This window comes from Mytilus californianus, unplaced genomic scaffold, assembly GCF_021869535.1.
Source record: "Mytilus californianus isolate M0D057914Y unplaced genomic scaffold, xbMytCali1.0.p SCAF_3, whole genome shotgun sequence".
In the NCBI taxonomy this organism is placed as follows: Eukaryota; Metazoa; Mollusca; class Bivalvia; order Mytilida; family Mytilidae; genus Mytilus; species Mytilus californianus.
In genome coordinates this window covers 103670168-103921138 of record NW_026262679.1, presented here as the reverse complement: position 1 = coordinate 103921138, position 250971 = coordinate 103670168, and the positions used below count along the sequence as shown (strand labels likewise).

Genomic DNA, 250971 nt, shown 5'->3' with positions numbered 1-250971 from the left:
AATTTTATTTTTAGATATTACTGTAAAATGTTGCTTATTAAGGATTTTGTTTATTTTTAGCCATGACTATGATGTCATTTTCTATTTTAATACCTTTATTATGTAATTTCCATTTTTAGATATTACTGTTAAATGATGCTGATTGAGGGTTTGAATGCTGGGATTGATTTTGGGGGTAATTGCCTCCAAATTTTAGGAATTAGGGGGCAAAAAACAAGCATTTTTCTAGTTTCATGACAATAACTTGTGTTTAAGTCTATGGATATTTATGAAATTGTACTACAAGGTTCCATATCACAAAGGGAAAGCTGGAATTGAGTTTGGGGGTACTTGCCCAAAACGTTTAGGAATAAGGGGCCAAAAATAAGCATTTTTCTAGTTTCCAGACAATAACTTGTGTTCAAGTGTATGGATCTCTCTGAAATTGTACTGCAAGGTACCATACCACAAAGGGAAGGCTGGGATTGTTTTTGGGGGTAATTGTCTCAAAATGTTAGGAATTAGGGGCCATAAAGGGGCAAAAAAACAAGCATTTTTCTAGTTTCATGACAATAACTTGTGTGTAAGTGTATGGATCTTTATGACATTGTACTGCAAGGTTCCATATCACAAAGGGAAAGCTTGGTTTGAGTTTGGGGGTAATTGCCCTAAACTTTTAGGAATTTGGGGCCAAAAAGGTGCAAAAAACCCAAGCATTTTTCTAGTTTCCAGACAATAATTTGTGTTCAAGTGTATGGATCTCTCTGAAATTGTACTGCAAGGTACCATACCACAAAGGGAAGGCTGGGATTGAGTTTGGGGGGGGGGGGGGGGGGGGATTTTTTTTTCATTTTTTTTCTTTAAAATTTTCCATTTTAAATTGGTTATTTCTGATTTATATATAAAAGCAAATAATAATGATATGGTTTGAATAGGTAAATTAAAAAAATTTAAGTTCTTAGACTACTTTCATTCTGTGTGAGAAACCTATGCTGTGTCAAATATTTAATTACAATCCAAATTCAGTGCTGTATCAAGCTTGAATGTTGTGTCCATACTTGCCCCAACTGTTCAGGGTTCGACCTCTGCGGTCGTATCAAGCTGCGCCCCAGCGGAGCATTTTATTTTTATATTTGTGTTAGAATGTAGATTTAATGGATTTATTTTAAACATTTTAAAGTTTTAGTCAAAGTACTTTCAATGATGTCCATAGTAATATAAAAAAAACCACTGCCAGGTAAAATACCAAAGTTCTGATTTTTTACACATTTATTGCTGTATAAAGCTTAAAGCACATACATGTAACAATTGCACTCAATATTATACTATACAAAAATTGTAGCTTAGTTCTGAAAGGTTTCTGAATTTTCTTAAAACTTAAATGATCTTTTTTGTTTGAAATAATGTAAACATGCAGTTACAGTGTTTTATGTTTAGACAATTTTTATGCAAATTTTTCGTTCATATTTGCATTTATAGTACATGTACATAGATCATATTAAGAATTGTATGTCAGATTATTAAATGTATGACTACCATGATTGATTGATTGTTGGTTGCTTAACGTCCAGTGGCAAATATTTCATGCATATTCAGGACGAGACTACCATGATCCTACAGATAATTGTTGCAGGGAATTGAAAGTAAATTCATTTAAAACAGTAAAAATCACTGTAATATCTACATGTATGAGGAATATATTAATTTTTAAGCCATAGCTACACATACATTTGGAGGAGTATATGAAATCTAAATGCTAGTACCATGTCAAATCAACATATTTAACACTTTACACTTATCTTAGAAACATTTTTAATTTTAGGTTGTTTGTTCTTTTTTATCCCAAGTAAACTATGAAGAATATTAAACCAATTATATCAACATACATGTGTAGATAGATATTATCCTGGACACTGTATCGTACTGGGCCGGCACTTATCCAGGACTTTTTATTTAAAAGGGTACCAAAACGGTTCCCTTAAAAGTTTAAATTAAGTTGATTTTTAAGTGATCTGTTAATATAGGTTAATGTTGAGTAATTTGGGCAATATTTATTGATTTGTCCAGATACCAATTAAATTCCATTTTTTACAAGCATTTACAATCTTTTCATTATAAAACAAAATATAAAGAAGTATGATCTTGTTTCTTTTGTTTATCATAACATGCACTCAGTATCTAGTTAGTTCCAGTAAGTAAGATGTACGCCTTCATGTCAATTGTTGATGAGATTACTGTTAAAATTGTTATAAGTACAATCATGTTTACATTCCATTTACAGAATATTTGGTTTTTGTAAAACTATATTAATAAATATTTGTTAGAGTATGTGTTGTTCAGTTCATTATTGTGTGTTCATATGAATGTATTACATTCTCCTTTGAAAAAGTAACAGGAGATGAGAGTATGTCTGACAAAGCAGTTTCTCCTACAGTGGGTTGGGCTGAGAAATCAACAATTAATCTTTCACCTAAGTCAGTCCAAATTTATTCAAACTACAACCATTTTTTTATTTGCACAGTCAGATATCATTCACCTCATAAACATTTCTGGTATACAGTCACTATTTGTGACATTGAAAAAATGATAATGTCACTTTTTATGTGTTTCCGTAGAGATTAATTTATCAAAACAAACCAGAATTTTTACATTGTCTCAAATTCAAAATTATTGTTCCTTCTCATGATATTTTATTTGGAACAGTTGTAAGTGTTGCAGTATAAAGAGAACACCAGAAATTGTCTCAAGACAGACATTTTATTTGTACTCCGCTGTAAACAGGAAACATTGCTTGATAACGCAAGCCATTCTACTTATTTCTATGCTTTGTACAATTGAATTATATATATATTTTGAGACAATATATACTTATTTTATTAATAGAAGTATATAGCTATAGGTTCTATCTTGACCATTGACAATTTCTGTTCAAGAGATAAGCTGCAATCAGGGGTACTTGTGATCACTTGATCACTTTATTCTGGTTTTGTTTGGGTTAGTTTCTCCACTAACTATCTATATAAGAAATAATTCAATCAATTGTAGATGTAACTTAAGTGTAGAAAAGTTTATCATTTTAAGCTCAAGAAAATTATGGTAATAAAATCAAACAAGAGGCACATCCTAATAACCCAGTTCATATTCAAGTTTGCCCAGATACTTTTTAATCTGTTAAAACGTTTTGGCATCATATTACCATGCATAACTGAATTTCAATAATATGAAATAACTTTGAAAGGGTTCTCCTTTGCATGTACATTGTATTATTATTTTGGAGCTCTACAGCAATGCCGTCATTTCAATCTATAAATTGCTGCTGTAACCTTGACCTTTGGCTTAAAAATCAAAAGGGTGTTTTTCACCCTAATGTGCATTATCTGCCAAGAAAGGAAAAGGTAAGATATATAGCTCAAAATATATTGTCCTGAAAAAAAACTTTTACAAAACTTTCAGTATAAAATAAGGAGATGTGGTATGATTGACAATGAGACAACTATCCACCAGAGTTAAAATGAAGTGGATGTAAGCATTTATAGACAACCATACGGCCTTCAACAATGAGAAAAACTCATACTGTATTGTTGGATATAAAAGGCCCAGATGTGAAAAATGTGAAATGTGAAAGGTATTTATAGGTACTGTGAACTTCGACATACGGACTCTTAAAAAACAATATGGTCTTCTGTCAAGCAACATTCTACAGCTAATATCTGGGAAGTTCGGACAAATGGTTCCAAAGACCATATAAACAAAATTAAGTTTGGTCTATCAATTTTTGATGTTAAAGAGAGGCGGAAGATATCAAAAGTGGGTGGGGTAGTCAAACTTTGAAAAAAGACTGACAATGCCATGGCAAAAAACGAAAAAAAGACCAACAGACAAAACAACAGCCTACAAAACATTGACCTCTTAATCAAAGGGGTATTTGCATCTGTTGGGTGCATTACCCAAATCATAGTTGGTAAAAGTTGGACATATGGTTCAAATAAACAACAAATGGAAACCAAAATTTCGGCACAGATTACATTTTATAAATATCTGCTGTGCCCAAATATCGGGTACCTGTTAAGTGCGAAACAGAACGAATCAAAATTGACCAAAACAAAACGACATACAACAAAATCAAATGAAATCGATCACTTTTTTATTTGTTTAAAGTGAAAAGTTTTATACTTAAAAGTTTGAGACATGCTGTATTTCCTGAATTTACACAGATTACTGTAAAGTCGTTTTCTGGACTTGTAAAAAGCTGTCATTGAGGTAGTGAGGCAATTGGCTTTGCCTCATCCAATTTGTAATCAAGAAAACAAAAAACAGAAGTATAAAGGGATATCAAAGGTATCACGTGTATTCCATAGTAAAGAGTGTACATATGGGTCCAAACATTTCACCTCTCTATGGCTCTTTACTCATACATTACTCATAATTAATTTATTGAACGGACATTAGCTGTCAAATTCATGTTCACCGATTTGACTCAAATTAGCAAATCTCATTTATAACATAATAAAACGTATATTCAAATTACAAAAACTCAATAGAAACAATTAAAAATGCATGAACTCGTTATAATGGATCAGTATTTTGTGTGTATTTGAGACTAGAGGGTATCTAATTTACCATCGAGATGACCTCCAAAGAATGCCGATTGCCATACGACTCATATAAACATAAACATAAATATAAATGCACAGACTGTCAGGCACATGCATTCGTATTTTGGTGATGTTTTAGGTCTGTTTGATTTCATGTCTAAAAAAAAGTGAATCATCGTTTTACCTTAAATAGAATGATTTTTTTGTGTGCAGAATCAGTTAACGAAATGGATCTTCTCCATGGCTCACTAGTTTCACTTTCCAATGTTGTCATTTTTTCGTTTTCATGACTGTGACTTAACTATTGGTGTTGCTGTTTACCTTTACCTATTGTTCAACCGATTGTAAAATTGACAATACAATTGGGACATTTACATTGACCAGTTGGTATTGTTAGAGTTGATTCTACCTTGATGCTACCTGTACTGTTTTTTTTTTTATTATTCACCTAACCCCACCTTACAGCATGTTTTTTTCCTTAAGTTTTTCTTAACCTAGGGTTATTCTATAATAAAATTGATACGGAAGAAAATATTATTGGTTTTCATTGTTTTAAATACCCAACATAGACGATTTATCTAATTTTGACCCAAAAATCTAAATCAGTAAAAGATTTTCTTAACTGCATCCTGAGACTACTATAACACACTATGTGTTATAGTAGTTTCAGCTGCATCTTAACATGTATGAAAATTAAAACCATTTTTACTTAATAAATAAATCTTTAAATTTTTAACCCTTACACATAGTATTGTCCTGTTGTCTGTGAAACAAGACATAGCTATTTAGGTGTTTTCGTTTCAGTTTTCGGATGGATATGTTATGCTTTTATTCATATGTCCATTTAAATTTTTCTTTTGGAATTGTTCGCAGTGTTTGAAATCTTTAGGATCAATGTGCATAACATATTGGGATTTATTTTTATTTGAATTCACTTCTTATAATAGATGCCATATTATTTCTGCTTGTAAAATGTGACTTGCTTTATTACAAAAATGGATTGTCATGAATGTATCAAGGAGTGAATAATTCATTGAAAATGTTTTGTGAGGCTTATACATGATGATGTACATGTAAAATTCAAAACAATTTTGGAGAATACCTTGCAGTGTGTATCTTTGAAATTTATTAGGATTTTTGTGCATAAAAACACTATATGTTCACTCAAGGGAACTAACTTTTTGAAAGATGGGATTAAGATAATCTAAAAGGTAAACAAAAAATCAAAACTGGAATGCAAGTAGGAGAAATATGTTTCTCCAACACGTTTCTGTGGCTTTTAAATGTGATTTTGAAAATAATCATTATAAAAGTCTGGAGAAAATGAAGATGAATCAGCTGTTTAAAAGGGATATATATCATAGAAAATGAAATAAAATGTGAATAAAGTAGATATAGTCAAATCAAGTCATAAAGTGAAAATAAAAGTAAACTATTCCAAAAAATCCATAACGTGAGGATAACAATTTTGAATGTGATATTGGAAATAATCATTTTACAATTCTGGATCTTATTAGTGGCGTAGCTAGGCCATTTTTAAGTGTACGCCCGAACCTCATCGAGGGGTTTGAGGTCCAGGAGAGAGGACCTCCGGTTAAGAACAATGGAGTATATACCTGCGAGTTGATAAGATATTCCAGAGCTTGCATTGCCTATCCTCATTTCCTTGATAGATTGTTGCTGCTTACAAGGAAGCTACTGAAACAAGAGTTCCAAGTGGTGAAGTTGAAATCATTCCTTCGAAAATTTTACGGTCGACATAACGAGTAGGTTGATTACGACGGATGTGTTTCTATTGTTGATATTACCACAATCCCGTCCTCTTTTCCTCTAATGTGATCTGCCGAATTAGACTTATCACTGGGTTTGCACACGTGGAGCAGAATTTGCTTACCCTTCCGGAGCACCTGAGATCACCCCCAATTTTTAAGTCTTGTGTTTCTATGTTGTGTTTTGTATACTGTTGTTTGCCTTTTCGTAGGTTTCTTTTTTGCCATGGTATTGTCAGTTTGTTTTCAACTGATGAGTTTGAGTTTGAATATCCCTTTGGTATCTTTCGCGTCTCTTTTAAAGTCTATTTTTTTTTTAAAGTTACATTTATTCATTGTATTGATTTAGAATATAATGGTAATTTATATAAGAGAAAAATGCTCATACCATTTGCTTAAAAATATGTTTTAAGCAATCTAATTAAAATTTATATCTATATTTACTCGCATGTTCGTATCTTATGAGAATATTAACAAAATCAGAGATATATATTTTAATTAGATTGGTTTAAAAGGAGATGTGGGGTAAACAATCAATCGACAAAAAATCAAAACTTTATAGCGATAGTCAAAAAAGTCTCCGTTTCAATGTTGTCTTTCTGTTGTTTTTTTTTTTACCTTATCTAGTTTACTCACCTTTTTACACTCAACGTTCGTTAATGGACACACGTCCTAGATGGTCAGGTGTAACGTTAAAATACATATTGAACTGTATCATAAAAATGCAAGCCACATCGTATCTCAGCAGGTAATGAATTGCGATAAACATTAGTAAACTGAGTAGAATTCACAGTAGATTCAGACTTTGACAGAAAATGAAAAAATATATAATATAAAATAAGAAAACAACACGTTATTAATTTCATGCGTTCGAAGCGCATTTCTGGATTTACCTCCTTCAGGAACGCTCAAAGCCGAATATTTTAAAGCCGAGGATGTATAAGAACCGAAACAGTTACAGAGCTACATGTATATGACACAAAAGTACCCAAAAAAACAATATGATACCATTTGATTAAAAAAATATATTTCATCACTTTGTCTTTTATCTCCAATTACAAGTCATTGAAGAAAAAATTACAAGGCTCGTGTGCTTTTAATCAGTTCTTATAATTTATTTGGGTTCAAATTTTTTTCTTCAAAATTTATGTGCACGCCAGGGCGTTTTGACGTAAACGTAGCTACGCGCATGTATATTGTTTAATTGGGACATATATCATGGCAAATGAAATAAAAACTGAATACTGTGGATATAGTAAAATCAAGTGATGTAGTGAAAAAAAATATTCCCAAAAATTTGTAAAGTGAGGATAATTATTTTGAATGTGAAATTGGAAATAATTAAACATTACAAATTTCTGGATCTAATATAAAGACTCGGCACCTGTTTAATTGGGATATATATCATGGGAATTTAAACAGAATACTTTGGATATAGACAAAAATGTTAGAAAATATTCCAAAAAGTAAATAAAGTTAGGAAAATATTTTAAAATCATTTCAAATAGCGAAACTGGAATACTGGATGGGATATCAAATATCAGTGTCAATAAATAAACGTTTATTCATAACTTTTATTTTTGATTTTCACTATGCATAAACACTTTGTACAAGGCTCATGTCAGTAAGTATTGAACAAATGTCTAAATGAAGGAATGCACACATTTGTTCTGATGTTTATTAATCCTGGAAAATTATGGAAATTATCGGAAATAAATAAGATTTCCACAATGTAAAAAAAATGTTTTGAGTTATCTCCCATTAGAAAAAGCCAACGATAAAAGACGTCTTTTCAACAATATAAAGGAAATCCAAGCACTCATAGTATTTGGCTATTAAAACATTAAGAGGAAATGTAGTGCATTATATGACACGCAATTCAATACCCTGCAAGAAAAAAACCTATATACATTCTTGTTCTGGCTTGCTTACTCCTAATTTTTGAAATAACAATAAATGAAAATCTTTCTTTTTCCTTCTAAATTTTATATTCCTTTGGCAATTGTATGGTCAATTTTTCAAGGAATACATTCATTTCAATGGAAAAAATACAATGTTTATTTCCTTTACTTGTTTTAGGATTCTCTAATGAAAAACATTGGGAGATGAATTTTAAGAAAAAATCTGCAGTTTTTAACAAATTTTAGAACATGAAATAAGTTTCCATCTTGTGGTCATACTCTAGCTTTATTCATACCATTTACCCCCGGTAATTCATACTGCATGCATGTTATGCTATTCAACAAAGACAAAAAATTAAGCCTGGATACCACATGGATAACATTTGAAAGACCTATCCCAGTTACACTACAACAGTAACAATTGAACAGATGAAATGATAGGGCAGCATCCAGGGAGACTCTAAATGCATGAGTGATCATCTATTCATCAACTCTAACAAAAATTTCCAAATTGTATTGTCAATTATTTTACAATCTGGTTAAACAATAGGTAAAGGTAAACAGCAACACCTATAGTCAAGTCACAGTAATAACGGAACATGCTTTACACATGCTAATCCATCTCCATTGGAAGGTCGGATTGGTACGTATTCAAATGAGTTAGATTATTGACTTGCCAGCCAATAATACATAAACGATTTGTTTTAGCTTAATTTGGCGAAATTGAATCAAACTGACTGCTTATAGTGAAATGTAATTTCACAATCCCGCTTTATCTCTTTCATCGTGCAATAGTATTAAAACATTTGACTTTTCTACACTTTATTCAAGTATTCCCATTCCAAACTAAAAGAGAAATTGAAAGAGTTGGTCCTGCTTTGTTTCATAAAAAAAAGAATGGCCAACGTAGATACAAGTATCTTGTCTTAGGGAGGGATAAAGCCTACTTTGAAAAAAAAATCACTCTGATTCAAACAAAAAATTCTCTGAAACTGACATTATCAATGATGCTCGATTTCTTGATTGACAACATATTTGTTACGTTTGGAGGACTAACAATCGGCATTCCCATGGGAACCAACTGTGCCCCTCTTCTTGCCGATTTGTTCCTTTATTCATATGAGGCTGACTTCATACAGGAACTTCTTCCGCTATATAGATGATGTTCTCTCACTAAATAATTTAAAATTTGGTGACTATGTTAAACGTATCTATCCCATCGAACGTGAGATAAAGAATACAACAAATACAATTAAGTCTGCCTCTCCTTACCCTTCCGGAGCACATCACCTGAGATCACCCCAGTTTTGGTGGGGTTCGTATTGCTCAGTTTTTAGTTTTCATTGTTGTGTTTTGTGTACTGTTGTTTGTCTGTTTGTCTTTTTGTTTTTTAGCCATGGCGTTATCAGTTTATTTTCGACTTATGAGTTTGAATGTCCCTTTGGTATCTTTTGCCTCTCTTTTATAAATGTTTGAAACAAAGAAAATTGTATTTTGATATTTTGTCAAAACCGTAGCTTATGCCCTTAAAGTTGACTTTAGGGGGATTTGGCTATTATGTTTAGGTCCGTTTTTTAATCATATAGCTCTTCAACTGTTTCGATTCTTATACATCATTGGCTTTCAAATATTCGGCTTTGAAAGTTCCTCATGAAGGTAAACCCAGAAAAGCGCTCCGTGCGCCTGAAATTTATAAAGTGTTGTTTTCATTTTTAACAGCACAGGGTCGATACCGGGGCTGGTGGATTATCAGTTTCCGAGCGTTTCATCGGCTCAGTAGTCAGTACTTCTGTACTGACATGAAGTATAACAAACCTTTCTAAAATTGTCCGTTTAAAAATAAAAAAAATGAATAAGAAACTAAGATTTCAACTCCTTCAGGCAAAGTTGACCATAGATGAATTTTGCTCTTGAATTTCAGATTCTTTGTTGTCATATAGCTCTACACCTGTTTCGGTTCTTATACATTATTGGCTTTCAAATATTCGGCTTTGAGCGTTCTTCGTGAAGGTAAATCCAGAAAAGCGCCTCGGACGCATGACACATATAAAGTGTTGTTTTCATTTTTTAAAAGACAGAGTGAAAGAATAGGTTAGATTGTGTTCGATAAGAATTACCAACACAAATATCTCTATTTAGGAACAAACAAATATACATCGTGAAAAAACCTATAATTCAAATAACTGGTCAGAATTGAAAAACTGACATGTTGCTTAATTGTTTTATTGACACGTATTTGTCTCGTTTAGTGACTTATGTTTCAACAGAAGTCGGCATTCCTATTGAAACAAACTATGCTCCTCTTCTCATTGATCGAGACATACTTCATTGTCCAACCAGTTATAATATATCCATGCATCTTGGTAAAACCACTAAACTCATGTTATAAGACATACTTGTAGTTGATCTCAAAATCTGACATCACCGAATCTGCACATAACATTTTTAGATGTGATCATAATTCTGTCATTCGTTTTTATTTGATAATGACTGTCTTAATTAAAATCTTATTTTAACCAACAGACCTACATTCGAATATATTGATTTAAATTGATTATTTCATTTTAATTTCACAAATCTGGATTCTTCATAGATATAGGCGGAATTTATATAAATGTCTGCAAACACCTTTTGTCAATGTATACACCTGGAAAAAAGTATCGCACCACTCTGTTTTTTCTCAATAACCAAAATACTATAACATATAATATTATTTATGACTACATAAGCATATAAATTATGCAATTCTTTCATTAGCAGGACCACAGGCATACATAAAATAAAAAGGTTGAAGACAAATAACAAATTTGATTAAATACAAATTGTGTCAACCAAGAGAATATCTTGGGTACTAAGAATGACAATTTTTAATTACTAGTATGAATGATTACAGGGGAGAAAGTTCGATATAACAAAGTTTGATTAACGAGAGTGCATATCAGTGGTTACAATAAATACAACAAAGTTCAATACAGAGTGAAACCGCCGTTAACAAGAATTATCGATGCTCATACGGATCACATTTTGCATCTGTTGTGGTGGTAGTGAAAGCAATTCCTGCTGCAAAGCTTGAGATAAATCATCGAGATTTTGAACTAGCGATACTCTCTAACGTACCAATTATGTCCCAGATATGCTCAATTAATGATTTATCTCAAGCTTTCCGCCAGGAATGGCAATGCTTACTACAACAAAAAATTCAACGTTTGAATCATGGAATGAGAAGACGGTTATCATCGATGATTTGTATCAAAGGTGGTTTCACTCTGTATTGAACATTGTTGTATTGGAATATTTTTACTTGTAAAACCCCATAGTTGAGCAATATCTTGTGCATGTCCATAAGCTTGCAAGTTAACCATATATATTATGATATCATGAACCGAGTGGAAGTTTTGGTCTTCAAATGTGTCTGTAGTCAATATGCATATTTTTTTGACACAGAAACGCAGAAAAGGAACTCACAGAATCGACGTTTTACAAAAGGATTTGTACTGTTTAACGATAATTAACACCTCTTTCAAAAAAATGATTTGATAATTCGAAATCTAAACTTCAGACAGACACAACTTAAAACAAATCAAACATTTGACAATATTAACATCTAATTTGTGCAATTTAATGATTCTTATTTTCTCTACAAGACATTACACATACAGTTGAAGGATACATCTAAATTAAATTTACTTTTTTTAATGTTTGATATCATGAATACTATCAGAACATCACATGTATCCACTTTTGAAGATTTTAATACATATAAGTCATTGATTATAATCATCTTCTGATGGAACTGGTAAATGATTGAATAGCCAATATTACGACAAGCAAAAGAACATCAATCTTATTCCTACAGCAACATGATATAGTCATCAGCTTAGGACAGTACACATATACAAGTTTCATATTCAGAGAATGTAAGGAAAATCAATTATCTACACACTAGAATTCCCTTTACTTGATCTTAAAAAAAATTTCAACAATCTTTATGAATCAATGTTTTCAAATTCAGACAACACTTTAAAAAAACTCTCATGTTGCTTGATTGTTTTAATGACAACATATTTGCCTTGTTTGGTGGACTTGTTTTCAACAGAAGTCGGCAATACTATAGTAACCAACTGCGCTCCTCTTCTCATCAACCTGTTCCTTTATTCATTTGAGACGGAAGCCTATAATTCAGTGGTTGTTTGAAATGAAAAAAACATATTGTTTCCAAGGAAACTCGTAAGAGGTGTTTTGAATGGAAAACACATTTATTATATCTTCTTTTAAGTTGCATTTTACACGCAAGAATCAAATTCTAAAAAAAATGCTGATAAAATGAATGCATATTTTCTGATTATGAAGAATTATTAAACATATCTTAAAATTCCAGCTAGATTTTCTCCAGTTGTATTTCCTAGCTTCGGCTGATGTCTCGGGCTGATGTATTATGAAATATAACTTTAACTCTAAAAAATAAAGCATTCTTTTTGCTATATATTCTGATGATAACACTTACCATTTTGCTTCTTTGCACAATTTCTTACACCCTTTATGCATTTTTTTTTCCATTTTTTCTTATTCAGACATGAAAAGGAGTAAGTTCGGTCAGGGCCATATTTAGTCCCAAAATTAGGTCAATTGTTTCACGGTAAAAAATGTTTTTTAAGTTTTTAGAGACACGTAAGAAAGTGAAATAGAAATTATTTTTAACAAGCTCTTCTTATAAAGCGTTAACATTTACAACCAATATAAGTCAAAGGGCAAACAGGAGAGATTTCGGTGAAATTTGACAAAACCATTTTGATATCCACCAAATTTAGGCCTAGAAATAGAGGTCGCAGGCTTTGACAAATTAAATATTCAAGTTCGTTGTGTAAAATGTTATAACAACATTATGTTAAAAGATTTTTTTTTGTTGACGCATGCGCTCTATGTTTTCAGTCCAAAAACATCAATGGAAATTGACTGGTTTTCATGGAACTTTAGTAGAAAATCTGGATGTGCGCTATTTGTAACGTCACGAAAAGAACGCTAATACGTAACTTTTCAACGAAAAGACATTTTCCCTATCTTATCACTGTGTTAGCAATGATTCACTGTTACATTGGTGAATAAATCCTATTTTGAAATTTTAGCTAGAAATAGGGGTCATATTACTCCTTTACACAAGTAGTACACTGAAACAATCACAAAATGACAAAGGTAAATGTCCATAGGTGAGATTTAAGGTATATTGAAGGCTAGGGGATTGCTGAACTTGCTGTCTTTATACGTGCTATATAATTCATAAGACAATATAAGCATAATTAATATATTTAATATCTGTAGTTGCTTAAGTTTATAACACAGAAGTCATAGGCTTCAGTTGTTTACAATACAATTACCTAGTTCATATATAAATAATGGTGCTAATTATACAAGTCAAACAATTTTACAATAAACAAACATTGGAAAACATCAGACTTAAAAAAAGTGACTGAAACTCTCAAGTCACAGATATATCTTTTAGAATGACAGAAAAAACATGATCAACATCTAAGTCATTATATGCAACTTCATGCAGCAACAAACACCAACCTTATAATCAAAAATTAAATTGACAAATCCCCCTAATAAGGACTAAATGGAACAGGATTTAATGTATTATTGTGAGACCATAAAAAAAAATTCTAGTTTGTTATTTTAACATTTTTTTTTCAACCATAAGAACACTTCATCTTTTTATTGATACTTTATACTGATTGCAATACATTTTCAAACTATTAAATAACATACATACATGTCTAGGTGTGTATGACTAGTTTCCCGCCTTATTTTTGAAGTAATAGTCGATATAAAAGAAACAAAGAAAACAAGCACAGTTACCGGTATCAAAAATATGTACAAATTAATAGATAAGAATTACGAAAAATAAAAGTCAGCTCTTAGATGAGACAAATTTTGGAGCCAAGAGAAGAAAATCCGAATGACAAATTAAGCTTGTACGTGAAGACAACAGCTAAATCGGAAGAATCGGTGACGACAGGAACGTCGGACGCTATGTTGGTATGTGTGACACGGTTATTTTTCTGTATGAGGTTTAAAGCATTAATCAGAGCAATATTAATTTATAGATATAGCACGTAGTTTGAACGTTCCTCATAGGGAAAATAGTAATTTTTCTGGGTTAAGATCGATTTTATTTTTATGTAACATCACATATAAAGGTTGTCGTTTATATAGCGCTCTGCATTGATAAATGAATGGAATTTAAAATCATTTAACTTGTATGTTTTTAAGCTGGTGAAAAAGTACTGCTGGCAATCATTACTTCCTTGTCCAGATCTTTTATTGTAAAAAGTAGAAAAAGTAAAAAATAAAAAGATCGAAATGGCTGATATGTTAATAATATAGGACTGATTATATTTTCCAAAACAAAGAAACGAGTCTTATCAATTAATAATAGAAGCTGCACAATATATGCAATAACATTTTATTACAGCATTTTCAGAGGGAACAATGATCATACCATTCAATGTCACATGGAGTGAAATTCTTTATTTAAAAACAAAAATATGATAACATCAATAACATTTTCCTTTAGATGTGAATTTAATAGGAAAAAAACGCAGACTTTGCGAAATGTCAGAAGATATTAAAAGACCGAGAGTCGAGCATTACTTCCGATCTTTTTGAAAATTAAGGTAAGACCCTTAAGGATACAAATTCTCTATTAAGCGCCACCTTATAAATATTAAGCTTTTGAGTCCAATTATATATGACGCCCCAGTTTTATGCAAGAAAGATTAATCGACAAACTGTCATTGTAACTATATATATATATAAGAATAACAAACTCTCAGATTTTGTGTATGTATAGAAATGACCCACGAGTCAGTTTTTATACGACCGCAAAAAAAATTTGCGATCGTATATTGGTATGACGTTGGCGTCGTCGTCGTTGTCGTCTCGTCCGGCGTCGTCCGAAGACACATTGGTTTTCGCACTCCAACTTTAGTTTAAGTGAATGGATCTCTATGAAATTTTACCATAAAGTTCAATACCACAAAAGGAAGGTTGGGATTGATTTTGGGGGTTATGGTACCAACAGTTAAGGAATTAGGAGACAAAAAGGGGCCAAAAATAAGCATTTTTGAAACTTCCAGACATAACTTGTGACATTGTACCACAAGGTTCCATATCACAAAGGGAATGCTGGGATTGATTTTGGGGGTAATTGCCTCAACATTTTAGGAATTAGGGGCCCAAAAAGGGGCAAAAAACAAGCATTTTTATATGGACAAATACTTTAGTACAAAACATAATTTAAAGCAGTGTAAGGGAGATAAATCGAATACATCATTTGTATTACCTCCCTTACACTGGTTATAAACAATTGAGACAATTTAAAACAGTGTAAGGGAGGTAATCCACTTACAACGTTTTGATTACTTCCCTTACACTGCTTTTAAATTATGTTTAAAGAAATGCATATTTATAAAGGAAGAACAGTAAAAATATCTGCAAATGTTTCATCTTTTTTTTTACAAAAAAATCCATATGAAAGATTTGACACCATATTTTAAATTCTATTATAAAATAGATTAAGTTAGCACTATGGTAAATTTAAATGGGTAATTATGGTTGCAAATTCCATTGGAAATTTGAATTGAGATTATGACCATATCTTGAGGGAAAGAACTTTTTGGGGGGAAAAGATAGGGGGGGTTAGGGGGGTAAAAAGAAATTGTGGGGGGGGGGCAAATTTTTCTCATTTCAGATTTCAGAAATTAAAAAGAATTATTCTTCAAATATTATTTTTTTTCAATTTTCAAATATTGAAAAATTGCAAGAAGTAATCTTTAATTGCACAGTATGGCGCATTAGATTTGTAAAAGCTTTGACCACATTTATTTATTTGTGATGCCAAATCTGACCGTGTATTTAGATTTTTAATTTTGGGTCCAGTTTTCAAATTGGTCTACATTAAGGTCCAAAGGGTCCAAAATTAAACTTAGTTTGAATTTAACAAAATTTGAATATATGGGGTTATTTGATATGCTGAATCTAAACATGTATTTAGAATTTTGATTTCGGGCCCAGTTTTCAAGTTGGTCCAAATTGGGGTCCAAAATTAAACGTTGTTTGATTTCAACAAAAATTGAATATATGGGGTTCTTTGATATGCTGAATCTAACCATGTATTTAGATTTTTTATTTGTGGGCCCTGCTATCAAATTGGTTCATATTGAGGTCAAAAGGGTCCAAAATTAAACTTTGTTTTATTTCATCAAAAATTGAATTATTGGGGTTCTTTGATATGCCAAATCTAACCGTGTATTTAGATTTTAAATTTTGGGTCCCTTTTTTGAATTGGTCTACATTAACGTCCAAAGGGTCCAAAATTAAACTTAGTTTGATTTTAACAAAAATTGAATATATGGGGTTGTTTGATATGCTGAATCTAAACATGTATTTAGATTTTTGATTTCGGGCCCAGTTTTCAAGTTGGTCCAAATTGGGGTCCAAAATTAAACTTTGTTTGATTTCAACAAAAATTGAATATATGGGGTTCTTTGATATGCTGAATCTAACCTTGTATTTAGATTTTTTATTTGTGGGCCCCGCTATCAAACTGGTTCATATTGAGGTCAAAAGGGTCCAAAATTAAACTTTGTTTTATTTCATCAAAAATTGAATTATTGGGGTTCTTTGATATGCCAAATCTAACCGTGTATTTAGATTTTAAATTTTGGGTCCCGTTTTTTAAATTGGTCTACATTAAGGTCCAAAGGGTTCAAAATTAAACTTAGTTTGATTTTAACAAAAATTGAATTCTTGGGGTTCTTTGATATGCTGAATCGAAACATGTGTTTAGATTTTTGATTATGAGCCCAGTTTTCAAGTTGGTCCAAGTTGGGGTCGAAAATTAAACTTTGTTTGATTTCAACAACAATTGAATATATGGGGTTCTTTGATATGCTGAATCTAACCATGTATTTAGATTTTTGGGCCCCGTTATCAAATTGGTCCACATTGAGGTCAAAAGGGTCCAAAATTAAACTTTGTTTGATTTCATCAAAAATTGAATTCTTTGGATTCTTTGATATGCTGAATCTAACCATGTATGTAGATTTTGGATATTGGACCATAATAGGTAAATTAAGAAATTTTAAGTTCTTAGACCACATTCATTCTGTGTCAGAAACCTATGCTGTGTCAAATATTTAATCAAAATCCAAATTCAGAGCTGTATCAAGTGTGAATGTTGTGTCCATACTTGCCCCAACTGTTTAGGGTTCGACCTCTGCGGTCATATCAAGCTGCGCCCAGCGGAGCATTTTATTAACTAAATGCACGAGAAGCTAACTACTTATCTTGTTTTTTTCTGACCAAAGGTTATTGCTATAGTCATATATGTATAAACTGCTCATTGATACTAAGATTATGTATATTGGTTTGCACAATTTAAAGAAATTTACTGATTATAAAGTCTAAAAATCCTTGAGTAAACCCATCAATCTTTCTTGTTATCAGCAGCGAACTTTAACTAAAGTTTGCTACATAACATCTTGCTATGTTTATCTAAACTTGAATATTTCAATAGTTTCATAGGATTTTTCCCCCGTAGATCTATGTGCTTCCATTACAGTTTTTTTTGTTGTTGATTTCACGAAACAGAATGGCAATTGATAGGTATTATGAATTTAGAAAATAAAAACATTACATACTCCATACTGACACTGAAAAAAACCATTCAATAGCCATATACATTAGATAATGTTCAGTTTACCTTTTAGATGTAGTTGTTGACCAGCAGAAGGAGTAGTGTAGAATAATTTATTTTTATTTTTATTTTTTATCTTCCTAATTATTGTAAAAAATATCATTTAAATACAATATTATTAAGTTCCACTGCCTTATGGCTTTTTCAGAAATTTGATTTAATTTTCAATTTTTACATAATGTGATGTAATGTGACCATTTCTGGAAGCACAATATATATATATATATATGTTGTGTACAAGTTATCATTTTGTACAAATTATAATTTGTATTTTGACTTTGTATAAATTGTAATTTGTACAATAAGTGCTTGTACAAATTACAATTTGTACAAAATTTGACTAAAATTCACTTAAAACTTGTGCAATAATTTTTAGTATGGATTTTGTTATAAAAAAGCATTGATACACACTTTAGAATTTGTATTCAATGACCACACAATAAACCTTATTTACAAAATACAAAAATACCAAGATGGAGACACGAAATGTACATGCATGCCAGTTAATTCTGATAGTGCAATAGAAATTGGCCCCAGTGACAATTCTGATAGTATAATAGAAATTGGCCCCAGTGATAATTCTGATAGTATAATAGAAATTTGCACGAGTGACAATCAGAATGACACTGACGTTGAAACACCAATCATACGTGGCAGGAAGCGTGCGCTGTCTGGCCAACAGATCCAAGCCAAGTATCTAACCAAGAAAATGAAACGGAAATTATCAGAACTTGCTGTGGGGGATGATGTCGTTATACCAATTTCTCAGTATGGTCGTGCCTAATTGATCCTCGAAATATCTTAGGTGTAATTACTGAATCTGGAGAATTTGGGTACTGCATTGGAACAGCTGTAGAAATTTGAACAGGATTTGTGTAGAGAAATCAAATTGAAGCTGTTAAAGACACATCTTTATTCGCAGTAACGGTTGCTGAGCTTCAACTTTTGCTACGTGACGCAGTTAAAAATCTTACAAAAACTTGTGGTCACCGGTTTCTTTCATGTAACTGCAAAGGGGTGCAGCACTTCTCAATGTTAATGTAAAAAAACAAAAGATATTATGAAATTCCCGATGCCATAATTCACTCACATGCTCAAACAAATGATACCGAACTATTTTTTTGTATTTTGTAAATAAGGTTTATTGTAAGGTCATTGAATACAAATTCTATAGTGTGTATCAATGCTTTTTTAAAACAAAATCCATACTTAAAATTATTATACATGTTATACTAGTAAGTGAATTTTAGTCAAATTTTGTACAAATTGTAATTTGTACAATCATTTTTTGTACAATTTGTACAAAGTCAAAATAAAAATTATAATTTGTACAATTTTTTTGTACAAATTATAATTTGTACAAAATGATAACTTGTACACAACATATATACATGTATATTGAAAGGTTAATATAGCCATGCTAGCATCATCAGTACTTTTCGATGTTTTATAATCAGCTTGATATAAGGATATCCTTGTACACAGAATTACAAAACCCTTGGAAGTTTTATCACAAACGTTTAATAAAAATATTTGTAACTAAAAGTTTAATTTTATTGGCTATCTTTGAATTTTCATCTCATCTGCTCCTTAACTGCTTTCATCATTATCTTGTTCTATCAGGTCATCATACGAAATTTTTTTAGTGTTTAATAAAACCTTTTTGTAGGACCAGATTTTCTTTTCCAAAACGTCTGATGTAACTGCTGATGAAACTTATCTTGGCGAAACTGGATTGTCATCATTACTTTGAGGTGATAAGTTTTCACTGAAACTCTCTTCAGTCAACTAAACTTGTTCTTGGTCAATTTAATGTAATCTATGAACGGATCCTTCCAGTAATGACTGCGCCATTTCATCACTGAACACTTCAGACAAGTCCTCATCAATCTGTGATGAAGCTTCGTCAGTGTCATCATTTTTCTTTGGTTGAGGAATTGGCATAAATCCAGTCCTTATCAACAACTTGCTTGGAGAATTTTCAGCTCTTATTCTATCTCTCTCTTCTCGACGTAGTCTGGCTTCTTCTTTTTTCTTTAGATATTCATCTTCATCCTCGCTAGAATCTCTGAAAGAAAGTAATAAAATACTTGATAGTAATAAAACACACACGAAAACAAACTAATAATGTCGCATGGTGGTGTTTTAAATAACAGTGACATAAAGATTGGAAAATTCTCAAATGTAAGAGTTTCATCAACTATGATAGATGAATTCAACAACCAATCAACATGCACGAATAGTTTAATTGCATTGTAATTCAGAAATTTCCAACTGAAATGGTTTTATTTTTATTACCTCTGAAGGTTAATATATACATCTGTTTATGTAGTTCATACGTGTTTCTCGTTTCTCGTTTTTATATAGATTAGACCGTTGGTTTTTCCGTTTGAATGGTTTTACACTAGTAATTGTTTGGGGCCCTTTATAGCTTGCTGTTTGATGTGAGCCAATGCTCCGTGTTAAAGGCCGTACCTTGACCTATAATGGTTTACTTTTATAAATTGTAACTTGGATGGAGAGTTGTCTCATTGACACTCATACCACATCTTCCTATATCTATCTACTATCTGTACGGCTTGTAATTAAGATTTTGCGGTATAAATAAAATGATTTGCAATACACGCATGTATACATCTGTCTTAAGTTAACATGTGATCAACGGGAAGACTGGCATATCCCAATTATATTTTACTTAAAAAAGTGTTATTTTACAAAAAGTCTGTGAAATAATCAAGAAATTATTGTAAAACTCCCATTTGTCCGTGTGCAATAAAACACACCGAAGATGTGCACTGCCTATTTTGAACAAATTGAATTAATGGTATTTAGTTTGTATCATTCGAAAAAGTTTTCTTTCAACATTCTTTGAACTTTGCACAGTGTTAAAGCTTGGCATAAACTAGGAACCCTTCATGTGTTTCGGATGGATTTCGGCGACGCAGACAACAATGAGATCAGGAGCTGCTTAGCCTTTCAAGGCACCTAAGTTGATTCTCAAGGCCACCTCGCATGGTCAAATTTAAGTCAGCACTGCAATGTTTTGTTGATGGCTTTTTTTTTTGGTCGACGTTTATCCTGTAGTTCAGGTATGCCTGTCTTCGCTTTTCAGTTTTCGAACATCCCCTATAGTATTTTCGATCTTTTCTTAAATTATTTATCTGATTATCATGAGTTGTCATGCGTTCTTCACTTTCTACCTGTATTTAATTATCAAACAAAAGTTAATATGTACCTTTCTTCACTGTAGTCTGATAGATCTCCATAGTCAATAGGATTCATACAAACTGTGCACATATTGTTTAAATCATCATAGCAATCACAGCAATAGACCGCTGAAAAAGTGAAAAATTTCATTTAGACAAGATCTTTATACATGTATTTATATTTTATAAGTTCTTTAAATCAGTCAAATTATTAATATGTGCAACTACTAATAGCATAAGTCGTATTTGGTACAACTTTTTGAATTTTTGGTTATTAACAATTTTCATTTTTGGATTTGTTGTGGCTTTTCAACTGTTTTGAGTGGAGCGTCACTAATGATTCTTATGTAGACGAAACGCGCGTCTTGGACACCAAGTTATAAGCCTGTTATTTTAATTAGTTTTAATAGGATGTACAATGGATGTTCTATAAAAAAAATGGGATTCATTTTTTTTCCCTAAATATTTCGATCAGAGTTCAAATTTTTGTATAACATGAATAGATGTTGCTAAATGGAACTATCGAGTGAACAATCTCAGTTACGCAACCATTTAAGCCACAATCTATGAAATTTATGAAGTACTAGTAATATATTATGTATTCATGTAGTAATTTCCTTTTGGGACTTTATATATATATATATATATGCATATTAGCACCATTCAACATCCAAGCTATCTATGTGGAACTTGCAAGCTGCAATATGTTGGTGAAAAAAAAAAAATTTATAGACTTGTGTCTTTATTTTGTATTATAAGATGTTTAATATGTGTTCGTCAGTCAACTAGAAAACTATATATACAACCTGAGGATAACACTTTCAGCTCTAAAAGAGAATCGAACATAAAATCTGAAAACAAAGATAAAATTATAGTATAAAATTCGATGCATAAACAATTTGTTTTAAATAATTGAAAAACTGCAATATTGTTCAAATACCTCTGCAGTCACCATTTACACAGTGATAAAAGTTTTCCATGTCTGCTATTCTTCCTTCGCGCCCGCAACTAAGACATGCTTTTTGCTCCCATCCAAGATACTTTAGAAGTTTTCGACATATTTCGTATCTGCAATGATATGCATATATCATTATCATACAGTTTAACAATAATCTTTTATATTATATACGATTTGATGTTTATAGTTTTTTAAGCTTGTATTTTTAACAACCACTGGGTAGATGCCACTGCTGGTGGATATTTTCTCCTCGAGGGTATCACCAGCGCAGTTGACATATTGTTGATATGGCCATATTACCTTAGCGATATTTGGCAAAACCTTTCAGAATTTGGGGTACTTAATGCTCTTCAACTTCGTATTTCATTTGGCCTTTTAATTTTTTTGATTCGAGCTTCCTTTGTAGACAAAACGCGAAACAAAATTATAAGCCTGCTGTCTTTGATGAGTTTTTAATATTAGTTTGTGGTAATATAATTATTTTCACAAAGTGAAATTGCATTTCATTTCCAATACTAGTAGTTTACTTTAGCAGAGCAGGGTATGCTATTTTTTCTGGAGCGGCTATAACTGAATTCTTATTGCTCAAAGTTATTTTTTTAGTTTTTGCCTATTACATACAGGTGCGTATGTAAGCTAACGTTGATACATTTTGAGTATGTACAGTAGCGGAGAGCGAAGTTTTCTGTTATACTTAGCTCATTGTAAATATACAGTAATGAACAGTAGTTTCGATATCATATTCATGTATAAATGAGAACTAGCATTTGTTATACCCCACTATGAAATTGGGGGTATATTGTAATCACCATGTCCGTTTGTCCGTCCGTCAATCAAATATTTTCGTACAAATTTATCCCAAGAACCACTATAAACAGAACGAGTTCATATTTGGTCAGAAGCTTGACAGTGGTGAGTTGTAAGGTGTGAGCCTTTTCTAAGTTGTCTGACACCTACTTCCTGTTGGCTAATACTTTAAATATTTCAATATGCTGAATGAACGTATTTTTTTGACACACATATCTTCAGTACTTCTGAACAGAATTTCTTGATAATTATCTTGTTACCAGCTTGACAATGATAAGTTGTAGCGTGTGTGCGCTTTTTGAATTACGTTGCGGTGTAAACTTAGCACAACAACGTGCGGACTTTAATGTTTTGTTTCCAAGATATTGATATAATTTAAAACTAAGTGAGAGCCTTTCCATTTTTTTTATATAGAAAAACTACTTGCCATGCCTTAACAAAAAAAGTTTGTTATTGAACGTATATGTTTATGTATAATACGTAGTTTTTGCTGGCATAATATTGTATTCATGTGACGGTGAATATCTCCAAACCTGTATAATTTAGCATACAAATACATATTTTAAAAGTTCTGTCGATAAATAGGTAAAAAATCACCATCAGTTTTTAGAGCAAATCTAAAGTATTGCTCCCATAAAATATTGAAGGGAATTCTGACAATATGAAACACCTTTGAAATGAGATGCTCTCGTCATTTTTAATGAAGCTTTTGCATCGTGATTGTATCAGATGCATATGCATAGCTTCTTATTTTAGATAACTTCTACTTCTACTTCTACCATATAGTGACCGCCTTCAACAAATTGAAGATTATGTCACAGGAGGAAACTTACAACAAGACATAGATTGATATATATACAATCTTTAAAAAATACGAAAAAAAAAAAAAAAAAAAAAAAAAAAAAATGCTTTGTATAATTAAGTATGATGTAATAGATGAGTTAATATTGATGCTTTTAAATTGAAGATTTGAAAGAGTCTACTGAAGTGCAATTTACAATGTTGTCCGGTAGTTTGTTCCAGTCGGTAATAGTTCTTGGAAAGTAGGATTCTTTTCTGTACTGTGTTTTGCAGGATGGAATTTGGAAGCTGTTCGAATTTGAATGTCTTGTTTGTCTTTTTTGTGGGATTAATTTATTATTTTTAGGTATTGCAACCTTTTCGTGTTCAATTTTATAAAGCATTACCAATCTTGAGTCTTTTCTTCTGTCAGAGAGGCTGCGCCATTCAAGATGTTGTAACATGTTACCAACGCTTGAGGTGTTTCTGTATTTGTTGGTAACAAGACGCGCAGCCCTCCTTTGAACTTTTTCAATGCTATCTATGTCTTGTTGTAAGTATGGATCCCAAACAGAGCAAGCATACTCTAGTGATGGTCTTACTAGGGACTTATATGCTTGCTCTTTAATTGATGTTGAGCTTATGTTCAGGTTCCTCCTTAGAAAGCCTAGGGTGCTATTAGCTTTCTTGCATATGTTATTTATGTGCACATCCCATTTAAGGTTGGAACTGATGGTAACCCCCAGATATTTTGCTGTTGTTACATGTTCTAGTGAGTGATTGTGTAATGTGTAGTTAAATTTGATTGGTTTTTTATTTCTGGTGACTGAAATTACATTACACTTATCTGGGTGGAATGCCATTTTCCACATACTTTCCCACGATGCCAGTTTGTCAAGATCTTTTTGTTATGTGGATGCTTCGGAATTTGATTTTATTGCCAAATACACTATTGTGTCGTCTGCAAATAAACGTACTGTAGATGTAAGACCAGTTGGAATGTCGTTAATATAATACAGGAAGAGACTTGGTCCAAGAACTGACCCCTGTGGAACCCCTGACTCAACTGCAACATACTCAGATTTTTCCCCCTCTAGAACTACTGCCTGTTTACGATTGCTTAGAAAATTTTGTATCCAGTAATTTAATTCCCCCTGTATCCCGTAATGGTGAAGCTTATTAGTTAGAAGAGAATGTGAAACTTTATCGAATGCTTTAGAAAAATCCCTGACCAAAATATCTGTTTGTTTACCGTTTTCCATGTTAAGTGAGACATCATCTATAAATTCAAGTAGTTGTGTTTCGCAGGATCGACCTCTGCGAAATCCATGCTGTAGGGGATATAAAATGTTGTGATTATCTGCATGTGTCATGATGTGTTTAACTACTATGTGTTCTAAAAGTTTGCAACAAATACATGTGAGAGATATAGGGCGGTAGTTTTCAGGGTTATATTTTTGGCCTTTTTTGTATACAGGAGAGACATGGGCAGTTTTCCAGTCATCTGGAACAACACCTGTTTTAACTGACTTCTCAAAGATAATGGTAAGTATTGGTGCAATTTCATGTGAAAGTTCTTTTAAAAATCTTGGTTTAATTTCGTCTGGTCCTGCTGCTTTACATAAAATGTTAAAACCACTCTCAATCAAACAAAAGTTATCGCTGAACTTTCCATTTCTATGTAGTAGAAACTTTTTTTGCAGCGCCTGCATATAGAGTATATATCTGACGGTTATCGCGATAGTTTGGAATACAATTTGATACTTCATTTTAAACAAAAATCAGCTGATACGGCTATTACAAATTATACATCGGGTTTTACTACACACTTACATATGTAAACCTCGACCCTCCAAAAAAAATAAAAAAATAACCAGTCATGCATGCAGGTATAATGACAAATTATAGTACATGTAATTTTAATGGTCTTTTATCAAAACTTGTATCTTTCAAAAACGTACACGGTGACAAAATTTTATAGCTATAAATACGTTACCATCATAAATTCTGAGTGTAACCCCAATTGCGTCATAGGTCAGATGGAAAATCCCGACTAAAAATAAACGTACTCTCACTGGTCCGGACATATACCCCTGTTTGCCCATATTCTCCCATTCAATTTCCATCTGCGACATCGGTCACACGTGCAAATTATTACAGATTCAACAGAGAAGTGTTTAGTTGTTTGTAAAGTTTTTTGAATAGCTTAATTGCTTTTCATATATTGTGTATATTATTGGAAATTTATTCCCTTGTTTAGTTTGAATTTCTAAACAAATTATTTGTGTTTTTTTGACTAAAGTAAATTTTATTATGGACTTTAATTTGAATAGTCCGTACGTAAATATTCCTGGTTCGGACTATCTCTTAGATGGGTCATTACCTTTAAGTCCCCCCCCAAACTACCAGTACATTGACCGGAGTTTCGACAACGGTGTCTGGTAATGCTACCTATCCGACCCTTTCACAAGGTTCGGCCATGCATTTGGGGGGGGGGGGGGGGGGTACCTACGTCAACTTCGGTGACTCATACTTTATCTAGGCCTGTTAATTCATCGGGTACTATTAGTTCTGTCCCAGGTACAGCTATGGGCTTGAACTTGCCAGGTTCTAGACCCCCATTATCCTATTGTGGGTATATGCTTCCCAACACGGGCACACAACCTTTACCCTCATGGTCTCAGCCACCTTGGCCACAGTCTTACTCTTATGGTGGGTTTATGCCAAACCAACCTGGTTTTTGGCCTTATAGGGACAATTTCTATGGTCCCCCTTCTGGGGTAGCTACTGCACCAGACCTTTAGGTCCTGCTCCACCCGTAGCAGTATCTTTGACTCCTGCAGTAGCTCCTTCTACCACCGTACTTGACTCTCGAGCTCAATCTTCTAGCTCCTCTCATGGTACTCAGGGTTCTGATCATGCATCATCTTTGGATGGTTTTCAGAAGTTACTTTTGGACTTTGGTGAGTCTTTCAAGGCTGAATTTAGTACTCTATCCAGTCGTATGTCTCTACTGGAGAATAGAGTTTCTTCTCATTAACCTTCTCCAGCTAAGTCTGTAGAATGTGATGAGAGGGAGGATGATGAGCTTTCTGTTTCCCCTGGGAGTCATGAAAGGGCTTTCCTCACTGATGAGGATGTTGAAAGTTCTTCTTCTCCCAAGGTATCGAAGACGGCCCCTGAGCCTTCTTCTAAGTTAGCTCAACAACCTCCCACCAAGGAGACTGAGGATCCTCCATCCTTGAAGGATCTTAGGGATAAGGTGTATACCTTGATGAGGGATGAAGCACATATCCCTTTTGCCTCTCCTTCCAAGCCGAAGAAACCTTCTTCAACTTTTGAAGCTTCCTGTGGTAATATTTTCTCAGGATACTGTGACTTCTCACAATTCTTTTCCTGAATCTGGCCATATGGCATTTGCTTTACAATTTATTAATGAAGGTATCGCTAATTCTGCTAGTGAAAAGGTTGCTAATAACAATATCTCTGGATTTGGAATGTCATCCTTTTCTGATCAGGTGATGTACAAGGATTTTGATATCTTTGATTCTTCACTGGGTAGACTTGTTCCCAGTTGTGACAAATCTATGTCATCTTTATTGGGAAAAAAGCCAGTTGATGGTCTTCGTCTCACTCAACCTGTTTGGTCAAAGACTGAGAATCTCCTTCGTAGTGCTTCTCAAGTTCTTGGCACAGCCGAACATTTTCTAGCTGCAACCGGACATTTGCTTAACAGCGAAGATTCGGTTGTTCCAGCAGAATTACGATCCTTCTTACTTCAACTGGATAAAGCTCTCGGTTCATCTCAGTTGCTTTTAATGGGTTCTATTGCTAATTGCACCCTATCTAAAAGAGCAGAGTTTCTTGAAAACATTTCTGTTGCTGAGCCTTTGAAAGATTCTTTACTGAAATCTCCACTTACTGACAAGATGTTTGGTTTACCCTTACAGCGGGTTCAAGAGGAACTCAGCAAAAACCCTCCTCCAGTCAAAGTTAGTGTACAAGTTACTAATGGCAAGAGGTCGGTTAATGCTACATCTAGTTCTACTAGTACTTCTGCTTCAGGTTGTCCTCCTTCTTCTGCTAAGAAAAGGAAGAATAACTACGGCAAACCGCAGAACAAACCCCATAACTCCGGAAAAAGCTCAGGTAGCAATACACAGTTAGGAAAAAAACTTAAAATTGACACTCATAATTTTTAAACACCCTCTTTCCCTTCCTTTCTAACAAATAAGGCTTAATATTTGTGTTATGCATGTGTATATTTATAGAAAGAGAATCTTCCATAGATTTGATTTCTAATGGTTATAATGGTGAAATATAATCTCTTTTGGGTGTAACCATGGCAACAATCTGCATTTCTTTGATACAAAATATTGCATAAAAGGGGGGGTGAACATGTCACAAAAGTCTCCAAAATTTGGTCCAAAGGAAAATTTCAATCAACTACAGTGATACCTTTCCTGAATCCATAGACATATATCAATCAAGAGGTCCAAAAAAAATCATATGCATTTCTGCTCGTTTTTCCATAAAATTGAATTGAAAAGATCGAGCGCAAAATCTTTGTTGATAAACACTACAATAATGTATGGACCTATGGGCGGTACGGATAGGAAAATACGGACTGTCAAACAGAAAAATGGCCTATAAAACATGCTAAAAACAATCTAAATGTTCATATAAACCCACTAAGAAGGCTATATTATTCTTCAATTATCTAAAAATCAATTTTATTGTACAAAAACTTTCATATTTAAAAAATTCACCATGGCCATAATGCGAAACTAAACTTCTAACTGTGTATTGCTACCTCAGGTAAGCCTTCTGGTGGTTTTAAGGGTCCCAAGAAACCTGGGTCTAGTACCTAGGTTCTTGCCCCCTCGTACGTTATTGACAGCTTCCCCAGGAAAAAAACTTAAAATTGACACTCATAATTTTTAAACACCCTCTTTCCCTTCCTTTCTAACAAATAAGGCTTAATATTTGTGTTATGCATGTGTATATTTATAGAAAGAGAATCTTCCATAGATTTGATTTCTAATGGTTATAATGGTGAAATATAATCTCTTTTGGGTGTAACCATGGCAACAATCTGCATTTCTTTGATACAAAATATTGCATAAAAGGGGGGGTGAACATGTCACAAAAGTCTCCAAAATTTGGTCCAAAGGAAAATTTCAATCAACTACAGTGATACCTTTCCTGAATCCATAGACATATATCAATCAAGAGGTCCAAAAAAAATCATATACATTTCTGCTCGTTTTTCCATAAAATTGAATTGAAAAGATCGAGCGCAAAATCTTTGTTGATAAACACTACAATAATGTATGGACCTATGGGCGGTACGGATAGGAAAATACGGACTGTCAAACAGAAAAATGGCCTATTAAATATGCTAAAAACAATCTAAATGTTCATATAAACCCACTAAGAAGGCTATATTATTCTTCAATTATCTAAAAATCAATTTTATTGTACAAAAACTTTCATATTTAAAAAATTCACCATGGCCATAATGCGAAACTAAACTTCTAACTGTGTATTGCTACCTCAGGTAAGCCTTCTGGTGGTTTTAAGGGTCCCAAGAAACCTGGGTCTAGTACCTAGGTTCTTGCCCCCTCGTACGTTATTGACAGCTTCCCCAGGGGAAAATTTACAACAAGTTCCTCAAAAATCAATACCAGTAGGGGGAGGTTAAGTTTTTTCCTAAATCAGTGGAAGAAAATTACCTCAGACTGTTATGTGCTGTCAATAATTCGAGGGGGATTAACACTTCAGTTCAAGAACCCACCTCCTCTGTCTGCAGTTCCGATAAGTTTGTCTCATACTCAAGACCCAGTCAAGTATCAACTTCTACCAGTAGAAGTGGACACAATGTTACAAAAATCTGCAATAGAGGAGGTGTCGCTCTTAACTCTATCTCCGGGATTTTATTCCCGTCTTTTTCTGGTTCCAAAGAAGACTGGAGGAATGAGGCCGGTCATAGACCTATCTATTCTGAACAACTTTCTTATTGTTCCCCATTTCAAAATGGAAACCAACAGATCAATCAGGGCTTCAATCCTTCCAGGAATGTGGACTACTTCTCTGGATCTTTCAGATGCTTATTTCAACACTCCCATTTCCCATACTTACAGGAAATACCTTCGCTTCGTTTGGAACAACAAAGTTTTCCAGTTCAAGGCTCTACCTTTTGGCCTGTCTACAGCCCCTTTGGCTTTTACCAAAATCATGCAGGCAGCTATAGCTCACCTACATTCCCTGTCTATTCAGATTCATTCCTACCTGGACGATTCCCTTCTCAAGGAATTTTGCCCAATCAAATTGAGGGTTCAGACAGATTTGGTCATCAATTGTTTTCTGTCCCTAGGCTTCCTAATCTCTTGGAAAAAGTCAGAGATAATTCCTTCTCAAGACTTTGTTTTCCTGGGAGAACATTTCCTAACCAGTGTAGGCCTAGTCCTCCCACCAGAGGAAAAATTTACAAAACTATGTCTGAAAATACATTTATTCCTGACGGTTCAATCAGTCACAGCACGTCAATTCTTGCAACTTCTGGGTCTATTAAACTCTCTGGCAGATGTAATTCCATTGGGACGACTTCACATTCGTCCGCTTCAGTTTTATCTGCACAAGTTATGGATTCAGCTTCACAAGAATGGGAAGCATTGATTCCAATCACTCAGCCTTTATTTCCACACCTTCAATGGTGGTTAGTCCGGGAAAATGTAATGAGGGGCCTATGTCTGTCCCCTCAAGTTCCCAGTCTAACATTATTCACAGATGCCTCCATCCTCGGTTGGGTAGCATATCTGGAGGGGCTTACAATCTCGGGAGTCTGGAATCCAGATCTTTTGGAAGAGCATATCAATGTATTGGAAATGAAAGCAGTTCTGTTTGCACTGAATCATTTCCAAATGTCTCTAAAGAATCAGTCTGTCATTCTGGCCACGGACAACACAACAGTTGTAGCTTATCTCAAGAATCAGGGAGGAACCCATTCACCTTCTCTTTATCAGATAGCCAGAGACATTCTCCTTCTGTGTTTTCAACTCCAGGTTCATCTAGTGGTGAGACAAATTTCGGGGCACCTCAATATTCTAGCCGACACTCTATCCAGATCCCTTGCTCCAGTAAACACGGAGTGGGAACTACTTCAAGTAGTTTTCAAAGCTGTGACTCTTCATTGGGGGTCACCTCAGATAGATCTGTTTGCGACCAGTCTCAATCACAAACTTCTAACATTTGTGTCTCCGGTTCCAGATCCAAAATCTTTTGCGGTAGACGCAATGAGCCTATCTTGGAAAGGAATGTTCGGGTACGCCTTCCCTCCTTTCAGGTTTCTCTCCCCAGTACTTCAGAAAATAGCAGGGGAAAATTGCAAGATCATAGTTATTGCTCCAGCATGGCTGAAACAGTCTTGGTTTCCAGACCTTCTGCGCCTATCATGTGCTTGTCCTCTAGGTCTACCTCTGAGACCAGACCTTCTGTCTCAAATCAAGGGCAAGGTTCTTTATCAAAATCCAGAAAAACTTCATCTACACGTCTGGCTTCTCTCAGGGTTAGCCTCAGAAAGAGAGGTTTTCTGAAGGAGCAACCAAGCATCTCACAAAGTCTGTCAGAGACTCCACTAGCATTGTGTATGATGCAAAATGGTCAATCTTCTCAGATTGGTGTAGTGAGCGGGAAATTGATCCTTTCCAAGTCACTGTACAACAATTAGCAGACTTTCTAGTTTTTCTTTTTGAATCCAAAGGATTATGTCCCTCTACTATTAAGGGATATAGATCAGCTATTTCAAGAACTATTCATATTTCTGGTGGCCCAGATTTTGGAAACAATGAGCATATTTCTCTTTTGGTTCGTAGTTTTAGTCTTGAAAGACCAAGACAAAAAACTTTAGTTCCTAAGTGGGACCTTGGACTAGTTTTATCTTTTTTAAAACTTCCTCCTTTTGAACCAGCAGAAACAATAGATTTAAGGTTTCTTTCCTATAAATGCTGTTTTCTTTTAGCTTTGGCTTCTGGACGGAGAAGGAGTGAAATCCATGCCTTCTCTATTTCTGATGCTTGCCTTCGATTTAACAGGGATAAATCTTCTGTTACTCTTTTAACGGATCCTGCTTTTTTGGCAAAGAATCAGATTCCAGATAAGGGTGCAGAACCAGTCGTGATTCCTGCACTCCCTAGCGATTATATTTATGTACTTTTATGTCCAGTAAGAATCCTTTCTATTTATCTGGATAGAACGAGTAGTTTACGTTCTGTTTCTAACTCAAGACTCTTTATTCCTATTAAAAAAGGAATCTCAGATCTTTCTGTTAAAACTATTTCTACTTGGATATGCAAATGCATATCTTTAGCTTATGGTTCTTCTAAGGCAGAACTTTTAAATAGTTTTAATGTTAAAGCTCATGAAGTTAGGGGTATCTCTACATCCTGGGCTCTGTTTAACAGTGCATCTTTAGAAGAGGTACTGTCTGCAGGTTTCTGGAGAAATGAGAACTCTTTTATATCTCATTACCTACAATCTATGGCTACTTTTGCCGAGAGTTTATACTCTCTTGGACCTATAGTTTCAGCACAAAGATTGAACTTTCCGCCTGTTTCTTCTGTTACAGGGGATTCAGCTTTACGTTAGATTCTGTTACTCAGAATTTATGATGGTAACGTATTTATAGCTATAAAATATTCAAATTTTAAAGTAAATTTGGATTTTATTAGATAAATACTTACCATCATAAATTAAAGGTCCCACCCACCTCCCCTTCATCCCCTTTCCTTACGTTTCTGTCTTGAGGAAATTGAATGGGAGAATATGGGCAAACAGGGGTATATGTCCGGACCAGTGAGAGAACGTTTATTTTAAGTCGGGATTTTCCATCTGACCTATGACGCAATTGGGGTTACACTCAGAATTTATGATGGTAAGTATTTATCTAATAAAATCCAAATTTACTTTAAAATTTGAATATGTTCACCTAACATATAGGAACACAAGTCTTGATCTTAATCTGGTAACGCTGGATTTTATCTTCAAAGAAGATTTGACAATAAAACATGTTTAAAGTATTGAGCTCTTAACTCGGAAGAAATTTGTTGTGACATAAAATTAACCTTGTACAAACTATCTCTTTGTAACTATATCTTGGAAATAAAGACAACGCTGCCGCATAAACGTGTATTTTTGTTTAGATCAATTATTAATGCCAATTACAATGGTTCACATTAAATCACTTTGCATTCAGATAAACTTTTGCAATGTTGCTTGTGATGTTTGTCAAAAAAGATAAAAAAAAAATCAAATGAACATTAAATTGTTGTGACTACCTTTATAATATTGGTTAATAATTATAAGTTCTACGATTCTCTTTTTCAAAACCTCGTTATGATCCATGAACACACATTAGCATGCATTTCGATGACATTTTAGAGCAATATAACCACTGGAATTAATTCTGTTCAGGAAAACTTTTCATTCATTTTGACAATTATTTTGATTTTTTGAACAAATTTATTGAACTAAAAAACGATACAAGTTTTTTGGTTGGACCAGCAGCTCTCTCTTTTACTTCCGGTAAAATTGTGATGTCTTGATTATGTAATGTCATAAAAGTATGTCATTTAAAGAATGCGGCGATATCCAATGTAACAAAACTAAATGAAAAAAACCCAAAGACAGAATTAGTGTTGTTAAGTTTGCAGTGTCCATAATCGGTAACCGATATGTAGTTCTGTGTTACACTCAAACGTAGCTCTTTGAGAACATACAAACGTTTATTGACGTATAAACGTGACTGCACGAAAAGGTGCCCCTCATCGCCACAAAAATGTTTTTCTCTCGACATCAAAAGATTAAAGAAATGCTTAACAACTTCTTCCACGGCAAAATACTGCCTTAACAACTTCTTCCACGGCAAAATACTGCCTTAACATATTTGTTCGCAAGAAAGTTCTTTAAATAAGCATGCGGTATAGAATAATGCAAATATCATCGCGTGGCGCTGAGTAACACCGGATATCTTCAAAAGCATTTTTTTACAATATTTTTCAACATCACATCATGTACAAATTGTAAATTTTAGACTGGGTTTATTTTGCAAGCATTGTTTATTTTTTCCGCCTGTATATAAAAAAATTATTATCTCAAAATTCACTTGTTTAAATGGATATATCTACTGTTGACCGGTTGATTTAGTTAAAAAAAACCAATGAATGACCAGTCAAAGAAATAATGTATGCGTTTCGTAAAATTGTAGCGCAGGTATTTGAAAGTCTAGATTCTGATCGAAAAAGTCAAGTAAGTACTTCTTAACAACTAAAAATTCCAAATAACAAGAATTTTTGTACCGGTGTGCTGTAAATTTTAGAAAAAAAAAACGATGATTAACCTGGTGAATTTTGAAGTTTTCAGAAAATTGACTCTCACCTAGGCGTCAGAATCGACTCTAACGTTCTTTCCAGTGAGTTCCTAATAGAATGGTCGTAAAAGCTTTTACAGAAGGGTCCACATTACTCAATCGTTTTTTTCTTTCAAAAGAGAGGCGGAAGATACCAAAGGGATATTCAAACTCATGAGCCAAAGACAAACTAACAACGCCATGGCAAAATGATCAAAAGTCTACAAAACACAATACAGAAAACTAAAGACCTCACAAAAACAGATGTGATCTCAGGTGGTCTGGATCCTGCTCCGCATTTTGCACCCGTCGTGTTGTTCACGTAAGTACACATTTGTTCATAAGTTTAATTCGGTGATGTCTCATTCGAATAAAAGGGGAAGGGATTGTGGTTACGACAATTAACATATCCGTCGTCATCTGCGAAACAGATATTCCATATCGATCAACCAACTCATAATGGCGTCCGTAAATTTTTCGAAGGAATGACTTCAACTTCACCGGGAAGTGTAATATCTCCTTTGTAAGCAGCAACTCTTTATCAAGGATATCATGATAGGAAACGCAAGCTCTGGAATCTCGTGTCAAATGGAAGATATGTACTCCTATGCAGGCGCTGCTGGAAAATTCATACATAGAAATTGAAAGTTCAGGAACTGAAATCATCTCTTTTGTCGTATAGTTTTGTTCACAATCGACCCTCATTGTCATAGATATAGATGTTAGTCAAGATATGAGGCAAACTAAAATGTACCTGTTGTATCCTTTATTTCAAGTTCAATTGGATAGATGCTTTCAACATAGTCACCAAACTTTGAATTATCTAGTGAGAGGACATCATATATATATTGGAACGTGAAGATAAAGGATAATGCTTACTTCTTTTCATTCTTCCCAAGAAGCTCCTGTATGATGTCTGCCTCATATGAATAAAAGAATATGTCGATAAGAAGAGGAACACAGTTGGTTCCCATAAACGTAATATGTGTAAAGGAATAATGTTTTGAGAGCTGTGTGTTCCTCAAAATAAATGCAGTGATCATTAAAAAAAGAACTAACTTTGCTGCAAGCTTTCCTTTGATGCTTGCTTTCTGTCGTGAACACGATGTATTATATTCCCTCCTGATTTTGCGTCGCTCAAATTTCAAAAATCCTCCTCTGGTCTTTAACATATGATTGTACAACCAAACTCCTCTTGCGCCTTCTCTTTTTGGAAAGAAACAACCACAGATAATATGCCTCAGACGTAAACCGTATGCTTCAAACATTACAAGAAAGACGCATAGTCCAAATATGCAACCTTCAAAATAAAATAGTAAAGATACACAAGTTTCGAATCACCAATTAAGTGAATTGGCATACAATGTACGGAATGTGCAGCAAACACGGTTGATTTATCTATATTTGTCGATTGAAATGGTTGATGGTTTTTAGGGTGTCCATAGAGAATGATAAACAGTTGATATTTGACTTATACCAAACAACGGTTTCATTGGTTAGTGGACGACCATTTGATATTCGGGGTGGTGGTGGTGGTGGTGGTGGTGGTGGTGGTGGGGGGGGGGGGGGGGGGGGGGGGGGGGGGGGGAGGTTAGGAGGATTTGTTATTTATTTTTGTGGACCAAAAGGACAGATTATTTATTTTCTACTATTTGAAAACATACAATTTTTAAATTCTTAAATAAATAGCATAGTCAATTAAGTCAATCAGAATTAATCACCATCCTCTGGAAGTTAATCTTCTGAATTGCAAACTGCATATATTGCATACGTACAAAGTATTAAAGCTGAGCTGTAACTAGCCTCTTTTCCCGAAAGAACCCGAAACATTGCATATTAAATTCTAAAGAATTAAGCAATAAAAAGTACGTAGTGTCAGGTCAGAAATATTGATGGCATACCATGAATAAGTGGGTTTATGGTCATTTTATAAAACAAACAAAAATCAGCGAAGAGTCTGGGGTTCGCTGAAGGCCCCAAGAAGCTATAGAAAAAATGGCGCAACATCATGCATTATGCGCGTTTCCCAGACCCTTTCTTAATCTGAAAAGCAAGTTCTGTTTTAATTTTTTGACAATATTCTGGTCTCAAAGCAAATTATGTAGATTCAGTGTAAGACTTTTAGTTTTTACGGACAACATCAAAAGACCAATATGTAGGACAAAGCAAAAAATGTTTCAGTTTGCAGAAAAACCTTTTATGCCTGTCAATTATGTTTTTTTTCAAATTAAGTTAAGAGGGGGCCTGTAATAAAAGTGAGGTAAATGTTCACCAGACAATACACCTCAAGTGAAATGAAACCCATTTTCAAACATTTCAAATACATTAATATTTATATTATTAAAAGATTTGGGAAGTTTTTCCCGAAAAAAATATGAAAAAAGACGAATTTTGGAAGAATCTGGTGCCATCTCATACTTCAGAATAGCATTTATAAAATGGCTTAAAAGACCTGCCAAGTTATTTTCCATACATTGTAAGTCAGGTTATTTATTTTCAAACTACCACAGAGCAAACCATTCATTTTTGTTATTATCAAGGCTGAGTTATTTATTTTCAAAATCCTCCTGCCCTCCCCCCCCCCCCCCATTTTTTAGAGTGAAAAATAAAAAGGCAGGACCAAATAGAGGGAAAAATAAAAAGGCAGGAAAAAAATTTTCATCCTAGCCCCCCCCCCCCTAACTGGGATACAATTTAAAATATTTTGTAATAGACAAAAGGTCCTTAAATATAATAAAACTCAAGTTTAAAACATAATTACTAAATTACAAATAGAATGCAACACTAAGAGAATAGTCATAAAGAAGGGCAACCAATGAACAAAAGACAAACCCGGGAACAGATAAAACACAAAACCCATAAAAATCAAATGGTAGCTCCCTAAATTTATCAAATATTTAAATTTTCACTTTCCGTACATTCTCAAGTGAAAATACAAGATCAGCTTTATATGACAACTCGAACACCGAAATGATTTGAAATAAGATGGTCTTACATGTATAAATAACAAGAGGCTCTCAAGAGCCTGAATCGCTCACCTGTATTTCAGAGGAAAAGATTTTTGAATGTTAGCAAACTTGATGAACAAATTGTGTAAAATTGTCTTTAAAGGGCAATAACTCCTTAAGGGGTCAATTGACAGTTATGGTCATATTAACTTTTTTGTAGATCTTACTTTGCTGAACATTATTGCTGCTTACAGTTTATATATATCTATAATAATATTCAAAATAATAACAAAAAACTGCAAAATTTTGTTAAAACTACCAATTCGGTGGCAGCAACCCAACAATGGGTTGTTCGATTCGTCTGAAAATTTCAGAGCTGATAGATCTTGACCAATTGAACAATTTTCCCCATGTCAGATTTGCTCTAAAAGCTTTAGTTTTTGAGATATAAGCCAAAAACTACATTTGACCCCTATGTTCTATTTTTAGCCATGGCGGCCATGTTTGTCGATGGATCAAATTCAAAACTGCGGATACAATTTATAAATGAGATATCCTAAGGAACATTTAGTTAAAGTTTGAAGGTATTTGGCCCAGTAGTTTCAGAGGAGAAGATTTTTTAAATAGTTTACGACGACAGACGACGACGACAGACGACGGACGCCAAGTGATGGCATAAGCTCACATGGGGCCTTTCGGGCCCCGGTGAGCTAAAAATGGATGCAAACTAAACATTATTCAGAAAGCATCAGCAGTGACATAGTAAAAAATATTACAAAAAGCACGTACGTTTTTGAAAGCTATTAAAAAAAGCCATACACGTCATAGTTGCCACATAAGCATATTTGGAATTACTGGTGTTTCTTAATTGAGTAGGCTACTAAGATTATCTTAGATTAGACACATCAGTAGTTTACCGATCTGATCTTATAAAATACAAATCAAGGTAAACAAGAATGCACACGCTGAAATGTCTCGCCTGCTTTACTTATCATGATTGAATTTATGTTGAAAGTCTGTGATATGAAGGTTTTAATACAAGTGTCACATAAACTTCACATTATCAATGGTCGATTTGAATGAGGTCAAGGTCAAAGGGGCCCGCAAGACAGACATGTACACCTTACAATCATACAATACGCCAGCTATAGTTAGCATATTGCTTATAGCTTATATCCGAGAAACAATTATAATTAAGAAATCAGACGAACCCTGCCAGTCGGACATATACAACTTACAATCATTCAATACACAAAATATTGTTGACCTATTTTTACAGCCGGATTTCTCCTTGCTTGATTTTCTATTTCTCCAACCCTTACGTCAAAACTATGTTTTGTATTTCCTTTTTGTAAACTACCTAATTCCTATTAGCAACGTTGTCGTATCATGTCATCTGGGATCTGATATAACATGCAATATTCAAGTCTATTGTACACTAACTCATGAACCATGAAAATGAGGGGAAATGTCGGATGAAACCTGCCAGACAGATATGAATAGATTACCATCATTCCATACACCAAATATAGGTAACCAATTGCTTAAAGTAACTGAGATAAGCGAATTGACAACTTAACCTTGATCACTAATCCATGAAATGAGGTTGAGGTCAGGTGAACGCTATCTGATGAACATGTAGACCTTGCAAGGATTCATATATGAAATATAATTATCCTATTGCTCATTATGCGCGAGTGTTTCACTTGCCAAAAAAAACCGGCCTTTTTCAAGCAGCCGCTAAAGCATGAAAAGGATGTCAAGGACAATGGGCATACGACAGACGGAAACTTTGTAACATAAGGCATCTGCATACAAGGTATGAATCATCCAGGTCTTCTACCTTCTGAACTATAAAGCTTTATACAAATAGTTTACGCAGCCGCCGGATAGTAATCCCTATGTCTCGCATTTTGCAACCTTCGTCGCAGGCGAAACAAAACAAAAATTGAGGGAAGCGCATGAATTCCAGAGAAGCTAGACCGGTGCGACTACAGGGTAAATATGCATGTCGTCTGTTGCTGTATATCATATTTTTGTTTTTCGTTTATCATTTTTTACATAAATCAGGCCATTAGTTTTCTCGTTTGAATTGTTTTACATTTGTCATTTCGGGGCCTTTTATAGCTGACTATGCGGTATGGGATTTACTCATTGTTGAAGGCCGTACGATGACCTATAGTTGTTAATTTCGGTGTCATTTGGGCTCTTGTGGAGAGTTGTCTCATTGGCAATCACCACATCTTCTTATTTTTATATGTAAGCAAAAAAATTGATAAACATGGTCAAAGTTGCGAACTTACTTTAACACCTGACTTGCACATTATGCTAGTATTACATTTTAGATCAAACTTACAATCTAATAAAAGTACATGCTTTCAAATACCTGTACACAGTGTAATTGATCCTTTTGTGGATTTTCAAGAAAAATACTATCGGTAGTTAACTAGTTTGTTATATTTTGATCAATTACATGTATATGCAAGTCTTCAGAAAAAGAAAATGCTGTACACTTGCCTATCTCATCATATACTGCCCATTCTGGTTCATATGGTTCTGGAAGGCATGGTGCTGTTTCAAGTTTAGATCCAGCCTGCGCAATTGGGTCAAACATACCGATCATAGCTTTATACATGTCTGCCATAGCACCTCTTCCTTGTACATGCATCTTCAGATGTGGCGGGACTATAACAAACAACACATTTAAAGGGGCATTAGCTTTCAAAATCATGTTCACCGATTTGACTCAAATTCTCATATTTGATTTATAACATACTAAAACGTATATCCAAATTACAATAAGTCTGAAATAAACAGTTAACAATGCACGTTCTCGATAATATGTATATCATAATTTCGTGTGTACTTTAGTCTAGACGCCATCTAATTTACTATCGAGATGACCTCCGAAGACTCCCGACAGTCACATAACCCGATATAAACATTAACATGAATATAAATAGATAGCGACCTCGTGCAATTGGATTTTTTTTTATGTCTGTTTGATTTCATGTTATAGGTTAAAAAAATAAGTTAATTATCGTTTTTACTTGTAAAGGAATGATTTTTGTGGATCGAATCAGTCAACGAAATGGTTCACCTTTGTTTCACTTTCAATGTTGACATTCTTTTCCTTTTACTGGCTGAACACTACTAAAACATGCGTAACCAATCTCTAGCTAATGGATTAAATTGAAGGTCACATGAATACGGATTCAATGGGGTCGAATTATTCACTTGCAAGTGAATAATTCATCAGCGATGTTTCTTTGCTTATTTTGACAAAATTGAATAAAATTGGCTGCTAAAAGCGAATTATTATTTCATTATTTCACTTTTATTAATGATGAACCAAACTAAATCAAATTCTATTTTTTTTTCATATCTCGTAGCTAATGCCTTTTTAAAGTACATTGCTCAAACAAACGTACTAAACACAAAAAAAAGCTAATTTTTATATACAGGGACACTTTGACATTTGTTTCTACTTTCTCTTTTTTTCTATATTAAAATGTTAATAATAAATAAAATATGGAAATCAAAGAAAAAATCATCGATTCAAAAAAACTTTTGTAGACAGCAATATTGCCAAAGTTGCTTCCTTAACATAAGATGTGACTTGGACAGTAGGTCAGTATTTACTTAAGTTCAAACTTGCATTAAGAAAAGCGAATGCTTTTAAATGACTTTCAAATCAGTATGGTAAAAATTAAAACTATTTATACATACTTTGGAACTTTAATGGCATTATGATTGGCACCTGTGTAACACCTAAATAGTTTACCTGTATTATTTGTTTTGAGCATCAAATGCTTTCTCAGCATTGTTAACAACCACCATAAACCATAATCCGACATCAGATAAAACGAAGCATGACACCCTGCTATGAATAATATAAAAAATCCTTTTGCCATTTTGCACCTCTCTCTCCTTACCAGTTTTATGGATGCTGCAAAAGTGGATTATGCATTGTTTTAAAATGACTTTTTATGTCCCTATCTTTGAATCTTATGGCGATTAATCACAATTGTATTTTTATGAAAACTGTTTCAAATAAAAAGCCCGATTTGTCACTGCTAGGATGTATATTCCTTCCCCGACCTATAAATTGACGATTTGCTTCGTTGTCCATAGGACTAGAGATTTGACTTACCCTTCTTTTGAAGCAGCAATATGCAACCTTTCGGTTATATATTGAATTTTGGGATTACAAAAGACTTGATCAAGAAAGCTCAATTTCAAAAGTTTGGAAAGCTAATACATAATGCATTGAAAAGGGATTACTGAAAAGTTAGAATTGTGTAAAGTTTGCATAAATTGTGGGAATTGCAACCTATAGTCAATTGCATAATTTTTAAACTGAAAATTCACATGGCGAATGTGTCGTTTTAATTATTCCAGTACATTGAAGATGGCTAAGTACGAAAGGACATTTTATTTATTCGGCACATATATACATAGTTTAACATGAGCTTTAAGGAAACTCACGTAACCAACCATATAAAACATCAGCCTATAGATATACAACATATAAAATAAACACCAAAACACAAAATGATGCGCATAATAAAAAACAAATAGAAAGCAGAGCACAAACCACCGCATAGGTAAAGGCATTAATAAGAATACCAAATAAATAAGCCATCAAAAGCAGCATTGCAAAAAGAAAAACAAGCAATAAATGTATAGTAAATAGCTCAGTAAAAACAGTGATTGGCAAGCAAAACTAAAATTAAGCAAAAATGAAGGCAAATCATAATGCACATTGCTTTTTTTATTCGAGTTTACCGATACGCTACATGACTGGAATTCTACTAGATGTATCACTGACCCTCTGGTACTCTAGTTTCAGTGAAAACAAAACAACATGTGTTTCTTGATATCCTCCACCAGATACAAATAGCGCAAAACTTGGAAAGACAAACGTATGCAAAAAACAAAACCATTGAACATACTTGAAGCAACATATTTTCTTTTCTCTTTCCTAGTCATTGGGTATATTCTTTCTTTTCCCATTTGCTTTCTACGTTGATCAACTTCTTGTACCTTGTACGTTAAGTAATAGTTATCAAACTTATCGCTACTCAAATATTTCTGTCTGTATATAACTGCTCTGAAACAACAGGCATTTGAAATAATGACAGAACAAGTACAAGTCAGTTATTATTGTATTTAATGGATATTTTTCAAGCAAATATATAGATACAATCTAACCAAACAATGTATGTGTCGAAAGAGAGAAGTTGAAGAGAGTTGTCTAACTGATTAAATTGTAAAAAAATATCTCTTTTAAGAAAAAAAATAAAAGCTGAGGTTAAAAGGTTTTATAACCATCTTTTTTATTTTTACTCTTTAAAAGTTACTGATATATTGAGTGTTGATATTAATTTGTTTACCACGATTTGTCGTTTTAAACTTTAAATGCTGATGCAACAGTAAGTAGTAAGTTTTATTGTTAGGTAAGTAGGACATAATTCATTAAAGGTACCATGCTTTAAAATTGTGTAAGCCAGACCCGCGTTTCGTCTACTATAGACTCACCATGACCCTCGAATTAAGAGTTAAAAAGGCCAAATAAAGTACGAAGTTGTTGCCAAATACAACTAAGATACTTGGCTATTTCTTGATGCAACAAGTTAAGATACTTTATAACGAATATAAAAAAAAACGCCTTAGGTGGAATATTAATATTTTAACAAGTCCGTTTAATTTGACCATGATCAGGGTATATCAAAACATTGACCATTTAATATATATAACTTAGAATTCCAATATTATAATTAAAAAATGTGTAATATTGCAAGAACTAATAATTAAAACATAGATTGTCGCCGGCTGTCGTCTCCCCAAATTATAAAATAAAAAAGGACGAAATCCAATGATAGTGCATGCCCACAAAAATCACTCTAAGAAAATATAAAAACAAAAGGTGCACAATTGTATGCCCAGTTAACGATATGTGTAAGTTTAGTGAATTATATCAAGAATTAAGTTTCCAATAAGTGGTATGGGAAAATTACTCAATGAGTTGTCATAATTTACACAAAAATTGTCTTCAATCACATAACCTTTATGATATTTTTTGTTCAAAGATTTCAAAATTGATGACTAAGAAAAGTATAAGAATATTTCCTAAATATCTCATACATTTAAGGTATATTTGTAGTTTTTCTGTTCTTTTTTAAGCAAAATAGGAGCAATACTGTTATGATATTTCTTTCATTAGAACAGTTTAAAAAATCAACTTACTTGATAAATACAAATATAATGGTTAATAGCATGACATTTGTCATCACTGACATAACTTCTGAAAAGCTGCCAAGTCTTTCTTTCACCTCATTCATAATGTCTTTTCTTACTTGTGTGTATGATTTGGACTGTGTCATGTTAAATTCATAGTGGTAATTTATAGTGACATTAAAGTAAAACATCATCTTGATATCAAATATAGCAGATTCCACAGCTGTAATAAAAATGACGAAAATGCTAAGTACTTGTTAATAAACCGTAAAATGAGCAAACAAGTTTGTTGATCATTAATAATATCGCATTTTTCTAGAAACAAATTTCTAACCTTTTTTGTAAACCAATAAAGTTTGACAAAATTTACCTTGCATCAAACAACAAACAGAAAAAAAAATCCTGAATTCCGTGCAATGTTTCCTATTTTTTAATTAATCAAATACTTGTTAATTTTATTTGTCTGAACTGAAATAGAATTAGGAAAGCCACTGTGTCACAAAGTGATTTAAAAAGATAAAAAAAATCATTTACATGTAGTTTCATCGTAAATATTTTAGTCTGCTTGTCTAGCACTTTCTTTTAAATAACTACACCATCCTATATTTGCTCTAAATTAAACTTTGCAACTTAATGTGTTATCTTTTGATGTTTAACGAAGGTTTAGGTTTTGTTTTACATTTTTTCTCTTTCTGTGCAGCAGGAGAGTTTATCAGCGGTCAGAAAGGAGATCGCTGGTTGAAACCTAAATGTGACTTAATCTACTTTAATTTTAATTTGAAAATGACAACTGAATACAATTGACACTCAAGTGGTCTACATTTTTAATGTTATGTGTTTTTCGACAGACAATATTAATTCTTATAGGAAACAGCTGAGCTTCTCGTTTGTTGAAATGTTTCTTTATTCATATGAGGCACTCTTCATACACAGGAATTATGAAAAGAAGATAGCGTTATCCTTGAACTAAAGTTCTGCTAAATAAACCCATCATAGATACCAGGATTGAAATTGTGTACGCCAGACACGCGTTTCGTCTATAAAAGACTCATCAGTGACACTCGAATCAAAAATGTTTAAAAGGCTAAATAAAGTAAGAAATTGAAGAGCAACCCAAAATTTCTAGAAGTTTTTCCAAATACAGCTATGGTAATCTATTCCTGGGGAAGAAAATCCTGAGCATTTCGAAAAGTTCGAAGTTTTGTTAACACTTAAATTATAATTATGACCATACCAATGATAATTCATGTCAACACAGAAGTGCTGACTACTGGGATACCCTCGGAGAGAAAAACTCCACCAGCAGTAATATCGACCCAGTTGTTGCAAATAAACTCATCATAGATACCAGGATTGTAATTGTGTACGCCAGACGCTGGTTTCGTCTACAAAAGACTCATCAGTGACTAAAAAAGGATGTCCTCTTACCAAATAATTCAAAGTTTTGTGTCTATATAGAACGTATCTATCCCATCGACCTTGAAAGGATACCACAGATTCAGCTAAGTGTGTCTAATATTTTAACTTGTATCTTGATGGCTGATTGGTGGTTCCTAGTTGTTAAAAGTCGACATAATCCCTTCGAAAGTTTAACGGAGGCCATCATGATTTAATTGATCGTTATGGAAAATCTATGCCACAGATGACCACGGATATATTTCAAGTATCATTGCCACGATAACGTCCTCTTTTTCTCAATTGTGTATCACATAATGAGACTTGCCACCGAATGTGTAACTACCATGATAAACACGACGGGTGATACATGCAGACAAGGGTCTAATTACAGTGATTAAGCGTAACCTTTCCTGCAAGGACGAGCTGGTCCTCAAACAGATTACCCTTCCGGAGCACACGAAAGCACACCTGGTTTTTGGTGGGATTTCTTTTGTTCAGTCTTTAGTTTTCTATGTAGTGGTTTGCAGACAGGTATTAGTCTTTTCGTTGTTTTTCGTTTTTGTTATTATTTGTCAGTTTCTATTCGACTAGTGAATATTGATTTTTCTTTGATATATTCAAAGCCATTGTGTAGATAAATCAATTTAGATTTACGGCATAACAAGTTTTAGTTGGGTTGACAACAAAAAAATCGAAATATAACGGAAGTTAGCGACCGGGAGACATTTTTCAAAAATGCAAGTTAAGTACCTTGTGTTATATAAAGGTATATAGGAAATTTTTTTCAGAGACAAGTGCCTGTGGGTATATTCCGTCTATGGTTATATGTTTTTTTTTTTCTGCATAATACTTTTCCTTGGATGTGATATCAATTGCTGCGACTTATCACTGAATGAGACTTATCATCGCTTTTGGACTTTTAATTATCAATGTGACTGGTGTCACATGTGGGCAGGAACTCATGCTTACCCCTCCAAAGTACCGGAGACTCCCCTTTTTTTGTAGGGTTCGTGTTGCTTTGCCCTTTATCTTTCTATGTCGTGTTTTGTATACTGTTGTTAGAATTTCTTCGATTTTTTGCCATGACTTTGTCATCGACTTATAAGAATTGATTGCTCCCTTTGTATTCTCCGCCTCTGTTTTACAAAATGTGTAGCTTGAAAACAAACACGATGACCTCTAGTTTTATAATATTTAGAAATAAAACAATATGAACTACATTTTGCCTTAGCATGAAAAAATCTTACAATTTTTGTTTTATCACCCATTCTACCTCCTGGCTCCAGTCTTTATGTATAATAGAAGGTGAAATTCTGTTTATAGTTTGAGTTAATGCAATTTTTTTTCTCAAAAAGTGGTGTCAATAACTCAGTGATTGAATTTAGAGTGTTGTAATGAAACAAAAGAATAAATTCAACTTGTGATAAAGTTCTTGAACGCAAAAAAAGAAAAAGACGCAGGCTAAAAAATGTTGCAGATGGTAATTGAATGAAAATCTGATTTAAACGATTGTGTCCTATTAACTGTCGATACATTATTCGTTGAGTCTGGAACTGATCCTGTCGACTCACTGTATGATTCCTTTCTTCTTTTGACTTGTCGCCTTTTTATGTCATATGTAACACGACGGTTGCCACAGGATTTGCTCAAAAAATGACCCTGGGTTCACCAAAAATCAAAATGTTTTTTTGCGGTTTGTGAAGCTCAATCTTTAGTTGAGTCTGGAACTGATCCTGTCGACTCACTGTATGATTCCTTTCTTCTTTTGACTTGTCGCCTTTTTATGGCATATGTAACACGACGGTTGCCACAGGATCTGCTCAAAAAATGACCCTGGGTTCACCAAAAATCAAAATTTTTTTTGCGGTTTGTGAAGCTCAATCTTTATTTTTCTATGTAATATTTTTCGACTGTAGTGTGTCCTCTTCTTTGTATATAGAATATTGTTTTTTTCTGTCCTCGACTTTTAGTTAATGATTGTCCTATATGGTATCTTCTTGCTTCTTTAGTGCGTTTTATAGATTTTACAGTACAAATGTAGGTACCAAGATAAAGTTGCGAGGCCTGTGTATAAAGTGTCCACCACGTGTTTTGTCCTCACTTGTCGCTGTCTACATTGCTGCTGATGTTGACATTTGCCCTTCAGACATTTCTTTCCATGGCATAAAGCATGTTAATCAATTAGTCATGATCCTATTATTGGATTTTTTTTCTCATCGATATTTTGATATGATTTCTTTAGTGAAAGGAGACAAAAATAAAATGCTTGGACACCAATCCTCGTTTTGAATATATTTTAAGTGATAAAATATAAAGTACTTACGTTTTACAATTTTGTCAACTACTAGGTTTTTAATCCAGGATGCAATAATACAAAGCAAGTCTGTAACTGAAAAAAAGGAACAATATATGTATACTTCAGATTGTTTCAAAATTTCAATTGGTGTTTAGTTTGAAAACAAAACAGCAATTAAAAAAAGATTGAGTGCTTAATGCCAAACCATTTATTTGTCGAAAGCCAAACAAAATCATACAAGTAAAGCAAAACTTTTTACCATCGTGGGGAAATAGTTGAATTTAAACGTTTTATAAACCAGATAATGTCCAAAAATTTGAAAAATAACCTTCACAATAAAACACAAAATTACGATTTTAAAAATGTAAATGTTAGTGTTACTTACTTTTGCAGATATAGCAAACATAGCTAACAGCCTTTACAACATGGCAAATAAATCCAAAAATGCCCAAAGCATCTCTTAAATAGAAAAAAAAGCAGTCACAAAAGCACAAAGAACGGCATTTATCATATCAATTCATATATTAGTTTTAATTATTTCATATGAAATTATATTTTTTGTTTTTTTTTTTTTTGTCCATCGGGGGGTCAACATAGAAATTTACTAAAATTCTGTTTTAGGAAGTTACAAATTACATGTAAACCTGGCAAAACATATGTTAGCCTAACGTCACGGATAGTTGGTCAATTTGTTTGTCTAAACATTTGTTGTGATTTCGCCAGAAATTCAGCTTTAAGAGCCGAAACAGTTGAAGAGCTATATGACATAAAAGGACATAAAAAAATAAATAGCTAAATCCATCTAAATCCATCTAAGGTCAATCTTGCCTTTAAATTGTATTCAATATTTCTACCTTTGTGCATACGAGGTAGGTTTCATGAGGTCTCAAGAGCATAAAAAATATACCTGAATTGATCCTCTACAGTATATATATACAGCTTACATGCTGACGCATGTATGTGTAATGAATTATAAGCCAGGTATCTTTAATTAGTTTTTTAAATCACTGGGTAGATTCCAATGCTCATGGATTTCTCCTCTCTGAGAGTATCACCAACCTAGCAGTCATCGCTTCTGTGCTGGCATGGTATATAATGTTTACGTGTTTCTGTAAATTTACTGTTTGTAAAATGTAAAAGTTTTTCGAACACTAACGACTTGTGACACCAGTCGTGTTGCTCGTGAAGGTAAGTACAAAATTCCTTGAATAGTTATATTCGGTAATGTCACAATCGAGGGAAAGAAGACGGGATTGCGGTTACGACAATAACAACAAATCGGTGGTCATCTGTGACACAGATTGTAAAATATAACGCATTTTAATCTAAGTCACTCTTCGTGGAGTAAGCGGACAATTTCAGCGTAATAAGGACTTTGGTAAATATTGATGTACTTATCGATGTTACAATATACGCTTTTCCTCTAGCTCTTATATTTTTCTGATATAAGTGAAACACAGTAATGAACAAATTCCTTGGGAACAATTCTCAGAAAGTCGTGATAATTTCAAAATATGGCAACTTTTGTAGATGGTGATATGCTGATCATTTTGGCTATTCAAACTGTGGCTCTCGCTCTTTTAAAAATTTTTGATATATTAACCAATACCAGCGAAAATCATCATACAATGTACAGACAATTTCGATCCTATAAGGACTTTGTAGATCTTGACATTCTCATCACTTTAACTCTGCCAGATTTTCTATTTCTCTATCTTATATAATTTGGGAGATGCAAGTCAAAAACTGCAGTTTGGCAGCCATGTTCCATTTTTTCCTCAGAATCAGATATTATTTATAAACTACACACCCCCGGAAGCATTCATAAAAAGTATGGTTCAAATTTGTTAAGGTGTTTTATATAAAAAAAAAAAGCCTGCCGATTTTTCTCAAAGTTTAAGGGTAAATACATCTCGTTTCTGCTCATCAATTTTGCAGTTATATTTTTTTCCCAAACATTTTTACTCTTTACGTAAAAACCAACAACAACAAAAAAAATTGAGAAATTTGTCCGATTTTCTGAAATTTTCAAGGTATCTCGATCTTGTTCTACAGTTTATGATATTTGTTCCAATTTATCTGAAATAACCAGAGCAGAATGAGTTTTTCTGGTGATAATTTCTGCAATTTACATATTTAATCTAGCCCTATAGTTTTCAGATAATAGTAAAAAATTGAAAACATTGCTAAAAATATATAAATCTTAGGAAAAATAACTCAAAATGGGTTGTCCGATTTTTTAAAAAAGTATATAGTAATAGACTTGCTGACTATGTTTTATCAGTCAGTTTTGCTTTGACTTGTGAACAATATCTTTTTTATATATAAGCCATAATCCTCAGTTCTATCCATTATGTTATATCTTATCGACGGCGACCATGTGTGTTGACGAATTAAATAAAGGACACAATTTATAAATTAAATATCCCAAGGAACATTCACAAAAAGTTCGGTTCAAATCCGTTCTTTGGTTTCAGATAAAAAGATTTCTGAAAATGGTTATGTCAACAATAATCACACAACGGACAAAAAGTGATGGAAATAGCTTAGTTGATCTAAAAAGTAAACACATTCATTAGTGATAAGCTAAACTGCTTAAGAAATCTATCTAATACGTATATTAAAATCTATCAGCAGTTCAATGCGTTCTTTCATGTTAACAGTGGTCTATAATTTTGAAGTTCAAACTTTAATTGAAAATCATAAAATAGAATAGGCTGGAAATAATCATATTATTGGTTAATATAAAAATAAGAAGATGCAGTATGATTGCCAATGAGACAACTCTCCACAAGAGACCAAATGACACAGAAATTAACAACTATAAGTCACCGTACGGCCTTCAACAATGAACAAAACCCATACCACATAGTCAGCTATAAAAGGCCCCGAAATAACAAATGTAAAACAATACAAACGAGAAAAATAACGGCCTGAATTATGTACAAAATAATAAACGAAAAACAAATATGATATACAGCAACAAACGACAACTACTGAATTACAGGCTCCTGACTTGGGACAGGCACAAACAAAAAGAATGTGGCGGGGTTAAACATGTTTGGCGGGCGCCCAATAGCACGCCTATCAGGTAAAACGAGTTCACCGTCAAGAAATCACCACCTGTTTTAAGCAGGCGGATATACAGTTAAGGGTTAACAATAGAAACTGTACTCTTCATCAACAAACTGGCAATTTTGGACTGTTTACACCTGTTTCTATGGCCATTAAAAGTTTAATGCAACTGCACAATAACACAAACTTGTGTTGTGTTTGTTAAATAGTTATGTATACACAAATGATAGTATCGAGCTACAATATATAAAGCATCTTTTTGATTAAAGACAAATAGTCCGAAAACAACTATTTTGTTTTGCATATCTTGGAACCTTGACACCTAAATTATCGAGCACACCGGTCTGCTCTTGCCAGCCACATGTACATTCAATAGAGAACTATTGTCTTTTCGTGAATATAAACATTTAAAAGACTGTCTGTGCAGAGCCTCCTATGCAGGTTAAAAAATTAAAAGATAACTATTTTTATAAATAGATTTTATATTCAGGAAAATCATTTAAGCTACCTAACTGGCAATGATCTGTCTGGTCATGTCACTGTTCATCGATACCTAGAGAAATTTGTAAATGTGATTATGCTTGCACTATCATGTTGCAGTAAAATAATTTATCTGAAATTCTTATCACGTACTTGCATCTCCTAAAAGCAGTTTCAAATGCTTTATTACATCTCTTGAAAGGTTGACCCATTTTCTCGTTACATATATTTACAATGTTTCCCAGCCATTTTAACGCCCGATCCAATACAGCAGCTATAAAAAAATAAGCATGTTTCAGGTTTGTTATGTGACAAAGAAAAATCCCTTTATATCCATGATCAACATGGAAACAATTACTCTGTATTTCACTTTGACAGCTCCTCAATATCACCATTGTGTCATTTGACACTTGTAAGTTAACGTGAAGGTCTAGTAGAAAATTTAAAAAATAAGGCTTGTGCTTCGTGAAGCAACAAAATCGACAAAAGCTTTGTTTGATTCAATTAAGGAAAATAAACAGTATCAAAATCATTTGAAAACAAAGAAATTGTGTATGCATCAATGCGTTGCAGCCCTTTCCGACTCTACTTCGGCCTCACCTTTAAATATACTGTGAGAATGTCATATTATACCCGTCCTGTCAGAAATTGGACGTTACATGTTGTTAATAAGATGCTAGTGTAGGATGAGTGCACTAGTATAAAGAACCCTTTACAACTCTTTGAATGGTTCTTAGGTGGCCAGTTGGAAGGCAAAATGTCTGCCCCTATCCAACATACCCTCATTTTGCAATGGCAGACCAACTTTTACGACCTTCATTCCAGTCGATCTACTTTTCAGAACATACCTATTATGCTGATTACCAATTTGTTCTTGTCCTGGATACGCATGAGATTCTTGACAAGCAGACAAAGCAAGAAAATAAATAAAGTGATATAAAAATTTACAGAAACTGATTTTTGTAAAATAATTTTATACACAGAGAAATGTTTGTTAGGTTGTATAATGCCATAATGGCATATATTGATAGTTAAAGAAGTATCCATTAAAAGAATACATAATGAAAAGCTAATCCTTTAACTTTTTTCACCTTTATTTTCTAGCATTTGTGTACGATTGCATTCCTTAACTAATTTAAGATTGAATACAGCACTTTCTCTCATGCTTACCTATTTCGGTGATAGCTGACTGCAGTGCTGTAAACGCCTTCCGTATAAGAGCCGCAAACTGTTTTAGAGCATCCATCAACTTGTTTATAGTTTTTATTACACCTATTGAATAAAAACGGTTGTATGGTGTGATTTAAAAGTTCATTTTTTTCTGTGGTGTTCCTTATAAGGTAATTCCAGAAACAGGTGTAGCTATGTGCATGGAAATCAGTTCCATCTGTTTATCTTAATAATCGAAAAAGGCGAAAATATAAAAATGAGATTTGGTTAGTTCATGATGATGAGCTTCATATGAATAAAAACTTGCATAAAAAAATCCGAACTCCAAGGCAAATTCAAAAAAGGGTAAGTCCATAAAAACTTGCAAAATCAAACGCTATCAATCAACGGAACAAGTGAAAAACAACTGCCATATTCCTGACTTGGTACAGGCATTTCAGAAGAAAATGGTGGTTAAACCTGGTTTTATAGCTAGCTAAACCTTCCACTTGTAATAAATTAGCTGGAACTAATGAACTGTGCTGCAGGAAATCTTCATGCTTTGCTTTGTTTGATATATAATTTTGATTAGAAAGCTAGATTACCTGCCATTGGAGAAAAGGCTGCTTCAATAACTTCCCTGGTTTGATTGAATGCCATTTCTTGACCACATGTTGAACTGTCAGACATAACAAGTACATTTTTGTTGAAGTTCTGTACAGGATGGTTCATAACAAGTATAACAGCATACATTAACAAAAATGATCTACCTTTACCTGCAATTAGAATTAGAGGGAACTAAAACATTACTGGACATTTGAATATTCTCTTTTCGCTACTTACAGTAAAAATTGGCCTACAAACATACTGTTTTAGGAAATTCTTATTTTTCTATTAGGGGAAGAGCCCCATGGGAATGTGTGTGTAAAATTATAGATTATCGCTATTTTACGAATTTTTCCTTTGATCTTGCTGACTAATAATTTCCTTTCTCAGCGGAGTCGAGTGATATGAAAACGGAGTCGAGTGATATGAAAATTATCGCTAGAAACAAAGGGAACACGTGCCGTTGTCAAGGAAATTAACAACGTCTTCATAGGTAAAATAGCGATAAACAGATTATCATTGGTCATCTCAACTCGATTACTTTTCTCACTTTCGCCGTACCAGCTCAAGCGAGAAAATCAATCTCGTTGAGATGGTTAGCAATCGAGTTGAGATGACCAATGATAATCTGTTTATCGCTATTTTACCTATGAAGACGTTGTTAATTTCCTTGACAACGGCACGTGTTCCCTTAGTTTCTAGCGAAAATTTTCATATCACTCGACTCCGCTGAGAAAGGAAATTATCAGTCAGCAAGATCAAAGGAAAAATTCGTACAATAGCGATAATAATACTTATTTAGTTAAACAACTCATCAATAGTTCCTAATAGATTATTGTAATTATAGAGTAAGTACTTTTATGCAAAAAAATAAATCGCAATTTTCCAAAATTCTTAAATGAGCATGTTATGTCGCTAGTCTTAATTGAAAAATCGTTTAACTTGATTTTATACTAATTCATTTATTTACTGATAAAATTGTCATGACCGAAAAATTATGGTATTGTATTTTGAAAGTCTGGTTTTTCAGATTTTCTGTTTTGTTTTAAACGGTATATTTTTTTAGAATAAAAGTATTCAACATTACTTGCAGTATAAGCACATATACTGTCATATATAAATTATATAAATTACACTACCCTTTTAAGTCCTTAACATTCGTCTCGATGCTTTTTCACCTCCATCCGTTGAAATGACCATCGATGAATAATTACACTGCTTTGTTGTATACTTTAAAGTGAACTCAAGTGTTAATATGTCCTTTGATTGAGTTAAGCTATTTCAGTTGATATTTTATAGTATGTCTTTCTATGTTGTGATGTTACACTATTGTTTCAGAAAAAGGGTGAAGGTTTGGTACCATTAAAACGTTTAAACATGCTGCATTTGTTTGCACCTGTCCTAAGTCAGGAAGTGATGTTCAGTAGTTGTCGTTTGTTGATGTGGTTCATAAGTGTTTCTCGTTTCTCGTTTTTTATATAGATTAGACCGTTAGTTTTCCCGTTTGAATGGTTTTACACTAGTAATTTTTAGGGCCCTTTATAGCTTACTGTTCGGTGTGAGCCAAGGCTCCGTGTTGAAGACCGTACTGTGACCTATAATGATTTACTTTTATAAATTTTGACTTGGATGGAGAGTTGTCTCATTGGCACTCATACCACATCTTCTTATATCTATATCATATCTAGATGTGATTAATAACAATTGGGCAGGAAAAGTTTTGTATTGTCACTCTTAGGTGTAGATATTTTCTAAATTGACAGACCAAGCATTATCTGGTCTGTATTTAAAACCAAAGGCGAAACCCAAGTATTAATATAACTAGAGAGCACCCTCGTTATTTCATCAACCCTTTTACCAAGCAAAATTGTGGCAACTAATGAAGGTGTCAGTGTAAACATACTTTCTGGAAAACTAGACTTTTCTCATTGGCAATCATACCACATCTCCTTATGTTATTTTGAAATGAGTGGCAGTAAGTTATGGACCACCTTCCAATTATCTGAACGAAATTTTACTTTCAACGGAAGTATAAAGGAGCAATTTAACAAAGTAGTTTTTTTAATTTGTTTAATATCGAATCCTCATAATAAAAATGACAGTGCCTTTTTTTTTATATTTCTGGTACAACGCCTCCCTAAATGAATGAATAATGAAAAGCATCACTAGGTTTACAAGTTTCTCTTTGGTATTATTTTAAAAACAGTTTATGTAGAGCATTAAATAATATTTTGTGCTATCCTAAAATGTATAATATTGTTTTGGAATACATACTGGCGGTTACTAGAAGGGGCTCAACAATTAGCAAAAATTGCAAACACCGAATCTTCAGATGATCCAAAGTAATGATATTAAAAGAATGTTGTTGTTTTTTGCATTATACAATATTCAAACTCTAGTTTGTATTCGTGTAACAAATAAATATAACGTAACACTGTGAAAGATATGATTCTAATTAGATTGTTTTGTATTTATCACAAGAAATGCTCAACAAACAAGAAAGGCCAGATCGTTAGTAACCTTGCAAAATAGATTGTAGATTACGTTTCCATTCAGGGAAAATTCTTGATAGTTCTTGAGAGTTAGCAGATAACCATGAAAATGGACATAAGAGTGCTGGCAACCGCCCACGTTACCGTTTTTTTTACTAAAATGTTGAATTCAGCATCTTACGATATAAAATCTATCTTTTTTCGAATAATTTTGTTATTATATATCAATTTTACAAAATGATTAAATGCAACGTATAAAAAAGAAGAACATATATATATATATGTGTGCAAATAGACACAGTTTAATAACATCAATTTCACAAAATAGGTAAATGCAAAGTATAAAAGATAAATATTAAAATAAATATATTATGTGCAAATAGACAGATTTTAATTACATCAATTTCACAAAATAGGTAAATGCGGTATAAAAAAAGAAAATATATTATGTGCAAATAAACACAGATTTATTGAACAAGTTAACGAACATGTTAAGCCCTAATTGTGCCACTTACTTGTGAAGAACTGTGGAATTATCAGTAATACCATTAATCTTGTCTGTGACGTAAAAGCGAGTCCTAGTGTTAGTAGTGCACCCAAAAATGTGCATATCAATGATGACGTCAGAGGTGTAAATTTTATTTGAAATACCATGATTAAGTATAATATAATCGTTACTAACACACCACAAATGAAACCTGTAAGATAAAAAAAATATTCAAACAATGCATCAATGTAAGTGTGTGTCAGATTTAAAATTTATTTTGCGTTAAGTCAAATTTTATATTATAAGCCTAGCAAACAACTCAGTTTTTAATATTTTTCAAAAAATTAAAGAATGTACATATGAAAACATATGAATAGAGTTAAAAAGACCCTTCAAAATCAAAATCTGTTATTCTCATTTTTTTTATCTGACATCAAAAACCTACCAGCAAGATGACCCTAAGCCATAAAATGACAGCTTAGGCCTAATATTGCCTTTAAAATTATGACAAAACAAAATAAAGAAAAGATACTGTATGTTTGAAATTCCTTGTTGATTAACAATGATTTTCTACTCTTAAAAGTCTTTCAGAAAGCTGTAAACGATGGAATTGTACTCAGATTTAAAAGCAAGGATATTTATTACTGTAAGCATGAAAACCAAACAGATCAGAACACCAAACCGGTCTCGGATGATATATGTCTCAGTGCAAATTCCATACTCAATCAACTGGAAATAATAACAGTAGGAGTTCGCCTGATCACTTAGAAATGGTTTTACATGTTCTGTATTGTTGTTGATCATTAAGTTTTATTTAAATTTAGGCAAACAACAGTTTACCGATGCTCCAATCTCTTAAATCGATTAGAAAGACAAATCAAGGTAACAAACAAAAACGAAAGGAATCGAGCGAACTCCAAAAGGAGCGAGACCGGGTACGTCGACAGGGTAAGCATCTCCTGTTATGCATGCATCACTTTCTTATAAGCAACTTTCTCAAAATTATGACAAACTGAATGAGATTAAAGCAAAAGTGTACGATTCCAACCCTCAAATACTGAACTAAAAACGCCAGTATAATATATTTTATAACATTAGCTCGAGCATTAGCTACTCATTCCATATCCAGGAAACGGATTAAATACTCGTTATACTGACCAAGAACATTTTTGAATACGTCATTCTCATATGTTCCATTAAAAAATATTCTTTTAATGCAGCTGTCTGGTACTTCTGGTCGTTTGATTTTACCAAGTATACAACACGGTGTAAATATTTCACAACAGGCAGTTCTAAGTGACGACATGAATCCCTCATAACATTCTTCAGTCCTAAAATAGGAATAAAAGCATAGGTGCTTGAGGACAGGATCCTGTTATAAGCCCCCCCTCCCGTAGTCCCTCCCCCTTATTATCATAAATCCTCGATTTTTCAATATATATCACTTATTTGTACCATATATATTATTAGTTATCTTTTCAACAACGGTGTAAAATTCCGTACACCCCTGATTACACCAAGATAACGAATTTATTTCTTATGACCAATTTCTTTACTCATTTTTAAACCAGGATGTAAAATAGAAAAATGGTAATGAAAAATTTCCGTTGTAACATTTTTTCAACTTCGATGTTGCTGCGCATTGTCAAATACTTTTTTTCTTTATTTTTGGGAAATTCAGAAAAATTTTGTGTTCTTTTAAATATTTTTTTTAATTTTTTTTCAATTTTTGTCCTCAAATTTTTTTTTTTTTTATTTTTTTATTTTTTTTTGACATTTAATTCTTTTTTTTTTTTTTTTACATTTCATATTTTTTTTTTCTTTATTTTGGCAAAATTTTATTTATCCCGGGGTGAACAAGGGTGGGGTGTTATTTACACCGGGGTAATTAACCAATCAGATTGCAGTATTTTTGCTGCATATAAATTAAATACCAATATACCATATTTTTACTCTGAATATGCATGTTTACTATCAACGTGCCGCTCAGTTTACTATTAACGTGCCACTCAGTTTACTATCAACGTGCCACTCAACTCGTCCAAAAAGAAAGGCTTATAAATCAAAAATCGCAAGTCGCATTGAAAAAAAATAGTCTATTAGCAATCATTTTACATTCATGAGGGAAATATTGAAACAAGACTTTAAAATTGACAAAAATAATTCATAAAAAAAGGACTGGTAAATATGTTCGTCGTCCACGAAGAAACCTGCTTCAAAATCAATAAAAAGAATTGAGAGTAGAATCCCACAGCATTCCGCATTGTCCTGCATTTTTTTATGATATTAGTATGGTAACCGAACAACGACTATGACTTTGTATAATTTACAATCTGATAAAAATTATATGGTATTATGTAATGAATCTGAATTCGTGATCATTTCATTCAGATATGAAGCCAATTAAAAACTTGTACAGTTTCAGAAGACGTTTTTACTGATAAAGGAGATGAGTTGTAAATCACAAGTTTAACTTAAATATCTTAAATTAAAAATAAAATATATTTGTCAAATTGGCTTATTTGTATGCCAGTATAATTGGCGGAAATGAAATTAAACCTGTAATTTAAATGGCTGAGTGGCACCAAAGAAGCATTTGTGCAAATAGATTGAGGCGCAAACGAATGCATTTTTGGAATATCGGCAACATATACCTATACTGCGTCACATTGGTAGATGCGTCTTATTAGCATACGTGGCTGAATATTATCGTTATAGTTGAAAAAAATATAAGAAATGAGGTAGAAACCATTGCTGAGTTATAAAAATAACCACATAAAAAATGCATAATGGCTTAAAAGAATGTAAATTTTTATGTGAATACAATGACTCAAAAATTTTACTAGCTTAGCTAAAGCTTTAATCGAGAATTTTTATAAAAATAAATGAGGAAACTGAAATAAATGCAATAAAAAAGCTATACAAAAGTTCAATATTTTATTTATATGAGAAAAAAAAACTCCTGCTTAAATTTGGAAATCAATATATATGTATTCATTTATGCGAACCTCTGGCAAAACGAAAATTTGTATTTATGCATGCAACTAAGAAAAAAATGAAAATTTCTGTAAATGAATACCGTACACTGCTATAGATCGAAAGAAATCACCCGCAACAACAAATAACGGGTTATAATACTTGATTACTTATTGGAATTGTTTGTGTAAAATGACATATTGATAAAGAGGAATCTGTACTATTAGGGGTACGAGGAGTTGGTAAAATCATGACGGTCGAGCACAGGGGCTTGTTTAGTGGGTCAGACGAGGTTTTACTGCCAATGGCGGTCGCTATCATGGCCTGTGTTTTAATTATATAGAATAGCGACCGCCATTGACAGTAAAACCTTGTCTGACCCACTAAACAAGCCCCTGTGGGTCGAGTTAGTCATGACTGACGACGGCACCGCTAGCCGGCATCCCTATTTTTCGCATTGAAGTCGTTTCTAAAGCTACTTAGTTCCCAAGATGATTTCATAAAGATTGGGTAGGGGAGAGTCAAAACTTTCATTGATCGGAGGCTCGAGGGGTGGGGGCGTGGTGGCATATGATTACAGACATTGGTGGCCTTCGGCTGTTGTCTGCTTTAGACTATGTATGGTCGGGTTGTTGTCTCTTTGACACATTCCCCATTTGACATTTCCATTCTCAATTTTAATTTCCTACCATTTCGTTTTCGGGGGCAATCCCATGTGCTCCCGTACTGCATTTTCTTTTAATCGTGATAGCCTGTTCAAGGCTATTTTGACCTTGATCGCTTTGATGATAAGCGACAGTGGATCTGCCATTTTCTGGCTTAGTCGCTATGACGTCACTTTTCGTTCTATATGACGTTGTTTGAAGCTATGAATATCCGAAAGTTATACATTTCCCTTCCGGATTTGGAACATCCGGGGTATTGCAATGGATGCGCCCATGAAACAAAAATTGTGCAATACTGAATGTTTAGAAAAGTTTTTAGTTAAACTAAAAGATCTTAGAAAAACCCTACAATGTACAAAGTCGGTTTAGTGATAAGTAGAATTGTTGGTTCAGTGCTAGTTGGAGGTAAGCATGCTGACACGGCTTTAGTGTAATATGGGGAAATCGGTAAAGTTTTTGTAAGTTTCAACTCGAGTTGTCTGTTTTCACACAGTTCCAGATTTTTATTAGACATATGCCATGTATGATTTTCGATTGACCCTTACTGGCCTTAGTATCTTCCCTGTCTCCATATTTAATAAAAAAAATGTGTCAACATTTTGGGCCAAAATCACTTCTCCCAAGCTTAAGTTTGATGACTATCTTCATGATCTTGAAATTGTTTTATAGGAGTTGGTATAAACTATAATCAAAGAAAAAAGATGAAACGAGATTAGAAAAAATGTCCAACTAGCTTTAAAATTGGCTGGATCACAGCCCAAATGATACTTTGATTAACACTATACTTGGCCATGGTATTTTGACCCCCTACATGAACCTTGGAAAATTGTCCCCACCCCGACTAAAGGGGTAAAATTTTCATATAATCATAGTTATTCTAACTACTTTATATAGCAATACTGATCTTATAAGAAATTGGTATCAATAAAACATGTTAAAGTGTTAAAAATCTTTTCCAATTTAAAATATATATACATGTAGCATGAAAAATTGTACCCCTAGTATAGATTCCGTAAATTGATTGTTTCTATAAGCAATATGATATCAAATTTTGTGTACATGTATGGAATGATTGTAAGGTGCTGTCAGTCTAGTAAGGTTCATCTTTTCCTGACCTCATTTACTTGGATCATTGATAATATTAAGTTTATGTGATAGTTGTAGTAAAACCTTTATCATAAAGATATTTTACATAAAATCAATCAGATCAGTAAAGCAGGGGAGACATCTCAGCATGTGCAATCTTGTTACAAAAACCATATTCTTTATGTGATAAAAAAACCCAGCAATTTCGCAAGTTCATTAGTGTTCAGATTTTGTTATGAAATTAAATATATAAAAAATATAAATAAATACAAGGTAAAAATCATATAGTAATAGTTTTAAGTACAAATACATGTAATTGCAAAATTAAGGCAAAACTGAATTTCAACCTTAATTTGCTTGCCTGGTTGCATTAATTTCTACTTTAAAAATAATGTGCACATGATGATCTGTTGAAAAATTAAATAAATTGGCTTCAATTTGTACATGTATATCATATTTGTTTTTATACGCCCGTTTACGGGACGTATTATGGTTTACTGTCTGTCCGTCCGTCGTCAACATGTCAGACATTAACTCAAAAACGCTTTAACCAATTTGCATAAAACTTTGGTGAATTGTTTATATCTATTGACGTGAGCTCCCTTTGGTTTTTTATAAATTTTAGATTTTATGTGTCTGAGTTATGGGGTTTTATTCATTAAAAAAGGGGGATTTTCCAGTTTTCGGACAATAACTCAAGAATGCTTTCACCAACTTGCAAGAAATTGTTGTGAATTGTTTATATCTATTGACATGAGCTCCCTTTCGATTTTTATATATTTTAGACTTTACTTTTCCTAGTTACAGGGTTTTATTCATAAAAAAAGGGGGATTTTCCAGTTTTCGGTCAAAAAATCAAAAATGCTTTCAGCAGTTCTTATGAAACTTTGGTGAATTGTTTATATCTGTTGATGTAAGCTCCGTTTAGAATTTTATAAATTTTACATTTTACATTTCTGAGTTATGGGGTTTTATTCATTAAATAAGGGGGGATTTTCTAGTTTTCAGACAATAACTCAAAAATGCTGTCAGCAATTCTCATGAAACTTTGGTGAATTGTTTATATCTATTAATGTAAGCTCCCTTTACATTTTCATAAATTTCTAATATGACATTGAGAATTAATTGAACTTTAATTGTTTAAGGTCTGACAACAGATTTACTAAGTATTGCGCAACAGCACAGTGTATTGCACAACAGCAAGAAATCTTTAATTGAATATAAATTCAATTCATATAACCAATTTCAAGTTCTTTGACTACATTTATTGAGAAACCTATAATATTTCAAATATTTAATACAATCCAAATTCAGACCTGTATCAAGCATGAATATTTTGTCCATTTTTGCCCCAACTGTTCAGGGTTGGACCTCTGCGGGCATATCCAGCTGCGCTCAGCGAAGCAGTTTATTCATTCATTGTTTTGTACATAAATCAGGCCATTAGTTTTCTTATGCCCCACCTACGATAGTAGTAGGGGCATTATGTTTTCTGGTCTGTGTATCCGTTCATTTGTCCGTCTGTCTGTCCGTCCATTTGTCCCGCTTCAGGTTAAAGTTTTTGGTCAAGGTAGTTTTTGATGAAGTTGAAGTCCAATCAACTTGAAACTTAGTACACATGTTCCCTATGATATGATATTTCTAATTTTAATGCCAAATTAGAGTTTTGACCACAGTTTCACGGTCCACTGAACATAGAAAATGATAGTGCGAGTGGGGCATCCATGTACTACATGTACTATGGACACATTCTTGTTTGAATTGTTTTACATTTGTGATTTCGGGGCCTTTTATTGCTGACTATGCAGTATGGGTTTTGTTCATTGTTAAAGGCTGTATGGTGACCTATAGTTGTTAACTATCTATGTCATTTGGTCTTTTGTGGAGAGTTGTCTCATTGGCAATCATACATTGTACCACATCTTCTTATTTTTATACATGTTTGTGCACTTTCTAATTGAAATATAAAACCAAAAACTGATTTTTAGCACTGAAAATGTAGCTTTTATTTTTAATACTCCTTCAAACATTTGTTACCACTCATCTAAGGCTTTGTCCTAATCCTGTTCATGGCAGATCAAATCTCTTTCATTAAACACTACAACTACATGAATTCTGACAATAAACAAAAATTGTTTTGTATTATAGTGGTTTAGTAGTTCTTAAAGGGGCTAAGGGGTGAAAACAGAACTTTCACATTGAACGTACTTGTAGAATTTTGATTATTTGACTCCTTCTTGACAAGAACATTTGGTATTGACATTAGATATTTTCGTAGCTGTTATGGTGTCCATATTTAAAGAGCCCATTTGATGTTAAACCCCTAGATTTGATATTTTTATGCAAAGACCATATTTTTTCATAACATGTGAAAATTCTTGCTTGGGTTTTGTCAGCTGTATTTGTAGTAGGTCTTGCAATTATGTTTTTACAGAGGACAAATAGCAATAAACTGCTTCGCCGAGCGCAGCTGGATACGACCGCAGAGGTCCAACCCTGAACAGTTTGGGCAAAAATGGACACAATATTCAAGCTTGATACAGGTCTTTTTTTGGATTGTAATTAAATATTTGACACATTATAGGTTTCTGACACAGAATAAATGTAGTCAAAGAACTTGAAATTGGTTGTATGATTTGAATTTATATTCAATTGAAGATTTCTTGCTGTTGCAATGTACACACTGTCATGACTGTGCTGTTGAGCAATACTTAGTAAATCTGTTTTCAGATTATATACAAAGACTTAGTAAAATAAATTGTGACCCCCAATTTTTTTCTTTGGAAAATTGACAATTTCTTAAATCTTGAGGGAAAAAAAATTGCCCCCCCTCCAAAGAATTTTTTTTTATCCCTCCCCTTTCCAAAAAAAATAACATTTGAAGAGAATTTTCTTTTGAGGAAAAAAATTGCTCCCCCCCCCCCAAAAAAAAAAATTCTTTTTGAAAATGTGGTACAAATTAAGAGACATCCATACACTTAAACACAAGTTATTGTCTGAAAACTAGAAAAATGCTTGTTTTAGACCCTTTTTGGTAATTGTCATGATTGTCAATCACCCAATTATAATTGTAGTGACAGATTTATTTGAAAACTATTAATTATATTAGATTATAATTTGAAAATAAATATAACATCATATCTAATTACATCATATCTAGTTTTAGAGAACTATAGTTAAATCATATCTAATTTTAGATTTGCATTATTGGTTCATGGAAATAAAGTTATTTCCCTTTGAACAGAAATGGTTTAACTTAGAAGTATTTCATCAAAAATTGAATTCTTGGGGTTCCTTGATATGCTGATTCTAGCAATGTACATAGATTTTGTATATTGGACCATAATAGGTAAATGTCGAATTTCAAATTTTTCAGTTCTTTGACCACATTTATTTTGTGTCACAAACGTATGCTGTATCAAATATATTCAATAACAATCCAAATTCAAAGCTATTTTAAGTTTAATGTTGTTTCCATACTTGCTCATAGATCAACTGTTCAGGGTTCGAGCTCTGCAGGAAAATCCGGTTTGCTGTCTCGCTGACAGCCTCTTGTTGGCCCCTAATTCCTAAACATTTGGGACCATCAGCCCCCAAAAACAATCCCAACCTTCCTTTTGTGGTATTGAACCTTTTGGTTAAAGGAGTAGGCCCAGTAAGACCCCTTTTTGGCCCCAAAATATAGCAGTTTTACAAAATTGTTAAAATGTATATTTTTAGCTATTTATTGGAAAGAAGAATACTTCTGTTACATAAATATGTGCTGTTTTTGACAATACAATGCACATGTATCGGGTACTAGCATCATTAAATCATGCTAAATTACTGAAATCTTCGAAATTTCAGTAATTTGGTTAATTTTTAGACGGTTTCCGTCTGATTTGGAAGTGGCCACATTTGTGTTCATTCTTAATATTAAATGTAAGTTGTATTTGATGATAAAACATAACATATATAAAGGTTGAGAATGAACACGGATGCGGCCACTTTCATTTTTGACAAAAACCATCTGAAAAGTGACATATTATGGCATATTTGATAGATTTTTCATATTTAAGCTTGAATTTGGGCGTCTTTAATGTTAAACCAGTTCAAATCTTTCACATAAACTAATTGAATCGACTGAAGTAGACACTTAAGTGTTTAAAAAGTGTGCAAAATCTTTCATCAGATGAACCTGAATTTTGAGGCCAAAATCTGCCCTTACCAGACCTACTCCTTTCATAGAGATCCATACACATAAACTAAAGTTATTGTCCGGAATCCAAATGTAGGAATTGAATTTATATTCACTTGAAGATTTCTTGCTGTTGTGCAATACACTGTGCTGTTGTGCAATACTTAGTAAATCTGTTTTCAGACTATATACAAAGAATTAGCAAAATAAATTGTGACACCTAATTTTTTTCTTTGGAATATTGACAATTTATTAAATCTTGAGGGAAAACAAATTGACCCCCACAAAAAAATTTTTTTTTTTTTACCCATCAAAATTTTTTTCCTCCCCCCCCCCCCCTTCTCCAAAAAAAATAATATTTAAAGAGAATTTTCTTCTGAGGAAAAAAAATTGCACTCCCCAAGATAAAATAAATTATTGAGCAATACTTAGTAAATCTGTTTTCAGACTATATACAAAGAATTAGCAAAATAAATTGACCATTGTACAAAAATGTACCAACTGTTGGCTCACAATTTATTTTACTAATTCTTTGTATATAGTCCGAAAACAGATTTACTAAGTATTGCTCAACAGCACAGTCATGACAGTGTATTACACAACAGCAAGAAATCTTCAATTGAATATAAATTGATTTTGGGGGTAATTGCCTCAAAATTTTAGGAATTAGGGGTCAAAAAGGGGCAAAAAAACAAGCATTTTTCTAGTTTCATGACAAAAGCTTGTGTGTAAGTGTATGGATCTTTCTGAAATTGTACTACAAGGTTCCATATCACAAAGGGAAAGCTGGAATTGAGTTTGGGGGTAATTGCCCAAAACGTTTAGGACAAAGGGGCCAAAAAGGGGCTAAAAATAAGCATTTTTCTGGTTTCCAGACAATAACTTGTGTTCAAGTGTATGGATCTCTCTGAAATTGTACTGCAAGGTACTATACCACAAAGGGAAGGCTGGGATTGATTTTGGGGGTAATTGCCTCAAAATATTAGGAATTAGGGGGCAAAAAACAAGCATTTTTCAAATTTCAGGACAATAACTTGTAAGTGTATGGATCTTTATGAAATTGTACTACAAGGTTCCATATCACAAAGGGAAAGCTGGAATTGAGTTTGAGGGTAATTGCCTTAAATGTTTAGAAATTTGGGGCCTTAAAGAGGCCAAAAAACAAGCATTTTTACAGTTTCCGGATAATAACTTGTGTTAAAGTGTATGGATCTCTCTGAAATTGTACTGCAAGGTACCATACCACAAAGAGAAGGCTGGGATTGAGTTTGGGGGTGATGAATGATAAGGGGGTTCAAAAAATTGGGGGGGGGGGATTTTTTGCTGTGGGGGCATTAAGTTTTACCCTTGTCTGTCTGTACGTACGTACGTCCGTATGAACGTACGTCCTGAAATTGGTTTCTGTTCTCTAACTTGAGTTTGCCTCAACCAAATGTTATGAAACTTATACACAATACTTATTACCACATAACACAGATCAATTTTAAATTTTGGTGGCGTCACTTTAACCGTTCTAGAGTTATGCCCCTTTATAAATGGAAAAATTGCAAATTTTTTGTTTCCGTTCTCTAACTTAAGTTTGCCTCAATCAAATGTTATGAAACTTATACACAATGCTTATTACCACAAAACACAAGTCAAGTTTGAATTTTGGTGGCGTCACTTCAACTGTTCTAGAGTTATGCCCCTTTATAAATGGAAAAATTGCAAAATTTTTATTTTCTTCTAAGTATCAAGTAATTTTTGTAGAGCCTGCGACTTTTGTCGCTGAAAGCTCGACATAGGGATAGTGATCCAGCGGCGGCGGTGTTAGCTAACTTCTTAAAAGATTTGTATTTTAGAAGGTGGAAGACCTGGATGCTTCATACTTTGTATATGGATGCCTCATGTTACGAAGTTTCTGTCAGTCACATGTCCAAAGTCCTTGACCTCATTTTCATGGTTCAGTGACTACTTGAAAAAAAAGTTAAGATTTTTTGTAATGTTAAATTCTCTCTTATTATAAGTAATAGGATAACTATATTTGGTATGTGCGTACCTTGCAAGGTCCTCATGCCCGTCAGACAGTTTTCACTTGACCTCGACCTCATTTCATAGATCAGTGAACAAGGTTAAGTTTTGGTGGTCAAGTCCATATCTCAGATACTATAAGCAATAGGTCTAGTATATTCGATGTATGGAAGGACTGTAAGGTGTACATGTCCAACTGGCAGGTGTCATCTGACCTTGACCTCATTTTCATGGTTCAGTGGTTATAGTTAAGTTTTTGTGTTTTGGTCTGTTTTTCTTATACTTTATGCAATAGGTCAACTATATTTGGTGTATGGAATGATTGTAAGGTGTACATGTCCAACTGGCAGGTGTCATCTGACTTTGACCTCATTTTCATGGTTCAGTGGTCAAAGTTAAGTTTTTGAGTTTTGGTCTTTTTATACGACCGCAAAAAAATTTTGTGGTCGTATATTGGTATGACGTTGGCGTCGTCGTCTTCGTCGTCGTCGTCCGGCGTCGTCGTCCGAATACATATTGGTTTTCGCACTCTAACTTTAGTTTAAGTGAATGGATCTTTTTGAAATTTGACCATAAGGTTAAATACCACAAAAGGAAGGTTGGGATTGATTTTGGGGGTTATGGTACCAACAGTTAAGGAATTAGGGGCCAAAAAGGGGCCAAAAATGAGCATTTTCTAGTTTCCAGACAATAACTGTGGAACGGTGTATGGATCTCTCTGAAATTATACTACAAGTTTCCATACCACAAAGGGATGGTTAGGATTTGCTTTGGGGGGTTATGGCTCAAACCGTTTAGGAATTAGGGGCAAAAAAGGGGGAAAAACAAGGTTGTCCTGGTTAATGGACAAATACTTTAGTACAAAACATAATTTAAAGCAGTGTAAGGGAGATAAATCAAATGCATCATTGAAATTATCTCCCTTACACTGCTTTTAAATTATGTATAAAGTAATGGTTAATGAACAATAAAGATAATCTAAAACAGTGTAAGGGAGGTAATCCAAATTAAAAGTTTTGGTTACTTCCCCTACACTGCTTTTAAATTATGTTTAAAGAAATGCATATTTATAAAGGAAGACCAGTAAAAATATCTGCAAATGTTTTCATCTTTTTTTTTACAAAAAAATCCATATGAAAGATTTGACACTATATTTTTATTAATTCTATTATAAAATAGATTAAGTTAGCACTATGGTAAATTTAAATGGGTAATTATGGTTGCCAACTCCATTGGAAATTTGAATTGAGATTATGACCATATCTTGAGGGAAAGAATTTTTTTGGGGGAAAAAGGGGGGGGGGGGGATAAAAAGAAATTGTGGGGGGCCAATTTTTTCTCATTTCAGATTTCAGAAATTAAAAAGAATTATTCTTCAAATATTATTTTTTTTTCAAATTTCAAATATTGAAAAATTTCAAGAAGTAATCTTTAATTGCACAGTATGGCGCATTAGATTTGTAAAATCTTTGATCACATTTATTTATTTGTTATGCCGAATCTAACAGTGTATTTAGATTTTTAATTTTGGGTCCAGTTTTCAAATTGGTCTACATTAATGTCCAAAGGGTCCAAAATTAAACTTTGTTTGATTTTAGCAAAAATTGAATATATGAGGTTCTTTGATATGCTGAATCTAAACATGTATTTAGATTTTTGATTTTTGGCCCAGTTTTCAAGTTGGTCCAAATTGGGGTCCAAAATTAAACTTTGTTTGATTTCAACAAAAATTGAATATATGGGGTTCTTTGATATGCTGAATCTAACCATGTATTTAGATTTTTTATTTGTGGACCCCGTTATCTAATTGGTTCATATTGAGGTCAAAAGGGTCCAAAATTAAACTTTGTTTGATTTCATCTAAAATTGAATTATTGGGGTTCTTTGATATTCCAAATCTAACCGTGTATTTAGGTTTTTAATTTTGGGTCCTGTTTTTTAAATTGGTCTACATTGAGGTCCAAAGGGTCCAAAATTAAACTTAGTTTGATTTTGACAAAAATTGAATTCTTGGGGTTCTTTGATTTGCTGAATCTAAACATGTGTTTAGATTTTTGATTATGGGCCCAGTTTTCAAGTTGGTCCAAGATAGGGTCCAGTATTTAAACTTTGTTTGATTTCAACAAAAATTGAATATATGGGGTTCTTTGATATGCTGAATCTAAACATGTATTTAGATTTTTGATTATGGGCCCAGTTTTCAAGTTGGTCCAAATTGGGGTCCAAAATTAAACTTTGTTTGATTTCAACAAAAATTGAATATATGAGGTTCTTTGATATGCTGAATCTAACCATGTATTTAGATTTTTTATTTGTAGGCCCCGCTATCAAATTGGTTCATATTGAGGTCAAAAGGGTCCAAAATTAAACTTTGTTTGATTTCATCGAAAATTGAATTATTGGGGTTCTTTGATATGCCAAATCTAACCGTGTTTTTAGATTTTTAATTTGGGTCCCGTTTTTTAAATTGGTCTTCATTGAGGTCCAAAGGGTCCAAAATTAAACTTAGTTTGATTTTAACAAAAATTGAATTCTTGGGGTTCTTTGATATGCTGAATCTAAACATGTGTTTAGATTTTTGATTATGGGCCCAGTTTTCAAGTTGGTCCAAGTTGGGGTCCAAAATTAAACTTTTTTTGATTTCAACAAAAATTGAATAAATGGGGTTCTTTGTTATGCTGAATCTAACCATGAATTTAGATTTTTTATTTGTGGGCCCCGCTATCAAATTGGTTCATATTGAGGTCAAAAGGGTCCAAAATTAAACTTTGTTTGATTTCATCAAAAATTGAATTATTGGGGTTCTTTGATATTCCAAATCTAACCGTGTATTTAGATTTTTAATTTTAAGTCCCGTTTTTTAAATTGGTCTACATTAAGGTCCAAAGGGTCCAAAATTAAACTTAGTTTGATTTTAGCAAAAATTGAATTCTTGGGGTTCTTTGATATGCTGAATCTAAACATGTGTTTAGATTTTTGATTATGGGCCCAGTTTTCAAGTTTGTCCAAGTTGGGGTCCAAAATTAAACTTTGTTTGATTTTAACAAAAATTGAATATATGGGGTTCTTTGATATGCTGAATCTAACCATGTATTTTGATTTTGGACATTGGACCATAATAGGTAAATTAAAAAAATTCAAGTTCTTAGACCACATTCTTTCTGTGTCAGAAACCTATGCTGTGTCAAATATTTAATAACAATCCAAATTCAGAGCTGTATCAAGCTTGAATGTTGTGTCCATACTTGCCCCAACTGTTCAGGGTTCGACCTCTGCGGTCGTATCAAGCTGCGCCCCAGCGAAGCATTTTATTTCTTATACTATATGCAATAAGTCAACTATTTTTGTTGTACGGAAATATTCTATGATGTACATGTCAGTCTCGCAGGTTTTATTTGGCCTTCACCTCTTTTTCACGGTTCATTGCTCAGAGTTAAGTTTATGTGTTTCAGTCTGTTTTTTATACGACCGCAAAAAAATTTTTGTGGTCGTATATTGGTATGACGTTGGCGTCGTCGTCGTCCGGCAACGTCGTCCGAAGACACATTAGTTTTCGCACTCTAACTTTAGTTTAAGTGAATGGATCTCAATGAAATTTTACCATAAGGTTCAATACCACAAAAGGAAGGTGGGGGTTGATTTTGGGGGTTATGGTACCAACAGTTAAGGAATAAGGGGCCAAAAATAAGCATTTTTGTAACTTCCAGACATAACTTGTGTGTAAGTGTATGGATATCTCTGACATTGTACCACAAGGTTCCATATCACAAAGAAAATGCTGGGATTGATTTTGGGGGTAATTGCCTCCAAATTTTAGGAATTAGGGGCCAAAAAGGGGCAAAAAACAAACATTTTTCTAGTTTCAGGACAATAACTTGTGTGTAAGTGTATGGATCTCTCTGACATTGTATCGCAAGGTTCCATATCACAAAGGGAATGCTGGGATTGATTTTGGGGGTAATTGCCTCCAAATTTTAGGAAAAAGGGGCAAAAAACAAGCATTTTTTTAGTTTCATGACAATAACTTGTGCAAGTGTATGGATCTTTATGAAATTGTACTACAAGGTTCCATATCACAAAGGGAAAGCTGGAATTGAGTTTGGGGGTAATTGCCCAAAACGTTTAGGAATAAGGGGCCAAAAAGGGGCCAAAAATAAGCATTTTTCTAGTTTCCAGACAATAACTTGTGTTCAAGTGTATGGATCTCTCTGAAATTGTACTGCAAGGTACCATAACACAAATGGAAGGCTGGGATTGATTTTGGGGGTAATTCCCCCAAAATATTAGTAATTAGGGGCCATAAAAGGGCAAAAAAACAAGCATTTTTCTAATTTCAGGACAATAACTTGTGTGTAAGTGTATGGGTCTTTATGAAATTGTACTGCAAGGTTCCATATCACAAAGGGAAAGCTGGGTTTGAGTTTGGGGGTAATTGCCCTAAAGGTTTAGGAATTTGGGGCCAAAAAGGGGCCAAAAAACAAGCATTTTTCTAGTTTCCAGACAATAACTTGTTTTGAAGTGTATGGATCTCTCTGAAATTGTACTGCAAGGTACCATACCACAAAGGGAAAGCTGGGATTGGGTTTGGGGGTGATGAATCATAAGGGGGTTCAAAAAATTTGGGGGGGATTTTTTTTTCCTTTTTTTTCTTTAAAATTTTCCATTTTTAATTGGTTATTTCTGATTTATATATAAAAGCAAATAATAATGATATGGTTTGAATAGGTAAATTAAAAATTTTTAAGTTCTTATACCACTTTCATTCTGTGTCAGAAACCTTTGCTGTGTCAAATATTTAATTACAATCCAAATTCAGTGCTGTATCAAGCTTGAATGTTGTGTCCATACCTGCCCCAACTGTTCAGGGTTCGACCTCTGCGGTCGTATCAAGCTGCGCCCCAGCGGAGCATTTTATCTTAAACTATAAGCAATAGGTCAGCTATATTTGTTGTATGGAAGGATTGTAAGCTGTTCATGTCTGCCTGGCATGGTTCATCTGACCTTGATCTTATTTTCACGATTCATTGGTCAATGTTTAGTTTTCTTGGTTAAGTCTGTTTCTTAGAAACTATAAGCAATAGGTCAACTATATTTAGTGTATTAAATGATTGTAAGGTGTACATGTATTTCTTGTTTGGTTTATATGACCTTGACTTCATTTTCTTGGATCATGTTAAGTTTATGTAATAGTTGTAGTAAAGCTTTCATTTAGGACTATCAACATAATATCAATGGTTAGTAAAGAAGGCGAGACATTTCAGCATGTGCACTCTTGTATTCATTAAAAAAGGGGGGATTTTCCAGTTTTCCGACAATAACTCGAGAATGCTTTCACCAACTTGCAAGAAATTTTGGTGAATTGTTTATATCTATTGACATGAGCTCTCTTTTGATTTTTATGTTTTTACGTTTCCAGATACAGGGTTTTATTCATAAAAAAGGGTGATTTTCCAGTTTTCGGACAATAACTAAAAAAAGCTTTCAGCAGTTCTCATGAAACTTTGGTGAATTTTTTATATCTGTTGACGTAAGCTCCCTTTAGAATTTTATATATTTTTGATTTTACGTTTCCGAGTTACAGGGTTTTATACATAAAAAAAGGGGGATTTTCCAGTTTTCAGACAAAAAATCAAAAATGCTTTCAGCAGTTCTCATGAAACTTTGGTGAATTATTTATAGCTATTGATGTAATCTCCCTATTGATTCTCATAAATTTCAAATATAACATTGAGAAGAGATTGAACTTTATTGGTTTATAGTCTGGCAACAGATTTACTAAGTATTGCGCAACAGCACAGTGTATTGCACAAAGCAAGAAATCTTTAATTGAATATAAATTCAATTCATATAACCAATTTCGAGTTCTTTGACTACATTTATTCAGAAACCTATAATATGTCAAATATTTAATTACAATCCAAATTCAGACCTCTATCAAGCTTGAATATTGTGTCCATTTTTGCCCCAACTGTTCAGGGTTGGACCTCTGCGGGGGTATCCAGCTGCGCTCAGCGAAGCAGTTTATTCTAGTTTTCAGACAATTACCTGTGTTTAAGTGTATGGATGTCTCTTAATTTGTACCACATTTTACAAAAAGAAAATTTCTTCAAAATTATTTTTTTTGGAAAGGGGATGGGGGGGGGGATTTTTTTTCATCAAAAGAAAATTCTCTTTAAATATTATTTTTTTCGGAGTGGGGGGGGGGGGGGGGGGGGGGGTGGGGAGGGGTGGGTAAAACAAAAATTTTTGGGAGGGTCATATTTTTTTCCTCAACATATCTAAGAAATTGTCAATTTTCCAAAGAAAAAAATTGGGGGTCACAATTTATTTTGCTAATTCTTTGTATATATATAGTCTGAAAACAGATTTACTAAGTATTGCTCAACAGCACAGTGTATTGCACAACAGCAAGAAATCTTTAATTGAATATAAATTCAATTCATATAACCAATTCAAGTTCTTTGACTACATTTATTGAGAAACCTATAATATTTCAAATATTTAATACAATCCAAATTCAGACCTGTATCAAGCTTGAATATTGTGTCCATTTTTGCCCCAACTGTTCAGGGTTGGACCTCTGCGGGCGTATCCAGCTGCGCTCAGCGAAGCAGTTTATTCATTCATTGTTTTGTACATAAATCAGGCCATTAGTTTTCTTATGCCCCACCTACGATAGTAGTAGGGGCATTATGTTTTCTGGTCTGTGTATCCGTTCGTTTGTCCGTCTGTCTGTCCGTCCATTTGTCCCGCTTCAGGTTAAAGTTTTTGGTCAAGGTAGTTTTTGATGAAGTTGAAGTCCAGTCAACTTGAAACTTAGTACACATGTTCCCTATGATATGATCTTTCTAATTTTAATGCCAAATTAGAGTTTTGACCACAGTTTCACGGTCCACTGAACATAGAAAATGATAGTGCGAGTGGGGCATCCATGTACTACATGTACTATGGACACATTCTTGTTTGAATTGTTTTACATTTGTGATTTCGGGGCCTTTTATTGCTGACTATGCAGTATGGGTTTTGTTCATTGTTAAAGGCTGTATGGTGACCTATAGTTGTTAACTATCTATGTCATTTGGTTTTTTGTGGAGAGTTGTCTCATTGGCAATCATACATTGTACCACATCTTCTTATTTTTATACATGTTTGTGCACTTTCTAATTGAAATATAAAACCAAAAACTGATTTTTAGCACTGAAAATGTAGCTTTTATTTTTAATACTCCTTCAAACATTTGTTACCACTCATCTAAGGCTTTGTCCTAATCCTGTTCATGGCAGATCAAATCTCTTTCATTAAACACTACAACTCCATGAATTCTGACAATAAACAAAAATTGTTTTGTATTATAGTGGTTTAGTAGTTCTTAAAGGGGCTAAGGGGTGAAAACAGAACTTTCACATTGAACGTACTTGTAGAATTTTGATTATTTGACTCCTTCTTGACAAGAACATTTGGTATTGACATTAGATATTTTCGTAGCTGTTATGGTGTCCATATTTAAAGAGCCCATTTGATGTTAAACCCCTAGATTTGATATTTTTATGCAAAGACTATATTTTTTCATAACATGTGAAAATTCTTGCTTGGGTTTTGTCAGCTGTATTTGTAGTAGGTCTTGCAATTTTGTTTTTACAGAGGACAAATAGCAATAAACTGCTTCGCCGAGTTACAGGGTTTTATACATAAAAAAAGGGGATTTCCAGTTTTCAGACAAAAAATCAAAAATGCTTTCAGCAGTTCTCATGAAACTTTGGTGAATTATTTATAGCTATTGATGTAATCTCCCTATTGATTTTCATAAATTTCAAATATAACATTGAGAAGAGATTGAACTTTATTTGTTTATAGTCTGGCAACAGATTAACTAAGTATTGCGCAACAGCACAGTGTATTGCACAAAGCAAGAAATCTTTAATTGAATATAAATTCAATTCATATAACCAATTTCGAGTTCTTTGACTACATTTATTCAGACACCTATAATATGTCAAATATTTAATTACAATCCAAATTCAGACCTCTATCAAGCTTGAATATTGTGTCCATTTTTGCCCCAACTGTTCAGGGTTGGACCTCTGCAGTCGTATCCAGCTGCGCTTGGCGAAGCAGTTTATTAATTTTTATTTAAATTCTTTTTTTTTTATATTCAACTGCTTTTAAGTACAAGAAATGGGTAATGTAAAAACTTGTAACCAGCAGTAATGTACAACTCTAGTGTATGTATTATCTGATATTTCAGAAACTGTTTCTGCTACAAAATTGATCATCATTTTGAATTTATTTATTATTTGTACAAAATGCAGTCTTGTTTAGAACCAAGAATGAAGATATTAACCATTGGATTAATTGTTGTTTTCTTATTGTCCGGTCAGACACAAATATTTTATGCATATTCAGGATGAAGATATTTTTCCTTTTAACATTTGGAATTGAATTTTTCAGGCTTGGCAGCATATTTATATTTAAGATTTAAAGACACAGAAAAGTATAAACCATATAAAAGGAAAAAGGAAATATTCCTTATAGACACTGTTGAAGATTACGAAAGTTTTATAAATACCGTCAGAATTGAAAAGGTTAGTTTTTTGAGGCACAAAATTCATTTAAGGACATGATAATGGGAAAATGTAAAGTATAAATACTCATTGATCATGAGTCAATAGTATTTGAACAAAATACAGCTATTTACAGTACCATATTCACTACCGGTAGAACTTTTGTACATGACGTAAGAGCTAATTGAGAAAAAGATGTATTGGTATGGAACTCTATGACTTTCAAAATTTGCAATGCTTAGGTGGTGAATCTTCAAATAAATTTTAAGAAAGATATCTTTTCTCATATTTTTATTAAATTTGCATGATTATTGGGAACACAGTGCCTTTTAAATCACAAACAATTTCTTTTTTAAATGCTACAAAATATTTAGTCCATTATTATTCAAAAAAGTATTGCTAATATTATTGCTCATATTGTTTCATGAAATAGTATTGTGAGTCCTCAATATTCAAAAAATTATGTTCTAAATTTGTGTTTCAGGTTTTAGGACTAGATTGTGAATGGGTGTCCTTCAGTGGTAAGAGGCGTCCTGTTGCTCTGTTACAATTAGCAACACCACTTGGACAATGTGCATTGATTCGTTTAGATCGAATGGACTCTTTTCCCAAATCATTGCAAGATATATTAGCAGATAAAAGGTACGTTCTTTTCAATGATCTTGAATTTTTTAAGGAATATTATTTTTTAGTATCAGAACTACAACAAATGGGCACAGACAAAGGCAAACCAGATGTGATGCAGATAGTCACCTAGGGCCAAAAAGCAAGAACAAGATTGCTTATAAACAAAAGATCAATGGACAAAGGCAAAACTTGTATATCACTGATATTAACCTCATACCATAAAGCAAACTCAAGATAAAACAAAAGCCCACCCATGCACCAACAAAAGATCACACACAAACTGCTGAACAAAACTGAACAACCAATTTATGTCCTATGACAGACACTATGAAAAGTTGTGAGAATATACATTGATTTATTGAAAGTTTATGATGCAGATGTCACTTTGTTTGGCCCTGATTGCTGATACATTCTGGAAAATGTGTGATTTGAAATAAGGATGAATGCTAAAATTTTAATGCTGCTGTCAGCTGACAGAAATGAATAGATGAACATTCAGAATTATCATTTACAATCCTTGTTTGATATCTGAAAAAATATGCTAATTTCCTATCTTACAATGACACCACATAATGGTATTAATAAGAGCAACAATTTCTTGTTATTGATTTTTTTATGATAGAATTTTGAAATATCATTCAGATTGTAAATTGTAAATAATATACGATTAGTCTACACATTAAAATTTGGAAGGCTAGACTAATGAGACTGTTTCAAGATAAATTTGAAGTTGAAATTTTATATCTCTGTGTTTACTGTCTTTAGCATACTGAAAGTAGGGGTTGCAGTGAAAGAAGATGGCAAAAAACTTCACCTGGATTATGGACTAGTAGTTGAAGGATGTGTAGATTTAAGACATGTCCTTAATAGAGTCAGAGGAATATACACCTGGTATGTTAAAATAGTATTTGTTCAGTAGTCTTTTGTAGTTCATTCAGTGTGTACAGAGCTAAGTGTTTAAGATTCTAACTTTATAGCGGGAATAGAAAAACACCAAACTACAATTTTTTTCTTTCTCTTTAAAAAATTGCAAAAATCAGGTTGGTGGGTTCATAAACCAACAAATTAAAAAACCCACCCCAAATAGAGCCTCTGGTATATTACATCAACTGACATAGTTAAACAAGATAGGCTTCGGCAAGTACTCTAAATAGTTACAAATCTACAATAGACATGATGGTGTCTTATTTATAAATCAAAGCACATTCTTTATGATTGGTTTACCACAAAATGGGAAAAACAAACATGAAACTTGTACAATACCCTTTATTGCATAAATTATGAGATAACACACATAAAAGTTTATAGTTTAGAAAGGTACTCTTCATGCTAGTAATGTTGACTATTAGAGATGAATAAAACTTATCCAGTAGTGTATTTTTAGTCGTAGTAAAGGACTACAGGGTCAAGCTGAGAGTATATTAGGAGTAATGTTAGATAAAAGTAACCATATAAGATGTGGAGACTGGGAAGCTGATGATTTATCACAAGAACAGGTAAATATGATTTATACAGTAGCGGAGGGGGCATTAAGTTTTACCCTTGTACATCTGTACGTCCGTCCGTACGTCCCAAAGTTGGTTTTTCCGTTCTTTAACTTTAGTTTGCCTCAACCAAATGTTTCTGAAACTTTTACACAATGCTTATTACCACAAAACACAGATCAAGATTGAATTTTGGTGGTGTCACTATAACTGTTCTAGAGTTATGCTCCTTTACAAATGGAAAAATTGCTGAATTTCTGTTTTCTAACTTTAGTTTGCCTCAACCAAATGTTATGAAACGTAATTACCACATAATACAGATCAAGTTCGAAATTGGGTGGTGTAACTTTTACAATTCTTGAGTTATGCCCCTTTATAAACATAAAAACTGCTGAATTTTTGGTTTCCATTCTCTAACTTTAGTTTGCCTCAACCAAATGTTATGAAACTTATACACAATGCTTATTACTACATAATACAGATCAAGTATAAAATTGGGTGGCATCACTTGTACCTTTCTTGAGTTATGCCTCTTTATAAACATAAAAATTGCTGAATTTTTTGTTTCCTTTCTCTAACTTTAGTTTGCCTCAACCAAATGTTATGAAACTTATACACAATGCTAATTACCACAAAATACAGATCAAGTTTAAATTTTGGTGGTGTCACTTTTACCGTTCTAGAGTTATGCCTGTTTACAAATGGAAAAAATTGCTGAATTTTTCGTTTCTGTTCTCTAACTTAAGTTAGCCTCAACCACCACAAAACTCAGATCAAGTACAAATTTGGGTGCGTCACTTTTACTGTTCTTCAGTTATGTCCCTTTATAACTTTATATGATATGCAAGCGGGGGCATCATCTGTGTCCCATGGACACATTCCCCATTTATTACATTAGTTAACTGTTGAGAAATATATTTTACTGATGTGAGAACTATATATTGTACATAGTTTTTACTTTGTGGTTCACTCAAGATACCTGCCTAGTTTTATATATATCTCTTCTTTCACATGCTTTGAAAAGTTTCTAATTATAAGAATTAAGTAATTTTATTGATACATCTTTACAAAATAAAATATCATGGCATATAACTTACATTAACAAAAAAGGCTGACACTTAAAGTTGGAAGAATTTTCCTCACAAAAGTTTACTATAGACAGATAGATTATTACCTAACAATCTTGTACTTTGGAACTATGAATATTATTTCCAATATAAAAGGCATCAATAGTCTTCAGAGAATACAAAGATTCACCCACCTGGTTTACATCTTAGTCAATAGTCCACTCTTTTATATAATAAATCATCTACCTTTTTCATGTAGGAACTGATTGTGTATGGTGCATTGGTGCTATACTGAGATTTTAAGGTTATCATAGGTTTAAAAAAAAAAAAATTTAATTTTAGATAGAGTATGCAGCCAATGATGCATTAGTAGGTGTAGATATATTTATGAACTTAGTCTTGGCCAAAATGTGGGGCAAGAAACCAGATATAAATATAGAAGATATTTTCACAGCTGTTGATGAAACCGAATTTTGGACATTTACAAGATCTTTGATACAAGGGACAGTAGATGTTAATGTTGGGGGACCATGGAATTCTAAAAATCCTGCTTATAAAGGACCACAACTAACAAATGATGAAGAGGTATGTTTTCTTGCTATTGGTAAAGATTGGTCAATTGGTTTTTGGTGTTTTACACCACTTTCAGCACTATTTGCTATTATGTGGCGTTAAAATTTTATTGGTAGTGGAAGCCGGTGTACCTTGAGAGAATCACCACCTTCAGCAGGAAAACTGACAATCCTTGTCAATTAAGATTGGAGGTGAACTAACTAACTCAGAGTTAACTGTTGGCCTTTTATAGCCATCTATACGGTATGGGTTTTTATACGACCGCAAAAATTTTTGCGGTCGTATATTGGTATGACGTTGGCGTATTCGTTGTCGTCGTCGTCGTCCAAAGACACATTGGTTTTCGCACTCTAACTTTAGTTTAAGTGAATGGATCTCTATGAAATTTTACCATAAGGTTCAATATCACAAAAGGAAGGTTGGGATTGATTTTGGGGGTTATGGTACCAACAGTTAAGGAATTAGGGGCCAAAAAGTGGCAAAAAATAAGCATTTTGTAACTTCCAGACATAACTTGTGTGTTAGTGTATGGATCTCTCTGACATTGTACCACAAGGTTCCATATCACAAAGGGAATGCTGGGATTGAATTTTGGGTTAATTGCCTCAAAATATTAGGAATTAGGGGCCAAAAAAGGGGCAAAAAACAAGCATTTTTCTAGTTTCATGACAATAACTTGTGTGAAAGTGTATGGATCTTTCTGAAATTGTACTACAAGGTTCCATATGACAAAGGGAAAGCTGGAATTGAGTTTGGGGGTAATTGCCCGAAACGTTTAGGAATAAGGGGCCAAAAAGGGGCCAAAAAACACATTTTTCTAGTTTCCAGACAATAACTTGTGTTGAAGTGTATGGATCTCTCTGAAATTGTACTGCAAGGTACCATACCACAAAGGGAAGGCTGGGATTGAGTTTGGGGGTGATGAATCATAAGGGGGTTTAAAAAATTGGGGGAGGGAGGGGTTCCTTTTTTTTTTCTTTCAAATTTTCCATTTTAAATTGGTTATTTCTGATTTATATATAAAAGCAAATAATAATGATATGGTTTGAATAGCTACCGGTAAATTAAAAAATTTTAAGTTCTTAGACCACATTCATTCTGTGTCAGAATCCTGTGCTGTGTCAAATATTTAATCACTATCCAAATTCAGTGCTGTATCAGGCTTGAATGTTGTGTCCATACTTGCCCCAACTGTTCAGGGTTCGACCTCTGTGGTCGTATCAAGCTGCACCCAGTGGAGCATTTTATTATAGTGATGCTGTAGTTGAACTACTTAGACCACTTGTCCAACAAGGCCGCTGCTATGATAAAGAAGAATTACCTTTATGATTTTCATTTTCCTATCTATACTTTTGATGTATTTGAATCAGAAAACTGCAAAAATTCAATAATCCACTATATAAAGGGGTCTTTAACTTTAGTAGTTAATTGCCCTAAAGTTTTTAAAGGCAGTGCTTTAATGCCTTTCTAGTTGCCGGGTTAATCCTTCCTTCCGCGATATCCAACTTATCTACGTGGGGGGTCATTAGGCTCCAAGTAGATCCGGAAATGTTGAATTCTCTCCTCTTCTTATTGCGATATAAAATGTTTTTTGTTTCATTTCATTTACATTGGGAAATAGAGAAACGATCATTGTGTTTTGTTAGTTTTAAAAACTTTTGATATATTAGTATTTTGCATTATAAGCAGTCAACCGATTGACAAACTAGAATTATTTGAATTCCGTGTGGAAAGAGCTCGTGTTAATTTCGAGTGTTATCTGCAATCTAGATGTTTATAAATCATTTCAGTCGTTGATATAATAATTAAGAGTCGACTGAACATTAATTATATTATACAATTTAAAGCGCATTTCTGTTTATGCACGTGAACCCGTCTAACGTTATTGTTATTTCGCAGTTATATAAAGTAGCAAATTATCGTTCCTGAATAGGTGGCGCCGTGGTAGCCGATCCTGTTCCTCAACTTCCGGTTTCTGCACTGTGCAACTATTTCAGTTACATTTTAAATTAACGATGCCAAGTACTTGTTGTTGTGTACCTGGGTGTCATTTAAGAGGAGGCAAGCATTTCCAAATGACTTAAAAAGAAGGTAAAGTTGGATCATCGCCATGGCCCAAACACAGATTGGACGAGAACACGATTTCATCGTGGAGTCCATCTCAATCAGCTGTTGTTTGCAAGGCACATTTTACTGAAAAAGACTACGTGCAGGAAACTATTCATGGTAAAACTCTATTTTCTTTTTGAAATATATAGTTATATATGTAATCGCCATGCGAATAAACCAAAGTCTGTTTACAACCGCAATTATCGTTTTAGAATAAAAGGGGGTGGTTAATTCAAGACGTCATAATTTTTGGATTACGATTCAATGTGATCTGTTTGAGATTTTTTGGTGATTGCTACAGTTATAATGATTTCTTACAAGAGGTATATCATACTGAGAATTATTTTAGCAGTAATTATGCTAATGTAGTAATGACAGGAATGCATAAGCTATGCCTCATAGACTTTCTTGAAAAATATCAATGACAATGTTAACAGGAACAAAACAATGACATGCTCTCATCAATATTATAGTTATTTAGGTACAAACAATGTACGTTTGTTGCATAAGTCTCTCATTGTTTGTCCTTTGGATTTACATAACATACATTGAATCAGGCAAACATAGTTTTATCCAGATTGTAATGAATAAATCTAGTTAATATTTCGCCAGGTAATACAAAGTATACATTGCTAATGGAAGTTCATTTAATTATCAAAAAACTAATGTTTTATAACCTTTTTCAGGGCGCAAACCCACCATACAGAGACTTAAGTCTACTGCCATTCCCAGCCTATTTTCCTGGACCAAGCAAGAGACTGAATCGTCCGCAAAAAGAAAAATCAGGGCAGTTTCCTGTGAAAACAAAAGAACTAAACTTGATGAATATTGTAGTAGAAATCTAGAGGAAAGTTTTGATTGTAAAGTTGGTTTTCCTGAAGAAGTCATTCATACTGCAGAAAGGATTTATGACTGTCCACCACCAACTGCTGAGCTAATGTTGAGCTTCAAAGATGGAATTACGCAAACACCATCAATGTCTATGTTTTCAGCAGAGAATTTTGAAATGAAGACATGTGACACAGCCATGCATTTTTATACCAGTTTAGAGTTGTATACTAAATTTTTATTTGTTTTGACCACACTTGGTCCAACAGCACATTGTTTGAGATACTGTATTACATATATTTTCAAATTGATAGGGTGTCAGTTGAAAATCAATTTTTTTATGATTTTGATGAAATTGAGGCATTATACAACCAACTTTGAACTTTCTAGATTCTAGATTGAATCTAGTGTTAAGAATATTGTGTATACATGGATTGTTTTTATGCCTAAACAGTGGTGTGAGGCTAACACTTGGCCATCTAGTGGTTTAGTCAGGCATTTTTCGCCATCCAACTTCAAATTAAAGTTTCCTACGACTTGGATTATTATTGACAGCACAAAATATCCCGTGATAAAACTAAAGCTCCTAGAGCTCAGGCAACCTTTTCATCATATAAAAACAGAAACACTGAAAATACTTGTATGTTCGACGCCTGGTGGTTTAGTCAACTATGTCTCTAATGCATATGTTGGTTCTACCAGTGACTATGAAATAGTTGAAAGATGTAGAATACAAAATGTAGTTCAATTATGTGATCCAGCCATCCAGGTGACAGTGTGATGGCAGACAAAGGTTTAAATGTGCAAGATTTTTTTGCTAACTTTTTTCAAAAAAAGAAACAGAATTAGTTCCAAAACTCTTATACGGGATAGAAAAGTCTCCAATTAACATGTGCACATAGAGCGAATTATTGGACTTGGCAAAACATACAAAATTCTAACAAATCCTATGAATGGAACTGAAACAAAACTTTCATCTGAAATAACATTTAGTTGTTTTATGTTGTGTAATTTTAGAACTTGTATTGTGCCAATGGATGCAGAAATAAAAGTGACGCAATGAATTTTGTTCTGATATATATATATTTATAATTACATGCCCATACCGTACAGTCAGCTATAAAAGGCCCCGAAATGACAATGTAAAACAATTCAAACAAGAAAACTAACGGCCTAATTTATGTACAAAAAATGAACGAATATAACAAATATGCAACACATAAACAAACGACAACCACTGAATTACAGGCTCCTGACTTGGGACAGGCACATTACATGTACATACAGAATGTGTCGGGGTTAAACATGTTAGCGGGATCCCAGCCTTCCCCCTAACCTGGGACAGTGGTGTAACAGTACAATATAAGAACGAACTATAAAAATCAGTTGAAAGAGGCTTAACTCATCAGATGGATAAATACAAATACAAGTGGACGTGGTCGGGTAGTTGTACATCCAAACAACAAAAAGACACTAAGTACAGATCTGAGAGTACTCGCAGTTACTGACAGCTAGTTCAAAGCCACTAACAACTGATAAAAAAATCTTGCATCTAAGACTAAATTATCAATCCGTAAGCTCCCTTTAGAATTTTATAAATTTTAGATTTTACATTTCTGAGTTATGGGGTTTTATTGGGATTTTCCAGTTTTTATCGAGCCTGCGACTTTTGTCGCAGAAAGCTCGACATAGGGATAGTGATGTGGCGGCGGCAGCATTAGCTAACTTCTTAAAAGCTTTATATTTTAGAAGGTGGAAGACCTGGATGCTTCATACTTTGTATATGGATGCCTCATGTTACGAAGTTTCCGTCAGCCACATGTCCAATGTCCTTGACCTCATTTTCATGGTTCAGTGACTACTTGAAAAAAAAGTTAACATTTTTTGTAATGTTAAATTCTCTCTTATTATAAGTAGTAGGATAACTATGTTTGGTATGTGCGTACCTTGCAAGGTCCTCATGCCCGTCAGACAGTGTTCACTTGACCTCGACCTCATTTCATGGATCAGTGAACAAGGTTAAGTTCTGGTGGTCAAGTCCATATCTCAGATACTATAAGCAATAGGTCAAGTATATTCGGTGTATGGAAGGACTGTAAGGTGTACATGTCCAACTGGCAGGTGTCATCTGACCTTGACCTCATTTTCATGGTTCAGTGGTAATAGTTTAGTTTTTTGTGTTTTGGTCTGTTTTTCTTATACTGTATGCAATAGGTCTACTATATTTGGTGTATGGAATGATTGTAAGATGTACATGTCTAGCTGGCAGGTGTCATTTGACCTTTACCTCATTTTCATGGTTCAGTGGTCAAAGTTAAGATTTTGAGTTTTGGTCTTTTTGTCGAGCCTTCGACTTTAGTCGAAAAAGCGAGACATAGCGATCCTACATTCCGTCGGCGTCGTCGTTGTCGTCGGCGGCGTCCACAAATATTCACTCTGTGGTTAAAGTTTTTGAAATTTTAATAACTTTCTTAAACTATCCTTGATTTCTACCAAACTTGGGCAGAAGCTTGTTTATGATCATAAGATAGTATCCAGAAGTAAATTTTGTAAAAATAAAATTCCATTTTTTCAGTATTTTACTTATAAATGGACTTAGTTTTTCTGCCGGGAAATATTACATTCACTCTGTGGTTAAAGTTTTTAAAATTTTAATAACTTTCTTAAACTATCCTGGGTTTGTACCAAACTTGGACAGAAGCTTGTTTATGATCATAAGATAGTATCCAGAAGTAAATTTTGTAAAAAAATAAATCCATTTTTTCCTTATTTTACTTTTAAATGGACTTAGATTTTCTGCCAGGAAACTACACATTCACTCTGTGGTTAAAGTTTTTAAAATGTTAATAACTTTCTTATACTATTTTGGATTTGTACCAAACTTGGACAGAAGCTTGTTTATGATCAAAAGCTAGTATCTAGAAGGAAATTTTGTAAAAAAAATAAATCCATTTTTTCTATTTTTTACTTTTAAATGGACTTAGATTTTCTGCCAGGAAACAACACATTCACTCTGTGGTTAAAGTTTTTAAAATTTTAATAACTTTCTTATACTATTTTGGATTTGTACCAAACTTGGACAGAAGCTTGTTTATGATCAAATGCTAGTATCTAGAAGGAAATTTTGTTTTCTTCCAGTTAACATTACATTCAGTCTGCAGTTAAAGTTTTTAAACATTTATTAGATTCATAAACTATCCTGGATTTTTACCAAACTTGGACAGAAGCTTCTTACAATCAAAAGATAGTATCAAGAGGAATATTTTTATTGATTTACTTCCTCATTTTTGTTGAGCCTGCGATTAACAGAAAAAGTAGGCGAGACACTGGGTTCCGCGGAACCCTTACGAATTTTTTTCTAATACTATATGCAATAGGTCAACTACATTTGGTGTATGGAAATAATTTATGATCTTTATGTCAGTCGCGCAGGTTTTATTTGACCTTCACCTCATTTTCACAATTCATTGCTCTGTTAAGTTTTTATACGCCCGTTTACGGGACGTATTATGGTATACCGTTGTCCATCTGTCCGTCCGTCGTCAACATGTCGGACATTAACTCAAAAATGCTTTTACCAATTTGCAGAAAACTTTGGTGAATTGTTTATATCTATTGACGTGAGCTCCCTTTCATTTTTTATAAAATTTAGATTTTACTTTTCCGAGTTATGGGGTTTTATTCATTAAAAAAAGGGGGATTTCCAGTTTCGGACAATAAGTCAAGAATGCTTTCACCAACTTGCAAGAAATTGTGGTGAATTGTTTATATCTATTGACATGAGCTCCCTTTCGATTTTTATAAATTTTAGATTTTATGTTTCTGAGTTACAGGGTTTTATTCATAAAAAAGGGGGGATTTTCCAGTTTTCGGACAAAAACTCTAAAATGCTTTCAGCAATTCTTATGAAACTTTGGTGAATTGTTTGTATGTATTGATGTAAGCTCCCTTTATAATTTTATAAATTTTACATTTTACATTTCTGAGTTATGGGGTTTTATTCATTAAAAAAAGGGGTGATTTTCCAGTTTTCGAACAATAACTCAAATATGCTGTCACCAATTCTCATGAAACTTTGGTGAATTGTTTATATCTATTGTTGTAAGCTCCCTTTTTATTTTCATAAATTTCTAATATGACATTGAGAATTAATTGAACTTTATTTGTTTATAGTCTGACAACAGGTTTACTAAGTATTGCACAACAGCAAGAAATCTTTATTTGCATATTCAATTCAGATAACCAATTTAAAGGTCTTTGACTACATTTATTCAGAAACCTATAATATGTCAAATATTTAATTACAATCCAAATTCAGACCTGAATCAAGCTTGAATATTGTGTCCATTTTTGCCCCAACTGTTCAGGGTTTGACCTCTGCGGGCGTATCTAGTTGTGTTTTGGTCTGTTTTTCTTAAACTATAAGCAATAGGTCAACTATATTTGTTGTATGGAAGAATTGATAGCTGTACATGCCTGCCTGGCATGGTTCATCTGACCTTGACCTCATTTTCATGGTTCATTGGTCAATGTTTAGTTTTCTTGGTTAATGTTAAGTTTATGTGACAGTTGTGATAAAGCTTTATATTAAGGACTATCAACATAATATCAGTGATTAGTAAAGAAGGCGAGACATTTCAGCGTGTGCACTGTTGTTGGACAACAACTCAAAAATGCTTTAAGCAGTTCGCATGAAACTTTGGTGAATTATTTATAGCTATTGATGTAATCTCCCTATAGATTTTCATAAATTTCAAATATGACATTGAGAAGAAATTGAACTTTATTTGTTTATAGTCTGGCAACAGATTTATTAAGTATTGCACAACAGCACAGTTTATTGCACAACAGAAAGAAATCTTTAATTGAATATAAATTCAATTCATATAACCGATTTCAAGTTCTTTGACTACATTTATTCAGAAACTATAATATGTCAAATATTTAATTACAATCCAAATTCAGACCTGTATCAAGCTTGAATATTGTGTCCATTTTTACCCCAACTGTTCAGGGTTTGACCTCTGGGGGTGTATCCAGCTGCGCTCAGCGAATCAGTTTATTTCTTAATTAAGAACTCCTTTTTTATACGACCGCAAAAATTGAAAATTTTTTGGTCGTATATTGGTATGACGTTGGCGTCGTCGTCGTCTGGCGTCGTCCGGCGTCGTCCGAAGACACATTGGTTTTCGCACTCTAACTTTAGTTTAAGTGAATGGATCTCCATGAAATTTTACCATAAGGTTCAATACCACGAAAGGAAGGTTGGGATTGATTTTGGGGGTTATGGTACCAACAGTTAAGGAATTAGGGGCCAAAAAGGGGCCAAAAATAAGCATTTTTGTAACTTCCAGACAATAACTTGTGTGTAAGTGTATGGATCTCTCTGACATTGTACCACAAGGTTCCATATCACAAAGGGAAGGCTGTAATTGATTATGGGGGTAATTGCCTCAAAATTTTAGGAATTAGGGGCCAAAAAAGGGGCAAAAAACAAGCATTTTTCTAGATTCATGACAATAACTTGTGTGTAAGTGTTTGGATATTTCTGAAATTGTACTACAAGGTTCCATATCACAAGGGGAAAGCTGGAATTGAGTTTGGGGGTAATTGCCCTAAACGTATAGGAATTGGGGGCCAAAAAGGGGCCAAAAATAAGCATTTTTCTAGTTTCCAGACAATAACTTGTGTTCAAGTGTATGGATCTCTCTGAAATTGTACTGCAAGGTACCATACCACAAAGGGAAGGCTGGGATTGAGTTTGGGGGTGATGAATCATAAGGGGGTTCAAAAAATTTAGGGGGGGGGGGGGGTTTCTTTTAAAATTTTCCATTTTAAGTTGGTTATTTCTGATTTATATTTAAAAGCAAATAATAATGATATGGTAGGAGATACACACCAAACAGGATGTGTAAATTATTATATAATAAGTATTGTGCAATAGCAAGAAATTTTCAATTGCACAGTATTGCACAATAGCAAGAAATCTTCAATTGCACAGTATTGCGCAATAGCAAGAAATCTTCAATTGCACAGTATTGTGCAATAGCAAGAAATATCCAATAGCACAATATTGCGCAATAGCAAGAAATTGTCAATTGTACAGTATTGCGCAATAGCAAGAAATATTCAATTGCACAGTATTGTGCAAAAGAAGATACTTCGTATAAATTGCTTATTTCTTGATCAATTTCAATGGGGTTTTATTCTTGAATTCTTGGGGTTCTTTAATATGCTGAATCTTACCGTGTATTAAGTTTTTGGATTTTGGGCCCCGTTTTTAAATTGGTCCACATTGAGGTCCAAAGGGTCCAAAATTTAACTTTGTTTGATTTCATCAAAAATTGAATTATTGGGGTTCTTTGATATGCCGAATCTAATCGTGTATTTAGATTCTTAATTTTTGGTTCTGTTTTCAAATTGGTCTACATTAAGGTCCAAAGGGTCCAAAATTAAACTTAGTTTGATTTTAACAAAAATTGAATTTTTAGGGTTCTTTGATATGCTGAATCTAAACATGTATTTAGATTTTTGATTATGGGCCCAGTTTTCAAGTTGGTCCAAATCGGGGTCCAAAATTAAACTTTGTTTGATTTCAACAAAAATTGAATATATGGGGTTCTTTGATATGCTGAATCTAACTATCTATTTAGATTTTTGATTTTTGGGCCCCGTTATCAACTTTGTCCACATTGAGGTCAAAAGGGTCTAAAATAAAACTTTGTTTGATTTCATCAAAAATTGAATTCTTGGGGTTCTTTGATATGCTGAATCTAACCATGTATTTAGATTTTGGATATTGGACCATAATAGGTGAATGTCCAATTTAAAATTTTTAAGTTCTTAGACCACATTCATTCTGTGTCAGAAACCTATGCTGTGTCAAATATTTAATCACAATCCAAATTCAGAGCTGTATCAAGCTTGAATGTTGTGTCCATACTTGCCCCAACTGTTCAGGGTTCGACCTCTGCGGTCGTATCAAGCTGCGCCCTGCGGAGCATTTTATTCATTCATAAATTACTTTAAAATTGGAAATATAATTTTGCTTTGAGTTATAGTTTCTGAAAAAGTATTGTCATTGAAAGAGTTGACATGTTGCAATGTACATTTATTCTACATAGTTCTATGGTACCAAATCAAAAGTTTATATAAAAGAAAGAAGTCAAAGGTTTCCCATCACAGTTTAGTTACATACATTTTTTCTGTACCTGAGGTCGTTGAATATAGATCATTATATAAATAAGGAGATGTGTTATGATTGCCAATGAAACAACTATCATCCATACTTACCAGTAACAAACCACATTTGCAGAGTTGAATAAAATACAGTTGATAACATTTACTTATTACTAAAAAGAAAATGCCTAACTATTTTAAACAGTATTTGAATATCAATTATATGGTCATTTTTATAAACTTCCTGTTACAAAACTTTGAATTTTTCGAAAAACTAAGGATTTTCTTATCCAAGGAATAGATTACCTTAGCCGTATTTGGCCCAATTTTTTGGAATTTTGGGTCCTCAATGCTCTTCAACTTTGTACTTGTTTGGCTTTATAACTATTTTGATCTGAGCGTCACTGATGATACTTATGTAGATGAAACGCGAGTCTGGCGTATTAAATTATAATCCTGGTACCTTTGATAACTAATTAGACTATAAACATAGATAAAAAAGGTACAAACTGGACATAATGCACAAGTTCATAAACAAGTGAGAACAAACGCCTTCATATAGTGCTCAGAATATGACATTCATAAAACTTGTTCAATATCATTAGAGAACTCTAAATCTTAAATACTGAAAGCCACCTCTGATACAGTGTAAGTACACTGTACTATGCAAGATAATGATATAACTGGACTAAAAATACACAACCTGTAATTAACTGCCTTTACAGCGCTTTCGCGCTTTGATTTGTTATTATACGACCGCAAAAATTAAAAATTTTTTGGTCGTATATTGGTATGACGTTGGTGTCGTCTTACTCGTCCGGCGTCGTCCAAGACACATTGGTTTTCTCACTCTAACTTTAGTTTAAGTGAATGGATCTCCATGAAATTTTACCATAAGGTTCAATACCACGAAAGGAAGGTTGGGATTCATTTTGGGGGTTATGGTACCAACAGTTAAGGAATTAGGGGCCAAAAAGGGGCCAAAAATAAGCATTTTTGTAACTTCCAGACAATAACTTGTGTGTAAGTGTATGGATCTCTCTGACATTGTATCACAAGGTTCCATATCACAAAGGGAAGGCTGTAATTGATTTTGGGGGTAATTGGCTCAAAATTTTAAGAATTAGGGGCCAAAAAAGGGGCAAAAAACAAGCATTATTCTAGTTTCATGACAATAACTTGTGTGTAAGTGTTTGGATATTTCTTAAATTGTACTACAAGGTTCCATATCACAAAGGGAAAGCTGGAATTGAGTTTGGGAGTAATTGCCCGAAACGTTTAGGAATTGGGGGCCAAAAAGGGGCCAAAAATAAGCATTTTTCTAGTTTCCAGACAATAACTTGTGTTCAAGTGTATGGATCTCTCTGAAATTGTACTGCAAGGTACCATACCACAAAGGGAAGGCTGGGATTGAGTTTGGGGGTGATGAATCATAAGGGGGTTCAAAAAATTTGGGGAGGGGGGGGATTTTTTTTTTTTTCTTTTTTTTTCTTTTTTTCCTTTTTTTTTTTTCTTTTAAAATTTTCCATTTTAAGTTGGTTATTTCTGATTTATATTTAAAAGCAAATAATAATGATATGGTAGGAGATACACACCAAACAGGATGTGTAAATTATTATATAATAAGTATTGTGCAATAGCAAGAAATTTTCAATTGCACAGTATTGCACAATAGCAAGAAATCTTCAATTGCACAGTATTGCGCAATAGCAAGAAATCTTCAATTGCACAGTATTGCGCAATAGCACAGTATTGCGCAATAGCACAATATTGTGCAATAGCAAGAAATTGTCAATTGTACAGTATTGCGCAATAGCAAGAAATATTTAATTGCACAGTATTGTGCAAAAGAAGATACTTCGTATAAATTGCTTATTTCTTGATCAATTTCAATGGGGTTTTATTCTTGAATTCTTGGGGTTCTTTAATATGCTGAATCTAACCGTGTATTAAGTTTTTGGATTTTGGGCCCTGTTTTTAAATTGGTCCACATTGAGGTCCAAACGGTCCAAAATTTAACTTTGTTTGATTTCATCAAAAATTGAATTATTGGGGTTCTTTGATATGCCGAATCTAACCGTGTATTTAGATTCTTAATTTTTGGTTCCATTTCAAATTGGTCTACATTAAGGTCCAAAGGGTCCAAAATTAAACTTAGTTTGATTTTAACAAAAATTGAATTTTTAGGGTTCTTTGATATGCTGAATCTAAACATGTATTTAGATTTTTGATTATGGGCCCAGTTTTCAAGTTGGTCCAAAACGGGGTCCAAAATTAAACTTTGTTTGATTTCAACAAAAATTGAATATATGGGGTTCTTTGATATGCTGAATCTAACCATGTATTTAGATTTTTGATTTTTGGGCCCTGTTATCAACTTTGTCCACATTGAGGTCAAAAGGGTCCAAAATTAAACTTTGTTTGATTTCATCAAAAATTGAATTCTTGGGGTTCTTTGATATGCTGAATCTAACCATGTATTTAGATTTTGGATATTGGACCATAATAGGTGAATGTCCAATTTAAAATTTTTAAGTTCTTAGACCACATTCATTCTGTGTCAGAAACCTATGCTGTGTCAAATATTTAATCACAATCCAAATTCAGAGCTGTATCAAGCTTGAATGTTGTGTCCATACTTGCCCCAACTGTTCAGGGTTTGACCTCTGCGGTTGTATCAAGCTGCGCCCTGCAGAGCATTTTATTAACCCTAAAATTCACAGATCTCCTGGTAGCCTCTATTTCTAATTGATGAGATCAGAAAAAAAAATTAAACTGTACGACTTTTAACCTTTTAATTCTCATGAAAAATTGTTTTGGTTGATGAAAGTCAGACTTCCAGTGATGATATGCAATAATTAAGTGTTCATTTTATCTCCTCATAATTTTCAAAAAATCATATTGGGGTTGCTTTTTTATTTCACAAGAATAAATTCTACAATTCAAAGTACATTTGCAGCATTTTTTTATGTAACCCATTTCTTTAAGTAACATGTACACTTTGAAGATCATTAATCAGTTAATCATTTGATCTCAGGTTAATTAGTGTCTTCACTTCTTATTACAAGTGTGCAAAAATTAAAATGCAATTTCCTTCAATATATACAATTTGTAAGCATAGATGAATCAGCTTATTTCCAAAAGCAATTATTTATTATAAATTTGATGAATGTTGTCAGTAGTGAAAAACGAACAAGTAAGTGAAAATGAACACCTTATTTTTGCAATGTATCACAAATCATTATAAAACAGCATATGATTATTTTCAATAATTTTCGTTTCTGATGGCTTCAAATTCTTCACTCTAAAACTAAAATCCATGAATTTAAGAACCCAAGTGCATGTAACTTTTGCTGAAACCTACAAAATTGATACCCACAATTAAAAGTACTTTCACAGTATTCTTAACAAAGTAATTGTAATTGGTTATTTGAATCTGAGTTCAAATGACGTGGATATAAGCAATTATTAGTCTCTGTGCAGCCTTCAACAATGAGAAAAACCCATACTGTATAGTCAGCAACAAAAGGCCTGTCATGAAAATGTAAAACAATTCAAACAAGAAAGCAGTCTAATTTGTAACAAAATAATATACAAAAAAAAATTTGAGATAAGAGATATGAATCAACGACAACAACTGATTTAGTGGCTCCTGACTCACAAACATGTTTAGCCCTGCCACATAAAAAATGGAGGGGGGTTTCACATGTTTGTGAGCGCTCAATCCTCCCCTAACCTGAGACAGTGAAGTAACAGCACAACATAAGATCTATAACAATCAGTTGCAAATGGCTCAACTCAATAGATCATTACCAAACGCAAAAAAAAGAACTATAAATTAAACATTAAAACAGCTTAACATAAAAAAAAAGCATGAACATTAAAGCAGCTTAACATGGTTATGTGTTAAAATTGAAATACAAGAACTGCAAAGCAACAGTATTACACAGAGACAAAATAAATATTTCCTTCCAGATATCTGCAAAAGATAAAGAAACTAGAGCTTATGTATTAAGACAAAGACCATTATACTACAACTGTTACCTGTTAGCACCTGATGGGGAAAGCTTGTGTACCTGTGATGTCAAAAAAGCAGAGTGGTATATAGAAAAGGGTTTAGCAGGTATCTTGATATTTATGACCAGATCCAATCTGATCAAAGAGACTTTCTGTCAGATTCTGATGAAATTACACTAGTATTGTTCTATTATGTAAATATTACAAGGGATTGATAAACTGTATTGGTATCCAAACAATAACTTGAGTATAAGTGTATGGATCTCTATGAAATTGTACCACTAGGTTCCATACCACAAAAGGAAGGTTGGGATTGTCCTAACTGTTTAGGAATTAAGGGCCAAAAAAAAATGTTTCTTATAATTTGTATCAAGTTCTTAGACAACATTCATTCTGTGTCAGAAACCAGTGCTATGTCAAATATTTAATCACAATCCAAATTCATAGCTGGAATGCACATTTAATAGAAATTGTTAGTCGATTCATAGTTAAATATAGAAATTATGTATAAATATAGTTTGAAATTTACTGATTATTATTAGATATTTTGAAAAATAATTAAAGGTAAGTTTTGTAGATTTTTTAAAGACATTGTCTTCATGATGAATGATATTTTGGAAATTTTTTTTTTTCATTTTTTGGAAATTTTTTGAAGGACTTGGTGGTAGGTTTATTTGTTATTCTGTATAAATTTGAGAATGGTATATATATAAATATATATATATATACAAGTCTAAATTGAAAACAAAGTTCAAACCTATGATTGCGTTGGATAAAAACCGCAATTTTTATACGTGTGCATGCAAATCAAATTTCTTGGTAGAAGGGTCTAAATACAGCACAAACAACATTTTCCAAAAGACCAAATGATTGAAAAAGTATATATATATATTTTTTTTTGGATGATGTGACCCTATTTTAAAACTTGTGTACTTGGATATGCTGAATCTAACCGTGTATTTAGAGTTTTGATATTGGACCATAATTGGTAAATTTCTGATTTCAAATTTTTCAGTTCTTTGAACACATTTGTTCGGTGTCAGAAACCTATATGCTGTGTCAAAGATTTAATCACAATCCAAATTCAGAGCTGTATCAAGCTTGAATGTAGTGTCCATACTTGCACCAACTGTTCAGGGTTCGACCTCTGCGGTCGTATCAAGCTGAACCTTGCAAATCATTTTTGTCTCGCCTTGACGGAGTCAAAAAGCGAGACATAGGTATGCTGTTTCAGGCGGCGGCGGCGTCAACAATGTATTAGTTTGTGATTAGGTCTAGTTTATGGTGAACTACTAGTGGTAGGTCAATGATATTTGGTATGCAGTTGTATTAACATTGGCATATCTCATTTCCATGGAGATTATTTGGCTCCGCCTCCTCAATCATGGTCTATTGATTTTGAAACTTTTGCTTAGTTTACATGTATTAGTTTGTGATAAGGTCAGTTCAAGGGGAACCATTAGTGGTAGGCCAATGTTAATTGGTATGTAGTTGTATAAGCATTAGCACATCTTATTTCCATGGAGAATATTTGGCCCCACCCCTTCAGTCATGGTCTATTGACTTTGAAACTTTTGCTTAGTTTACATGTTAAAGTTTGTATTAGATCAGTTTAAGATGAACCACTAATGCTAGTCAATGATATTTTTGGTATGCAAATGTATTGGCATTTGCAAGTCTTATTTCCATGGAGATTATATGGCCCCACCCCCTCATCATTGTTCATTGACTTTGAATCTTTTACATAGTTTACAAGTTAATGTTTGTGTTTAGGTTTGTTTAAAAGGAATGACTTATGATAAGTCAATGGTATTTGGTATGCAGTTGCATTAGCATTGGCACATCTCATTTCTATGGTGATTGTTTAACCATGTACCTTCAGTCATGCTTCATTGACTTTGAATATTTACATAACTTACATGTTAAAGTTTTGCTATTTTAATTTCAACATTTGCATTATCAAAATTACAAAAAGGCGAGACACACTCTGTGACATTATTTGAACTTTGGTGGATATTTGTCTCATTTCAAATAAGTTTATCATAATCAAATGTGTAAACTTGTCTGCAAATCTGATTAATTCCAACCAAAAATGTATTATTGAATCTATCAGACACATCAGTTTTACAGATGGTTAATGTTGAAATTAGTTCATGTATTTGAATTTTTGGATAAGTTGAATTAGATCAATTTATTTTCAATAAGGCCCCACCCCCTCATCATATTTATAACATTGCCTTTTGATATAAATGAAGTATAAAATTTAAAGAACTGTATCTTTTTTCTGTGCATTCTCACATTGTTTCAATGCATTTTCATTGACAAAGTCTTGAAAACACCTCTTGCTGTTTCGCATTAGAGGAGTGAATTTGCAGCACTATTTCACAATGGGATATCAAAGTATTTCATTGTAACCTACTTAACATACCCAATTAACTTTGGTAAGCTTTTTGCTTTCATCCACTTTTTAACAAAAAATAACATTTGTATGTTTCAGACAAGGTAAATGATGACCCATTCACAGTACAATTAAGATTTGAACCAGCTGGTCGTCCGACATCTAAAGATGATTATTATTTACAAGAGAAAGAAAACATTTGTGTAGTTTGTGGTTCAAAAGATTCCTATGTTCGGAAACAAGTAGTTCCTAAAGAATACAGAAGGTAAATTATTTCATTGTACTCCATTTTTCAACTATTACATGTAAAAGATACTTTTTACCCCTGAAATATTACTTCAAGGGTCATCATGATGGAGAAAAAATACCAAAAAGACACTATTAAAAATGATTTTTAAACAATCTCATCTTATGAGGCAAAAATATTGATGTTGAATTATTGCAAACAAATAAATTATTACATGATATTCCTCCGATGAAATGAAGCACTGGTACTTGTGACTTATGACATATGAAATTCCCATACCAGAAGAAACCCAGTTTATAAACATATGTTACAAATTTCTTAGGACTTGGTGCATTTTATATGACCGCAAAAAATTGCTGCAGTATGATAGTATGATAGTATGGTATTGTACCACAAGGTTCCATACTACATAAGGAAGGTTGGGATTGATTTGGGGGTTATGGCCCTAACCGATCAGGAATAAGGGGCCAAAAGAGTGTACAAAACAAGGATTTTCTAGTTTCCAGACAATAACTTGTGTATAAGTGTATGGATCTATATGAAATTGTACCACAAGGTACCATACCTCAAAAGGAAGGTTGGAATTGATTTTTTGGGGGTTATGCCCAAACTGATTAGGAATAAGGGGCCAAAAAGGGGGTACAAAACAAGGATTTTCTAGTTTCCAGACAATAACTTGAGTTTAAGTGTATGGATCTCTATGAAATTGTACCACAAGGTTCCATACCAAAAATGGAAGGTTGGGATTGATTGTGGCGGTTACGGCCCTAACTGTTTAGGAATTAGGGGCCAAAAAGGGGCATAAAACAATACTTTTCTAATACTTTGTATGAATTGCTTATTTCTTAATGAATTCTTGAGGTTCTTTTATATGCTGAATGTAACCATGTATTTAGATTTTGGATATTGGACCATAATAGGTGAATGTCCAATTTCAAATTTTCAAGTTATTAGACCTCATTCATTCCGTGTCAGAAACCTATGATGTGTCAAATATTTAATCACAATCTAAATTCAGAGCTGTATCAAGCTTGATTGTTTTATGCATACTTGCCCCAACTGTTCAGGGTTTGATCTCTGCCGTGGTATCAAGCTGCTGTTCCTATCATATCACACCTATTGAACTAAAATTTTCAATTTTCAATTATAAAAATGTGTTGCAAGATCTCAATATTGACAACTTCAAGTCTAAACCTCCTCATTACACCTGTGCTAGTTGTGACCTGAACATTGTCAACAACACTTCTTTTTGAAATGTGTTAACCAAAGGATCAAAATACTGTGAGCCTATATCCATAAATTGGAAACACAACTTCAAAATACTAATGGATGCTGTCAAGGATTATGCAAACTCTTTCCGAATTGGTTAAGGCTGTGAGGTCCGTTAAGGCTGTGAGGTCAGTTAAGACTGTGAGGTCGTTTATACAAATTAGAATGAAAAAGACTGAATGGTCGTATGAACACTCATGCTTCATCTACCTTCAATGACCCAAACGTTGCTAAACACCTGTCTTACCTCCATGACAAATATGTTGTTGTCCGGCATAAAAAGCCCTGAATTACATCATATTTGTGTGAAAAAGATTAAAAATTAAATTCTTGAGGTTCTTTGACATGCTGATTCTAAGGATGTATTTGGATTTTGGGCCCAGTTTTCAAGTTGGTCCAAATCAGGGTCCAAAATTAAACTTTGTTTGATTTCAACAAAAATTGAATATATGGGTTTCTTTGATATGTTGAATCTAACCATGTATTTCGATTTTGGATTTTGGGCGGCGTTATAAAATTGGTCCACACTGAAGTCCAAAGGGTCCAAAATTACAGATTTTTTCCCTGCTAAGCGACACAAAGGGGTGCATTTTTACTATAATATATTGATAACGTTTGCATTCATGAGTTTGATTGTTTTTCAATTTGCTCTGTTGTGTTTAGTTTAATTCGGGAATGAATCAATGGCATGATAATTGATTTGCATGATGGTTCAAATAGACCCACCAAGGCTGAAAACTTTAAACTTAATAAGTGCAGACATAATTTTTAGAAAAAAGTACTGCTAATAATATGTCCATTTGACAAGCATGAAATCTTGAATTCACCATGCCATGATTTTGAGTCTAGATTTCAAAAATTTTGTTAGGCCAAAATGAATGGAAAACCCTGCCTTGGTATATCCTCCATCTCTTTTTTTTTCCAAAAGGTAAATTTTAGCAGCTTGTCTTTACATAGAATTATCAGGAAGAACATGTTATCAGAACCACATAGATAAGAAAACTGATCTAAAAAACTTGCAAACGGGAGTACTTTACACATAAATTTCAAAAATTGATAACAAATATTGATAAATTAAATCTGTTTCTTTATCTTGTCAGAATGTTTGGATGAACCTCCAAAGACATTTTGGCTACTTTGAAATTGAACAGAATCATGAGTGCTTTAACTTTAGGTCTTACCTGCAAAGTGGTAGGGGCCATATAGTTTAACCCTATCCGTCATTCAGTCATTCCATCAATAATTCCGTCATTATGTCATTAGTCTTCCGCAATAAACAGTTATAAGGACTTTTTTTTTCTAAATGCCTTCACATGTTGAGCTGATTTATAGTATGTGAGTTTACTACGATGAGTTACAGATTGAGTTTATGTTTGGTTCCGCTCTGCTGATTTTTGCCGAAATTACTGGCTTTGGACTATAAAAATTTTGTGAAAATAACATTTGTATGGACTTTTTTTCTGAACGCCTTCAGATACTGAGCTGATTTTTAGTATGTGAGTCTTCTATAATGAGTTACAGATCAAGTTTATGTTTGTTTCTGCTTGGCTAATTTTAGCTAGAATTGCGCGCTTTTGACTTTGAAAATTTCCTGAAAATAACAGTTATGTAGACTTTCATTCTCAAATTTCAACTTCTAAAAATGGCTTCGTGCTTTTTTTGAAAGCTGGGCCATTTGTGTTTTTCTGACACATCTTGTTTATCACGGAATTTCGATTTTGTTTTGCAAATAACATGATTGATATTGATCTCAATTGTATATTTCAGATATTTTCCTCCATCACTGAAGGACCATGCCTCCCATGACATACTGTTACTATGTATGTCATGTCATGTTAGGAGCACACAGTATGATACAACTCTCAGGTACCAGTTAGCAGAAGAGTGTAATGCACCAATAGATATGGGATCTGGAACAAAACAATTAAGTGACCATGACTTGCAAAAAGTTAGATCAGCTGCAAGGTAAATGCATATTTTCACTTGTAATTACATATTTTGTCCAAAAAAAACGTCTGAAGAATCAAAGTTGTCCAGTAGCATGGTGTTCATCACATAAGAGAGGGATGACACACTTTTGAGATGTGGGTTTTAAGGGGTAAAAAAGTGGGGATTTGGAATATAAGGGGTAAAAATAGTGGGGATGTTGAATATAGGGGGTAAAAATAGTGGGGATGTTGAATATAGGGGGGTAAAAAAGTGAAATCTTGGAACAGAGAAGCAAAAAAGTGGGAATTTGGGAAATGAGGACCCCTGTGTCACCTCTTTCATATAATAATACGAGTTTCAGAAAATATTCAGTAGTTAGATATGCACATAAGTATGAAATTTTAGTTCAATAGACTAAGTGACACTCATAATTTTATAGTCCACTGGAGTAATTCCAATTCAAGATTTTCAGCCAGTCAAACAGGTTTTAACATTTATGCTAAGGATGACCATTTGTTGTCTATTATTTCCTGTTGTCAACACCTTTTGTACAAAATTTGTATCTACAAACTTTGATAGTTTGAATATTTTCCAGCTAATTGCAATTGACTGTAAAATTATGTGTGTCACTTGGTTTTTGCATTTGGACTGTGGGTCTTTGCTTAAGAGAATAAGAAGTCAAAGAAGGACAAAATTTCAAAAACCATTTAAAGGAATGATCTATTACAACCATTGAAATAAAAAATGTATGAAGATTATTGCTTTAAAGTCATATGAAACAGGTTTCTGGTGATTAAAATGTTCAAGATTTTTTTTTAAACAAAGTATGAATATATTCTAAATCAAGTCCTCTTTTGCACATTTTTATATGACCGCAAAAAAATTTTTGTGGTCGGATATTGGTATGACGTTGGCGTCGGCGTCGTCATCGTCGTCCGGTGTCGTCCGAAGACCCATTGGTTTTCACACTCTAACTTTAGTTTAAGTGAATGGATCTCTATGAAATTTTACCACAAGGTTCAATACCACAAAAGGAAGGTTGGGATTGATTTTGGGGGTTATGGTATCAACAGTAAAGGAATTAGGGGCCAAAAGGGGCCAAAAATAAGCATTTTTGTAACTTCCAGACATAACTTGTGTGTTAGTGTATGGATCTCTCTGACATTGTACCAGAAGGTTCCATATCACAAAAGGAATGCTGGGATTGATTTTGGGGGTAATTGCCTCAAAATTTTAGGAATTAGGGGCCAAAAAAGGGGCAAAAAACAAGCATTTTTCTAGTTTCATGACAATAACTTGTGTGTAAGTGTATGGATCTTTCTGAAATTGTACTACAAGGTTCCATATCACAAAGGGAAAGCTGGAATTGAGTTTGGGGGTAATTGCCCAAAACGTTTAGGAATTGGGGGCCAAAAAGGGGCCAAAAATAAGCATTTTTCTAGTTTCCAGACAATAACTTGTGTTCAAGTGTATGGATCTCTCTGAAATTGTACTGCAAGGTACCATACCACAAAGGGAAGTCTGGGATTGATGATGGGGGTAATTGCCTCAATATTTTAGGAATTAGGGGCAAAAAAGGGGCAAAAAACAAGCATTTTTCTAGTTTCAGGACAATAACTTGTGTGTCAGTGTATAGATCTTTCTGAAATTGTACTACAAGGTTCCATATCACAAAGGGAAAGCTGGGTTTGAGTTTGGGGGTAATTGCCCTAAACGTTTAGGAATTTGGGGCCAAAAAGGGGCCAAAAAACACGTTTCTAGTTTCCAGACTATAACTTGTGTTCAAGTGTATGGATCTCTCTGAAATTGTACTGCAAGGTACCATACCACAAAGGGAAGGCTGGGATTGAGTTTGGGGGTGATGAATCATAAGGGGGTTCAAAAAATTTGGGGGGGGGATTTTTTTTTTTTCCTTTTTTTTCTTTTTTTCCTTTTTTTTTCTTTTAAAATTTTTCCATTTTAAGTTGGTTATTTCTGATTCATATTTAAAAGCAAATAATAATGATATGGTAGGAGATACACACCAAACAGGATGTGTAAATTATTATATAATAAGTATTGTGCAATAGCAAGAAATTTTCAATTGCACAGTATTGCACAATAGCAAGAAATCTTCAATTGCACAATATTGCGCAATAGCAAGTAATCTTCAATTGCACAGTATTGCGCAATAGCAAGAAATATCCAATAGCACAATTTTGCGCAATAGCAAGAAATTGTCAATTGTACAGTATTGCGCAATAGCAAGAAATATTCAATTGCACAGTATTGTGCAAAAGAAGATACTTCGTATAAATTGCTTATTTCTTGACCAATTTCAATGGGGTTTTATTCTTGAATTCTTGGGGTTCTTTAATATGCTGAATCTAACCGTGTATTAAGTTTTTGGATTTTGGGCCCCGTTTTTAAATTGGTCCACATTGAGGTCCAAAGGGTCCAAAATTAAACTTTGTTTGATTTCATCAAAAATTGAATTATTGGGGTTCTTTGATATGCCGAATCTAACCGTGTATTTAGATTCTTAATTTTTGATTCCGTTTTCAAATTGGACTACATTAAGGTCCAAAGGGTCCAAAATTAAACTTAGTTTGATTTAAACAAAAATTGAATTTTTAGGGTTCTTTGATATGCTGAATCTAAACATGTATTTAGATTTTTGATTATGGGCCCAGTTTTCAAGTTGGTCCAAATCGGGGTCCAAAATTAAACTTTGTTTGATTTCAACAAAAATTGAATATATGGGGTTCTTTGATATGCTGAATCTAACCATGTACTTAGATTTTTGATTTTTGGGCCCCGTTATCAACTTTGTCCACATTGAGGTCAAAAGGGTCCAAAATTAAACTTTTTTTTTGTTTGATTTCATCAAAAATTGAATTCTTGGGGTTCTTTGATATGCTGAATCTAACCATGTATTTAGATTTTGGATATTGGACCATAATAGGTGAATGTCCAATTTAAAATTTTTAAGTTCTTAGACCACATTCATTATGTGTCAGAAACCTATGCTGTGTCAAATATTTAATCACAATCCAAATGCAAAGCTGTATCAAGCTTGAATGTTGTGTCCATACTTGCCCCAACTGTTCAGGGTTCGACCTCTGCGGTCGTATCAAGCTGTGCCCTGCGGAGCATTTTATTTACCATTTATAACAAATCAAAAAAAAAATAATTCATTCTGTGTGTGTTGATCGAAAACAGTGGCTGCTATCCAACTTTTGGGTGTCTGAGGCAGAGGTATAAGAACTGTGGATTTGATAAAAAATCAACACAGAAAGGTAAATATGTACATAATAAGTAAGGTTCTATTACGGGAAGACATTAATTCAATATCAGTAAATTTCCTGTAGATTTGGATAGCATAAAGGATTTTTTATTCCCCCTGCCATAGGCAACAGGGGCATTAAGTGTTGCCCTTGACCGTCCTTCCGTCTGTCCGTCCGTCCCATTTTTGTTGCAAAGCTTGAGCAGGGGCATTCATGTCCTCAGACACATTCTTCTTTTATTTTTTTTAAGTCTTATGTACACATATTTTATAATACAAATTATTCATTCAGTTATATGAAACATTTCGTCTTTTTTGTAGAAGACTGTTAGTTGACCCCTAGTTGTTTTTTGTAGAAGACTGTTAGTTGGCCCCTGGTTATTTTTTGTAGAAGACTGTTAGTTGACCCTAGTTGTTTTTTGTGGATTTTTATTGTGTAGTTTTGTTACTGGCTCATAAGAACAGCATTTTTTTTTTATAGAGCATTGTTAAATCCAAAAGCTAAAATTCCTGAATCTAGAAAGATGGAATTAAAGAAGACATTAGAAGATTTTTATGGAATATTAGATTTCTCACCCGAAATACTTGCACAGGCAGCAGAAATTGAATACAGGTATGTTCTGATGTAATTAAATGCAGTTTTTCACTACTTCAGTCTCTGTTGTTTATATAAAATCTAGTATTTTTCCATTGTACTGCAACTTTTACAACTATCAAATGTTCTTGAAGAACCGCTATTTTGATGAAATACTATTTCATTCTAGAAATATTGGGGTACGGATGGTCTCCAAGGACCATAATATACAAAGAATGCAAATAAGGCCAGAAATCAAGTTTAAATATTTTCTATTACTAGAACTGCACTACCTATTGTTACTGTAAATGGAACAACTAGTGGTCATACTTTCATTATTTCATAAACGGTCTGTGGGTTTTTTCCAAACAATGTGTAACCATAGCAACAAAGTAAGCCCTATAGCAACAAAGTTCAAGAACAAATTGTAACAAATTTATTCAATATGAAAGTCTAAATGTATATATATGGGGTAATTATGATTTATTTAATCTAGTTACATTAGAGTGTTGTCAATTGATCCCATATTTTCCAAGAAAACATTACATAGCAACCAAAAAATGTCCTTAGCAACCATAATGAAAAAACAAAAAATTGTGGGTTTTTTTATTTTATATAAAAATAATGTCCAGTGCAAAATCTGATACGAAAGAGGTCAGATATCAATCATGTCAATAATAAATAAGTAAATTTAACAATAGTTTTGTTTCATTAGCAACAACTTTTGCCTCCTAGTAACAAAATAGATTCCTTGCATGCCAATAATTTAAAAAATAACAAAAATTAATAATATGATATCATAGCTCTCCTAACATGTGATATTTTTTTTATCTAAAGAGCTGTTTTGATAAAAATCTAGGTAAATCCACGTATGAGTTATAAATTGTACGCCAGTGTTATACACCAAAACGACTTCTTAAAATCTATTCATTCTTGTAAAAAACAAACTAAATGTTTGAATAACAAATTAAACCTGTAGTATCAAACAAATTTATATTATTTCTTTATTGAATTAATTTAAAAAAAAAATATATGTGTATGTAAAGTTTGCCGAGTTCGTACATCCCAAAAATTTCCTTAACAACCGTAATAATCAAACTAAAAATTTTAGTTTTTTCATATAAAAATCTTGTCCAATGCAAAATCTCAAACTCAGAGGTCAGATATCAATCATGTCAATATAAAATATGTAAATTAAACAATATTTTTATTTCATTAACAATAACTTTGGCCTCCTAGTAACAAAAGGGATTCCTTGCTTGCCAATAATTAAAATAACAAAAATTAATAATGTAATATCATAACTCTACCAACATGTAATATTTTTTTGGTGGAAGAAGACGTCAAGTCTTCTGAAATCTAATACTGCCACCTGGTCAAGTCTAATCATAGAAGTTTCCAGGAGTGTTTCTGTATCTCTGTCTGTGCTTTACTATTTTATTACCTCCATGTCTCATCTTGACACTGATTTGTAGACATGATCGGTTACAAGTTAGTAAAATAGCATCTGCATCATTTTATGAAACAAAGACAGAGAAACAAATATACAAGTTACCTGAATTTGGCTTGTATAGTCAACGGCTTTTTTACTCAAAAATGTTAAAATTGCCAGGCAGGTGTGCAGATTATAGAGTATGATAAGCAAGAAATAACATGAATAAATGTGAAAGGTGTAAAAAAGTCAGCTGTACGTCACCGGTATTACACTGTAGGATATAAGATCAGCAGATTAAATACTTTTTAAAAAGCTGGCATTCAGTAACTGCTTGATTATGTCATCTACATGTTATGGCACATTATAAAGTTATAGTGTTTTTGCTGTACCAATTTCTATGCTAAGTTCTTTTATGCAACTTTTGTGAATCCAATGAGATGTAAAAAAAAATACTGTGGATTCATTCTTTTTCGTTGGATGCCAATTTTCCTGTATTTAATGTGTAAAGGTAAAACGCCAATTTTATTGTTCAACAAAGTAGGAATTTATATTGTCATATATACAGGCTTTGTCAAAACTTCAAAATCAAACATCCAAGAAATTACATTTTTCCTTCATAAAAATTGGTATCAGCTAAAATATATGAATTGACTAGTTTAACCAAGCCATATATTCTTTTGCCTGTCCAAAGTCAGGAACAATGTCAAGGATTGTCTTGTCTTGTCTCGTATATTGGTATGACGTAGGCGTCGTTGTCGTTGTCGTCGTCGTCATTGTCCGAAGACACATTGGTTTTCGCACTCTAACTTTAGTTTAAGTGAATGGATCTCTTTGAAATTTTACCATAAGGTTAAATACCACAAAAGGAAGGTTGGGATTGATTTTGGGGGTTATGGTACCAACAGTTAAGGAATTAGGGGCCAAAAAAGTCCAAAAATAAGCATTTTCTAGTTTCCAGACAATAACTGTGGAATGGTGTATGGATCTCTCTAAAATTATACTACAAGTTTCCATACCACAAAGGGATGGTTAGGATTTGCTTTGGGGGGTTATGGCTCAAATCGTTTAGGAATTAGGGGCAAAAAAGGGGGAAAAACAAGGTTGTCCTGGTTAATGGACAAATACTTTAGTACAAAACATAATTTAAAGCAGTGTAAGGGAGATAAATCAAATACATCATTGAAATTACCTCCCTTACACTGCTTTTAAATTATGTATAAAGTAATGGTTAATGAACAATTAAGATAATTTAAAACAGTGTAAGGGAGGTAATCCAAATACAACATTTTGGTTACTTCCCTTACACTGCTTTTAAATTATGTTTAAAGAAATGCATATTCATAAAGGAAGACCAGTAAAAATATCTGCAAATGTTGCATCTTTTTTTTTTACAAAAAAATCCGTATGAAAGATCTGACACTATATTTTTAATTTTATTATACGACCGCAAAAAAATTTTGTGGTCGTATATTGGTATGACGTTGGCGTCGTCGTCGTCGTCGTCGTCGTCGTCCGGCGTCGTCGTCCGAATACACATTGGTTTTCGCACTCTAACTTTAGTTTAAGTGAATGGATCTTTTTGAAATTTGACCATAAGGTTAAATACCACAAAAGGAAGGTTGGGATTGATTTTGGGGGTTATGGTACCAACAGTTAAGGAATTAGGGGCCAAAAAGGGGCCAAAAATAAGCATTTTCTAGTTTCCAGACAATAACTGTGGAACGGTGTATGGATCTCTCTGAAATTATACTACAAGTTTCCATACCACAAAGGGATGGTTAGGATTTGCTTTGGGGGGTTATGGCTCAAACCGTTTAGGAATTAGGGGCAAAAAAGGGGGAAAAACAAGGTTGTCCTGGTTAATGGACAAATACTTTAGTACAAAACATAATTTAAAGCAGTGTAAGGGAGATAAATCAAATGCATCATTGAAATTATCTCCCTTACACTGCTTTTAAATTATGTATAAAGTAATGGTTAATGAACAATTAAGATAATTTAAAACAGTGTAAGGGAGGTAATCCAAATACAACGTTCTGGTTACTTCCCTTACACTGCTTTTAAATTATGTTTAAAGAAATGCATATTTATAAAGGAAGACCAGTAAAAATATCTGCAAATGTTGCATCTTTTTTTTTTACAAAAAAATCCATATGAAAGATTTGACACTATATTTTTAATTCTATTATAAAATAGATTAAGTTAGCACTATGGTAAATTTAAATGGGTAATTATGGTTGCCAACTCCATTGGAAATTTGAATTGAGATTTTGACCATATCTTGAGGGAAAGAATTTTTTGGGGGAAAAAAGGAGGGGGGGATAAAAAGAAATTGTGGGGGGTCAATTTTTTCTCATTTCAGATTTCAGAAATTAAAAAGAATTATTCTTCAAATATTATTTTTTTTTCAAATTTCAAATATTGAAAAATTTCAAGATGTAATCTTTAATTGCACAGTATGGCGCATTAGATTTGTAAAATCTTTGATCACATTTAATTATTTGTTATGCCGAATCTAACTGTATTTGTTATGCCGAATCTAACTGTATTTAGATTTTTAATTTTGGGTCCAGTTTTCAAATTGGTCTACATTAAGGTCCAAAGGGTCCAAAATTAAACTTTGTTTGATTTTAGCAAAAATTGAATATATGAGGTTCTTTGATATGCTGAATCTAAACATGTATTTAGATTTTTGATTTTTGGCCCAGTTTTCAAGTTGGTCCAAATTGGGGTCCAAAATTAAACTTTGTTTGATTTCAACAAAAATTGAATATATGGGGTTCTTTGATATGCTGAATCTAACCATGTATTTAGATTTTTTATTTGTGGACCCCGTTATCAAATTGGTTCATATTGAGGTCAAAAGGGTCCAAAATTAAACTTTGTTTGTTTTCATCTAAAATTGAATTATTAGGGTTCTTTGATATTCCAAATCTAACCGTGTATTTAGTTTTTTAATTTTGGGTCCTGTTTTTTAAATTGGTCTACATTAAGGTCCAAAGGGTCCAAAATTAAACTTAGTTTGATTTTAACAAAAATTGAATTCTTGGGGTTCTTTGATATGCTGAATCTAAACATGTGTTTAGATTTTTGATTATGGGCCCAGTTTTCAAGTTGGTCCAAGATAGGGTCCAGTATTTAAACTTTGTTTGATTTCAACAAAAATTGAATATATGGGGTTCTTTGATATGCTGAATCTAAACATGTATTTAGATTTTTGATTATGGGCCCAGTTTTCAAGTTGGTCCAAATTGGGGTCCAAAATTAAACTTTGTTTGATTTCATCAAAAATTGAATTATTGGGGTTCTTTGATATGCCAAATCTAACCGTGTTTTTAGATTTTTAATTTGGGTCCCGTTTTTTTTAAATTGATCTTCATTGAGGTCCAAAGGGTCCAAAATTAAACTTAGTTTGATTTTAACAAAAATTGAATTCTTGGGGTTCTTTGATATGCTGAATCTAAACATGTGTTTAGATTTTTGATTATGGGCCCAGTTTTCAAGTTGGTCCAAGTTGGGGTCCAAAATTAAACTTTTTTTGATTTCAACAAAAATTGAATATATGGGGTTCTTTGATATGCTGAATCTAACCATGAATTTAGATTTTTTATTTGTGGGCCCCGCTATCAAATTGGTTCATATTGAGGTCAAAAGGGTCCAAAATTAAACTTTGTTTGATTTCATCAAAAATTGAATTATTGGGGTTCTTTGATATTCCAAATCTAACCGTGTATTTAGATTTTTAATTTTAAGTCCCGTTTTTTAAATTGGTCTACATTAAGGTCCAAAGGGTCCAAAATTAAACATAGTTTGATTTTAGCAAAAATTGAATTCTTGGGGTTCTTTGATATGCTGAATCTAAACATGTGTTTAGATTTTTGATTATGGGCCAAGTTTTCAAGTTTGTCCAAGTTGGGGTCCAAAATTAAACTTTGTTTGATTTTAACAAAAATTGAATATATGGGGTTCTTTGATATGCTGAATCTAACCATGTATTTTGATTTTGGACATTGGACCATAATAGGTAAATTAAAAAAAATTCAAGTTCTTAGACCACATTCTTTCTGTGTCAGAAACCTATGCTGTGTCAAATATTTAATAACAATCCAAATTCAGAGCTGTATCAAGCTTGAATGTTGTGTCCATACTTGCCCCAACTGTTCAGGGTTCGACCTCTGCGGTCGTATCAAGCTGTGCCCCAGCGAAGCATTTTATTATAAAATAGATTAAGTTAGCACTATGGTAAATTTAAATGGGTAATTATGGTTGCAAACTCCATTGGAAATTTGTGAATTGAGATTATGACCATATCTTGAGGGAAAGAATATTTTGGGGGAAAAAAGGGGGGGAGGGGTAAAAAGAAATTGTGGGGGGTAAATTTTTTCTCATTTCAGATTTCAGAAATTAAAAAGAATTATTCTTCAAATATTGTTTTTTTTTTCAAATTTCAAATATTGAAAAATTTCAAGAAGTAATCTTTAATTGCACAGTATGGCGCATTAGAGTTGTAAAATCTTTGATCACATTTATTTATTTGTATGCCGAATCTAACCGTGTATTTAGATTTTTAATTTTGGGTCCAGTTTTCAAATTGGTCTACATTAAGGTCCAAAGGGTCCTAAATTAAACTTAGTTTGATTTTAACAAAAATTGAATATATGGGGTTCTTTGATATGCTGAATCTAAACATGTATTTAGATTTTTGATTTTTGGCCCAGTTTTCAAGTTGGTCCAAATTGGGGTCCAAAATTAAACTTTATTTGATTTCAACAAAAATTGAATATATGGGGTTCTTTAATATGCTGAATCTAACTATGTATTTAGATTTTTTATTTGTGGACCCCGCTATCAAATTGGTTCATATTGAGGTCAAAAGGGTCCAAAATTAAACTATGTTTGATTTCATCAAAAATTGAATTATTGGGGTTCTTCCATATTCCAAATCTAACCATTTATTTAGATTTTTAATTTTGGGTCCCTTTTTATACGACTGCAAAAATAAAAAAATTTTTGGTTGTATATTGGTATGACGTTGGCGTCGTCGTCGTTGTCGTCGTCGTCGTTGTTGTCCGGCGTCGTCTGGCGTCGTCCGAAGACACATTGGTTTTCGCACTCTAACTTTAGTTTAAGTGAATGGATCTCCATGAAATTTTACCATAAGGTTCAATACCACGAAAGGAAGGTTGGGATTGATTTTGGGGGTTATGGTACCAACAGTTAAGAAATAAGGGGCCAAAAAGGGACCAAAAATAAGCATTTTTGTAACTTCCAGACAATAACTTGTGTGTTAGTGTATTGATCTCTCTGACATTGTACCACAAGGTTCCATATCACAAAGGGAAGGCTGTAATTGATTTTGGGGGTAATTGCCTCAAAATTTTAGGAATTAGGGGGCAAAAAAGGGGCAAAAAACAAGCATTTTTCTAGTTTCATGACAATAACTTGTGTGTAAGTGTTTGGATATTTCTGAAATTGTACTACAAGGTTCCATATCACAAAGGGAAAGCTGGAATTGAGTTTTGGGGGTAATTGCCCGAAACGTTGAGGAATTTGGGGCCAAAAAGGGGCCAAAAATAAGCATTTTTCTAGTTTCCAGACAATAACTTGTGTTCAAGTGTATGGATCTCTCTGAAATTGTACTGCAAGGTACCATACCACAAAGGGAAGGCTGGGATTGAGTTTGGGGGTGATTAATCATAAGGGGATTCAAAAAATTTGGGGGGGGGGATTTTTTTCTTTTTCTTTTTTTTTCTTTATTTCCTTTTTTTTTTCTTTTAAAATTTTCCATTTTAAGTTGGTTATTTCTGATTTTATTTAAAAGCAAATAATAATGATATGGTAGGAGATACACACCAAACAGGATGTGTAAATTATTATATAATAAGTATTGTGCAATAGCAAGAAATTTTCAATTGCACAGTATTTCACAATAGCAAGAAATCTTCAATTGCACAGTATTGCGCAATAGCAAGAAATCTTCAATTGCACAGTATTGCGCAATAGCAAGAAATATCCAATAGCACAATATTGCGCAATAGCAAGAAGTTGTCAATTGTACAGTATTGCGCAATAGCAAGAAATATTCAATTGCACAGTATTGTGCAAAAGAAGATACTTCGTATAAATTGCTTATTTCTTGATCAATTTCAATGGGGTTTTATTCTTGATTTCTTTAATATGCTGAATCTAACCGTGTATTAAGTTTTTGGATTTTGGACCCCGTTTTTAAATTGGTCCACATTGAGGTCCAAAGGGTCCAAAATTTAACTTTGTTTGATTTCATCAAAAATTGAATTATTGGGGTTCTTTGATATGCCGAATTTAACCGTGTATTTAGATTCTTAATTTTTGGTTCTGTTTTCAAATTGGTCTACATTAAGGTCCAAAGGGTCCAAAATTAAACTTAGTTTGATTTTAACAAAAATTTAATTTTCAGGGTTCTTTGATATGCTGAATCTAAACATGTATTTAGATTTTGGATATTGGACCATAATAGGTGAATGTCCAATTTAAAATTTTTAAGTTCTTAGACCACATTCATTCTGTGTCAAAAACCTATGCTGTGTCAAATATTTAATCACAATTCAAATTCAGAGATGTATCAAGCTTGAATGTTGTGTCCATACTTGCCCCAACTGTTCAGGGTTCGACCTCTGCGGTCGTATCAAGCTGCGCCCTGCGGAGCATTTTATTTTAAATTGGTCTACATTAAGGTCCAAAGGGTCCAAAATTAAACTTAGTTTGATTTTAACAAAAATTGAATTCTTGGGGTTCTTTGATATGCTGAATCTAAACATGTGTTTAGATTTTTGATTATGGGCCCAATTTTCAAGTTTGTCCAAGTTGGGGTCCAAAATTAAACTTTGTTTGATTTCAACAAAAATTGAATATATGGGGTTCTTTGATATGCTGAATCTAACCATGTATTATGATTTTGGACATTGGACCATAATAGGTAAATTAAAAAAATTCAAGTTCTTAGACCACATTCTTTCTGTATCAGAAACCTATGCTGTGTCAAATATTTAATCACAATCCAAATTCAGAGCTGTATCAAGCTTGAATGTTGTGTCCATACTTGCCCCAACTGTTCAGGGTTCGACCTCTGCGGTTGTATCAAGCTGCGCCCAGCGAAGCATTTTATTGTAAGTTAGGAAAATTTTTAGTTTAATATAACATAGCTTTGTTCATTAATTAACAACTTTTTCTAGGCTCAGGGTGATATAGAGCCGAAAGTATTGCATAGGAAACCTTTATGATGGTTTATAGATTTATTTATTTATCATTTTTTTAGGGGGGGGGAAGAGGTATAAGGTTTTTAAGTTATTTGAATTATTGTCTCATTGACATATATCCAATATTTCCTTTTATTTATAGATGCTGTCTTGTATAATTTCAGTATAAATAAAACTTATAAAGATTATTGCATTTTACTTTGGGAAACAATTTATTCATAATATAGCTACACAATCACAATAGAAATTTAAACATTTTTATTACAGTGTATGAATAAAAATGAATGTAATTTTGTAATTCTGTATGTATTTAAACTGGTTCAGACCAGTTGTATAAATTTTCATAAACCACATGTTGATTAAATTTGTCTCATATTATTACCTGTCATTCATTTGGAACATTGACTCTGCATTTTTCATTATATCAATAGAGAAACAGATTCTATAGCATTTTATCCCATTGATTACAATATTGATCCACTCTCAATAGTTTTAAATTTTTAAATTTTACTATCTGGAGTAGATAACTTTCATAATCAACTGAGTGGTGTGGTAGAATCTATTAGAATACATCAATAAGCTTCACTGCTTCCCTGTATCTGCCTTATAACTGACTGAAAACTTTGCTCTTATCAGTAACTTGTTCATTAAGTAGAAATTTGCTGTACAAATTGCAATAGGAAAAAGTGTTCTAGTCACTAGTAATCTTGATGATAAACTTCTTACAGACTGTATAGTATCACAACTTGTTTTTCATAGTAATGTAAGCAACAAAAGAGCCTGAAATTCATAATGATTAATTGGCCCAAATTTGGGAAAAAAATGACATGACATTTTCTTCAACTTTTTATACGCCTGTTTACGGGACGTATTATGGTATACCGTTGTCCGTCCGTCTGTCCGTCCGTCCGTCTGTCTGTCCGTCCGTCCGTCGTCAACATGTTGGACATTAACTCAAAAACGCTTTAACCAATATGCATGAAACTTTGGTGAATTGTTTATATCTATTGACATGAGCTCCCTTTCGTTTTTTATAAATTTTGGATTTACCGTTTTCGAGTTTGGGTTTTATTCATTAAAAAAGGGGGAATTTTCCAGTTTGTGGACAATAACTCAAAAACAATTTCACCAATTTGCAAGAAACTTTGGTGAATTGTTTATTTTTATCGACATGAGCTCCCTTTTGATTTTTATACGACCGCAAAAAAATTTTTGTGTTCGTATATTGGTATGACGTTGGCGTCGTCGTTGTCGTCGTCGTCGTCTGGCGTCGTCCGGCGTCGTCCGAAGACACATTGGTTTTCGCACTCTAACTTTAGTTTAAGTGAATGGATCTCTATGAAATTTTACCACAAGGTTCAATACCACAAAAGGAAGGTTGGGATTGATTTTGGGGGTTATGGTACCAACAGTAAAGGAATTAGGGGCCAAAAAGGGGCCAAAAATAAGCATTTTTGTAACTTCCAGACATAACTTGTGTGTTAGTGTATGGATCTCTCTGACATTGTACCACAAGGTTCCATATCACAAAAGGAATGCTGGGATTGATTTTGGGGGTAATTGCCTCAAAATTTTAGGAATTAGGGGCCAAAAAAGGGGCAAAAAACAAGCATTTTTCTAGTTTCATGACAATAACTTGTGTGTAAGTGTATGGATCTTTCTGAAATTGTACTACAAGGTTCCATATCACAAAGGGAAAGCTGGAATTGAGTTTGGGGGTAATTGCCGAAACGTTTAGGAATTGGGGGCCAAAAAGGGGCCAAAAATAAGCATTTTTCTAGTTTCCAGACAATAACTTGTGTTCAAGTGTATGGATCTCTCTGAAATTGTACTGCAACGTACCATACCACAAAGGGAATGCTGGGATTGATGATGGGGGTAATTGCCTCAATATTTTAGGAATTAGGGGCCAAAAAGGGGCAAAAAACAAGCATTTTTCTAGTTTCAGGACAATAACTTGTGTGTAAGTGTATGGATCTTTCTGAAATTGTACTACAAGGTTCCATATCACAAAGGGAAAGCTGGGTTTGAGTTTGGGGGTAATTGCCCGAAACGTTTAGGAATTTGGGGCCAAAAAGGGGCCAAAAAACACATTTTCCTAGTTTCCAGACAATAACTTGTGTTCAAGTGTATGGATCTCTCTGAAATTGTACTGCAAGGTACCATACCACAAAGGGAAGGCTGGGATTAAGTTTGGGGGTGATGAATCATAAGGGGGTTCAAAAAATTGGGGGGGGGGGATTTTTTTTTTTCCTTTTTTTTCTTTTTTCCTTTTTTTTTCTTTTAAAATTTTCCATTTTAAGTTGGTTATTTCTGATTTATATTTAAAAGCAAATAATAATGATATGGTAGGAGATACACACCAAACAGGATGTGTAAATTATTATATAATAAGTATTGTGCAATAGCAAGAAATTTTCAATTGCACAGTATTGCACAATAGCAAGAAATCTTCAATTGCACAGTATTGCGCAATAGCAAGAAATCTTCAATTGCACAGTATTTCGCAATAGCAAGAAATATCAAATAGCACAATATTGCGCAATAGCAAGAAATTGTCAATTGTACAGTATTGCACAATAGCAAGCAATATTTAATTGCACAGTATTGTGCAAAAGAAGATACTTCGTATAAATTGCTTATTTCTTGACCAATTTCAATGGGGTTTTATTCTTGAATTTTTGGGGTTCTTTAATATGCTGAATCTAACCGTGTATATAATTTTTGGATTTTGGGCCCGTTTTTAAATTGGTCCACATTGAGGTCCAAAGGGTCCAAAATTTAACTTTGTTTGATTTCATCAAAAATTGATTTATTGGGGTTCTTTGATATGCCGAATCTAACTGTGTATTTAGATTCTTAATTTTTGGTTCCGTTTTCAAATTGGTCTACATTAATGTCCAAAGGGTCCAAAACTAAACTTAGTTTGATTTTAACAAAAATTGAATTCTTAGGGTTCTTTGATATGCTGAATCTAAACATGTATTTAGATTTTTGATTATGGGCCCAGTTTTCAAGTTGGTCCAAATCGGGGTCCAAAATCAAACTTTGTTTGATTTCAACAAAAATTGAATATATGGGGTTCTTTGATATGCTGAATCTAACCATGTATTTAGATTTTTGATTTTTGGGCCCCGTTATCAACTTTGTCCACATTGAGGTCAAAAGGGTCCAAAATTAAACTTCGTTTGATTTCATCAAAAATTGAATTCTTGGGGTTCTTTGATATGCTGAATCTAACCATGTATTTAGATTTTGGATATTGGACCATAATAGGTGAATGTCCAATTTAAAATATTTAAGTTCTTAGACCACATTCATTCTGTGTCAGAAACCTATGCTGTGTCAAATATTTAATCACAATCCAAATGCAAAGCTGTATCAAGCTTGAATGTTGTATCCATACTTGCCCCAACTGTTCAGGGTTCGACCTCTGCGGTCGTATCAAGCTGCGCCCTGCGGAGCATTTTATTATAAATTTTAGACCATACTTTTCCGATTTATGGGGTTTTCTTCATCACAAAAAGGGGGATATTCCAGTTTTCGGACAATAACTCAAAAATGCTTTCAGCATTTTTTATGAAACTTTGGTGAATTGTCTACATGTTATATCTATTCAGTATTGATGTAAGCTCCCTTTAGAATTTTATAAATTTTAGATTTTACATTTCCCAGTTATGGGGTTTTATTCATTAAAATAGGGGGGATTTTCCAGTTTTTGGACAATAACTCAAAAACATTTTCACCAATTTGCAAGAAACTTTGGTGAATTGTTTATTTCTATCGACATGAGCTCCCTTTTGAATTTTTAAAATTTTAGACTATACGTTTCTGATTTATGGGGTTTTATTCATTACAAAAAGGGGGATTTTCCAGTTTATAAGATTTTATTCATAAAAAAGGGTTGATTTTCAAATTTTTGGACAATATCCTTAAAGTGCTTAGAGCAGTTTTCATTAAACTTTGATGACTGATTTATATCTATTAAGAGAACCTGCCTTTAGTTTTTTATAAATTTCTGATATAACATTGAGAAGTTATTGTTTGTCTATAGTCTGACAACAGATTAACTAAGTATTGCACAACAGCACAGTGTATTGCACAACAGCAAGAAATCTTTAATTGAATATGAATTCAATTCATATAACCAATTTCAAGTTCTTAGACTACATTTATTCAGAAACCTATAATATGTCAAATATTTAATTACAATCCAAATTCAGACCTGTATCAAGCTTGAATATTGTGTCCATTTTTGCCCCAACTGTTCAGGGTTGGACCTCTGGGGGCGTATCAAGCTGCGCTCAGCGAAGCAGTTTATTAACAATTTTTATAGGCACGTTTACGGGACATATTATGGTATACCGTTGTCTGTCCATCTGTCCATCAGTCGTCAACATGTCTGACATTAACTCAAAAACGCTTTAAACAATATGCATGAAACTTTGGTGAATTGTTTATATCTATTGATGTGAGCTCCCTTTCGTTTTTTATAAATTTCAGATTTACCGTTTCTGAGTTTTGAGGTTTTATTCATTAAAAAAGGGGGGGATTTTCTAGTTTTCTGACAATAACTCAAGAATGCTTTCACCAACTTGCAAGAAATTTTGGTGAATTGTTCATATCTATTGACATGAGCTCCCTTTTGATTTTTATAAATTTTAGATTTTACATTTATGAGTTACAGGGTTTTTGTCTCGCCTTGACGGAGTCAAAAAGCGAGACATAGGCATGCTGTTTCCGGCGACGGCGTCAACAATGTATTAGTTTGTGATTAGGTCTAGTTCATGGTGATCCACTAGTGGTAGGTCAATGATATTTGGTATGCAGTTGTATAAGCATTGGCACATCTCATTACTATGGAGATTATTTGGCCCCGCCCCCTCAGTCAAGGTCTATTGACTTTGAAACTTTTCATAGTTTACATGTATTAGTTTGTGATTAGGTCAATTTATGGGGAACCACAAGTGGTAGGTCAATGATATTTGGTATGCAGTTGTATTAGCATTGGCACATCTTATTACCATGGAGATTATTTGGCCCTGCCCCCTCAGTCAAGGTCTATTGACTTTGAAACTGTTCATAGTTTACATGTATTAGTTTGTGATTAGGTCAATTTATGGGGAACCACTAGTGGTAGGTCAATGATATTTGGTATGCAGTTGTATAAGCATTGGCATATCTCATTTCCATGGAGATTATTTGGCTCTGCCCCCTTAGTCATGGTCTATAGACTTTGAAAATTTTGCTAAGTTAACATGTATTAGTTTGTGATTAGGTCAGTTCAAGGGGAACCATTAGTGGTAGGCCAATGTTAATTTGTGTTCAGTTGTATAAGCATTAGCACATCTCATTTCCATGGAGAATATTTGGCCCTGCCCCCTCAGTCATGGTCTATTGACTTTGAAACTTTTGCTTAGTTTACATGTATTAGTTTGTGATTAGATCAGTTTAAGATGAACTGCGTATGTTAAGTCAATGATATTTGGTATGTATTGGCATTTGCAAATATCGTTTCCATGGAGATTATATAGCCCCACCCTGATCATGATTCATTGACTTTGAAACTTTTACATAGTTTACAAGTTAATGTTTGTGTTTAGGTTTTTTTAAAAGGAACAACTTATAATAAGTCAGTGGTATTTGGTATGCAGTTGTATTAGCATTGGCACATCTCATTCCATAGAGATTGTTTAGCTATGTACCTTCAGTCATGGTTCATCGACTTTGAATATTTGCATAACTTACATGATAAAGTATTGCTATTTTAATTTCAACATTTGCATTATCAAAATTACAAAAAGGCGAGACATATCTCTGTGATAACAGTTTATATTCTTAAAAAAGGGGGATTTTCCAGTTTTCAGACAATAACTAAAAATGCCTTCAGCAGTTCTCATGAAACTTTGGTGAATTGTTTATATCTGTTGATGTAAGCTTTAGAATTTTATTAATTTTAGATTTTACATTTCTGAGTTATGGGGTCTTATTCATTAAAAAAGGGGGGAATTTCCAGTTTTTGGACAATAACTCAAAAATGCTATAAGCAGTTCGCATGAAACTTTGGTGAATTATTTATAGCTATTGATGTAATCTCCCTATTGATTTTCATAAATTTCAAATATGACATTGAGAAGAAATTGAACTTTATTTGTTTACCGGTATTGTCTGACAACAGATTTACTAAGTATTGCGCAACAGCACAGTGTATTGCACAACAGCAAGAAATCTTTAATTGAATATAAATTCAATTCATATAACCAATTTCAAGTTCTTTGACTACATTTATTCAGAAACCTATAATATGTCAAATATTTAATTACAATCCATATTCAGACCTGTATCAAGCTTGAATATTGTGTCCATTTTTGCCCAAACTGTTCAGGGTTGGACCTTTTCGGGCGTATCCAGCTGCGCTCAGCGAAGCAGTTTATTATTGGTACACATCCCTCTCCCACTAATCTCTTAATGTACTTCTGTCCAGTTCCAATACTTTTTTAGCTCACCTGGCCCAATGTGAGCTCTAATCTCATTACTTGGAATCTGTCCTGTTGTCCTTTGTCTTTCGTTAACTTTTACAAAAATCTTTTCCTCTGAAACTAATGGCTGGGCCTGCCAACCAACATTGCAAACATGGATAATAATAGAACATAGGGGTAAAATGCAAGTTTTGTCTATTTAAAAAATTTAGACAGGTGCAAAAATGTTTACAATGTTGAGATCTGCCTAATGTCCATGTACATCGAACTGTGAGACGACTTTGTATAAGAGTTATTGCCCTTAAATGTAAAATTTTACCAATTTTTTTCATTTTTATACGACCACGGTCGTATATTGGTATGACGTTGGCGTCATCGTCATCCGAAGACACATTGGTTTTATCACTATATCTTTAGTTTAAGTGAATGGATCTCTTTGAAATTTTACCATAAGGTTCAATACCACAAAAGGAAGGTGGGGATTGATTTTGGGGGTTATGGTACCAACAGTTAAGGAATTAGGGGCCAAAAATAAGCATTTTCTAGTTTCCAGACAATAACTGTGGAACGGTGTATGGATCTCTCTGAAATTATACTACAAGTTTCCATACCACAAAGGGATGGTTTGAATTTGCTTTGGGGGGTTATGGCTCAAACCGTTTAGGAATTAGGGGCAAAAAAGGGGGAAAAACAAGGTTGTCCTGGTTAATGGACAAATACTTTAGTACAAAACATAATTTAAAGCAGTGTAAGGGAGATAAATCAAATACATCATTGAAATTATCTCCCTTACACTGCTTTTAAATTATGTATAAAGTAATGGTTAATGAACAATTAAGATATTTTAAAACAGTGTAAGGGAGGTAATCCAAATACAACGTTTTGGTTACTTCCCTTACACTGCTTTTAAATTATGTTTAAAGAAATGCATATTTATAAAGGAAGACCAGTAAAAATATCTGCAAATGTTGATTTTTTTGTAAAAAAAAAAAATCCATATGAAAGATTTGACACTATATTTTAAATTCTATTATAAAATAGATTAAGTTAGCACTATGGTAAATTTAAATGGGTAATTATGGTTGCAAACTCCATTGGAAATTTAAATTGAGATTATGACCATATCTTGAGGGAAAGAATTTTTTGGGGGAAAAAAGGAAGGGGGGGGGGGGGGGTAAAAAGAAATTGTGGGTTCTCATTTCAGATTTCAGAAATTATAAAGAATTATTCTTCAAATATTATTTTTTTTTCAAATTTCAAATATTGAAAAATTTCAAGAAGTAATCTTTAATTGCACAGTATGGCGCATTAGATTTGTAAAATCTTTGACCACATTTATTTATTTGTTATGCCGAATCTAACCATGTATTTAGATTTTTAATTTTGGATCCAGTTTTCAAATTGGTCTACATTAAGGTCCAAAGGGTCCTAAATTAAACTTTGTTTGATTTAACAAAAATTGAATATATGGGGTTCTTTGATATGCTGAATCTAAACATGTATTTAGATTTTTGATTTTTGGCCCAGTTTTCAAGTTGGTCCAAATTGGGGTCCAAAATTAAACTTTATTTGATTTCAACAAAAATTGAATATATGGGGTTCTTTGATATGCTGAATCTAACTATGTATTTAGATTTTTTATTTGTGGACCCCGCTATCAAATTGGTTCATATTGAGGTCAAAAGGGTCCAAAAATCAAACTTCGTTTGATTTCATCAAAAATTGAATTATTGGGGTTCTTTGATATGCCAAATCTAACCATGTATTTAGATTTTTAATTTTGGGTCCTGTTTTTTAAATTGGTCTACATTAAGGTCCAAAGGGTCCAAAATTAAACTTAGTTTGATTTTAACAAAAATTGAATTCTTGGGGTTCTTTGATATGCTGAATCTAAACATGTGTTTAGATTTTTGATTATGGGCCCAGTTTTCAAGTTGGTCAAAGTTGGGGTCCAAAATTAAACTTTGTTTGATTTCAACAAAAATTGAATATATGGGGTTCTTTGATATGCTGAATCTAAACATGTATTTAGATTTTATTTTTGGCCCAGTTTTCAAGTTGGTCCAAATTGGGGTCCAAAATTAAACTTTGTTTGATTTCAACAAAAATTGAATATATGGTTTTTTTTATATGCTGAATCTAACCATGTATTTAGATTTTTTATTTGTGGGCCCGCTTATCAAATTGGTTCATATTGAGGTCAAAAGGGTCCAAAATTAAACTGTTTTTGATTTCATCAAAAATTGAATTATTGGGGTTCTTTGATATGCCAAATCTAACTGTGTTTTTAGATTTTTATTTGGGTCCTGTTTTTAAATTGGTCTACATTAAGGTCCAAAGGGTCCAAAATTAAACTTAGTTTGATTTTAACACAAATTGAATTCTTGGGGTTCTTTGATATGCTGAATCTAACCATGTATTTAGATTTTTAATTTTGGGTCCTGTTTTTTAAATTGGTCTACATTAAGGTCCAAAGGGTCCAAAATTAAACTTAGTTTGATTTTAACAAAATTGAATTCTTGGGGTTCTTTGATATGCTGAATCTAACCATGTGTTTAGATTTTTGATTATGGGCCCAGTTTCAAGTTGGTCAAAGTTGGGGTCCAAAATTAAACTTTGTTTGATTTCAACAAAAATTGAATATATGGGGTTCTTTGATATGCTGAATCTAAACATGTATTTAGATTTTATTTTTGGCCCAGTTTTCAAGTTGGTCCAAATTGGGGTCCAAAATTAAACTTTGTTTGATTTCAACAAAAATTGAATATATGTTTGTTTTTGATATGCTGAATCTAACCATGTATTTAGATTTTTTATTTGTGGGCCCGCTATCAAATTGGTTCATATTGAGGTCAAAAGGGTCCAAAATTAAACTTTTTTTGATTTCATCAAAAATTGAATTATTGGGGTTCTTTGATATGCCAAATCTAACTGTGTTTTTAGATTTTTTATTTTGGGTCCTGTTTTTTAAATTGGTCTACATTAAGGTCCAAAGGGTCCAAAATTAAACTTAGTTTGATTTTAACACAAATTGAATTCTTGGGGTTCTTTGATATGCTGAATCTAAACATGTGTTTAGATTTTTGATTATGGGCCCAGTTTTCAAGTTGGTCAAAGTTGGGGTCCAAAATTAAACTTTGTTTGATTTCAACAAAAATTGAATATATGGGGTTCTTTGATATGCTGAATCTAACCATGTATTTTGATTTTGGACATTGGACCATAATAGGTAAATTAAAAAAAATCAAGTTCTTAGACCACATTCTTTCTGTGTCAGAAACCTATGCTGTGTCAAATATTTAATCACAATCCAAATTCAGAGCTGTATCAAGCTTGAATGTTGTGTCCATACTTGCCCCAACTGTTCAGGGTTCGACCTCTGGTCGTATCAAGCTGCGCCCAGCGAAGCATTTTATTGATTATTCTTTTGTAAACTATAATAGATAGATAGAAACTTTAAAGAGCAAAAATGATCAGCAAGACAAGATCTACAAATAAGTCCAGTGGCCCAAAATCTTCAGTATCCTCATTATTTGAGTTATTGCTCTTGAATGACAATTTCTAGCTTTTTTTGTGTTTTTGTTTATTATCTGAAAAACTATTATATATAGATAGACACTTGACATATCAAAAATTATAAGAAAGATAAAATCTACAATAAAGTCAACATTGACAAAATCTTTTATTCAACTCCTTCTTGGAATTATTGCCTTTAAAGACGATTTTTACCATCTTTTTTGTGTTTTTTGGCTTATACATGTATCTTAAAGAACAATAACAAATAGATAGAAACCATAAATAGCAAAATTGACAAGATCTATAAATAAGTCTAATGGCTGAAATCGTCAGTCATCTCCTTATTGGAGAGATTGCTGTTTAATGAAGATTTTTACCATTTTTTGTTGTTTTTGCCTGTTATCTTGAAAACTATAATAGATAGATAGACACTTTAGATAATCAAATTTAGCAGAAATTGTTAGTAAGACTTTATAGGAGTTATTGCTCTGAAATGACAATTTTGTTTTACCCTTTTTTGTGTTTTGGGCAAAAACTAAAGAAAACAGAGAGAAACTGTAAACACAAAAATTTTCAGCAATACAAATTCAACAAAGAAGATATTTTGTCATGAATTATATTCCAGTCTGTATTATTGGCAAGTGTCATATAATTCCAGTCTACATTATTGGAGAGTGTCACCTGTTTAAGATACATATAGACCTAGGTGAGCGACACAGGCTTTTTAGAGGCCTATCTAGTTTCATCCAATTACACTTTCTAGGGTTGATAACAAGAACTATGAACCACATGGTAAACTGGTGGTTAGAAACATGGAAAAACATGGAGGATTACATATGTTTGAAAAAAGATGGAGGAATCATTTCATAAGCACAATGAAACCCGAGTATCTTCCAAAATATTGGTCCATACATCACAGACATGAGAAACATTACCAATTTGAGGTCATTGAATGAGATGGAATGTCACACAGTGTGTAAGTAACAGACTTTGTACTAGACTGTTTTAACTCCAGTTAATTAGGTTTAGCTGGCCCCCGTCATAGCGGTGGAGGCATTAAGTTTTACCCTTGTCTGTCTGTACGTACGCACGTCCAAAAATTGGTTTCCGTTCTCTAACTTGAGTTTGCCTCAACCAAATGTTATGAAACTTATACACAATGCTTATAACCACAAAACACAGATCAAGTTTGAATTTTGGTGGCGTCACTTTAACCGTTCTAGAGTTATGCCCCTTTATAAATGGAAAAATTGCAAAAATATTTTATTTTCTTCTAAATATCAAGTAATTTTTAAAATTGGAGTTATCTTCCTTTGTCCATGATTATAGTTGAATCAACTACAATCAATGCTTTATACAATGCAATGTTTAATTTTGCCTTCCACAGATAAATAAAAGCAATTTTTACCCTTCATTTCTAAAAATATTTTACAGTCTTTTTTGAAAATTGGAGTTATCTTTCTTTGTGCATAATGGTAGTTGAATCAACTACAACCAATGCTTTATACAATGCAATATTGAATTTTACTTCCTACAGATAAATTAAAGCAATTTTTACCATTCAGTGCTTACAAGCACTTTGATTACCGTTCTAGGGTTATGCCCCTTTACAAATGAAAAAATTGCTGAATTTTTCGTTTCCGTTCTCTAACTTGAGTTTGTCTTAACTAAATGTAATTTCTAAAAATATCAATGTCATTATTCAAGTAATTTTTATACAACGGCAAAAAAATTTTGCAGTCGTATATTGGTATGACGTTGGCGTCGTCGTCAGGCATCGTCGTCATCATCGTTCGAAGACACATTGTTTTTCGCACTCTAACTAGTTTAAGTGAATGGATCTCTATGAAATTTTAATATAAGGTTCAATACCACAAAAGGAAGGTTGGGATTGATTTTGGGGGTTATGGTACCAACAGTTAAGGAATAAGGGGCCAAAAAGGGGCCAAAAATAAGCATTTTTGTAACTTCCAGACAGAACTTGTGTGTTAGTGTATGGATCTCTCTGACATTGTACCACAAGGTTCCATATCACAAAGGGAATGCTGGGATTGTTTTTGGGGGTAATTGCCCCCAAATTTCAGGAATTAGGGGCCAAAAAAGGGGGAAAAAAACAAGCATTTTTGTAGTTTCATGATAATAACTTGTGTGTCAGTGTATGGATCTTTCTAAAATTGTACTACAAGGTTCCATATCACAAAGGGAAAGTTGGAATTGAGGTTGGGGGTAATTGCCCAAAATGTTTAGGAATAAGGGGCCAAAAAGGGGCCAAAAATAAGCATTTTTCTAGTTTCCAGACAATAACTTGTGTTCAAGTGTATGGATCTCTCTGAAATTGTACTTCAAGGTACCATACCACAAATGAAAGGCTGGGATTGATTTTGGGGGTAATTGCCTCAAATTTTAGGAATTAGGGGCCAAAAAGGGGCAAAAAACAAGCATTTTTCTAGTTTCATGATAATAACTTGTGTGTAAGTGTATTGGTCTTTCTGAAATTGTACTACAAGGTTCCATATCACAAAGGGAAAGCTGGGTTTGAATTTGTGGGTAATTGCCGTAAATGTTTAGGAATTTGGGGCCAAAAAGGGGCCAAAAAACAAGCATTTTTACAGTTTCCAGACAATAACTTGTGTTCAAGTGCATGGATCTCTCTGAAATTGTACTGCAAGGTACCATACCACAAAGGGAAGGCTGGGATTGAGTTTGGGAGTGATGACTCATAAGGGGGTTAAAAAAATTTGGGGGAGGGATTTTTTTTTAATTTTTATTACTTTAAAATTTTCCGTTTTAAATTGGTTATTTCTGATTTATATATAAAAGCAAATAATAATGATATGGTTTGAATAGGTAAATTAATTTTTTTTTTAAAGTTTTTAGACCACATTCATTCTGTGTCAAAAACCTATGCTGTGTCAAATATTTAATCACAATCCAAATTCAGTTCTGTATCAAGCTTGAATGTTGTGTCCATACTTGCCCCAACTGTTCAGGGTTCAACCTCTGCGGTCGTATCAAGCTGCGCCCTGCGGAGCATTTTATTTAAATTGGAGTTATCTTCCTTTGTCCTTGATTATAGTTGAATCAACTACAATCAATGCTTTATATAATGCAATGTTTAATTTTGCCTTCCACTGATAAAACACAGATCAAGTTGAATTTGGGTAGTGTCACTTTAAACATTATTGAGTTATGCCCCTTTATAAATGGAAAGATTGCAAAATTTTTAGTTTCCATTCTGTAAATTAAGTTTGCCCCAACCAAACATTATGAAACTTATACAAGATATTCATTACCTCAAAACTAAGATAATGTACAATTTTTTTGTTTCCGTTCTCTAACTTTAGTTTGCCTCAACCAAATGTTATGAAAATTATATACAATGCTTGTTACTACATAATACAGATTAAGTATGAAATTTGGTGGCGACATTTTTACCATTCTTGAGTTATGTCCCTTTATAAACATAAAAATTGCTGAATTTTTCGTTTCCGTTCTCTAACTTTAGTTTGTCTCAACCAAATGTTATAAAACTTATACACAACTGTTCTAGAGTTATGCGTGTTTACAAATAGAAAAATTGCTGAATTTTTAGTTTCTGTTCTCTACTTAAGTTAGCCTTAACCAAATGTTATGAGACTTACACACAATGCTTATTACCACAAAACTCAGATCAAGTTCAAATTTGGGGTAGCGTCACTTTTACCGTTCTTCCGTTATGTCCCTTTATAACTATATGATATGCAAGTGGGGGCATCATCTGTGTCCACATGTGGACACAATCCACATTTATTTATATGCTGAATCTAACCATGTTGTTAGATTTTGGATACCAGACCATACAAGGTAAATTTAATGTCCAATTTCAAATTTTAAGATCTTTCACCACATTTATTTTGTGTCAGAAACCTATATTATGTCAAAAAGCACAATCCAAATTCAGACAGTATCAAGCTTGAATATTGTGTCCAAACTTGCCCCAACTGTTCAGGGTAAGACCTCTGCGGTCGTATCTGGCTGCATTTAGCGAAGCATTTAATTGGTTATTATCTTGAATATTATTGAAGATAAAGATAAACTATAAACAGCAAAAATGTTCAGCAAAGTGAGATCTTCTAAAAAGTTACTATGACCAAAATTGTCAATTGACCCCTTAAGGAGTTATTGCTCTTTAAAGACAATTTTACACAATTTGTTCATCATGTTTGCTAACATTTAAAAATCTTCTCTGAAACTGCTGGGCCTAATACTTCTAAATTTTAAATGAATGTTCCTTAGGGTAACTGGTTTATAAATTGTATCCAAAGTTTTGATCCATTTACAAACATGGCCACCATGGCTAAATAGAGAACATAGGGATCAAATGCAGTTTTTTTGGCTTTTATCTCAAAAACTATAGCAGTTAAAGAAAAAGTGACATGAAGTTAAAATGATGAATAAGTCAAAATCTATCTGCTATGAAATTTTCAGACCAATTGGACCACCCATTGTAGGGTTACTGTCCAAAATAGTTTATTTTTAACCGGATTTTCGAAGGAAATATCTGTTATTGATTTGGGGATGTACGGCGGGCGGGTCGGTTGGGCAGGGGGACGGGCGGCTGTCAAACTGTCTCTTCAATAACATGAAAACGCTGTGATGATTTTTTTTCAAATTTAGATATGTTGTTTCTTGTGACTAAATGAAGGTCAAGTTCAATTTTCACGATTTTAGTATTTCTCCTTTTTGAGTTATCGCCACATTTAATATCCAAAAGTGGTATTTATAAATATTTTTCTCTTGTTATCATATTATGACTAAGCGTATGGTAAATGTCTTATCTCACAATAAAAATTGGAGTGACAGATTTATTTGAAAATTTTCTATTTCCTAAGTGGTAATGATTATAAGCTATATCATTAGACATTTTGAAGTTAATTACATTATCAATTATTATATACGTTATGTTAGAGTACTATATGTTAAACCATAGTTCTGTTCAAAGGGAAATAACCCTTCAGATTTGCAAGTAGGATTTTCATTATTACTGTGGATTCATTATTATTCGTTGGATACCAATTTTCGTGGATTTCGTGGGTACAGGTGAACCACGAAATTAAATGTTCAACGAAAAACAAAATTTCCATAGGCTTGTATGCAGACTTCGGCAAAACCACGAAACTAAATATCCACGAACATGTAAGTTTTTCCTAAATCCACGAAAATTGGTACCCATGAAAATAAATGAATCCACAGTAATTAGATCTGGGAAATATCTAAGCATATGATAATCATTGGAGTGACAGATTTTTTTGAAAATTTTCTGTTTCCTGATTAGATCTGTAGGACTGTATATATAAAGTTTGAAATTTACCAGTAGGACTGTATAAATGAATTTTAAAATTTACTGTTCATTATTAGACATTTTGTAGATAATTAAGTCTCCCTAAACCAAATATATTCTTACCCCCACCCCCCTTCAATTTGAGAATGTGCTTTTATCTTGTAAACGGTCCAGATCCCCATCCTGAAGCCATATATATTCTTGTATGGGACAGGGACAATAAAACAAATCAAATGAAATTAAAGGCGAGTCCCCTGGGGTCACCCCTACCCCCTCCTGTTTGAGAACTTGTAAACAGTCGAGATCCCCACCCCTAAACCATATATATTCTTGTATGGGACCATAAAACAAATCAAATGAAATATAGGGGAAGTCAAGGGGGGGTCACCCCCACTCCCCTTCTTTATTGAAAACTTGTAAACGGTCAAGATTCCCACCCCGAAACCATATATATTCTTGTATGGGGCAATAAAACATATCAAATGAAATATAGGGGAAGTCCACGGGGGTAACCCCCACTCCCCTTCTTTTTGAAAACTTGTAAACGGTCGAGATCCCCACCCCTAAAACCATATATATCCTTGCATGGGACAATAAAACAAATCAAATGAAATTTAGGGGAAGTGCCCTGGGGTAACCCCAACCCCCATCCTTTTTATACGACCGCAAAAAAATTTTTGGGATCGTATAATGGTATGATGTCGTCTGCGTCGTCGTCATCTGCTTCGTCGTCCGAAGACACATTGGTTTCCAGACAATCACTTTAGTTTAAGTGAATGGATCTCTATGAAATTTTTTAAGAAGGTTAAATACCACAAAATACCATAAGTATTTCGATTGCTCTGAAATTGTACCACAATGTTTAATACCACAAGTAGAAGGTTGGGATTCATTTTAAGAGTTATGGGGCCAACAGTTTAGGAATTAAGGGCCAAAAAGGGGCAAAAAACAAGCATTTTTCTAGTTTCGAGACAATAACTTGTGTGTAAGTGTATGGATCTCTCTGGCATTGTACCACAAGGTTCCATATAACAAAGGGAAGGCTGTGATTGAGTTTGGGGTTAATTGCCCCAAACATGTAGGAATTAGGGGCCAAAAAAGGGCCAAAAACCAGCATTTTTCTAGTTATAGTTTTAGGACAATAACTTGTGTATAAGATTTTGATTGCTCTGAAATTGTACCACAAGGTACAACCACAAGTAGAAGGTTGGGATTGATTTTGGGGGTAATTGCCCAAATCGTTCATGAATTAGGAGCAAAAAAGGGTCTAAAACAAGCATTTTTCTAGTTTTCAGACAATAACTTGTGTGTAAGCGTATGGATGTCTCTTAAATTGTACCACATTTTACAAAAAGAAAATTTCTTCAAATGTTATTTTTTTGGAAGGGGGGTGGGGGGAGGGTGTTAACAAATTTTTGTTTGGGGGGGGTCCAATTTTTGTTCCTCAAGATTTAAGAAATTGTCAATTTTCCAAAGAAAATTTGCAGGTCACAATTTATTTTGCTAATCTTTGTACATAGTCTGACAACAGATTTACTAAGTATTGCGCAACAGCACAGTGTATTGCACAACAGCAAGAAATCTTCAATTGAATATAAATGCAAATCATATAACCAATTTCAAGTTCTTTGACTACATTTATTCTGTGTCAGAAACCTATAATGTGTCAAATATTTAATTACAATCCCAATTCAGACCTGTATCAAGCTTGAATATTGTGTCCATTTTTGCCCCAACTGTTCAGGGGTTGGATCTCTGCGGTCATACCCAGCTGCGCTCCGTGAAGCAGTTTATTTGAAAACTTGTAAACGGTCAAGATCCCCATCCCAAAACCATATATATTCTTGTATGGGACAAAAAAACAAATCATATGAAATAAAGGGTGAGTCCCCTGGGGATCATACCTCCCCCCCCCCCCCCGGCCCTTTTTATACAACCGCAAATATTAAAAATTTTTGGTCATATATTGGTATCACGTTGTCGTCGTCGTCGTCAGCGTCGTCCGAAGACAGATGGTTTCCGGATAATAACTTTAGTATAAGTAAATAGAAATCAATAAAATTTTAACACAAGGTTTATCACCACTAAAGGAAGGTTGGGGTTGATTTTGGGGGTTATGATCCCAACTGTTTAGGAATAAGGGGCCCAAATAAGCATTTTTGTAGTTTCCAGACAATAGCTTGTGTTAAAGTGTATGAGTCTCTCTGAAATTATACCACAAGTTTCCATGCAACAAAGGGATGGTTAGGATTGACTATGGGGGGTTATGGCTCAAACCATATAGGAATTAGAGGAAAAAAAGGGGGAAAAACAAGTTTTTTTCTGGTTAAAGGACAATTAAGACAATGTAAAGCAGTCTAAGGGAGGTAATCCAATCCCAATTTAAAACAACAATGTTTGATTACCTCCCTTACACTGCTTGTAAATTATGTATTAAGAAATGATGATTGTCTTGAGGTGATTAGCTGTCAATTTATTTTTTAAAAGTTACTATTAATTAATATTAATTTTAGCCATGACTATGTATGTCGTTTTATATTTTAAGACTTGTATAATGCATTTAAAAGGGTAATTATGGTTGCAAATTTTATTAAAATTTGAATTGAGATTATGACTATATCTTGAGGGAATGGTTTTTTTTTGGAATAAGGGAAAAAGGGGGGGGGGGGGTAAATAAGAATTTTTGGGGGGGACTATTTTTTTATACGACCGCAAAAAAATTTTGTGGTCGTATATTGGTATGACGTTGGCGTCGTCGTCGTCATCGTCGTCCGAAGACACATTGGTTTTCGCACTCTAACTTTAGTTTAAGTGAATGGATCTTTTTGAAATTTTACCATAAGGTTAAATACCACAAAAGGAAGGTTGGGATTGATTTTGGGGGTTATGGTACCAACAGTTAAGGAATTAGGGGCCAAAAAGGGGCCAAAAATTAGCATTTTCTAGTTTCAAGACAATAACTGTGGAACGGTGTATGGATCTCTCTGAAATTATACTACAAGTTTCCATACCACAAAGGGATGGTTAGGATTTGCTTTGGGGGGTTATGGCTCAAACCGTTTAGGGATAAGGGGCAAAAAAGGGGGAAAAACAAGGTTGTCCTGGTTAATGGACAAATACTTTAGTACAAAACATAATTTAAAGCAGTGTAAGGGAGATAAATCAAATACATCATTGAAATTATCTCCCTTACACTGCTTTTAAATTATGTATAAAGTAATGGTTAATGAACAATAAAGATAATTTAAAACAGTGTAAGGGAGGTAATCCAAATACGTTTTGGTTACTTCCCTTACACTGCTTTTAAATTATGTTTAAAGAAATGCATATTTATAAAGGAAGACCAGTAAAAATATCTGCAAATGTTGCATCATTTTTTTTTACAAAAAAATCCATATGAAAGATTTGACACTATATTTTTAATTCTATTATAAAATAGATTAAGTTATCACTATGGTAAATTTAAATGGGTAATTATGGTTGCCAACTCCATTGGAAATTTGAATTGAGATTATGACCATATCTTGAAGGAAAGAATTTTTTTGGAAAAAAAAGGGGGGGGGGATAAAAAGAAATTGTGGGGGGTCAATTTTTTCTCATTTCAGATTTCAGAAATTAAAAAGAATTATTCTTCAAATATTTTTTTTTTTTCAAATTTCAAGTAGTAATCTTTAATTGCACAGTATGGCGCATTAGATTTGTAAAATCTTTGATCACATTTATTTATTTGTTATGCCGAATCTAACAGTGTATTAAGATTTTTAATTTTGGGTCCAGTTTTCAAAATAGTCTACATTAAGGTCCAAAGGGTCCAAAATTAAACTTTGTTTGATTTAAGCAAAAATTGTATATATGAGGTTCTTTGATATGCTGAATCTAAACATGTATTTAGATTTTTGATTTTTGGCCCAGTTTTCAAGTTGGTCTAAATTGGGGTCCAAAATTAAACTTTGTTTGATTTCAACAAAAATTGAATATATGGGGTTCTTTGATATGCTGAATCTAACCATGTATTTAGATTTTTTATTTGTGGACCCCGTTATCAATTGGTTCATATTGAGGTCAAAAGGGTCCAAAATTAAACTTTGTTTGATTTCATCTAAAATTGAATTATTGGGGCTCTTTGATATTCATAATCTAACCGTGTATTTAGATTTTTAATTTTGGGTCCTGTTTTTTTAAATTGGTCTTCATTAAGGTCCAAAGGGTCCAAAATTAAACTTAGTTTGATTTTAACAAAAATTGAATTCTTGGGGTTCTTTGATATGCTGAATCTAAACATGTGTTTAGATTTTTGATTATGGGCCCAGTTTTCAAGTTGGTCCAAGATAGGGTCCAGTATTTAAACTTTGTTTGATTTCAACAAAAATTGAATATATGGGGTTCTTTGATATGCTGAATCTAAACATTTATTTAGATTTTTGATTATGGGCCCAGTTTTCAAGTTGGTCCAAATTGGGGTCCAAAATAAAACTTTGTTTGATTTCAACAAAAATTGAATATATGAGGTTCTTTGATATGCTGAATCTAACCATGTATTTAGATTTTTTATTTGTAGGCCCCGCTATCAAATTGGTTCATATTGAGGTCAAAAGGGTCCAAAATTAAACTTTGTTTGATTTCATCAAAAATAGAATTTTTGGGGTTCTTTGATATGCCAAATCTAACCGTGTTTTTAGATGTTTAATTTGGGTCCCGTTTTTTAAATTGGTCTTCATTGAGGTCCAAAGGGTCCAAAATTAAACTTAGTTTGATTTTAACAAAAATTGAATTCTTGGGGTTCTTTGATATGCTGAATCTAAACATGTGTTTAGATTTTTAATTATGGGCCCAGTTTTCAAGTTGGTCCAAGTTGGGGTCCAAAATTAAACTTTTTTTGATTTCAACAAAAATTGAATATATGGGGTTCTTTGATATGCTGAATCTAACCATGAATTTAGATTTTTTATTTGTGGGCCCCGCTATCAAATTGGTTCATATTGAGGTCAAAAGGGTCCAAAATTAAACTTTGTTTGATTTCATCAAAAATTGAATTATTGGGGTTCTTTGATATTCCAAATCTAACCGTGTATTTAGATTTTTGATTTTAAGTCCCGTTTTTTAAATTGGTCTACATTAAGGTCCAAAGGGTCCAAAATTAAACTTAGTTTGATTTTAGCAAAAATTGAATTCTTGGGGTTCTTTGATATGCTGAATCTAAACATGTATTTAGATTTTTGATTATGGGCCCAGTTTTCAAGTTGGTCCAAATCGGGGTCCAAAATTAAACTTTTCAAATCGCAGCAGCATAGTGTATTGCACAAAAACAAAAAATTGAATATAAATTCAAATCATATAACCAATTTTTAAGTTCTTTGACTACAGTTATTCTGTGGCAGAAACCTATTATGTGTCAAATATTTAATTACCATCCAAATTCAAACCTGTATCAAGAGTGAATATTGTGTCCATTTTGGCCCCAACTTTTCAGGATTTGGACATCTGCGGTCGTATCCAGCTGCGCTCAGCGAAGCAATTTATTGAGAACTTGTAAACAGTCGAGATCTCCACCCCTAAACCATATATATTCCTGTTCGTCATTTCAAGAAGATTTGAATGACATACAGGGTCAATGCATAGGCGTCACTTATGCATATCTCAAACCAATTTGTACTGGACTTTGCCCAATGTCAGGCGACCATGGGAATGACGAATTATTAGAGCTTTGTTAGTGAGACTTCATAACAGCATCCTGTTACAATTATTTCTAGTTACTGATAAGTTTTATAGATTTTGAAAAGACATTGTATTAATGATAAATAAAATTTTGGATTTTTATGCCCACGCCGTAGCGGAGGGGGCATTAAGTTTTACCCTTGTCCGTCTGTACGTACGTACTTAAGTACGTACGTCCGTCCGTACGTCACAAAATTGGTTTCCGTTCTCTAACTTGAGTTTGCCTCAACCAAATGTTATGAAACTTATACACAATGCTTATTACCACAAAACACAGATCAAGTTTGAATTTTGGTGGCGTCACTTTAACCGTTCTAGAGTAATGCCCCTTTATAAATGGAAAAATTGCAAAATTTTTAGTTTCTGTTCTCTAACTTAAGTTTGCCTCAACCAAATGTTATGAAACTTATACATAATGCTTATTACCACAAAACACAGATCAAGTTTGAATTTTGGTGGCGTCACTTCAACCGTTCTAGAGTTATGCCCCTTTATAAATGGAAAAAATTGCAAAATTTTTATTTTCTTCTAAATATCAAGTTATTTTTAAAATTGGAGTTATCTACCTTTGTCCATGATTATAGTTGAATCAACTACAATCAATGCTTTATACATTGCAATGTTTAATTTTGACTTCCACTGATAAAACACAGATCAAGTTGAATTTGGGTAGTGTCACTTTAACCATTATTGAGTTATGCCCCTTTATAAATAGAAAAATTGCTAAATTTTTAGTTTCTGTTCTCTACTTAAGTTAGCCTCAACCAAATGTTATGAGACTTACACACAAAACTCAGATCAAGTTCAAATTTGGGTAGCGTCACTTTTACTGTTCTTCAGTTATGTCCCTTTATAACTATATGATATGCAAGCGGGGGCATCATCTGTGTCCACATGTGGACACTATCCACATTTATTTTCTTCTTTTCTTTGGTAAATTGTTTGAAGAATTTTGTGGCAAGTTTGTTTATTATTCTGTAAAAACTAATTTTCTGACTGCTATATATTTTTATTATACGCCCGTTTACGGGACGTATTATGGTATACCGTTGTCCGTCTGTCCGTCTGTCCGTCCGTCCATCCGTCCGTCTGTCCGTCCGTCGTCAACATGTCGGACATTAACTCAAAAATGCTTTAGCCAATTTGCATAAAACTTTGGTGAATTGTTTATATCTATTGATGTGAGCTCCCTTTCGTTTTTTATAAATTTTAGATTTTACGTTTCCGAGTTATGGGGTTTTATTCATTAAAAAAAGGGGGATTTTCCAGTTTTCGGACAATAACTCAAGAATGCTTTCACCAACTTGCAAGAAATTGTGGTGAATTATTTATATCTATTGACATGAGCTCCCTTTCAATTTTTATATATTTTAGATTTTACGTTTCCGAGTAACAGGGTTTTATTCATTAAAAAAGGGGGATTTTCCAGTTTTCCGACAAAAAATCAAAAATGCTTTCAGCAGTTCTTATGAAACTTTGGTGAATTGTTTATATCTATTGATTTAAGCTCCGTTTAGAATTTTATAAATTTTACATTTTACATTTCTGAGTTATGGGGTTTTATTCAATAAAAAAGGGGGGATTTTCCAGTTTTTGGACAATAACTCAAAAAATGCTGTCAGCAATTCTCATGAAACTTTGGTGAATTGTTTATATCTATTGATGTAAGCTCCCTTTACATTTTCATAAATTTCGAATATGACATTGAGAATTAATTAAACTTTAATTATTTATAGTCTGACAACAGATTTCATAAGTATTGCGCAACAGCACAGTGTATTGCACAACAGCAAGAAATCTTTAATTGAATATGAATTCAATTCATATAACCAATTTCAAGTTCTTTGACTACCGGTACATTTATTCAGAAACCTATAATATGTAAATTTTTTAATACAATCCAAATTCAGACCTGTATCAAGCTTGAATATTGTGTCCATTTTTGCCCCAACTGTTCAGGGTTGGACCAGTGCGGGCGTATCCAGCTGCGCTCAGCGAAGCAGTTTATTTTTTGATGAAGTGAACTCTTTAAAAACTAAGCTTATATTGTCTATTAATAATCATATATTTAGATTTCTGATTTTGGGCCCAGTTTTCAAGTTGGTCCAAATCGGGGTCCAAAATTAAACTGTGTTTGATTTCAACATAACTTGAATATATATAGGGTTCTTTGAAATGCTTAATCTAAACCTGTATTTCTTTTCATTATAATAAGATTATACCACATTGAGGTCCAAAGGATCCTAAACTAAATTATAGTTTAATTTCATCAAAAATTGAATTCTTTGGTTCTTTGATATGCTGGTTCTAACAATGTTTGAGTGTTAAATCATATCTAATTTTAGAGAACTTAGTCATCACTGGTTGTTGTTATTATATTAATCGATTATAATTTGAAAAAATTGCATCATATATTACATGCCTTAATTTTGAGAACTATTTATCCAGTTTGAGTTATTTCCCTTTGTACAGAAAATATTATGGATAAAATTAACCTGTGTTTCATTTCAACATAAATTAAATATGTATAGGGTTCTTTCAAATGCTGAATCTACACCTGTATTTAAACATTAGATTTTTTGGGCCCAGTTTTCAAGTTGGTCCAAATCAGGGTCCAAAATTAAACTATGTTTGATTCAACAAAAATTGAATTCATGGGGTTCTTTGAAATGCTGAATCTAACCATGTATTGAGAGATTTTAGATTGTGGGCTCAATTATCAAGTTGGTACACATTGAGGTCCAAAGGGTCCTAAATTAAACTTTTGTTTGATTTTTTTTTTAAATTGAATTCTTGGGGTTCTTTGATATGCTGATTCTAATATGTACTTAGATTTTGGATATTGGACCATAATAGGTAAATGTCCAATTTCAAATATTTCAGTTCTTTGACCACATTCATTTTGTGTCACAAACCTATGCTGTGTCAAATATTCACACAAACCTATGCTGTGTCAAATATTCACACAAACCTATGCTGTGTCAAATATTCACACAAACCTATGCTGTGTCAAATATTCACACAAACCTATGCTGTGTCAAATATTCAATCACAATCCAAATTCAGAGCTGTTTTAAGCTTAAATGTAGTGTCCATACTTGCCCCAACTGTTCAGGGTTCGACCTCTGCAGGAAAAATCCAGTTTGCTGTCACTCTGACAGCCTCTTGTTATGAAATTTTACTGTTTTTATACGACCGCTAAAAAAATTTTATGGTCGTATATTGGTATGACGTTGGCGTCATCGTCGTCCGAAGACACATTGGTTTTCGCACTCTAACTTTAGTTTAAGTGAATTGATCTCTATGAAATTTTACCATAAGGTTCATTACCACAAAAGGAAGGTTGGGATTGATTTTGGGGGCTATGGTACAAACAGTCAAGAAATTAGGGGCCAAAAAGGGGCCAAAAATAAGCATTTTTGTAACTTCTAGACATAGCTTGTGTGTAAGTGTATGGATCTCTCTGACATTGTACCACAAGGTTCCATATCACAAAGGGAATGCTGGGGTTGATTTTGGGGGTAATTGCCTCAAAATTTTAGGAATTAGGGGCCAAAAAAGGGGAAAAAAACAAGCATTTTGTCTAGTTTTATGACAATAACTTGTGTGGAAGTGTATGGATCTTTCTAAAATTGTACTACAAGGTTCCATATCACAAAGGGAAAGCTGGAATTAAGTTTGGGGGTAATTGCCCAAAACGTTTAGGAATGAGGGGCCAAAAAGGGGCCAAAAATAAGCATTTTTCTAGTTTCCAAACAATAACTTGTGTTCAAGTGTATGGATCTCTCTGAAATTGTACTGCAAGGTACCATACCACAAAGGGAAGGCTGGGATTGATTTTTGGGGTAATTGCCTCAAAATTTTAGGAATTAGGGGCCAAAAAGGGGCAAAAAACAAGCATTTTTATACAACCGTTATAGTTTCAGGACAATAACTTGTGTGTAAGTGTATGGATCTTTATGAAATTGTACTACAAGGTTCCATATCACAAAGGGAAAGCTGGAATTGAGTTTGGGGGTAATTGTAATGTTTAGGAATAAGGGGCCAAAAATAAGCATTTTTCTAGATTCCAGACAATAACTTGTGTTCAAGTGTATGGATCTCTCTGAAATTGTACTGCAAGGTACCATACCACAAAGGGAATGCTGGGAATGATTTTGGGGGTTATTGCCTCAAAATTTTAGGAATTTGGGGCCAAAAAGGGGGAAAAAACAAGAATTTTTCTAGTTTCAGGACAATAACTTGTGTGTAAGTGTATGGATCTTTATGAAATTGTACTACAAGGTTCCATATCACAAAGGGAAAGCTGGGTTTGAGTTTGGGGGTAATTGCCCTAAATGTTTAGGAATTTGGGGCCAAAAAGGGACCTAAAAAACAAGCATTTTTCTAGTTACCACACAATAACTTGTGTTCAAGTGTATGGATCTCTCTGAAATTGTACTGCAAGGTACCATACCACAAAGGGAAGGCTGGGATTGAGTTTGGGGTTGATGAATCATAAGGGGGTTCAAAAAATTTGGGGGAGGGATTTTTTTTTCCTTTTTTTCCTTTTTTTTTCTTTAAAATTTTGCATTTTAAATTGGTTTTTTCTGATTTATATATAAAAGCAAATAATAATGATATGGTTTGAATAGGTAAATTAAAAAATTTAAGTTCTTAGACCACATTCATTCTGTGTCAGAAACCTATGCTGTGTCAAATTTTTAATCACAATCCAAATTCAGTGCTGTATCAAGCTTGAATGTTGTGTCCATTACTTGCCCCAACTGTGCAGGGTTCGACCTCTGCTGTCGTATCAAGCTGTGCCCAGAAAAGCATTTTATTTGTTATTATTTTGAATATTATTATAGATATATATAAACTGTAAGCAGCAATAATGTTCAGCAAAGTAAGATCTACATAAAAGTTAATATGACCATAATTGTCAATTGACCCCTTAAGGAGTTATTGCCCTTTAAAGACAATTTTACACAATTTGTTCATCAAGTTTGCTAACATTTAAAAATCTTCTCCTCTGAAACTACTAGGCCAATTACCTTCAAACTTTAACTAAATGTTCCTTAGGGTATCTTGTTTATAAATTGTATCCGAAGTTTGTATCCATCGACAAACATGGCCGCCATGGCTAAAAATTGAACATAAGGGTCAAATGCAGTTTTTGGCTTACATCTCAAAAACTAAATCTTTTAGTGCAAATGTGACATGGGGGTAAAATTGTTTAATTGGTCAAGATCTATCGGCCCTGAAATTATCAGACAAATCGAACAACCCATTGTTGGGTTGCTGCCACCGAATTGGTAGTTTTAACAAAATTTTGCATTTTTTTGTTATTATTTTGAATATTATTATAGATATATAAAAACTGTAAGCTGCAATAATGTTCAGCAAAGTAAGATCTACAAAAAAGTTAATATGACCAAAATTGTCAATTGACCCCTTAAGGAGTTATTGCCCTTTAAAGACAATTTTACACAATTTGTTCATCAAGTTTGATAACAATTAAAAATCTTCTCCTCTGAAATTCAGGTGAGCGATTCAGGCTCTTGAGAGCCTTTTGTTGTTTACACCATGACAAGAATAGAACAAGTTAGCATTTTGTTCCAGTATAATGAATTTTTACCCGGTAGGGGACTATGTATTGCCATGCAATACTCTCAGAATGCTTGTTTTTATTAAATTTTACTGTATTTGGTTATTTTCTTTGATATTATGATAGATAGAAAGAATAAATGGTAATAAATGATCAGCTAAGTAAGATCTATAAATAAGTCAACATGATCAAAATAGTCAATTGACCCCTTAAGGAGTTATTGCCCTTACAAGGTTTTTTTGCCTTTTTTTTTTTTACATTTTTTGCGAAAATCTTATTACTTTTTCAAAAATCTTCTTCTCTGAAACTACTTGGCCAAATATTTAGAAACTTTAATTGAATGTTCCTTAGGGTATCTAGTTTATAGATTGTATTTGGGAATTTGATCCATTTAAAAACATGGCGGCAGTTTCTAAAAATAGAACATAGGGTCAAATGAAGTTTTTATATGACCGCAAAAAAATTTTTGTGGTCGTATATTGGTATGAAGTTGGCATCGGCAGCGTTGTCCGGCGTCGTCGTCCGAAGACGCATTAGTTTTCGCACTCTAACTTTAGTTTAAGTGAATGGATCTCTATGAAATTTTACCATAAGGTTCAATACCACAAAAGGAAGGTTGGGATTGATTTTGGGGGTTATGGTACCAACAGTTAAGGAATTAGGGGCCAAAAATAAGCATTTTTGTAAATTCCAGACATAACTTATGTGTTAGTGTATGGATCTCTCTGACATTGTACCATAAGGTTCCTTATCACAAAGGGAATGCTGGGATTGATTTTGGGGGTAATTGCTTCAAAATTTTAGGAGTTAGGGGCCAAAAAAGGGGCAAAAAACAAGCATTTTTCTAGTTTCATGACAATAACTTGTGTGTAAGTGTATGAATCTTTATGAAATTGTACTACAAGGTTCCATATCACAAAGGAAAAGCTGGGTTTGAGTTTTGGGGTAATTGCCCAAAACGTTTAGGAATTTGGGGCCAAAAAGGGGCCAAAAAACAAGCATTTTTCTAGTTTCCAGACAATGACTTGTGTTCAAGTGTGTGGATCTCTCTGAAATTGTACTGCAAGGTACCATACCACAAAGAGAAGGCTGGGATTGATTTTGGGGGTAATTGCCTCTAAATTTTAGGAATTAGGGGCAAAAAAGGTGCAAAAAAACAAGCATTTTTCTAGTTTCAGGACAATAACTTGTGTGTGAGTGTATGGATCTTTAAGAAATTGTACTACAAGGTTCCATATCACAAAGGGAAAGCTGGGTTTGAGTTTGGGGGTAATTGCCTTAAACGTGTAGGAATTTGGGGCCAAAAAGGGGCCAAAAAACAAGCATTTTTATCGTTTCCAGACAATGACTTGTGTTCAAGTGTATGGATCTCTCTGAAATTGTACTGCAAGGTACCATGCCACAAAGGGAAGGCTGGGATTGAGTTTGGGGTGATGAATCATAAGGGGGTTCCTTTTTATACGACCGCAAAAATTAAAAAATTTTTGGTCGTACATTGGTATGACGTTGGTGTCGTCGTCGTCGTCGTCTGGCGTCGTCCGAAGACACATTGGTTTTCGCACTCTAACTTTAGTTAAAGTGAATGGATCTCCATGAAATTTTACCATAAGGTTCAATACCACATAAGGAAGGCTGGGATTGATTTTGGGGGTTATGGTACCAACAGTTAAGGAATTAGGGGCCAAAAAGGGGCCAAAAATAAGCATTTTTGTAACTTCAGACAATAACTTGTGTGTAAGTGTATGGATCTCTCTGACATTGTACCACAAGGTTCCATATCACAAAGGGAAGGCTGTAATTGATTTTGGGGGTAATTGCCTCAAAATTTTAGGAATAAGGGGCCAAAAAAGGGGCAAAAAACAAGCATTTTTCTAGTTTCATGACAATAACTTGTGTGTAAGTGTTTGGATATTTCTGAAATTGTACTACAAGGTTCCATATCACAAAGGGAAAGCTGGAATTGAGTTTGGGGGTAATTGTCCGAAACGTTTAGGAATTGGGGGCAAAAAAGGGGCCAAAAATAAGCATTTTTCTAGTTTCCAGACAATAACTTGTGTTCAAGTGTATGGATCTCTCTGAAATTGTACTGCAAGGTACCATACCACAAAGGGAAGGCTGGGATTGAGTTTGGGGGTGATGAATCATAAGGGGGTTCAAAAAATTTGGGGGGGGGGATTTTTTTTCTTTTCTTTTTTTCCTTTTTTTTTTCTTTTAAAATTTTCCATTTTAAGTTGGTTATTTCTGATTTATATTTAAAAGCAAATAATAATGATATGGTAGGAGATACACACCAAACAGGATGTGTAAATTATTATATAATAAGTATTGTGCAATAGCAAGAAATTTTCAATAGCACAGTATTGCACAATAGCAAGAAATCTTCAATTGCACAGTATTGCGCAATAGCAAGAAATCTTCAATTGCACAGTATTGCACAATAGCAAGAAATATCCAATAGCACAATATTGCACAATAGCAAGAAATTGTCAATTGTACAGTATTGCGCAATAGCAAGAAATATTCAATTGCACAGTATTGTGCAAAAGAAGATACTTCGTATAAATTGCTTATTTCTTGATCAATTTCAATGGGGTTTTATTCTTGAATTCTTGGGGTTCTTTAATATGCTGAATCTAACTGTGTATTAAGTTTTTGGATTTTGGGACCCGTTTTTTAATTGGTCCACATTGAGGTCCAAAGGGTCCAAAATTTAACTTTGTTTGATTTCATCAAAAATTGAATTATTGGGGTTGTTTGATATGCCAAATCTAACCGTGTATTTAGATTCTTAATTTTTGGTTCCGTTTTCAAATTGGTCTACATTAAGGTCCTAAGGGTCCAAAATTAAACTTAGTTTGATTTTAACAAAAATTGAATTTTTAGGGTTCTTTGATATGCTGAATCTAAACATGTATTTAGATTTTTGATTATGGGCCCAGTTTTCAAGTTGGTCCAAATCGGGGTCCAAAATTAAACTTTGTTTGATTTCAAAAAAAATTGAATATATGGGGTTCTTTGATATGCTGAATCTAACCATGTATTTAGATTTTTGATTTTTGGGCCCCGTTATCAACTTTGTCCACATTGAGGTCAAAAGGGTCCAAAATTAAACTTTGTTTGATTTCACCAAAAATTGAATTCTTGGGGTTCTTTGATATGCTGAATCTAACCATGTATTTAGATTTTGGATATTGGACCATAATAGGTGAATGTCCAATTTAAAATTTTTAAGTTCTTAGACCACATTCATTCTGTGTCAGAAACCTATGCTGTACAATTTGGAGTTTAGTATGGCGTTCATTATCACTGAACTAGTATATATATTTGTTTAGGGGCCAGCTGAAGGACGCCTCCGGGTGCGGGAATTTCTCGCTGCATTGAAGACCTGTTGGTGGCCTTCTGCTGTTGTCTGTTCTGTGGTCGGGTTGTTGTCTCTTTGACACATTCCCCATTTCCATTCTCAATTTTATGTGTCAAATATTTAATCACAATCCAAATTCAGAGCTGTATCAAGCTTGAATGTTGTGTCCATACTTGCCCCAACTGTTCAGGGTTCTACCTCTGCGGTCGTATCAAGCTGCGCCCTGCGGACCATTTTATTTTTCTTTAAAATTTTCCATTTTAAATTGGTTATTTCTAATTTATGTATAAAAGCAAATAATAATGATATGGTTTGAATAGGTAAATTAAATTTTTTTAAGTTCTTAGACCACATTTATTCTGTGTCAGAAACCAATGCTGTGTCAAATTTTTAATCACAATCCAAATTTAGTGCTGTATCAAGCTTGAATGTTGTATCCATACTTGCCCCAACTGTTCAGGGTTCGACCTCTGCGGTCGTATCAAGCTGCGCCCAGCGGAGCATTTTATTTGCTTTCATCTCAAAAACTAAACCAGTAAGAGCAAAACTGACATAGGTGAAAGTGTTAAACAGGTTTAGATCTACCTGTCAAGTAATCTTCAGACCAATAGGACAACTTATTGTTGGGTTACTGTCCAGAAATAGTTAATTATAGGAAATTTTAAGGTTTTGGGTTCTGTATTATCTTTAATATTATTATAGAAAGAGAGAAAGTGTAAATGAAAAAATGGTTCCAGCAAAGTAAGATCTACAAATAAGTCAGTCAGACAGGGTTCACCTGACCTTGACCTCATTATATAGATCAGTGATCAAGATTAAAGTTATGTGATTAAGTCCGTTTCTCAGATGCTATAGGCAGTAGGTAAACAATATGTGGTGTATGGAATGATTGTAAAGGGTACATGTCAGTCTGGCAGGTTTAATCTGACCTTGACCTCATTTTCATGGTTCATTGGTCAATTTTAAGTTTTGTGTTTTGGTCTGTTTCTCAAATACTACAAGCAGTAGGTCTGCTACATTTGGTGTATGGAATGGTTGTAAGGTGTACATGTCTGTCTGGCAGGTATCATCTGAACTTGACCTCATTTTCATGGTTCGTTGGTCAATGTTAAGTTTTTGTGTTTTGGTTAGTTTTTTCAAATACTAGAAGCAGTAGGTCATCCATATTTGGTGAATGGAATGGTTGTAAGGTGAACATGTCTGTCTGGCAGGTATAATCTGACATGATTTATTTTACCTTGACCTCATTGTCATGGTTAAGATTTTGTGTTTATGTCTGTTTTCAATTACCATAAGCAATAGGTCAACTATATTTGGTGTATGGAATAATTGCAAGGTGAACATGTCTGACAGACATGATTTATCTTACCTTGACCTCATTGTCATGGATTTTAAAAATGTTAAGTTTATGTGTTACTTGTAGTAAAACCTTTACCTTTATGACTTTCAACATAAAATCAATGGTGAGTAAAACAGGCGAGACATCTCAGCATGTGCACTCTTGTAATGATTTGCCCCCCTTTAATTCCCTCACCGTAGAATCGTTTGTCTTTGTTGATTTTTTTTAACTTTCAAAGCAATAAGGATTTTTTTTAACCTTCATATTTCAATAAAAATTTGAAATAGAAGCCACAACCTCAGTGTTGACAGGATACAGTAGTTGAACTCCTTAGACCACTCGGCCATCAAGGCCCTTAATGGTTAAGGAATAAAGTAACAGATTGATAGTAGTCCAAACTGTATAAAAGCCTAGAAATCACACTTTGCACATCACTTGTTCAGCTTTCCTATATAACCTTTTCAACTTTCCTATATAACCTTTTCAACTTTTCTATATAACCTTTTCAACTTTCCTATATAACCTTTTCAACTTTTCTATATAGCCTTTTCAACTTTCCTATAAACCTTTTCAACTTTCCTATATAGCTGTGTTGAAACTGAGTCACAAACACTTGTATATTTTGTTTATGCAACCTTGTTGCATCTGTGTCTCGCAATTATTTAACTTTCCTGTGTAACCTTGTTGCAGCTGTGTCTCATACAATTATTTAACTTTCCTGTGTAACCTTGTTGCAGCTGTGTCTCATACAATTATTTAACTTTCCTGTGTAACCTTGTTGCAGCTGTATCATATACAATAATTTAACTTTCCTCTGGTAACATGTTGCAGCTTTACACCCCTATCCATAATTGCCCTAAACGTTTAGGAATTTGGGGCTAAAAAGGGGCATAAAAACAAGCATTTTTCTAGTTTCCAGACAATGACTTGTGTTCAAGTGTATGGATCTCTCTGAAATTGTACTGCAAGGTACCATACTACAAAGGGAAGGCTGGGATTGAATTTTCCGTTTTAAATTGGTTATTTCTGATTTATATATAAAAGCAAATAATAATGATATGGTTTGAATAGGTAAATTAAAAAATTTTAAGTTCTTAGACCACATTCATTCTGTGTCAGAAACCTATGCTGTGTCAAATATTTAATCACAATCCAAATTCAGTGCTGTATTAAGCTTGAATGTTGTGTCCATACTTGCCCCAACTGTTCAGGGTTCGACCTCTGCGGTCGTATCAAGCTGCGCCCAGCAGAGCATTTTATTTATCAGGCAGCAGTGACATTATCTACCTATTTTAAAAGCATTATATATAAGAAGGTAGCAAACCTAGAAACTTCAGATCTTGTATAAAAGATGCCTTATGTTCTGAAGTATGGATTGGAGTTGAATGAAATTTTACACTTGTGCATAATATAGATATGCATATTATATGTAGTGAAATTGGTGTATTAATTTTTGACAAAAAACTTAGTTTTTGTAAAAAAAAAAACACAAATTTTCAGAAAAAGTTTTTGTAACTACATAAATTCAAAAAGTATAAGTAAAACACTGATGAAATTTATACAGTAGTAGTGTAGATGTGTATGTTGATGTGTAGATAATACTATGTATAATATTTTAATTATTATTGCAAGGTTTTCATTAATGCGAATATTATAACTGGGTGAATATTGCAATAATAAGAACTTGCATTCTGATATCTGATACATGTATCTGTAAGCAGATTTTCCTAAAATCACAATAATTAATCTATCATATTTGTCCATTCTTAAAAAATCGCAATAATAAATGCGTGCAATAATTTCTGAAATTGCTGTATACTATTTCAAATTGATATCAGGTGTCAAAACTTAGTATTTTGTTAGAAAATCACAAATTTTGAGAATCATCTTTTTGCACTGGGATTTTAACCAAATTTAAATATTGGCCTGATTTCTATTCCCAGTAACAAAAATCCTGTTTTTATACGCCCGTTTACCGTCCGTCCATCTGTCTGTCTGTCCGTCCGTCGTCAACATGTCGGACATTAACTCAAAAAAGCTTTAACCAATATGCATGAAACTTTGGTGAATTGTTTATATCTATGGATGTGAGCTCCCTTTCGTTTCATATAAATTTCAGATGTACTGTTTCCGAGTTTTGGGGTTTGATTCATTAAAAAAGGGGGGATTTTCCAGTTTTCAGACAATAACTCAAGAATGCTTTCACCAACTTGCAAGAAATTTTGGTGAATTGTTTATATCCATTGACATGAGCTCCCTTTTGGATTTTATAAATTTTAGATATTACGTTTCCGAGTTACAGGGTTTTATTCATAGAAAAAGGGTGATTTTCCAGTTTTCGGACAATAACTAAAAAATGCTTTCAGCAGTACTCATGAAACTTTGGTGAATTGTTTATATCTGTTGATGTAAGCTCCCTTTAGAATTTTATAAATTTTAGATTTTACATTTCTGAGTTATGGGGTTTTATTCATTAAAAAAGGGGGGATTATCCAGTTTTTGGACAATAACTCAAATAGGCTTTCAGCAGTTCTCATGAAACTTTGGTGAATTGTTTATACCTATTGATGTAATCTCCCTATTGATTTTCATAAATTTCAAATATGACATTGAGAAGAAATTGAACTTTATTTGTTATAGTCTGACAACAGATTTACTAAGTATTGCGCAACAGCACAGTGTATTGCACAACAGCAAGAAATCTTTAATTGAATATAAATTCAATTCATATAACCAATTTCAAGTTCTTTGACTACATTTATTCAGAAATCTATAATCTGTCAAATATTTAATTACAATCCAAATTCAGACCTGTATCAAGCTTGAATATTGTGTCCTTATTTTTGCCCCAACTGTTCAGGGTTGGACCTCTGTGGGCGTATCCAGCTGCACTCAGCGAAGCAGTTTATTGTGAAATTGGGATAAAATATTGTGTTAAAAACTTTTTTGTTTAAGAATCTCAAATTCTGCGGAATGTCAGTTTAATAGGATTGCAACAAAGAATTATAAAAATAGGTTCAATATGATATTCCAAATGTTAGATTTGCAATACATCTTAGTACTTGTTAAAAAATCATAAGTTTTGACAGGCATCTTTTTCTAATTTGATTTCAATGAAAATTGATATGTAGTTATAATGTGTTATTCCAAATTGATTTCCTATTTAAAAAAATATCTGTCAACCATCATTTATAAAATGGCTGCCATAATGCATAAAAAATCATAGTCATCTCAGATTTTAAGGAAACTTGATATTTACTGAGAACTTATCCTGAATTTTTTCCTGTTGTCAAAATGTATGAAATTGAAACCCATTAACTTATAAACAGGTTCAAATTATTGCTTTGTTTTTTCCAGAACTTATTACATTTATTTGTTTCTGTGCTTCATACAAAAATATGCTTCCTCATATTGTCAGTGTTTATACGACTGCAAAATGTTTGCGGTCATATAATGGTATGACGTTGTCATGGTTTCCAAACTTGAGTAAACTGTATGGATCTTTATAAAATTGTACCACAAGGATCTATACTACAAAAGGAAGGTTGGGATTGATTTTGGGGGTTATTGTCCTAAATGGGTAGGAATTAGGGGCCAAAAACAAGCATTTTTCTTGATTCTGGACAAAAACTTGTGTATAAGTGTATGGATTTTTATGAAATTGCATCACAAGGTTCCATACCTCAAAGGGATGGTTGGGATTGTTTTTATACGACCGCAAAAATTGAAAATTTTTTGGTCGTATATTGGTATGACGTTGGCGTCGTCGTCGTCGTCGTCTGGCGTCGTCCGGCGTCGTCCGAAGACACATTGGTTTTCGCACTCTAACTTTAGTTTAAGTGAATGGATCTCCATGAAATTTTACCATAAGGTTCAATACCACGAAAGGAAGGTTGGGATTGATTTTGGGGGTTATGGTACCAACAGTTAAGGAATTAGGGGCCAAAAAGGGGCCAAAAATAAGCATTTTTGTAACTTCCAGACAATAACTTGTGTGTAAGTGTATGGATCTCTCTGACATTGTACCACAAGGTTCCATATCACAAAGGGAAGGCTGTAATTGATTTTGGGGGTAATTGCCTCAAAATTTTAGGAATTAGGGGCCAAAAAAGGGGCAAAAAACAAGCATTTTTCTAGTTTCATGACAATAACTTGTGTGTAAGTGTTTGGATATTTCTGAAATTGTACTACAAGGTTCCATATCACAAAGGGAAAGCTGGAATTGAGTTTGGGGGTAATTGCCCGAAACGTTTAGGAATTGGGGGCCAAAAAGGGGCCAAAAATAAGCATTTTTCTAGTTTCCAGACAATAACTTGTGTTCAAGTGTATGGATCTCTCTGAAATTGTACTGCAAGGTACCATACCACAAAGGGAAGGCTGGGATTGAGTTTGGGGGTGATGAATCATAAGGGGGTTCAAAAAATTTGGGGGGGGATTTTTTTTTTTCTTTTTTTCTTTTAAAATTTTCCATTTTAAGTTGGTTATTTCTGATTAATATTTAAAAGCAAATAATAATGATATGGTAGGAGATACACACCAAACAGGATGTGTAAATTATTATATAATAAGTATTGTGCAATAGCAAGAAATTTTCAATTGCACAGTATTGCACAATTGCAAGAAATCTTCAATTGCACAGTATTGCGCAATAGCAAGAAATCTTCAATTGCACAGTATTGCGCAATAGCAAGAAATATCCAATAGCACAATATTGCGCAATAGCAAGAAATTGTCAATTGTACAGTATTGCACAATAGCAAGAAATATTCAATTGCACAGTATTGTGCAAAAGAAGATACTTCGTATAAATTGCTTATTTCTTGATCAATTTCAATGGGGTTTTATTCTTGAATTCTTGGGGTTCTTTAATATGCTGAATCTAACCGTGTATTAAGTTTTTGGATTTTGGGCCCCGTTTTTAAATTGGTCCACATTGAGGTCCAAAGGGTCCAAAATTTAACTTTGTTTGATTTCATCAAAAATTGAATTATTGGGGTTCTTTGATATGCCGAATCTAACCGTGTTTTTAGATTTTTAATTTTTGGTCCCATTTTTTAAATTGGTCTACATTAAGGTCAAAAGGGTCCAAAATTAAACTTAGTTTGATTTTAACAAAAATTGAATTTTTAGGGTTCTTTGATATGCTGAATCTAAACATGTATTTAGATTTTTGATTATGGGCCCAGTTTTCAAGTTGGTCCAAATCGGAGTCCAAAATTAAACTTTGTTTGATTTCAACAAAAATTGAATATATGGGGTTCTTTGATATGCTGAATCTAACCATGTATTTAGATTTTTGATTTTTGGGCCCCGTTATCAACTTTGTCCACATTGAGGTCAAAAGGGTCCAAAATTAAACTTTTTTTGATTTCATCAAAAATTGAATTCTTGGGGTTCTTTGATATGCTGAATCTAACCATGTATTTAGATTTTTTATTTGTGGACCCGCTATCAAATTGGTTCATATTGAGGTCAAAAGGGTCCAAAATTAAACTTTGTTTGATTTCAACAAAAATTGAATATATGGGGTTCTTTGATATGCTGAATCTAACCATGTATTTAGATTTTTGATTTTTGGGCCCAGTTATCAACTTTGTCCACATTGAGGTCAAAAGGGTCCAAAATTAAACTTTTTTTGATTTCATCAAAAATTGAATTCTTGGGGTTCTTTGATATGCTGAATCTAACCATGTATTTAGATTTTTTATTTGTGGACCTGCTATCAAATTGGTTCATATTGAGGTCAAAAGGGTCCAAAATTAAACTTTGTTTGATTTCATCAAAAATTGAATTATTGGGGTTCTTTGATATGCTGAATCTAAACATGTGTTTAGATTTTTGATTATGGGACCAGTTTTCAAGTTTGTCCAAGTTGGGGTCCAAAATTAAACTTTGTTTGATTTCAACAAAAATTGAATATATGGGGTTCTTTGATATGCTGAATCTAACCATGTATTTTGATTTTGGACATTGGACCATAATAGGTAAATTAAAAAAATTGAAGTTCTTAGACCACATTCTTTCTGTGTCAGAAACCTATGCTGTGTCAAATATTTAATCACAATCCAAATTCAGAGCTGTATCAAACTTGAATGTTGTGTCCATACTTGCCCCAACTGTTCAGGGTTCGACCTCTGCGGTCGTATCAAGCTGCGCCCAGCGAAGCATTTTATTGTGGGTTATTGTCCTAAATGGGTAGGAATTAGGGGCCCAAATAAGCATTTTTCTAGTTATCAGACAATAACTTGTGGAACAGTGTATGGATTTCTATGAAATTGTACCACAAGGTTCCATACTTAAAAAGGTAGGTTGGGATTGATTTTTGGGGTTATGGCCCTAACCATTTAGGATAAAGGGGCCAGAAACAGTAATTTTCTTATACTTTGTATAAATTGCTTATTTCTTGACCAATTTCAATGGAATTTAATTCAAAGTCTTGAATTACTGGGGTTCTTTGATATGCCAAATAGAATCTAACCGTGTATTTAGATTTTTTTAATTTTTGTACGCCATTTTCAAATTGGTCCACATTAAGGTCCAAAGGGTGCAAAATTAAACTTTGTTTGATTTCAACAAAATTTTATTCTTGGGATTCTTTGATATGCTGAATCTAACTGTGTATTTAGATTTTTATACGTCCGTTTACGGGACGTATTATGGTATACCGTTGACCGTCTGTCGGTCTGTCTGTCCGTCCATCCATCGTCAACATGTCGGACATTAACTCAAAAAAACTTTAACCAATATGCATGAAACTTTGGTGAATTGTTTATATTTATTAACGTGAGCTCCCTTTCGTTTTTTATAAATTTCAGATTTACCGTTTCCATGTTTTGGGGTTTTATTCATTAAAAAAGGGGGCAAATCAAATTTTCCAACAATAACTCAAGATTGCTTTCACCAACTTGCAAGAAATTTTGGTGAATTGTTGATATCTATTGACATGAGCCCCCTTTTGGATTTTTATAAATTTTAGATTTAATGTTTCCGAGTTACAGGGTTTTATTCATTAAAAAAGGGGGGATTGTCCAGTTTTTGGACAATAACTCAAAAATGCTTTCAGCAGTTCTCATGAAACTTTGGTGAATTATTTATAGCTATTGATGTAATCTCCCTATTGATTTCCATAAATTTTAAATATGGCATTGAAAAGAAATTGAACTTTATTTGTTTATAGTCTGACAACAGATTTACTAAGTATTGCGCAACAGCACAGTGTATTGCACAACAGCAAGAAATCTTTAATTGAATATAAATTCAATTCATATAACCAATTTCAAGTCCTTTGACTACATTTATTCAGAAACCTATAATATGTCAAATATTTAATTACAATCCAAATTCAGACCTGTATCAAGCTTGAATATTGTGTCCATTTTTGCCCCAACTGTTCAGGGTTGGACCTCTGCGGGCGTATCCAGCTGCGCACAGTGAAGCAGTTTATTTATATTGGGCTCGGTTTTCAAATTGGTCTACAGTAAGGTCCAAAGGGTCCAAAACTGAACTTAGTTTAATTCTAACAAAAATTTGATTCTTGGGTTTCTTTCATATGCTGAATCTAAACATGTATTTAGACTTTTGATTTTGGGACCAGTTTTCAAGTTGGTCCAAATCGGGGTCAGAAATTAAACTTTGTTTGATTTCAACAAAAAATAAATATATAGAGTTCTTAGATATGCTGAATCTAACTGTATTTAGATTTTGGATTTTGGGCCACTTTATCAAATTGGTTCACATTGAGGTCCAAAGGGTACAAAATTGAACTTTGTTTGATTTCATCAAAAATTTAATGCTTCCAGTTCTTTGATATGCTAAATCTAACCATGTATTTAGATTTTGGATATTGGACCATAATAGGTAAATGTCCAGAGCATTTTATCTAGTTTGATTTTTGAAAAAAAACTAAAATAAATGCTATGTAGAAGGAAAGGGTCATATTGATTTTAGGGTGAATATGTCAAAGCTTGAGGTCACATTTACAGCTAAACATGGGATGAAATTCTTCATATATTGATATCTAGATGAAATCTCTTTAAATACCTCGGTATGGCTTTTTTTTTACAATAAAAAATTATATCGAACATGTGTCTCAATATTTTTAAGGGGTCCAAAATAGAGAGTTTCTGTGTATTCAGGCTCTAAAACAAGAATTTATAACATATGGCAGTTATATATTCCACGGGTTGATAAACATTTCACCTGTATGCAATCTCTTGAAAACAAAATTAAGAAGTAATATTGGGCATGTGCTCCCAGATATGTTGGTTTCGCCAGGACCATGGGAACCCCTGCTCAATTTTGTAATAGGTGCCCCACATGGGTTTTACTGTATTTTGAAAAACATGAAAGTCCACTGTGAATAAATATTTGCAGACCTGACATTATTGGACCTAAATTTCAGATGAAGTATATTTACAATTTATATAATTAAATAATTTAATATGTGCTGTTAGCCATGTGAAAAACTAGGTTACCTGACAGAGAATGCATGTTGTAAAATTGTCTCATATTTAGACATAAAAACATACATGTGTCTCAGCTGTAATGGCAAAACTTGTTACCTATATAGTCTTGCTATTACACCTCAGACACATGCAGGTAACAAAAACTATATATAGCAACAGCAGCTTTTTACCTGAGCAAGAATAGCTAGAAAACTGTGTTCAAGCTCAACAACATACTCATGAATGTACAATTTAACCATGTAGTAAACAAAAGCTTGGTCAATAGAATTAGAATGAAATATTGTTTGCAAGTCGGAATCATATCCTCTGCACTGTAGATGGATACTGGTAGAATTTCTATTATGCAAACTATGTAGTATTCTAGCAAAGTGTTGATACATCTTAAAATGTTATAGAGTCAGAAACAGTATTTGTAGATGTCTTTATCCAAATAATATGATGTCTTGGAACGCTATTTTGATTTGACATTAATGAGGCATCTATGAAAAAAATCCATATTGAAAAATATGCTCTGTAGAGGTCATGATTATCTGTAGATATCTCTGATTAGGAAAGTCTAATGTTAAAGTCTGTACAAGCATGTTTTTTCCTCAACACACTTTGTTATAGGAAACTACCCTTGAATTAAACAAGTAATTCTTATGAAGAGAATAAAGATCAAATATTTAATTGTATGTTAAAATATGATTAATTAAACCCAAGAGATTTCTACACAAGCAGCTCAGTAAAGTCATTTGGAAGCTTAAGGTTGCACTTCTGTAAATATTGACAATGCAATTCCCCATAGGAACTTGTTTGACGACTAAAACTGTGCGCTTTTTACTATGAAGTTTCGTAAAAAATTATATCCTGAAATGGAAAGTTCAAATGCACTGTTTGCAAAGGTCTAAACATAGGGTTGTGCGGCATGTTTTCAACATTTATATGCCTCTAACTTCTAGGAGTTTTAACTTATACTAACATTCTGTACTACCCCTCCCTTTACTTTGAGTCTTTCAGGGAATTCAATTTGACCGCTATCCAACTGTATTTATACTGGAAAAATTCCTAAGTTGTGTCTCTGTGAGATGAAATATGGAGATCATATCTGGGCACCAGTAGGTAAACAAAACAAACTATCTATGAATATTATAATAAATATCTCCCCAAAAGAGGCTTGGTTTGTGAATCCGCTGTATTTACAAAGTGCAACCTATACTTGCATTCATTCTACCGTTATAGAAAAATCTGTAATAATACATTTTATCACAACAATACTTATTTATCAGAATCATAGCAAAAAAGGAATCACTGAATATATGCTAACTTTGTTTTTACAGTACATTTAATACCCTACCTCTGCTTCAATATTTTAAGAATTTGAAAACAAGACTTTAATTATTGTCAATCTGCCCTATATGCATGCATTATGTATTAAACTACTCTGAAAACAAATTCAAAACATTGAAAGCATTTCAGAATACTTTAAATGTAAAAATTAATAGATAATCATTCAAACATTCAAGATTATATAAGGTATACAATCCTGCCACTGTCTCCAGTCCAGTTCTTACTGTATACCCATTTATCTTTAAAAGTTAACAATTTCTGCCTAAATTGGTCAGTTTAGAAATCTTGTCACAATCTTATCATCTCCAACCATATATCTAACATAATTTAGCTAATATATATGAGCTAGAAGTGTTTAAACAAAGCCATTTTTGCAACAGCTGTATTTATGAAGTAACCAGTTTGATATACATTCGTTAAAAGTTATATAGAACTGACTGTTAAAATCTGTTTTTTACAGAAGTTCAAAGCAAGGTTATTGTTTTCAGTACAATAGACATTTATAATGATAAAATAAAATCTGTTTTTTGCATAAGTTCAAAGCAAGGTTATAGTTTTCAGTACAATAGACATTTATAATGATAAAATCACAGCCTTCACAGGTTGAATTATCTGTTTAATGACCCAGGGGTTAGGGATGCCCCGGGGGCCTCAAATCTGCGAAAAATAACCCTCCTATTTCTGTAAAAATGGAATATTAGATATATTTGAACGAGAGATTTTTTTGTAGCTCTAGCTTGAATTAAATGATGCCACTGTCACAAGAATGTACAATTACGTGTAACGGCTTACTTTTTGGTTTTCGACAGGTCTAATCACCCTAACAATAACTTTCATCAAACATCAATAAGTTTCAGTGACTGTGAAGAGTAAATATAAGCACTTCTTTACAATTTTAAGTGCATATATGCATATTTCACGAAATTACTTTGCATACAGGTCTTTAGGTAAACTATGCATACTATTAACTGAGAATTTATACTGAGTCATCATATTTAAGGCCCAGAATTGTCTCAATCTTAATTAAATATTTTTAAAACTTTATATTTGGGTAAATTTCATTAAAATCTCTGAAGATAAACCCGATTTGGTAAAATTCTACATGTTCTCTTTTTTCACCCAATATAGGTTGCACCTCTGTAAATATAGACAATGCAATTTTCCATAGGAACTCCTTTTACGGCTAAATTTTGTCAGTGAGAATTGTGCAGTCTTCTATTTGTTTCTTTGATTTGATGACCTTGTGGCTAATTTGTAATCAAATTTTAATTTTTCATTGAAAAAAAAACTTGAATGGATGAAAAATTACTTCTGTTAACATGGTACAATGTACCATTACAGGTGGGAAAAACATATTTCCTTGTTTATTTGTTTTGAAGAGTGTTATTTTTGTTTGGAGGACATATCAATGTAACAATTCAAGGTTTTTATGCCCCCGCCGTAGTGGAGGGGGCATTAAGTTTTAGCCTTGTCTGTCAGTACGTACGTACTTACCAAAATTGGTTTCCGTTCTCTAACTAGAGTTTGCCTCAACCAAATGTTATGAAATTTATACACAATGCTTATTACCACAAAACATAGATCAAGTTTGAATTTTGGTGGCGTCACTTTAACCGTTCTAGAATTATGCCCCTTTATAAATGGAAAAATTACAAAATTTTTAGTTTCCGTTCTCTAACTTAAGTTTGCCACAACCAAATGTTATGAAACTTATACTCAATGCTTATTACCGGTACCACAAAACACAGATCAAGATTGAATTGTGGTAGCGTCACACTAACTGTTCTAGAGTTATGCCCTTTATAAATGGAAAAATTGCAAAATTTTTAGTTTCTGTTCTCTAACTTAAGTTTGCCTCAACCAAATGTTATGAAACTTATACACAATGCTTATTACCACAAAACACAGATCAAGTTTGAATTTTGGTGTCGTCACTTCAACCGTTCTAGAGTTATGCCCCTTTATAAATGGAAAAATTGCAAAATTTTTTAGTTTCCGTTCTCTAACTGAAGTTTGCCTCAACCAAATTTAATGAAACATATACACAATGCTTATTACCACAAAATAAAGATCAAATTTGAATTTTGGTGGAGTCATTTTAACCATTCTCGAGTTATGCCTCTTTATAAGAGCGAAAAAAAGTGGGTAAATTTTTTTTTGGGGGGGGGGGGGGGGGGGGGGGGGGGGGTGGGTCAATTCGCAACAGCAAAGTGTATTGCACAAAAGCAAAAAATTGAATATAAAATTTAATTCAAAATTATATAACCAATTATAAGTTCTTTGACTACAGTTATTCTGTGTCAGAAACCTATTATGTGTCAAATATTTAATTACAATCCAAATTCAGACATGTATCAAGCGTGTCCATTTTTGCCCCAACTGTTCAGGGTTGGACCTCTGCGTTTTGTATCCAGCTGCGCTATTGGTTATGATCTTGAATATTATTATAGACAGAAATAAACTGTAAACTGCAATAATGTTCAGCAAAGTAAGATCTACAAATAGGTCAACAAATAATCCTGTTACAATTATTTCTTGTTACTGATAAGTTTTATAGATTTTGAAAAGATAGTGTATTAATGATAAATAAAATTTTGGATTTTTTTCTTCTTTTCTTTGGTAAATTGTTGGAAGAATTTTGTGGCAAGTTTGTTTGTTATTCTGTAAAAACTAATTTTCTGAATGCTATATATTTTTTTTGATGAAGCGAACTCCTTTAAAAACTAAGCTTATATTATCTATTAATAAACATATATTTAGATTTCTGATTTTGGGCCCAGTTTTCAAGTTGGTCTAAATCGGGGTCCAGAATTAAACTGTGTTTGATTTCAACATAAATTGAATATATATAGGATTCTTTGAAATGCTTAATTTAAATCATATCTAATTTTAGAGAACTTAGTCATCACTGGTTGATACGTCGTCGTCAGAAGACACATGGTTTCCAGACAATAACTTTATTATTAGTTAATAGAAATCTATGAAATTTAAACACAAGGTTTATAACCACAAAAGGAAGGTTGGGATTGATTTCGGGGGGTTATGGTCCTAACAGTTTAGGAATTCGGGCCAGAAAAGGGGCTCAAATAAGCTTTTTTCTAGTTTTCAGACAATAACTTGTGGAACGGTGTATGGATCTCTCTGAAATTGTACAACAAGTTTCCATACCACAAAGGGATGGTTAGAATTGGCTTTGGGGGGTATTGGCTCAAACCGTATAGGAATTAGGGGCAAAAAAGGGGGAAAAACAAGGGTTTCTTTGTTAATGGATTTCTTAGTTTCTGTATGAAAATCTACTGAAAGTGGAGCATCAATGTTAATAGAAATTATAAAAAAAAAACAGAAACATCTGATGGCCAACATAATTTGTCGTCTTTATCAATTGGCTGTATAATAAAAACTGAATTGTGATTAGGAAGGAATGGGTTTGTTTATGACAAAAATCAGAAATGGCAGAATAAATTTTCAGGGAACTAACTTCTAATATTAAAATAAGGAGATGTGGTATGATTGCCAAATGAGACAACTATCAATACTGACCATCAGACAAAGATGTGAACAATTACAGGTCACTGTATAGCCTTCCACAATGAGCAAAATGGTTATTGTAAGTTCTCATTTATTTTGGATAATAAATTAGCAAGTTTTCTTACACAGGTTCCTTCATTCTTTGATTATTATGTGGAAAGATTTTATTTTCTAATTCTGTTTATTTCAGGGTTGACAATAGAGATTATATTCCTCATGGCAAGCTGGTTGTCAGAAGTATAAAGAAGAGTGAAGGTTTATACCAATTTCAAAAAAGATGGCGACAGCATTTTGTTAATACAATGAAACCACAGTATCTGCCAACAAATTGGTCTATTGACCACAAACATGAACGATTGGAAACATTTACTGATTTTGTTTTATAAAACTAGTACCATCTTGCTACAATAGTCAGATGAGACGAAAATAAGCAAAAGGCTGTGATACCTTTTTGTATTGTAATAAAATTTATGGTTTTGTAGATACCACTATGTCTAAACTACCACGGCAAAAAATGTGTGTACTATAACTATTTTCAATTGTGAGATGTAATATTTTCTACATCCATTCTAGATTAACGGAGAAATAAATAAAAAGGCACCTCAAAAATGATGATTTGAGTGAACCCTGCCTTGAATATGTTTATTTTCTCGTTAAATAGTGCACATTATACGGAAACAAAAGTACGGAAAGAAAGATATTAACATGGAGATTACAAGACTAGTCACTTTTAGCATCTTGACATTTGTATTAATGTGCATGGAACGAAAGAAATGGTTCTTGTCAAAATTGAAGGACCCGGTTTCGTCCTAAAAATTCACAAAGCAGTCCCGGTTTTCTCATAGAAAATAATGCATAATCGTATATTGTAAATTAAAACCAGTCATTCAAAAGGAGTTTGATGGCCCTTAGGAAAACGGTTTTTGCAGAGGACAAATTATCATTTATTTGAATTCCTGCTTTATTGGTAAAAAAAAATATTTAATTTTGCTTTGTATAAAAACAAATACTTTAACGGCGAAATACAAAGAAATGAAGGTTGTAACGCAATTTCCGGTTTAAGCTCTCGATATGTTTTTTTATATGAATTATTTGAAATTAAATGTTCAAACTTGGATAGTGTATATGTACGGCCTTGAAAATTGAAGGAAGCACATTTGAGGACAACAGGATGGTTATCTTAACAAATATTCCTCTCTACCTAGGGGGGGGGGGGGGGTGTAATCTTTCCTATGATTGTCTGAAAAAAAAAGTATTCTGAACACTAAATGTTTATTATAAAGCAAGAGAATAAGACAAATGTGTATGCATGATTAAAAAAGTATCAGGCCTACCAGAAAATGCAATAATGATTATTTCATTGATAATTCCATAAATAAACGGTTCTTTATCTCTCCATTGTGTAATCATTATTGTACTTTGGCAAATGTTTTACATTTTAGTGATGTTGGTCAAGTTTATAATTGTCAATATACAAGGGCAGATCAAGGACGATATTATGCTAAAAAAAATACATTTATAAATCGTTCAAAACATGATATAAAAATCTTTTTTGGTCAATAATGGGGTAGTTCGCCCTCTACGCCCCCTGGATCTGCCACTATACCATCTTAAATTTTTATACGACCGCAAAAAAATTTTTGTGGTCGTATATTGGTATGACGTTGGCGTCGTCGTCGTCGTCGTCCGGCGTCCGGCGTCGTCGTCCGAATACACATTAGTTTTCGCACTCTAACTTTAGTTTAAGTGAATGGATCTCATTGAAATTTTACCATAAGGTTCAATACCACAAAAGGAAGGTGGGGATTGATTTTGGGGGTTATGGTACTAACAGTTAAGGAATTAGGGGCCAAAAGGGGCCAAAAATAAGCATTTTTGTAACTTCCAGACATAACTTGTGTGTAAGTGTATGGATCTCTCTGACATTGTACCACAAGGTTCCATATCACAAAGGGAATGCTGGGATTGATTTTGGGGGTAATTGTCTCCAAATTTTAGGAATTAGGGGCCAAAAAGGGGCAAAAAACAAGCATTTTTCTAGTTTCATGACAATAACTTGTTTGTAAGTGTATGGATCTTTATGAAATTGTACTACAAGGTTCCATATCACAAAGGGAATACTGGGATTGATTTTTGGGGTAATTTCCTCCAAATATTAGGAATTAGGGGCCAAAAAGGGGCAAAAAACAAGCATTTTTCTAGTTTCATGACAATAACTTGTTTGTTAGTGTATGGATCTTTATGAAATTGTACTACAAGGTTCCATATCACAAAGGGAAGGCTGGGATTGATTTTGGGGGTTTTCCCTCAAAATTTTAGTAATTAGGGGCCATAAAAGGGCAAAAAAAACATGCATTTTTCTAGTTTCAGGACAATAACTTGTGTGTAAGTGTATGGATCTTTATGAAATTGTACTGCAAGGTTCCATATCACAAAGGGAAAGCTGGAATTGAGTTTGGGGGTAATTGCCCTAAACATTTAGGAATTTGGGGCCAAAAAGGGGCCAAAAAACAAGCATTTTTCTAGTTTCCAGACAATAACTTGTGTTCAAGTGTATGAATCTCTCTGAAATTGTACTGCAAGGTACCATACCACAAAGGGAAAGCTGGGATTGAGTTTGGGGGCGATGAATCATAAAGGGGTTCAAAAAATTGGGGGGGGGGGGGATTTTTTTTTTCCTTTTTTTTCTTTAACATTTTCCATTTTAAATTGGTTATTTCTGATTTATATATAAAAGCAAATAATAATGATATGGTTTGAATAGGCATACATGTGAACCTCCCGACGGGAGTACAATAATCCCGTTTTCAGGGGTCTCCTCCCCCCTTTCCGTTGAAAAAATCCCGTGTATGAAATTTTTCATGAATGAAAAATTTCTGCCCAACATAACATCTCAGGCATCTGGTGTAACTGACATTACCTGAAGTTATATTTTACCTGTAAATCAATTAACATGCATAATTATATGGCTTCACTTGTCAGCTTGGGTGTCAAACATACTGGTAAGCAACGATTTTTACCTCAGGCTAACTGCCGTTGTGTAACAAAAACTGTGTATTTATTGGGTTACTTCCCTTGATTTATCCTGTTTTAAGTTACTTTCCTTTTAATAATGAAAATTTTAAAAGAATATAAATAAAATATAAATTGAACAAATAATCATAAAAGGATGGTTATTAAATGATTTTAAATGTCTTAGGACAAATAAAAAAATAATAATTTGAAAATTATTTGAGGATTCTATACTTCCTTTTAAGGCTTAAATTGAAATTTATATAATAACTATGACCTTAACTTTACAGATAGAATGAATTTCTGAGTTTGCAAATATAAACTATTTGCAAGAGAAAAAAAAAAGAAATAAAAACTATTTGCAGACAGCTAAACAAATGTTCTGGTTGCAATGATTGTTTTATAGAATATGAAGTAAAAAATTTAAAGAACATACTGGAAAAAAACAATGTTAGATTGAACATGTAGAATATAAAGATGGAGAAACTTTATAAGTACAAGGGTACTATAAACATAATAAATGGATGGAAAGTTGAAGAAAACACACTTTAAAAGACCATTTTTACAGCACACGGTTACATTTACAACAAAATTAATGTCGATTAAAAACCTCCTGATCTGAGTCCTAATCTCCTGACCAAAATTTCCCAATCTCCTGATCTGAGTTTCACAGTCCATCACATGTATGAATAGGTAAATTGAAAATTTTTAAGTTCTTAGACCACTTTCATTCTGTGTCAGAAACCTATGCTGTGTCAAATATTTAATTACAATCCAAATTCAGTGCTGTATCAAGCTTGAATGTTGTGTCCATACTTGCCCCAACTGTTCAGGGTTCGACCTCTGCGGTCGTATCAAGCTGCGCCCCAGCAGAGCATTTTATTTTATAAGAAACCAGAAAACAGAGACATCTGCCAAATTGGATGTATGTAAATTGGATTATTATGTTTATTTTCAAAATTCACATTGGTATTTTGGTCTCGTCGGAATGCGAGACCAAGGGATGCAAATTCGTGGCGGCTAGAAATATTTGTATTAACTGATTTTTATAGTTTTTATGCCCCCACTGTAGCAGAGGGGCCATTAAGTTTTACCCTTGTCCATCTGTACGTATGTCCGTACGTCCCAAAGTTGGTTTCCGTTCTCTAACTTTAGTTTGCTTCAACCAAATGTTATGAAACTTATACACAATGCTTATTACCACAAAACACAGATGAAGTTTGAATTTTGGTGGCATCATGTTAACCGTTCTAGTGTTATGCCCCTTTACAAATGGAAAAATTGCTGAATATTTCGTTTCCATTCTCTAACTTTATTTTGCCTCAACCAAATGCTATGAAACTAATACACAATGGTTATTACCACAAAATACAGATCAAGTTTGAATTTTGGTGGTGTCACTTTAACTGTTCTAGAGTTATGCCCCTTTACAAAGGGAAAAATTGCTGAATTTTTTGTTTCCATTCCTTAACTTTAGTTTGCCTCCACCAAATGGAGTTATGTCTGTTTATAATTTTATATGATATGCAAGCAGGGGCATCATCTGTGTCCCATGGACACATTCCACATTTATTATACGACTGCAAAAAAAATGTGCGGTCGTATATTGGTATGACGTTGGCGTCGTCCAAAGACAGATTGGTTTTCGCACTCTAACTTAAGTTTAAGTGAATGGATCTCTATGAAATTTTACCATAAGGTTCAATACCACAAGAGGAAGGTTGGGATTGATTTTGGGGGTTATGGTACCAACAGTTAAGGAATTAGGGGCCAAAAATAAGCATTTTTGTAACTTCCAGACATTACTTGTGTGTTAGTGTATGGATCTCTCTGACATTGTACCACAAGTTTGCATATCACAAAGGGAATGCTGGGACTGAATTTGGGGATAATTGCCTTAAAATTTTAGGAATGAGGGGCCAAAAAAGGGGCAAAAAACAAGCATTTTTCTAGTTTCATGACAATAACTTGTGTGTAAGTGTATGGATCTTTCTGAAATTGTACTACAAGGTTCCATATCACAAAGGGAAAGCTGGGTATGAGTTTGGGGGTAATTGTCCTAAACATTTAGGAATTGGGGGCCAAAAAGGGGCCAAAAATAAGCATTTTTCTAGTTTCCAGACAATAACTTGTGTTCAAGTGTATGGATCTCTCTGAAATTGTACTGCAAGGTACCATACCACAAAGGGAAGGCTGGGATTGATGATGGGGGTAATTGCCTCAATATTTTAGGAATTAGGGGCCAAAAAGGGGCAAAAAACAAGCATTTTTCTAGTTTCAGGACAATAACTTGTGTGTAAGTGTATGGATCTTTCTGAAATTGTACTACAAGGTTCCATATCACAAAGGGAAAGCTGGGTTTGAGTGTGGGGGTAATTGCCCTAAACGTTTAGGAATTTGGGGCCAAAAAGGGGCCAAAAAACACATTTTTCTAGTTTCCAGACAATAACTTGTGTTCAAGTGTATGGATCTCTCTGAAATTGTACTGCAAGGTACCATACCACAAAGGGAAGGCTGGGATTGAGTTTGGGGGTGATGAATCATAAGGGGGTTCAAAAAATTTGGGGGGGGATTTTTTTTTTTTTTCCTTTTTTTTTTTCTTTTTTTCCTTTTTTTTTCTTTTAAAATTTTCCATTTTAAGTTGGTTATTTCTGATTTATATTTAAAAGCAAATAATAATGATATGGTAGAGATACACACCAAACAGGATGTGTAAATTATTATATAATAAGTATTGTGCAATAGCAAGAAATTTTCAATTGCACAGTATTGCACAATAGCAAGAAATCTTCAATTGCACAGTATTGCGCAATAGCAAGAAATCTTCAATTGCACAGTATTGCGCAATAGCAAGAAATATCCAATAGCACAATATTGCGCAATAGCAAGAAATTGTCAATTGTACAGTATTGCGCAATAGCAAGAAATATTTAATTGCACAGTATTGTGCAAAAGAAGATACTTCGTATAAATTGCTTATTTCTTGACCAATTTCAATGGGGTTTTATTCTTGAATTCTTGGGGTTTTTATACGACCACAAAAAAATTTTTGTGGTCGTATATTGGTATGACGTTGGCGTCGTCGTTGTCGTTGTCGTCGTCGTCCTGTGTCGTCCGAAGACACATTGGTTTTCGCACTCTAACTTTAGTTTAAGTGAATGGATCTCTATGAAATTTTACCACAAGGTTCAATACCACAAAAGGAAGGTTGGGATTGATTTTGGGGGTTATGGTACCAACAGTAAAGGAATTAGGGGCCAAAAGGGGCCAAAAATAAGCATTTTTGTAACTTCCAGACATAACTTGTGTGTTAGTGTATGGATCTCTCTGACATTGTACCACAAGGTTCCATATCACAAAAGGAATGCTGGGATTGATTTTGGGGGTAATTGCCTCAAAATTATAGGAATTAGGGGCAAAAAACAAGCATTTTTCTAGTTTCAGGACAATAACTTGTGTGTAAGTGTATGGATCTTTCTGAAATTGTACTACAAGGTTCCATATCACAAAGGGAAAGCTTGGTTTGAGTTTGGGGGTAATTGCCTTAAACGTTTAGGAATTTGGGGCCAAAAAAACACATTTTTCTCGTTTCCAGACAATAACTTGTGTTCAAGAGTATGGATCTCTCTGAAATTGTACTGCAAGGTACCATACCACAAAGGGAAGGCTGGGATTGAGTTTGGGGGTGATGAATCATAAGGGGGTTCAAAAAATTTGGGGGGGGATTTTTTTTTTTCATTTTTATACGCCCGTTTACGGGACGTATTATGGTATACCCTTGTCCGTCTGTCCGTCTGTCCGTCCGTCCGTCTGTCCGTCCGTCGTCAACATGTCGGACATTAACTCAAAAACGCTTAAACCAATTTGCATAAAACTTTGGTGAATTGTTTATATCTATCGACGTGAGCTTCCTTTCGTTTTTTATAAATTTTAGATTTTACGTTTCTGAGTTATGGGGTTTTATTCATTAAAAAAAGGGGGATTTTCCAGTTTTTGGACAATAACTCAAGAATGCTTTCACCAACTTGCAAGAAATTGTGGTGAACTGTGTATATCTATTGACATGAGCTCCCTTTCGATTTTTGTATATTTTAGATTTTACGTTTCCGAGTTACAGGGTTTTATTCATAAAAAAAGGGGGATTAACAGTTTTCGAACAAAAAATCAAAAATGCTTTCAGCAGTTCGTATGAAACTATGGTGACTTGTTTATATCTATTGATGTAAGCTCCGTTTAGAATTTTATAAATTTTACTTTTTACATTTCTGAGTTATGGAGTTTTATTCATTAAAAAAGGGGGGATTTTACAGTTTTCAGACAATAACTCAAGAATGCTTTCACCAACTTGCAAGAAATTGTGGTGAATTGTTTATATCTATTGACATGAGCTCCCTTTCGATTTTTATAAATTTTAGATTTTACGTTTCCGAGTTACAGGGTTTTATTCATAAAAAAGGGGGATTTTCCAGTTTTCGAACAAAAAATCAAAAATGCTGTCAGCAATTCTCATGAAACTTTGGTGAACTGTTTATATCTATTGCTGTAAGCTCCCTTTACATTTTCATAAATTTCTAATATGACATTGAGAATTAATTGAACTTTATTTGTTTATAGTCTGACAACAGATTTACTAAGTATTGCACAACAGCAGAGTGTGTTGCACAACAGCAAGAAATCTTTAATTGAATATAAATTCAATATTCATATAACCAATTTCAAGTTCTTTGACTACATTTATTCAGAAACCTATAATATGTCAAATATTTAATACAATCCAAATTCAGACCTGTATCAAGCTTGAATATTGTGTCCATTTTTGCCCCAACTGTTCAGGGTTGGACCTCTGCGGGCGTATCCAGCTGCGCTCAGCGAAGCAGTTTATTTTTCTTTTTTTCCTTTTTTTTTTCTATTAAAATTTTCCATTTTAAGTTGGTTATTTCTGATTTATATTTAAAAGCAAATAATAATGATATGGTAGGAGATACACACCAAACAGGATGTGTAAGTTTTTATACGACCGCAAAAATTAAAATTTTTTTGGTCGTATATTGGTATGACGTTGGCGTCGTCGTCGTCGTCGTCGTCGTCTGGCGTCGTCCGGCGTCGTCCGAAGACACATTGGTTTTCGCACTCTAACTTTAGTTTAAGTGAATGGATCTCCATGAAATTTTACCATAAGGTTCTATACCACGAAAGGATGGTTGGGATTGATTTTGGGGGTTATGGTACCAACAGTTAAGGAATTAGGGGCCAAAAAGGGGCCAAAAATAAGCATTTTTGTAACTTCCAGACAATAACTTGTATGCAAGTGTATGGATCTCTCTGACATTGTACCACAAGGTTCCATATCACAAAGGGAATGCTCGGATTGATTGTGGGGGTAATTGCCTCAAAATTTGAGGAATTAGGGGCCAAAAAAGGGCAAAAAACAAGCATTTTTCTAGTTTCATGACAATAACTTGTGTATAAGTGTTTGGATATTTCTGAAATTGTACTACAAGGTTCCATATCCCAAAGGGAAAGCTGGAATTGAGTTTGGGGGTAATTGCCCGAAACGTTTAGGAATTGGGGGCCAAAAAGGGGCCAAAAATAAGCATTTTTCTAGTTTCCAGACAATAACTTGTGTTCAAGTGTATGGATCTCTCTGAAATTGTACTGCAAGGTACCATACCACAAAGGGAAGGCTGGGATTGAGTTTGGGGGTGATGAATCATAAGGGGGTTCCAAAAATTTGGGGGGGGGGATTTTTTTTTTTTTTTTTTTTCTTCTTTTCCTTTTTTTTTTTTTCTTTTAAAATTGTATTGCACAATAGCAAGAAATCTTCAATTGCACAGTATTGCGCAATAGCAAGAAATCTTCAATTGCACAGTATTGCGCAATAGCAAGAAATATCCAATAGCACAATATTGTGCAATAGCAAGAAATTGTCAATTGTACAGTATTGCGCAATAGCAAGAAATATTCAATTACACAGTATTGTGCAAAAGAAGATACATTTGTACTTCGTATAAATTGCTTATTAAGTCTCCCAAACGAAGTTTGGGAAGACTTATTGTTTTTGCTCAGTTATTATTATTATTCTTCTTCTTCTTCTTCTTCTTCTTCCGCCGCTTTTAAATTTGAACTTGTCCGCACCCGTTCTCCAAAACCGCTTGTTAGATTAACTTAGGGTTTCACAATATGTTAGACTAACATGTCTAGTGGTGCAATCAGGGTTTTGTTTGTGCAATGGGGTTTATAAAGGGGTACTTTGAGGGACAAAAAGAAAAGAGGGTTTTACTATAGAACCCTATGGGATTTTATTTTTTTAAATTTTCAAATGATTATAAATTGAAAACCGTTTGTGATAGACACAATCTTTTTAATTGAAAATGTTCTAAATGATAAAGCCCTTAAAATGAAATACAGGAATAGTCCCCCAGGGGTCACCCCCACCCCCTGCCATTTAAGAAAGTTCTAATACCTTGTAAGTGGTCAAGATCCCCACCCCTAAACCATATATATTCTGGTTTGTCATGCTAAGATGGTTTGAATGATATACAGGGTTAGTCCCCAGGGGTCATCCCGACCCCCTGCCATTTGAGAAAGTTCTAATATCTTGTAAATGGTCGAGATCCCCACCCCTAAACCATATATATTCTGGTTTGTCATGATAAAGCACATCAAATGTAATACAGGGTAAGTCCCCAAGGGTCACCCCCACCCCCTGCCATTTAAGAAAGTTCTAATATCTTGTAAGTGGTCAAGATCCCCACCCCTAAACCATATATATATTCTGGTTTGTCATGCTAAGATGGTTTGAATGATATACAGGGTTAGTCCCCAGGGGTCATCCCGACCCCCTGCCATTTGAGAAAGTTCTAATATCTTGTAAATGGTTGAGATCCCCACCCCTAAACCATATACATTCTGGTTTGTCATGATAAAGCACATCAAATGAATTACAGGGTTAGTCCCCAGGGGTCACCCCCACCCCCTGCCATTTAAGAAAGTTCTAATATCTTGTAAGTGGTCAAGATCCCCACCCCTAAACCATATATATTCTGGTTTGTCATGCTAAGATGGTTTGAATGATATACAGGGTTAGTCCCCAGGGGTCATCCCGACCCCCTGCCATTTGAGAAAGTTCTAATATCTTGTAAATGGTCGAGATCCCCACCCCTAAACCATATATATTCTGGTTTGTCATGATAAAGCACATCAATACAGGGTTAGTCCCCAGGGGTCACCCCCACCCCCTGCCATTTAAGAAAGTTCTAATATCTTGTCAGTGGTCAAGATCCCCACCCCTAAACCATATATATTCTGGTTTGTCATGCTAAGATGGTTTGAATGATATACAGGGTTAGTCCCCAGGGGTCATCCCGACCCCTGCCATTTGAGAAAGTTTCTAATATCTTGTAAATGGTCGAGATCCCCACCCCTAAACCATATATATTCTGGTTTGTCATGATAAAGCACATCAAATGTAATACAGGGTAAGTCCCCAGGGGTCACCCCCACCCCCTGCCATTTAAGAAAGTTTTAATATCTTGTAAGTGGTCAAGATCCCCACCCCTAAACCATATATATATATTCTGCTTTGTCATGCTAAGATGGTTTGAATGATATACAGGGTTAGTCCCCAGGGGTCATCCCGACCCCCTGCCATTTGAGAAAGTTCTAATATCTTGTAAATGGTCGAGATCCCCACCCCTAAACCATATATATTCTGGTTTGTCATGATAAAGCACATCAAATGTAATACAGGGTTAGTCCCCAGGGGTCACCCCCACCCCCTGCCATTTAAGAAAGTTCTAATATCTTGTAAGTGGTCAAGATCCCCACCCCTAAACCATATATATTCTGGTTTGTCATGCTAAGATGGTTTGAATGATATACAGGGTTAGTCCCCAGGGGTCATCCCGACCCCCTGCCATTTGAGAAAGTTCTAATATCTTGTAAATGGTTGAGATCCCCACCCCTAAACCATATACATTCTGGTTTGTCATGATAAAGCACATCAAATGAAATACAGGGTTAGTCCCCAGGGGTCACCCCCACCCCCTGCCATTTAAGAAAGTTCTAATATCTTGTAAGTGGTCAAGATCCCCACCCCTAAACCATATATATTCTGGTTTGTCATGCTAAGATGGTTTGAATGATATACAGGGTTAGTCCCCAGGGGTCATCCCGACCCCCTGCCATTTGAGAAAGTTCTAATTTCTTGTAAATGGTCGAGATCCCCACCCCTAAACCATATATATTCTGGTTTGTCATGATAAAGCACATCAAATGTTATACAGGGTTAGTCCCCAGGGGTCACCCCCACCCCCTGCCATTTAAGAAAGTTCTAATATCTTGTTATTGGTCAAGATCCCCACCCCTAAACCATATATATTCTGGTTTGTCATGCTAAGATGGTTTGAATGATATACAGGGTTTGTCCCCAGGGGTCATCCCGACCCCCTGCCATTTGAGAAAGTTTCTAATATCTTGTAAATGGTCGAGATCCCCACCCCTAAACCATATATATTCTGGTTTTTCATGATAAAGCACATCAAATGAAATACAGGGTTAGTCCCCAGGGGTCACCCCCACCCCCTGCCATTTAAGAAAGTTTTAATATCTTCTAAGTGGTCAAGATCCCCACCCCTAAACCATATATATTCTGGTTTGTCATGCTAAGATGGTTTGAATGATATACAGGGTTAGTCCCCAGGGGTCATCCCGACCCCCTGCCATTTGAGAAAGTTCTAATATCTTGTAAATGGTCGAGATCCCCACCCCTAAACCATATATATTCTGGTTTGTCATGATAAAGCACATCAAATGAAATACAGGGTTAGTCCCCAGGGGTCACCCCCACCCCCTGCCATTTAAGAAAGTTCTAATATCTTCTAAGTGGTCAAGATCCCCACCCCTAAACCATATATATTCTGGTTTGTCATGCGAAGATGGTTTGAATGATATACAGGGTTAGTCCCCAGGGGTCATCCCGACCCCCTGCCATTTGAGAAGGTTCTTATATCTTGTAAATGGTTGAGATCCCCACCCCTAAACCATATATATTCCTGTTCGTCATGTAATGAACATTTGAATGACGTATAGGGCCAGTCCCCAGGGGTTCCTCCCCACCCCCAATGTTCTAGTATCTTGTAAATGGTCGAGATCCCCACCCCTAAACCATATATATTCTGGTTTGTCATGCCAAGATGATTTGAATGATATACAAGGTTAGTCCCCAGGCATCACTAATGCATATAACTTTACTGGACCAAACCAATTTTCACTGGACGTTGCCCAATGTCAGGCGACCCTGGGAATTACGAATTATGGGAGCTTCGTTTGGGAGACTTCGTAACAGCATCCTGTTACAATCATTTCTTGTTTCTTGATCAATTTCAATGGGGTTTTATTCTTCAATTCTTGGGGTTCTTTAATATGCTGAATCTAACCGTGTATTAAGTTTTTGGATTTTGGGCCCCGTTTTTAAATTGGTCCACATTAAGGTCCAAAGGGTCCAAAATTAAACTTAGTTTGATTTTAACAAAAAAATGAATTTTTAGGGTTCTTTGATATGCTGAATCTAAACATGTATTTAGATTTTTGATTATGGGCCCAGTTTTCAAGTTGGTCCAAATGGGGGTCCAAATGGGGTACAAAATTCAACTTTGTTTGATTTCAACAAAAATTGAATATATGGGGTTCATTGATATGCTGAATCTAACCATGTATTTAGATTTTTGATTTTTGGGCCCCATTATCAACTTTGTCCACATTGAGGTCAAAAGGGTCCAAAATTAAACTTTGTTTGATTTCATCAAAAATTGAATTCTTGGGGTTCTTTGATATGCTGAATCTAACCATGTATTTAGATTTTGGATATTGGACCATAATAGGTGAATGTCCAATTTAAAATTTTTAAGTTCTTAGACCACATTCATTCTGTGTCAGAAACCTATGCTGTGTCAAATATTTAATCACAATCCAAATTCAGAGCTGTATCAAGCTTGAATGTTGTGTCCATACTTGCCCCAACTGTTCAGGGTTCGACCTCTGCGGTCGTATCAAGCTGCGCCCTGCGGAGCATTTTATTATATAATAAGTATTGTGCAATAGCAAGATATTTTCAATTGCACAGTATTGCACAATAGCAAGAAATCTTCAATTGCACAGTATTGTGCAATAGCAAGAAATCTTCAATTGCACAGTATTGTGCAATAGCAAGAAATATCCAATTGCACAATATTGCACAATAGCAAGAAATTGTCAATTGTACAGTATTGCGCAATAGCAAGAAATATTCAATTGCACAGTATTGTGCAAAAGAAGATACTTCCTATAAATTGCTTATTTCTTGACCAATTTCAATGGGGTTTTATTCTTGAATTCTTGGGGTTCTTTAATATGCTGAATCTAACTGTGTATTAAGTTTTTGGATTTTGGGCCCCGTTTTTAAATTGGTCCACATTGAGGTCCAAAGGGTCCAAAATTAAACTTTGTTTGATTTCATCAAAAATTGAATTATTGGGGTTCTTTGATATGCCGAATCTAACCGTGTATTTAGATTCTTAATTTTTGGTTCCGTTTTCAAATTGGTCTACATTAAGGTCCAAAGGGTCCAAAATTAAACTTAGTTTGATATTAACAAAAATTGAATTCTTAGGGTTCTTTGATATGCTGAATCTAAACATGTATTTAGATTTTTGATTATGGGCCCAGTTTTCAAGTTGGTCCAAATTGGGGTCCAAAATTAAACTTTGTTTGATTTCAACAAAAATTGAATATATGGGGTTCTTTGATATGCTGAATCTAACCATGTATTTAGATTTTTGATTTTTGGGCCCCGTTATCAACTTTGTCCACACTGAGGTCAAAAGGGTCCAAAATTAAACTTTGTTTGATTTCATCAAAAATTGAATTCTTGGGGTTCTTTGATATGCTGAATCTAACCGATTTTTTATACGACCGCAAAAAATTTTTTGTGGTCGTATATTGGTATGACGTTGGCGTCGTCGTCGTCCGGCGTCGTCGTCGTCGTCGTCGTCGTCGTCTGGCGTCGTCCGGCGTCGTCCGAAGACACATTGGTTTTCGCACTCTAACTTTAGTTTAAGTGAATGGATCTCTATGAAATTTTACCACAAGGTTCAATACCACAAAAGGAAATTTGGGATTGATTTTGGGGGTTATGGTACCAACAGTAAAGGAATTAGGGGCCAAAAAGGGGCCAAAAATAAGCATTTTTGTAACTTCCAGACATAACTTGTGTGTTAGTGTATGGATCTCCCTGACATTGTACCACAAGGTTCCATATTACAAAAGGAATGCTGGGATTGATTTTGGGGGTAATTGCCTCAAAATATTAGGAATTAGGGGCCCAAAAAGGGGCAAAAAAACAAGCATTTTTCTAGTTTCATGACAATAACTTGTGTGTAAGTGCATGGATCTTTCTGAAATTGTACTACAAGGTTCCATATCACAAAGGAAAAGCTGGAATTGAGTTTGGGGGTAATTGCTGAAACGTTTAGGAATTGGGGGCCAAAAAGGGGCCAAAAATAAGCATTTTTCTAGTTTCCAGACAATAACTTGTGTTCAAGTGTATGGATCTTTCTGAAATTGTACTGCAAGATACCATACCACAAAGGGAAGGCTGGTATTGATGATGGGGGTAATTGCCTCAATATTTTAGGAATTAGGGGCCAAAAAGGGGCAAAAAACAAGCATTTTTCTAGTTTCAGGACAATAACTTGTGTGTAAGTGTATGGATCTTTCTGATATTGTACTACAAGGTTCCATATCACAAAGGGAAAGCTGGGTTTGAGTTTGGGGGTAATTGCCCTAATTGTTTAGGAATTTGGGGCCAAAAAGGGGCCAAAAAACACATTTTTCTAGTTTCCAGACAATAACTTGTGTTCAAGTGTATGGATCTCTCTGAAATTGTACTGCAAGGTACCATACCACAAAGGGAAGGCTGGGATTGAGTTTGGGGGTGATGAATCATAAGGGGGTTCAAAAAATTTGGGGGGGGGATTTTTTTTTTTTTTTCTTTTTTTTTCTTTTTTTCCTTTTTTTTCTTTTTTTCCTTTTTTTTTTCTTTTAAAATTTTCCATTTTAAGTTGGTTATTTCTGATTTATATTTAAAAGCAAATAATAATGATATGGTAGGAGATACACACCAAACAGGATGTGTAAATTATTATATAATAAGTATTGTGCAATAGCAAGAAATTTTCAATTGCACAGTATTGCACAATAGCAAGAAATCTTCAATTGCACAGTATTGCGCAATAGCAAGAAATCTTCAATTGCACAGTATTGCGCAATAGCAAGAAATATCCAATAGCACAATATTGCGCAATAGCAAGAAATTGTCAATTGTGCAGTATTGCGCAATAGCAAGAAATATTTAATTGCAAAGTATTGTGCAAAAGAAGATACTTCGTATAAATTGCTTATTTCTTGACCAATTTCAATGGGGTTTTATTCTTGAATTCTTGGGGTTCTTTAATATGCTGAATCTAACCGTGTATTTAGTTTTTGGATTTTGGGCCCCGTTTTTAAATTGGTCCACATTGAGGTCCAAAGGGTCCAAAATTAAACTTTGTTTGATTTCATCAAAAATTGAATTATTGGGGTTCTTTGATATGCCGAATCTAACCGTGTATTTAGATTCTTAATTTTTGGTTCCGTTTTCAAATTGGTCTACATTAAGGTCCAAAGGGTCCAGAATTAAACTTAGTTTGATTTTAACAGAAATTGAATTCTTAGGGTTCTTTGATATGCTGAATCTAAACATGTATTTAGATTTTTGATTATGGGCCCAGTTTTCAAGTTGGTCTGAATCGGGTCCAAAATTAAACTTTGTTTGATTTCAACAAAAATTGAATATATGGGGTTCTTTGATATGCTGAATCTAACCATGTATTTAGATTTTTGATTTTTGGGCCCCTTTATCAACTTTGTCCACATTGAGGTCAAAAGGGTCCAAAATTAAACTTTGTTTGATTTCATCAAAAATTGAATTCTCGGGGTTCTTTGATATGCTGAATCTAACCATGTATTTAGATTTTGGATATTGGACCATAATAGGTGAATGTCCAATTTAAAATTTTTAAGTTCTTAGACCACATTCATTCTGTGTCAGAAACCTATGCTGTGTCAAATATTTAATCACAATCCAAATGCAAATCTGTATCAAGCTTGAATGTTGTGTCCATACTTGCCCCAACTGTTCAGGGTTCGACCTCTGCGGTCGTATCAAGCTGCGCCCTGCGGAGCATTTTATTTAGATTCGTTTTCAAATTGGTCTACATTAAGGTCCAAAGGGTCCAAAATTAAACTTAGTTTGATTTTAACAAAAATTGAATTCTTAGGGTTCTTTGATATGCTGAATCTAAACATGTATTTAGATTTTTGATTATGGGCCCAGTTTTCAAGTTGGTCCAAATTGGGGTCCAAAATTAAACTTTGTTTGATTTCAACAAAAATTGAATATATGGGGTTCTTTGATATGCTGAATCTAACCATGTATTTAGATTTTTGATTTTTGGGCCCCGTTATCAACTTTGTCCACACTGAGGTCAAAAGGGTCCAAAATTAAACTTTGTTTGATTTCATCAAAAATTGAATTCTTGGGGTTCTTTGATATGCTGAATCTAACCGATTTTTTATACGACCGCAAAAAATTTTTTGTGGTCGTATATTGGTATGACGTTGGCGTCGTCGTCGTCCGGCGTCGTCGTCGTCGTCGTCGTCGTCGTCGTCGTCTGGCGTCGTCCGGCGTCGTCCGAAGACACATTGGTTTTCGCACTCTAACTTTAGTTTAAGTGAATGGATCTCTATGAAATTTTACCACAAGGTTCAATACCACAAAAGGAAATTTGGGATTGATTTTGGGGGTTATGGTACCAACAGTAAAGGAATTAGGGGCCAAAAAGGGGCCAAAAATAAGCATTTTTGTAACTTCCAGACATAACTTGTGTGTTAGTGTATGGATCTCCCTGACATTGTACCACAAGGTTCCATATTACAAAAGGAATGCTGGGATTGATTTTGGGGGTAATTGCCTCAAAATATTAGGAATTAGGGGCCCAAAAAGGGGCAAAAAAACAAGCATTTTTCTAGTTTCATGACAATAACTTGTGTGTAAGTGCATGGATCTTTCTGAAATTGTACTACAAGGTTCCATATCACAAAGGAAAAGCTGGAATTGAGTTTGGGGGTAATTGCTGAAACGTTTAGGAATTGGGGGCCAAAAAGGGGCCAAAAATAAGCATTTTTCTAGTTTCCAGACAATAACTTGTGTTCAAGTGTATGGATCTTTCTGAAATTGTACTGCAAGATACCATACCACAAAGGGAAGGCTGGTATTGATGATGGGGGTAATTGCCTCAATATTTTAGGAATTAGGGGCCAAAAAGGGGCAAAAAACAAGCATTTTTCTAGTTTCAGGACAATAACTTGTGTGTAAGTGTATGGATCTTTCTGATATTGTACTACAAGGTTCCATATCACAAAGGGAAAGCTGGGTTTGAGTTTGGGGGTAATTGCCCTAATTGTTTAGGAATTTGGGGCCAAAAAGGGGCCAAAAAACACATTTTTCTAGTTTCCAGACAATAACTTGTGTTCAAGTGTATGGATCTCTCTGAAATTGTACTGCAAGGTACCATACCACAAAGGGAAGGCTGGGATTGAGTTTGGGGGTGATGAATCATAAGGGGGTTCAAAAAATTTGGGGGGGGGATTTTTTTTTTTTTTTCTTTTTTTTTCTTTTTTTCCTTTTTTTTCTTTTTTTCCTTTTTTTTTTCTTTTAAAATTTTCCATTTTAAGTTGGTTATTTCTGATTTATATTTAAAAGCAAATAATAATGATATGGTAGGAGATACACACCAAACAGGATGTGTAAATTATTATATAATAAGTATTGTGCAATAGCAAGAAATTTTCAATTGCACAGTATTGCACAATAGCAAGAAATCTTCAATTGCACAGTATTGCGCAATAGCAAGAAATCTTCAATTGCACAGTATTGCGCAATAGCAAGAAATATCCAATAGCACAATATTGCGCAATAGCAAGAAATTGTCAATTGTGCAGTATTGCGCAATAGCAAGAAATATTTAATTGCAAAGTATTGTGCAAAAGAAGATACTTCGTATAAATTGCTTATTTCTTGACCAATTTCAATGGGGTTTTATTCTTGAATTCTTGGGGTTCTTTAATATGCTGAATCTAACCGTGTATTTAGTTTTTGGATTTTGGGCCCCGTTTTTAAATTGGTCCACATTGAGGTCCAAAGGGTCCAAAATTAAACTTTGTTTGATTTCATCAAAAATTGAATTATTGGGGTTCTTTGATATGCCGAATCTAACCGTGTATTTAGATTCTTAATTTTTGGTTCCGTTTTCAAATTGGTCTACATTAAGGTCCAAAGGGTCCAGAATTAAACTTAGTTTGATTTTAACAGAAATTGAATTCTTAGGGTTCTTTGATATGCTGAATCTAAACATGTATTTAGATTTTTGATTATGGGCCCAGTTTTCAAGTTGGTCTGAATCGGGTCCAAAATTAAACTTTGTTTGATTTCAACAAAAATTGAATATATGGGGTTCTTTGATATGCTGAATCTAACCATGTATTTAGATTTTTGATTTTTGGGCCCCTTTATCAACTTTGTCCACATTGAGGTCAAAAGGGTCCAAAATTAAACTTTGTTTGATTTCATCAAAAATTGAATTCTCGGGGTTCTTTGATATGCTGAATCTAACCATGTATTTAGATTTTGGATATTGGACCATAATAGGTGAATGTCCAATTTAAAATTTTTAAGTTCTTAGACCACATTCATTCTGTGTCAGAAACCTATGCTGTGTCAAATATTTAATCACAATCCAAATGCAAATCTGTATCAAGCTTGAATGTTGTGTCCATACTTGCCCCAACTGTTCAGGGTTCGACCTCTGCGGTCGTATCAAGCTGCGCCCTGCGGAGCATTTTATTTAGATTCGTTTTCAAATTGGTCTACATTAAGGTCCAAAGGGTCCAAAATTAAACTTAGTTTGATTTTAACAAAAATTGAATTCTTAGGGTTCTTTGATATGCTGAATCTAAACATGTATTTAGATTTTTGATTATGGGCCCAGTTTTCAAGTTGGTCCAAATTGGGGTCCAAAATTAAACTTTGTTTGATTTCAACAAAAATTGAATATATGGGGTTCTTTGATATGCTGAATCTAACCATGTATTTAGATTTTTGATTTTTGGGCCCCGTTATCAACTTTGTCCACATTGAGGTCAAAAGGGTCCAAAATTAAACTTTGTTTGATTTCATCAAAAATTGAATTCTTGGGGTTCTTTGATTTCATCAAAAATTGAATTCTTGGGGTTCTTTGATATGCTGAATCTAACCATGTATTTAGATTTTGGATATTGGACCATAATAGGTGAATGTCCAATTAAAAATTATTAAGTTCTTAGACCACATTCATTCTGTGTCAGAAACCTATGCTGTGTCAAATATTTAATCACAATCCAAATTCAAAGTTGTATCAAGCTTGAATGTTGTGTCCATACTTGCCCCAACTGTTCAGGGTTCGACCTCTGCGGACGTATCAAGCTGCGCCCTGCGGAGCATTTTATTTAATATGCTGAATCATACCGTGTATTAAGTTTTTGGATTTTGGGCCCCGTTTTTAAATTGGTCCACATTGAGGTCCAAAGGGTCCAAAATTAAACTTTGTTTGATTTCATCAAAAATTGAATTATTGGGGTTCTTTGATATGCCGAATCTAACCTTGTATTTAGATTCTTAATTTTTGGTTCCGTTTTCAAATTGGTCTACATTAAGGTCCAAAGGGTCCAAAATTAAAATTAGTTTGATTTTAACAAAAATTGAATTCTTAGGGTTCTTTGATATGCTGAATCTAAACATGTATTTAGATTTTTGATTATGGGCCCAGTTTTCAAGTTGGTCCAAATCAGGGTCCAAAATTAAAATTTGTTTGATTTCAACAAAAATTGAATATATGGGGTTCTTTGATATGCTGAATCTAACCATGTATTTAGAGTTTTGATTTTTGGGCCCCGTTATCAACTTTGTCCACATTGAGGTCAAAAGGGTCCAAAATTAAACTTTGTTTGATTTCACCAAAAATTGAATTCTTGGGGTTCTTTGATATGCTGAATCTAACCATGTATTTAGATTTTGGATATTGGACCATAATAGGTGAATGTCCAATTTAAAAGTTCTTAGACCACATTCATTCTGTGTTAGAAACCTATACTGTGTCAAATATTTAATCACAATCCAAATGCAAAGCTGTATCAAGCTTGAATGTTGTGTCCATACTTGACCGAACTTTTCAGGGTTCGACCTCTGCATTCGTATCAAGCTGCGCCCTGCGGAGCATTTTATTTTCTTTAAAATTTTCCATTTTAAATTGGTTATTTCTGATTTATATATAAAAGCAAATAATAATAATATGGTTTGAATAGGTATATTAAAAATTTTTAAGTTCTTAGACCACATTCATTCTGTGTCAGAAACCTATGCTGCGTTAAATATTTAATCACAATCCAAATTCAGTGCTGTATCAAGCTTGAATGTTGTGTCCATACATGCCCCTACTGTTCAAGGTTCGACCTCTTCAGTCGTATCAAGCTGGGCCCAGCGGAGCATTTTATTTGGTTTTAATTTGATTTCTGATAAGTCAATGGTATTTGATATGCAGTTGTATCAGCATTGGCACATCTCATTTCCATGGAGATTGTTTAGCCATGCACCTTCAGTCATGGTTCATTGACTTTGAATATTTGCTTTACTTACATGGTAAAGAACATCTATTTAAATCTCAATATTTACATTATCAAATAACAAAAAGCGAGACATAATTATAATTATATTAATTTTGGGCCTGTTTAAAAATTGGTCATCCAAAGGGTCCAAAATTAAACATAGTTTGATTTTAACAAAAATTAAATTCTTGGGGTTTTTTTGATATGCTGAATCTGTTGGAAATTATTTTTTTCATTTTTTTTTGTAAATTTTTTTAAGAATTTCATGGTAGGTTTGTTTCTTATTCTGTATAAACTAATTTTCAGAATGCTTTATATATTTTTTTTGAAGCGAACCCCTTAAAAAACTAAGCTAATACTGTCCATTAATAAATAAATTTATTAAATTCTTGGTGTACTTGGATACACAATCCAAATTCAGAGCTGTGTCAAGCTTCAATGTAATGTCCATACTTGCCCCAACTGTTCAGAGTTCAACCTCTGCGGTTGTATCAAGCTGGGGCCATTGAAGCATTTTATTTTTCATTATCTTCATATAAAGTTTTTTTCTTATGACTTGTGAAAGAAAAGGCAAACATCTTTTTGTATTTCTTTTACACGGTAAGATTTTCTCAAGCATAATATATTGCATAAAACCTTGGGTAATTTGGAGATGATAGGCCTGTATTTGGTCTTATAAAAATTAATTTATTTTTACATTATTGTGACATTGGAAAAGCAGAAAACTAGGGAAAGAAAACTTTATTTAAAATGTCGACTTCGTAACAAGAAGTTATATTACAAAGCATGTTATTTTGAAGACTGTCATAAACCAAAAGGGGGGCTTGTACAATTCTTTTAGTCTGAACATAAAGCATTCAAACCTTAAACCACAACACTTAGGCTAGTTCATACAAACAAAAATACCTATCATTATGGGATCAGCTCGCTATGTGTGCAGCTTACTTTATTACAAAAGAAAGAAAAAGTCTGCCACATATGACATCTGCACTGGCCGCTGCCATGTTTAAATATATACAAGGACAAAAAAGAAACAGGCAGTATAGAAATAATTGAAAGCAAAATATATCTGCTCCATACAAATAATTATGAGTGGAGCAGGCGTTATGGTTAGATGTACTGAAAACTCCCAGGGGCGGATTCAAGCGGGGCGTAGTGGGCGTGCGCCCCCCTAAAATTTGCAAAGCATGGGTTGTCCTCAGCTTGATAAAGAATATTTCGATAATTTAACCTTGCTTAACTCGGCGAAAATTTAAGTTTGCACCCCCTAACCTAAAATCCTTGATCCGCCCCTGACTGCCACTACTGAAATACATGCAACATAAGTAGCAACTTTAGACTCAGAACTTAACATAAGTTATGGGTCCAATTTAGACCAATGGAAATGTTTATTACAAGACATAAACAAATACACGTTTATGTACATGTGAATATTGGTAAACATAAGCATGTGTATTAGATAACAGGATACATTTTTTTAACATTCATAACTTTAGAAAATAAAAATTATCATAAAGATATACTTAGACATGTTAAATGGGACATAAAATGGCTACAATTATGATAGATATATTGAAATTTCATATGATGTTGAAAAGAAAATGAAAGAAAACTCACACCAAGGATTTGTATAGTGATAGTGTCTCACTATACAAATCCTTGCTTACACATTTCACAAGTATCTGTTCAAATGTATACAAAAATATGAACAAGACAAGATGTCAGGAAAATATCAATAAGATAATGACCGATTTCACACACAAAAAAAGAGGTCAATATACAGTATGAAACAAAAGACAAGTGCACCAAAAATATATGTCAGGCTCAGTATTACATGGAAAATATATGTCAGGCTCAGTATTACATGGAAAATATGTAGGAATGTTAGAATCAATTTTCTGAAATGACTTTCTAAGTTTTGATAATTTGTGTCTGATCCTTTTTGCTATTACGTAATAGCAAGGATTTATATGCTAATAAAATATGTTTAAATGAATGTGTGAATTATTTTAGTTTTGATGCGATAAAATGTATTAATATTTAGCTTCTTTGTAAGTTAATGCTCTGAATAAATATGAGCATATAAAATTCTGAAAACAGTAGTTGGTGAAATGGGAAATCAGTACAAGTCTAGAGGATACAAATAAAACACAATGAGACAGATCCACATACCACTAAAAACAAATGTATACAAACAGCAAACACACAAAAATTTAACTTAGGGCATGAACTCTCACTAAAATGGATGTGTTTTACAGTGCTTGGAAGGATCAGTATATCTAGCTTTCCATACAGAACACCCATCATATTTTGCAGTGGTCAAACGGCAAGTAATGGGTAAAAATAATAATGAAAAAATATGTAGCCATTAAGAAAATATGAGCACGATCAGCTTTTACCCACTAATTTGAGTGATGATGACTGTTATATTAGTTGAGGCTGATAAAACCCTGGCTGAGTTGTTTATGTGAAGGTGGTAGTTTTCTCTCAATGAAGCCTTTGTAGTTGACATAATATCTTGAGGTCATGCTTGATATTGCTGCTCAGAGTAATATAATTCTCTATTTGGGAAAGCGTTTGTCAACAAATTATTTCTGTGTGTAAACAGCCATTGATATTTTATTGATAGGTGAAGTCCAGGTATAATGCAGACTGTTTTCTTTTCAGTAGTGCTAAAAATTTCAGTTTCAGTTGGATGGATGAAATGTAAATTATCTTTATTCAAAGAGGAACATTATATATTGTTGAAGCTGAAAAGAAAAGGTTACGTTTTTAGCCTATTGACAATCCCTTGGCGTCACGGTCATCATAATTTTTTTTACAATTCTCTGAAACCACCGGACCAAACTGCAACTTAATCATTCTTAATGTATCTAGTATGAATTATGTGGATTTTTTTTTGTTCTTACCAATCAACCAACTTGGTCGCCATGGCTATAAATAGAAAATGAGGATGAAATGCATTTATTGTCTAATATCTTGAAAACATCTATAGGAGTTATTGCCCTTTGCTGACAATTTTGACTAATTTAAGAGATTTTTGCTTTTTTTTCAAAAACTATAATCGATGTGTAGCAACTGAAAACAGCAAAAATGGTCAGCAATACAGGTCACCGAACGGCCGTCTACAATCAGTCCTGCTATTACATAAATGGTCATTTAAATATTTATTCGAGATAAAAACCCGAGACTAGATTGAAACTTAATAAATATTATTATAATTCCTCACATTAGATTGCACATAAATATATCCATATTTTAATTATTGACTTCGCGAAAAAATGTTGACATAAAGATTTAAATGTCTTTCAATTAGTCATAATTCTAACTAACAACTGTTATAGTATGCTATCGTCCGTTCGTTCGTGGTCTAGTTGAAACTGAACGCTTCATGGTCGCTATCATGATTACATTGACCTTATATGCATGTCACAGATGTCCACAAATATGTTCCTCTTGTCGTAGTCACATTTCTGTACTCTAGCAACTAGGCTATTTATCCTCAGTCTAGAGCATCTGATGAGTTTTGATTGTAGGTCATGTTACTCAATCTTTAACTTTCTTACTAATCTTCTTCTGAAACTACTGAATCAAATGTTACCAAACTTTACCTGAATGTTCCTTGGGGAATCTATTCAAAATTATATCCGGGAATCTGATGTTCAGAAGTTGTCGTTTGTTGATGTGGTTCATAAGTGTTTCTCGTTTCTCGTTTTTTATATAGATTAGACCGTTGGATTTCCCGTTTGAATGGTTTTACACTAGTAATTTTTTTTGGGGCCCTTTATAGCTTGCTGTTCGGTGTGAGCCAAGGCTCCGTGTTGAAGACCGTACTTTGACCTACAATGGTTTACTTTTATAAATTTTGACTTGGATGGAGAGTTGTCTCATTGGCCCTCATACCACATCTTCTTATATCTATAATCAGTCCATAATTACATGGCCGCTGTTGTTAAAATTCAGTTTTTGGCTTAAATCTCAAAAACTTAAGTAGTTAGAGCGAAATTAGGAATGATCAGCAGAATCACGGTTAAATATCGTTATTGCCCCTGAAATGTCCGTGTTTGGCAAATTTCACATTTTTTTATCATTATCTCGAAAACTATTATGGATAAAGAGAAACTGTAATAGTGAAATTGACCAAAGCAATATAAGATCTACAAATGAGTGAAGACGGTCAAATCGCTAATTACTCCCTGGTTTGAGTTATCGCCCTTGAAAGACAATTTTTTACCAATTTTAGCGTTTTTTGCAAAAAATATGATAGATGGAGAGAATTTTCGACTGAAAAAAATGAAATCTACGAATAAGTCAACATGACCGAAATCGTTAAGTGGTACCTCGTAGGAGTGTTCGCTCTTAATAGATGGTTTTGCTCATTTTCACGGATTTATTTTTTCGCAAAAATTATGATAAATAGACAGACACTGTAAACAGCAAAAATGTTCAGCATGATAAAATCTACAGATGAGTCCTAATGGCCAAAATTGTCAATTAACCCCTTATAGGAGTTATTGCTCTTGAAAGATGATTGTTATTATTTTGCATTAATTAATGAAACTATAAGAGATAGAGAGAAACACTGTAAATATAAAAAAAAATGATCATCACAATACGATCTACAAATAAGTAAAGCATCGCCGAAATCGTCAATTGACCTCTTATAGGGGAAATTGTCCATGAAAAACTATAAAAGATTGAGATAAATTATAAAATATAAAAATTTTCAGCAAAAAAAAGATCTATTAAAAAGTCAAACACCTCGAAATTGTCAGCAGTACAAGATCTACCCAAATTAAAAAATGACGGAAATAAATAGATGACTCCTTATGGAGGTTATTGGTATGGCAAGCCGTTTTAATGGTTATTCTTTAAGATATCTAAAAAACTTTAAATGATATCTTATAAACATATCTTCTATGCTTTATGATATATCTTATATAGTTTATATCTCATATACTTTTCTTTATAAGATATCTTATTAATTATATGAGATATCTTATAAACTATATGATATATCTTATAAACTATATGATATCTTATGAGATCATTATTATACGAGATATCTTATGAGATATATATTATACGAGATATCTTATGAGATATATATTATACGAGATATCTTACAAAATATATATTATACGAGATATCTTATGAGATATATATTATACGAGATATCTTATGAGATATATATTATACGAGATATCTTGAAGTTAGAATAAATAGTAAAACGACTTGCCATATATTGGCCTACTAAGACAATTTTAATAAAATGCTCCGCAGGGCGCAGCTTGATACGACCGCAGAGGTCGAACCCTGAACAGTTGGGGCAAGTATGGACACAACATTCAAGCTTGATACAGCTCTGAATTTGGATTGTGATTAAATATTTGACACAGCATAGGTTTCTGACACAGAATGAATGTGGTCTAAGAACTTAAAAATTTTAAATTGGACATTCACCTATTATGGTCCAATATCCAAAATCTAAATACATGGTTAGATTCAGCATGTCAAAGAACCCCAAGAATTCAATTTTTGATGAAATCAAACAAAGTTTAATTTTGGACCCTTTTGACCTCAATGTGGACAAAGTTGATAACGGGGCCCAAAATTCAAAAATCTAAATACATGGTTAGATTCAGCATATCAAAGAACCCCATATATTCAATTTTTGTTGAAATCAAACAAAGTTTAATTTTGGACCCCGATTTGGACCAACTTGAAAACTGGGCCCATAATCAAAAATCTAAATACATGTTTAGATTCAGCATATCAAAGAACCCTAAAAATTCAATTTTTGTTAAAATAAAAAAAAGTTTAATTTTGGACCCTTTTGACCTTAATGTAGACCAATTTGAAAACGGAACCAAAAATTAAGAATCTAAATACACGGTTAGATTCGGCATATCAAAGAACCCCAATAATTTAATTTTTGATGAAATCAAACAAAGTTAAATTTTGGACCCTTTGGACCTCAATGTGGACCAATTTAAAAACGGGGCCCAAAATCCAAAAACTTAATACACGGTTAGATTCAGCATATTAAAGAACCCCAAGAATTCAAGAATAAAACCCCATTGAAATTGATCAAGAAATAAGCAATTTATACGAAGTATCTTCTTTTGCACAATACTGTGCAATTAAATATTTCTTGCTATTGCGCAATACTGTACAATTGACAATTTCTTGCTATTGCGCAATATTGTGCTATTGTATATTTCTTGCTATTGCGCAATACTGTGCAATTGAAGATTTCTTGCTATTGCGCAATACTGTGCAATTGAAGATTTCTTGCTATTGTGCAATACTGTGCAATTGAAAATTTCTTGCTATTGCACAATACTTATTATATAATAATTTACACATCCTGTTTGGTGTGTATCTCCTACCATATCATTATTATTTGCTTTTAAATATAAATTAGAAATAACCAACTTAAAATGGAAAATTTTAAAAGAAAAAAAAAGGAAAAAAAGAAAAAAAAAATCCCCCCCCCCCAAATTTTTTGAACCCCCTTATGATTCATCACCCCCAAACTCAATCCCAGCCTTCCCTTTGTGGTATGGTACCTTGCAGTACAATTTCAGAGAGATCCATACACTTGAACACAAGTTATTGTCTGGAAACTAGAAAAATGCTTATTTTTGGCCCCTTTTTGGCCCCCAATTCCTAAACGTTTCGGGCAATTACCCCCAAACTCAATTCCAGCTTTCCCTTTGTGATATGGAACCTTGTAGTACAATTTCAGAAATATCCAAACACTTACACACAAGTTATTGTCATGAAACTAGAAAAATGCTTGTTTTTTGCCCCTTTTTTTGCCCCTAATTCCTAAAATTTTGAGGCAATTACCCCCAAAATCAGTTACAGCCTTCCCTTTGTGATATTGAACCTTGTGTTACAATGTCAGAGAGATCCATACACTTACACACGAGTTATTGTCTGGAAGTTACAAAAATGCTTATTTTTGGCCCCTTTTTGGCCCCTAATTCCTTAACTGTTGGTACCATAACCCCCAAAATCAATCCCAACCTTCCTTTCGTGGTATTGAACCTTATGGTAAAATTTCATGGAGATCCATTCACTTAAACTAAAGTTAGAGTGCTAAAACCAATGTGTCTTCGGACGACGCCGGACGACGCCTGACGACGACGACAACGACGACGACGACGACGACGCCAACGTCATACCAATATACGACCAAAAAATTTTTAATTTTTGCGGTCGTATAAAAATTATTTCCAGATTTTCCAATTATCTCGAAAACTCTAATAGATAGGTAAAAACTATAAATAGCACACAGCTAAACAGATGAGCAAATCGGGAAATTAGGAGTCTCTTGTTTATTGTCAGACGATCTTTTGTACCCGAGTTCAATGGTCTAACGTGGTATTAACATTACTAGTTAGAATTAAGGTACGACATTAGAATTCGAGGAGACAAATAGAGAGAATTCTTAGGCTACATGTCAACCGGAAAGAACTTGTGACTGAAATTGAAAAGACAAATTTGATTCTATTTAAAGTCTGAAAAAGAAATCTTTCAAACCTGTCATGGGACAAGCGCAAGACATGTTTCGGGGTAAGTAGTTTTTTTTTTATATCTAGTCTCTATATCATTTGACTGACAAAAAGAACATAAAATAACAAACAACCAGTACAGGAAAACACTCAATAACATAAAAAAAACTTTAAAACCAAAAAATAATATAAAAATAAAAGCATGTTAAAGAATAATACTATGAAAGCAAGTTCAAAGCACTTATTATAATAACCTATTGATATGAAATGCCGTCCTATACTCAAACTTTTGTGGTAGCTTTTATAGCATAATGCATTGTGTATCTTTATATAAATCATAGTCTTAAATGTTTAAAGCATGTAATATCTATGAATGGTATATATTTGTCTTTTTTTTTTTGTCTTCTCTCTTTTATTATTGATATTATTGATATGCCCAATACATTTTTAATTAACGATACAATATTTGTGGAGTAAACGCCAACTTTGAACAGACAACAACCCAAGGACACGATAAATTCAATGAAAGCTAACGGTACACCTGCTGCAGATTTCCGAAAAAAAATCTCCTGGTCTAAACCGCCCGTGTCTAAAAAGACGTGAATAAATTGAACAGAGCTATGCATTGATGCGTTTTCATTTATTTATTTCTCAAGTGAGCGAGTTGTTGATTTTTAGGAGAAATGTAATCTTTTGTAAAGATTTATGTGAAAATAATTTCTTCCCAGTCTGTCTTCAAATGATTCAGGCACTGTAATAAGTCTTGCTGTTAGCTTTGGGAACTAGGGCATTCAAGAAGGACAGGCTAGCAAAAGATTATTTGACATGAAGTGACGAGTATTTAAATAAAACTTTACAAAAATGAATAAAAGGATGTATGTAATTGACGGTAATAAACTTTATAGACTTTGTATCGATATAAAAATGTATAATTTACGATGTGTGTTTATGGTTAAAAAAAGAAATATATGTTAAGTAAAAATGTCTGTAATTGTTTCAATTATTTTAGTTAATTTGTTGTCAGATCTATATGTGCATATAGTTGGGGAACTCATGCGGATTTTTAATGTTTTTTAATATATTTTTTTTTTAACTTTATAAAATTGAATAAATCGTGGCGATATTGGCATGACGGACGATTCACAGTAACTTATTGGCATATCCTCATTTTCTTATTGAGCAGTTAGACACTAGGTTAAATTGGAAATCTTCAGTACTAACGACGTTGTTCACCACCTTTTTAATTATTTTTTGCTTCGTCCGATTGACTTTGGGGGTTGGTTTCCATTAGCAAAACATACACGATCAACGTTTTCAATTAAAAACTGTGTTAAAAAATTTTCGTGTACAAACCTGTATAAAATAAAAACGTTGACATAACTTGAAATTCTTTGATTTAACTGTTTAACAGTATACGGGCGTTAGTCTTATATACAACGAGTATGGATATGAACTGTCTCCTGAACTCCTCCTAAACCGCCAAAAAAAATTTAACGAGACATTAACAGATTTTTTTTATGCTATACACATGCTAGCGAACTTTTGATTTGAGTGATCTTAATAATTTTTTGTTGGTGGGGAAGGGTTACTCTTTGAAACCATGGATGGACTCTGGTCCGGGAACTTTGATTTTCGGTGTCTACAAAAAGAGTCCCTAGTGTGGACAGTGTATAACTTGCATTTTTTTTCATACACCTTCCAAATGTATTTCTTTATATTTTTTGCATAAAATATTAAGCACGGGGATGAAATTACATGTAAAAAAATTGGGTCATGAATTTTTATACGCCCGTTTACGGGACGTATTATGGTATACCGCTGTCCGTCTGTCCGGCCGTCCGTCTGTTCGTCTGTCCGTCCGTCCGTCTGTTCGTCTGTCCGTCCGTCTTTAACATGTCGGACATTAACTTAAAAACGCTTAAACCAATTTGCATAAAACTTTGGTGAATTGTTCATATCTATTGACGTGAGCTCCCTTTCGTTTTTATAAATTTTAGATTTTACATTTCCGAGTTATGGGTTTTTATTCATTAAAAAAAGGGGGATTTTCCAGTTTTCGGACAATAACTCTAGAATGCTTTCACCAACTTGCAAAAAAATTGTGGTGAATTGTTTATATCAATTGACATGAGCTCCCTTTCGATTTTTGTATATTTTAGATTTTACGTTTCCGAGTTACAGGGTTTTATTCATAAAAAAAGGGGGATTTTCCAGTTTTCGGACAAAAAATCAAAAATGTTTTCAGCAGTTCTTTTGAAACTTTGGTGAATTGTTTATATCTATTGATGGAAGCTCCGTTTAGAATTTTATAAATTTTTCATTTATCATTTCTGAGTTATGGGGTTTTAGTCATTAAAAAGGGGGGGGGGATTTTCCAGTTTTCGGACAATAAATTCAGCAGTTCTTATGAAACTTTGGTGAATTGTTTATATCTATTGATGTAACCTCCATTTAGAATTTTTAAAATTTTTCATTTATAATTTCTGAGTTATGGGGTTTTATTCATTAAAAAAAGGGGGATTTTCCAGTTTTCGGACAATAACTCAAAAATGCTGTCAGCAATTTTCATGAAACTTTGGTGAATTGTTTATATCTATTGATGTAAGCTCCTTTATATTTTCATAAATTTCTAATATGACATTGAGAACTAATTGAACTTTATTTGTTTATAGTCTGACAACAGATTTACTAAGTATTGCGCAACAGCACAGTGTATTGCACAACAGCAAGAAATCTTTAATTGAATATAAATTCAATTCATATAACCAATTTCAAGTTCTTTGACTACAGTTATTCAGAAACCTATAATATGTCAAATATTTAAATACAATCCAAATTCAGACCTGTATCAAGCTTGAATATTGTGTCCATTATTGCCCAACTGTTCAGGGTTGGACCTCTGCGGGCTTATTCAGCTGCGCTCAGCGAAGCAGTTTATTAGATAAAGTAGTGATCTGGTTCAATTTGAAAAGGTAAAAAATGAGTATGTCTGAAGCTGTCAATCTGAATTATAGACCCCTTTGGCATAAAATTGTCCATATTTTGATTAGAGCCGATAGACTTTTCTATAATTTTATTAAAATTTCTCCCAAAAGTAGTACACTTCACTGTAAAAATCTTTTTGGATAGAGCAGGTGCGATTTTTTAACTTTCCATTTTTTGTCTAAAAGAAATGTACTACGAAAAAACTGTGTTCTCTACCCTTCTGCCGGATGTTTCGTACAGACAAACGGGGTATTTTATTATAGTATCACATACCAATATAAAACGATATCATACATCATTCACATATTAAGTAGGCAAATACAAAAGAAATTTTAATCAAAGTTAAGATATTGGTATCCAGCCAAAATTGACTTTAAAACACTTTCAATCAAATACTTATTTTAAACATTCATAAAAGAAACTTTTCTGATAAAGAATATAATATACACAATTGTTTCTGCTATAAAACATAAAATATAAGGATTTGGCTAATAGAGGTTTGTCATTTGACATAAGAAAAGTGAATTTGATTTTGAAAGAGAAAAGTGCATCATTACTAAAATTATCAAAATGTTGATTACTAGTAAGGAGTAGGTCCGGTAAGACCCCTTTTTGGTCCCGAAATATAGCATTTTTATGAATTTGTTGACATGTAAACTTTTAGCTATTTATTGGAAAGAAGTATACTTCTGTTACATAAATATGGGCTGTTTTTGACAATACAATGCACATGCATCAGATACTGTCAACGTATATTTGTTCCGCCTAACAGAAGTTCCACTGGAAACTTTGTTATAAACAATGTCATAATATCTGTTCCTGTTGGAACAAATATGCTATACCATTTATTCCGTTAGGAACATTTACTGTAATATTTATTCCAGTGGAAATAATATTCCAGAATATTTTTTCCATTTGTAACTTATATTATGAAGGAACTTCTATTCTGTGACAATACTAGCATCATAAATTCATGCAATATATATTACTGAAATCGTCACAATTTTAAGACGGTTTTTGTCTGAAATGGAAGTGGCCGCATTTATGTTCAGTCTTAATATTTAAATGTATGTTGTATTTGATGATAATACATAATATATATAAAGGTTGAGACTGAACACGAATTACGACCACTTCCATTTTAGACAAAAACCATCTGAAAAGTGACGTTATATGGCATATTTGATAGATTTTTGATACTCTAGCTTGAATTTGAGCGTCTTTCGTGACCAAATCAGTTCAAATATTTTACATAAACTATTTGAATCGACTTAAGTGTTTAAAAAATGTAAAAACTCTTTCATCAGATGTACTTCGAATTTTAGGACAAAACTAGTCCTTAACCTTTTCGTTTATAATTGCAACATAGAAAATACATGGTAAAATTTATGATCATGTTAAAGGGATATTGGATAGACTTTTTGTCATGAACCAAACTCGTAAACAACAGTAGAATGTCATTTTTTTTTATATAACTGATGAAACATAAAAGAGATTTCTATAACAAATGTTTTCAGCGTTTAAATATGTGTTCAAACTCAATTAAAATATTTCATATGAATCACGGTATCTTTAAACTACCTTTTCATATTTTCAGCAAATAACCTATGATTTGATTTCAGTTACAATTTTGAACTCTTAGAATTATGCATAATTTCAAACTAAATCGTTGTCGCATACATAATATTCATTAAAAGAAAACACATTCCAAAATATGTATAACAAAGGAGTAGTTAAAATTTCCCATAAAAAAAAGTAAATAATTATGATCTTTACAACATTTTTCAACATCAAGTATCATAAACAATTGATGACGGAGCGGAAATGATATGAGAATAATTCAGATGGTTATGTTTTTAAATCAACATGCTCAAAGCGATCGTTGTTTGAATTTGTCTTACTGTTTTATGGTTTTCAAATTCGATCTATTTTTGATAAAAGGATGTCTGAAAGGACGTCTCTGTAAAGTATGTTGTATAATCTGGTTCCAGTTTAGTTCACGTTTTATAGATAAAAATCAAACACCACCCTAAACAATTATATTGTGTGACACATTATCTATATCGAGATCGAGATCGAGAAAGAGAGAGATTGAGAGAGAAGTCTATAAAAAGGACCAACCAGCAAATTTACTATGTACCGGATCGTCTAGAATAGACGATACTGTGCAGATAAGGAAAAAATTATATAAGTCTAGAGATTTGCACACCGATACTAATATAAGATGGTATTATACGAAGATGTTGTTATTAAATCGTGTTGGCAAATATTTCGGCTTAACAAATAGCCTTCTTCAGTGTCAATGATTTTAACAATACTGATTATATGCATAAAAATAGCTCAGTAATACAGGTAAGTTTTGGTCTATTGATTTAATCCAAAATCCTGAACATCATAATATAAGAGTGATGCCCAGCGACAGGTTCGGGAAAGCTTTTGGATAAAGGAACTAAATGTAAATCATCCAAACGGCATCAATAAAAAATACTAAGTTTTATTTTTCACTCATTTTGGGATGTAAATATACACAGTCACGTATATTTGAGTATTGAGGTTTGTTTTATATTATGATGTTCAGAATTTTGGATTAAATCAATAGACCAAAACTTACCTGTATTACTGAGCTATTTTTATACGTGTGCATGCAAAAACGTTGAAATTTCTTGCTAGAGGGGTCTAAATACAGCACAAACAACATTTTTCAAAAGAACAAAAAAGTGAAAAAGTATATTTTAACAAAACGCATTTGACTAACAGGTCGAACAACAAATTTTCTTAAACCCTGCTGACTGCCATTGGCGATTGCCAAATAAACGGATAACCGATGTAATAAATGGATCTTAATTTTAAATTTAATACTAAACAGAAAACAATAAACTTGCGGAAAAGATGATATACCGCAAACAAAAGGTGCAAAGGTTTTTGTACACCATATCCGGATTTTGACAAATAATGTCTCTTCAGTGATGTTAGAAATCGAAACGGTATTTGGAAAGCCCAACAATTTACCTCAATTTAGGATAGACTCTTGAATTTTGAGGAGTCAAAATAGGATGAACGGATCATATAAACCCTAAGGCAAATATAATACAAGCCCAAACGAAAAAATATAAACAAGTCTAAATTGAAAACAACGTTCAAACCTATGATTGCGTTGGATAAAAACCGCATTTTTTATACGTATAAACAAGTCTAAATTGAAAACAACGTTCAAACCTATGATTGCGTTGGATAAAAACCGCAATTTTTATACGTGTGCATGCAAAACAAATTTCTTGTTAGAGGGGTCTAAATACAGAACAAACAACATTTTCCAAAAGACCAAAAAAGTGAAAAAGTATATTTTAACAAAACGCATTTGACTAACAGGTCGAACAACAAATGTTCTTAAATCCTGCTGACAGCCATTGGCGATTGCCAAATAAACGGATCACAAGGTGTAATAAATGGATCTTACTTTTAAATTTAATACCAAAAAGAAAACAATTAACTTGCGGCGAAGATTGTATACCGCAAACAAAGGTGCAAAGATTTTTTGTACACCATATCCGGATTTCGACAATTAATGTCTCTTCAGTGATGTTAGGAATCGAAACGGTTATTGGAAGGCCACAGAATTTACCTCAATTTAGGATAGACTCTTGAATATATATACAGTAATTATGAATATATGTGTTTTCAGCCGTGTATCACCCTCACTGGTGATCCAATGGATGGATATGTCCTAGAGTTGGCACTTGTTAAGACGTACTTATCAAAATAATTATTTCTGTGACTGCATCATACGATCCTCCAGTACAGATAACTTAGCTAATCTGCAATCAATTCCATCTTCATGCCTAATATATCATGTACTGTGTTACAACTCTAGATTCTACTGACGAGGAAAGGTAACACTACACCACCGAAAGCTGAATTTTCAGTTCAGCCTAGGTGGCCGAGTGGTTTAGAGCGCTGGACACAGTGCAGGCGGTGTTGTCTCGATATCCCAATAGCATGAGTTCGAATCCCGGCGAGGGAAGAAAAAAAAATTGCGGAAGCAAATTTGCAGATTTAACATTGTTGTTCTGATATTTAGAGTAATTATATTCATAATATGTGTTTTCAGCCGTGTATCACCTTCACTGGTGATCCAATGGACGGATATGTCCTAGAGTTGGCACTTGTTTATACGTACTTATCAAAATAATTATTTCTGTGACTTCATCATACGATCCTCCAGTATTGGTAACTTAGCTTATCTGCAATCAACGCCATCTTCGTGCCTAATATATCATGTACTGTGTTACAACTCTAGATTCTACTGACGAGGAAAGTTAACACTAGGCCACCGAAATCTGAATTTTTAGTTCGGTCTAGGTGGCCGAGTGTTCTAGAGCGCTGGACAGTGTCTCGATATCCAAATAGCATGAGTTCGAATCCCGGCGAGGGAAGAACAAAAATTTGTTTCCGCAAATTTGCAGATTTAACATTGTTCTGATATTTACAGTAATTATATATATAAACAAGTCTAAATTTAAAACGACGTTCAAACCTATGATTGCGTTGGATAAAAACCGCAATTTTTATACGTGTGCATGCAAAACAAATTTCTTGATAGAGGAGTATAAATACAGCACAAACAACATTTTCCAAAATACCAAAAAAGTGAAAAAGTATATTTCAACAAAACGCATTTGACTGACATGTCGAACAACTGATGTTCTTAAACCCTGCTGACTGCCATTGGCGATTGCCAAATAAACGTATCACAAGATGTAACAAAATGGATCTTTAAAAATTATTAATCTAATACCAAACAGAAAACAATAAACTTGCGGAAAATATATATATATATAAACAAGTCTAAATTGAAAACAACGTTCAAACCTATAATTGCATTGGATAAAAACCGCAATTTTTATACGTGTGCATGCAAAACAAATTTCTTGGTAGAGGGGTCCAAATACAGCACAAACAATTATTATATATTATATATAAGTGTGTCACTTAAGATAGCTACTCAGTAAAACGATATTCGTCGTTATGTGATGCATTAAACAATGACATTGATAAATTGTTGTTTCAATTGTTTAACTATTTTCTTACTGTTTTATTCCTCAATTTCAATATGTTTTACGCAGAGAAAAGAAATATAATACTCACGATAAATCAGTCCATCATAAAGCGGGATATGATTAAAAAGCTCAAATAATCTAAGAAAATGTTCACAAACCTTGTTTCTTTTATAATTTATCTAAAACGTTGCATGTACTTATATATTATACAACCCGTATTTTTTCATAACTTCATGATTTTATATGAATTTTGAACTCGGAAAAATAAAAATAAAAATATTCTAACAAAATTTAATGTTCCATCCTATCCTTACCCTTTAAATCATTAAATAATATCTCTTGGACTTCCTCTTAAACTGATGCCCCATAACAAAACCTTTCCCTCATAATGGACTATTAGCACCGACTTTACAATATTTTGTTTATTTCTTCTTTCGGTTTAAGATTAAAATTTTTACATATAAATTTAGATATATCCTGTATTAATATTTACTTGCGTTGATTAATTCGTTCAACAAATCCTTATATATGAATATGTACTTAAAAGTTGTCAACTGTCAGAAAGTCACATGACCCATCAAGTAATTGATCAGTATTTTTGCCATAAAGCTCCGTACCTTTAACAAGTTTATATAAATTTATTGCAGTATGTGAGTATTTAGTGTGATTTTAAATCGGCATTTCCAACGGTACATTGAATAGTACCTTTGAAAAATAGATGATGGATTTATTCAGTGTATTACTCTGCATTGTTTACTTCGGTAAGTGTTTACCTGTATTTTAACAGTTATAAAATCTACATGATAACATACACTTTGCTCTAAGTTTATTCATTGTTATCTCACAGTTAATAGGTACAAATAGGACACCAAGTATTTTGCTTCCCCTTTTTTGTGGTCTCAAAACATATATAAATACGGGTAATATAACATGGAGCTAGTCCAAAAACGTCTCAGATCATTGATTATAATAAAACAAAACAAAAACAAAAAAACACACAAAAAATAAACAAGATGAAATATTCGTACATGCAATTTGGCCGAAGGCAGATTAGTACATAATTATCCAGTGTTTGATATTAATAAGTAATAAATGCATGACACATGGGGTGGTATTGTAAATGAGAGGTGAACTATGTGATATTGAGGAGAAAACAAACATGGCCTCAGATAATGCCTTTTGGTTATTTGTTTCTGAAATGTCATTCTGCAAACGAATTAGGACATTTTAGCCCCTTTCAATGAACAATTTTAGAATGTCATTTTGTTCAAGATATTGCAGGAGAAGAACCTGGTGGTCATTCAGTGTATTACAGCATGTAATTCACATAAGTACTTGGAGACAGGACAATTTTTTAGCCCTTTTCTATAATCCGTTATTTTTTGTTTTCTTTAAATTTCATATGTGTAGTCCCGTTTCCTTTAATATATTAACATAAATATACTAAAATAACATGTATAGATTCATAATCTCTCTGTATATATTATCAGTGACCGCTGTGGATAGTAAACTAGGAATTTATAATAAATAGCAAATGCATGTTATTTCTAGTATATTTATGACAATTCAGTGCTCAAGCATTTGCTTCAGTGGTTAAGCCTGTAATTCAGTGGTTAAGCCTGTAATTCAGTGGTTAAGCCTGTAATTCAGTGGTTAAGCATGCAAGTGAATGATTATCATAGGTTTCTGTAGGCAATATTTCTCGATTCTTTGTAATATAACTCCGGTTGCTGATTTTCTCTTTTGAATTGTTTTATATTTTAACTTGTAGCTTTCTGTGTCACATAATAGAAGTGTCTTTATGATATAAATTCCAAACGCATTGAAGAAATATTCTGCAATATTATTTCCACTGGAAGAAATATCACAGTATTTGTTCGTGGCGGATTAAAGGGTCTATCTACCATAGTATCCTATATAAAAGAATAAGCTCCAAAAAACTTTTTCATGTGCTTAGTGCCGATTTAATGAGTCGAGCCTTTTATAGTATGTTTTTATGTAGGGCTGTAACCAAACAATATTCGTATTCCTCAGTCCCAGGCAAGGTAGGTTAGGACCAGTCACCCCAAGTGGGTTATAATAACTCTCAGTTTTGGGTATAATACCCCCAAATGGGATATCAATTACTGTGAAGAATATTTTGTTTTGGATTTTAGGGAAAATATAACAAAGTACAATTGATTACACGAAAGGCAACAATTTTGGTAAGAAATTTTTCTGGATACCGGATTTTTTATGAGATTGATACCTTAGAAGATGTTGGTTTTCAGAGGGATCAATGTAGAAGCTAACTTCTTTTCGAGAAAAGTTTCTGACTAAAGTTGTTTGTATTGATCTTAACGAATTCGCTATTCAATATTTCCGCTGAAATAAAAAAAGCTGTGTACTGTAAATGTATTTCCCATTTGTTCTATCATATCCCAAAAGGATATTATAATCCATTTGGATGACTGGTATCGACTTAGCAGGGGACGGTTGAGCGGTTTAACCCCGCCACAATCTTTATATGCCTGTCCAAAATTAAGGCGTTTGTAATTTAGTGGTTGTCGTTGGTTGCTGTCTGTCTTTGTTTTTCGTTTATTGCTTTAAACATCAATCAGGCTGTTGGTTTTCTTTCTTGAAATGTTTTGAATTGTGTCATGACAGGGTTTTTTATAGCTTACTATACGTAGGAATTTTGCACTAAGTTGAAGGAAGCATACGGTGACCTATATACATTTATATTTCTGTTTACATCCTCGTCCTTTGATCTCTGGGGGGATAGTTGTCTCATTGACAATCATACCATATCTCCACAGAGGTATTTCTATATTCTACTTTTATATTTGAAATATTCTCATGTTTTGTGTGATACGATTACTATTTCATGTGTGTGTAGCCGTGTTACAACATACAGGTGTCTTTTTGTAAAACATGACTATTTTTATGAGAACTCATCCGTACATATATATACATGTATAATATTTTCAAAGTCATGTACAACTGCCTTGGCGTTCTCGTGTTTGCCACTCGAGTGTTCACACACTAAAGATTTAGACATTGAAATTTGAGAAATATCTGAGATAAGAGTAAAAGTAAAGCCGTCTGATGTGGTTCGGAGTCGCAATATTTCATTTTAGAATAATATGTGTTCTTCATACGGGCAGTTATCACGTTAAAAAGGACTTAATTCATTGGTTAGAAGAGTATATTGATGTCTCATTGAATGCTATCATCCTGATTATGAATGTTTCTTTTGTCGCCTGATCTTAAGCAACCCTCAATCGACTAATCAAGAAATTAAACAAAAACATACGTAGCATAGCAGTGATTGGTAAATATTGACCGCCTAAGTCGGCACTAGGGGTTTTCTTGATCTTTCTGTTACAAGTAAGCACTGTTTAACTCATCGTAAAAGATCACGATAAAATACAGTAGTGACAGAATTAAATCATACTTCTCAACTTCCCAGTAGACCGGGAGATTATTTTCTAATGTTCATCCGGCTCGACATCCCTTTATTGTCATATACATTCCGTTTTTAATAACAATATTGCATACCATCATAATTGAACATCTAGATGATGTCATTAGTTCTATTGATTTTAATATTTGAGACAACCCATATACATAAATATTTTTTCCCCAAAAAAAATCATTCGGTTCAAAAAATGAAAAAGGAGATATATAAGGGTACTATTTAATAACGATTCCAGGAAAGTTTAATTAGTAATTGAATGTTTACACCACACGAAAAAATTACTAAGTCCATATTTTCCTATTTAAAAAAACCCAAAAACTTCATTTACAAAACAGACAATAGAATGATTTTATAACGTAATATTGTGATTTGTATTGCAAAGTCATTGTGGCTTAAATATGATATTATTACGTGAGTATTTTTGTATTGGCCTTGTTATTGGTCCGAGGCTTGCTGTATTGGCCTGAGGCGAAGCCGAAGGCCAATACAGCTGGCCGAGGACCAATAACAAGGCCAATACAGAAATACACGTAATAGTATCTTTATTAATTAACTACAGTGTTACAATATTTTTTTATTTCATTTCACAAGAGATAAACATTTTTACCTTGAAGTGGAACTATCCAAATCTCAGTTTCTTTTTATAAGATGCTCTATCTAATGATCTGGTGTCGTTTCCAGGTGTCTTCAGCATTTTCTCATCTAATGAATTTTTCTACCGTTTCCAGTCACTATAAAGTGTTACAATTTAAATTTAGACACAACACATAAATAGTAATTGGAAAGGTACTGCCATTGCATGTGTTATGCAGAAACAAACTGAAAAAATAATGTAGGAGTTGAAAATGATACAACTATCCATAAGGCAACTAACCAAAGAACGAAGATTTGCACAATTACAGGTCACCCTTCCAGAATGCATATGCCTGGTTCGGGTTTAAAAATAAATGACAGTTTACAAAACATGAGTCTGAGAAGCGAAAGTAAACAGTAAATCGATTTGTACCATCGTGAAATTATGAGGTCGACAAGAAATGAACTTTGTGATAATCTACTCGTTTCCCAAACCTGAAATAATTCCATCGTCTGCTTTCAAAATGCTTTTTAAATGAATGTGACCGTCTTAAGCCTGAAATATATGCCATACTGAACGTTTCAGCATGTTTATGGTGAGTAACTAAATGAAAACTGCGTCTTCCAAACAACTGTTTACTTTCAGTTTGTGTTTATCGTGACTTTCGATCTAAAAACTAGAGACGTTCCGAAATCCTGTATTGGCCGGATCAGAACTCGGCCAATACAGAAAAAAAATCTATATTGGCCGAGTTATTCTGTATTGGCCGAGTTGACACCTTTATATTGCATAGGCAGTTTTCATCATATTAAGTCCAATAACAGTGTAGTTAATTAATAATGTTTTATATTGCTTATTCATTCAAAATGGGGAAACATAATCAAGAGCATGAAGAAGCTACAGTTAGATTTTGTATCTTTCTTGTACGCAAGTATTCGCTGTAAATATAATTTCAATGAACAATCATCTTAATTTTGTATGATATTGAACACCGTAAGATCAGACCAGAGATAGTCAAACACGCCCCATTTACTTTGCTACCCATTTACTTTGCTACTCATTTCGTTCAATTGACCATTAACAGGAACAGATTTAACGTAATATAGTTGTCTTTTGTTGTGCTCTCTCTGTATAATGAATAATGTTTATGCAGTGAAGTTAACAGGAGAACTAAGCTTTTTGATAATCAATGCAGCAAAATTAGTTTGCATGTGACTCGTGCAAGGCTTACGAAAAATGAAAAAGTCCATATTTGTTATCTGAATATATATAAAAGGAAGAATGTGTATACATATTTGTTAAATCACCACACCAGCACACACGGGCTATACTTGTCACGACGATAACATATTTTGTGCAAATAGCAATAAAAGGAGACGTACGTATATGTCAATAATACAGCAACCCAACGACTCAAAGTTATTAGATATGCTAGAAATCCTCAAATATAGATTCATGTCTATGCAATGGACCAATCGTTAAATCGTCCCAAGGCTAGAAAAACCCACTAACACCACATTTTGTGGGGGACAAAAGTATCAAGATATAAAACATTACAGAGGCCGTGACCGAGGGCAGGTACATGATATCAATTTTCCTCCTTTTCATTCGCAATCAATGTAATAACTAAAAGATACAAAGAAGGAAGTGCAATGAATATCATTTTTCTGAATAATGCTGATACAAGAGCCATTGAACAATACTAATTTCAATTGACATTTTATAGTGTGTCTTTTTATGTTGTAATGTTACACTACTGTCTCAGGTTTGGGTGAAGGTTGGCGCCTGTTAAAACGTTTAAACCCGCTGCAAATTTTATGCACCTGTCCAAGTCAGGAGCCTGTTGTTCGGTGGTTGTCGTTTGTTGGTGTGGTTCATAGGTGTTTCTCGTTTCTCGTTTTAGTCCCCTAACGATGAAGTCGAAGGGGACTTTAGGTTTGCACTCTGTCCGTCTGTCCCTCTGTCTGTCCGTCTGTCCTTCTGTCCATCCGTCAGTCCGGCAACTCAGTTTTCCACACTTTTTTTCTCCGTTCTTGAAGATATTGATTTGATATTTGGTATATAGTTTTATCATGACAAGTTATAGATCAAGTTCGAATTTTGTTCCGGTCTGATGATTAAGTTCAGAGTTATTGTCCATAAAAAAACTCCATAACTAATGTTAGAGTACTATGTTAAACCATATAATCTGTACAAAGGGAGATAACTCATTTTTTAAAAGACATTCTTTGGTAAATTGTTTGAGGAATTTTGTGGCAAGTTTATATGTAATTTTGTATAAACTAATTTTCTGAATGCTACATGTATATATATATATTTTTTTTTATTAAGTGAAATCCTTTAATTAGATAATAATCTATTTTTATTAAGGTATATATTTCATTACATTACATTGTGTAGATAAAAGTTGTTGACATTTTATAGATAAGTTACAAATCTATATTAGTTTGTGACAAATGAAAGAAAAATATTTGGAACTATTAATTATATTTGATTGTAATTTGAAAATAGATATACATTGTATTACATCATATCTAATTTTAGAGAACTATTAATCATATCTAATGTTAGAGTGTTATAGGTTTTCCACACTTTTTTTCATCATGCTTGAAGATATTGATTCACAATTGGTATATAGTTTTATCATGACAAGTTACAGATCAAGTTCTAATTTTTGTTTCCGTCTGATAATTTTGGTCCTTGGACTTGAAAAAATTCACTCATATATTCAGTTTTCCACACTGTTTTTAGTCATGCTTGAAGATATTGACTTGTTATTTTCTTTTTGTTTACACCATGACAAGTTATAGAACAAGTTAGCATTTTGTTCCAGTATAATGAATTTTTACCCGGTAGTGGACTATATATTGTAATGCAATACTCTCAGAATGCTTGTTTTATATAGATTAGACTGTTGGTTTTCCTCTTATTTATAATTAAAAACGTATCGCAAAATGCTAGTATGTTTACAAGTCGGGGAGTGTCAGACACTGATGTCTTGTTGCTTTTTCTTTCGTTCTATCCATTTATTGTCGTATCTTCGAATATAACTCGAGAACATAAATGTGTGAGACTTATAAAGAGGGAAGTCGATATCACACATCTTAAACAAAACATATATCATATATATCAGATGTTCTCAAAACTAATACCTGATTCTATATCCCGAAATATGTAATATATCTCATATCCCCGAAAAACAGAAATGCGTTGTTTATTGTGTATAAGACATTTAACTTGTAATATGTTTGTAAACATCGGTTCACTATCTGACGCACATAAAGTTTCATTGGTATATCCCTGTACATTCTTTCGTTTTGTGAACTGAATATTATATAAAATAAGAAGATATAGAGACAACAGTCCACCAGAGACCAAATGACGTAGAAGTTATAGTACGGCCTTCAACAATGAGCAAATCATATACCGCATTATGTTGTCAAAACTGAAATTATATTCATTATAATACATTATGTTTGACTTCCTTAGTACACCTTACATTTGATATGAATAAAATATTCATCTATGTCATCTTTTTAAATGACCTAGTAATTATTTCTTTACACCTCAATATGTATACGATTTTTAGCTTATTACTGTATAAATACTTTGCAATTGTTCTTTTGCTTACACTTCACTTCAAATGTCAAGTTAAATACTTCAACTTTTGAAGGACATGATATGTTTTGTAGTGTTATATTTTCCTGCTTCTTTCATTCGTAGAGTAAAAGAATATTCGAAAGTTATTCACAAGTTACTGTTAAATGTAAACGTTATTTATCTTTTTTTGTTATTTATTTTGTTATTTTATTTTTATATTAATTAATCTATTTTTTTTTTATGGGAGGGGGTTGCTTATCTAGTAACATTGACTTCAACATTAACGTGCACGTCTGGATTAGACAGCTTTTAGTAACGACGTACTTTATTGGCTAATGTTTATTGCCACATGACTCATAATTTCTGGTTTAATGACTTTTTTAGTTTTAAATCGGTTCAATATTAAGTTCTGAATTAACAGTACGATTACGTAACTTGGATTCAGGATGCATGAAATACAACAATTTTCCGCTTAAAATGTCACTCTGAAATGCAAATGTATAAAGGAGACGTCCTCTATGTTTTTTTTTCTGAATCAACGCCTGCTTTTTCAAAACTGGGTGAATTAAGCTTTGGCAAATGGTTAAAAAACGATTCATTGAATTTACATTACAACTAATATTCTACTTTTACTATATTTTTTTACAAAATTTGATCCGTTACTCATACTTCTGATGACGTGAAGTAAACTAGTGTCACACGGAGTATCCTACTACTGATGCCATGAAGTAGGCACGTGTCATACGGAGTATCCTACTACTGATGCCGTGAAGTAGGCACGTGTCATACGGAGTACATTAAACTTATATTGACGACAATGTATGTATTTGACCAGATTAAGATAGATTAATACGAGGATACGATGAACAGAATTATATTAATACATTGCACTGAAAAACAAATTATTTTCAATTCATCGTTGGCCATATTGCTATTTCTCGGTTTTGATTTCATTCAAAGAGAAGTTAATTTTAAGGGACTCATTCATAACCTTAAACGCACAACTTGTTTTAAGACGTAGAGAGGAATGCAAACATTCCTTCGGCTATGCAATCCTAATTTGTCTTTTATCGCTTGCTGTCTCTGTCTCCGTCATTTGCTGATGCTTTCCTTATCCGTTAACATTTGAGTCTTCTAGTATACAAGGTATGGACCGGTATGGAATATATATGTCAAAGATGACCTCAGATGTGCTCCATTTGTTATAAACCAGAAATCACTCCTTTCCTCGTGTATAACATCGGAATTCGGCTGTTCAGGTTTAACTTGGCCCGAGCAAACGTATAACGGATGTTCAAATCTCATAAATCTGTTAATAAGATATAACATAACATAAACGCATGAATTCCAAAAGGAGCGTGCGCGTCAACAGGGTAATCATCTCATGGCAATGCATGCAGCAGCTGCCAGTGTTGCAGTCATTGCTATGACTCGCTTGTTCTTGCAGAACATCGATCCTCATTCACCAACGTGGTTTTTTTCGAGGTTCTGAGTCTTTAGAAAATTTACATACTTATGTACTTATGTGCTGTATACGTGGAATGCTGTTTGTATTTATGACTTTTTTTTCTTTTGACCGTGATATTGCTAGTCAATATTAATTTTTTCTGCCGTTTATTTTTTTCTCATTTTTTACGCTGTATACTTTATTATATACCTTTCCTAATGATTATACCTTTCCTCTTATGTTAGCTCCACACTAACTCACATGAACTAATTCTCAATTCACACGGGACAATAACCAAACAGCAATCATTAGACTTGATTATGTATGAAAAATATTTGTGACTATTTTTAGGAACAAATCACCGATGATTTTTTTTTAAATCAGATAAATATACAGCCACAAATGCCGTTTTGTTTTTACTAAAATCATGAAAATATGATAAAAATTAATTATTTCCAAAGAATTGTTACACAAACTACAAAACCTCGCTTGCGTTTATCTTTTGAAAAAAGTTAAGGATGTCTTTCCATTGGATAGAAATGTCCAATAAACCGAAATGTCCAGTAAATGTTTAAAATGTCGACCCCATTTATCTTTAAAAGTAGCACATGAAGGTATATTTGTTATTACATATTTGAATTGACTAGGTAAAAAATATTTTGTATGCAAACTTTCGTTAAACATTCACCGTTGGATCAAAAGTAAACTGTATCATATGCCCTTAATTTTTAGCATATGACATTTAGATATAGTCTAAAGTTCATTTTTTAAGACATCAATAACTTTGTTAAAACGTCATGGAATTTTACGAAACTTGAACAAAGCCTTTCTTCACGATGAAGAAATCACGTTTGAAGGAAAACGTTTGATTTTTTTAAATCCGTATTTTACTGATAAAATGATTCAGTTTTTGATAGTGAACATTGCACGTTTACACAGACAGTAGCAATTGCAGGAAAAACCATTTTAAGATTTTTTTTCTACCATTTTAACCTTTCTTTTTTCTCGAGACTATTGTCGACTTTTCATCTCAGATTTCCACCACATAAAGGTTGGTTGATTGGGACAAAAGGAGGGAAATTTAAACTGTCCACTGTAAAATGATGGTATTTTGGATAGGGACAGACATTTTACCCTAAAATAGGCCACGTACGGACCTCTCATAGAAGTATTGTGAGCGTTGTTTAACGTACAGAGAAAGGAATTTAGGGGACGACGATTTTATATTGTCGGGGTTGTCGGGGCGCCAAGTGGGTTTTTTTTTTGACGGATTGAGACTCAACCAATCAAAATACTGGATTCGGTGTTTTAAGCACAAATTTTGTACTCGGAGCACTGAGTAGAGCTGTATGTGTCGGATTTAACGTCCCCATTCCGACTGGACATGGTTGGGATTTTTACATCACGCACAGCCAAACGTCACATCACTTTAGCAAGGGTTTTACTGCCCGATGGAGGCATTCCAGAATGACCATATATTTTTTATTTCAGTATAAGACACAAAACTATGTTTAGTATCAACTTTGCTAAACAAGAAATACAAAAAAAACTTCTTTCGTATGTGTTTTTGAGCGCTGACAACAGGTTGTTATGACTTTTCCCATCATCCGATTAGAAATTAAACTAACAAAATCTGTAAAAATACAATCATATTTTTTCCAGTTTACTCATTGTGTTTGTGAATTACTCAAACAGAATAATTCAAACACAGCTTGTACATTTTGTATGTGATTATCCATAAGAATAAATATTACAAATATACTTAAGTCTATAAATGCGAAACGGAGATTATGTCGGATTTGAAGGCGATATAATTTTCGTGTAGTAAGGGCTCAACTATTTTGGCATGTGTAACGGATGGGTTTTTTTTTTTCAAACAAAATTTCTTATATATATATATCAACTATTTTTGATGATACGTTTTACCATTACAACAGTGATTTTAATATTTCCTAGCAATATGATATTGAAGATACAAGATCAACATTTGTATCCTGAAAAGTCGGAAAAGTTTTGAATGATCAGTACAGATAGCATCTAGTTACTAGGGATTCCCTATTTACACTTTAACTATAAAAAGTGCAATTTAAAAAGTAAAAGTAAAAATCAGAAATAAATAATTTAAAATCTTAAAATCTATAGGACGCAGAGAAAAAAATATTTCGAAGTATTTATAATCCGGCAGATTGGAATTCTAAGAATTTAATAAAATGCCTGCCGGGCTTTACAGGTATTCAACGCAAAATACTACACAATTTGCACTGAATTGACATGAAGCGCGAACAAAGTTACTTCACAATACGTGTAGCTGTATGCACCTTATTCTTATTGTTTTATGGGAAAACATAGACTTTGTCACTTTAAGGAAAGGGGAAGTTTGTCAACACTATCTTGAATAGTTTGCTTTTAAAATAACACGAAGATTAATTTCAAAGTTTTATGTAGATTGGATATTTCAGTTGCTGCCCTTTATGGTTTATACAGGATGAAAGAGGCGGCATAATTTTTTATTTTTATTTTTTTTCAACGAAATTCAGTTACTAAATATGGTTCCAAAAATAATATATAATTTACCTGATAAATGGATGCAAATAACATATACATTCGATTGCCGTGGAAACTTTGTGAAGCAATCATTTTTTTTCAAAAACGTTTTACAAATATACCTATTTTGAATTTTCTTCCAAAAATGGTCTCGTTTAAACATTTTTGACGTTGAAAAAGACAACATGACGAAGACTGTAAAAATGATCCAACTTAAACTTGGGTATAGGATTCACATATTCAGAATAAACATTCATCGTTTATGACAATAGAATTGATATGACATATAGTTATTCGGTAAGTTATTTTGTCTTTTTACTAAAGTTTTTCTTTTCTTTATTTCAGTTTCTGAAGGATATGGTTTAACCTTAATAGCAAAAGTTGCTTTAAATGGAGTCACTGGTACCGTGACCTTCACCCAAAATGGAGGAGACACGACTGTGATCTTTGGTGTTGCTGGCTTAGCCAATACAAACACGTGGAACATTCGAAGTAATCGAATGGTGTACGATCGACAGGTCAGGTGTTCAGATGGAGTTCTTGGAATGAAGTAAGAAGTCACCACTAATTATTTATGATGCAATCCTATACTAGTTCACGTCAAGTAGATGTTTTTAATCAAAATTCAAAAGTGTCCATATTACTGGATGTATAGACAATTGTTCATACAGATATTTTCAATTTATAATTATTTTTTCAAATATGATTTTTAACACTGCTTTTTGTATATAATATCATTAAAGCCGTGGAAAAGACAAATAATTCAAATAAAGCGATACTATTGCATTGCAACCATTTTCGGTTTAAAAGTTCACTTTAAATTGAATCAAACTGTGATACACTACAGTCAGTAATTCAATAATTGCGTGGGAAAAATAGAGAAATATTTAGAAGAATATCCACTGCGACTTTTTGCTGATATTGTTTTTCTCAAACTTGAATAGTAAGGATACGTCATGTACCGATCAGATAACAAGCTGCATTAATGTTTTATATCATATTTAACGTGTAACATAAATGATATTTATAACATTGATGAATATGTTTCAAATATAATATATTATATATGGCAGACTAGTTTTGTTAGGAATTTTTCATTAGTCGGTTAGTATTGCACTGTGCTACGGTTAATATACAGACACATTCTTTCATTTCATCAGACGATGGTACGTAATATCGGAGAGTGAGGTATTTTGCAGTCCATTCTATTGAGATACTTGCCATCTTAGGCCTTTCTTTAAAACCATAACTTTTTAAAATATACATAAAAATGAATGTAATCACAATATAATAAAAGCGGTTACAAGAGCATATTGAAAAGTAAAAGAAAATAGCCAAGGATACAAGCACTAAATATAAAAGGTAAACACCAAAAAGTAAACATATATACCAATAAGTTTTTAGATAAAAGACATAAAATAGGGGTTCGATATTACGATCAAAACGTTCTTTGACAAGAATTTATAAAAAAAAAGCATCCAGACGATGTAATTTTAAAGGTTAAAGTTACACTTTCAAACCTAAAGTCTATTGTTTAAGATAAAATTTTGTTTAGAGTCGTGTTATAAGTCACATTTTTATCAAAATCAACAGGTAAATTATGTTGTGGTCAATCGCTTTATTGATTGACAAAATTTTGATATTTGTACGAACTATGGTCAGATAAAATTATTAATATTTACCATGTATTTAATAAAACTTTACTTGTCTACTACATGTAATATCTTAGTTATCGAATAAGATAAAATGTTTTGCCTTTCAGTTATATCGAATCAACTGGTACCGTTACTAGTAATGGAACAAAATCAGAAACCATAACAGCAGCAGTTCTACCCAATTTGAATTCTCTAACAGGTATTTTGTCATAGTAAACACTGCCGGATTTAAAAAGGGGAACCACTGTATAAGGGAAGAAGCGAATATTGTTAATGCATGATGGACATTTTGATAAACAAAAAGTATGTATTACACTTTAACCGAAATGAAAAGGGGACATTTTCTCAAAATCCAGGTTTCACCATTGGTGAATAAAGGGAGAAAATGTCGAAAATTTGATTTTAATTGATCAGACTGAAATACTTCCTTGGGGTTTAGAAAACAGCAGACGACTTAGGATTGGCCTTGTTGGAAGGCATATCACGAATTAATTCAATCAGCAAAGGTAGGCGTGTTTTACACCATTGCTGTCATGTTAGATAAATTAATGTAGATTTATGGCATCATTGGTTTTATTGGAATAAGCGACCGCGGAATAGAAAAAAATAACAAAAATTTGCGATCGAGTGTCATTTCACGAAAATGTAAGCTTAGATCAAGGATTTGTATAGTGAGACTATACAAATCCTTGCTTAGATTCATGTGTTATATAAAGGTATATTAGTAATAAAAAAAATCAGATTTCACGGTAACCACAGAGACACTAATCAATACTCAACCAATCAATCTGATTGACAAATAGACATCCTTATATAGATAATGTGTAAATGGCAGTGCCCCGCTTTCATTCATTAATTTTTGGAGCATTATGTTGATATTTGGTAAGTTTGTTCCACTGTATGCCGGTCAATTGATGTGCATTCTAGATTGTGTATAGGCGGTCTTATACACAATCTAGAACGTATTCATGGTGATTGGCACATATTTCCGACCCAGGAACATACACAATGATAAACCCATACCGTCTAGTCGGCTATAAAAGGCCCCGACATGAAAAATATTAAACAATTCAATTGAGAAAACTAACATTTGTTTGTTTTTTCAATTCCACATGAAAGGGTTATAATATGCATATCAATTTCAAAAAGGGCAGAAACTTCAAACCTCACTTAAGGACTTCCGTATTAATGCTTCCAGTAACAACAATATTAGACTAGTTACATGTGTTAATTCTTAGCAGTATTATTAAATGAATACAGTAAACCACACACAAGGAAGTAACTTTCTTACAAGCTTGTTTAAATCTAAACTTGACCTTGTAAATCCATAGGTCACTATAGTTGAAAAATAACTATCGGAAAAGACTCGCCTTTAAAACTAAAATGTAACCAGAAAGATCTATTGATCATGCGATTACACGAGACATTAAACTGAAAACCTGACCTTCCTAAACAAAACCTAGGCTGGTCATTAAGATCAATAGGTCATTCAGTCGGTGATTTTAAGGTGGACGATTCAGTATTTTGAAAGAGAAGAGGAATATTTTATTCCTACTAAGGGGTCCGAATGGCATACACTTTTGACATGATTGTCATTAATAATTTGAGATTAAAACACATAACTTTCAGATAAGAGTAACAAATAAGAAGATAGGATTTCATTGCCAAAATGAAACTAATCAAAGGTCACGTGACCAAGGATGTAAACAACTACAGGTGACGACATTCAACTGATATCATAATGTTATAAGTGTCAAAATAATATCCATATAAATAAATATACTTTACCTATGTTTACCTATGGAAAGCATCAGCTGTCATATATTAGAGATTTACAAATCGTTATGCTGAAGCTTAAAATACCTGTAAAAGAATGCGCACAAAAGATAAGATTTTTACGAGCAAATGTAATGGTAATGCGCACAAACGTAATGCACCGATGTAAAAAAAAATGTCATTTGAATTAATTGATAAACAAATAATTCAAACAGCATACATTTTGCATAATGACAAATTCAATCTGGATTTAACTTTTATACCTGAATATTGGCAGTTATCATATGATAGTCCCTAGTGTGAACAGTGTATAACTTGCATTTTTTTTTTTATACACTTTCCCAATTTATTTCTTGATATTTTATGCATGAAATATTAAGTAAGGGGATGAAATTACATGTTAAAAAAATTTGGGTGCTGAATCTTTATGTTAAGTAGTGATTTGGTCCAGTTAAAAAAGGTCAAAAATTAGAATGTCTGAAGCTGTCAAACTGAATTTTAGCCCCCTTAACACAGAATTGTCAATATTTTGAGTTAGAGCTGGTAGAAGTTTCTATAATTTTGATATTATTTGTATCAATAGTAGTACACTACACTGTAAAAATCTTTTTGAGATAGAGCAGGTGCGATTTTTTTAATTTGAATTTATTGTCTAAAAGAAATGCACTACGAAATAACTGTGTTCTCGGGCCATATTGTATTTATTTCAAATGAACTCAGGTAATCACGACCACTTTGATGAATTCAGTTTGGCATCAAATATTTCCTAAGCATAAACTGCAAAAATGTTGGTTAAAATGCAGTATAACAAAGAATTTCTAAAATCATATTATTAAATGTAATTCCGCAATTTAATGCTACTCGTAATCTATAGTCGGATGGATATTGTTTTACAACTGTTCAGTTGATTATAGTGTACATTGATAGTCCGCCGAACAACTCTTACTTTCGTTAAAAGTTGAGCGGGAGAGAATTCCCTGTTTCTATTTTGGAGTTGGCACGTTTGAAACCTTGAAACCTGTTAAAAAATGGTCATGAAATGTGATATATGTATTTGCCCTCAAAACTATGTAATTGACTCTTCTTACGAAGTTTTGATTACATACGTTATGAATGTTTATGTTTACCAAAAATGTTTATTTTGCTAGTACTACAGAATATGAGGGATATTTATGTAAGTAAATAAAGCATTTCTTCCAGTACATCCGATTAATTTTGGATTTAATTTATCAGGTAGAGCATTGCTGATGGTTGATTCGTCAACTGGTTATCGAGTGTGTGGTACAATAGAAGCTGACGAAGATCATATAACAGGAATAGCAAAACTTCAATCCGTAGTAGGAGGAACAATTTATTTCAGACAAAAATCATCATCGTCATCATCAGGAACTTCTATATATGCAAATGCATTCCATTTACAAAACACAACCACAAATTCAAATGAAACAGTTGCATGGGGTATATATTCTGGCACTTGTTCAAGTAAAGGTACGTTATATAATCCAACAAGTAGTCCAAGTTCATCTTGTGATCAAAACAATCAAGGAAATTGTCCTATAGGGGATCTGTCTTCAAAAAATTCGTACTTACCCGTTGGGGAAAATAGTGAAGAAATTTTAACTTCATTTGTTGATATTAATCTCCCACTCAGTGGCAGTAACTCTGTCATTGGCAAAATTTTAGTTTTGAAAGCTAAAAATGGAGATGTTCTAGTGTGTTCAAAAATTCTCCAGTATACAACAAGAAATGCTGTGGCAACATTAAGTAGAGACGGAGTAGTCGGAACGATATCATTCAAACAGAGATCACCATTTGATTCCACAACGGCTTTTGTTGACCTTTCTGGACTTGGTGGTAACGCCGGTGGATATCATGTTCATAAATGGCCGGTACCAGAAAAGTGGGCAACCAATCAGAAAGTCTGCGACGCAGATTCCGTGAGTGGACATTTTAATCCTTTTGGAATTGATACTTCTTCAGACCCTGCAGCAACTGTGGGTACAGACGATCAGTATGAAGTGGGAGATCTCAGCAGTAAATATGGTGTGTTAAGTGGATTAACTGATAAGATGGAGAATTACACTGATTATAACTTACCTTTATTTGGTACGAATAGCGTAATAGGACGATCTATAGTTGTTCATTATGATAATGGTAATAGATGGGTTTGTGCTACTATTCAATATGTTGGTACTACGATTACAGGTTTAACAACGTTTACATATCCTGTCATTGGATACATTGCTTTCAAACAACCAACAGATATTGACATAGAGCTGGCAGATACTATGATTTACGTGTGTGTAGACTATGGGAATAATTCGAGTAGATCTGTTGACCACAAATGGCACGTTCACGTGGGCCAACTCGGTAGTGATGCTTTAATCAGTAATGGTCGTTGTAATTCCGTTCAAGGGCATTATAATCCCTATTCTGTTGATCTGTTGGGAAATTATAATCCGGAATGTAACCCCAATAATCCTTTACGATGTGAGGTTGGCGATATGTCAGGCAAACACGGAAAGATATCAGTACGATCTACTTCAGGAACAATTCAAAGAAATTTCTTCACAGATTTTGATTTACCACTTACAGGGGACCTGAAGATTTTAGGTCGGTCTGTTGTTATACATGCAGCAAATTCAGGAGGAGCAAGGTTATCATGTGCTAATATTCATACCATACCAAACCGAAAGGTAATTGTTAAAGCTGGCACATGGGCACCAGAATCTTATGGGTCTGTAGATGGATCATTTATCATGACACGAAATACAGAAGGACTTATAGATGGAACAACAGATGTTAGTATTCAGTTAACAGGATTAGCCTCAATGGCAGGAGGATATCACGTCCATGTTAATCCTGTCCCAAAAGAAAGTTCTAGTCCATGCTCTGCAGCTTCTGTTGGTGGACATTTTAATCCTTTTGGTGTTAATGCAACAGCAGGACCGATCGATGGATCCGGTTCAGATGATGAATATGAAATAGGAGATTTGAGTAGAAAATATGGTATTTTCCTCAACAACAAACCAACCTACTCTGGGAAGGAAACAGAAACCATGCTTCCTGTACGTGGACCTTTAAGCATCACAGGAAGATCTATAGTTATCCACAAATCATTAGCAGGTGCTCCCAGATGGGTATGTGGTAATATAACGGAAGATACTGTCAGTACTGGAGGAGAGATGTTTGAAGCAAAGGCTACATTTTCCACTGGATCAGTAACTGGATATATTTATATGGTATGTTTGGTAGTATTTTGACAGTAATTTTATAACGAGGTTTAATATGAAAAGTGAAAAATTTGTGAAAATGTATATCAATGAAAAAAAGGCATTCTTAATATTGAAAATCGTTTTAAGATTTTCGAAATAACATATTGCTAGATTAAAAAATATTTAAAATCTAAAAGACGAACTTTAATTTATTCATACGCAGAGAAATAGGGAAAATATGAAGCTAGAGTTGAAAAACAAATTTACGGATTAAAGATACAAGAACAACTGCATATAAGGGCGTATAAGGAAATTGAATCCAAATGACAACTTTAAAAAATACACAAATAAAAACCATTGAATTGCATCGGTTGTTTTATTAAAGTTCTGTTTCTGGAAAGCTTTCTGAACATGTAATTTCCCCAAACTATGTATATAGAATACGCTTTCATATGTTGTACAACTTGTCACGCTATACAAATAGAATGTTATGTAAAGTACGTATGTGAGATTATGTCAGTCTTCATGTGTGTACTACAGTCTTGACAAAAATGTTGTTGAGAGGAGTCACTTTGGCCTTGTTGAATCTTTATACCAGGTCTAATTAGAAACTTTGCTATAAGATACAGATATAGATAAGAACTGTCGAGTTTCTCTACCAAGTCAGGAATGTATGAGGCTATGGCCAAATGTTTCAGTGGTTGTTGTTTATACATATATTGGGCAGTATATATAGTCTTTTTAGATAAACTTGTACCTTGAAATCTAGTACCTCAAATACCAGGTATTCCTATATTTTAAAAAAAGAAGCATACCGTTTTAAAACAGTTGTCTTACATATTGCTTTATATAGTAAACGGTGATGTTATGTCACCTATTCCCCGAAAGAATGAAATTTATCTGAATATTAATGTTTAATGAACGGTCATAATTTTTACAGACACAATATCGATACAGTGACGGCGGGCTAAGTGATACCGGTGTATTAATAGACTTGGTAAACACTGACGGATCAAAGGTAAGATTTCATCCACCATTCAATCTACATTAAAATCAAAACTTTGCATTATATAAAATCATTTTTAGTGAATTCTCCACCTGGTATTGTCCAAGACCAATAGTTACTTCACTTTTACTATTGCACAAGCCCAAATAAAAGATGCCGTACAAATAGTAATCATATCATAAAGTTTTTTTCTCACTCTGATGGCAATTTATAAAAAAATATAATGTACATTCATATGGATTTGTTGTTGTTTGAATTTTCCTATATTTGACTGGAAAGCATTATGTTTTCAACAAGTAAACTATATAAATATATGTGTGTGGTTGAGACTCGTTTTTCAATAGCTAATCAGCGGTATCATTGTACATTTTCTTGTTTCGCGTCCAGATTTTCAATGGTGATTTTATTTTTTGAAGATAACGCAAACCAAAGAATAGTAGAAGCAAAGTCTAACGCTGTTTTCATAACTTTGTGGATTTTTTGTTTTTCAATGCGCTTCAACTTTGAATACGATTGACCTTCCAACTGTTTTGTTTCGAGAGCTACTGATCATTCTTCTGTAGACGAATCGCGTGTTTTATGTATCAAATTATAAACCTTGCATCTTTGTTGAGTTTTTAGAACCACTGGACCTATGTCGCTGCTAGTGGAGGTTCCGTCCGCGACGTATCACCCTCTCAGTAGTCACAACATTTTCAATGATATCAAAAATCATTGATACGTTATTTTCTGTAAATCTACTGTGCATTAAGTGTGAAATTACACTTAGGTTTATCTACCCATCGATTAGATCCATGCAATGCCTTAGTCATTTTTTGCACAACGTTTTGAAATGTTTAATTATACCCCCGCTTTAAAAAAGTGGGGGTATGCTGTTTAACCTTTGTCTGTCCATCCATCCATCCGTCCATCCGTCAGTCTATCCTTCAGTCCGTCCGTCCGTCCGTCCGTACCATGAATATTTTTCGTAGCATCTTTCTCAGGAACTACATTACAAGGATTTCTGAAATTTGGTTTCAGGGTTTATATGAGTCAGCTTTACGGTGTGATGCGTTTTCAGATCCATCACTCAACAACTTCCTGTTTACCTTATACTTCTAACGGGTCGGGGGTATCATTAGTGAGCAATAGCTCACAGATTCACTTGTTTTAAATGTTTCAACTTCGTATTTGATTGTCCTTCCACCTGTCTTGATTTGAGCGTCACTGCTGAGTGTTATGTAGACGAAACGCGCGTCTATAGTGTACTCAATTTTTATTATCCTATTGTCTTTGTTCAGATTAGTATTTATATTATGTCTGCTAATCGCCGGATTTGACTGGTGAAAGGGGGGTCATTTTAAGACACTGAGAAATGTCCGCAGTTAACATCTACCTTAAAAGTAGTTTTCATTGCGGGTTTTCCTGGGCTGGACAGTACATCCAAGAGATGAGCAAAACAGAGCAGTTTTTTAGGTTAAATTTTACACAACAAAGTTTAGACATACAGTAGCCAATAGTATTATTATTGAACTAAATATATACATTTTATGCCGGCTTGACCAATCAACATTGAACATCTTATCAGCCATTGCAGGTCACTGTTTAATTTTTATTTTTTCTTTGAGAATTCTCTGGGCAGAATACAAGTTTTGCACTTTTTTTTTTAAATACCATGTTTATTTCCTAGCTTTGAATCAATTTAAAGTTTGAAAAAAAAATAGTTTGGTGTAGTGTATCAGTTATGGTAAGTTGTCATTGATTTACAATAAATTTGCTAAACTAACACACTATTAGAACATGTCTCGCACACTTGAAAAGATCAAAGAGGCTAATTATTGTAAACTAAACTAATCTGTTGGAATTGTTATTAACTGAGTAATAAATTAATAATTAATTCATGTAAGTGGTGCCTTCTGACTATTCGAGCATTTTTAAATTTACCTATTATGTCTATCCTTACATGAAAAAAGATGTTTCAATACAAAATATCTTGTTTTAGCCAGTAGTAAATAATTGAATAACAGGTAGATTTACATGTGTTTAGTTAAGATAGGGCCTTTTCTGTTGCACAGTTAGATCTCAGATTTAATATCAAAAGAATAGGCAACCAGAACTTAATACGCAATATCTACAGGTTCCAAGTTAAGTTCGTATGTGGAGACAGATGTTACTGGCATTTGTTTACGCCAGGCCACCATCAACACAAACAACAACATACCAACTACCGTGGCTGATAACCACACTCACCGATATTATAAAAACAATCCAAACTAAATGATGAAATCCAACAAATGAAAATCCGCTGCAAAGATGCATGTGTTTCCTACAATATATACTATATAATAATAAGAATTGTTGAAACTTCGTGATGGTCTTATTCTTATTACATATGATTTATTTTTTTCTCTTAATCATCAATTATACATATATATATATATATATATATATATATATATATATATTTATATGTGTGTGTAAGAGTCAATCTATGTCCGGTCTCAAATTTGTGTCCTTTCTTCAGATATGTGTCCCATGGCCTCATAACACTCAAATCTGTGGCTCTGTCCAGCCTCAAATCTTTATTCTTTCCTCAAATCTGTGTCCCGTGACTTCATGACAGTTTTTGTTTATTTAAATTCGTGTTCTTTTTATAATGTAGACTTACAGTAATGTGACTTAAATTGGGACAGGCATATATAGAATGCAAGGGGGTTAACACGCTCAACGCTACCCAAATCTGGGACCACGGTCAACTAACCAAAATAAGTTCAAAGTGCACAATTCTATATTACCGTTCGTTAGACCCTCAAGACTCCCTTACCCCCCCCCCCCCTCCCCCCCCCGAAAAAGGTGTTTATGACTAATCTGTCTGTTTTGAGAGAAATAGAAAGGTTTAAATATTTTGACTGCCTTCACTATATGACTTAAAAGTGATTAAACAAAACGAGATAAAAAGGCTATATAATAACTGAAAGATAAAAAAAGTATAAGTTATTTTGAATTTTGTTTATATGCGAGAAACTGTAAGTCCTTCTTCTCCCGATTCCCCCCCCCCCCCCCCCCCCCTCATGTTTCATGAAAGTCGTATTGGTGTATATCACAACAAAAGTTTTTCCTCAAAGACGCTTTGATTACTGTGAATAATGATGTCAACACATAGGACAGTGCATACCTTGTTGAAAACGGAGACAGATTTTATAAAACAGGACATAAATTATATTATGACATCTTTGATGCAATATAGAATAGGACACATATTTGAGGAAAGGGCACATATATGAGACTGGACATAGATATAAAATCCAAAATAAAAGAGAGGCGAAGGATACCAAAGGGCCATTCAAACTAACAAGTCGAAAATAAAGTAACAACGCTATGGCTAAAAAGAAAAAGCCGAACATACAACAGTACATAAAACACAACATAGAAAACCAAAGACTGAGCAACACGAACCCCACCAAAAATGGGGGTGATCTCAGGTGCTCCGGAAGGGTAAGCCGATCCTGCTCCACATATGGCATCCGTCGTTTGTCCATGTTTGTACAAACCCGGTGATAAGTCTAATTCGGTAGGTCACATTCAGGGAAAAGGAACGAGATCATTGTATTTACGACAATTGGAACAAAATACAGCTCTGAATGTGTTATTCAGAAATAACATTAATTTTATAACGTAATTCGATAAAGTATAAAGATTATGCATACATTTTGTTGGGAAAACTGTTCATATTTGTCAATATGTATCCATGTATGACTTACAGTTGCTGAACCAATACCTTCTCAAATTAATACACTTTGTTAACAAAAGTCTCGGACAAGTGAATTATAAAAATACATTAAGTCTTCTTTTATATTTTTTATATAATGCTCTTGTAGTTGTCAAACAATCCACTAATTTTTTCTTCCAAAAATATTATAGATTCAGATCAGTATTTCATATTGCCTATAATTGCATAATAAAACATGGAAAAGCTAGTAAAACCATGGACATGAAACCTAATTTGGATCATATGAATTTTTTTTTCAATAATTCAAATAAATAATTTTACAATATATTATTGTAATTATTATATTTTAACCTCTCCGTACTTGATCTTTAGCATATTTTAATTTAGAAAATACAAATAATGGTAAATTAAGATATCACTTAATTTTCAGGCTCTTTTATTTTAGAAATGTTAGCCTACTTTTTTGACACCAAAAACTAAATTTGTAAGATATGACCTAGGTTCATGATAAAAAATTGTTTGTTGAAACACGAGAACGAAACTGTTTCAAAATGTATCATATTCAAATATAGAACAAAAAATTTTGTTATGTAATGTACTTTAACTATGCAATTTTCCCTAGATTTACCTTGACTTAAAAGTCAAATGTTGTTACAACATAAACCAACATATTCTCATTTTTACACAAGTATTCTGGGAACTCCATTAAGGTTTTTTATAATTTACTAAGAAAATCTAAAATATTTGAATAGTCACAATAAACCATGCGAGTACAAAAAATGTATATTCATCGAACAAAAATGTAAATTTTATAAAATATATATAATGCGTTTTTTAAATATACTTTTTCACTCATTTGGTCTTTTGGAAAATGATGTTTGTGCTGTATTTAGACCCCTCTACCAAGAAATTTGTTTTGATGCACACGTATAAAAATTGCGGTTTTTATCCAACGCAATCATAGGTTTGAACGTTGTTTTCTATTTAGACTTGTTTATATTTTTTCGTTTGGGCTTGTATTATATTTGCCTTCGGGTTTATATGATCCGTTCATCCTATGTTGACTCTTTCAAAATTGAAGAGTCTATCCTAAATTGAGATAAATTATATGGCCTTCCAAATACCGCTTCGATTCCTAACATCACTGAAGGGACATTATTTGTCGAAATCCGGATATGGTGTACAAATTGTTGCACCTCATGTTTGCGGTATACCATCTTTTCCGCAAGTTTATTGTTTTCTGTTTGGTAATAAATTAATAATAAGATCTATTTTGTTACATCTGGTGATCCGTTTATTTGGCAATCGCCAATGGCAGTCAGTAGGGTTTAAGAACATCAGTTGTTCGACCTGCTAGTCAAATGCGTTTTGTTTAAATCTACTTTTTCACTCATTTGGTCTTTTGGAAAATGTTGTTTGTGCTGTATTTAGACCCCTCTACCAAGAAATTTGTTTTGCATGCACACGTATAAAAATTGTGGTTTTTATCCAACACAATCATAGGTTTGAACGTTGTTTTCAATTTAGACTTGTATATATATATATATATACATGTAGTTACTGTAGTTACTTAGTATACAGAAAAAGAGAGTGCGTTTGAAATTTCGCGAAGGTAAATTAAACAATTTTACTGGACGAGAAGTTTAAAGTATACTTGAAAAAACAAAATGACATACAATGATAATGATGGTCATCAATTTGATAAAAACAAACTTTTAAAGGAACTTGGTCCCTTTCTTCATGAATTGAGACACTGTAATAATGTTTAAAAGAAAATGCACCATCTATATTAACATTTTATAAATAAACTTAGCTTTAGTTTTCTGTGAAATAAAAAAAAGAAATTTCCTAACATGTAATCTTAGTATAAATATATTGATAATTGAGTTTTGAATACCTATACCACTTGACTATTTATAGGATACGCATATCTACATTTCGATGAATTTACATTGCTTTAGTCTTACTGTATAATTTGAATCTGTTTTCAAGCATGTAGAACGCCCACTGCTACCCGACTATCTATGCCTGTTTATTGTGTATTTATTGTGTCCCCTTAATATGCAAAAAAGTAGATATCTGTTTATTTTAAGATGAAGGTTAGTACATACCTCCATGAGCAGCAACCATCTTTTTTTCCTTTTGGAGTCAATGGCCTTTTGAAATCCACAATTTTAAGTTTTACTGAAATATAAACCGTTAATTTCCCAATTTATGTTTGCTGCATATATAAACTGAAGATCTGGTAAATCACTGTCACAAATTGCACAAAACTGACAGATATGGTACTAGTTAGCAGATTTTACATAATGCAAAAATAAGTGATTAATTTTCTATTTACTCCTTTTAACAAACACCTGTGAAACAAAAATAAGCTATCAATAGATCAATTATTAGAACACTAGAGTTGTGAATATGTGCAAAATTGGATAGTCAATAGAAATTAATACAGTATACTATGAAATTGAGAGCTTGGGGCAGCGCATGCCATCCATTAGCTTACCGTTACATGTTAAATCCAAAATTTAACACCTTTACTTCGTTTTAACAGTGGACAATTAAGACATAAAAGTATTTCAATAAATCATAAGGATTATGCATAAATCTTATTGGAGAAACTGTTCACATTTGTCGATGTGTGTTTTTGTATGACTTACAGTTGCTTGACCAATACTTTCTCAAAATAATACCCTTTATCATTTAAGAGTCTCAGACAAGTGAATTATAAATTAATACATTAAGTCTTCTTTTATATTTTTTATTTATTGCATTTATTGTTGATAAATTAGTCCTCTATTTTTTTCATAGATATTAAAAAAAATCAGGTCAGTTTATTATATTGCCTTGAATTACCTTTAATTACCCAAAAACTATAAAAATGAAACGAGATTTGGATTTTTTGAAAAATTTGGAATAATGCAAATAAATAATTTCTCAATGCAATGTAATTATTATATTTTAACTTGTTCATACTTGATCTTGCGCATATTTAAGTATGAATTATTTAAGTTTAAGGAATAACATAAAAGCTACCAGTTTTACTGCACCAGATTCGCATTATGGAACATGACTTTAACGGTGTAAAAAATAATTTCATTTCACGCTATTTAATTTTTTTTGTAATTTTATCCTACTTTGTAATTATGCCTAATACTCAATTCCATTTACTATAAAAAGTTTTTTGTTTTGGGATATAACAAAAACATTTAGGTTAATGTTAATTTGATTTCTCTACAAATAATATATTTTAACTTCAAATATTTTTATAAAGCTTATCATTGCAGGCAGTGCAAAATAAAATAAAATCTCTATACAGCATTGATAAACTTATTGCTGTTAAAAATAAAAGAGAATATATTTTTAACAAGAGTTGGAATGCTTTTGTCATACTTTTTTTGTGATTGATCAGTTATTTTTAGAATGTGTATGTGTACATAATTTAGTAGAAATATAATTGTGTTGGTTCTTCTTTGAGAAAATACTATAAAATTCATCTGCTGTCTTTGCAAATACAAAACTAAAACAAACGAAACAACTTTTCAACAAACAAAAAAAATCCTTTTGATTGTTTAAAAATCAACAGACATACTTAAAATACATATCTTTACAATACATCACCAAAATACACAAAAAAATTTGATAACCTGTGCACTTGTTATATTAGATAATTATATTTGATTATCTTGACATGTTATATATTTTTTTAAGTATGTAAAATTGTATGTATATTACTAACAAATACTAACAGCTGTATATAAAATATGATATTTATTAATATTATTAATTCGTATATTTTAACTAATTTGATTCGTTCAGGGATAGTCGCATGTTAAACTATATTTTCGAAGGTAGATAGAAAACGGCGGATAGCAAAAAGCATATTGCATAGCAAAAAGCATATTGCACGGTTATGTTTAGAATATCTAAAAACCGATATACTTTGTGACGTTATGTAATGAATTTCATGATATTGTTAAAAATTTTATAAAAAATATCTATGATCGATTATTTGAAGAAAAAAATCTTTAAATGCATAAGATGTATAAAAACAAACATGAAAATATTTGATAATATGTTGTTATTGTCTAGGAGACAATATGATATCTATAAAATTCTAACAAAATCAAATGACGATTTTGATACAAATATGGTCGGAAGTTAATGATATAACAATTATAGCCTATGTATAAGGTCAATACAGGATATATCGACCCAAAGAAGTATATCGACCTCGGACTTCGTCCTCAGTCGATATACTTATTTCAGGTCAATATATCCTTGTATCGACCTCATACAAAGGCTATAATTGTATAATTTTAACGAGGCCGGATAAGGTACCGGTACTTGATGTTTTTCAACTAACAAATGCACAGATTTCAGTAAAATATGATTTTTTTTTTAAATACTTGATTTTAGGAAACGGCATACAAAAAAGGTTGTGATTAAGGTATTTGACACTCAATTGTTTTTTCTTCCTATTTAATAAAAAGAATCCTTGTAAACATGTTAGATAGGAGGAAATGTTAATGATACACTTTGGATGAACATAACATATTGTTTCTTTTTGCTAGTTTTATTCCCTAAAATCTAATTAAGATATGTTCAATGAAGGAAGTGTTGTGAAGGTGTCATTATATTTGAAGTATAAACGAATGAAAGGAGAGATGGGGTTCACGTCTATGAGACAGACATCTCAACTTCAACATCTATATTTAAGAATAGGTATAACATATCAGTATTTTATTGAGTGGTTTTTGCGGTTAGCTTTATCATATAGTCTGGGGTTTGTCAATCTTTCATGGAATGGTACCAAACTTAGGAAGAAGCTTCCTCATGAAAAAAAGATAGCATCTGAAAAAAAAATTTCTTTAGATTTTTTTTCATTTTCTCATAATTTACTTATAAATGGATCTAATTTTTGGTAATGCACATTATACACCTTTACACTGACAGCAGCATTCTCAGGCGTGTACCCTTACGAAGTTTTTTTTATCAAATGACAATATCCAGAGCAAAGTTTGGAACATATTTTTCTTCATTTTCCCGTTTTTCAAAGACAAATGGACTTAGGATTTTTTGCAGTTATGGTTTATATATAGTCTACAAGCCTACGAGGAATTTTAAGAAACTCAGAGAGAAGCTTCTTATTATGAAATGGCAGTATTCAGAGCAAATTTTGTAAAAATATTTTCAGTTTCTGTATTTTACTGATAAATGGACTTAGTTTTTCTTCCAGTTAACATTAAATGCAGTCTGCAGTTAAAAGTTTTTAAAACATTTATTAGATTCATAAACTATCCTGGATTTATACCAAACTTTGACAGAAGCTTCTTACAGCGGAGGGGGCATTGAGTGTTTCCCTTGTCCGTTCGTATGTACGTCCCAAAATTAGTTTCCATTCTCTAACTTTAGTTTGTCTCAACCAAATGTTATGAAACTTATACACAATGCTTATTACCACATAACACAGATCAAATTCGAATTTGGGTTGCGTCACTTTTACTGTTCATGAGTTATGTACCTTTATAACTTATATGCAAGCGGGGGCATCATCTGTATCCCATGGACACATTCTCCATTTATTTAATAATAATGTTGTCAAACATTCTTGGGATTTTATGAAACTTGGATAGAAGATTTTCTATGAAATTTTCCAATTTTTTAATATTTGACTTCCACAAGGTTTCACTTGCTTTCCGATATTTTTTTTGTAAGTGAAAGTTTTACTTCTTTCATGAAAATAACACATTTATATTCCGTTTACAACCTTCATGGTCGGCACTGGGCTAATATATGGTGTATAATTATATTTGTGTAACATACTGTGACGTTTGTGTCTAGGATTTATGTCTGCTTATTTGTTTAATGAACCGTTAATTATTCGTCAACTATTGTAAATATGAAAACAACTTGGTGAGACGAGCAGACTTTTTACATTGGTTACCAATATATTAGTTCTCCATAACTAGCCAATTGCGTTGAACAATTTTTTGTCGAATAATGCGCTGTATTTACTTTGAACCTAATTTAATTTAACTTTCGGAAGTTTTGGTTATCAATGATCTTCAACTTCGTACTTCATTTGTCCCTTTTCACTTTTTTGATTCGAGCGTCACAGATGAGTTTTTTTTGGCGAAACGCGCGTCTGGCGTAAAAGAATTTTAATCACCGACATCAACGATATTTGACGTTACATGAGCAACAGAGGGATGCCACATGGTGCATTCAGAGTTGCTGAGTCTAGTTTTCTCTTTAGTGTTTTGTTGACTTTTGTTGTTTTGGCGTTTTTCGGTTTCTATTTTGCCATGGCGTTGACAAGTTTCTCTTTGACTATTGAGTTTTGCATGTCCCCTTGCATTTATTTTTTTAAATCTACACCATGTTGTCTCTGATGGGAAGTTGTTACATTGGCTATCATGCGACATCTTTTTATATTATAGTTCCAAACATTAGATTTTATTCTTCAATTATAGCAATTTGACGAAGACTTCAGACTCCTCCCTCATGATCTCTGTAGGATTTGAAAAGTTGACATGAATTATGTGTTACATTCTTGTTTCAAAGGTATTATTGACTGAACGCGAAGACTAGCAAGGCTATCATTGGTGTTTGTGTCCTTCTTAGGGAGCCTGTCTTTTATTTCGAATATGGTTCGAACAAATTTTGTTTTTGTTTCTTGCATTATTTTATGTTGAATTTACACCCTCACTTTGTGATTGACACTTTTTTGTATTTTAGCGGACGACTTTTTGATATTCTTAGGGAGGGGATTTTCAAAATCCTCTTGCTTACCGCTACCATCATCCCCATTCCTGTAATTTCAAATGGTAGTCCCGTTTTAAAAAAGATTATTGCTTCAAGGGCTAAAATGAATACAAAAGGGATTCAAATGTTATGTAACGTGTTTATCTCTTGTCATTATTACCCCAGATCCAAACAGACCTCTGTCAAAAATATATCGAGCAGGATGGTGATAATAAAAACAAAAGATACAAAAAAATAACAACAGGGAAATTTTGAGCTAGTAAAACATTTTTTTCATTTTGGCAAAGATACCTAGATCTATACTCTTTAAACTATCTGTTTGCAATTTTTTGAAATCCTCCGTTATTTGGCTGCGTGTTTCACTTCAACAAGGTGTTCATCGGAAAGATAAGTACTGCGTTAAGTCGCATTCGGTCACGATAAAACAACAAAGGAGGACATAATTGAGGGTCCGTAGTTATTTTATCATAAGAACATCTAGCATTTTCATAAAGATAACAAATAAAGAAGTATGTTAACATTTTCTTGACAAATTATTTTTCAGTTGATTTTAAAGAACATAAATATATAAATTTTTGATAGCTTCTTTTTATAATTATATGGTTTGCAGTGCACACAACTTGAAGATGAAAGTTTTAACATTGTCACAAATCTAATCATTTTCAAACACTTGTGAAACCGAATCGATTTATTTTACTGGTATGATTATAAATTATAAATGTTTTTGTCATTTTAATTGATTTCTTTAATAATATAATTTTCAACTAATTCTGATATTATCGCGTAAGCGCATAGTTGTATTTGTGACATAAACGTCTTATTCATCAAATTATGAAATACTGGATCTGCAATAACAAAACTTTAGTAGGGTCCCAGTATAGTTAGAATATCAGTCGGATCATGTAGAATTTCGTCTAGTAACTTTAATTTTTATGATCTACGCGCTTTGACTCTTTAATTTTTACTTGGGAGGTAGTTGGTTGTTTTATTACCTTATAATTTTTTGTGATTTATACAATATTTTTGTGCATAAACATTCAGTCAAATGAAGTTACAATTCTTCGATAGCGTCACAGCAGTTTGAAGATAAGTAGTATCAAATCATGTGAAAAAGGCAAAACAATTATAGATATTACAAAGATAAGCGTTGTACCATGACATTATTTGGTAAATGATACATTCGTATATAACTCTTATTGCGTGTTAATGAACGAAGATGTAGGGTAAAGGTTAAGCGCTTCGGACGCATGAAATTATCAAACGTGTTGTTTTCATTTGTTTTTATTAGAACAACCCAATGTCACAAAATCCTTTTAAAAATGTTTGGTTTTTTTAAACACCCTATATATTTGAAAAAATGAAAACAACATGTTATAAATGTCATGCGTCCAAAGCATGATGTAGGGTAAAGGTTAATAGAACAACCCAATGACACAAAATCCTTTTAGGAATGTGTGTTTTTTTAAACACCCTATGTATTTGAAAAAAAATGAAAACAACACGTTATAAATGTCATGCGTCCTAAGCACTTTTCTGGATTTACCTTCATCAGGAACGTTCAAAGCCGAATATTTGAAAGTCAAGGATGTACGAGGACCGAAAACGTTGCAGAGCTAAGATATCTTAAAGTTCTACCTCAATTTAGCAATCTTTTATGAATAGGACGACAGTCTCTGTTGTGCATACATTAATCTAACTGTATAATTTATGATTGTAATAAGGACAATCTAATTGAAATATAGATCTGTGATTTCGCTATGCTTATTGAATTTTAATCAGATTGCAAAAACAACTACAGGCTATTATTATACTTTTGAAGGAAACAATAATTAGTAATGAAAATGATAATAATTAGTAATGAGAATGATGTTTCAGATTTCAGTATTGGAATATGTTTATGTGAAGCACATCAAACACTAGAAACCAATTTCAACCAAAGATATTTTAGTAGAACAATATAAATGGATCATACCTATTTCAAGCAACAGATATATAGTTTTTTTCGAGTTTAAGTAATATGAGCTGAAATGGGAAGTATGCTTATTTTCCTTTTCCCCTCTTCATATATTTTTAATAATGCACAAGCACTTTTGTTTTGGTTGGTATATAGGCTATCAACAATGAAATTGTTCGAAATATTTTTCAGACAACTGGACATAATTGGCATGTTCATCAAAAACCAGTAAAGAATGATGTTACTTCCGGTTGTGTTAGCCCAGGTGGTCATTACAACCCGTTTATGGTTGATGTTATTGTAAGTATATTATTTTGTATTTTCATAAAACATGAAATCTAAAAAGCTTAAATTCCTGAAAGAGACTAAAGACACAAAAGAGACCATAAAAAATCATTAGTCAAAGACAAACTAATGAAATCATGACATAAAACCCAAAAATGACGAAATGACAAATAACACCAAATAAATAAACTGTTGACACATAGATATGTCTCGCATGTACGTATTTTTGATAGCAAATGCAATTGTAAAAGTTAAATTGCAAAACTTTTAAATGTATACTCTGCAAAAAATTCAAAGTCAATGAACCATGACTGAAGGTGCTAGGCAAAACAATCTCCATGTAGATGAGCTGTGCCAACGCTTATACAACTGCATACCAAATATCTTTGACTTATGAAAAGTTCTTCCTCTTAAACTGACATTGATCATAAATTTTAACATGTAAATTATGCAAAAATTCCAAAATCATTGAACAATGATTTAGGAAGCGGGGCCATATAATCTACATGATATGTGCCATTGCTAATACAACTGCATACCAAATACAAAATATATCTTTAACTTAATTTAGTGGTTCATCTCAAACTGAAATAATCACTAAATTTAACATGTAAACTCATTGTGTAAACTATACAAATGTTTTACGCGAATAGACCATGACTGAGGGGGCGGGTCAAAATAATCCTCATAAAAACATGAAATGTGCAGATGCTTATACAACTGCATACCAGATATTATTGACGTACCATTAAGGTCAATCTTAACCTAATTGATCTAATCAAAAACTTTAAAATATAAATTTAATAAAAGTTTAAATGTCAAAAAAGGCGATAGATACCAGAGGGACATTCAAACTCATAAGTCGAAAATAAACTGACAACGCCATGGCTAAAAAAGAAAAAGACTAACAGACAAACATTAGTACAAAATACAAAATAGAAAACTAAAGACTGAGCAACACGAACCCCACCAAAAACTGGGGGTGATCTCAGGTGTTCCGGAAGGGTAATATATCATGACTGAAGGGGCGGGACCAAATAATCTCCGTGGAAATGAGGTGTACCAATGTTATACAACTGCATACCCCTTATCATTGACCTACCACTAGTGGTTTCCCTTACTGACCATATCAAAATCCTATACATTGTGGACGCCTAAGGCATCGTCATGACAAAAACTACATACTGAGCAGCATGAACCCCTCAAAAATCAGGGGTTTCAGGTGCTCTGGAAGGTTTAGCAGATCCTGCTCCACATGTGACACCCGTCTGGTTACTCATGATAAGTTCGAATTCAGTGTTTTAAAAGTGTAAATGTTATTGGTATTTACCACTTCAATTTTTGTTACAAAAAGTAAAAATTAATTTTCTGCCTTTTTTCTAAATAAATAAAATAATACTAATTTCAGAATAATTATGATGAATGTTCACCGCTTAATCATTTACGATGTGAATTAGGAGATCAGTCCAGTAAACTGGGTCGTTATGACATTGGAAGTGGTAGAAAGTTCTATACGGATATGAATTTACCACTGGTTGGACCATATGGGGGTAAGTGTTTTGTGTTTTAAGTGTGCTTTAAATGTTAAATACCAATTCCTCCAAACATTTATGTATAAACATAATGTTTCAATAATAACGTTTGGACCAGTTTTTGTTCACAAAGATATATTTTATATACTTTTTATTTTTGTAATAGGTTAGAGAACTATGAGCTGACATTGGAGGTATAGTCATTTCTTTGTCATAAACAAAATAATATAAGCAAGAATAAACACGACTTCAATCTACATATGATTTTCTAAATAGTTAGAACAATATACATATGATTTTCTAAACAGTTAGAACAATATACATATGATTTTTTTAAAAGTTAGAACAACATGTGATTCGTTTTTTTATTTTGCATTTTAAAGGAAACGATAGTTAACACTTTGTAAATTTCGTGCACGCTTTTCTGAAACGGTCAAGCCTAAACATTTGAAATCCAAGAATGCCTGAATAAAAACATAGAAACATTAGGAGCTATATGACCAAAAGAGACATAAACTGAATTATCAAATTCATCTTATGACAACTTTGCCCGACGGAGTTTGGCAACTGACAACGCCATGGCTAAAAAATAAAAAGACAAACAGACAAATAATAGTACAGATGACACAACATAGAAAACTAAAGTCTAAACAACACGAACCCCACAAAAACTCGGGGTGATCTCAGGTGCTCCGGAAGGGTAAACCTACGTTTCTGAATTGTTGACATTTTAAAACTTAATGCAGGATTGATATACAGAATATACCTAACAGTTAGTTTTTTTATTGTGTCGCTTTAAGTATGGAATCCGGTGAGTATCTAGGGAATGTGATAACTCTAGCCTTATTCATTTCAGTTGCTGGAAAAGCATTTGTGATACATGCTGAGAATGGTGGAGGACCACGTTTAGCGTGTGCTGATATAATCCCAGTTAACAAAGCGACTCCTCTTCAAATGACTTTCGGTGATATGAACTTTGATAAGTAAGTTGACATTTTTATAACAGTCGTGCACAACTATTGTCAAAGGACTTAGGGAATTAGTTTTTGGTTAACTTAGGGGCCAAATCATGACTGTCATACCCATTGCGTTGTTATTAAAGCACTAACAGATATAATTTGTTAAGGAATACTATGGAAAATGAATTTACTACTCCTTATAGACTTTGTAGCAACAAAGTCATCAAATACTTTGTATACAGTAAATTTTGCTAAGTAAACGCTTTAAATTTTAAGATGCTGAAATTTAAAATGATAAAGCCTTTGTTTGCGAACCGTGGTTTTTCTGCGTAGTATTTACAGAAATTTGCAAGTGGTAATTATCAACTATTTTGTAGATCAGAAATGGTAACTCATTTAGCCAGTGCATTGCACACGTCACCCACTAACTTAGCAGTTTCAGACGCTAAGACTAATACAGATTGTATGGCTGTAACAGTGTACTTTACTGGTAAGTACAAAACATGATTTGACAATAGTAACTGTAAACTTCTCAAAACTTCAAGAATAAAAAACATTAATGATTACTCTAAAAATCTATTTTTTCTCCAAGTTACTGTAGACAAACAAACGAACAGAAACGCATATGACTGAACCTTTGAATGATATAATGTCGGTTTTGAATCAAGATAGGTTTAAATCGACGAAAAAAATTAAAGTATGTTGATAACTATGCATATGTCAAATTCGTGTTTGTTACTTAGAAGCTTCTTAATTAATGAAATTAGTTTCCACTGCATACTACGCTGATTGGACGTTTTAATTGATAGTAAATTCAGTAATTGCTTTTTCTTAATAATTTAAATTAGCTGACAACCGCACATGAATACCAATAATGGACATAACTTTGATAATGTCAATATTCTTGTTTCCTAATTGTGGATGTTCCTTTTCTGATGACCCATATATTTGCATAAAAACAACAACAACAACAACAAAACAGTTTTACCCCGCATCTAATTCATGTGTCTGTCCCGAAAAGAGGCCGAATAGTGAGGTGACAAATAGGCAAAACGTCGATAAAATTTTGAATTTGATCTTCCTTAATGATACACGGCTTCAATGGTCTTAAATTAAACACACGTATGTCTACTTTATTTTCTACCCGTATTTTACATTTTCTCCCGAAAATCGGTTTAGACTATTTTTTTTACTTATGTAATCCATCTTTTTCAAATTATTTTTTTTACTTGTATGCTTACATTTTCTTCAATTGAATTTTATTTTTGGAATAACCATCTTTCATAATTGTCAGTGAAGGTTTTCATTGGCATGTTATCTATAAAATTTTACAATTTCAAGTTGTTTGAAATATCGGATTTTTTCGTTAAAATAAAGACACAATTTTTAATTGGTTGTTCATATAAGTATACATTGGTAACCAATTGTGTAATAAACCTCATAAACATCCTTAAATTATTCCTGATAAAAATTTCTCAGAGGAGATAGTGGTATAAATATGTGCATATAAAAATTGCTACTAACTAAGACATGTCTCTGACCAAGCCACTCCATAATGAAAATCCCGTTAAAAAGTAAAATACAAAAAATACCAAACTCCAAGGAAAATTCAAAACAGAAAGTCCCTTATCAAATGGCAAAATCAAAAGCTCAAATACATCAAACAAATGGAAAACAACTGTCATATTCCTGACTTGGTACAGGCATTTTCTTATGTAGAAAATGGTGGATTAAACCTGGTTTTATAGCAAGCCAGACCTCTCTCACTTGTATGACATTTGCATAGAATTCCATTACATTGACAACAATGTGTGAGCAAAACAAACAGACATAATAGGGAAAATGTCAAAAATTGGGGTACATCAGTCAACATTGTGTTATTATCATAATCCCAATAAATACAAACAATGTCAACAAAGAAAAACAAAATAGCTTATAAACACTCTATAAACAAAGCACATAAGCAAATATGAAAGACGAGAATACAAAAAATGACTTTTCACAATAACACAATGTCGGGATGTCAATGCTCTTCAACTTTGTACTTGTTTTGGCTTTCAAACTTTTTTGATCTAAGCGTCACTGGTTAGTTTTGTGTGGACGAAACGCGCGTCTTGCGTATTACATTTTAAACCTGCTACCTTTTGTTAGCTTTTATTCGTATGTTTCTCTGTCCTATATGTTCTCCCATTTATTTGTATTGTAGTCCTGTCATGTAATGTTGTCATTTTAATGATATATTTAACATTGCCATAAAAGCGGGAGGTTTGGCTAGCCACAAAACCAGGTTCAATCCACCATTTTTTTCTTAAAATGTCCTGTACCAAGTCAGGAAAATGGCCATTGTTATATTATAGTTCGTTTCTGTGTGTGTTACATTTTAATGTTGTGTTTCTGTTGTGTCGTAGTTCTCCTCTTATATTTTTCCCTCAGTTTTAATTTGTAACCCGGATTTGTTTTTTTTTTTTTCTCAATCGATTTATGAATTTCGAACAGCGGTATACTACTATTGCCTTTATTTATATACATACCGAGCCACGCCAAAAGGATATTACCAAAAATGGACTAAACAGTGAAGGTTAAAAATATACAAAGACAAATAAAAATAACACTATAATACGTAATTAGGATGATAAACAACGTCAGTAACTAGAATCTACACTTCAAAACCATTATGTATTATTTGTGAAGAAGACACCATTTGCTTCAAACATCCTTCCAGAAATGATTCATATCTGTGTAAACAAACTCCTAGATCTCCACTAACATTTGGATTGATTGAAGAAATTATTATTCGAAATTCCAATGTTTTTGTATTTCCTACAAGTACTTCACAATGGCTCAATTCCTCAAACCGTGGACAACAAATCTATATTTTAATCAGATTAACAATGTCAGTATTTAGTGCAAATACTAAATTAACTATTTAAGTATAAAGACATATTTTCCTTTTCTAAATGAGGATGTTCCTCTGGTCGCATCCTATGGCGTGAACATTTGTTATCTATATAGTTTTCTAGAATATGTTACAATAAGCTTTTTTAATGATCTAACATTTCATCAAAACACAAATAGTTTTAAAGGAGAAGATATACCCCAGACTTTGGAATACTTTTTTAAATTCTATATCAGCATACCTGTTTCTCATGAAATATTATTTAAGAAAGTTTTACCATCCCATATTTTCAATTGACATGTCGTAAATAGGAGTGAAAATTACAAAATCTAGGGGAAAGTTCTTACATCTTTCAGCAAGGGAAACATGCATGCTTCAACTTTATCGTTCTTTGATGGTGTGCCGATTTTAAATAATTTCTGGCCTCTCACAACTAGCCGATTTCAATTGAATTCATTATTAGACTTCATGAACATGTTAGAAGTGTTGTTTCTCTCTTTTTTTCATGAGTGTCATTATCCAACCAAAATTTGTGGCAACCTTTGCTTGCTTTCTATAGTACTGCACACGTTTTGAAAAATAGTTTCCTATGAGCAGAATCCGTCTTGCACATACTTTTGTTCGTGCCATGTAAGGGAAATATGTGGTAACATAAATACACTTCTTGCAATGAATTACGGAAATAACGATGATGAAGTACAGACCTGGGAACCTTTGACAGTCTGTTAAACGCTGCAAAAAGAAAGCATTATAATAGAGATCCTATAAAAAAAGAACGTAAGGAAGTAAAAATTACCACCAAAAAAGATATCTATCTGATTAAACTTTCCAATTCGAAACAGTTATATTGAAGATGCAAAACAAATTATTGTTGTAAAAATCATTTTGATGTCATATTAAAGCATTTTGTATTACTGCTTTTGGACTGATACATAGTATACAATGTTAGTTGAAGAATAATTTGCAGTAATTTCTTTTATACTAAATGATTTTACGTGAAATTTAGGCCATGTTTACTTTAAATGGTTGATACTTCATATTTTGAGTTTTATAATTAAAAACGTCATTTTGAGAAATTATTTGTGAATAAATATCTAGAATTTAGTTGTTATAAGAAAATCTACTATAAACGAAGTCAAAGAAGTATTTTTTATTTGTTATTTGACAGAATATAAAAAAAGTAAAAAATTCAAAATTGATATTCACTTAAAAAAATGTAGATGTGAAGTTCACATTTAACTTTAGTTTTAAACAATTGGGACAATGTCTGATCCTAACGACAAGATATTCTTATAGTACAAGGTTTTGTCTTTCAAATGATACATGATTAAGCTGTGTATTCGGCGGGGGATTAAATCAAGAAAAATCTCATTGGTCACCCCACAAGGAGATACCATAAGGACAATAGAAATTATAAGTAGAAGAAGAACAGGCAATAAATACAATTGAGCAAAAGAAAAGCGTCGAAAAGACAATAACAGTCTACAAAACTCGAGAATAAAACTAAAGACTGAGCTTCATGAGCTCCACCAAAAAGCTGGAGGGATCTCAGGTGCTAAGTCATAATTGACTGGGGTTGATAAAGAGCATTATAATTGCTAAGCAACTGTCTATTGTTGAAGACTCTATATTGTCGATAAAATGTTTTATTGTTGTTTATACAATAATTCACATTATAAGGTATAGATATAATTACAGGTTTTCGTGTACACATTATAACTAAACTAACAGTTATCTTCACAGTTTTGTTTTGTTGCGAAAAAAACGAATTTAATCGGAACTCTGTTGAAGCCAAAACAATTACAAATGTCTATTATGGCGTTTTTTTTTATATCAATTGGAATTTTGAATTACTTCATTCATAACTTCAACATGTATTGTGTTCGAAGTTTATAATGTTTGTAAAAGAATTTATAAGAGTAGATTTTTAACCAATGTAGCGGTGAATTATTTAGGATAATGTCTTGATCTATGCAGTAAATTATTTGTGCTGTATTGTTATACCTTAAAAACCAATAATATATGCTGCAGTTTCTTTATCATAATGATTTTTCTTCAACAGTTAGTTAAACTACAATCAAATTATCCTTTGAATAGCATGTTTAAAAACATTTAATTAATATTTTATTTAGGTTTAATGTGCCGTAAATTTAATCTAACATCTATATTTCATCTAACCTTGAAGTAGGTGAAATTGTGGATAATTCGTCTCATGACAACAAAGCGTAGAACTTCTTATTTTACTAAAATGCGAGCATTTCACATAATGTGAAGTTCAAAACAGAAGCGGTAATTTATTACCTCAACCATATTAACTTTTTATACTGGTAATCATATACAGGATCATTTTCGTGAATTATGTGATAATGAATACATGAATAACACTAACAAGTCTTACCAAGCTCAAGTAAATTCCCTGTAATTTAATTATGCTAATTTGGACTTTCCCATGCAAAAATGTTTTCGTTATCTTTTATAACTTAACATGAATTAATAATTTCAAGTTTGTACTGACATATGCTGATATTCTGTATTCGTTTAACATGAATCAGGTATTAAACCAATACATGCAAGCTCTTCGTGAGTTCTTGTTACTTAACGAGTATTAAGATTGTAAAACTCCTTAAATGAAAAAAACATATATTTGAGGATAATTTTAATATGTTTTTCCCATTTCTCTTCCCCGTTCCAAAGGAGGGGTATACTGATTTATGTCTGTCCATCCGTTCATTCTTCATCCTGTTCGTCTTATGAAAATTTCTCGCATTTTCTCAGGAGCTACTGACCAGAGCTATCTGAGTTTTGGCAGCAAGCTTCATGCAAGCATTTTATACCGTGTAATACATTCACGGATTCCCCGCTTTTCAACTTCCTGTTGACAACATGTTCAAACATGGATATTCTAATACATAATGCAATGTATGTCGTCTCGTTGAACAACAAATCAGGGCATCCTGAAATTTGAAAACAAGCTTCGTATGAAATTAAGGCTACAGTACTTTTCCAATGTTCGTGTAAGCATGAAAACCGTGTGATGCGTGTTTTAATCAATTGGTCATCAACTTCCTGTTTTCCCCCCAAAAAATAGTACTTATAGCAGGGTATCATTTGTCAGCAAAACCTTACAGTTCAGCTTGTATTGGACTTGAATACTTGCTTATTATTCAACAATACAATCTTTTGAGGGGATTGTTTATTATTAGATCAAATTGATTAATATCCTTAATGTTTTAGCATGTATACGTACTGAAATTGTGCACATCCTTTTATTGAAATGTGTGATTTCTTTTTATTCGTTTTATCCTTAAATTATATTAAACTTTCGTCATACGGTTTTTGATTTGCGTATTGAAATCCTCTTACCTTTTAAACCCGGATCTTTGATGTCTTATTGGAAGTTGATGCATCTCACATAATTTTATTTTACGTTGGTACTTAGTAAATATTTTTATCGATTGTGCCTATTTAGTAGACCTTAATTTTCCTTCGATTTCAAAAATGCCTGAAATTTTTAAAACAGATCTTATCAAGCGAAATTTGTTAGAGATTTTTTATGTGTTATCTTCACCAAAGTCGGTTCAAAGAATGTTTGAACGCATATTAGTGTTTCGCATCTCATATTTAGAAAGCTTTCTATGATTTATTTATTTTATACTGTTGATATTTTTTTAAGGTACTATAAAAATTCCGCACGGCCTTTCTACTTTTATAGACAATTAATTATTGCCTTTTATACAAGGTGCCACAAAACCAGGTTCAACCCACCATTTTTTCTTAAAATGTCCTGTACCAAGTCAGGAAAATGGCCATTGTTATATTATATAGTTCGTTTCTGTGTGTGTTACATTTTAATGTTGTATTTTTGTTGTGTCGTTGTTCTCCTCTTATATTTGATGCGTTTCCCTCAGTTTTAGTTTGTAACCCGGATTTGTTTTATCTCTATCGATTTATGAGTTTCGAACAGCGGTATACTACTGTTGCCTTTATTTCTACCTCTCCTTTATTTATATGTATTTAAATTTGGAGCTAGCATCTTTAATGAACTTTCAGAGCCACGCATCATGTGCACTGAAATCGGTGTCAAAAGTTTCTGGTAGCCATCACATAGCGAAACATTTTTTTGTAAACATTATACACTGTTGTACATATTAGTGTTTTATTTCATGACGAAGGATGTAGTATTTCTATAAAACAACTGTTATATAGAAATTAAATATATATTATGTATAAATCTGCATTAATGTTTTTTTTATCATTTTAAGGTCCCAATGCATCATCCATTAGAACAAATTTAAATAAAATGATGAAAAAAGGAGATCAAAAACTTGGTGCTTATAGAGAGTCAGTTATATGTTGTTCTTGTAAGTATACATTAGTTATTTTTGTTTTAAATCTAAAAAATATTTTCTACCACAAATTTAAATGAAAAAAAAAATACCAATTGATACTTTTTGATTCGACCAATTCAGAAATGGTGATTCTTTATAATATACACTGTATATAAAAATATGTCGTTATTGTTTTGGAAATTGCTATTAATCGATACTCCCATTAAACGGACGCAGAAACAGTGCGAAATAATTTACTATGAGGTAATTGGTCCATAATCAGAATAACAGATAATATATATAGTTTCATTGAGTAATACTGAATTTTCAGACATTTTTTTTTATATTAAACTAGGTTAGAGAATTCGAAATAAAAACCTGGTACAGTCTTTCGAAATGTACCTTATTCAAATATTTGAATTCTGTTAAACCATATTCTTTTTAAAATTTGAATTTTCATCGAACGAGTCTTTTATTCCATTTTATCTATTCGAGAATGGGGTTTATAGATTTATTCACAGGTACTTGTTGAAGGGTTGCCCAACTCTTTTCCACGCTCTGTAAATGATAAGTGTTGCATAACTAGTGATAAAGGTTACTGGTGGTATATACATGCTCATTCAGAACAAATAAAGATCAAATACTGCATGTTATTTTTCCAAGGACAAATTTTGGAGAGTAAAATCGGGATCATTTTCTCAACTGGGAAACTACAAGAAATCTAATGCATTTTGGACATACGTTATATTAACGAATGACTATTTTTCAAACTCAGCCTATCGGAGAAAGTGTAAGCATTACAAAAGAAAACACCGACATCATAAAACATGGCGATATCAAGCGAAGTTTAGAAATAGGTCCTATCGATTATCGAATTATCGAAAGCATCATCGAAACAGAATGTTCCGACCACGTTACCACTCGATGAATAATCATCATTACAGGCATTCCGTAAGTTAATCATTGGGTGTTTAGTTCTAAGAGGTAATGGTTAATTTACCCTGAATATGCTTCCCTCGCTGGTTTAAAATCCAAACATGATGGCAATTTTAATTTGAATAAATACGTTTAGGATTTGACACCAAATTTTCACACTATTAATATATTATTTAGGGCTACATATTGTTGATTTACAGATTATTTTGATATAATATTGTAGATTTTACACGTTTTTGTATAATTTTACATCAAAAAAGGGACGAAAGATACGAGAGGGACAGTCAAACCCATAGATCGAAAACAAACTGACAACGCCATGGCCAAAAATAAAAAGACAAACAGACAAATAATAGTACAGATGACACAACATAGAAAACTAAAGACTAAGCAACACAAATACTACCAAAAACTGGGGTTATCTCAGGTGCCCCGGAAGGGTAAGCAGATCCTGCTCCACATGTGGCACCCGTCGTGTTGCTTATGTTATTACAAATCCGGTAAATAGTCTAATTCGGTAGGTCACATTCGTGAAAAGGGAAGGGTATTGTAGTTACGACATAAGGAACATATCCGATGTCATCTGTGAAACGGTTATTCCGTAACGGTCAACCAACTCGTGATGGCGTCCGTAAAATTTACGAAGGGATGATTTCAACTTCACCATTTGGAACTCTTGGTTTAATAGCTTCCTTGTGAGCAGCAATCCTCTATCAAGGAAATCATGATAGGAAATACAAGCCCGGGAATATCGTATCAGTTGGGAGATATATACTCCGTATGCTGGCGCTGCTGGGATGTTGCTACATAGAAATGGAAAGTTCACAATTGGGAAGCTGAAATCATCTCTTTTGTCGTAAAGTTTTGTTTTCAACCGACCCTCAACTAAACGTATCAATTTGTATCCCCGGGGGAAATTTGATTTTTTAAGATGTCCTTATTTACTTTTTAGATGAATACTTTGAAATTTATCGAAAACTTTGAAAATCAGTTTTTAGCCATTTTAGGAATTCATTAGTACATGTTCAGAAATTCTTCACAATGTTGATTTAACCATAAATTATAAAAATAAGGAGATGTGTTATTACTGCCAATGAGGCAACTATCCACCACATACCACAGAAAGAGGATTAAACAATTAAAATTAACGGCACGTGTTTAACAATGAGCAAAACCAATACCGTCTGTGAAGTTATAAAAGGCACTGTCATGACAATATGTGAAACAATTTAATGTGAAAACCAGCGGCCCAACTTATGCTTAAACATGAAACGTTGACAGGCAGCAACCAAAGACACCCACTTAATTAAAGGCGCCTGTGACCACCTACGTAGTTTTGAAATTCCCAATTTTAGTAAAGCTTGAAGGATTTAAACAAATCTGTGTATGAAATCAATTCAGGCAAAAAATTTCCTACCTTTTCTTTACTCCAAGAAAAGTTTCTGCATGGAGCAAGATGATTTTTTACTGTTTCCCTATCCTTTGTTTCAATATTTTTGTTTTTTCTTCATATGAATTGAAATTTTTATGTTTTATGATGTACCTATTATTTACTCAGGTTCAATGTTTTGTGGTGTATGTGTTTTCCCCTTTTATGTAATAGTACCTATTGTTGTGATTAAACATGTTTTATTACACGATGACCTTGTATAAAGCAAAAGGTTTAAGTCATTTTGTTAATTATAAGTGTTGAGTTTTAGTCTTTACACACACGAAAGTAATTATTAAAGAAATGATTTTGTTCATCCTTTGCATGGTAAGTGGAACTGCACTTTTTGAGTTGCGTTTCGTAATAATACACCTGCCAACTAACTTAGGGCTATACATGGTATTACAAATGTATAAAAGAATATTGCCTCTGATACTATACCATGATATTATCTAATGCTGATACTTATTCAAAATTAACTTTTCTAAAATTAAAATTGTTAAGAATAAGATATGAATTATAAGTGCAAAAATAGTAACAATATGCAGAAGTACAGTAATACTTATGAATTAGAATCAATCATTTATTTGAAGAAGAAAAAACTAATATCATTATTGGCTTTTTTATTATCAGCATTTTCCAATTTAGCTAAGTTTGCCTGGTGGTCCATACGGCTCCGGTTCTATGTTAGCTTCTCTCATTTTCATCGTATTGTCTTTAATTCCGTCAATGATCAAATGGAATTAATTTCATTTTTTAAGTATCATAGTGCATGAAGATTCATTTATTAAATATGACTTTGCAGTAGAATGAAAAAAAAAAGGATTATGAGGGTCAATTCTTGATAATGTTGATTAATAATCTAATGACTTTTCTTATTTAGCTATATTGATCCATCTTTTTTCAAACGTTAAGAATTGATTTACTCCCTTTTAATCATCATTTGTGCATCTAAATAGCCACTCATAGAAATAAGGAATGCCAGAAATAAACGCACGAAATTAATAATGTGTTAGTTTGATTTAATGAATAGAAGAAAAAGCAAGAAATGATTTACATTTCATAATTATTGATTAAAAACACATGTTGCATAAAACCTGATTTGAATCACACTCTTACTTTGGAAGTCAATTTCAAGTCAGGAACTTGATAGTTTAGTAATATTTTACGTGTTTATTCCCTATTTTTTTATTGTTAGAATGATTATTTGAATATATTTTTTAAATGATTGTTAACTGTTTAGAAATAAGATTTAATCAATAGTATTGCTTCATGTCAAATTAAAAGTGCATTTCAATTTAAAAAAATAAACGTTTTCAACTTTGTTGCATATGAAATCATGCCAGTCATGTCTTCACTTTGATTAGTCCCAATATAAGAATTCCAAAGGATTCCCGCACTTATTTGTTACTTTTTAACAATAAAAAGTTTTCAAGTTGAAATATAAGATTTAATCAATATTATTGCTTCAAGTCACATTAAATGCACATGGCAATTTAATAAATACATTTAATAAATAAATGTTATGAACATTTATTGCGTATGAAATCATGCAAGGAATTGTTTCCCCTTTGGTCTAGTCAAGGTTTCACCATGATTTGTCTCAGTTTTAGAATTTCAAAGGGTTTTTTGCTATGACTTTAACTTATGATAACAAAAATAATTACGAATGACCTTGATTTTTTCTTCTATAAACATGTTAAGACTGCAGTGGATTTGGTAAGGTTAATTGAAAAAATAGATGATTGAAAATGAAAATTTAACTCTGTAGTAATATTGTAGTCACTATCTGAGTGCAAATAGTTAATTAACTAGTTGAGAATAATGTACAGTTCTATTCCTTTATGCACTCATATGTTTATAATGGTAGATTATATTCATTTCGTTTTACTCATTCTACACTTTAGTACGTCACCTAAGTTTTTTCACGTCTGAAATTTCTCACGTGAAGTGACCCATAATGCCACAAATGTGACTCGTTTATATGTATGTACCATTGTTGATACATTCGTAATGATACCAAAGGAATGTCCAAACTCATAAGTTGTTGACAAACTGGAAACGCCATGGCAAAAATACGACCACAAAGCAAACAGCACAGCAAATTTAACTAAAGACCGAGTAATACGAACCCCATCAAATATCTCAGCTGCTCCAGCCGGAAGGGTAAGCAGATTCGGCTCTACATGTGGACCCCTTTGTGTTGATCATGTTAGTATGAACTCGGTGATCAGTCTAATTTTGTGGTTTCACATTCAAGGAAAAGAGGACGGAATTATGGTTACGACATTTTAAACATAAGTCACCTATTCAATGCGCAATTGAAATCTTTTTCATGAAACGCATAACTGTATATTAATGAAAATCAATTGCCACAATACAATGAATAATGTGTTACCGAAACAAAAAACAAAAAAAAATATCAAAGATTCAAAACGGAGATATTCAATGCACTTGAATTTATCTCAAAGAAATATGTCAGCAACAGACTACATTTATATTGAAAACTTATTTGTTTGCAGTTTGAACGAACTTTTGTTTTCGTGTGTTTCTTTGTCCTATATGTTCTCCCATTCATTTGTATTGTGGTCCTGTCATGTGATGTTGTCGTTTTGGTGTTGTGTTTGACGTTGCCATTAAAGCGGGAGGTTTGTCATGCCACAAAACCAGGTTCAACCCACCATTTTTTTCTTAAAATGTCCTGTACCAAGTCAGGAAAATGGCCATTGTTATATTATAGTTCGTTTCTGTGTGTGTTAATGTTGTGTTTTTGTTGTGTCGTTGTTCTCCTCTTATATTTGATGCGTTTCCCTCAGTTTTAGTTTGTAACCCGGATTTGTTTTTATCTCTATCGATTTATGAGTTTCGAACAGCGGTATACTACTGTTGCCTTAACTTTTTGTAAAATCCTTGAATGGTATTAAGAGAGTGTGACCTGAACAATACCCGAGATATTTATCTGCATTCAAAGGTTGAATGATTGCGTAACATCCAGCATCTATTATTTCATGCATATCATATTTACGACGAGACCATTTGAATGATTTTTATAATGTCTTCTGCAATTTTTGTTTGTTTGTATACAATATAAACTGCTTTATTGTAGGTAAAACGCTGAATAAAGTCAGAATGTTTTGTGCTAGTTCATAATGTTCACTTTGCCTATTATCGCTTTCTTCTGGTATATTTTCAATTAATCCGGAGTCGACCAGTCTTTCCTCTCAGCCCTTAATTCCATTAACGGAGGGGAAAATACCAATTTAGAGCCAGGTTTTCAGGTCCATTCCACGAATCTTTTTCTGACAAAATGATCATGGCTTTCGTGAGAGCGGTTAGACTTCAGAAAATTCAGAGTCAGTTCGAGTCAAGAGATCACCCCCAATTTTTTGTTGGGGTTCGTGTTGCTCAGTCTCTAGTTTTCTATGTTGTGTTTTGTGTACTATAGTTTGTCTGTTGGTCTTTTTCTTTTTTAGCCATGGCGTTGTCAGTTATTTTCGACTTATGAGTGTGAATGTCCCCCCCTGGTATCTTTCGCCTCTCTTTAACTTAAAAGTGAAAAAGTGAGAACCTCATGACTCCAAACGGAGTTAGACAAGGAACTTCGACATAAGAAAAGTATCTTTTATACATTCATTTCCTATCATGCTGTTCAAAACAAATAATGTTAATCTTTCAATTTTTCAAAAGTGAATTGTAAGCTTTTGAATAGCAAATGAATTATGAGCAATATTGTTCTGTAAATGAAATCAGTATATGACATTGGTTATGGATGTCTTATATTAAAACATAAGGGACAGGTTGGTATTTCACTCACAGCGGACACTCTCTATACTGATATTTAACTTACTTGAACCGTCTTTTTCTAGCATTTAATATGCGTAAGACAACAGTAGTATACCGATTTTACAATTCATTAAGCAAACTAATCAATAAAAGCCTTACGGAAATGCATGAACTCCAGATGGCAAGGCCGGATGCATCATTACTGTAAGAACCTCTCCTACCATGAAATAGACATGAAGACGTCAGAAGAATGCATTTAAACTTCTACCAAATGGAATAGAAAATATTGCGTTTATCTTAAACTGGAGGTAGTTATGCATCGGAAATTGGAATTAATGCATAGTCTTTCCCATCTTCGGTCTTAGCCAATGGATGGAATATGATTCATTCTGAAATTTATTTCCCCTTGTACAGTACAAATACGTATAGTGTGGTATTTCGCAAACATAATACTCCCGCATAGCACAGTAAATGTCCTTTAGTTGCTTCCTATATATTAGTAATCCACTGAAATAACGAGCATTGATAGAATTTGCAGTGTACTTTAATATCACGTTTGCACTCAATGTAGTGACTTTACTGTTATAGAGGTATTACACAAAACCGTCAGTGTCGTTAATGATTAACTTTGAATGAATGAGTTTTTTTTAATTTTTCGTTTTTTTAGAATCGGTCCTCATGTGTCTAAATACTTAAGTTAGTGTTGAGGCACTGGCTACTATATGAACAGTACATTTTAGAAGTAAAATATGCTGTTTATTGTTTTCAAAAACGTTTTGCTGATTTACCTTCATCAGTAATTTTGCCTACAAAGGTGGTAATAGGCAAACAAAATATTTACAAATCTTGTAGCAATCGTGAGAACAATTTTATTTTTAAAAACATTACACTTAGATTAATTAACGAATGAATACAAGCATTAATTGATTAAAAATGAACCATGAATGAACTATATTGAAATGTCTATGAAAATTATTTACAAGCATCACTGAAAATACAATCTCATTTGGTGCAGTTCAGTTGGTACCCTTTCATTTTTATTACTACTTGGTGAATGTCTTTGCTGTTGAACTGCTAGTACCCGAACGTATCATCAGTCAAGTATCTCAATACATCGGTACCGGCATGAAAATGTGGATATTATGTTGTAATGAAATTTGAACTAATAAAACTAAAGGAATCATTTAAATTTAAGGAATATATCTCCCTGGTGCAACTCTCAGATTCCATGTCCGGGATTTGGCTAGACTTTTGTTTATTTTGGGGTTATATAAACACTTCAATTTATGTATTATAATTCCGATTTACAAACATTTTGGTCACAAGCATCATTGAAAGAAATATATGTACATCTAGTGCAGTACAACTTCTGACATTTAATGTTAATGACTTAATGTAAAAAATGCATATTTACACGGTGTACATAGTAACCGTTTCTAAAGTTTATTTTATCCTGTTTTTTTTCTAAATATAGCGAATCTCCGTCGTCAAAAAAAAAAAATAATAAAGATTCTACGTTAGTGATATGTTTACATTGTTATAATTGTTCAGTCATTTATAACATTGTTCTGTCTTTTCAGGCACACAGGTTATATCCATACTATGTTTGACGATTGGATTAATAATTCAGAGACTAGCCAGTTGATGACGGGGATTATTTGTTAGTGCTACTTTTGACAGAATTTATGTTATTTAAATTTTAACTGTGATTGTTTTAAAATATTGTATATTTGAATACCATAATATCACTGTTTAATACGGTGAAACAGACTTTTATAGATGCCATATTATTTTTCAAATTTTCGTTTTGTTTTAAACTCCACTGTTAGGCTCAATTATGTAACAGGGAGACATTAAAAAATAATTAAGAAGATATTTTTTCGGCGTCCAAAGTAATGTGGTGTTTGGTAGTTATGGCGTCTTGTTTGTTTAGTTATTAAACATATTTCCATTTTTCTGTTTTTTGTTTTAATCTTTCAAAAAAAACGTTTATACATATCAAAATCGTATCTTAAATGTCAAGTTTAAAAGTTGATAAGTGAAACATGTTTCTTGGTTTAATTTGAGAATCTGCTCCAACAAACGAATAATAAATCATAAGTTTTTGCCAAAAAAAAAAATCCGACTACAATTATTTGAAAATTGTTAATAGGTGTACATTAGAGCTGTTTGATGAAACATAATGATACCAACTGAGGTCATATAAAAAGTATGCAATTCACCCGTAAAGGCAATTTGACTATTTCTGATGTTATGAATCATTTTACCACTATTCATTCATATATTTATTTTCAGATTTCATCTCCGAGAAACATAAATATGTAAAGCCATAACATTTCGGAGAATTTAATCAAGCAAAACAATTTTAGATATAAGTTATCAAAATAGTTTGTGTAAAAATAATCATTATTTTATGAGATTTGAAAGGTTTTGCAATGTGGTGTAAATTGTAAATTTGCCTACTTCTATCTTGCAGATTTTGGTATTTTAAATAGATTACTTTTACTTTCATCATTCAGTTGAAAAGATACTGTAATTTGAACATCAGTTTTTGGTTGTTTCCACGTAGAATTTTATCAAAATATGTGATGTTTGTGGGTAATATGTTAAACGGTATATATATATATGTTAAAATAAAAAGTTGATGGTCCCATATTTCTCTTGTTATTCAATCGTTTAATCTTATGTTGACCTTTATGCATCATGTACTTTTAATTTATTCTAATCTGATTTGATTGTTGAATGCGAACGTCTGTTCAAATGACAGAAGAAGATAACATTATTGACCATTCCTAAGACAAAAAAAACTTAATTAAAATTAAAAAAGGTTGGCTTCGAGTTTTGTAACAGTATTTTGTAATGAATTTAAAATGTAACTACAAAACGTTAATCATTATTATTATTATTATTATTTTATATAAGTATTATTATTGTTATTATTATTAATGTTCATGATGGAAATGATTCCCGTTGATTAATTGAGAAATCATCGTGAAACTAAGGTTCCAGCTTGCTTTGGCAGAGTTAATCTTAGATGAATTTGGCTATAGTTGTTATGTTTGTTTTGGTCATGTTTATATTTCAATGTTTCGACGTTAATATATACATCCATGGCTTCCAAATGTTTACGTGTGAGCGTTCCTGGTGAAGTTTTATCCATAAATAAGTGTCAAAAGACAGTATCAAAAGTAAAATCTTTAAAATGTATTTCTTTATTTTCCGTTTTTTACTGATAAGGCCAAGTAAATTTAATTAGTAGATTTTCATCCAAATTTTTGAAAAAAATGGGGTGGGTGGGAGGATTTTATTTTTTATTTTTTATTAGATATGAAACGCTCTTGTGACGTGTTCTTCATATATGCAAGTGTAATAATAAGGTTCTATCATGTATATACATGTATAACGAATCAAACATACAAAGAAATGCAAAAACCAAAATTTGAAACAGGATGTTATTAATGAAACGAAATTATCGACAGTTACCGGTAACGAAAATGAACAAAATCCGGAAATCGTAAATTTTTCAAAATAAAAAAAATTGGGGCGGAACGATTTCAGAGGGGCGGGCGGGGATGAAAATCTATCAATTAATTTTAATTGGCCTAAATGCACTTAGTTTTTTTCGCAGTTAACATTAAGATACAGTCGAAGGTTGTTTTTCAGACATCATGGGATTTCATGACATTTTTATGTTCATAGATACAGAATACACATCAAAACTTGTTATTAATTTTTCCATATTATATTTATAAAATGACTCGGCGGAGGGGGCGTTAAGTGTTACCCTTGTCCGTAAGTACGTCCGTCTGTCCGTACTTCCCAAAATTAGTTTCCGTTCTCTAACTTTAGTTTGCCTCAACCAAATGTTATGAAACTTACACACAATGCTTATTTCCACGATACACAGATCAACTTTGAATTTGGGTGGCATCTTTTTTACCGTTCTAGAGTTATTCCCCTTTGCAAATGGAAAAATGCTGAATTGTTCGTTTCTGTTCTCTTACTCAAGTTTGCCTCTTCCTAATGTTATGAAACTTATACACAATGCTTATTACTATAAAACACATATCATGTTCGAATTTAGGTGGCGTCACTTTTACAGTTCTTTATAGTTATGTCCCTTTATAATGTAATATGCAAGCGGGGTCATCATATGTGTCCTATGGACACATTCTTCGTTTATTTTACATTCGAGCATTGCATTTCATCGTCTTTCACTTATCAAATGGATTTACTCTTTTTTAAATGCAGGGTTTGATTTTAAAGTGTAAGAAAGCGGTTTTATAAATAATCCAGATTTTTCTATTTATGTTTAACAAAATTAATGTAAGCATCGACACTTACTTATTCAAAGGCCAATGTAAAAAGTAATGATATTCCATTTAGGTTTTATCAACAAACTTTGTCGCAGATATTGATATACATGTAGAAAAGTTAGTTTAAATTTTTCTCACAGTTATGACAATAAGATCCTAAATCACATTCCAAAGTAAACATACATATAAATGAAAATATTACAACATATTTATTTACCTGTAAAACCTTTCATTACTTTAAGACGTCATTGGTCTTCCTTTATTATGATGTATCTGGGTGTACCTTTTGTCATTCTACTGATCGAAATAAAAGGGTAGTCAATAGAACGTCAATATCAAAAATAGTGTTAACCATTCTACAAATGAAATGTGTCCCTCCAAAGTAAGGAAATTTGCCAGTACCGTTTTTGTAGCCAATAACGTTTTTTTTTATGCCTTAAAAAGCTTGACATATTGTTTAGACACTTGTCTTTGTCTACTGTATGTCGACCTTCGGATGTCTTTTGTGGTTTTTCGGATTTAAGTATATATAGGGTAGGTCGCAAGAATACTCTGAACATTATCTTTTTAAAAAAACATCACATCAAAATATTTTTTTAAGGATGATGCTCCTTGGTCTCTTCTTATGGTGTATATATGTTGTTCGATATGCCCATGTCTGTAGTGACGTTTTAAATTTCGATGAACCTAATTTATAAATAACTGTTATATCATTAAGCCAGAGATTGTGTTACCACATATTACTGAATACCTTATCTTAATTCTGTCAAAGACAAAAATAAAATGCTTCGCTGGGGCGCAGCTTGATACGACCGCAGAGGTCGAACCCTGAACAGTTGGGGCAAGTATGGACACAACATTCAAGCTTGATACAGCTCTGAATTTGGATTGTTATTAAATATTTGACACAGCATAGGTTTCTGACACAGAAAGAATGTGGTCTAAGAACTTGAATTTTTTTAATTTACCTATTATGGTCCAATGTCCAAAATCAAAATACATGGTTTGATTCAGCATATCAAAGAACCCCATATATTCAATTTTTGTTAAAATCAAACAAAGTTTAATTTTGGACCCCAACTTGGACAAACTTGAAAACTGGGCCCATAATCAAAAATCTAAACACATGTTTAGATTCAGCATATCAAAGAACCCCAAGAATTCAATTTTTGCTAAAATCAAACTAAGTTTAATTTTGGACCCTTTGGACCTTAATGTAGACCAATTTAAAAAAACAGGACTTAAAATTAAAAATCTAAATACACGGTTAGATTTGGAATATCAAAGAACCCCAATAATTCAATTTTTGATGAAATCAAACAAAGTTTAATTTTGGACCCTTTTGACCTCAATATGAACCAATTTGATAGCGGGGCCCACAAATAAAAAATCTAAATTCATGGTTAGATTCAGCATATCAAAGAACCCCATATATTCAATTTTTGTTGAAATCAAAAAAAGTTTAATTTTGGACCCCAACTTGGACCAACTTGAAAACTGGGCCCATAATCAAAAATCTAAACACATGTTTAGATTCAGCATATCAAAGAACCCCAAGAATTCAATTTTTGTTAAAATCAAACTAAGTTTAATTTTGGACCCTTTGGACCTCAATGAAGACCAATTTAAAAAACGGGACCCAAATTAAAAATCTAAAAACACGGTTAGATTTGGCATATCAAAGAACCCCAATAATTCAATTTTTGATGAAATCAAACAAAGTTTAATTTTGGACCCTTTTGACCTCAATATGAACCAATTTGATAGCGGGGCCTACAAATAAAAAATCTAAATACATGGTTAGATTCAGCATATCAAAGAACCTCATATATTCAATTTTTGTTGAAATCAAACAAAGTTTAATTTTGGACCCCAATTTGAACCAACTTGAAAACTGGGCCCATAATCAAAAATCTAAATACATGTTTAGATTCAGCATATCAAAGAACCCCATATATTCAATTTTTGTTGAAATCAAACAAAGTTTAAATACTGGACCCTATCTTGGACCAACTTGAAAATTGGGCCCATAATCAAAAATCTAAACACATGTTTAGATTAAGCAAATCAAAGAACCCCAAGAATTCAATTTTTGTCAAAATCAAACTAAGTTTAATTTTGGACCCTTTGGACCTCAATGTAGACCAATTTAAAAAACAGGACCCAAAATTAAAAACCTAAATACACGGTTAGATTTGGAATATCAAAGAACCCCAATAATTCAATTTTAGATGAAATCAAACAAAGTTTAATTTTGGACCCTTTTGACCTCAATATGAACCAATTAGATAACGGGGTCCACAAATAAAAAATCTAAATACATGGTTAGATTCAGCATATCAAAGAACCCCATATATTCAATTTTTGTTGAAATCAAACAAAGTTTAATTTTGGACCCCAATTTGGACCAACTTGATAACTGGGCCAAAAATCAAAAATCTAAATACATGTTTAGATTCAGCATATCAAAGAACCTCATATATTCAATTTTTGCTAAAATCAAACAAAGTTTAATTTTGGACCCTTTGGACATTAATGTAGACCAATTTGAAAACTGGACCCAAAATTAAAAATCTAAATACACTGTTAGATTCGGCATAACAAATAAATAAATGTGATCAAAGATTTTACAAATCTAATGCGCCATACTGTGCAATTAAAGATTACTTCTTGAAATTTTTCAATATTTGAAATTTGAAAAAAAAATAATATTTGAAGAATAATTCTTTTTAATTTCTGAAATCTGAAATGAGAAAAAATTGGCCCCCCACAATTTCTTTTTATCCCCCCCCCCTTTTTCCCCCAAAAAAATTCTTTCCCTCAAGATATGGTCATAATCTCAATTCAAATTTCCAATGGAGTTGGCAACCATAATTACCCATTTAAATTTACCATAGTGCTAACTTAATCTATTTTATAATAGAATTAATAAAAATATAGTGTCAAATCTTTCATATGGATTTTTTTGTAAAAAAAAAAGATGAAAACATTTGCAGATATTTTTACTGGTCTTCCTTTATAAATATGCATTTCTTTAAACATAATTTAAAAGCAGTGTAAGGGAAGTAACCAAAACGTTGTATTTGGATTACCTCCCTTACACTGTTTTAGATTATCTTTATTGTTCATTAACCATTACTTTATACATAATTTAAAAGCAGTGTAAGGGAGATAATTTCAATGATGTATTTGATTTATCTCCCTTACACTGCTTTAAATTATGTTTTGTACTAAAGTATTTGTCCATTAACCAGGACAACCTTGTTTTCCCCCCTTTTTTGCCCCTAATCCCTAAACGGTTTGAGCCATAACCCCCCAAAGCAAATCCTAACCATCCCTTTGTGGTATGGAAACTTGTAGTATAATTTCAGAGAGATCCATACACCGTTCCACAGTTATTGTCTGGAAACTAGAAAATGCTCATTTTGGCCCCTAATTCCTTAACTGTTGGTACCATAACCCCCAAAATCAATCCCAACCTTCCTTTTGTGGTATTTAACCTTATGGTCAAATTTCAAAAAGATCCATGTACTTAAACTAAAGTTAGAGTGCGAAAACCAATATGTATTCGGACGACGACGCCGGACGACGACGCCGGACGACGACGACGACGACGACGACGACGCCGACGACGACGACGACGCCAACGTCATACCAATATACGACCACAAAATTTTTTTGCGGTCGTATAAAAATGGCCGACGACGACGACGACGACGACGCCAACGTCATACCAATATACGACCACAAAATTTTTTTGCGGTCGTATAAAAATGGTTTGGAAGTTTGACTGTACCTCTGTAGAAAAATTATTACAATTGGGAAATCACAGCCTCTCTTTGACGGTGATGATATTTATAGAGCCCGTGAATTTAAATACGATCAATGTAATTTATTGATCCCTTGATTAAATTTATTTTCAAAGTTTATCAAATTAACAATTTATCCGATACCGATAGTATATGTCGCATGTAGTTTCCGGTTGTTACCTGTTACCTTCTGCAAATCCCTCGTCTATCAGATGAACCCTGAATTCTTCCAGTAGTTGTTTTATTTCCATGTAATATAGTAATTTATTTAACAAGTCTGTTTTCTTCCACCTCAATACCACTATTAATGTTGGTTAATTAATTAAAAATCAAAATAACAGGACGAGTTCAAACAGACAGATTTTGAGAGCAGAGAAAACTCTGCACCTTATAATCAACAGGACTCTATCAGATGACAATACGAATACTAAAAATCCAGGCTAAATATAAGGTATGGGTTCTTTAATTCAGTCACGGATCCGCGATGTCGCGGATGTGTTCTAGTAATAACCTAAAATGTTGAAGAGCTATATGATAAAAAAGGACCTAAAAAAATAGCCAAATTTATCCAAGATCAACTTTTCCTGAGGGAGTTGAAACCTTAGTTTCTTTTAATTTCAAAATTTATCAATTTTAGAAAGGTATGTTATAAATCATGTCAGTACGCAAAGACATAATTTTTGACAAGGTCAGTTTAAGGGGAACCACTACTGGTAGGCCAATGATTCTCGGAATGCAGTTGTATTACCATTGGTACATATCATTTCCAGCGAGATTATTGTACAACGCCCTACAAAAAGCCCTAGAAAATCCAAAAACTAATACAAAATTTTGGAGAACTGACAAAACCAAAACGGGCCAAAAGTAAAGCCGACACATCCGGACAAGAATCGCAGCTATGCATGAAAATTCCAAATAATTATAAACAGCAAATTGCAAAAAATAAAACAATATCAGTATGTCAATGCCAGTACCAAAGTACTGGCTTCTAGACTGATGATACACTAGGTGACTTATAACTTGCAGAGGTATTGATCAAATGGCAGTAATAAAATTAACGGTTCCATATGCGCATTTCGACAATTGATGTCTCTTTCAGTGATGAACGAGGACTAAGTAATTGAAAATCCAAAAGCCAATACAATGCAGTGAACAGCTGGCAAAAACCAAAACGAAATATTTAACTTGAAATTATTAAGCGGAATATAATGAAAGGAATACGAGTTTAAGTCCTAGATTTATAGCATATTCCTATCTATAAATTTGCTAACATCTTTCATAATTTGGCAATTCAATTTTGGAATCTTTGAATATTAGTTTCAATAAAGTATTCAAACATGGGGTTCCAAGATGACGATTGAAACATACTCTTCAAAGAAACCAGGTTTAAAACTTTGTACGCCAGACTTTCATCTACATAAGACTCACTAGAAGCGCTTGAATCAACACTAACTAACTTATTTACTACCTTATGTCTGTTTGTTTTGTTCACACATTGCTGTCAATATAATGGAATTCTATGTGACTGTCATACAAGTGAGAGGATTAGCTAGCTATAAAACAATGTTTAATCCACCATTTTCTACATAAGGAAATGCCTGTACCAAGTCAGGAATATGAGAGTTGTTTTCCATTCGTTTGATGTGTTTGAGCTTTTGATTTTGCCATTTGGTAAGGGACTTTCCGTTTTGAATTTTCCTTGGAGTTCCGTATTTTTGTTATTTTACTTTTTAATGTTACTTAGTGTTGTTGTATCCAGTACAGTATACTCTTCACAAGACTCTAACTTAATGCAATTTTCACTTTACAGATTCTGGTTACTAGTAATTCCGCTCGATATAATGAATAATATGCGTCTTGAAAATGAAAGCATTCATTGACAGGGACTTTGTCACATTGTTTGCTAGTCTATTTTAATTTTTTTTCGCTATTTTTACCTTCCTTTCTGATGTTTAATTATTTACTGATAGTCTTTGGTGTTGTCATGTTCGGAAATGTTTAGTGCATTCAAGTATATTGGTCCAACTATGTAGTAATTTTCAATTTTCATTATGGGTCTTTTGTGGAGTTCTTTGTCGTATGCTTTCATGAAATTTGAATACCGGTATTTGCAGTCTACCTTACATCTTTTGTTAAAAATAAAGGCTTCTGTCCATTTATCTATTTCCTTTTGTATTTGCAGAGCAATACATCCCCCTAAATTAAACCATACAGTTTGTTGCAAATAATTTTTTTAGCTTCATATGCGTAATTGTGTCTTCTCTTATGATTTTATGGTAATTTTTGTAAATAGTTCATTACAATATCTGTTTAAATTCAAGTCTCCTAATTTATCCTGGGTGAATATTGCCATTGGTTCAGGGATCACGTCTTATGGCTCTTTTGTTAAAATGATGGCAAAGCCTTGTTTATCATCATCATTTTTTTTGTGATTTTACATCTCCAGTGTCAAAATGTATGTCACCAAAATATTTTTAGATTCTGTGTAACTCCATATTGCTTTTGAGTTTTTTTCCCTATTTTCATATAATCCTTTTTCATTTTTTTTATTTTAAGTTCATTTACTGATAGTTTTGGCTTATGTCTTACTCTTGACAAATTTTTAATTGGCTGCTCACTATCTTTTTGAGCATCACTTTTTTTTTATCAGTTCTCTTTTTTTCTTACTTGAAAATGTTTTACTTTTTTCCAATTTGTGTCTTGATTTTTATAGGTACATTTTTGTGTTCAAGATCCATTAGGATGGTTATAGAATACGTCCAGTTTATAGCTACAATGTATATTGTTTTCAACACTAAATTTGGAACATTAGTGTATAATGTTTCTTTCTCAATTAAAATCCCGGTAATATCTGTGGTAATACATATTTGCAATTGTTGGTCAGCTTTTAATATTTACAGAAAAATTGCCCTCAGCATTTTTGAGTTATAGTCAGAAAACTGTAAAATCACCCGTTTTTATAA

At 33.1% G+C, this 250971-nt stretch overlaps 3 protein-coding genes and 4 long non-coding RNA genes across 12 annotated transcripts; 6 read left to right on the top strand and 1 right to left on the bottom strand.

Annotated features, from left to right (window-relative positions):
- Window positions 1-19564: 19564 nt before the first annotated feature.
- Window positions 19565-59112, bottom strand: LOC127733705 (DC-STAMP domain-containing protein 2-like). Its single transcript, XM_052243018.1, has 16 exons — window positions 58991-59112; window positions 56484-56656; window positions 55354-55536; window positions 52346-52516; window positions 51762-51863; window positions 50745-50865; window positions 47422-47495; window positions 47064-47129; window positions 43352-43565; window positions 42058-42215; window positions 40887-41051; window positions 39620-39787; window positions 35214-35454; window positions 22145-22272; window positions 21234-21333; window positions 19565-20066 (listed from the first exon to the last, which is right to left on the bottom strand). The coding sequence occupies exons 1-16, from the start codon at window positions 59110-59112 to the stop codon at window positions 19808-19810; spliced, it is 2445 nt and encodes an 814-aa protein (XP_052098978.1). The 3' UTR covers window positions 19565-19807.
- A 101-nt stretch (window positions 59113-59213) lies between these two features.
- Window positions 59214-156793, top strand: LOC127735640 (exonuclease 3'-5' domain-containing protein 2-like). Of its 2 annotated transcripts, XM_052245874.1 has the most exons (12): window positions 59214-59371; window positions 74688-74821; window positions 75285-75442; window positions 76193-76318; window positions 76812-76923; window positions 78321-78563; window positions 92643-92790; window positions 95182-95347; window positions 98366-98563; window positions 102274-102405; window positions 121795-122007; window positions 155869-156003. In XM_052245874.1, exons 1-11 carry the CDS (start codon window positions 59317-59319, stop codon window positions 121985-121987), a joined length of 1665 nt encoding a protein of 554 aa, XP_052101834.1. In that variant the 5' UTR covers window positions 59214-59316; the 3' UTR covers window positions 121988-122007; window positions 155869-156003. The 2 variants fall into 2 exon arrangements, with proteins under 2 accessions (XP_052101834.1, XP_052101833.1); XM_052245873.1 differs by lacking the exon at window positions 121795-122007 and having other exon boundaries at window positions 155869-156793.
- On the top strand, window positions 80653-82552 carry LOC127735649 (uncharacterized). Its single transcript, XR_007998544.1, has 2 exons — window positions 80653-80777; window positions 81347-82552. It is a non-coding gene; the product is annotated as an uncharacterized LOC127735649 (long non-coding RNA).
- LOC127735647 (uncharacterized) lies at window positions 137918-148533 on the top strand. The gene is made up of 3 exons (XR_007998540.1): window positions 137918-140483; window positions 147431-147963; window positions 148099-148533. It is a non-coding gene; the product is annotated as an uncharacterized LOC127735647 (long non-coding RNA).
- A 498-nt stretch (window positions 156794-157291) lies between the features above and the next one.
- Window positions 157292-174692, top strand: LOC127735646 (uncharacterized). Of its 2 annotated transcripts, none has more exons than XR_007998538.1 (3): window positions 157292-158099; window positions 161023-162035; window positions 172691-174692. It is a non-coding gene; the product is annotated as an uncharacterized LOC127735646 (long non-coding RNA). The 2 variants fall into 2 exon arrangements; XR_007998539.1 differs by having other exon boundaries at window positions 158082-158099; window positions 160701-162035.
- Window positions 166266-171979, top strand: LOC127735648 (uncharacterized). Of its 3 annotated transcripts, none has more exons than XR_007998543.1 (3): window positions 166266-166617; window positions 167691-168181; window positions 171250-171979. It is a non-coding gene; the product is annotated as an uncharacterized LOC127735648 (long non-coding RNA). The 3 variants fall into 3 exon arrangements; XR_007998542.1 differs by having other exon boundaries at window positions 166266-166885; XR_007998541.1 differs by having other exon boundaries at window positions 166266-167422.
- Window positions 174693-192599: 17907 nt separating the features above from the next.
- LOC127735637 (uncharacterized) lies at window positions 192600-242538 on the top strand. 2 transcript variants are annotated; one of them, XM_052245867.1, is made up of 12 exons: window positions 192600-192791; window positions 204001-204205; window positions 205418-205509; window positions 208320-210328; window positions 211242-211319; window positions 223928-224035; window positions 225429-225570; window positions 226409-226535; window positions 226889-227001; window positions 233670-233768; window positions 234511-234686; window positions 241464-242538. In XM_052245867.1, the coding sequence occupies exons 1-12, from the start codon at window positions 192749-192751 to the stop codon at window positions 241491-241493; spliced, it is 3222 nt and encodes a 1073-aa protein (XP_052101827.1). In that variant the 5' UTR covers window positions 192600-192748; the 3' UTR covers window positions 241494-242538. The 2 variants fall into 2 exon arrangements, with proteins under 2 accessions (XP_052101827.1, XP_052101828.1); XM_052245868.1 differs by lacking the exon at window positions 234511-234686 and having other exon boundaries at window positions 192601-192791.
- Window positions 242539-250971: the final 8433 nt, after the last annotated feature.

Coding starts and splice junctions, on each gene's coding strand:
- LOC127735637 (XM_052245867.1), top strand. CDS start 192,749: ATGATGGATTTATTCAGTGTATTACTCTGCATTGTTTACTTCG. Junction 226,536..226,888: donor GGTGATATGAACTTTGATAA/GTAAGTTGACAT, acceptor ACTATTTTGTAG/ATCAGAAATGGTAACTCATT. Junction 227,002..233,669: donor TGTAACAGTGTACTTTACTG/GTAAGTACAAAA, acceptor TATCATTTTAAG/GTCCCAATGCATCATCCATT.
- LOC127735640 (XM_052245873.1), top strand. CDS start 59,317: ATGTACAAAGTCGGTTTAGTGATAAGTAGAATTGTTGGTTCAGTGCTA. Junction 74,822..75,284: donor ATACCGTCAGAATTGAAAAG/GTTAGTTTTTTG, acceptor TTTGTGTTTCAG/GTTTTAGGACTAGATTGTGA. Junction 92,791..95,181: donor TATAGAAAAGGGTTTAGCAG/GTATCTTGATAT, acceptor TGTATGTTTCAG/ACAAGGTAAATGATGACCCA.
- LOC127733705 (XM_052243018.1), bottom strand. CDS start 59,112: ATGGCAGATCCACTGTCGCTTATCATCAAAGCGATCAAGGTCAAAATA. Junction 55,537..56,483: donor CGTATTCAAAAATGTTCTTG/GTCAGTATAACG, acceptor TTTATCTTACAG/GTTTCATTTGTGGTGTGTTA. Junction 22,273..35,213: donor AAAGGAAAGCTTGCAGCAAA/GTTAGTTCTTTT, acceptor ATATCATTGCAG/ATACGAAATATGTCGAAAAC.